The sequence below is a fragment of the Gorilla gorilla genome, chromosome 3, assembly GCF_029281585.2.
Source record: "Gorilla gorilla gorilla isolate KB3781 chromosome 3, NHGRI_mGorGor1-v2.1_pri, whole genome shotgun sequence".
Taxonomy (NCBI): Eukaryota; Metazoa; Chordata; class Mammalia; order Primates; family Hominidae; genus Gorilla; species Gorilla gorilla.
Window position 1 is genome coordinate 92,139,086 of NC_073227.2, and position 265,186 is coordinate 92,404,271.

General features: G+C 36.4%; 1 protein-coding gene across 2 annotated transcripts; it reads left to right on the plus strand.

Moving 5' to 3' along the window:
• The first annotated feature begins 127,725 nt into the window (after positions 1-127,725).
• On the plus strand, positions 127,726-242,051 carry NPFFR2 (neuropeptide FF receptor 2). 2 transcript variants are annotated; one of them, XM_004038797.4, is made up of 4 exons: positions 127,726-127,938; positions 223,882-224,216; positions 231,788-231,887; positions 240,725-242,051. In XM_004038797.4, exons 2-4 carry the CDS (start codon positions 223,889-223,891, stop codon positions 241,557-241,559), a joined length of 1,263 nt encoding a protein of 420 aa, XP_004038845.3. In that variant the 5' UTR covers positions 127,726-127,938; positions 223,882-223,888; the 3' UTR covers positions 241,560-242,051. The 2 variants fall into 2 exon arrangements, with proteins under 2 accessions (XP_004038845.3, XP_055240535.2); XM_055384560.2 differs by lacking the exon at positions 127,726-127,938 and adding an exon at positions 160,556-160,720.
• The last annotated feature ends 23,135 nt before the right edge of the window (positions 242,052-265,186 follow it).

Sequence of the window (265,186 nt, forward strand, 5' to 3'; positions counted from 1 at the left end):
AACTTTTTAATTAAAATAGCTCATCATATATATATATAAGTAAATAGACACTTTTCCTTTTACTCATTAGTTGCCTATTTATACAACTATATATGTAAATAGACAACTTATATATATATAATACATATTTTATATATAATAGACCATATATATATGGCCATTATTATGTATATGGTTAGCTTTGCTGAAAATTATACTCTCAAAGATATAGCAATCTATAGTGACTCTTAATGTTAGTCTGCTTCTTGGCTATGGACAAATGCAACACATTATCATCAGTAATATTTTTCATTGCACATAAAGGTTCTTAAATGGGGCCTCCACCTGTGGTTTAGAATTTTTAGAATATCTATGCAGCTTAAAAAGTACCTCCTACAAAAATATTCTGCTTTCCTCAACACTTTTTTCCCATATTCTTTTACAATCACTGAGGAGAAGGGAATTGGCAAGAATATCGTGTATCTGACATTTTAATCTTTTGGGGGCTTTTAAAGGTACCAATTTTCTTCTCAGTTTAGCAGACTGAAAATGTTATTAATGTGCTTTCTACCATTGTATTCATGTGGAAAATATTCCATTCCAGCACAATCTTTTGTACTAATAAAATTTTTGCTGGCACCCTTTAGTACTCAGGTGTTAACTAGTGAAGGAAAAAGATATTGCCTTTTTAACTAAAAAACATAAATGGAGTCTTGATTATATACTCATGCAAATACAATTTTTTCATAAATTTTAAGTCGTACACTTTATGTGAGATAAACTTATATTTCCCGTAAGGAACTTAAAGATAAAGGAAAAAAGTAGTATGTAAATGACAAGCCTGACAGGGCTTTGGGATTTGAGGTAAGGCAAAACTGAAGGAAAAGGAGGAAAGAAAAAAATATTTTTAAAAAGGAAAGAAAGAATAAAATATTAGAAAATATTGAGAGAGAAACTAGATGATCAGGGACATCAAATTCTGCCTTATGATAGATATAGGTTTCAAAGAGCTAAGGCCAAACATGGACAGAAAAATCTATGATCCCCTTGGTCAGGAGCAAGATTTAGATAGAGACAATCTAGTGTCCGGTATATATTCCTGTAAGAAAGGTACTTTAAAGTACTTAGCTTTGTTTGCTTGTTTTTCTTTAAACCAGAGACCTACTTGGCTGATTCCATACCTAGATGAAGCTTGGATTTAATTAAAAGTGTCCAACCTATGGTAGGAGAGAATCAATCTTCAAGACCAATATGGAATTTCAGGGAGCAATCTATATTTCCCAAGGATTTAGAAAGCTATGATTAGAAGATTTGTTGTCCAGAGACAGATAAACAGAGAAGAAACAAAGGGGAGACACGAAAATAGAACGCTCCTTGCTTGACTTTTAAAAAATAGTCAGAACATTTACCTGGGTCTGCCAGATTTGTTGACAGTGAACTAAATTTATTGGAGAATAAATAGAAATTCTACAATTTGGATTGTTTGCAATATTTGGTTATTAGCTGCAGTAAACATTTTTGTACCTGTCTTTTGGTGAAGAAATGTACTGGATATTTACCTAAGAATGAAATCGTTAGGTTCCATTCAGTAAATGCTAGGATTTTAAAACATATTACCTCAAACCCTACCATTAGGCAATGTACTCATTGAATCTAAAATAAAATAAAATAAAATAATAAAACACATTAACTCCATTAGTTAATGTGTTTAGGCTACTATGCCTTAGGGTACTTTGGCTTACTCTTTCCACATTTTAATTCTACATATATTTAAAATTCCATGTTATTATCATATTCTACGTAGTTAATATTAGTCACGTTTACCCTTCCTATTGCATCTTATTCTATCTTACATTTTCATATTTCCAGATGAGCTCATTTTCTTTCTGCCTTATAAACTGCTTTTAGATTGTCTTTCAGTGCAAATCTGCTAAGAAAAAGTTCTTTCAGTTTTTGTATAAAAATGCCTTTTTTCACCGTCATTTTGGAATAATATTTTGTCTAGTTGTAGAATTCGATGTTGGCAGTTATTTTCTTTTAACACATTAAAGGTGCCATTCCATTGTCTTTTATCTTCCACCATTTCTTGACAGGTTAAATGTCAAGCTTGTTGATGCTTCTTTTTTTTTTTTTAAGGTAAGTGTCCTGTTTTCTGCATGTTTTTCAGTGAATAGCAGAAAATCAGCTAGTATAAAAAAGACAGTAAGTAGCAGAGGTCTGACATATTTAAGAAATTGAAAGAAGGAAAGGGTGGTTTTGTGTAGTGAGTGAGGAGGGAAGTAGCTGAGAGGAATTTGGAGAGGATGAAAGGGACCACAGTATAAAGGACCTCACAGTATATAGTAGGGAGTTTGTGTTGTATTCAAATTCATTGACACGAGTGATAGAAACTAATGTATATTTCAAGAATATCATACTTGCTGTTGTAGGAAGAATGGGTGGTGGAGTAGTGCAAGACCAGAAGAGAAAAACAATTGAAGAATTTGAGAATGTGTCGGCCCAGTTTGAGAGTAGCAGAGATGGAGATAGAGGCCTGAGCAAATTCAAATCTATTTTAATGTGAAAATTGACAGATCTTAGCAATGTGCTTGGATATGGGGCTTGTAAGAAAGAGATGAATTAAATTTGGATTATGGGTCTTGGTTTGGTACCATTTACTGAGATATGTAAGGTTGAAGGAAGCAGGATTATAAGCAAGGTGAAGATCAATAGTTCCCTTTGCAGAACATAAGACCCAAGAACACTTATAGTTGCAGAATATGAAGTTTTAGATGCATCTTAGGCATTTAGGGGGAGATATTTAAAAATATCTAATTTGTTGCTTAATGTTGAAATCAAGTCCAGAGTTATAGATGGATTGGGACAGAAGCATGCCTACTGGTATGCTGAAGAGAAGAAAGGGAAATAATCTCTTTGTACATTAGGAGCCCGTTTTCAATTTTTTTAATGTTGCATAAATAAAACTTTTTAAAGAAAATATTTATTTAACTTTTTCATTTATTGGGTACTATGCAAACATTAAAAATTCCACAGGTATTGATAGATAATCTAAGAATTGAGAAGACTTTTAGATCATTTTTTACTACCATTCTAATTTCAGTTCAGTTTTCATTTGTGTCTCAAATAGTCTGCAGATAACGAATTTTCTTCTTCTCCCAATATCGCTGTTAAATAAATTAATAAAAAAAATTCTGAGCTGTAAAGGATTAATTTTGTAGATGTCTAGAACACAAAGTACATTTGAGACACTCATCATTCCTTAGAAGGTCATATTGAGCTGATGAGTAATTTAGAATATTTGATTATAAACATTATATATCTAATTTTACGAGAGAAAAAATTCTATACAATGAGAGTCTAGTGAAAAAGTGCCATGAATGTGATGATGGGAAGAACATGAGTTAACACATCTAGCTATGTTTATGTGGTTCATAGGGTTTTTTTGATGACCACTGAAACTCAATATCTAATTTGTGACAGATTTATTCACCAATTTTATCAGCTCTTTAGCAAATTTAATTTAATAATTCTTTCTAAATACAGACATAGTGAAAGTCTCCTGACTTAACTCTTGACTTTTTAAAAAATATTTAAAAATAGAGGTTTGAAACTTATTTTGGATGTGTAAATGACTCATAGTGATTCTTTTTTATAGAAAGTTGGGTAGTTGATGTGTTTGTGAGGTAGAAGTCGGAATTCATTGTCTCTAAAATGTGATTCTTGGCTTTGGTATAGGCATCACTTATGTTGTAAATTTCAGTTACAAATTTAGACTAAATACTGTTTGCAGTTGGTAAATGGTTAGGACTCTAAAGAGAGATTTATAGACAAGGTTGCATACAGATATTATCAGTGAGATGTGGCAAAATAAAGTGATTATATTTCCCAAGTGTTTTACTCTGTTATATCTGCCCTGTGTTGACAAAATTAAATAATTTATTGGTAAAAGCAAAGTTATTCCCTATAAAATACTTTGTGATACATTAATCAGAACAATGTAGAAATACCCTGAGATCTCAGCCTGGAATAGTGATTCTTTCCAATAAAAATTTTAAATTCAAGAACTCTGATCTGTGTTTGAAAACTTTTACTAGATGTGCAAGCCTGAGAAATGTAGTTGATTTCTCTCCGAGTAAAATAAGAATAATAATAAGTGGCTTGGAGCAGTGGCTCATGCCTGTAATCCCAGCACTTTGGGAGGCCAAGGCGGGTGGATCACCTGAGGTCAGAAGTTTGAGACCAGCCTGAACAACATGGTGAAACCCCATCTCTACTGAAAATGCAGTGGGATAATTAAGGAATCAGAGAGACCGAGGGGTTGAGGAGGAATTATTTAATTATTTAGGTGCACCGACCCAGTCGGATTAACATCCGAAGGACTGAGCCCCGAACAAAGAATCTGGTTACCTTTTAAGCATTTTGTGGGGCAGGGGGAGATCTATGCAGGGGAAAGCGTATTACAGAAATGAGAAACAAAGACGGTTATTCAATTAAGACATGCATTACATTATTTCTTACTTTTCAAGGAACATGTTTTGTGACTTGAGATTATCTGTTTAGTGACCTTGCAGCTGCACAACTAGAAAAGCAGAGTCTTCACAATGCCTGGGAAAGGAAGACATAAGGCTCACTAGCCACAGAAAAACAGGCAGTCAATTTTTGAAGGACTTCAGCTCTTTCTCTTCCTCAGGGGGGATTGGTTTTTCTTACATACAACTGAGTTTTTGCTTACAAAAATACAAAATTAGCTGAGTGTGGTGGTGCATGCCTGTAGTCCCAGCTACTTGGGAGACTGAGGCAGGAGAATCATTTGAACCTGGGAGGCAAAGATTGCAGTGAGCCAAGATGTGCCATTGCACTCCGGCCTGGGTGACAAGAGCAAAACTCCATCTATTAAAAAAAAAAAAATAAGTATCTCCCCAGATTTTTGTGAGGATTATAAGAAATATATGTAGTATATTAAGCACCGTGCTAGGCACATCCATTAAAGGAATTTAATATTATCACAAATGACAAATTTGGAACAAAGTAAATAATTAAAATTTCTATTAAGAATTTTATTTTACTTGCTGAGTAGCAAAAATTGCTCAGTAAATAGTTATTGAAATCTTACTATGTGCTCAGCATCTACATAGGAGTTACAGCACACAAAATTATTTAAGATCTGAGGGGAGGATTCTGGGAGGAAGGCGGAGTAGGAAGCACCAGTATTCTGTCTTCTCACCTATACAGTAATTGCAGTGGCAGAATCTGTCTATTGTAATTATTTTGGGAACTCTGGAGCCTATAAAAGTCTTGCAACTTACAAAGAAAAACTTGGATGCAAATTGAGGTTAATTTCAGTCAATTTCAGTGCTTAGCCCAGTAGTAACTACCCATCTCCCAACCCATGCCATATGGCAGGAAGCTATGCATTCATTCCTGGGGCAACTTGCATGCAGCTTGGAAGAGCCATCATGAGCTAAAGGACCTTGTTATCCAAATACTGGGGATCTGTGTCCTGATAGCTGATGGCTGCTTCTTATCACAGAAATGTAGACAACAAGGCAATGGCTGCTGTTTTTGCACCTAGTTACAAGCGTCTCATCTTCCAGCTAAAGTTACATCCAGAGGACTTAAAGGATATCCTTTTTCTTTCCCTTCATTTTTCTTTTTCCCTTTTTGAGAGCCAGCTATTAAAGACAAGGACATTCAAAAACAACCACATATACAGAGAAATTTAAGTCACTGTGCATGTCAAAAGAAAGATGTAAGCTAAGAAAAGACCCAAGAACACTTATACTTAACACATTAGTCTGATTCACAGCAAAGAAACAGTTTACAACAATCAAAACAAAACAACACACACACAGACACAAACACACCCAGCAAATCCTTGAGGGTGGTGGAGAATATGATATCTAGAATTATCATGGTAATACATTTGAATGTCTAGTTTTCAGCAGAAAATCACAAAGCATGCAAAGAAACAGGAGTGTGGCCCATTCAATGAAAAACAATAAACTAACAGTAATTGTCAGTGAAAAGGGCCAGATGATGGATCTATTACACAAAGACTTCAAAATAACTGTCTTGAAGATACTTAAAGCCAGACATGGAGAAAGTCAAGAAAATAATAATAAAAAAAGTAAAAACACCAGTAAAGGGATAGAAAACTAGAAAAAGAAGCCACAAGAAATTCTGGAAGTGAAAAGTACGATCACTAAAATGAAAAAGTAGACGGATTTAAATGAATATTTGGGCAGGTAGAAGACTCAGTAAACTTGAATATAGGACAATAGATATTATTGAATCTGAGTAACAGAAGGAAAAAAGATTAAGGAAAACTGAAGAGCGTGTAAGGGACCTGTTGAGCACAATCAATCAGACCAACATGTACATTATGGGAGTCCCAGAAGGAAAAGTGAGAGAAAGTAGGGAGAGAATATTTAAGGAAATAATGTCTAAAAGCTTGCCAAATTTGACAAAAAATGTAAACATCCAAGAAACTCAAAAAATTCTAATTAGGACAAACTCAAAAAGAACCACATCAAGATAAATTTTAATCAAATTGTCAAAAGCCAAAGCCAAAGAGAGCATCTTAAAAGTAGCAAGAGAGAAGTAACTTGTCACATAAAAGGATTCCTCAACAGAATTATCAATAAATTTCCTATCAGAAATTTTGATGGTCAGAAGGCAGTGGGCTGATACATTCCAAGTGCTAAAAGGAAAAAAAAAAACTGTCCACCAAGAATCCTATGTCTTACAAAACTGTCCTCCAAAAGTGAGGGAGAATAAAAAAATTCCTAGATAAACAAAGGCTGAGGGAGTTTATTACTATTAGGGCTGCTCTGGAAGAAATACTAAAAGGAATCGTGCAGGTTGAAATGAAAGGACACTAGACAGTAACCAGTAGCCATACGAAAAAACAAAGATCTCAGTAAAGGTAAATACATGGGCAATTATAAAATCTAGTATTGTGAAAATGGTTTGTGACTCCATTTTTTGTTTTCTACATAATTTAAAAGATAATACTTTTACTTAAAAAAAAAGTTATCAGTCAAAAAGCTACTGTTATTGTAAAAATGGTATGTAACTTCACATTTTGTTTTTACAGTTTAAGAAACTAATACATTTAAAATGATTGGTTTATTGTTTTCAAACACATAATGTATAAAAATGTAATTTTGTGACATTAGTAATAGAGTAGGTACAGAGATGTAATGGAACAGAGTTTTTGTATGTTAATGAACTTAAAGCTGGTATAATTCAAATTAGAATTTTATAAAACTTCAGGATGTTAAATGTAACACCCATGATAACCACAAATAAATGGCTATAGAATATACACAGGAATAAATGGGAAAGGAATTTAAATGTTTTGCTAGAAAAAAATTAACCAAACACAAAATAAAACAGTAATGCAGAAACTAGAGACAAAAAAGCTGGAAGACATGTAAAAAACAAATATAAAAATGACATAAATGAAGTCCTTAAAAAAGAAGAAAATTCTGACATATGCTATAGCATGAATGAACCTTGAGGACATTATGCTAAGTGATATAAGCCAGTTGCAAATGTCAAATATTGTATGATTCTACTTATGTGAGCTACTTTCAGTCATCAGAACTATAGAGACAGAAAGTAGACTGGTGGTTGCCAGAAGATGGGGGAATGGGGATTTATTATTTAATGTACATCGTGTTTCACTTTGGCAAGTTGAAAAGCATTCTGGAGATAGATGGGTAGTGATGTTTGGACATTATGAATGTAATTAATATTACTGAGCTGTATATTTAAAGATGATTGAGATGGTAAATTTTATGTATATTTTGCTACAATTGAAAATAGAAAAAAAGGGCCGGGCGCAGTGGCTCACCCCTGTAATCCCAGCACTTTGGGAGGCCGAGGCAGGCAGATCACGAGGTCAGGAGATCAAGACCATCCTGGCTAACACAGTGAAACCCCGTCTCTACTAAAAATAGAAAAAATTAGCCAGGCGAGGTGGCGGGCGCCTGTAGTCCCAGCTACTAGGGAGGCTGAGGCAGGAGAATGGCGTGAACCCTGGGGGGCGGAGCCTGCAGTGAGCCGAGATCGTGCCACTGCACTCTAGCCTGGGTGACAGCGAGACTCCGTCTCAAAAAAAAAAAAAAAAAGAAAGAAAATAGAAAAAAAAATTTTAAGAGTTTTGAGAATGTCCCTTCAATTAAACTGAAAATGAGTTGCGATCTAGTGGTTTCCCTTTAAAGTTGTATACAATTTGAAAAGAAATGATTACTTTTGAAATTTTAAAAGAAATATATTATTGTCTTAGGACCTCACATTTCTGGCTAAGAGGCCCTAATTTGGTGACTGAATTGCTATTGAAGAAATGCCTAGAAAAAAATTAACATATATGATTTATATTATCAATATTGGTAAGTAATAATTCCTAATCTTCTCTAAACTAACATCATACTTTTAAAAAAGTTAGAAGAGAGCTATTTTTTATTGCTCATTAACATGTTTTTGAGATTTTAAATAATAAATTTCTTTATTCATATCTTTGCAAAATAACTTATTAATCCCATGCCCAGTACATCTCAAAAGGCTGGTAGAAATATTTTTTAATAAAATATTTTTGGTTTTATCAAAGTAGATATGCGTGTAAGAATCTGTTGAGTCTGTAAATATCACCTATTATGAGAATACAGTGGAAATAAATTTTAAAAATCTCCAGTATAATAAATGATTTGATTTTTCTAATTTTAATTATCAAATACCAATCTATCTTTTTACTAACAAACCAAAACCTAAAAATTAAATAAAATGTGCTAAAATAAATAATGCTTTACTGCTATAAATCTTATTTTAAGGACTGATAAATCTTTGTGCCTAAGATTGAAGAGGAACAGTCTTGATAATTAGAGTTCATCTATAATCCTTTAAGGAAACAAAACCATGGCACTGAAAGAAAGACCAGAACAACTTAAGTCCTCAGATCATGTTGTGTTACAAATGAGAGAAATTGTTCAATTTTTTTTGTTTCTGCTTTTCTTTGGATACATTGTAATCAAGTAAAAAAGACTATCTGTAGAAGGGATGTCAAATATCCATATTTTAATAATGATGGCTGCTGTCTAATTTCAATTTAGAAATGTGCATTTGAAGACCAATAAAGGTGAAGATGGAAAATGCCCAAATGAGACAGACATAATGATGAGACTTTCTTAAGAAATGTGCTACATTGTTTTGAATTAGTCAGCCCCAAAGAGAAACACTGATTGTGTTTTCTATTGTAAGAGAAATTATCAATTTTGTACTACACGTAGGACTTTTGGAAATGTATGCTATTATTCTGTTCAGCATTGTAAAGATAACAGGCATAACTTTTTAGGTTACTTATTGCTTTCTAATTTGATTTATATCTGTTCTTTCCTGCTTTTAGTCACGTGTGTTAGTTGTGTCATGTATTTAATGTACTTGAACGGCATCTTTATATTTTATTTAAATTAAGGATTTAGTTAAATATTACTGATGTAACTTGCAGCCTCATGTATACATAATACTTCTTTAGAAGTTTAAAAATGTATTATTTTAAGGAATATATTGATTTTTTAAAAATAAACAAGATGGAATACAAGTTAAATATTAATAAAGAATGTAGTAATGAATATAAATGATTATTATATTTTCCATAATTGAACAGAATTAAAATACATAATTATTTATATGATTTATATTATTTAGATTATGTAATTTTTTAAAATGATTTGGATATGGTTCTGTATACAATTTAGGATAGACTACATTTTCACAAAATTCCCAGGTGATTTCTAGTTGACTCTGTGATTGTAACTCGAATATTTCTCATAATTCTATGCCTAGAACTGTGCCAGGTAACTAGTACTAATAAACACTATTAATTGAGGGCATACTACTTAACCACACTTCTGTTCAGTGCTTTGTAAAAAGCATATTATTTTGATGTAGCTCAACCAATGTTTGTTTAAAAAATTAATCTCATTTTTGTGGCTTACTATTAAACTTCATAATAATAGCGCTTGGGAGTCTGAGATACTTACATTTCTTCCTAAGTTTTAAATTTCCTATTGCAAGAAAAACCTTGTCAAAAATTAGTCTCAAGTTTCAGTTTTGTTATTGGAAAGTTTTATTTTTCTTGGTATTATAGATCACCACACATATTTTTATTACTTCCATACATTAGTTACTGATTGATCATTTTAGTCATTTTAGCTTGAAAAATACTCTATAGTTGTATTACTCCATTTTCATACTTGTATAAAGAACTGCTCAAGACTGGGTAATTTATAAAGGGAAGAGGTTTAGTTGACTCAGCATGGCTGGGGAGGCCTCATGAAACTTACAATCATGGAAGAACATGAAGGGGGAGCAAGACACCTTCTTCACAAGGTGGTAGGAAGGAGTAGTGCCAAGTGAAAGGGGGAGGAGCCCATATAAAACCATTGGATGTTGTGAGAACTCACTCATTATCATGAGAACAGCATGGGGGGAGCCACCTCCATGATTCAATTGCCTCCACCTGGTCTGTCTCTTAACAGGTGGCGATTGTGGGGATTACAATTCAAGATGAGATTTGGTTGGGGACAAAAAGCCAAACCATGCCACTAATCAAGGATATGCTTTATAGTGGTTCTCAAACTTTAATGTGCCTGAGTTAACTGGAGGGCTTGCTAAAACCCAGATGGCTTGGTCCTAACCCAAGGGTTTATGATTTAACAGGTTTGAGGTGAAATCTGCAATTTCTCAAGTGGGGTTGAGTTCCACACTTTGAGAACAACTGCTGTATTAGTAACTAAACTGAATATTGAGGGAGAGTTATGATATCCTTTAGCACTGACATTTATTTCAGTATTTTTCTTTGCAATGTAGCTAAGTCTTAGTCATGTATAGTTTTAAAATATTAGGAACTTAAATGTTATAAGCACTTTACATGTATCAGCTCATCTATTCCTCATTACAACACTGAGGTAGGCATTATAGTTAGTATAAATGAGGAAACTAGCGCACAGACAGGCTAAGTAAATTGTTCAAAGTTACACTAATCAGAATGAAACCAGGAATCCAACTCAGGGAGTATGGCTCCAGAAACCAAGCTGTTAACCACTATGCTATACTGCCTCCTTATGTCCAACAGAGGAATTATCATAGCATATGAACTAACAGAAGACAGGCTCTGCATTATGCTTTCTCATAACTGTTGTTATCACAGTGATTGGCAAAGAATGGGTTGTACCTTAACTTTCTCCTCATATCATGCATTGTGATCTGATATGATTTGGCTCTGTGACTCCACCCAAATCTCATGTCAAATTGTAATTCCCAATGTTTGCAGGGGGCAGGGACCTGGTGGGAGGTGATTGGGTCATGAGGACAAATTTTTCCCTTGCTGCTCTTGTGACAGTGAGTGGGATCTCATAAAATCTGGTGGTTTAAAAGTGTGTACCATTTCCCCCTTTGCTCTCTCTCTCCTGCTGCTTCCTGTACAGCCTGCAGAACCGTGAGTCAATTAAACCTCCATAAATTACCCAGTCTCTGGTAGGTCTTTATAGCAGTGTGACAATGGAAAATTGGTACCAGAGAAATGGAACATGGCTATAAAGATAGCTGAAAATGTGGAAGTGACTTTAGAACTGGGTAATGGGCAGAGGTGGGAACAGTTTGGAGGGCTTAGAAGAGGACAGGAAGATGAGGGAAAGTTTGGAACTTCCTAGAGACTTGTTGAATCATTATGACTAAAATGCTGATAGTGATAAGGACGGTGAAATCCAGGCTGAAGTGGTCTCAGATGGAGATGAGGAGCTTACTGGGAACTGGAGTAAAGGTCACTCTTGCTATGCTTTAGCAAAGAGACTGGCAGCATTGTGCCCCTGCTCTAGAGATCTGTGGAACTTTGAACTTGAGAGAGATGGTTTAGAGTACCAGGCAGAAGAAATTTCTAAGCAGCAAACTGCTCAAGGTGTAGCCTGGCTGCTTTTAAAAGCATATGCTCATTTGCATAAACAAAGAAATGACCTGAAATTAGAACTTATATTTAAAAGGGAATCAGAGAATAAAATTTTGGAAAATTTGTAGCCTAACCATGTGGTAGAAAAGAAAAACCCATTTTCTGGGGAGGAATACAAGGCTGCAGAAATTTGCATAAGTAAAGAGCCAAATGTTAATAGCCTAGACAATCAGAAAAATGCCTCCAGGGCATTTCAGAGACCTTCCCAGCAGCCCCTTTCACCACAGGCCTGGAGGCACAGGAAGGAAAAATGGTTACATGGGCCAGGCCCAGGGCCCCACTGCTCTGTGCAGCCTCAGGACATGGTGCCCTGTGTTTCAGTGGCTCCAGGTCCAGCTGTAGCTAAAAGAAGCCAAGGTATAGCTCAGGCTGTTGCTTCTGAGGGTGCAAGCCCCAAGCCTTGGTGGCTTCCATGTGGTGTTGGGCCTGTGGGTGCACAGAAGGCAAGAGTTGAGGTTTGGGAGACTGCCTAGAATTCAGAGGATTTATGGAAACTTCTGGAAGTCCAGACAGAAGTCTGCTGCAGGGGCAGAGCCTTCATGGAGAACCTCTACTAGGGCAGTGCAGAGGGGAAAGGTGGGGTTGGAGCCCTCACTCAGAGCCCCCATTAGGGCACTGTCTTGTGGAACTGTGAGAAGAGGACCACTGTCCTTCAGAGCCCAGAATGGGAGATCCACTGACAGCTTGCACCATACACCTAGAAAAACTACAGGCACTCAATGCCAGAACAGGAAAGCAGCTGTACTCTTTCCTGTACTCTGCAGAGCCACAGGGTAAGAGATGTGCAAGGCCTTGGGGGCCCACTCCTTGCATCAGTGTGGCCTGGATGTGAGACATGGAGTCAAAGAAGATTATTTTGGAGCTTGAAGATTTAATGACTACCCTGCTGGGTTTTGGATTTGCATGGGGCCTGTAGCCCCTTTGTTTTTGCCAGTTTCTCCCTTTTGGAATGGGAGCATTTACCCAATGCCTGTACTCCCCTTGAATCTTGGAAGTAACTAACTTGTTTTTGATTTTACAGGCTCATAGGTGGAAGGGACTTGCCTTATCTCAGATAAGGCTTTCGATTTGGATTTTTGAGTTAATGCTGGAAGGAGTTAAGACTTTGGAGGACTGTTGGGAAGGCATAATTGGTTTTAAAATATGAGAAGGACATGAGATTTGGGAGGGGCAAGGGGCAGAATGATATGGTTTGGCTCTGTGTCCCCACCCAAATCTTATGTTAAATTGTAATTCCCAATGTTGGGGAAGGGACCTTGTGGGAAGTGATTGAATAATGGGGGCAGATTTCCCCCTTGCTGCTCTCACAATAGTGAGTGAGTTCTCACGAGATCTGGTGGTTTAAAAGTGTGTAGCACTTCCCTCTTTGATCTCTCTCTCCTGCTCCACCACGTGAAGATTGTGCCTGCTTCCCCTTTGCCTTCTGCCATGATTGTAAGTTTCCTGAGGCCTCCAAGCCATACTTTCTGTGCAACCTACAGAACTGTAAGTCAATTAGACCTCTTTTCTTCATAAATTACCCAGTCTCAGGTAGTTCTTTATAGCAGTGTGAGAATGGACTAGTACAGGATCATAGTCATGGGAATCTAATTTACAACATGGGTGGAGATGAATGCATTAATTAATTTGATTGTGGTAATTGTTACACTGTGTATGTGTGTGTATATATATAATATTATATATATTTAATTCAGATGTATGTCTTAAATATATGCAATCTTTGTCAATTAAATATTTCAAAATTTTAAAAAAAGGAAATTGAGAGACTCAAAGAGCTTGCTTAAATACTAAAACTTACATATTTAATAAGCATTGGAAACCAAATTTAAGTAAAATTTATGTGATTGCAGATTCCATTTTCTTTCCTATACATTGCTTTCTGCAGTAGAAAGAATGGACAGGTTATTGTCAGATGGGAATCAACCCTGCTTTTATGGATGATTTGTAATTTTTGGCTTTGAAAAGCACAGTGGACATATGTACTTAACTTCTCAGTCTTTTCATTTTCATGACATCATTTTGACCTCAAACTTTGAAATGCAAAGCAAGTAACTTCTTTATAAAACTACACGTATTTAATGTTGTGTTTTATATTTTTTCTTTAGAAGGATGAAAAACAACAACAACAATAAAAACCCATGGACACAAACGTGGCTGATGCCCCACTGTTTGTTTAATCAGTGAGCCCTTACAATTTCTATTCCATTTTCAGTATTTGTGTTCATCTTGCCAACATTTTATTGGCATCAATCTACATGACTCCTTAAACTTGAATTGCTTTAATGTTATTTCTTTGTCTCTAGTTTAAAAGAAATACAAGGCAGAAACACTTAGAAGTTCTCCTTAATTTCCTGCTTGGATAATGAGTTTCTTCACCTAGGGAAATAATTCATTTAGAAAACTTAAGAATAGAAGAAAGAGAACTGTGATCGAGGAACAATAAGAAATAAAACTTCAAAGATCATTTTGATGCTTGCTATTTTATTACTATCTAATTAGAATTTCTATTATGGATGTTATTTGAATTTTATCCAACACTTTCTGGTTCCTCTATTACTATACAAATCTTATTTTACATCTTCAACTTGCTAATAAAAATAAATTACGGATGTATTAAACTTAAAATAGTGTACTCAGTGTCCTTAGTTCACTTACAGTAGTGTACTAAGGCTTCCTTTCCAAGCCATATGACTTTGTGTTTGTTTTCTTGTCTGATTATTTAGTCACAGTTTTTGATATATATTTATTTATAGCACTTGTTACCTTCTGTCATATTATATAATTTATATTTAGATTTTTATTTACTTTACTATCCTAGTAAAGTATTAGCTCCATGGAGTACACATTTTTGCTTGGTTGTGTTCATTGTTGTATCCCTGGGCCCTAAAATTATGCCTGCAATATTCTAGGCACTCAAATATTTGTTTAATGAATGAATAAGTCAGAGTATGTCACATTCGTATTTAAAAACATCCAAGTGTCTCATCACACTTAAAGCAAACTGCATATTCCTTACCATGATCTATAAGGCCTTATGTATTTTGGCTCATACCACTGTCTCTTATTCCCATACCCCTCCTTCACTGTGCTTCATCTGCACACTTGTCTTCCTCAACCATACCAAGTTTATCTAAACCCCAGAGCCTTTATTCGTGCTGTTGATAATTTGTTCTGCCTTCCTAAAGACATTTCCTCCAAATCTTTGTGTGCTTCTGCCATAAGCTCACATCCTTTAGAGGCCTTTCATAAATAGCTCATGTTAAATAGCTGCTGGTTACCCACAGTCACTTTTAGGCCTACTAACTTTTCAAAATGTTTACAGCACTTTTAACTATCTGAAGCATTTATTTTGTTTACTTGTTTGTTGACTGTCTCCACATTCTACAGTGTGAGTTCCATGTCCTTTTCTAGTCTGTATCCTCAGCACCTAGATCAGCATTTGGTAAGTATTTATATCACTATATGTGGTGTGTGTATGTGTGTGTGTGTGTGTGTGTTCTGTCAGAGTTTCAGGTTGTTACACTGAATACACTATTCTAAGTTTAAACACACCATGTAGACAGCTAACTGAATTGTCAGGGGGCTGAAGTAACAGATCCTAGGTGGACCCTTTACCTAGAAGATTTCCAAAACTATAACACATAACTCGACTGTGAAGGCAGATGTCTCTGCTGTAATCAAAAGTTGCTGTTGCTACTCTTTCCAGAAACTTTGTCACACGAGGGAGCAGCTGAATCCAGATGTTAGTGTTGCTGCTGGTCACAAATCCATAGTGTCTTGGCTGGGATTCACACTAGAAAAATGGATGCGCTCTACTCAGTACATGTTTAACATAACTAAATTCTGAATAGAAATTTTATGTGGATGTATCTGATTAATAGAAATTAAGTTACATTACCCAATAAAGGGCAAACATCCCTATTGACCAGATGATCTATAATTTAACAAGGAAACTGAGACTCTTTGAATGTAACAGGGGCTATTGCTAATAATTACTCAGGGACCACTATATTATCAGCCAAAACTGTTCTGGGTAAGCTGGTATGTATAGACATTTATCAGGCCAATCCATTCATTTTGTAACTTTGATCCTATAGGCTTTTATAAATACAACTTTATCAGAAGGCTAAGCCTAACTCTGGCTCTGTAATTCCATGATCCCCTTACTCCTATCTGTTTTTTCATGATGCTGATACTCTCTTTCCCACGACACTTCCTAATGGTTGGTGAAAGTTGCGTCCACTGGGTTCCCCTAGTGTATTCAGTTATGAGATAGATGCACAGGTCACAAATCAGAAATCTATTCTAAATTCCCCTCTCTTACGGTCATTGAATTTCTTCCTCTATTATACTAAGGAATTTCTGGCATCACAAAGCACTGAGTCCAGGTTCTAGCTAACTAAAGGATTGATGAATTAGAATAAATTCTAGCTTCCAGGTCAGCATATTGAATTGATACTCCAATAAATATAATAGCCTATTCAAAATTATATTTGTCTTCCTTTAGTGTAGGCTATCTGATACCCACACATATTATCTAAGAATGCATCAATAAAAATGAACAGTATGTTGGAATTCTTTAGTGTTTAAGCTTCTCCCTTGTAACTGCCCTTTTTTGTTCATTTTTTAAATATTTATTTATTTATTTATTCATTTATTTATTTAGACAGGGTCTCACTCTGTCGCCCAGGCTGGAGTGCAGTGGCATGATCTTGGCCCACTGCAACCTCCACCTCCTGGGTTCAAGTGATCCTTCCATGTCAGCCTCCCTAGTAGCTGGGACTACAGACACATGCCACCGCACCTAGCTAATTTTTGTATTTTTTGTAGAGACGGGGTTTTGCCATGGTTTTCAGGCTTGTCTCTAACTCCTGGCCTCAAGTAATCCACCTGCCTCAGCCTCCCAAAGTGCTGGAATTACGTGAGCCATGCCACCTGGCTGTAATTGCCCTTTTTTTTTTTTGAGAGACAGGGTCTCACTCTGTCACCCAGGCTGGAGTGAAGTGGTGCCATCTCGGCTCACTGCAACCTCCACCTTCCGGGTTCAAGCAATCCTCCCACTTTAGCCTCCCCAGTAGCTGGGACTACAGGCATGGTCCATCTTTATCAGATCTAAGACAATAAGATGTAGTAAGAATGGGTCATGGTGTGAGGTTATTTCAAGACCTTCAGTCAACATAAACTATGTCTATTTAGACAATACAGAAAGTGATGCTTCTCCTAAATAGGGAAGTTCAGTGAAGGTTAGGGATTTAGAAGACTTTGAGTCATCAGAATCCTCCCCAATACCATTTTTAAATTCCACCCTTTTTTCAGTCAGTGAATGAGTTCAACATATGCTGAATTCTTATATGTTCAGACTCTTAATCTGGTTTGTGAATATATCAAGCCTGTAACTGCAAGAGTTAAAACTTGCTTTAGAGAATTTATTGTAACTCTCTGGTTGGGTCTTTCACTGATTTGAAATCAAAACTTAAAATCTTGAATTTGTCATTTTTTCCTTTAAGTTATCTAGTGCAGTGATATGCAGCAAGCTTATTCTACCTCAATATTATACTTCATACCTCTCAGCTTGCCATAGATGGGCTTTCAGTGGGCCTGCCATTCAAAAGAACTACAGGTAATAATTTTGGCTAATGTTTAACCACTGCATCTCATGGACTAACATGGTTCCATCTTCTAGTATTGCCTGGATTACTGGTTCCTTCAAATACACCTAGGCGAAATAACTAATTTAATATTCTTATTTTAGGGAGAATTTATTGTAGCACTGTTCAATAGAACTTTCTGTGATGATCAACATTTTCTATTTTTATCCTGTCTAATAAGGTAGCCACTAGCTATATGTAGCTATTGAAATGTAATGAGTGTGATTAAGAAACTGAATTTTAATTCAATTAAATTAACTTTTATTTTATATAGCACATAGAACTAGAGGCTACCAGATTGGACAGCACAGATTTATCACTTGCAACCACTTCTGCAAATAATTAGTGAACTCTTTACTTCTTAATTGTAGACAAAGACTCTTCTTTCTGTGATCAAGAGAAGACTTTGAAGAGGTAGAGAATAGGTTGAGGAATCCTTGGAAAACCTGAATCAACCGACTGTAGGCTGATGTCTCATAACAACACAATTACTCTGTAAGGGAACTCCTGCCTCTCTTTCTTGGAGCTCACCAGTCAGAAATTTACTGCTGCTGGCTTTTGAACCACAAAACCAATGCCAACTACCTATTCTTCCTCTTTTCTGTCCAAACGCATTTGAAAGCCAAATCCAAAGTCACATATCTACCCCAGCTACAAGGGTTTCTTTCTTTTTTTTTTTTTTTTTTTTTTTGAGACAAAGTCTCGCTCTGTTGCCCAGGCTGGAGTGCAGTGGTGCAATCTCGGCTCACTGCAACCTCCGCCTCCTGGGTTCAAGCGATTCTTCTGCCTCAGTCTCCCCAGTAGCTGGGACTACCGGCGTGCTCCGTCACACCCAACTAATTTTCTGTATTTTTAGTAGTGGCAGGTTTTCAGCATGTTGGCCAGGATGGTCTCCATCTCCTGACCCTGTGATCCGCCTGCCTCAGCCTCCCAAAGTGCTGGGATCACAGGCCTGAGCCACCGCGCCCAGTCCAAGGGTTTCTTTAAAGTAGATTTGTTTTCACATTCACTATTATAAACATAGGATTCACACTTTTAGAACATTGCCAAAACTAGGGACAAGTATTCAAAAAATTTTGGGTAGCAATAGAGGGCAAATTTTCACTAGAGAATAAATCAATCATTTTCTGATACCTCCTATTATTTTTAGATCCTGGATAATATGTGTGTGTGTGTTTGTGTGTATGTGTTTGTGTGGATGTTTGTGTGTGTGTGTGTGTTCTCTCGTGTCAATGCTGATTCAGCATTTGTCTTTAAATATCTACCTAGATGAATCTGGTATTTGATGATACTGCTTCAATCTCCTATCACCCCAAACACTCAGCACTCTCCCACTTGTACCCACTACTCAGAACCAAATCAATTGCATTAAAAATATATGTTCATTTTGTATGGCTCTTTAGTTACTTAGTTTCCTATCAATGAAGTTGAGCGCATCAACCATTTAAAACTGGCTGACATTTTTGTTATAAGTAGTTCAATGAAAGTGAACAGTTATTGGGCCTTATTGGTAAGTGTGAGAAACTGGTCGAGTTGCTTTCAAAACAAACCATATGATATCTTATTTCTTAAAACAATTCTGCTAAAAAAGAGGCGACTTATTTTTTTTTTAATTGTATTTTGGACTAATTCAAGTTTTAAAACTTGATGGTAAGTAAATGGTAATCCAAAGGCATTGCCAAGATAGGCAAATTCTTGGGTGGCTAACTTGTCTGTTTTTTCTTGTATAATTCTGTCCCCACTTACGTCAGCAAAACATAATAAACTATTTTTATCAGCAAATGAAGAACTTTTCAAGCTGGAAATTAGTATAAGGTGTTAACTTAGGTTTAAAAAATAATAAAATGTATGGTGTCATTCTAAACTCCAATGTTATACATTCTGTAACACAGAATGTTGGCTTACTGTGATGGTTAAAATATTAATAACATATAAAGCAATTCTTGTCCCATAGTGAAAATGAAGAATATTGCTCTACAAAATTACTATAATGTAGTTTACAAACAAAATAAATGGTCATAAAAGACCAGTTACACTCCCCAACATTGAGCTGGACACCCTAGTCACCATATTATCATGTGAATTCAAAAACTAAGTATTTCCCTTACTCTAGAATTGAATTTCCATTATTGTCACCTAATCGGGTTCTCAAATTATTTGACCTTGGAGAATATTCACTGAAGCCTATGAACTCAAAGACAATAGACAAGTGCAACTACCTGAAAATGCAAAAGTTAAGAAACTCAGATAAATAAAATAACTCATGTGACACTTCACTGGGTTTTTCTTCATACGAAAAATTTCAGAAATTACAAATGTTGTTTAGATCAAGAAACAATGACATCTTTAGCAATAAAGATGCAAGTTACTCAAATATTCCCTAAGGAAAATATTTATGGCACAACGTTTCAAGTCAAAGAAATTGTTGACTTCGTGGATCTAGGAGTGTAACAATATATTAAGTGTGATGGTCATGAAGATTTAGTGTTCATCCAGTTTAAAAAGCAATAAAGAAATGTTGCATATATTGCCAGACTTGCTAAAAGATATCCAAATCCTCTTCTCCCCTGCTTTATACTATCATTGGTCTACTTACAATGAAAATGGTGCATGGGGAAATTTTTATTTTAGGGGAATCTCCTGACCTCAAGCTAAATGAGGGACACTTGGGATTGAGGTCACCATGAAAAGTATGACCTCAATGTCTGGAGTTTGGGGGCCACATAGGTCAGTGTTTGACTTTTGCCTGGAGCACCCTGAGAGTGAAAGATGTTTGGATTTGCCGCTAATATCAAAGCAAGGAGAGAAGGTGGTCATGGGAACAGATTTGCATGTATATTAGTGGTGGGGAAAGGATGTGTGTTTCCATGGTTTTAGCCTGTACTGTGGATTGGAGCTGAGAGGCATCTTCAAATGCATCAGCAAAGCCAGATAACAGTGTACTGCAGAGGCTTCTAGTCAAGATGTATGGTAAATGTGGGTTGCTCAGATTCTCTGTTTTGTACTAAGGTTCTCATTACCCCAACTGCTTAACGACTTATAGAAAAAACTTACATAGTTTTTCACCAGTAATTGCCATGGCCAAAGGAAGCAGTATGACTTAAGGGTTATGCCTTTTCCCTATAAGTAGCTTGCATTCAGTAACTGGTAAATTTTTTATGAACCAGGAAAAGAAATGTTGCATACATTGCCAGACTTGCTAAAAGATATCCAAATCCTCTTCTTCCTCTCTTTATACTATCACTGGTCTATTTACGAGGAAAATGGTGCATGAGGAATTTTTTATTTTAAGGGAATCTCCTGACCTCAAGCTAAATGAGGGTCACTTGGGATTGAGGTCACCATGAAAAGTATGACCTGAATGTCTGGAGTTTGGGGGGTCACATAGGTCAGCGTTTGACTCTTGCCTGGAGCACCCTCATTTTTGATGAACCAGTTATTGAATGCAAGCTTGCAGGAACGTGGATGGAGCTGGAAGTCATTATACTTAGCAAACTCACTCAGGAGCAGGAAACCAAATACTGCATGTTCTCACTTATAAGTGGGAGCTAAATGATGAATACACATGGACACATAGAGGGGAACAACACACACTGGGACTTATCAGAGGGTGGAGGGTGAGAGGAGGGAGGATTAGAAAAATAACTAATGCATAATGGCTTAATACCTGGGTGATGAAATAATCTGTACCACAAACTCCCATGACACACGTTTATGTAACAAACCCACACATCCTCACATGCATTCCTAAACTTAAAATAAAGTTAAAAAAAACTGTTTCATATGGTGACTTTTGGCTAAAAGAACTGGAAAGTGGGAGGCATGAGACAGAGCCTGCAGTTAATGTTCATAAGCTGACTAGTGCTTTTCAACTTTTAAAACTCTAGGTATTCTTTAAGTACAAATTATGTAAAAGAAAAAAACCTGCTTATTTGAAAAAAAAGCCTGCTTTAGAACCACTGCTAATAGTGCCCCAGGGCCAATTTGCTGTAACCTCCTTACAGCCATAGAACTAAGCATGAAACACATTCAAAACATGAACTTCATTACAACGAAGACTGCGATTTAGCTTTGATATCTACATGCCAGGGATTGAAATGCAAATGAAATTTAAAACCTAACATGGTTTGTAATATTACACCAAAACAAATTTAACATGTTTAAAGATCCCATTAATTCTTAAATATATACAATGATTTTTTATTATAATGTTTTATTAATATGCATATAAGCTATTTGAATATATTAAATAATGTCAGCTACAATTTAGAAATACATGTCAATATAGAGAAATCTTAAATTGACATTTTTAATTAAGTAATTGCACACATTTTAATATGATGCATTTTAAACATATTCATTTTTACTTTTCATAAAATTGAGAGAACAATGATTGTTTCCCGATAAGGTAGGGAACTAAAGGCCAGCCTGAAACTCGTATATTGGCACACTTAATTATACTTTTGACATTGATAACTTAGTTGTGGAATTTAGATATCATCTTGGCTTGTATAGTAATTTGTAAATGTAGTTTAGCAATGCTCTAAAATATATGATTATAGGTAATGTTTAGTTCTAGTTAAAAATGCCATCTCTGAAGTCTAAAGTTTTTGCCACTACATATTCATTGCAAATAACTTTTCTTATCTAAAGAGGATCATATGCCTTGGTTGGTCCCACTGCCTTTCTCTTTCACTAGCCTAATTATTAATGTCTACTCTTTTAACTCAAAATATCATCTTGGTTCAAATAATAAGTTATATTGTCACCCTACTTCTCTGTCGCTTAGGGAGTAATTCAAAAGTACAAAAGAGAATTCCAGTTCTAAAACAGATATCAATTTAGATTTTTTATGACTATTTCAGAATATAATAACATGATGGGTATACTTTTCTTTCCTTTTCCGTTCTCCACATAGCAATTGAGACATTTAAGCCAGGAAGAGTTTGGGTTAAGACTGTGCAGGTGAACTAAACTGTGTCTCCAGAAAAGACTCCATGTTCTGGACAACCCCGGATCCTGTACAATGCATTTCTTACTGCTGATGTCACTCTGTACATTTGTTTATGGATATATCTTTTTACCATAATGTATACTCTTGTTGGAGTGTAGTACCCTTCACTGTACACCACTGTATTCCCTAATGCTTACCCATGTGCCTCTACATAGTTGTTGCCAAACTGAAGCCAGACTATTAAAAAAATTCAGCTAAATGACTCTTCTATCTTAAAGTCAAGTAATTGATTTGAATGCTTTTTCATTGACGAGGTAACCTTGTTTATTTTGTTTTTTCTCCTCCACACATATCTTTTCCTGGCAGATCTATAACCACATGTTCAGGTCCCAGTTTAGTGGGATATTATTACTTTCTCTGGGAGACATTTACTGATTTCTCTAAACTTGCATGTAATAACTGTGATTTTCTGTTTAGTTGTCTGTATTCCCCCAATACCCTGTAAATGTTACCAGTGCCCCATGTCTCTAGCACCAAGCATAGGTCTGGTACATAGTAGTGTATTGAATGAATTAGTGTCTTATGTGGCCACATCAGGATGAATATTGCAACTTGTCCCTCCACAGAGAGAAGTCTTGACTATTTGGTAAACTCACTTTGGATTGTCGGTATAGGTTTTGATGTGAAAGGGAGAATGAGAAAGGCTGGCAGAAATGTTTCCCCTATTAGTTAATGTAACAGCTGTGTGACTCTGCAAGGAGACTTGGCAGGGCAAACTTCTAAACCAGCACACATGTCCATTTCTGGGGTGACACTGCTGCTTCATCTCTGTTTAAATTGAGAAAGTATAGGAAAGCCATATCTATATCTCTGTGGCTTTCGCTTCTTTTGACATCTATTAAGGCTTAAAATTCGATGAGAAAAATACTTGTCTGTTATATACAAGAAAAGAATAAGGCCTGCTACCAAGTGAAATGACTGCTCAGAATGGCACAAAACCTAATCTTTTATGTCTCCGTGGGCTTCCTCACCTTGCCTCTATGACTTTGTGCGTTCCGATCCTTTTGCTAAGAATATCTTTCTTCCCTTTTGTCACCTGGCATATTCCTGTTTATGTTCCAAGACTCAGTGTAAGTTTAATGATTGGTTTTTTTTTTCTCCCTTTGGAGCCTTCCTAAATTCACCATCAAGTTTGGGACTCTCCTGTTTTCCTTTAACTCTTTTATTCTCAAACTTTACCATATTCTCTATGTTGCAGCTCACTCATGTTTTCAGTTTGTTGGTGCTATGATTTAAATGTGTTCCTCAAAGTTCATATGTTGGAAACTTAATCCCCAATGCAACTATGTTGAAAAGGGAGACCTTTAAGTGGTAATTAGGTCATGAGGGCTCTGCCCTTATGAATGGATTAATAGCATTATTATGGGAATGGGTTAGTTATTGCAAAAGTGGGTTTCTGATAAAAGGGATGAGTTTAGCCTTCTTTCACTCTTGCTCTCTTGTACACTCTTGTCCTTCCGTCTTCTGCCATGGGATGTCACAACGGGAAGTCCCTTACCAGATGCAGGCCCTTTGACCTTAGACTTCTCTTTCCTGAACTATAAGAAATAAATTTCCAATGTTTATAATAAGTTACCTGATGTCAAGTATTCTGTTATAGCAGCAGAAAATGGACTGAGAGAGTTGGCTTCCATAACTACACTGTGAAGTAATTTAAGACAGAAAAATGTCTTTTTTTCCTTGATTTATTCATAGATATAGTGCAATAAAATGTTAATTGATATGTAAATTGATATGTTTACTGAGGGGTTCAAAATTACAGTGGGAATGATAAAATCCAGAACTACAGGGAACTGTAGAGACATTTACTTGAATTCTATGATTTTGAGAGATGAAAACCCTGGCTATAAGAACTTCTTAACAATTTGAATCTGATTATTTTTATAATGCAAATGGTGCTGGGGAGAATGGAGAATGGGAAAAAAATGTAGTCTTTATTTGTCTAATAAACATTTAAAGCTTTAACATCATACATTTCTAAAATATTTAACTTTTGAGTAAATTTTTAACATAGTGAGTGTTACATGCAATAAATACAAAATTAAATAAACTTGATTCTTACAATATATCAGCAGGAAATTTCAATTTCTTTTGCTGTGAAACTTAAAACTGGTATGCTGTATTTCAATTATGCACTTATGTATTACTGTAGAATAGAATTATGAGCTGAGAACTGGTCTTCTGAAACTGGCATTTCCTCTTTGAAGTGACTATTTTGAAATATAGCTCCTAAATAGGATACATGCTTAGTGGTTGAGTCAATAGCCATTCAATATTCATTTTATAGCAGAATTCAAGGCAAAGGAATATAAAAATGAGCATGACAACGTTATTGCTCTGAAAAAGCTCATGATCTGGTTAAAAAGAGAGAGAACAGAAAGTTACAATTCAGCTATCTAAATATTTGATACAGTGGATGGAGGGACTACTGTGCTTTATGTGCTTATTTTGGTGGCTTATTTTTACTCCTCTTCTGTACCCATAAACAATTGCAGAGGTTGGAACCTAGTTTATTTTCTCCTATTACTACCCCCACGCCTTCAGTTTGATTCCCAATCTAGCTTTGTGATTTTGGGAAAGCTGCTTAAACCTCTTAGTTCTAGTTTCTTCATTTATTAAATAAGAATGATCTCTGTTTTATAATGTTGCAATAGGTATTACTTAAAATATTACATTTAAAACACAGGCCGGGTGAGGTGGCTCATGCCTGTAATCCAAGCACTTTGGGAGGCCGAGGCGGGCAGATCACCTGACCAGCCTGACCAACAGGGAGAAACCCGTCTCTACTAAAAATACAAAATTAACTGGGTGTGGTGGTACATGCCTGTAATACCAGCTACTCGGGAGGCTGAGGCAGGAGAATCACCTGAACCTAGGAGGCGGAGGTAGCGGTGAGCTGAGATCACGCCATTACACTCCAGCCTGGACAACAGGAGCAAAGCTTCCACTCAAAACAAACAAACAAACCCCACTTAGCATCGTTCTTAGCGTATAGAATTATTGACAATTTTTATTTATATTTTGTGAGCCCCCCATGACCCTTTAATTTTTTTGCTGCTCGGATTCAAGAATTAACTGGATTATTTAATTGCTTACAATATAGTATGCATCAAAAAACAGTCTATGATCACGTTCCCTTCCTTGTTCAATCCACCCCACAATGCCATGAGTAATCCGGGCCAGGGACTGTGGCTTTACTCATCTTTGTAGTTACAGAGCCTAGTACTGCACAAGTGCTCAGTCATTAATTTTTCAAGGATTGGATGATCCCCTGGTTCTATTTATTTTTTTAAAAAATAGGAATGATTAACTGAGCAAAGCTGTGCATGATTTAATCTAAGCAGTATAAAATTTATATGATTTCAATTTCTGATTCCTCTAATTATAGTTTAGCGATACAAACTATTACAGACAATTGCCATCATGTTAGAGTCAATGTCGGAAAACAGTGGCAAGATATGCTCCAATTTGACAACAGAAAAATTGCCAGAGAAATTCTGATCCTAGAAGCATTCAAGTGGTGCAGTGATATGAAGCAAAATCAATTTAATTTCTAGAAACTAGATTAAGGAGAAGAAAAACAAAAGCACATTTCTGGTGGGCAAGTACAATAAAAGAGACAATGGTAATAGATTTATGATCAATATGGACAACAGAATTTCTTCAGAAACACATTGCTTTGAACATTCGATTTAAGTAGCCTTCCCTTATATTGTAGGTTCTTTTTGCATGATCTCAGCATAATAACTATATTCACACATTTGCTTGAGTGCCCCTTAAAAATGTCTTTATAAGCCATTTGTGGAGTCACTTATTAAACATGGCTTAAGATTAATATAGGGAATTAAGGAAGTGTTTGTTGGCATACTGATTTGTCAGAGATTTATCAGAAAAAGCTGATCAAAATGTAACCTTTCTACCTATAAATAAAAAATAAAACATGTCTTGTAGAACTGGAATCTATTCAGATAAATACATCTAGCCTCTTACCTCATGATTCCACCAGAGAATCCTTGAGATCCCTGGAGAAAGAGGGATACTCTATCTTCTACAAACAGAACAGACCCTATAGACTATATGACTTATAGCAGAGATCTATGGGAAATTCTTTCTAAATTCTAACAGAAACGTGCATTCATTTTCTTTCATGGTTTGTGGATAAATCCTTATTGTATATTCTTGGCAAAATTAAGTTCCTATTCTATATTTTGTTGAATTGTATCTAAAAGCTAACAGCATAAATTGGAAAGCATTTTTTTTTTTCTGAAAAAGGAACTTGAGGCTTCTGAATGTTGCTCTTCAATCAAGGTAATAAGTATGAACAGAGTCAAAAAATTCATGTCTTCTTTGTCACAACAGAAGCCCACCAAGAATATCTATAGCCTATTAAAAATAAAAGTAGTTAGAGACCAGCCTGGGCAATATAGTAAGACCCAGTTTCTACAAATTTTATTTTATTTTTTTTTTTTAAAGCTGGGCATGCTGGTACATGCCTGTGGTCCCAGTTACTTGGGAGGCTGAAGTGGGAGAATCACTTGAGCTGGGGGATTGAGGCTCTAGTGAGTCATGAAGTGCCATTGCTCTATAACATGGCAACAGAGAAAGACCCTGCCTCAAATAATAATAATAATAACAACAATCATGATAATTTTTATTGGTAGTATATAGATAAAATTTATTGAGTACTTAGTTTATACTACGTACCAAAGTAACTATGCTATATATTTTATCTTAATATTTTCAAACAATGAAGAATAGCTATTTTCCCTCTTGAGTAACTTTTCTGAGCTTATAAGTAGTAGAGCTAGAGGACTTGAATGTAAATTTGTTTCATATTGTTATGAAGACTATAGATAGGGAGGCCCATAGAACTCCAAAGAGCAGTAAAAATTAGGTCTTATAATTAAACTAAAATTCTTTCTCACTCTCCCTCTTCTCTCCCTCTCTCCATCTTTACCTTTCTGCCTCTCTCCTTCCTCTTTCTCTCTCTCCCCTACACACATATGATAATAATGAAAAGAGTTTAATAGAGACTAAATCCTGTCTTACTGACTGATTTAACTGGCTTTAACTCCATTTAGTTTTGCTGAAAGGTTAGATGGATATTTGGAGATCTTCATAGCTAGGGAGAATTTTTTTTTTTTTTTTTTTTTTTTTTCTGAGATGGAATCTTGCTCTGTTGCCCAGGCTGGAGTGCTGGAGTGCAGTGGTGTGATCTCGGCTCACTGAAACCTCCACCTCCTGGGTTCAATAAATTCTCCTTCCTCACCCTACTGATTAGCTGGGATTACAGTGTGCACCACCCTACCCAGCTAATTTTTGTATTTCTAGTAGAGACAGGGTTTCACCATGTTGGCCAGGCTGGTCTCGAACTCCTGACCTTGTGATCTGGAGAATATTTAATGCTAGGCAAATGTGAGATAAAACTAGATGATCACATGGGGAAAAAATTATATTTCTCTTAAAAAATTAAAAAGACATATTATTGCATTGTTTCAGAATAAGACACTTCTTAGGAAGCTCACATACTACAATTATCATGATATCCAAAGTCTTCTCTCAATAACACATTTTATTCAGTGACTGTCCCCAAAATTGCACTCCAGAGGTTGGCCTCTCAGGAAGCCTGATTAGACCTATTCAATGGTACATCAATTTATTTTGCAATTAACAGAAGACAAGGAAGATCTATTTGAAATTTGTATTTCTTCCACCACTATTTATAGTTTAAGCACTAATTAAAAGAAAAATGTATAAATCCAAATATTAATATGTCTATAATAGTGTTAACTACTCATTAAGAAGCACTTAGTAGGTAACATTCAATTTCTATTCAAATGCAAAACATTATCTCTATTTTTAGCTGTTATTCTTAATTTCACTATGAATTAGTTACATTTATAATGCTTGATGTTTATCCTGAGCTCATCTCAATGAAATTTTAATTGTAAATGCCTTTTGCATACCTGAAACAGAGAAAAATGTTTTTCTTCACTATTTCTTATGTGTAATGGTGGGAAAAAATTTCACTGAAAGTGAATTTTTATGATGTATCTTGGCCACTGATTTCTTTTGAATTGAGGCCTGAGGGTTTCTTTCACTCCACATGCACTCCGTGGTTAAAATTGATTAAAGCCAGGATGTGAAAGGAGAAAAATAGATAAATACACAGAAAAACTGAATATTTGACTTCAAGGTAAGTTTTATTATTCTTTCTTTTTATATTTGAACTTTATTTCTAAATAACAAAACTAATATATGATTATTAAAAATTTCTTGGAAAGGAATATAAGATAACATATATATATATATCACTGATGTTCCTATGCCAGAAATAATTATTGATAACATAATGGTTTTTATCCTCTACTTTTAAAAAATCACGTATATAGATCATTTTTACAAAAGTATTCATAAGCATAGAAAACAGTTAATGCTAATTGGTAAGAACATTATTTTTCTTATCTCCTATACTTCTTTTCTGGGTGGAAATCAAACTGTAAACTTTGATAGTCATAAGTGCTGTTTATCAAATAATTTTGGTTTTCTCACTTTTGAGCATATGGGAATATTTCACTTTCTGCTCATCTTTTAGTTAGATGAGGTCATGTGTTAGAAGGTTTTAAACAATTAATTATGATCAGAGTGATGGATGCCATTTTGGAACCAGATCATTTATTGGTAAATGGGCAACCCTCCCAAGAGTTCTTCCAGCCAATACAGTAAACAACAGCATTCAAAGTGATGGCTGTGCCACTGGCTTGGGTCTGTGATTAATTAAAATGAGCAGAGCCCCCTTCTGGCCAGCAAAGGACATACGATAAATGACCGAAAACTCAATTTGTGTTATTTTAAGCCATTAGGATTTTGAGGTTTGTTACCATGGCACAACTTATTATATCCTAATATACACCCCAATTTTTATCTGTCTCCAAATGGCTTCAATTAATTCTCATGAAAAGAGGAAATCTGAACCAAAGACTGCAGAAGATAATAAAAGAAATTTGGATCATAATATGTATTTTTAATGAAAAATTATTATTTAGGTAATGTGTTCTGTTGTAAAAAAAAAACAAAGTGCTGTGTGAGTTAACATCGAATTGAAGTTTCAGTAAGGAATTTCTTCTTGTTTAATCAGGACTCTAAATATAGTGATATCTCCATAGCAGTTGAAAATCTAGGATACCAAGGGCTGTTCTCGTTCAAATGGTAAAATAACAATGTGTTCCTAAACATGCCCCTAAAAGTAGGCAGAGTTGTCGTCACAGATAATTTTTGAAAAGCCAAAAGATAAATAACACTAGTTAGCCCCTCATAAGACTGATAATGAAAGGACAGAAAGCACAAATTATAACCACCAGAAAGAAAAAATGAGGTAATCACAAAACCTATAGTATTTAAATTTATGGAAAGAGTTACTACAAACATTTTTGCCAATAAATTTGAAAAAAATATAAAATTTCCCAAATATGCATGAAGTCACTTGAGTTACCAAAACTCACATAAGAAGAAATATAAAATCTGAATTAGTGTTTATTTTAAAAAAAAATCTAAAATTACAAACTTTCCACAAAATAAGATTTAAGGGTTGTATACAGAATGATATAAAAGTTTTAAGGAACAGGGAGAGGAGCCAAGATGGCTGAATAGGAACAGCTCCGGTCTACAGCTACCAGCCTGAGCGAAGCAGAAGACGGGTGATTTCTGCATTTCCATCTGAGGTACCAGGTTCATCTCACTAGGGAGTGCCAGACAGTGGGCGCAGGTCAGTGGGTGCGCACACCTTGCACAAGCCAAAGCAGGGCGAGGCATTGCCTCACTTGGGAAGTGCAAGGGGTCAGGGAGTTCCCTTTCTGAGTCAAAGAAAGGGGTGACGGACGCACCTGGAAAATCGGGTCACTCCCACCCGAATACTGCGCTTTTCCGACCGCCTTAAAAAACGGCGCACCACGAGATTATATCCCGCACCTGGCTCGGAGGGTCCTATGCCCATGGAGTCTCGCTGATTGCTAGCACAGCAGTCTGAGTTCAAACTGCAAGGCGGCAGCGAGGCTGGGGGAGGGACGCCCACCATTGCCCACGCTTGATTAGGTAAATAAAGCAGCCGGGAAGCTCCAACTGGGTGGAGCCCACCACAGCTCAAGGAGGCCTGCCTGCCTCTGTAGGCTCCACCTCTGGGGGCAGGGCATAGACAAACAAAAAGACAGCAGTAACCTCTGCAGACTTAAATGTCCCTGTCTGACAGCTTTGAAGAGAGCAGTGGTTCTCCCAGCACACAGCTGGAGATCTGAGAACGGCAGACTGCCTCCTCAAGTGGGTCCCTGACCCCTGACCCCCAAGCAGCCTAACTGGGAGGCACCCCCAAGCAGGGGCACACTGACACCTCACACGGCAGGGTATTCCAACACACCTGCAGCTGAGGGTCCTGTCTGTTAGAAAGAAAACTAACAAACAGAAAGGACACCGACACCAAAAACCCATCTGTACATCACCATCATCAAAGACGAAAAGTAGATAAAACCACAAAGATGGGGAAAAACCAGAACAGAAAAACTGGAAACTCTAAAAAGCAGAGCGCCTCTCCTCCTCCAAAGGAACGCAGTTCCTCACCAGCAACAGAACAAAGCTGGATGGAGAATGACTTTGATGAGCTGAGAGAAGAAGGCTTCAGATGATCAAATTACTCTGAGCTACGGGAGGACATTCAAACCAAAGGCAAAGAAGTTGAAAACTTTGAAAAACATTTAGAAGAATGTATAACTAGAATAACCAATACAGAGAAGTGCTTAAAGGAGCTGATGGAGCTGAAAACCAAGGCTCGAGAACTACGTGAAGAATGCAGAAGCCTCAGGAGCCGATGCGATCAACTGGAAGAAAGGGTATCAGCAATGGAAGATGAAATGAATGAAATGAAGTGAGAAGGGAAGTTTAGAGAAAAAAGAATAAAAAGAAATGAGCAAAGCCTCCAAGAAATATGGGACTATGTGAAAAGACCAAATCTACGTCTGATTGGTGTACCTGAAAGTGATGGAGAGAATGGAACCAAGTTGGAAAACACTCTGCAGGATATTATCCAGGAGAACTTCCCCAATCTAGCAAGGCAGGCCAATGTTCAGATTCAGGAAATACAGAGAATGCCACAAAGATACTCCTCGAGAAGAGCAACTCCAAGACACATAATTGTCAGATTCACCAAAGTTGAAACGAAGGAAAAAATGTTAAGGGCAGCCAGAGAGAAAGGTCAGGTTACTCTCAAAGGGAAGCCAATCAGACTAACAGCGGATCTCTCGGCAGAAACCCCACAAGCGAGAAGAGAGTGGGGGACAATATTCAACACTCTTAAAGAAAAGAATTTTCAACCCAGAATTTCATATCCAGCCAAATTAAGCTGCATAAGCTAAGGAGAAATAAAATACTTTACAGACAAGCAAATGCAAGAGATTTTGTCACCACCAGACCTGCCCTAAAAGAGCTCCTGAAGGAAGCACTAAACATGGAAAGGAAAAACCGGTACCAGCCACGCAAAATCATGCAAAAATGTAAAGACCATCGAGACTAGGAAGAAACTGCATCAACTAACGAGCAAAATAACCAGCTAACATCATAATGACAGGATCAAATTCACACATAACAATATTAACTTTAAATGTAAATGGACTAAATGCTCCAATTAAAATACACAGACTGGTAAATTGGATAAAGAGTCCAGACCCATCAGTGTGCTGTATTCAGGAAACCCATCTCACGTGCAGAGACACACATAGGCTCAAAATAAAAGGATGGAGGAAAATCTACCAAGCAAATGGAAAACAAAACAAGGCAGGGGTTGCAATCCTAGTCTCTGATAAAACAGACTGTAAACCAACAAAGATCAAAAGAGACAAAGAAGGCCATTACATAATGGTAAAGGGATCAATTCAACAAGAAGAGCTAACTATCCTAAATATATATGTACCCAATACAGGAGCACCCAGATTCATAAAGCAAGTCCTGAGTGACCTACAAAGAGACTTAGACTCCCACACATTAATAATGGGAGACTTTAACACCCCACTGTCAACATTAGACAGATCAACAAGACAGAAAGTCAACAAGGATACCCAGGAATTGAACTCAGCTCTGCACCAAGCGGACCTAATAGACATCTACAGAACTCTCCACCCCAAATCAACAGAATATACATTTTTTTCAGCACCACATCACACCTATTCCAAAATTGACCACATACTTGGAAGTAAAGCTCTCCTCAGCAAATGTAAAAGAACAGAAATTATAACAAACTATCTCTCAGACCACAGTGCAATCAAACTAGAACTCAGGATTAAGAATCTCACTCAAAACCGCTCAACTACATGGAAACTGAACAACCTCCTCCTGAATGACTACTGGGTACATAATGAAATGAAGGCAGAAATAAAGATGTTCTTTGAAACCAACGAGAACAAAGACACAACATACTGGAATCTCTGGGACACATTCAAAGCAGTGTGTAGAGGGAAATTTATAGCACTAAATGCCCACAAGAGAAAGCAGGAAAGATCCAAAATTGACACCCTGACATCACAATTAAAAGAACTAGAAAAGCAAGAGCAAACACATTCAAAAGCTAGCAGAAGGCAAGAAATAACTAAAATCAGAGCAGAACTGAAGGACATAGAGACACAAAAAACCCTTCAAAAAATTAGTGAATCCAGGAGCTGGTTTTTTGAAAGGATCAACAAAATTTAGAGACTGCTAGCAAGACTAATAAAGAAAAAAAGAGAGAAGAATCAAATAGACACAATAAAAAATGATAAAGGGGATATCACCACCGATCACACAGAAATACAAACTACCATCAAAGAATACTACAGACACCTCTACGCAAATAAACTAGAAAATCTAGAAGAAATGGATAAATTCCTCGACACATACACTCTCCCAAGACTAAACCAGGAAGAAGTTGAATCTCTGAATAGACCAATAACAGGATCTGAAATTGTGGCAATAATCAATAGCTTACCAACCAAAAAGAGTCCAGGACCAGATGGATTCACAGCCGAATTCTACCAGAGGTACAAGGAGGAGCTGGTACCATTCCTTCTGAAACTATTCCAATCAATAGAAAAAGAGGGAATCCTCCCTAACTCATTTTATGAGGCCAGCATCATTCTGATACCAAAGCCAGGCAGAGACACAATCAAAAAATAGCATTTTAGACCAATATCCTTGATGAACATTGATGCAAAAATCCTCAATAAAATACTGGCAAACTGAATCCAGCAGCACATCAAAAAGCTTATCCACCATGATCAAGTGGGCTTCATCCCTGGGATGCAAGGCTGGTTCAATATACGCAAATCAATAAATGTAATCCAGCATATAAACAGAGCCAAAGACAAAAACCACATGATTATCTCAATAGATGCAGAAAAAGCCTTTGACAAAATCCAACAACACTTCATGCTAAAAACTCTCAATAAATTAGGTATTGATGGGACATATTTCAAAATAGTAAGAGCTATCTATGACAAGCCCACAGCCAATATCATACTGAATGGGCAAAAACTGGAAGCATTCCCTTTGAAAACCGGCACAAGACAGGGATGCCCTCTCTCACCACTCCTATTCAACAGAGTGTTGGAAGTTCTGGCCAGGGCAATTCGGCAGGAGAAGGAAATAAAGGGTATTCAATTAGGAAAAGAGGAAGTCAAATTGTCCCTGTTTGCAGACGACATGATTGTATATCTAGAAAACCCCATCATCTCAGCCCAAAATCTCCTTAAGCTGATAAGCAACTTCAGCAGTCTCAGGATACAAAATCAATGTACAAAAATCACAAGCATTCTTATACACCAACAACAGACAAACAGAGAGCCAAATCATGAGTGAAGTCCCATTCACAATTGCTGCAAAGAGAATAAAATACCTAGGAATCCAACTTACAAGGGATGTGAAGGACCTCTTCAAGGAGAACTACAAACGACTGCTCAAGGAAATAAAAGAGGATACAAACAAATGGAAGAACATTCCATGCTCATGGGCAGGAAGAATCAATATCGTGAAAATGGCCATACTGCCCAAGGTAACTTACAGATTCAATGCCATCCCCATCAAGCTACCAATGCCTTTCTTCACAGAATTGGAAAAAACTACTTTAAAGTTCATATGGAACCAAAAAAGAGCCCTCATCGCCAAGTCAATCCTAAGCCAAAAGAACAAAGCTGGAGGCATCACACTACCTGACTTCAAACTATACTACAAGGCTACAGTAACCAAAACAGCATGGTACTGGTACCAAAACAGAGATGTAGAACCATGGAACAGAACAGAACCCTCAGAAATAACGCCACATATCTACAACTATCTGATTTTTGACAAACCTGAGAAAAACAAGCAATGGGGAGAGGATTCCCTATTTAATAAATGGTGCTGGGAAAACTGGCTAGCCATATGTAGAAAGCTGAAACTGGATCCCTTCCTTACACCTTATACAAAAATCAATTCAAGATGGATTAAAGACTTAAATGTTAGACCTAAAACCACAAAAACCCTAGAAGAAAACCTAGGCATTACCATTCAGGACATAGGCATGGGCAAGGACTTCATGTCTAAAACACCAAAAGCAATGGCAACAAAAGACAAAATTGACAAATGGGATCTAATTAAATGAAAGAGCTTCTGCACAGCAAAAGAAACTATCATCAGAGTGAACAGGCAACCTACAGAATGGGAGAAAATTTTCACAACCTACTAATCTGACAAAGGGCTAATATCCAGAATCTACAATGAACTCAAACAAATTTACAAGAAAAAAACAAACAATCCCATCAAAAAGTGGGCAAAGGATATGAACAGACACTTCTCAAAAGAAGACATTTATGCAGCCAAAAAAACACATGAAAAAACGCTCATCATCACTGGACATCAGAGAAATGCAAATCAAAACCACAATGAGATACCATCTCACACCAGTTAGAATGGCAATCATTAAAAAGACAGGAAACAACAGGTGCTGGAGAGGATGTGGAGAAATAGGAACACTTTTACACTGTTGGTGGGATTATAAACTAGTTCAACCATTGTGGAAGTCAGTGTGGCGATTCCTCAGGGATCTAGAACTGGAAATACCATTTGACCCAGCCATCCCATTACTGGGTATATACCCAAAGGACTATAAATCATGTTGCTATAAAGACACATGCACACGTATGTTTATTGCGGCATTATTCGTGATAGCAAAGACTTGGAACCAACCCAAATGTCCAACAATGATAGACTGGATTAAGAAGATGTGGCAAATATACACCATGGAATACTACACTGCCATAAAAAATGATGAGTTCATGTCCTTTGTAGGGACATGGGTGAAATTGGAAATCGTCATTCTCAGTAAACTATCGCAAGAAGAAAAAACCAGACACCGCATATTCTCACTCATAGGTGGGAACTGAACAATGACATCACATGGACACAGGAAGGGGAATATCACACTCTGGGGACTGTTGTGGGGTGGAGGGAGGGGGGAGGGATAGCATTGGGAGATATACCTAATGGTAGATGATGAGTTAGTGGGTGCAGCGCACCAGCATGGCACATGTATACATATGTAACTAACCTGCACAATGTGCACATGTACCCTAAAACTTAAAGTATCATAATAAAAAAAAAGAAAAAAAAGTTTTAAGGAAGAAATAATAGTCCTATCTAGTACAATAAGACAAACAAAAAAGGAAATAAAAGGTATACATATTGGGAGGGAAGAAATAGTTTTTTTTTTGTTTTTTTTTTTGTTTTTTTTTTGTTTTTTTTTGTTTTTTGCAGATGACATGATTATCTATGTAGGAAATCTGAAAGAACCGACAATCTCCTGGAACTAAAAAGTGAGTATAACAGGGTTGCAGACTACAAGGTTGATATACAAAAGCCAATCATTTTCCCATATACTAGCAATGAACAGGAAGAATTCGGAATTAAAAACCCAAAGCCATTTATATTAGCACCCCCCTAAATGAAATACTTAGGTATAAATCTAAAAAAATATTTACAAGATCTATGTGAGGAAAACCACAAAGGTCTGATGAAAGAAACCAAAGAACTAAATAAATGGAGAGCGATCCCATGTTCTCAGATAGGAAGTCTCAATGTCGAGATGTCAGTTTTTTCTAACTTGGTCTGCAGATTCAACACAATCCAGTAAAATTCCCAGCAAAGTATTTTGGAGATATTGAAGAACTGATTCTAAAATTTATATGGACAGGCAAAGATGCAGAATAGTTGATAACACAGTATTGAAGGAGGAGAACAGAGTTGGAGGACTGATACTACCTAACTTAAGGACATACTATACAGCCACAGTTAGTAATAAAGACAGTGTATTATTGATGCAAGAACAGACAAATAGATCAATGAGACAGAACAGAGAGCACAGGAATAGATCCACATAAACATAGTCAATTGATTTTTCAATAAAGGAGCAAAGGTAATACAATACAGAAAAGAGAAGCTTTTCAACAAATGATGCTGGAACAACTGGGCATCCACATGCAATGAAGTGAATCTAGATGCAGACCTTATTATACCCTTCCCCAAAATTAACTCGAAATGAACCACAGACCTAAACATAAAATGTAAAACTATAGAAATCCTAGAAGATAACACAGGAAGAAATCTAGATGGCGTTGGGCTTGGTGATGACTTTTTATTTGCAACACCAAAGATACTACCCATGAAAGAAACAAATAATAAACTGGACTTTATTAACAGTGAAAAATGTCTGCTCTGTGAAAGACAGTCAAGTGAATGAAGGACAAGCCACAAACTGGGGGGAAATATTTGCAAAGACATATCTGATAAAAGAGTATTATCCAAAATATACAAATAACTTTTAAAACTCAACAATAAGGACACCAACCACTCGATTAAATGGGCCAAAGACCTTAACAGAGAGCAATCCATATAAAAAGATATCCCACATCATACGTTATCAGGGAAATGCAAACCAAAACAACAAGAAATCTATTCAGTTATATAAATATAGTAATAATCTATCCACTTATGTAATTGGGATTATAGACAATATGTTGTGAACATAGATTATTTAGTAAAGACAAATCAAGATGGAATTCCAACCACAGAAATTATGTTTAGGAAAATTGCTGTCAACTTCTATGTAAAAATAAGAGGACTTCTATTGTTTTTGTCAAATATTTATCAAAATTCATGGTTTTGACTATTTTTTTTCTGTTTTTTGTCTTCATATTGATTTTGATTGATTTCAGAAGAGAGTAGAATAGAAATAGCTTTTACCCACAGTAGCTTGTGTTAAATGTCTTAAAGGAATTATAAAAAAAACCCTCAAATTTACTCTGATTCCCAATTTGCTCTTTTCTAAGTAGTAGAAAGTCTAAATCAGAATTGAAGTTGAGAACAATTATTGCTAACACTAAAGAAAACTGTAGTATATACATTGTAACTATTATTTTCTAATATCATGAATTTTTCCTTTCTTTGTGTAGCCAGTTTTTCAAGTATGTTATGTAAGTATTAAAAAAATTGTATTTTGCCATCAGTCTTAAATTGTTCTGGTTTCTTGGCTATTTTGTGACATTTGCAGACTCATTTTGAATTCCATATAACTTTTTCTGAATGCCTAGCTCAAGAAAGCTTGCCGTAGGGAAGACAAAATAAAAAACATTGAGACAGATATTAACTTTGGAATAAACACAAGCCCCTTGCCCTTTGCTATAAATTCATATTTCTTTGTATAACTTTCTTAGCATCTGGATGAGATTACATTCTCAATATCCATGCTAATCCTATCAAAATTTATTTGTCAATTGATTTTTTTCAAATACTGTTGTTTTCATCTAATCAGACTTCTAATTACTCACTCATTCTTTCCTATAGATATCTCTCTGTACCATGTGAGATCTGAGAATGCTTTCAGACTGGCTTTGGGAGGGACATTTATGATTTGTATTACATACAGCTCTATTCAGCTGGCAAAGTCCTTTAATATCAACATTTCATTTATTCTTCATAAGGGGTATTATTATCCTCATTTTTTTCCATAGGAAACTGAAGTACAGAAAGTGGTAGGTATTTAGTGAGGGACATGAATAACAAGCAGCAGAATTTAGACTATAAATTATTATCCTGCCCATATTGACATACCCAAACATCACACTAGTATGCACACAGCAAGGTTTCAAAGCCCCAAAGATATCGGGGGGATCATGCAAAACGGAGAAAAAGTCACACTCACCCAAGTGATATAATTTGATTTCCCCATAGCCATCTGCTTAGCTTACTGTACTTTGGGTGTTGTTTTCCTTGTAGTCCAATTTCTTTTCTTATTGACGGACACTCTGTCATGCTCAGGGTTAGGTTCCAGCCTCAGCTGAGGTCCAAGGGGAGTGGGTGCACGGGGTCAGGGAGCTGGAAGAACATTTGAGAGACACCAGTAAATAAGACATGGCTTTATTCAGCAGCTCTCTCATCAGCAGCTCTCTCTCATCAGCAGCTCTCATACATTGTCTGCTCTGTCTTGGCTGCTTGCTCTGGCTGCTCCCACACACAGCTGTGTGGCTGGCTCTCCCTTCAGGGTCAGCAGCTTGACTCTTTCTCTCTCTGGGCACAAACACACCTGTACAGTGTCAGCAGGGCAATTATTCCTTTAACAGACAATAGTGGTGTAGGGTCAAGGGATGGCCTTCTCATATTATGGCTACATGGATGTGATAAAAAGTGAAGTTATACACTTGCACTCTAAACTCGTTGAGTCACACAGGATGTTTACCTTGGCCTATGCCCACTTGGCCACAGCACAGCCATGTTCCTTACACTCTTCTTCCTTAGTTTCTGTGGCCCTAATTCCTCTGGCATTTCCTGTGTATTGCTGCTCTGTCTCCTATTTTTATTTATTTCCTCCTCTGACCATTCTTTCAACAGCAGGTTTATCCTTGGCATTATTTTAAGACCTCTCTCCCCTCACTCTATGCATTTACGCAGAGCAAATGTAAGCATTACTGTGTTAATCAGTGTTCAATTGCAAATAACAGAAACCACTTTATTTAAGTGGAAAGAATTTTAATTCAGAAAATTAGATGCCATAAATCACTGGACAGTCTACAGCTGTGCTTCCAATATGGCAGTCACTAACCACATGTGGTCATTTACACTTAAATTAATTTAAATTAAATAAAATTAAAATTCAGGCCAGGTGCACTGGCTCATGTCTATAACCTCAACACTTTGAGAGGCTAAAGCAGGAGGATTGCTCAGGAGTTCAAGACCAGCCTGAGCAATATATTGCTCTATTTCTATTTTTAAAAATTTTTTAAAAATTTAAAAATCAATTTAAAAAATTAAAATTTAATTCCTCAGTTGCAATAGTCACATTTCAAGTGATTAATAGTCACATGTGTCTAGTGGCTGCTATATTAGACCACACAGATTCACAAAACAATTTTCTCATGACAGAACATTCTTTTGGACAGTGCTGGCCTAGAGGATCAAGTTCTAGGTTGAACTTATAGCAATGATTCTCAGAACAACATGACAGAATTTGTTCGCTAGGGGATCTACTACCTCTGCCACAATCAGCAAGGAAGGGAAATAGGAAGCCAATATCACAGCTGATGACTCCACGACCACGTAATTTCTGTATAACCTTCACCAGTAGAATGAATGTCCCATGCCCTGTCTCTTGACACACATTAAACTAAAGACTAGAACATGGGACTTCTGCTGCAACCAACACAAAAACCAACCACACTTACAACTGGGCTTGCCAGCAGAAGCAGCAGGAGGAGTAGAAGTTTGTCCCTCCCTCATAAGGATGAATTCTCCTGCCAGACCTCATGAGGATGCATCTGATCAGTAGAATCTGTGTCATGTATGGAACCTAAGCTATAGAAGGATCTGTTAAATGTGCCTTTAGGTTTACAGACTCCAGCTTAAGGGATACTACAAGGATAACAAAATTAAGCTGAGTGAGCCCATCTTTAACATCTGCCACAGTTTCTGGGTGCTCTTCTTTGGTGATAGACGTATTTTTATTTCTAGCTTTTTTCTGTCTTATGGGCAACTGACCCACATATCTAACTGCCACCCAGATGTCTCCCCATGGTTATTTCACATTCATAAGTCCAAATGTGAACTCTTCTTTCATCCAAATCTTCTCCCCATCATGTGCTTTATCTTAGTGGATGATTATTTATAACGAAGCCCAAACAGGAGCTTTACCTATATGTTTTCCCTCCCCTTGACACTCTTCATCTAATCAGCAGGTCCTGTTGACTCTGGAGACCTTCCACATACCACACCTTCGTCATCATTGCCTCTGCTTCAGCTGATAATTTATCATCTTCAACCTCTTCTACTGATTACCTGTAATACGTTTGGAATCATTCTAGTTTCTTGTAATATATTTCCCCATTTATTATTTATGACAGTTGAGGGTTCTCACTTACCTTTTCAAGTAGGAAGTCCAAGGCTTAAGGAGAATTCAAGTTTAAACCTTGATCCCCTTGGTATCTCACTCTGTGCTTTCAAGTGTTGGGTCTCAGGAGACAGTAGTGGGTCAACTCCTGCTGGTATGTTTCCTGAATCACCTGGAGCATTTAAAACATATATGTTCACAGGCTCTACCACAGACACCCTGAATCCTAATGTCTGGGGTTTTATTACCCCCAGGAATTCGTATGTTTTAAAATCCTCTAAGGTGATTATGTTGGATCTCCCTTTCCATATGTATGATGGGAATATTGGAACAAAGATTTTCTAATTTTTTTTAAACCAGTAGAATTGCTTTATCAATAAAAGTCTATCATTTTGCATCTCTGTCTCTTGTGTGTGTGTGTGTGTGTGTGTGTGTGTGTGTGTGTGTGAATAATAAAAGCATAGATGTTTGATTAAAGGTCGAAAAAGTTAGAAAGCCACAAATGCTCAACTCAGAAGACTCCAAAGCATGTTTGCAGAGCATGTCTATTGAAAATCATTTTCCTTGGAGATCTTTGATATTCTTTTCATCTTTAACTTAATGTTAATCTAAGAAGATTGGAGCCCTGGGCATATGGAAATAAGAAGCAAATACCAGACAGTTCTCTAACCCTCCCAAACATGCCACCATTGCCTCTCAATAAACACATGATGGTACTTACTTCTTGGGTTTTGTCACTCTCCAATATCTTTTATTTAATGATTATTGGTGGGAAGAAAGGCAAGAGGAATTTAAAGAGCGCCTATTATATAATTTTTGTTGGAAACTCCCGCCAAGTTGGCCAAATAGGAACAGCTCCAGTCTACAGCTCCCAGCGTGACAGATGCAGAAGATGGGTGATTTCTGCATTTCCAACTGAGGTACTGGGTTCATCTCACTGGGGCTTGTTGGACAGTGGGTGCAGCCCACGGAGTGTAAGTCAAAGCAGGGCAGGGCATTGCCTCACCTGGGAAGCGCAAAGGGTTGGGGAATTCCCTTTCCTAGCCAAGGGAAGCCATGACAGTACCTGGAAAATCAGGACACTCCCACTCTAATCCTGTGCTTTTCCAATGGTCTTAGCAAATGGCACACCAGGAGATTATATCCTGCACATGGCTCGGAGTGTCCCACGCCCATGGAGCCTTGCTCACTGCTAGCACAGCAGTCTGAGATCGAACTGCAAGGTGGCAGCGAGGCTGGGGGAGGGGCTTCCGCCATTGCTGAAGCTTGAGTAGGTAAACAAAGCTGACGGGAAGCTCGAACTGGGTGGAGCCCACTGCAGCTCAAGGAGGCCTGCCTGCCTCTGCAGACTTCACCTCTGGGGGCAGGGCATAGCTGACAAAAGGCAGCAGAAGCTTCTGCAGACTTAAACGTCCCTGTCTGACAGCTTTGAAGAGAGTAGTGGTTCTCCCAACACAGAGTTGCAGATCTGAGAAAGGACAGACTGCCTCCTCAAGTGGGTCCCTGACCCTCGAGTAGCCTAATTGGGAGACACCTCCCAGTGTGGGACGACTGACACCTCACACAGCCGTGTGCCCCTCTGAAACGAAGCTTCCAGAGAAAGGACAGCAACATTTGCTGTTCTGCAATATTTGCTGTTCTGCAGCCTCCGCTGGTGATACCCAGGAAAACAGTGTCTGCAGTGGACCTCCAGCAAACTCCAACAGACCTGCAGCTGAGGGTCCTGATGGTTAGAAGGAAAACTAACAAACAGAAAGGACATCCACACCAAAACCCCATCTGTAGGTCACCATCATCTAAGACCAAAGGTAGATAAAACCACAAAAATGGGGAGAAACCAGAGCAGAAAAGCTGAAAATTCTAAAAATCAGAGTGCCTCTCCTCCTCCAAAGGAACGCAGCTCCTCGCCAGCAACGGAACAAAGCAGGATGGAGAATGATTTTGACGAGTTGAGAGAAGAAGTCTTCAGACAATCGGTAACAACAAACTTCTCCAAGCTAATGAAGGATGTTCAAACCCATCACAAAGAAGCTAAAAACCTTGAAAAAAGATTAGAGGAATGGCTAACTAGAATAAACAGCATAGAGAAGACCTTAAATGACCTGATGGAGCTGAAAACCATGGCACAAGAACTACGTGAAAAATGCACAAGCTTCAGTAGCCGATTTGATCAGTGGAAGAAAGGGTATCAGTGATTGAAGATCAAATGAATGAAACGAAGCGAGAAGAGAAGTTTAGAGAAAAAAGAGTAAAAAGAAACAAACAAAGCCTCCGAGAAATATGGGACTATGTGAAAAGACCAAATCTATGTTTGATTGGTGTACCTGAATGTAACGGGAAGAATGGAACCAAGCTGGAAAACACTCTTCAGGATATTATCCAGGAGAACTTCCCCAAACTAGCAAGGCAGGCCAACATTCAAATTCAGGAAATACAGGAAACACCACAAAGATACTCCCCAAGAAGAGCAACCCCAAGACACAAAATTGTCAGATTCACCGAAGTTGAAATGAAGAAAAAAATGTTAAGGGCAGCCAGAGAGAAAGGTCGGGTTACCCACAAAGGGAAGCCCATCAGACTAACAGCTGATCTCTTGGCAGAAACTCTACAAGCCAGAAGAGAGTGGGGGCCAATATTTAACATTCTTAAAGAAAAGAATTTTCAATCCCGAATTTCATATCCAGCCAAATTAAGCTTCATGAGTGAAGGAGAAATAAAATCCTTTATAGACAAGCAAATGCTGACAGATTTTGTCACCACCAGGACTGCCTTACAAGAGCTCCTGAAGGAAGCACTAAACATGGAAAGGAGCACCCGGTACCAGCCACTGCAAAACCATCCCACATTGTAAAGACCACTAATGCTAGGAAGAAACTGCATCAACTAACAAGCAAAATAACCAGCTGACATCATAATGACAGGATCAAAGTCACACATAACAATACTAACCTTAAATGTAAATGGGCTAAATGTCCTAATTAAAAGACACAGACTGGCAAATTGGATAAAGAGTCAAGACCCATCAGTGTGCTGTATTCAGGAGACCCATCTCACCTGCAGAGACACATATAGGCTCAAAATAAAGGGATGGAGGAAGATCTACCAAGCAAATGAAAAATTAAAAAAAAGCAGAGGTTGCAATTCTAGTAGTCTCTGATAAAACAGACTTTAAACCAACAAAGATCAAAAGAGACAAAGAAGGCCATTACATAAAGGTAAAGAGATCAATTCAACAAGAAGAGCTAACTATCCTAAATATATATGCATGCAATATAGGAGCACCCAGATTCATAAATCAAATGCTTAGAGACCTACAAAGAGACTTAGACTCCCACACAATAATAATGGGAGACTTTAACACTCCACTGTCAACAGTAGCCAGATCCATGAGACAGAAAGTTAACAAGGATATCCAGGAATTGAAATCAGCTATGCACCAAGTGGATCTAATAGACATCTGCAGGACTCTCCACCCCAAATCAACAGAATATGCATTCTTCTCAGCACCACATCACACTTATTCCAAAATTGACCACATAGTTGGAAGCAAAGCATTCCTCAGCAAGAGTAAAAGAACAGAAATCACAACAAACTGTCTTTCAGACCACAGTGCAATCAAACTAAAACTCAGGATTAAGAAATTCACTCAAAACTGCTCAAGTACATGGAAACGGAACAACCTGTTCCTGAATGACTACTGGGTACATAACAAAATGAAGGCAGAAATACAGATGTTCTTTGAAACCAATGAGAACAAAGACACAACATACCAGAATCTCTGGGACAAATTTAAAGCAGTGTGTAGATGGAAATTTATGGCACTAAATGCTCACAAGAGAAAGCAGGAAAGATAAAAAATCGACACCCTAACATCACAATTAAAAGAACTAGAGAAGCAAGAGCAAACACATTCAAAAGCTAGCAGAAGGCAAGAAATAACTAAGATCAGAGCAGAACTGAAGGAGATAGAGACATAAAAAACCCTTCAAAAAATCAATGAATCCAGCAGCAGGTTTTTTGAAAAGATCAACAAAATTGATAGACCGCTAGCAAGACTAATAAAGAAGAAAACAGAGAAGAATCAAATAGATGAAATAAAAAATGATAAAGGGGATATCACCACTGATCCCACAGAAATACAAACTACCATCAGAGAATACTACAAATACCTCTACGCAAATAAACTCGAAAATCTAGAAGAAATGGATAAATTCCTGGACACATACACCCTCCCAAGACTAAGCCAGGAAGAAGTTGAATCCTTGAATAGACCAATAACAGGCTATGAAATTGAGGCAATAATTAATAGCCTACCAACCCAAAAATGTCCAGGACGAGATGGATTCACAGCTGAATTCTACCAGAGATACAAAGAGGAGCTGGTGCCATTCCTTCTGAAATGATTCCAATCAATAGAAAAAGAGAGAACTCTCCCCAACTCATTTTATGAGGCCAGAATCATCCTGATACCAAAGCCTGGCAGAGACACACACAAAAAAGATAATTTTAGACCAATATCCCTGATGAACATAAATGCAAAAATCCTCAATAAAATACTGGCAAACTGAATCCAGCAGCACATCAAAAAGCTTATCCACTACAATCAAGTTAGCTTCATCCCTGGGATGCAAGGCTGGTTCAACATATGCAAATCAATAAATGTAATCAATCATATAAACAGAACCAAAGACAAAAACCATATGATTATCTCAATAGATGCAAAAACAGCTTTGACAAAATTCAGCAGTCCTTCATGCTAAAAACTCTCAATAAAATAGGTTTGATGGGACGTATCTCAAAATAATAAGAGCTATTTATGAAAAACCCATAGCCAATATTATATTGAATGGGCAAAAACTGGAAGCATTCCCTTTGAAAACTGGCACAAGACAGGGTTGCCCTCTCTCACCACTCCTATTTGACATAGTGTTGGAAGTTCTGGCCAGGGCAATCAGGCAGGAGAAAGAAATAAATGGTATTCAGTTAGGAAAAGATGAAGTCAAATTGTCCCTGTTTGCAGATGACATGATTGTATATTTAGAAAACCCCATTGTCTCTGCCCAAAATCTCCTTAAGCTGATAAGCAACTTCAGCAAAGTCTCAGGATACAAAATCAATGTGCAAAAATCACATTCCTATACACCAATAACAGACAAACAAAGAGCCAAATCACGAGTGAACTCCCATTCACAATTGCTTCAAAGAGAATAAAATACTTAGGAATCCAACTGACAAAGGTTGTGAAGGACTTCTTCAAGGAGAACCACAAATTACTGCTCAACAAAATAAAAGAGGACATAAAAAATGGAAGAACATTCCATGTTCATGGATAGGAAGAATCAATATCATGAAAATGGCCATGCTGCCCAATGTAATTTATAGATCCAATGCCATCCCCATCAAGCTACCAGTGAATTTCTTCACAGAATTGGAAAAAATTGCTTTAAAGTTCTTATGGAACCAAAAAAGGGCCCACATTGCCTAGACAATCCTAAGCCAAAAGAACAAAGCTGAAAGCATCACGCTACCTAACTTCAAACTATACTACAAGGCTACAGTAACCAAAACAGCATGGTACTGGTACCAAAACAGAGATGTAGAACCATGGAACAGAACAGAGCCCTCAAAAATAATACCACACATCTACAACCATGTGATCTTTGACAAACCAGACAAAAACAAGAAATGAGGAAAGGATTCCCTATTTAATAAATGGTGCTGGGAAAACTGGCTAGCCATATGCAGAAAGCTGAAACTGGATCCCTTCCTTACACCTTATACAAAAATTAATTCAAGATTGATTAAAGATTTAAATATCAGACCTAAAACCATAAAAACCCTAGAAGAAAACCTAGGCAATACCATTCAGGACATAGGCATGGAAAAAAACTTCATGATAAAACACCAAAAGCAATGGCAACAAAAGCCAAAATTGACAAATGGGATCTAATTAAACTAAAGAGCTTCTGCACAGCAAAAGAAACTACCATCAGAGTGAACAGGCAACCTACAGAATGGGAGAAAATTTTTGCAATCTACCCATCTGAAAAAGGGCTCATATCTAGAATCTACAAAGAACTTAAACAAATTTACAAGAAAAAATCAAACAACCCCATTAAAAAGTGGGCAAAGGATATGAACAGACACTTCTCAAAGGAAGACATTTATGCAGCCAACAGACACATGAAAAAATGCTCATCATCACTGGCCATCAGAGAAATGCAAATCAAAACCACAATGAGATACCATCTCACACCAGTTAGAATGGCGATCATTAAAAAGTCAGGTAACAACAGGCGCTGGAGAGGATGTGGAGAAATAGGAACACTTTTACACTGTTGGTGGGGGTGTAAACTAGTTCAACCATTGTGGAATACAATGTGGCAATTTCTCAAGGATCTAGAACTAGAAATATCATTTGACCCAGCAATCCCATTACTGGGTGTATACCCAAAGGATTATAAGTCATGCTGCTATAAAGACACATGCAAACGTACATTTATTGTGGTGCTATTCACAATAGCAAAGACTTGGAACCAACCCAAATGTCCATCAATGATAGACTGGATGAAGAAAATGTGGCACATATACACCATGGAATACTATGCAGCCATAAAAAAGGATGAGTTCATGTCCTTTGTAGTGACACGGATGAAGCTGGAAACCATCATTCTCAGCAAACTATCACAAGGACAAAAAACCAAACACCACATGTTCTTACTCATAGGTGGGAACTGAACACTTGGACACAGAGTGGGGAACATCACACACTGGGTCCTGTAATGGGGTTGGGGGAGGTGGAAGGGATAGCATTAGGACATATACCTAATGTAAATGATGAGTTAATGGGTGCAGCTCACCAACATGGCACATGTATATGTAACAAACCTGTACATTGTGCACATGTACCCCAGAACTTAAAGTATATTAAAAAAAATGAATGCTCATTATTATTATAACATCTGCTGTCAGTCCCCATCTTTTACAATCTGCAGGCCCATTTTTGATCCATCTTCTCATATATTTCTGACAATTATCTGTACATATAATTATTGATACATTGCATGGATTGTAAGACTTGGTTCAAAGAGAAGCAATACCTGACTACTTAAAACCATCAGAGTCAACTTACTCTTCCTACTCAATCCCCACTGCAGTCTGAGATCACTTACACTTTAATAGCTCCCTCATCTCCCACCGTCAGCATATACACATAATTTAAATTCATTCAAGCAAAAACAGATTCTAGTAATTAACCAAAGGTGGAAGGTGATAGGTTTTCAACTCCATAACAACACCTGTCTAGATACCACGTACCTACTTCAGAATCACTTGGCCTCTGCAGCTACTCATTCTTTGTTAGTGGCTTCTACTTGGGCCTTGCTTCCAGCATCCCCTAGACGGAGTTAGCACAGCAGCCCCATGGAATTTCAGCTCTCCACCCCAGATGGGCTTGATGGTAGATACATGGGAAGGTAAGGTACAGACTGACAAGGTCTTGAATTTTTTTTTTCTTTTCTGAGATGCAGTCTCACTCTGTCACCCAGGCTGGAATGCAGTGGCATGATCCTGGGTTCAAGCGATTCTCTTGCCTCAGCCTTCTGAGTAGCTGGGGTTACAGGTGCCCGCCACCATACCCAGCTAATTTTTGTATTTTTAGTAGAGATGGGGTTTCACCATGTTGGACAGACTGGTCTCGAACTCCTGACCTCAGGTGATCCACCCACCTTGGCCTCCCAAAGTGCTGGGATTACAGGCATGAGCCACTGTGCCTTGCCAAGGGTCTTGAAAGTTTTGAAGGCTAGAAACATGTCTCTCTTCTTCCAGCTTTGTACTTAAAAGCCTATCCTAATGGCTTTCAAATAATATCTTTTTAATTTACATGAACAGGACACATTTATTAAGTACCTCTTATTTTTAAAGTATCAGCTGGGAGTTTGAGGGATATTCAGACAAGGTGGATGACATCTCTTCTGTCTTCAAAGATCAGTTTATATATAGTGTGACTAGAGTTAAGAGAAAAGAGTAAAGAACAGTAAAGAATGGGTAGGTACCATAGATGAGCTATCAGGCTCCTAAAGGAGTCCTGTTAAATTATAATAATATTTTAGGAAAATAGTGTGTGATCTAATACTTCAAATACTTTATTGATAGAAAAAATTATTCCAGACTGAAAGAAATATTGCTAGTAAAGGCACAGAACTCTAAAAATTTTGGTGTGTTGGGGCAGTAGTGTACCACGAGAGAGATCTTGGAAAATAAGATGTTGAATAAAATAAGATGATGTAGCAAGTTTTGAGTGCCAATCTAATTAGTTTGACCTCTATTATTCAGTTAAGGGAATACAATAGGGTCCTAGCAGAAAAGAAATGACATGCTTAAACTAGGTAATTGAGGAGAATTTAATGGAAGGATTACTGTGCTTATAAACATGAGAACAAGGTTAAGGAAATCCTACAAGAGCCAGTGAAGTCAGAATTATCCTGGTGTACCAACGTGGGAATCTGTTGTCACTTCTACGTCTGAAGGAGCAAGAGAAGTGAGTAGTTGTTCAAATCCTAAGAGAAGTGTAGCAGTAGCATTAGGTGTAGGGAGGGTCACCCAAAAAGCTTTACTTTTACTAGAGGAATGTAGCCACTGAAAACTCACAATCCAGTAGGAGGGAAGCCAGGGAATAAACATCCCAGTCTTAATCCTCTTCTGCTCTCGGGTCCCTTGCCAGTGCCTCTGTGTACTAATCTCAACAGGGTATCCATTGTGTACAGTTCATTCTCAGTTAAAGCTGGACAAAAGATCTTCACAGTCAAAGAGAGAATGTCTAGAACAATGACCAATGGAAGGCTCTTGAGAAGGGTATCGATATGTTCTTACCTGTAATACAAGAAAGTGAATGTCAGGAAACTAAAACTAGAGAACAGGTAGGAAGCTTTGGCCAAAGGCAGGTAAGAAAAATTAGGAACTTTTCTGTGGCAACTTCTTGATAGAACTTGGACAACTGCCATCTTATTAGCAAAATAATTGGGCCCAAATTAAAATTTCTGCAATGATCTTATCCAATTTTCTATGCCTCATGCTTCAGATATCACAATTATAAGAGCATTCTCTCATAGCCTCCTTCTGTTACAATACATTCTTGCTAAAATTTGAACATTAAATGAGTAAATACCTTATGGAATATATATAATAATAAGCCTCTGAATCTCTAGAAATGGATATAGAGATTTTAGATTAGATTTCCTATATGAAGCAGAAAGATTATATAATTATGCCTCAGAAACCAGTTTACTTAGCAAGGAGGTCAAATCCCCCCAGATATACATTTGGAAGTGAAATGGAGTTATTCCAACAGACAGATCCCATTAACTGATGATCCAAGTCAAGTAATTACCTGTTTAAATACAAAAATTCACATAATGGAACAGGAGTAGATTGGCTATACTTGCCAACAAGTTTCACATTTTTTATATTTGGTTATTAGTTGACTCAGGAAGCCAAGTGAATTCCTCTGAGATACTCTCATTGAAACTCCTTGTTGTAGTGAGATGTCCTAATTAAAGACTTTCATTGGTCTTTTCTAGATTGGGGCTCAAGATTCACTTTCCCTACTACCAGGGTTGCTAAAGTTGTGATTTGTCCTATTTACTTACAGACACCCTGTCATCTGTAAAGAATAATAGGACTGGAATGAGACCAATAGTTAATTTTGAGGAATGGAAGGGCAACTCTCAGCAGCTACTTACTAGTGTTCTGTTTAAATAGGTTTTTTTGGTCTTTTTCATCCAGTCCATGACAATCCATTTCTTCCAGTTGGTTGAGCCAATTGGACTCTAGTCTTTTCCTCATATGTCAAGTCCAATCTCCTAGTAAATCTTTTAGGCTCAACTGCCAAAATATACAGAATCTGACCATTCCTCATCACTTCCACTGCTACCACCCTGGTTCAAACCATGATTATATCTCACCTGTGTCACTGCAACAGCCCCTTAGGTGGTGGCTGACCCTTCAGCCTATTTCTGACCCAGCCTCCCGAGTGTAAAATTTGAGTCAGATAATGCCTTGCTTTAAATCCTTTAATGGCTTATAAGGTCCTATAGATTCTGGCCTCCTCCCTGAATTGATCTCCCATTGAGCTCCTTGTTCATTCAACTGATCTCCTTGTTCATTGTATTAAAGCTGCATTGGCCTAGGTGTTCCTTCTCTGAGATATTTATACATGCCTGGAGTATTTTTCCACACCTACCCACCTGGCTGCTCCTGCAACTCTTGTAATTCTTTATTCATATGTAGTCTTCTTAGTCTTCTCAGCAAGGCTTTCTTTGACCTTTCAGAATTGCAACTCCTTCTCCAGTATTCCCTTTCCTTGTGATATGGTTTGGGTGTGTCCACACCCAAATCTCATCTTGAATTCCCATGTATTGTGGGAGGGACCCAGTGGGAGGTAACTGAATCATAGGGGCAGGTCTTTCCTGTGCTGTTCTCATGATAGTGAATAAGTTTCACAAGATCCGAGGGTTCTAAAAAGGGAAGTTTCCCTGCACAAGCTCTCTTCTCTTGTCTGCTACCATGTGAGATGTGCCTTTGACCTTATGCCATAATTGTGAGGCCTCCCCAGCCATGTGGAACTGTAATTCCATTAAACCTCTTTCTTTTGTAAATTGCCCAGTCTCTGATATGTCTTTATCAGCAGCATGAAAACAGACTAATACACCTTGCTTTTACTTTCTCACAGCACTTATCCTCATCTGATATACTCTCTATATATGTATATTCTAATCTATTGATTTATCGTCTGTTTTCCTAATAAGAGGGTAAACCATGAAAACCAGGATATTTTTCAGTTTACTCTTTAACTCCAGGACTTAAAACAGTGCTTGTAAGAAAGTGGACACTCAAAGCGAATTAAAAAAGACAAAAATGTTATTGAAGATGAGAATGTAAAAATATATACTTATTTTGTGACATTCTGGGACATTTTAAGTCAATGAAAAAATATTAAAAGCAAATACTTGTATAAGAATGATATGCATTAAATTGATTAATCCCCGCTCCACCCCCCATCCCAACACACATCTCTTTCTCTCTCTCATCTATCTGCCAACATACCTTCATAATACACATGGTATCACTGGAAGTGTAGGGGATGAAGATATGCACCAGCTTCTGGGTAATGCATAGTCCCTGTGCTCCTCTGACACTCTAGGTCACCAGGTCACACACAGTGATGACAATTCAGCTTGGCAGAGTATTGACTGTTTTTAAAATGTGCCCTGCCCTTAACTCTGACTTTGAAGAGGACACATATTGTCTCTCTTCGGGTTGAGACCTGCTAGACCTCTTATGAAAGTCAATACCACTGAAGATAAATCAAATTCTTAACCTTTGATCTGATGAACTCACTATATATTACAGCCTTTATTTATGTTTTATACTCTATTAAACTTTGTATATATAATCTTTGCCACCGTTTTCCTTAAGCATTTAAAGTATACTAACAATATGATTTCCCATAACAGAGACTGCCCACACATAAATTATTTGGAATTCTTCTGCAAGGGATATTTACTTCTTTTCCCCCATTTATTTATTTATGTAATCATTTATGTCAGTATGGACTCATGGATATATATTTTACACCTTGTTTTATAATCCAATCAGTATTCATTTCTTTTGTTCCTTAAATTTTCCAGCTGGCCATTGGAAACTCTTTCACTTGGCTTCTGTGTCCTTTTGACATATTCCCAACATTGTGTGCGTGTGTGTGTGTGTGTGCACGCGCACTCGCATGTTTTAGTAATTTCCTGCTTTCCCTGCTTTCTGGTACCATTAGATACTCCAGACTAATCTTACATATTTCCTGCCTCAGTATTAGAGTCAGTCATTCCTACAAAAGCCCTGTGTTTTGTTGTGCTTTGTTGTGTTCATTGCCCCTAGGCCCTCTCAGCCAACAGAGCAAGAAAATACATGTGTGATAATATACATATTTATTCACCTATATCAATATCGAGCTAATAATGAGTTCAAACTGATGCTTCAACATTAATCCTATATTTCTTTTCACTGGTTTATATTCCATGACTTGCATAAGGCCTCTGCACAAGGTACACAACAAACAAGTATAAGTAAATGAGTGAATAAGAATATCCTCTTCATTTTCTTCCTACTTCTGAGCTCCTGTGTTGATTCCTCTTCTTGCATATTAAATTTAGGTGTTCTCTAAAACTACTTTTTGTGTAGACAAAATTGATGTACGGTGCTTACTTGTATGGATATACTTTGTGGTCTAAGGTTATATATATATATAACCATATATATATATGTAACCATATATGTATATAACCATATATATATATATATATATACACACACACACAGTTACGTCCCATGAAACTCACAGCAACTTCCTGCCACAAACACTTTCGTTTTTATATGTGAGGCCCTTTTAGCCCGGCTTCACTTGTCTACTTTATAATTTATTGTCCATCTTTTTCCCCTTCCCTCAGCCTACAGCAATCTATCCTAAACATGAATGTGGTGGTAGCTTGGACTTCACTCCTCAAAACCTCAAATAGTTTGCCTAAATCTCAGTGTCCTCTTTATTCCACCATGAGTATAGGCTTTTGACAAAATTCAGAAAGATTTGAATAGGATTTTCACTCTGATAAATCCATGCTCAAAAGCAGTAGACCCAGAATAGTCTAATAATAGAATGGCCAAAAAGGCAAAGTGGGGAAATAGTAATGAAAATGCATTGGCCCTCTGTACAATTTGTTTCTATACCATAAATTCCAATATTCTGTATCTCTTTCTGTCCATCCCTGACTTTCATGTCCCACAGACACTTTCCAATTTGCACACAGAAGGAGAGATCTTTGATAAAATAATCTTTCTTCTTGTGTCTCCCTGCTGCAGATAATCTTTCCTGCTACTGCCAGTTACATCTTTATTCCTATACTCATAAAGTCTTTTGTGCTTTTCCTTGTTTCCAAAAAAGGATCTTGGCATTTGGGGTCATTGCAATATGGTCCAATTGCCCTTACAATATTTCCCCACTGCTTACTTTATGTAAACTACGCAATATTACATGAAATGCTTGATATTCTGAAAGCTAGTCCTAGATGTTCCTTACTCTGTGCATCTGCTTTTACATTTCCTTTGACCTGCTGTTAGTTTAACAGTCATTTCTTTGAACATAAACTCTCTTTTCTTTTTGCTAGTTTTAAATATTTTATAATTGATATACTGCATTTCCCTGTAAGTCAAAAGTATTATTTTTATTTGTTTGGCACTTGATGTAACCTCTAATTTGAGGACTCTCTTAAGGTCTATTAAGGGGTCCCAATAAGTAGTTGATCTCTACCTTTCATGGGTTTTGAAAAAGTTGCTAAAAGTAACAAAAAGTAAAAATGAAGGCCAAAATGTGATCTTTATTATAGGTATAGGTCAGATTAGAGAACTTAATTTTAGCTCTGCTAGTGTAGTGTGTGAGCTAATTATTGAAATCTGGAACTGGGCATATTTACTCATTTGGACTCAGGGAGGTGGACTTCCCACATGACGAGTCTGCAATGAAGAGGAGAGTTGCTGACCTGAACATGCTTAATGATTTTTCTCAAATAACACCCAGTAGATAAGTCACTCTACTTCTTCGAGATAGAGTGAGTAAAGGGACAGAAAGAGGACAGAAATGCTTTTCCAATAAGTTCCTTTCATCTGGAAGAGGGAAGAACATTCTTACTCCTCTTCCTCTTAAAAAAAAATTAGACTGATGTCTTTATTTCTGGAAAAACCTCAATCCACTAGACTAGACTATTTTTAAATTGGAGTCTCTCAATTTAAAAATATTTGTGTCTCAATCTTTATGTTATTCTATATTATCTCTCTGGAATACATTTGGGTGAATTCCTAATAATGTTTTCCCACAAATTTTCTTACTTATTACATTTTGAATAAAAGTTATCCCATTATGGTAGACACTTACAATTAAGTGTGTCTTCTTCCTCCTCAGTAAAAATCCTATTTTTGGTTAAGGAGTAGGAAGCATCTGTCCAACCCAGAAGAAATATTCATTTTCCTGCCTTTCTTTGTAGCCAGTGATGGTAAAAATTCTGAACAAAGTCTAATGGATGCTTCGGGAGACTTTTGAAATTGTTAATAGTGTGATGTTGGACCTAAATTCATGGAGTTACTGCTGTTGACTGAATGTTTTAATGTCCCCCTCTGCCCCCAAATTAATATGCTGAAATCCTAACCCCAATGTGATGATATTAGGAGGTGGGGCCTTTGGGAGCCAATTAGGTCATTTGGTCCAAGCATTCATGAATGGGACTAGTGCTGTTATAAAAGGGACCCCAGAGAGCTTCCTCATCCCTTCTACTGTGTGAGGCCACAGCAAGAAGACTTCTATCTGTGAACCAGAAAGTGGGCTCTTACCAGATGCTGAATCTGCTGTCACCTTGATCTTGGATTTTCCAGTCTCCAGAACTGTGAGAAATAATACATTTCTGTTGTTTGTAAGCCACCCAGTCCATGGTATTTTCTTATAGCCTCCCATTTAAACTAAGACAGTTATTGATTCAATTTTAAGAAAAACCTGTCTTCAGATGAAAACACATAAACAAATATGGTTTTTCAATTGGCCAATGATCTTTCCTACTTTGTGTATTGTCTCTTAATATCCCTTGCCAAATTTTCTGTTTTAAATTTATTTTCTGTCTTTTTCTTATTGATTAGTGAGTATTTTGTATGTGATCTGGATATCAACCTTTTGTTAGCTTTATGCATTGCCAATAATCTCCCATTCTGCAGCTTTGTATTTCTATTTTCTGTATAAATTTCAAATTTAATGTGGTTTAATATATCAATATTTTAATTTAGGACGTATATATATATATATTTTATGACTTGTCTAGGAACTCTTTGCTGTTGTGATTTACAGACTTGAAGCTATATTCCTACATTTTCTTCCAAATTTTAAAGTTTTGTTTTTCCCAATAGATCATTAAGAAACATAAAATTAATATTTGTGCTTGGCATAAGCCTATTTCTTGGCTCTCTGTTTTGTTCTAATGATCTTTTTCTCTGTCCTTATGAGAACACAAAATAGCTTAAATATAAACCTTGACTTTCTTCAAAGTTGTCTTGTCTCTATTGGACCTTTTATTTCCATATAAATGTTTAACATTATGAACTTTACATGAATCATTCATTATATGTCCATGTAAAGTCTTATTGGTATTTTAATTGAAATTACATTGATTTCAGAGTTTGATTTGGAGAAAATTCAGTGTTATGTGATATTGAGTCTTTCAGTCCATGAGCATTGCATATCTCTCCATTTATTAAGTTTTTTCTTCCTCAAAAATTTTGGTAATATTTCTGCCGGTTTCACACATCTTTTAAAAACGTTATTCCAATATAATGAATAATTTTTATGTGAATGACAGTGGATAATTTTTATATTAAATAGGTTTTACTTGAATATAAGAATGCTATTTAGTTTTCTATGTTGATCCTGTATTCAGACATCTTAGCAGATTCTCTTACTAATTCTGATATTTGGTCCCTTGAATGTCTTTGATTTTATATGTAGACAATTGTATAAAGCAATTTAGGTTCTACTGCATGCTAAGGAAATTATGCTACAGGGTCTAAGAAAACTAAAGGATGAATTTGCAGTAAGGAGTTTGGAGGAAGGAAGTTTCAAGATGGTATAGTGGCTCAGTGGTTTCACTGAGGACCAGACTTCTAATTTCATGCTCACTCATTTTGGCAGTATTAGTTTCATCCTCATTATTAAGAGATGGCCACTGTACTGTCAGGCATAAAGTCACCATTTCATTCAGGAAGAAAATGGAAGGCCTCTTGGACCCCTCCCTCACCCCATTCTTCCACCTGGAGGGGTTGCACGGTGTATAAGACCTTTCCTTCCCCTGTAGTAACTTTCACTGATGTCACTTCCTTTGCCATGATGCACTTTCTTGTTCAGTTGCAGGCAACACATTTTCCCAGGCAACACCTAATAATAGCTTTACCCAATTCCAAACTGCCTGCTGTGTAAATGGTCCAATTATCCTTCCAAGAATACGGTTATTCTTATTTTTGTCCTTTGCTCAGTGGAAAAGGAAACAAAGGCAGATAGACTCACAGTACAAATTTAGCAAGTAAAGATGTCAGATACCTGTCTTCTCTTCTTTTACTAAAGCATTTACTACAATTTTTCCCTTTCCCCAATAAAGCTTATTCCTTAATCCAACTGCACATTTGTAACATTGTACAATTTGTCCCAAGCTCTATTGTACAAGAGGAGATGACCATGTTGGGATAGCTGTTATGTAACACTTTCTAATTCCTATAGCTGTTATTTACTTTTTGTTTTCCGTCTGGTTGCATTGGCTATCTATTGTATATCCCCAATACATATACGATACATTTTACAATGTGTATTCTTGATTTTTCTGAACTGAAGCAAAATGAGACTGTTTTCTAAGTATAATATTTACCTGGTGTTTTCATTATATAAATATTTAACAAAGTTTTCTTTTTTCTTAATTTTTAATATTTTCTTTTGCATAGATGTCAAACTTTATGAAAATTCCTTTCTACATTGAGAAAATATTTTTTCTATTAGACTATTAATGTGGAGAGTTAAAATAATAAACATTTTTCCTGATATTCAACCTAGCATTATTTTCAATAATAACACTATCAATCATAATTATTTTTAATATTCTATAGTATCATATAAATAGTATTTATTTAGATTCTATCTATATATGTGTGTGAAATGGTCCTTTTTGTGTGTGAATTGTTCTGATGTGAGCTCAATATCAACAGTTTCCTAGCCTTATTAAATGAACTGAATAACTTTTATTTACCTTTTATATCATGTAGTACAACTTATAAAGGATCGGAACGAACCTTTGTTATTATAAATGCTATCTTTTCCGAATTACGTTTCAAAGTACACTTAGATTTTAGAGAAAACAGTTTGGATTATAGTAACTCTCTATTGCAATTAATTTTATACACAATAACATTGCTAAACTCTATTAATTCTAATACTTTCTCCATAGAAGTTATTATTTGATTTTCTTTATAGAATCTACAAATTATATTTTTCTTAGGTCCATTGTGATTTTTGCTCATTGTAACTTATTTTTGTAATCTTATTACATTGATTAGAACCTCTGTACAATAGTAGAGATAAAAACTGAATCTCTGTGTTGTGGCTGATTTTAAACAATGTATTTTTAACTTTTACTATTGACTATATGTAATATGTGTTTTCATTTCTTGTAGATACCCTTAGACATTATAAGAAAGTTTTCTTCTTGTATAAATTTGCAAAGTTTTTAAAACAAAAAAGTATTGAATTTTACTGATTACTGTTTGCACTTTTAACTCACCTTTAACATGGCTTTTCTTACTTTTGTATGTTAACCTAAATTTATATTCCTTGTAAAAGTTTTCTAATTTTTTTAGATGATTGTTTATGATTATACATGGGACTGACTGTGAGTTTGATTTTCTTGTATTGTTTATATTTTGCTTTGATATTATGGTTATATGAGTCTAATTTAAGAAAAGTGTATTGTTTCTTCTTTTCCTATTCCCTGGAAGAGTGTTACATTTGGAAATAAGATTTCCTTGACTTTTTAGTCAAATTTTCCTGTAAAACAGTATGAGCTAATATTTTCTTGGTTATTAACAGAATTTCTTTAGTAGTCAAGCATCTATACAAGTACTGATATGCTTTTGATTCAATTTTATTTATTTTCATAGGAAGTTTTACTTCATTTTCAAAATTATTTGAATATTACTCTCAAAATTATATGAATATTATTTACTTTATTAAAAAAAGTTTTGTTAAGTAATACACGTCTAAAAAGTACCTGAGACTTAAATGTACCAAACAATAATTATACCAGTATCACTCATGTTGCCACCACTTATGTCAAGAAATAGGATATTGACTGAGTTCTTTGTAGATTCTGGATATTAGCCCTTTGTCAGATGAGTAGATTGCAAAAATTTTCTCCCATTCTGTAGGCTGCCTGTTCACTCTGATGGTAGTTTCTTTTGCTGTGCAGAAGCTCTTTAGTTTAATTAGATCCCATTTGTCAATTTTGGCTTTTGTTGCCATTGCTTTTGGTGTTTTAGACATGAAGTCCTTGCCCATGCCTATGTCCTAAATGGTATTGCCTAGGTTTTCTTCTAGGGTTTTTATGGTTTTAGGTCTAACATTTAAGTCTTTAATCCATCTTGAATTAATTTTTGTATAAGGTGTAAGGAAGGGATCCAGTTTCAGCTTTCTACATATGGCTAGCCAGTTTTCCCAGCACCATTGATTAAATAGGGAATCCTTTCCCCATTGATTGTTTTTGTCAGGTTTGTCAAAGATCAGATGGTTGTAAATGTGTGGTATTATTTCTGAGGGCTTTGTTCTGTTCCATGGGTCTATATCTCTGTTTTGGTACCAGTACCATGCTGTTTTGGTTACTGTAGCCTTGTAGTATAGTTTGAAGTCAGGTAGTGTGATGCCTCCAGCTTTGTTCTTTTGGCTTAGGATTGACTTGGCAATGTGGGCTCTTTTTTTGGTGCCATATGAACTTTAAAGTAGTTTTTTCCAATTCTGTGAAGAAAGTCATTGGTAGCTTGATAGGGATGGCATCAAATCTATAAATTACCTTGGGCAGTACGGTCATTTTCATGATATTGGTTCTTCCTATCCATGAGCATGGAATTTTCTTCCATTTTTCATGTCCTCTTTTATTTCCTTGAGCAGTGGTTTGTAGTTCTCCATGAAGAGGTCCTTCACATCCCTTGCAAGTTGGATTCCTAAGTATTTTATTCTCTTTGAAGCAATTGTGAATGGGAGTTCACTCATGATTTGGCTCTCTATTATTGGTGTATAAGAATGTTTGTGATTTTTGCACGTTGATTTTGTATCCTGAGACTTCGCTGAAGTTGCTTATCAGCTTAAGGAGACTTTGGGCTGAGACGATGGAGTTTTCCAAATATACAACTATGTCATGTGCAAACAGGGACAATTTGACTTCCTCTTTTCCTAACTGAATACCCTTTATTTCTTTCTCCTGCCTGATTGCCCTGGCCAGAACTTCCAACACTACGTTGAATAGGAGTGGTGAGAGAGGGCATCCCTGTCTTGTGCCAGTTTTCAAAGGGAATGCTTCCAGTTTTTGCCCATTCAGTATGATATGGCTGTGGGTTTGTCATAAATAGCTCTTATTATTTTGAGATACGTCCTATTAATACATATGTAACAAACCTGCACGTTGTGCACATTTACCCTAGAACTTAAAGTATAATAAAAAAAGAAAAAAGAAATAGGATATTGAGAGTATCTTAGAAATTCTCCTACAAAGTCCTTCCAGATAGCATCTTTCTCCCACTTAAATGCAGCCAACATTTTGATTTTTATGGTAATTATATCCCTACAGTTTTTGTTTTTACCTTCTATGCGAGCATCACTATGCAATAGAATTCAGTTTGGCTTATTTTTGAACCTTCAAAATAGAATCATACTATACATCTTCTTACATATCAAGTCTTTTGCTCAACATTAGGTGTGTAAGACTCGTCCATATTGATACAGTGCAGGTTCATTTTGGTATATAACGTTTTCTTTAAATTTCCATCAAAAAAATTTTTTAAATTTCCATTATGATTATTCTTTGGCCAGGGATTATTAGGTGTGTACTTCCTTAGTCCAAAAATATGGAAATTTTCTAGTTATCTTTGTATTACTGAATTTAGCAAAATTTTATAATGATCAGAGAGCATGCATTGAATGACTTCAACCTTTTACATTTGTTACTTTGCTTTATCTCTAGTTAATGGTCAATTTTATAGAAGTTTATTTTATGGCCAGCTACGCGGGAGGCTGAGGCAGGAGAGTGGCGTGAACCCGGGAGGCGGAGCTTGCAGTGAGCGGAGACCGCCCCACTGCACTCCATCCTGGGCGACAGAGTCAGACTCCGTCTCCAAAAAAAAAAAAAAAAAAAAAAAAAAGTTTATTTTATGGTTCAAAGTAATATATATTCTGCAATCTTTGTTAATTTATCTATCACATTGTTTAAATTAAACTTATACTTTAAAAAGCCTATTCTATCAATAGGCTCGTTAAAAATATTCCTAATTTACAGATTTATCCGTTTTTCCTTTATTTTTGTCAATTTTGGTTTGTGTCATTTTTGCACCATTTAAAAGAAATTTGATGAGGTGCATATAAATTTAAAATAGTTAATTTTTCCTGGTTCATAGACCTGTTTATCTTTCTCAATTGACATTTCTTATCTTCAAAGAAGTCTTCTTTATCAATCGGATTCTTTATTTTTAAGCTTTTTGCCTTAAAGACTATTTTGTCTGTAATCAATAGAGAAATACTAGCATTCTTCCGGACAGTTCTTGCTTGGTTAATCTTTTTCTTTTCAAAATTTCTGTACTATTCTATTTTACAAGTGTCTATCATTGACATCACATAGTTTAAAAAAATGTAATCTGACAATAATTTACTTTTTGTTGGAACACACACCATTAACATTCAATGCAATTAATGATGATATATTTTAAGATATATATTAACATATATTTTTTCAATGTATTTTATAAAATTCCAAATATATCACTATTATTATTTACAGTAAATATAAATAATGTTTATTAGGATTCGTTGGGGTTCTAGAATCCTGTTTTGATGTCTTTCAATTCTGAAAAATCCTCAATTCACATATACACACATATATATATTCATAGTACTTATTGGCAAAAAGATTTTTCAAAGTAGTCATTTAGTTGTACCAATATTATGCTTTTTGGTATGCAAATTGTCTCATCTTGGCCAATAAAAACCACTCTCTTGAAGCATCTGCATGCACGCACATGACATTTTAAGAACAACATAGTGATATTATTTTTAAAGCAATATGATATTGAACATAGTTTACAATTATTGAAGACTTCCTTGTCCACAAGGTATATTCCACTCTACAGACACAGTTTTAAACTAATTTGAAATATTTTTCTCTGAGATTATACTATTATCTAGATATATAGCTAGATCCATTTATTGTATTTTATTTTCAAATTTAACCATCACTTTTTACATTTTCATTTAACTTTATTTTAAATTTTATAATATTTTTAAAATTTGTCAACTTTTGACTTTTTTTTTTTTCTTTTTGAGACGGAGTCTCGCTCTGTCACCCAGGCTGGAGTGCAGTGGCACGATCTCGGCTCACTGCAAGCTCTGCCTCCCGGGTTCACGCCATTCTGCTGCCTCAGCCTCCGGAGTAGCTGGGACTACAGGCGCCAGCCACCACGCCCGGCTAATTTTCTATATTTTTAGTACAGACGGGGTTTCACTGTGTTAGCCAGGATGGTAAACTTTTGACTTTTACAGTGGCCATTTAGAAAACATTTCCTGTGTTTTTTAAGGTACCACAAATATTATCTGATTCTGTGGAGTAGTGTTTTACAAATGTCCATTAGATCAAGCCCATTCATGGTATTATTCAAATTTTCTGTTTTTCCCAAGAGGTAAAGGTTACTTTTCCAAGACTGATGTTCTTCAACTTGGCTTCTAGAGAGCGATTATGCCTCCTGTGAAGCTCCTTATAAACCAGCCAAATCCAACCACTTAAGGCAATAATTTCTAGCCAACCACAAAAATTGAATCCCAGTTCCCTGATAGTGCCAAGGAAGCAAGCAGCAGGATTTACCACACCAATGTTTATCTAGCTATGAACGTTGGTGTGGTAATCCTGCTTGCTTCTTGCTTCCATACCAAATAGCAGCATCCTCATGGCTGGGATTCCTAGTCACACCAGGGATGGGCTGGTTATCTTCCAACAGCAAACACAAATGTAGAGATGTCAGGAAGACAGGCTGGATCCACATTCTGTTACATTATATTGCTATTATATCATAACCCATGATGACACCAGGGGAATGGTTAGAGCTTTTTAAAAAAGGAGGCACCTCGAAGCCCTGTTGCCCAAGTATCAAGATCTCTGCTGAAGTTTTACGTCTGGCACTGCTCAATTGCTCTAGGCTGCCAATCTTGTGATAAGCAAGGAAGGATAAGTCTGCTACGGATCCTGTTTTCCTGAGTTTTTCTCCAATGAATGCTGATCCAGCAGACCTTGTGCAGGTGCCATCTAATCATTTGCTTTTGTTTGCATGACATTTACTAATTTATTGCCACTTGATCAAACAGTTACCTAAAAATATCAGATAAATTATCCTTCTATGATATTGATTGGTAGTTTTTTTTTTTGTTTTGTTTTGTTTTTTAGTGCAGAAATGGGCCAAAAAAGCATGTCTCAGAGTTACTGCCTCTGTGGGGATTTGGGATTCTGACAGATGCAGTCATTGTTACAACAGGTGGTTTTGCTCAGTCCCTAGAAGTAATTAGTGAGACTAACCTGCCTGCCTAGCTCCAGTTAGTAGGAATAGAGATTTTCAGTGATTTTTTAGCTTTCTTTAACACGTTGTAGGGCTTGCCTATCTTCTAGCTTCAAACATTGATCCTGTCTCTGGCCCACCATTTCCTGCAATACCATTTTGGTTTCCTTTAACCTCTAGATGCCAAATTCCTTACTGCCTACTTCTGTGCAAACACACTAGTAAACCCGCAGATTAACTCCTGCCAAGCTATGTTATTGTGGCTTTTCTTTTTTATTTTATTTATCCGACATTTTTCTTTTTTGGTTTGGAACAGAGGAGGTTTTTAAACCCAAACCCCAATAATCCATATTGACCTTTTTGCAAATATGCATAATTGACTTTACACAAATTCTAGGCATAAAATTTTTTTAAATAACTTTTTATTACCTGAATGTTGTCAGCTTTAAATTTTTGATTTTGTTGCCTTATCAGATTTCTTTATGTGATTTGGAATTTTAGTTTTGTCTTGAGAAGGAGGCTGTCCACTTACCCATTTGTTTTACTTTCTTTATGTTTACCCTTCCCTGTCTGTTAGGTTTGTGACTGTCTTCACAAGTCTTCTGAGGCCCTGCTCCAGACGCAGGTCTTACATTAGTGGCTCAGGGCATTCCTGCCTCAGTTATTTTCTAGATCCAGCAACTGAGTGAGTTGGTATTTAGGCCTAGCATTCACTGAAGTTATCTTTTGTCCTCCTAACAGAGTATATAAACTTCAACCCTGAGTAGACATCAAGAATCTTCCACTTATTATCTGGGGGAAAGAATTCTGTCACAGTCTTTGCATGCATGCAGTGACACCAATCTGACCCCCATAGTGGTCTCTATTATAATATAGGGGACAAACTGACATCTGCTTCTACTTATTTCATTACTAAGACTTTGCCATAATCGTCAATTTATTGCTGTGTACCTGATTCCAAAGAGGTGTTTATCTTGATTTGAATGCTATGATTGTTAAACAAGTGAACACACTTATCATTGCTATACATTTGGAATATCTTATGTCATAAAGTAAAGGAGTGCTCAAACATGATGAGAACTTTTCAATAGAATAGAGGAGACAGCTCAAAGTGATTTACACTGGCCAACATTGGGTCAATTTAATATTGAAATAAATAATAATAAAAATAGATTAAAAATAGTCGGCCGGGCATGGTGGCTCACGCCTGTAACCCCAGCACTTTGGGAGGCCAAGAAGGGTGGATCACTTGAGGTCAGGAGTTCAAGACCAGCCCGGCCAACATGGTGAAAACCCGTCTCTACTAAAAATACAAAAATTAGCCAGGTGTGGTGGCAGGTGCCTGTAATCCTAGCTACTTGGGAGGCTGAGGCAGGAGAATCACTTGAACCTGGGAGGTGGAGGTTGTAGTGAGCCAAGATCACACCATTGCACTCCAGCTTGGGTAACAGTGAGACTCCATCTCAAAAAAAAAATTGAATAAAATAAAAATCCATGAGTTTTTAGAGATATCAACAAATAAATTAACAAGGAAATAATAGAATGCCAACTACTAACTGTAAAAGGGATGATGAAATTTTAAAATCACCTTTGGAAAGAGAGAAAGATAAAATAAATACAATAAAATATTAATTGTGGAATTTGGGTAAAGAATATTCAGATGTTATTTGTATTACTCTTGTGACATTTGTGTCAGTTTGAAATTATTTCAATATAATAGTATAGAAAAGAGTAACATATTAAAACTGTCTCAAATTGTGTTGCTTTAAGAAAGCCAAAAGAATTCAAAATTAGGAAATATATGTACATGAATATAAATCAAATAAATATGTTTAAGGAGGAAATATATACAAACATCTGAATTTTAATAAAAATGTTAGGTAAAATTTCATGTCCATTTTGTTATAAGTACCTTAATTAGGCTGGGCGCAGTGGCTCATTCCTGTAATCCCAGCACTTTGGGAGGCCGAGGAGGGTGGATCACAAGGTCAGGAGTTCAAGACCAGCCTGGCCAACACAGTGAAACACTGTCTCTACTAAAAATACAAAAATTTGCCAGTCCTGGTGGGGCATGCCTGTAGTCCCAGCTAGTGAGGAGGCTAGGGCAGGAGAATCGCTTGAACCCAGGAGGTGGAGGTTGCAGTGAACCAAGATCTTGCCACTGTACTCCAGCTTGGGCAACAGAGTGAGACTTCTCAAACAACAACAACAACAACAACAAACCAAAAAAAAAACCTTAATTAAGTGGAAATAGAAGCTATATACTGATAAAAGTGTCATCTCAAAGAAAAATTCAGCCTTATGAATATAATAAAAGATGATAGATTTTCATTAAATTTGATTTTAAAAACTTGAGTATCTTCTTTCATCATAGGTTTTATACTATATTTGTAAATATTGTTTCTTCAGTATTATAAGATAAATATTGAATAGATTTTGAAAAACATTATTTTCGTAAGATATTATCTAGAGAAGCAAAGATAGGCAATAAGAAAACTATTAGGAGTTTTCAGGTAGTCATTTATTAAACAAAAGTTAGTGCATTCTATATCTACCCAGGTAATTGCTTTGAAAATATATTGAAAAATAAACCCATGGTAAAAACAGGATGTGGCCTTTGAGATATTGAGGAATTTTAAATTTTTGGAAGATGGAGAGCAGATAAAAATTTATTTTACAGACAAAATAGATGAGTTGAGGAAAACACAGATGTGAATACATATAGAAGTGCTGTAGTGAAGTTTGGTTTCAATTGTCCTGAAAGAGCCATTTGAGCCAGCTCTGAATGAGTAGGGAGGTAGGGAGAAAGATTGCTAAAATTGCAGGTATTAGAAGAAGATTTTACAGTGACCCCTTTCTCTACCCTCCACAACTCCAGCACCTGAAGCTGTGGGCAGTCTGATGTTGATCTCCAGAAAGTCTATGGATGCACCAGAGAGAATTAGAGTCAAAGGTACATTTTTTTAGAAAAATTTTCTGAAAGCCTAAGCTGCTGTGAGACTTTTTTTCCTCCTTCTGTAATATGGAGTGATTCAACTCTATATTTCTGTGGGAAGGTCACCCTCTAAATCCTGTAAAACAACAGCAGAGCTTATATATCATATGACATCTGAAGAAAGCAGGTCTGGTTAAATTTGGGAAGCAGAAAGCTTTGGCTCTTCAATGTAGAGGAGAGGGACATCAATGCTTCTCTTGGTTTACTTGTTTGTTTGTTTTGTTGTTGTTGTTTGAGACTGGGTCTCACTCTGTTGCCATGGCTGGAGTGCAGTGGCATAATCATGGCTCACTGTAGCCTCAATTTTCTGAGCTCAAGGGATCCTCCCGGCTCAGCCTCCAGAATAGCTTGGACCACAGGTGCATGCCACCATGCCTGGTTAATATTTTTATTTTTATAGAGACAGGGTCCTCCTATGTTGCCCAGTCTGGTCTCAAACTCCTGGGCTCAAGTGATCCTCCCACCTCAACCTTCCAAAATGCTGGGATTGCAGATGTGAGCCACCACACCCAGCCTCATGCTCCTCTTTGGATTCTTAGAAAAGACTATGGCTCACAGGCCATACATGAGAGAATGCATGTTTACAATGAGTATTTTACATTAGTATGGTAGATTTGTTATAATTTGTTAACCAATTTTAATACATTATTAACTACAGTTCATAATTTATTTTCTTAATTGTTATCTAATGTCCTTCTTCTCTTCTAGGATCCCATACAAGATACCACAATATAGTCAGTTGTCATGTGTCTTTAGGCTCCTCTTGGCCGTAACAGTTGCTCTGACATTCCTGGTTTTTGGTGACCTTGACAATTTTGAGGAATACTGGTCAGGTACATGGTAGAATATCTCTCTATTGAAATTTGTCTGATGTTTTACTTGCTATTAGATTGAGGTTATTGATTTTTGAAAGGAAGACCATCGAGGTTAAGTGCCACTTTTATAACATTTAATTAAAGGTACATAAAGAAATGGCATGCTCACTCTCTCTACAGCTACAAAATGGAGATATATATATATATATATATATATATATATATATATATATATATCTCCAAGCTATCCACATATCCAAGCTAACCTAAAAAGCACATGTTATTTTGTGAATATTAAAGCTTATTTAAAATCTATTTTTGACAGATTTTTTTGATCTTTGTAACAAATTGCTTGATATTTGTTTTTCCCAAAACAACAATGGTTTAAAAACTATAATAAGGTTACCTATTGCCTATTTGTTAATAATCAGGTAGAAAAATGGGGTCATAGTGTTGATTAAATGAAGACAGGTTTAATATTAAATCCAAGAAACTTATACACTGGCTTTACAAACTTTGTTGCATAAACATATCACATCATCACTAGATCAATACATTGGCCATCTTAGCTAATTTTTAACCTAGAATGGCTCAAGCATAATTTCAATAGACTTTAAGGAAATAGATTGAATAAATGAGCCATAGTGAACTGAGCTTTCTCTTTTCATAATATTGACAGATCTCATTATGGTTAAATGTAAGAATGCTTAAATATTAACTACAATTTAATTCTAAATGAATATTATTTTAGTTTAAGCTGGAAAGTTCTAATGCCAAATAAAAACATATAATAATTATTATTTATGTAAATTCTCAAGGCCCTTTGGTTGCATATGTTTTATTTACATTTCTTTCACCTGTATTTTATAATAGTAAGGTTAACCCTAAGTAATACTGTGATAGAAATGTATCTTTATTCTCATCTTTCACGTTCTTTCCCCAGAATTCAAGTACATTACTTTTGCCATCTTATAATCCTGTCACTTAGTAAATCTCATTCTTTGGAGATAATACTTGGGTATAAGAGAAAAGAGTGAGTTCAATGTTTTATCACTTCTGCTCAAATAGTATTTGCTTTGAAACAGGCATGAGAAACATATCCTAAGATATAATAGACTATTCCCCCTTATCCATGGGGGATACATTCCAACAACCCCAGTGGGAGCCTGAAACCACAGACAGTACTGAACCCAATTGCTGTTAATCAAAACATGTTTCTGTTCTTGTCTTCCACCCACAAATATAATGCCTTTTCCTTAAGCACTCATCATGCACTGTGGCCATAACTTCTGCAGTTTGAAGGGTGACAGCAAAACTTGCATACAATTCTTTTTCCTTTTTCACAATTTTGTGGATAGAAGATTTGTTCTGACAGATCTTAGCAACCCCAGCATATTACTTATTAAATTGAGAACTTTCACTTTAACACTTTAAGGAAGGACTTTAAGGGTTCTCTTTGGCATATCTGAATTGCCAGCATCACTATTTTTTCTGCTTTGTGGCCATTATTAAGTCAAATAAAGGTTACTTGAGCACAAGCACTGTGGTACCTTGAAAGCTGATCTGATAATAGAGCCAGCGAGTAAGTGGCTAAGAGGCAGAGAGCATTGACAGAGTGGAGATGCTGGTCAAAGGGATGATTCACGTCCCTGGAATGGAACAGAATGGTGTGAGATTTCATCACACTACTCAGAATAGCATGCAATTTAAAATTTATCTTCTTTCTTGGATATAAATAAGCGACAAATAATAAACTAAAGAACAACAACAACAAGAAAAGCCTATGAATTATTTCTGGAATTTTTCATTTAATATTTTTAGACTAGGGTTGACCATGGCTAACTGAAACCTTGGAGAGAAAAACCATGGATAAGGGGGAAGTACTGTATTAGTTTCAAGAATCTAAAAGAAAGGAAGGGGAAGCAAAAAGTTTATATTTATGATATTACTTGTTCTGGAATGACCAATGAAAAAAGGTAAAATCAACTGGCAGATTGGTTGCTTAGTGGTCCTTCCAGGGTAGAAGATTTCTAGAATGCATTAACATGTGGTACCAAACTTTTGATACTTGTGCACATTACCATGTTTCCACCACTAGGCTCTCCCCCACAACTCTTTGTCTCCAATCTTTCCGGCTTTTCCTTCCAGGTTGCTGACCAGCTGGCCAGGACTCTTGTCACTGTCCAGGAATCCATTTACATTTTCACCTCTGGATACTTTTCTTTCCACACAAAGTGGGTACCAGGTGCACCCCCGACAGATCCTCATCGTATGTCAAAATGTCCTTGACAGCTATTAAATGAATTCACGCAGGCCTCACTTTAGAATGCAGCAAACATTAAAAAAAATTCTTGAATGAAATAATGAATACGTGAATGATTGGGCCCATAAGAATAAGAAAATTTCAACTAAATTTGAATTAACTCTTAGCAAATATAGCCAGATTTCAGGAGTAAAATGAGCTTTTAGAAGATACAGATTTAATATTTCCTGGATACCATTATTATACTTTTCTATAATAATACTTACTAAATGATGGGAAAATACACAATTTGGAAAATTTAAGTATTCATTAGCTTTATTTCTTTCATCTAGACTTTTACATGAATTTACAAGATACACACAAATTTCCCAAATTCATTTGTTTTCCATCACAATGTTACTCGGCTCAAGTGTACTTTCATGCTTTGGTTTACTTTCCTAGAATTCTCTCTTTTCTAGTTATATTCATTAAAGATTGAGGATACTCTTCATTAATATAACCCCTGCCATGAAGCTCTGTCTACTAAAAACCCCAATGAGTTTCACTTTTATTTGTATTCTTAGAGCATTTTACCATTTAACTGTGTGTTATCTTGAAATTTATTTTTTACACAATTTAGAAGGCTTTGTCCATCCCAGGCTGTAAGCTCTTTGAAAGCAGGAATTATGATTTCTTCTCATTATATATACTTCCTGAGTCTGGAAAAGTGCCCGGGAGAATAAATGCTCAATAAACACTCATCACAAAACAAACACTCATTTTCTGTATGTTTCTCTTTTCTGGAATAATTTTTTTACCTGAATATCTTAGAAATTAAAGATGCTACTTCTGTAGCTGTAATATAAGCCCATTTATTACTGTAGAAGATGAAAATAATATTTTCCTTTTATAAAGCCATATGAATTGGTAATGTGTGGTAATGTCCTTTCAGAATAACAATTTCAGCAGAGTATTATTAAATTTAATTAATGTAAAAGTAATTCTCTGGTCTCAGAAGCATACTTGCAATAATCATCATTCTAAGCTTTAAAAATTCTACTTTATTCTAAGATGACAATGTTAATATATTTTATTACAATCTAGTGATTCCCTTGGGCCCAGAACATGTTGAACATTTTATAACACTTTAGCTTTCTAACCTGTAAACAAATAAACTATGTTCAATTTCCTAGGGAGATATTTTATTTCTGAAGTTTTATGAACCTCTCTCTGTCTTTTCCTCAGGGCTGACAGCATTTAAGTGGCTGGTCTTATATAATTTATAATGTGGAAGAATTTACTGGATAAGGGAATTCAAAGTGATTATTTGTTTGTTCAAGAAATATATATATTTTAAGTTGCAACACTCTGCTGGGTGTTGAAAGTAAATACACGGACCTTGCTTTCTGGGAGCTTACAATTTATAAGGGATGAGATATGTCTAAATAAGATCAAAACTGGTGATTTAAATCACATGTGACCGATGTAAAAAATTTCATAGTCATACAGAAGCAGGAAGATTATTTCTAGTTTTATTGATCACTGAAGATTTCATGGAAGTGGTGGCTGGTCATTGGGAATTGAGTAAAATGTACATAACTATAGAGAAAAAGAAAACTCCTGCCCAGGGATTGAACTGTGACAACAGATGCATGGCATTGTAAAGGAGATACTTTAATGAGGTTTAACTGGCAACAAATTGAAGACTGTGGCAGGGTGCAGTAGCTCACGCCTGTAATCCCAGCATTTTGGGAGGCCGAGGGGGTGGATCACCTGAGGTCAGGAGTTCAAGACCAGCCTGACCAACATGGAGAATCCCATCTCTACTAAGAATACAAAATTAGCTGGGCGTGGTGGCGCATGCCTGTAATCCCAGCTACTCGGGAGGTGAGGCAGGAGAATCGCTTGAACCCAGGAGGCACAGATTGCAGTGAGCCGAGATCCGCCATTGCACTCCAGCCTGGGCAATAAGAATAAAACTCCATCTCAAAAAAAAAAAAAAAAAAAGACTATCAGTAAAGGTGGTTTGTAAATACAACTATTATGTTAAATAAGGAGGAAGCAGCAGGAATAGAAGTGATGGACTGAGTTAGCCTCTACACTAGAATTAGAATTCACCATTGAATGGACATAGTTGTTGACAGAGAAGGTGGGGTTAAAGCAGCAAATTCAATCCCAAGTATCTGGGAGTGTGATTATATGATAAACAGAAATAAATAATCAAGAAAGACCTATATGGGTCTTTATGGGAAAGAAGATGAGCCCAAATACACCAAACTTCTACAGGAAGAACATCTTGAAAACAGGAGTAAGGAAGTAAAGATTCTGAGAGTTCTGAGATGAAGAAGAAGAAATGGGATAGCGTTTATAGCAGATGAATTCAGTCTTGTTGGTAAGGTTGTGGCAAGAGCATTTGAGAGTGGGTGGAGACAAAAAGGTTAACCCTGGATCGGTATTACTGATTGTTCCTTTGGCCTCAGGTTCCAGTATAACTGAACATGCCACTTTTAATGATTCTATCTTTATTTAAATTTTGATATTCTGTCTGCCATGGATTTTTGCATTAATTTTGATGCATTAAAAATCTTTCATTAAAATGTTTATCTTCATTGTTGTGTTTTTGGCACCTCCTTAAATGTCTGACCTGATAAAAAGCAGGATTTCATAATTGGGGAAACAACTGTTGGCATTTCACGTGTAATAGATCAGCATGTTGTGATGAATACAAGTTCTCAGTGAACTAAAGGTATAACTGAGAGGTTTCTTTTTCTTTTTAATTGCTCTAAAATGTATAATGTAAAATGCACCATCTTAACTATTTCTAGTGTACAGTTCAATAATGCTAAGTATATTCACATTGTTGTGCAATGGATTGCCAGAATTTTCTCATCTTGCAAAACTGAAACTCTATATCCACTAAACAACAACTTCCCATTTTCTCCTGCACCCAGCTCTTGGCAAATACCATTCTACTTTCTGTTTCTATGAATTTTACTACTTTAAATAACTCATGTATGTGGAATAAAACAGTATTTGTCTTTTTATGAGTGACTTATTTCACTTAGCATAATATCCTCAAGGTTTATTTATGCTGTAGCCTGTGACAGGATTTCCTTCCATTGTAAGGTTGAGTAATATTCAATTGTATGTGTATATCAGATTTTGTTTTTCATTCAACTGTTGATGGACATTTGGGTTGCTTCAACCTCTTGGCTACTGCTACTAATGCTGCTATGAACATAGTATACAAATATCCTTTGAGAGCCTGCTTTTAATTCTTTGGGTATATATCCATATATAGGATTGCTGGATCACATGGTAGTTCTATTTTTAATTTTTTAAGTAACTGCTGTGCTGTTTTCCATAGCAGTTGCACCATATTATAATCCCAGCAACAGTGCACAAGGTTCCAATTTCTCCACATCCTCGCCAACACATGTTAGTTTTTCTCTCTTTTTGATAGTAGCCATCTGAGTGGGTGTTAGGTCTCATTGCAGTTTTGATTTGCATTTATTCAATGATTAGTGATGTTGAACATTATCTCATATGCTTGTTGGTTATTTATAGATCATCTTTGGAAAAATTTGTATTCAAGTCCTTTGTCCATTTTTAATGGGATAATTTTTTATTGTTGTTGGGTTGCAGAAATTCTTTTTATTTTCTGGATATTAATCCCTTAGCAGATAAATGACTTGCAATTATAATCTCCTATTCTGTAAGTTGCTTTTCACTCTGTTGATTGTCCTTTAATGCACAGAAGTTTTAATTGTTGAAGTAATCCCATTTGTCTATGTTTGCTTTTGTTGCCCATGCTTTGGTGTCATATCCAAGAAACCATTGCCAATCAAATATATAGCTTTCCCCCATGCTATCTTTTATAGATTTTATAGTTTTGGGTCTTATGTTTATGTATGTAATCCATTTTTAGTCATTTTTTGTATACATTAGCCTAATTTCATTCTTTGCCTGTGGCTATCCAGTTTTCCCAGCACTATTTGTTGAAGAGACTTTCCTTTTCACCCTTGTTAAAGACCAATTGACTATATACATAAGGGTTTATTTCTGGGCTCTCTACTCTATTTCATTGATCTACATGTCTGCCTTTATGCCAGCACCATGCTATTTGGTTACTGTAGCTTTGTAATATGTTTTGAACGTAGAAAGGGTGAGTCTTTCAGCTTTTTAAATTTTTTTATGATTGTTTCAGCTATTTGAGTTTCTTGAAATTCCATATGAATTTTAAGATGGGTTTTTCTAGTTATACAAAAATTGCCATTTGGATTTTGATAGGGAATGTATTGAATCTGTACAACACAGGTAGTGTCAACATCCTAAATATATTGTCTTCCAATACATCAACATGGATGTCTTTTCATTTATTTGTCTTCAATTTCTTTCAACAATGTTTTATAGTTTTCAGTGTACAAGTTTTTCACAACCTTGATTATGTTATTCCTAAATATTTTATTATTTTTGGTGCTATTATAAATAGAATTGTTTTCTTAATTTCCTTTTTGGATTGTTCATTGCTAGAATATAGAAGCTCAACTGATTTTTGTATGTTGACTTTGTATCCTGTGACTTTGCTGCATTCACTTATTATTGCAACTGAGGATTATCAAAAGTGCATATTTGATAAGCAGTATTCTGGACATGAAATGATGAGAATCATCTTACTAAACTCTACCTTGGTCAGAGTACATATGGAGGATTACATTTATTTATAATTGCAACTTAAGAGAAATTCTGGAAAAATAAACAATCCTAGAAACTACAGGATTATATTTGCTTTTATTAAAGGCAATTTGTCTTGTGATATAAGAAGCAGATTTAACATTTGCTACCATAGATAACAGGGGACAGATTACTATATATTTATATACAGAAGTAATTTCTACTTAAAGAATTATTTTGTTATTAGAATTTAATGGTCGAAGAATTTAATGGCTTGACTTGAAAAACTAACAAGACTCGTTCCTATAAGCTTCTAAGTACAGATTATATAATCATATAATGTTGAAATATCATCAAGATATTGAAGTATTTTATCAATAATTTGTCAATAATAATAGATATAAATACATCAGGGAAACTTAAATTAAGTGTATCTATATTTTATGTTAGCATGCATTAGATAAATTTATGTTTTACTTTGGACGTCAAAGTAATGCTCTAAAAGGTTAATTCCTCAAAATTGTGACTACAAATTTATTAGGCATATAAAATAGAATATTGATAAAACAGCTATCTGCAAATTCATATTTAAATTTTAAAAAATGAAGTTTCCTAGTTTCTTAACAACCAAAGCTTATGTTATCTTCAGATTAGCTAGAAAAAATGAGTTTTTTTATTTTACCATTATGGGTTTCAAAAACTCCTAAAATTATCAACTAAAATTTATGTATCATTTAGATATGAATCATGTTCTAAGAATGGCAAAACTAAATGTATGAAAGAAAAAGGCAAAGGGAAAATTAGCTAACATCACAACTGTTATAAGATATCACTGTGAACAACTGACTATTGATTCATCATAGTCACAATCTGGGATTATTTAGCTTGCAAACTGCAATGTTCACTTCTGTATTCCAGATGAATGGAGATGTATAATGAAATCCTGAGACCCTACGATGCCTATTAATCTTCCACTATTTCTGGTTGAAGTAATGTAAGTTATGGCTGGGTGATTTTGTCCTGAATTGTTCACAGAAACATTCCCCTGAACTCACTCTTCCTTCCCTGGTACCATGAAAACAACTATATTGAATCTGCAATTGGTGATTTTAAGTATGTGCTCAGGAGAAGAACATGGGAAGAAGTGAGAAAATCTGCATTTGGTGATTTTAAGTATGTGCTCGGGAGAAGAACATGGGAAGAAGTGAGAAAATCTGCCCTGTTCAGCTATGGTGTTTATCAAAGTCCATGCCTATGGACTTAAATTCAATATAGGGAAATCTCTCATCAAAAGGCTAATTTAGTATTTAATAGATTTAGAGAATAAAATCATTTGCACATTATCTTTTCTTTCAAAGTATAGTATCTGCATTATTGATTTTTAGATATTTCAGTGGTGGCAGCCCCAGGTACCAGATCTTATTTGAGATGCCTTTTTTTCCCTATTTCAATTGAGTTCCATGCTTCTGGCATCCTGTTATGACAGGAGCTCTACTGGTGACAAAGTCTAATTATTGCTTATAAATAATAAATCATTTTTGAATTGTTTTTTTCTTTTTTCTTGTCTTTTATGTATATTTCAAGTTACAAATTCAATGTCTCTATGAGTTAAATGGCTAGTAATATTTCTAATAATTCCTAGATCAGATTTAGTAATATACTTCTTTCAATGGATATGTCCATTTTGTCCTTGCTAAATTCGCTAGCATATAATTGTTTATAATATTGCCCCAAATTTCTTTTAATACCTGTAGGATATTAAGTAATATCCTCTCTTTCATTCCTAATGTTTGTAATATTTGTGTTTTCTCTTTTTTTCATGATGGGTCTAGCTAAAGGCTGTTAATTTTATTGAACTTTTCAGAGACAGTTTTGTGGTGGGCAAAATAATGGCACCCAAAGATGCCCATCTCCAAATCCCTTGGCGCTATTAACATTACCTATGTAGCAAAAGGGACTTTGCAGATGTGATTGAGGCTAAAGGTCTTGAGATAGGAGATTATTCTGAATTATTCAAGTGGGCCCAATGTAATCACATAAATCATTAAAAGTGGAGAACCTTTGCAGCCTGGTTCAGAGACATGTGTGACTACTTAAGAAGAGTCAGAAAGGGGCAACATAAGAACGACTTAACAATCCACTTCTGGCTTTGAAGATGGAGGAAGAGGCCTAACGGAAATGGTGTCTCTTAGGAGTTAGAAGCAGGTCTCATCTGAGAGCTAGTAAGAAAACCAGGCCACTGTATTTGCAAGAAACTGCATTCTGCCAACAATCTGAGCAGAAAACAGATTTTCACCCAGAACCTCCAGAAAAGGACACAGCCTGCTAACACCTTGATTTTATTCTGGTGAGACCTGTAGTAGACTTCTGATCTTTAGAACTGTAAATTAATAAATTTGTTTTGTCTGTTTTGTCTTAAGCCACTACATTTGTGTTGTCTGAAGCTGCTAATTTGTGGTAATTTGCTACTGGCAGCAGCAGAAAACTAATACATGATTTAACTGAAATTCTCCATTGCCCATTTTCTATCACGTTGATTTTGGGTGTTATATGTTATTTCTTTCCTTCTCCCTCTTTGGGTATATTTGGCTCTTCTTTTCCTACCATTTTATGGTGGAAAGTTAAATAATTGATTTTAAACTTTCTTTTCTAATATAAACACTTAGGGCTATATTTTTAACTCTAGGCAATACAGTTTACAGCTTTATCCTGCAACTATATTTACGTTCTCATTATTTATTTACAAATATTTTCTAATTCCAGTTGTGATTTTCTTTTTAAACAATGTGTTGTTTAATTTCCAAATATTTGGGAATGTTGTGGATACTGTTCACTTATTAATTCTGAATAAAATTCAGTTCTAGCCAAAGAACATACTGTATATGATTTCCGTTGTTCTCAATGTATTGAGGCTTGTTTTATGGGCCAGCATATTTTCTGTCTCACTGAATTTTCCAGGTGTACCTCCAATTTTTCTATGTACAGCATAAGATGTGTATTCTGCTATTGTATGGATTTTTTAATGGGAAATAGGTCAAGTTGGTTGGTAGTATTGTTTGTGTTGTTTATATTCTCATTGATTTTCTTCTTCTGTAATTACTGATAGAAGAATAGTTCTCCAACTGTAGATTTGTATCTCTCTTTTGTTTTGTCAATTTCTGCTTCATGTCTATTGAAGTTTTGTCGTAGGACACCTATACATATAACACTGTTATGTCTTGTTTCAAAATAAGTAAACAATTTACTTTTATAAAATGCTCATCTACCTTTGGTACAGTTTTTGTTCTGAAGTCTATGTTGTCTGACATTGATATAGCTCCTCTAGTTTCTTACGATTAGTTTGTTTTTGGTTTCTCTTCTTCCATCTTTTAATTTCTGCTTTATGTCTTTATATTTGAAGTACATTTATTGTTGTCAGCATTTAGTTGGGTCTTGATAGTATATTCAGTCTAATGTTTTCTTCCTTTTAATAGGAGCATTTAGATCTGTGCCATACAGTGTGGTACTAACTAACCAAATGTGACTACTCAGCACTTGAAAACTGGCTAGTCCAAACTAAGGTGTGCTATAAATGTAAAATGCACATAGGATTTTGAAAACTTGATATGAAAAAAGAATGCAAACTATCTCAATATTTTTTAATGGATTATACATTAAAATGGTATTTTGGGTTGCGTTAAATAAAACGTATTATCAAAATGAATTTACCTGATTTAATTTTTAAAAATATGGCTATCATAAAATTTTAAATTGCTAATATGCTTCTCTTATATTTCAGTTGGAATGTTTATACATTATAATTACACTATAACGTAATTTTAGTTATGGTTGGGTTGAAATCTTGCAATTTGTTTGCTTTTTTCTTTTCAATTCTTCTTCTTTTAGATTGAGCATTTTAGGATTTAGTTTTATCATCATTATTAACTTTTTTTTTTTTACTTTAAGTTCTGGGATACATGTGCAGAATGTGCAGGTTTGTTACATAAGTATACATGTGTCATGGTGGTTTGCTGCACCCATCAACCCATCATCTAGTATTTAAGCCCCGCATGCATTAGGTATTTGTCCTAATGCTCTCCCTCCCCTTGCCCCCAACCCCTCAATAGGCCCCGGTGTGTGATGTTCCCCTCCCTGTGTCCATGTGTTCTCATTGTTCAATTCTGACTTATGAGTGAGAAAGTGCAGTGTTTGGTTTTCTGTTCCTGTGTTTGTTTGCTGAGGATGATGACTTCCATCTTCACCCATGTCCCTGCAAAGGACATGAACTCATTCTTTTTTATGGCTGCATAGCATTCTGTGGTGTATATGTGGCACATTTTCCTTACCCAGTCTATCATTGATGGGCATTTGTGTTCTAGGATTTGCAGTTGCATCTACAACATATCAAAATCTCCATTCAAATAAAATTTTATCATTTTATACTTAAAAACCTTCCATTCCCCCTTCCTGTTCTTTGTCTTATTGTTGTCCTATTTTGACCTATACAAGTTGAGCATCCCTCATCCAAAATGTTTGGAACCAGAAGTGTTTCAGATTTCAGATTTTTTTCAAATATTGGAATATTTGCATATACATAGTGAGATTTCTTTGAGATGACACTAAAGTCTAAACAAGAAATTTATGTATACCTTATACACACAGCCTAAAGGTAATTTTATATAATATTTTTAATAATTTTGTGCACCCATCACATGAGATTGGAGGTTTGGAATTTGCCACTAGCAGTGTCATGTTGGTGCTCAAAAACTTTTGGATTTTGGAACATTTCAAATTTTAGATTTTTGGATTAGGGATGGTCAACCCATATTATAAACCTCAAAATACATTAATATACATTTACTTTACACAGTTTTATTTTCATATGAGTTTAAAAATAAGAAAAACTTAAAATTCTGCCATTTTCCAGTGCTCTTAATTTTTCGTGTAGACCCATGTATGTCTTGGATCATTTCCCTTAAGACTGAGAAACTAACTTCCTTTAGCATTTTTTTTTAATTCAGGTCTTCTCTTGATAAATTTTCTTATAATTTTAAATTTCTTTAATTAAAATTTCTTTTTATTTAAATCAATTTCTTTAATTTTAGATACATTTTAATTTTTAATTAAATTTTTTTTTAGATAAATAATTCTAGGTTGATGTTTTTGTCCCCCTAGCATGGTAAAGATGCTGAAACTTTGCATTGTCTTCTCAATTACATTGTTTCTTACAAGAAGTCTATGATCATTCTTACTATTTTCCTTGTATCTACTCAAGATTGTTCTTTTTGTCACCAGCTTCCAGCAATTTGATAGTAACATCTCAATATAAATGCCATGCTTTGCTTGGAGTGAGTGCATTTCCCTATACTGTGGTACCAAAAGTGCATTTAGGTAGACAGCTAGGGAAATCATAGGACTCGTGTCATTTGTACTTTTTCTCCTCTCAGAGATCATAGACCCATACTGCCTATTGTTCTGTGTCTGAAAACAGTTGTTTCATATGCTGAACATAGTTTTTAAGTTGTTTATGTTGGTCACATAATTTTTGAGTCTGTTTTTCCGTCATAGCCCAATGCAGAAGTCTATACTGTGTTTTTAACCTATGTCTAAAAAAGAATAAGGCCAACTCATTGAATTTGTGCAATGTGATTATGTTGAATTACAAATAATAAAAATAATAATGTAGTTACTTTGTAGTGCCCAATTTTTTTTTTTTTGAGACAGAGTTTCACTTCTGTCACCAAGGCTGGAGTGCAATGGCGCGATCTCAGCTCACTGCAACCTCTGCCTCCTGTGTTCAAATGATTCTCCTGCCTCAGTCTCCTGAGTAGCTGGGATTACAGGCATGTGCCATCATGCTCAGCTAATTTTTGTAGTTTTAGTAGAGATGGGGTTTCACCATGTTGGCCAGGCTGGTATTGAACTCCTGACCTCAGGTGATCCACCCACCTTGGCCTCCCAAAGTGCTGGGATTACAGGCGTGAGCCACCGCACCCGGCCCATAGTACAATTTTTAATAAGTTATGTATCTCTGATTTAAGTAGGATAGAATAGTATTTCTTCTGCTTCTTACTCTTCTACTCTCTGAGCCTCATAACCTTTAAAGTCAGGATCACATATTACATCTTCCATGGTGAATTCTCTATGTTTCCTTAAGAATAAGAAATCTTTTTATCCTGTCTTCTCAGAGCATTTATGCATATCTTTGTTAGGTCACTTTCAACTTGAAGGCAGGCATGTTTCTTATTGTTACAGCTTGCCTGCAAATTCCCTAAGCACAAGAAGCAAATCATATTCAACTCTAAAACAGCCATGATAGCCCACACCTTTCCAGTAGTAAATGATAAAGAAATGTTTTAAATTGAATGAAATTTAACTCTTTTGACTGCCTTTGTATTCACTTACCAATATTCCTATGTATTGTACATAAGCAAAAGAGAACTATACTTTCAAAGTGTCAGTAATATATATTTTAAGCAATGTTTTAGAGTTAAATTTTGGAAATAACTGACTCATGCTTTTTTAAGTTTAGAGCGAAATGACCTATAGGTACAATGAAATTCCCAGTAGTTTATTTCTCCCTGCCAAAGAGTAGTACAAATATATGATAGAAACCCAGAGGCACATTCTCTACAGGACTCTTTTTTTTTTTTCTGGTACTTCTGTCAATCATAGGCATAATTAAACCAAAAATTGTTCTGCTTTAGTTGTCATATGTATTGAGCAAACTTAAAATGAAATTAAGACTATTGTTCTGTCTTTGAAATAAAATGCAAATAAATTAAAATATCTTTTAAAGAAAAAAGGATATACTATATAGACTTGGAAACATAAAAATTTATTTTTAATGGATGAAGCTGGAAACCATCATTCTCAGCAAACTATCGCAAGGACAAAAAACCAAACATCACATGTTCTCGCTCATAGGTGGGAATTGAACAATGAGAACACTTGGACACAGGAAGGGGGACATCACACACCAGGGCCTCTTGTGGGGTGGTTGGAGGGGGGAGGGATAGCATTAGGAGATATACCCAACGTAAACGACGAGTTAATGGGTGCAGCAAACCAACATGGCACATGTATACATATGTAACAAACCTGCACGTTGTGCACATGTACCCTAGAACTTAAAGTATAATAATAATAAAAAAGAAAACTTACTGCTGCTTATTTTTTTTGTTAGATTTAAAAATCTACAGATAAATTGAAAGACCAGTACAAGGAATGTCTACACAGTCTTCACCTGGATTTACTCACAGTTGATTAATTTTGCCATATTTGACTACTCTCCCTCAACACACATTTGAACTTTTGTTGCTGACATCATGACACTTCACCTTCAGCATTCATCTGCAAAAAGTATGGCAGTCTTCTAAATTAACCTAAGAAAAGTTTCACTAATTCAAAAATATCACAATATATACAACACATATTTAAAAATGTCTCAATTACACAAGATATATATTTTAATAGTTAGTTGTTCATTTACTTGCCTTTTATTCATTTGTCTTAGGTAATAAGAGTCATAAGCTGTAGTCAAAGTTCACACACAGCCTTGAGGTGTTATGTATCTTTTATCTCTTTAGATACATAACAGTAGAAGAGCCCTGAACCTTTTTGTTTTGTTTTGCTTTTTATGATATTGAGTGTTTTAAAGGATCCAGTCCAGTTCCCTTGTAAAGGGTGCTATTTTCTGGACTGATCTGATAGCTCCTCATGATTACATTGTCTAGACATTTTCAGCAAGAATACCATATTATTGATATTGTGGATTTCTTATTGCAATACATCAGGAGGTTTAAAATGTCAGATCTTCATGCTACTAGTAATGCTAGGATTGCTCATTGTGTTTAAGTGGAAGAAAGTAAAACATACACATTTAAAATTATTTACTTTGTATTGTTTAATTATACCAAATAAAGGCATTTTTTAAATGAATGCTAAATATAGCACTGTTGTTTCCCCATTTCATTGAGTAGCGTATAAATTTAGCACTAATACACATTTTTAATCTTAATGTTAGCATTATAGCTTTGCTATATTAAACCAATGATATATTTCTTTTTAATGTGTAAGTTATTGTACTAAAGAGTGTAGAAAGGTGACTTTCAATTAAAAAAATATAGGCATATATAATCAAGATAAATTTGATTGGAAAAATAATACAATTTTAATGAAGAAGTAAAATTACAAATTAATTTCAGAAGCATGAGTAGGACGGCATGCTTATCATTTACAGCTATTCGATGAAACTAATTTTTATACAATTTTATGTATCACATTTTTAAATGCACTTAAGTCACCAACTATCTTAATTATTTGATAAACAGGAAGAAATGTCTATGCTAAATAGCTTTTGGCGGTTTATCATAACTATATTTGGAAGCAATATAATATGCTAGAAGTTTTGATAAGTTGTCATAGAAAATTTTTGTCAGTAATAGACTAGTAAAATAAAATGCTGTTATGACCTTTGTTTGCAAACCTACCTCTTATCTGCTTTTATTGAATTTGCCAGAAATATAAGCATTTGTAATTACATAAAACACCCTACTGGAATGCAATTTTATGATCAGAAAATATAGACTTGCAGAATAGTTTGGCACTGGAATTAGCCTAGGGGTAAGGAGAGCTGATTTATAATTATGGACTATTCTCTGAGTCATGGTTTGAAAACAATATTTTTTTCTCAGTTCTTCCTTCTGGGATTGTTAATATAAAAAATATTTGTTGTCTGTCTACCTCTGAAGTAGATACAAGAATGCGTTTCTATATATTTCTCACTTTCATTTACACAGTAAAGAAAATACTTTGAAATTTTTAAAATTATTTTAACCACCAATTTATTCAACCATTACTTACTTATTATTACAATTACTTACTTATTAATAAGATACCAGGTTCTGGGTTATTGTTGGGTAGGCATGAAGAAGGTCACATGTTCTGTGGAGCTGACATATTTAGAAAGCCAAATAATAAAAAGATATTTAAATAATAAAATATCAAATAGGAACAATTACCTAAATAGAATAAAGCAGGATAAAGGGAGAATGATTAAAAATGAAAGGTATTTTATACAGGGGAGACTTTTCTGTCTCCATGGCATTTTAACAGGGACCAGTGAAATGAGAGAGTAAACTATGAGCTGATTTGGGGGAAAGTCACTTAAGGCAGATGAAGGAACAAGCACAAGGCCAGGAAAAGGGAAATATCTCTGGTTCCCAGAAAAATAAGGAGGCCAGTGTCCTAAAGCAGACCGAACACTGGAAGAATGATGGGAGATGTGATAGGGTCATATTAAAGCTTGCAGGTTCAAAAAGAACTGGGATTTTATCAGAATGTGAAGGAAAACCTTTAGTTGTTCTCATCTTGGAGTGATTTTGCCCCCAGGGGACATTTAGCAATGTCTAGGGGAATTATGGTTGTCACAAGTTGGAACTTGTCACTGGCATCTAGTGGGTAGAGGCCAGGGATGCCACCAAACATACTACAATGTGGGCACAGCCTCCACCTCCAACAAAGAACTGTCCAGTCTAGAATGTCAGCAGTGCTGAAGTAGAGAAACCCTGAGGAGCAAAGCATCTCTTGGACTTCTCTGTGGAAGGCAGAGACAGAGGTGGATATACAGGAGGCTGATTAGGAGGTTACTGCAGAAAAGTGGCTTGGACTATAGGCACTAAGAGTGGATGTGGTGAAAAGATATCTGATTTGAGATGTATGTTAGAGTTCATGTCTGTGGGCTTTGCAAATCAATTATATGTAAGCATGAGAAGAAGAGAAGAATCAGGGTTGATTCTTGGGTCTTCCCACTGTGCAGCTGTGAGTTGGATGGTACCATTTGCTGACATGAGGAAGAAAGACTGAGAGAGAAGCTGACTGGGGTGCGTGAAAAGAAGCATGAGAAGCGGAGATAGTGTGTTTGATCTAGGACATAGATAGTTATGATGGTTAATATTGAGTGTCAACTTGACTGGATTGAAGGATGCAAAGTATTGTTCCTGGGTATGTCTATGAGGATGTTGCCAAAGGAGATTAACATTTGAGTCAGTGGACTGGGAGAGACAGACCCACCCTCAATGTGGGTGGGCACCATCTAATCAGCTGCCAGCACGGCTAGGATAAAAGCAGGCAGAAGAGAAAGATGGAAAGACTACACTAAGTCTTTCAGCCTCCATCTTTCTCCTGTGCTGGATGCTTCCTGACCTGGAGCATCGGACTCCAAGTTCTTCAGCTTTTGGACTCTTGGACTAATATTAGTGGTTTGCCAGGAGCTCTCGGGCCTTTGGCTACAGACCTAAGGCTGCACTGTCGCTTTCCCTGCTTTTGAGGTTTTGGGACTTGGACTGCCTTCCTGGCTCCTCAGCTTGCAGACGGCCTATTGCAGGACTTCACCTTGTGATCGTGTGAGTCAATACTCCTTAATAAACTCCCCTTCATATATACATCTATCCTATCAGTTCTGTCCCTCTAGAGAACCCTAACTAATACAATAGTTTACGATTCCTATCAAATGTTCAAGTAGGGCCATCAGGTACATCCTTCTCTGGAGCTCAGAGGAGATGTGGTGAAGATAAATATTTGGGAATCATCAGAACGTAGACAGTATTTTGTACCATAAGGCCAAATGAAGTCAGTAGTGAGGGATTATAGATGAAGAGGAGATGATGAAGGACCAAGCTCTTGGATACTCCAACATTTAGAGGCCAGAGAGAATAGAAGGAAGCTCTGAAAGAGACTGAAAAAGAGCACTGCCAATGCAAAAAACAAAGATTTCAAGGAAAAATACAGGATCAATTGTGTCAAATGCAAAACATAAATGGAGAATTTACAAAGGAATATATGCAAATAATTAGCTATGTGGACAAATAATCATACTAGCAATCAAATGAACCAAAACTTTAATAATGAGATATTATTTTTCATTGATAATATTGGGAGTTAATGGTTAATTTGTGCTTTATGAATCCCTGCAAGTTGGCTTTCCAGAAAGTCAGTCTTCACCCACCTTAGCAAAGCTCCCCAAAAACTGGTATGGTCCAGTACTCAAGGAAGTCAGTCCTGATCAACCCTAGGAACTGTACTTCATGGGAAGGCTTGGTACTCACAGCCAACAGAGGCTGATGTGAATCCTGTCACCAGGTTGCTCTGATAACTATCTGTGATGAAAAGCTTTGACCCCAGACACATGAGTATACCGGGAAGAGGCCAGGAGGAGATGGAGCTAAGGTTCTCACACATCATATGGCTACTATAGCCCAGTCCCTGATCCTACTAGGGGAGAGCTAGATGCATCCCTAATCACAGACTTAAAGGCCACACAGTCCATGGGTCAAGGACTCTCTCACTGAGCTGATATTTTTTCCTGCCAGATCACTGCCCAGTGCTTCAGATCGTGATAAGGCAAGGAGGCAAGGGTGGTAGGGGTACTATGACTGCTATTGCTCCTGTCTCAGGGAGTTTTCCCTATGAATCAGTTCCAGGAGATGCTGATGTATCTGCTGAAGAGCCGTTTGGTTTCATTTGCATGTAAATAGTCACAAAAATAAAATAGTGACTAATGTCAAACATTAGTGAGTACATGAAGAAATAAGCATTTGTTTACACGTTTTACTGTATATTTTAGGAACTTCCTTGGGTAAAATCTGACAGTGGTAAGTACCAAAATATAAAAGATGGAAATGCTTGGTTCCAGCAATGTAACATCTAAAAAAAAAATCAGATTAATATGCAAAGCATTATTTTAATAGTGAGAAATTAGCCAAAAGGCCTAATTTAATCTAAACAATAAGGAATTGGGTCAACAATCTACATCAACAAAATAGAATTTCATTGCATGTACTATATTTATGTGTGAAGTGCTTTATAGCTGTATAGATAATGTGATTTCTTTTTATATTTATAGATATAAATATATACATATGTGCTTTATACATTCAATAGAATGTTTATTAATAGTGATTTTTCTCTGACAGATGGAAATATGGTATTTTTCATATTCTAAATTGTAATGTTTTATAATTATAGTAGTCTGAATTTCTTAAAATAAGAGTATTTTACTTTTACAGAAGATCATACATACTACATTTGAAACAAAGGAAATCATATACTTTCATATATTCTATATTTTATGCTACTTTAGTAGACTCTACAAAGAAACAAGAAAGTAAGATAATTTTATCTTCCAGTTGCTATATTATAATAAATTTTTTAAAACTAATTTTCACAAACAATTACCTCTTTCATTTCAAAACAGTATCTTAAAGTTGGAAACTAAAATGAACATTGATAACAAATATATCTTTGAGTGGCACTGTATTTTAAATAACAAATTTGTATTTTTTTAAAGAAAAGTTCTATTATTGACAATACAACACCATGGGGGTATATACTAAATTCGTCACTATTACCTGAAATTAAGAAATAAAATGAATCTATGCCAAGATTAAGGAGGAAGCACATGCACATGGAGAAATCACTTATTTGTATCAATGCTACAAAGAAAAACTACTTCTAACATCCAGCAACTGGCTTGGCACTCATAGCTAAGTCACAGTATTCTCATGTTGGTCATGTGCTATTTCCCAGAACACTGACATCAAACAAGGCTGTAGCCACGAAGGATCAAGACAAAAACAAAATCACTGTGTAATCAAATCTGAACACAGACAAAAGCATGAATATTGTCCAGACCACAAAAATGTTCAGACATCTCCATATCCTGGCTAATATGCATGACTGCTGCTTCTGCACCAATCAGGCTTTAGCTTCATTTCAGTTTGCTCATCTTCTAGATTAGATTTATTATGATAAACAGTCTTAGAATTATCCTCCTTTTTCTGACAGCATCCATGCCAGAGCAAAGTTCAGCTTTTTAAAATCCTCTGTCAAGCCACTTAACACAAAGTCCAAATCCTAAAATAAGTCTTTCTCACACCCTCTTGCTAAGTTGCCCCAGCATTTGCCATGGTGTAGATTCTCCTTCATTGCAACAAAAATAAAACCAACTCTTCAACTATGGGTGTGTCCCTGGTAGTGTTTGAATGGCAGGCATTGATGATGCATTGGTTCTTTGAATGGACAAATTTGTCTTTATGAATACTTTCAGCTCTAAGCCCTTTTGTTCATTGTGAAAGTTGTCAGAATCAAAATGAAGTCACTTGTGTTAAAAACAAAATAAAATTCTGATAAACAAAGCCAGGAAAGACAATAAAAGTGGGTTCTCACACTTATGTGTCTAATTTAACTACCACAAAAGACTGCAAAAACCACAACTTTGCAACTTTACCCAAAAAAAATACTTCTGCAAGGACATCTGCCCAGCAAGTGCCTGTCTAATCTTGGACTGGCACCATCCTTGTTAATGATCCTTGTAGCCAAGGATAGTTATCTCAAAAGAATTATGTAATCCTCCTCATTTTTTTCTTAAAAATTTTTTTGTCTTCTTTTACCTTTTTGAATACACACAGAGTTTACTATGACACGTGTAGTCCCATTGCAGCCCTATTGCCAAATAAATATCTTTTTCTTTTAGAAAGCCTCTCTCTTATTTGTTATTTAAGTTGACATAAATAGTGTCCAGAAGTGAGACCTGGCACAAGATCACTTTAGAAAGGAAACGGCAACTCTTGGAAATAAATTGCAGAATTCACTTGAGCTCTTTCAGCTCTCCACTTCCTTAACTCACCTTTTCTACTCTGGTGAGTCTTCTCTTAGGCTGAGCCTCCCTCCTTTCTGTTTGGTAGAAGCTCTAGACATTATTTGGAATCTGATTTGGATAAAGGCAGTTAAATAAAGGATTTTACATTCCTCCTGAGATAATAAAAACCTTTTGTGTTTTTGGAAGGTACTTTATGGTCTAAGGACAAGTGTTCTCCTGGTTTAAGTACTCTGATTTCTGTAAAATTTACATTCTGTCTATGAGGCATGTCTTTTCTGCATGCCTAATTTAATACTTTATTTTATCTGCATGCCTGGATTAAAACATTAAGGTCTGCCAAGTTTTCTGGGACTTTAGCCACCTGCATACCATGGCCTGTTCTCATGCATATATTTTAACTGATGGGCAAATTACATCAAGAAAAATTCAGAGCTCAATGGTCATTATCCAAACTCTCTTTAAAAAACTCTTACAATGATAAACTTAAAGGTTATCTGTCCATTTTTTTCTGCGTACTTTGAATCTGCTGACTTTTCTGTTGGTGTTGACATAAAGCTCACTGCTTTTGGCAGCCAAGATAAAAAAATGTCTTAAAGAGCTTTCAAATTAATGGGCTTACAAATTACAACAGTTCCATGGCAACCATCAACCTAGATACATTTTGAAGATGTAACTTTAGGTTTGCTTGACTAACAATTGCTTAGGGTGATAGAACAGTTAATGAAAGGATTAATAGTACAAAAAAAAAAGAAAGAAAGAAAAGGAAATGCCAGAGAAATGTGTATAAAAGTTAAGCTCTCAGATTATACAGGTCAAAATCTTGAAATCAGAGCAAAAATATAATGTGTCTCTGTCCAGCATAAAAATTGCTGTGTTGCTGTGTCTGCCATGCAAGGGCCAGAAAACATTGAAAAACTGCTGAAATGGTTTCATGCCTGCATTGACTAGTCAAGCAAACCAGACCAGCAAACATAAGATAGACTCGTTACTGAAAATTCAAAGGTACTTGAAGTTTTGATTTTTCTTATGCAATTCACCCAGTCCCAGCTAAAATGCAAGCATTAAAAATTTAACCAGACCTCATTTGAAACTGAAAAAGGAAAAAAAAAAAGAAAGAGATTAAAAAAAAAACCTCCTTTATCCAAATTTTGCTCCACAGCCTTTGTTAGATTACCTAACAGGTCAAACAAACTTTAGCCATGTAAACAGGTCCCATTTTGTCAGAAATGTAATTTGGATCAGATTGTCTTTTTTTAAAGTGATGAGTTTGTATCACTATTTCATGACTAAAATTTTATATTTAAAGCATAAAATCTTTACTTGTGTATATGTAGAAGTGTTTAGGTGTGTTCATGCATGTGTACCTGTATTGTTATATGTTTTATCTACAAAATAAAATCTGGTGTCAGTGGACAGAAATCTCTGAAAAAAAATATATTCAGATCAGCTTAACTAAATGAACACATATAAGAGATGTATTAATTAAGCCAAATGTCTTAGTTTTTGTGACTTAAGTAAATTTTTAACAAATAAGCTGTTTTTAAAATTATTAGTAAAATAAAAATACAAGTGTCTTTAAAATTGTCAGCATACATTTTTGCCTAGATTGACTGGTCAGACAGTTTTATCTTTGTCTTTGTCTCTACCAGATGTTCTAAATTCATAAAACTATACACTTAGCCTAAAAACAGAATGATCTTTGTTTTTGTAACTCTTTGATAAATATGGCTAATTTAATGTCATTGGTTTAATAAAAACAGCTGTATCTTCTGAATTATTGGCAAATTACTCAATATTGAAAGTTCTTAGGTGAACACTTGATAGTTAAAAACTATAAAAATGATCACAGAGAAATGACTTCCAATAATGACTAGCTATGTCTAATATGTCAGTTTCCATAAGTAATCTAGGTAAATTGTTGGAAGTAAATAGATTAGGTAAAGGTAAATGAGATTAACATCAATAAATAAGTTTTTCATGTAATTTGAAATCTTAAAGTTATGTTAAATTACGTCTGGGTCATTTTTAAATAAGATTTTAAAAACTAAAACAAATTGTTGAGCATAAATATAAGTTTGTTCTTGGCTTCTTCTATTCTATACCATTGTAGGATTACTGTAGTTAACAATAACATATAGTTTTAAATAGCTGGAAGGAGATTATTGATTGTTCCCAACAACAAAAAAAAATGATAAGTGTTTGAGACGATGGGTATGCTAACTACCCTGAATGGATTACTATACATTACATGTATAAAAACATCACTGTCTACCCCATGAATATATATAATTATTATTAGTCAATTTAAAAAACAAAATAAAAATAAAAAAGAACTAGAGATCTAGTTTGAGAGGCCCCTGGCATGTATACATCCACTGCATCACCCTCACACCAGTTTCCTCATGCTATAAATCAATAAATAAGGCAAATTCAATAAGCAGTTATAGAAGAACTAACTATATTTGGGTCTATTAATACACATAAAATTATGGGGAAAATGTTTCTAAAAATTATAAAATAATTCTTATCCCTTAGCTTTTCCAGTGGTCTTAGCAAATAGCACACCAGGAGATTATATCCTGCACATGGCTCAGCTGGTCCCATGCCCACAGATCCTTGCTCACTGCTATTCTGAGATCAAACTGTGAGGCAGCAAACCTGGCTGGGGAGGGGCATCCACCATTGCTGAGGCTTGAGTAGGTAAAAAAAGTGGCTGGAAAGCTCAAACTGGGTGGAGCCCACTGCAGCTCAACTAGGCCCGCCTGCTTCTGTAGACTCCAACTCTGTGGGCAGGGCATAGCTGAACAAAAGGCAGCAGAAACTTCTGCAGACTTAAACATCCCTGTCTGACAGCTCTGAAGAGAGCAGTAGTTCTCCCAGCATGGTGTTTGCACTCTGAGAATGGACAGACTGCCTCCTCAAGTGGGTCCCTGACCCGTGTGTAGCCTAACTAGGAGTCACCTCCCAGTAGGGGCCGACTGACACCTCATACAGCCGGGTGCCACTCTGAGATGAAGCTTGCAGAGGAAGGATCAGGCAGCAATATTTGCTGTTCTGCCACATTTGCTGTTCTGCAGCCTCCGCTGGTGATACCCAGGCAAACACGGTCTGGAGTGGAACTCCAGCAAACTCCCACAGACCTGCAGCTGTGGGACCTGACTGTTAGAAGGAAAACAAACAAACAGAAAGGAATAGCATCAACATCAACAAAAAGGACATCCACACCAAAACCCCATTTGTAGGTCACCATCATTAAAGACCAAAGGTAGATAAAAACCACAAAGATGGGGAGAAACCAGAGCAGAAAAGCTGAAAATTCTAAAAACCAGAGCACCCCTTCTCCTCCAAAGGATTGCAGCTCTTCACCAGCAATGAAACAAAGCAGGACAGAGAATGACTTTGACAAGTTGACAGAAGTAGGCTTCAGAAAGTTGGTAATAACAAACTTCTCCGAGCTAAAGGAGGATGTTTGAACCCATCTCAAGGAAGCTAAAAACCTTGAAAAAAGATCAGACAATGGCTAATTAGAATAAACAGTGTAGAGAACACCTTAAATGACCTGATGGAGCTGAAAACTGCGGCATGAGAACTCCATGACACTTGCACAAGCTTCAACAGCTGATTCGATCAAGTGAAAGAAAGAGTATCAGTGATTAAAGATCAAATTAATGAAAAGCAGTGAGAAGAAAAGCTTAGAGAAAAAAGAGTAAAAAGAAAGGAACAAAGCCTCCAAGAAATATGGAACTATGTGAAAAGACCCATTTATGTTTGATTGGTGTACCTGAAAGTGATGGGGAGAATGGAACCAAGCTGGAAATCACTCTTCAGGATATTATCCAGGAGAACTTCCCCAATCTAGGAAGGAAGGCCAACATGCAAATTCAGGAAATACAGAGAACACCACAAAGATACTCCTCAAGAATAGCAACCAAAAGACACATAATTTTCAGATTCACCAAGGTTGAAATAAAGGAAAAAATGTTAAGGGCAGCCAGAGAGAAAGGTCGGGTTACCCGCAAAGGGAAGCCCATCAGACTAACAGCAGATCTCTCGGCAGAAACCCTACAAGTCAGAATAGAGTGGGGGCCAATATTCAACATTCTTAAAGAAAAGAATTTTCAACCCAGAATTTCATATCCAGCCAAACTAAGCTTCATAAGTGAAGGAGAAATAAAATCCTTTACAGACAAGCAAATGCTGAGAGATTTTGTCACCACCAGGCCTGCCTTACAAGAGCTCCTGAAGGAAGCACTAAACATGGAAAGAAGAACCAGCACCAGCCACTGCAAAAACATGCCAAACTGTAAAGACCATCAAAGCTAGGAAGAAACTGCATCAAATAACGGGCAAAATAACCAGCTGATATAATGACAGGATCAAACTCACATATAACATTATTAACCTTAAATGTAAATGGCTAAATGCCCCAATTAAAAGACACAAACTGGCAAATTGGATAAAGAGTCAAGATTCAACAGTGTGCTGTACTCAGGAGACTGATCTCACATGCAGAGACACACATAGGCTCAAAATAAAGGGATGGAGGAAGGTCTACCAAGCAAATGGAAAGCAAAAAAAGCATGGGTTGCAATCCTAGTCTCTGATACAACAGACTTTAAACCAACAAAGATCAAAAGAGACAAAGGAGGCCATTACATAATGGTAAAGAGATCAATTCAAAAAGAAGAGCTAACTATCCTAAATTTATATGCACTCAATACAGGAGCACCCAGATTCATAAAGCAAGACCTTAGAGACCTACAAAGAGACTTAGACTCCCACACAATAATAATGGGAGACTTTAACACTCCGCTGTCAATATTAGGCAGATCAACAAGACAGAAGGTTAACAAGGATACCAAGCGGACCTAATAGACATCTACAGAACTCTCCATCCCAAATCAACAGAATATACGTTCTTCTCAGCAAGGTATCACACTATTACAAAATTGACCACATAGTTGGAAGTAAAGTACTCCTCAGCAAATGGAAAAGCACAGAAATCACAACAAACTGTCTCTCAGACCACAGTACAATCAAATTAGAACTCAGGATTAAGAAACTCACCCAAAACCTCTCAACTACATGGAAACTGAACAACCTGCTCCTGAATGACTACTGGGTATATAATGAAATGAAGGCAGAAATAAAGATGTTCTTTGAAACCAATGAGAACAAAGACACAACATACCAGAATCTCTGGGACACATTTAAAGCAGTGTGTAGAGGGAAATTTATGGCACTAAATGCACACAAGAGAAAGTAGGAAAGATCTAAAATCAACACCCTAACATCACAATTAAAAGAACTAGAGAAGCAGGAGCAAACACATCTAAAAGCTAGCAGAAGGCAAGAAATAACTAAGATCAGAGCAGAACTGAAGAGATAGAGACACAAAAAACTCTGCAAAAAATCAATGAATCCAGGAGCAGGTTGTTTGAAAAGATCAATAAAATTGATAGACCGCTAGCAAGACTAATAAAGAAGAGAGAAAAATCAAATAGATGCAATAAAGAATGATAAAGGGGATATCACCACGGATCCCATAGAAATACAAACTACCATCAGAGAATACTATAAACACCTCTATGCAAATAAACTAGAATATCTAGAAGAAATGGATAAATTCCTGGACACATATACACTCCCAAGACTAAACCAGGAAGAAGTTAAATTGCTGAATAAACCAATAACAGGCTCTGAAATTGAGGCAATAATTAATAGCCTATCAACCAAAAAAAGTCCAGGACCAGATGGATTCACAGTGGGATTCTACCAGTGGTACAAAAAGGAGCTGGTACCATTCTTTCTGAAACGATTCCAATCAATAGAAAAAGAGGGAATCCTCCCTAACTCATTTTATGAGGCCAGCATCATTCTGATACCAAAGCCTGGCAGAAACACAACGAAAAAAGAGAATTTTAGACCAATATCCTTGATGAACATTGATGCAAAAATCCTCAATAAAATACTGGCAAACCGAATCCAGCAGCACATCAAAAAGCTTATCCACCAAGATCAAGTTGGCTTCATTCCAGGGATGCAAAGTTGGTTCAGCATATGCAAATTGATAAACGTAATCAATCACATAAACAGAAGCAAAGACAAAAATCACATGATTATCTCAATAGATGCAGAAAAGGCCTTCAACAAAATTCAACAGCACTTAATGCTAAAAACTCTCAATAAACTAGGTATTGATGGGACGTATCTCAAAATAATAAGAGCTATTTATGACAAACCCACAGCCAGTATCATACTGAATGGGCAAAAACTGGAAGCATTCCCTTTGAAAACTGGCACAAATCAGGGATGACCTCCCTCACCACTCCTATTCAACATAGTGTTGGAAGTTCTGGCCAAGTCAATCAGGCAAGATAAAGAAATAAAGGGTATTCAATCAGGAAAAGAGGAAGTCAGATTGTCCCTGTTTGCAGATGACACGATTGCATATTTAGAAAACCCCATCGTCTACTAAAAATACAAAAAATTAGCCGGGCGCGGGAGCAGGCTCTTGTAATCCCAACTACTCAGGAGGCTGAGGCAGTAGAATGGCATGAACTCAGGAAGTGGAGCTTGCAGTGAGCTGAGACAGCACCACTGCAGTCTGGCCTAGGCAAAAGAATGAGACTTCATCTCAAAAAAAAAAAAAAAGGAAAAAAGAAAACCCCATCGTCTCAACCCAAAATCTCCTTGAGCTGATAAGCAACTTCAGTAAAGTCTCAGGATACAAAATCAGTGTGCAAAAATCACAAGCATTCTTATACACCAATAATAGACAGAGAGCCAAATCATGAGTGAACTCCCATTCACAATTGCTACAAAGAGAATAAAATACCTAGGAATCCAACTTACAAGGGATGTGAAGGACCCCTTCAAGTAGAACTACAAACCACTGCTCAACGAAATAAAGAGGAAACAAACAAATGGAAGAACATTCCATGCTCATGGATAGGAAGAATCAATATTATGAAAATGGCCATACTGCCCAAGGTAATTTATAGATTCAATGCCATCCCCATCAAGCTACCAATAACTTTTCTCTTGGAATTGGAAAAAACTACTTCAAAGTTCATTTGGAACCAAAAAAGAGCCCACATTGCCAAGACAATCCTAAGCCAAAAGAACAAAGCTGGAGGCATCACACTACCTGACTTCAAACTATACTACAAGGCTACAGTAACCAAAACAGCATGGTACTGGTACCAAAACAGAGATATAGACCAATGGAACAGAACAAAACCCTCAAAAATAATACCACACATCTACAACAATCTGATCTTTGACAAATCTGACAAAAACCAGAAATGGGGAAAGGATTCCCTAGTTAATAAATGGTGCTGGGAAAACTGGCTAGCCATATGTAGAAAGCTGAAACTGGATCCCTTCCTTACACCTTATATAAAAATTAATTCAATATGGATTAAAGACTTAAATGCTTGACCTAAAACCATAAAAACCCTAGAAGAAAACCTAGGCAATACCATTCAGGACGTAGGCATGGGCAAGGATTTCATGTCTAAAACACCAAATGCAATGGCAACAAAAGCCAAAAAAGACAAATCGATCTAATTAAACTAAAGAGCTTCTGCACAGCAAAAGAAACTGCCATCAGAGTGAATAGGCAACCTACAAAATGGGAGAAAATTTTTGCAATCTACTCATCTGACAAAGAGCTAATATCCAGAATCTACAAAGAACTTAAACAAATTTACAAGAAAAAGTCAAGCAATCCCATCAAAAATTGGGCAAAAGATATGAACAGGCACTGTCCAAACAAAGACATTTATGTAGCCAACAGACATATGAAAAAATGCTCATCATCACTGGTCATCAGATAAATGCAAATCAAAACCACAATGAGATACCATCTCACACCAGTTAGAATGGCCATCATTCAAAAGTCAGGAAACAACAGGTGCTGGAGAGGATATGGAGAAATAGGAATGCTTTTACACTGTTAGTGGGCATGTAAACTAGTTCAACCATTGTGGAAGACAGTGTGGCAATTCCTCAAGGATCTAGAACTAGAAATACCATTTGACCCAGAGATCCCGTTACTGGGTATATACCCAAAGGATTATAAATCATGCTATTATAAAGACACATGCACACGTATGTTTATTGCAGCACTATTCACAATAGCAAAGACTTGGAAGCAACCCAAATGTCCATCAATGACATACTGCATTAAGAAAATGTGGCACATATACACCATGGAATACTATGCAGCTGTAAAAAAGGATGAGTTCATGTCCTTTGTAGGGACATGGATGAAGCTGGAAACCGTCATTCTCAGCAAACTATTGCAAGGACAGGAAACCAAACACTGCATGTTCTCACTCATAGGTGGGAACTGAACAATAAGAACACATGGACAAAGGGCGGCGAACATCACATACACGGGCCTGTCGTGGGATGGGGGGATGGGGGTGGTATAGCATTAGGAAATACCTAATGTAAATGACGAATTGATGGGTGCAGCAAACCAACACAGCACATGTATATATATGTAACAAACCTGCACATTGTTCACATGTACCCTAGAACTTAAAGTATAATAAAAAGAATAAAATAAAATAAAATAAAATAAAATTTAATGCATTAAAAAAGATCTAAATTGTGTTAAAGTTTGTGAAAGATGAATATGACAGAAATTTGTGAGTGATCAAATTGGCTATAATTAGAAGGGAATTATTAATAAGTTTCCTAAAGATTGAGCTTTGATAGTAAAGGTACACTATTACAAAATTAAAAATTTGGTTCTTTATGTTAGAACAACAAGATTTCCCTGAATATTAATCTCCTTAATAAAATTGCAGGAGGTATTGTTGTATAATTCTGAAATGTTTCATTAACAGTCATCTTCTAAACCTTAAACAATTTGTATTCCTGCCATATTTCTTTCTGAGAGCTATTTAATTTCCATAGTTTCAGACTGGAAATGCCATTTTCTTCATTCATAATGGTAATTTCGTTTCTGTGTGTAAAGTTTTTTTTCTTAGTTTCTCAAGTTAAAATCTCAGAAGTTTAACTGTTGCTGTTTCTCACTGCATGTGATTTGCAAGGCATACATCCTTACCTTCTGCTCTTCCTCTTTCTTCCCTTGAGAAAGTTTGAGATAATAAATCTCCCCTTCAGAAGGTCTAGGATGAAAACTGTTATTGGCTCCTGTAACTTTTCTCTCTAACTCTGCTGGTATGGCCTGGTGCTAAAATGTTTATCTTAAAGGCCCAGAAAAACAGTGTTTTCCTCCAGTATAACGTTAATTCTATGCTCTTGGCTTTTTTGGCTGTGTCGGAATTGTTCCATGTAACCAGAAAACTTCCCATGCTGTTACTAAGTGCCAGGTATTACTCTGATTAAGGTACTAGTTTCTTATTTACATTCTTCTATAACATGGTGTACACTCATAACCTTAGACACATTCTTCTTGTGTCCAATTAAATTCAAGTATACTTTTCATCAGGTTCAACTTCTAGGTTATCAAAATAGGCTTTCAATAAAGAGAAGGAATCACACTGCAGGAAGTTTTTCTTTACCTTTTTGGTAACTGGCCTAAGAAATAAGGCTTTTATATTTTATCAAGATAACTTCCTGTGTTATTTTTGTTATTTTTTAATTACTTAGAAAAATGAAAACTGAGCATTGAAACGGTTAAAGTTTTTCATTGATGTAACATTCTGTATTGCTTTTGATGTCCTTTGATTATCACTTTGGTTAAATTAATGACTATTATTTCACAGTGATCCTATTTTGGTCAAGTGTTTTTGAAAGTTTTAACATCTTTGGCCAACTTCCCCAGGACCAAAATTTTAAATTAAGACTTTTTAACCTAGGATTAATTCTGAGATTTTTTTTTAAGTGGGCCCTGGAGAGCCTCAAAGAATGTGTTTTTCATCTTATAAAAATCTTAAATACTTAGGATTATTTGTATGGGAAGTACTATCAAAAGCTAAGTGATGGGAGGTCTTCAGTTCCATTTAAGGGTATGTTATTCATATTAGTGTTCCAAAATTACATAAAAATCTTACAAATTAATTTGTCAGGTATAATTCTGGTTGTTATATTGCATGCTACAAAAATAACCAAATTTCATTGTCAATTTCTGGTTATGGTGAACTTTAATCAGATCTTTAGCCATGGTTATTCTAAGTCTCTGTCATCCACAATTTAATTTTTCTCCAAAGTCTTCTGCAATCAGACTCATGAAAAGACTCTAGCAAGTACTGTTAAATACAGGGCTCTAAGTTAAGATCAACAGACATTTTTTCAGAATTTTAACAAGGAAATTGATTGGCTCATGAAATTTGAACATAATGTTTTTATGACTTATTTGATATAGTATTGATTATTAACTTAAACGTTTTATTTTCCAGATTTGAGGAATTTTTTTCCTTAAGCTATCTATAGTTTAAAACAACTTGGTAAAGTATGCTTTTGTAAACAAAGGTGAAAGCATTTGATTTTTCTCTATACTTAATCCCTCAAAAATTTGGAAATTAATCATGACTATTCCTGTTTTTTATTGTAATATTATTATTTGCATAAGTTCAATTAAAATTTGGTCTCTATAGCAGGATGTCATTCTAACAATTGATTATATTACCAAGGCTTTGACTGAAATATCATTTTTGAGAATATGCATAAAATGCCTGACATGAAGGGTCTCCAACTTCACAATAAATGAGTAAAAATCATAATTTCCTCACAGGTCTAGGAACCCTAAGACTCTAGATAAAACCTAAAGTCTGCACTGGTTTGTCTCCCTAGCTTCAAGAGGCAAATGTGAAATTGTTATGTGATCATTGTAGAGAGAAAAATAGATATGTTTCTTTAAAAAAGCTGTAATATGACTGTTGTTAGATAATAGTTCTGTGCATTATTGTTGAGCTCTTGTCTTCTCCTAGGATTAGACTATGTCCTGAATTTTCCTAGATATCTCCAGTCCAATTTTATTCCAGGGAATTACCAAAAATAGAAATCGCTTTTTTCCTAAAGCCTTATATGGTGAAACTAGACAAATTTTAAGGAAAAATCCCATGTCTGATGTATAGAGCACACAAATACTCACCAAACTGTTTAATGCCATAAACAGAGATATTCCAAGGGCAAACCAGAAGAAGTTGTCATTTTCACACTGTAGACTGCATTTCCAAAGACACTGGAACAAGAAGTGATATAAAAATGACACTTACTCCTCTTAATGCCTATCTTCTTTACTTGGCAAGTAATAATCACTTAATTTATTTTATCGGCTGCATTTAGGCCTAGGTTCATATTATTATATTACTATTAATTTTACTTTGTATTTTCCCTTTAAAATTTTGTATGTTTCTTGTTAAATTTTTGCAGAAATGTAACTTCTAGCAGAATAATGCTGGCCCAGCTCTTAGAGATAATAACAAAAGACTGTGGAAGAGATAAAATTGAAGTTAATAATGAAATCCAGGTAGATTTAGTCTAAGGGTCACTCCCTTCAAGATTCCTTGTTGCTCAAATGTGGCTAAAAGGGTTTTGACACAGACCTCTAGTTGTCAATCACTTCTGCCAATGTGGGATCAGACCAGCAACCTGGGACAGGGTCATCCAGCATGAAGGAACTATGAAAACTTAACTAATAGATAATTGATCATTGATGCTTTTAGAGAAAGATCTTAAGCAATAGGGGGAAATGTGAAAGTTGTACAAATCCAAATGGAGTCACTTGAGTTAAAAAAAATAATAATAACCCTGAAAAATAGAGCTGGAGAAGGTCATAAAAGGAGAGTTCTCAAGCTTGTGTGCCTAATAATGAAACTATCATAAAAGACTGCAAAAACAACTACCTTGCACAAAGGGCATCAAAACCTAACACAAAAAAATATTTCTTCAAGGTCATCTGCCCAATAACTGCCTGTCTAATCTCAAACTAGTTCCACTCTTGTTAATTGGTCCTTGTAGCAAAGAATAATTTATCTCAAAACATTTATGTAATCCTCCTCATTTTCCTTTAAAAATCTTTGTCTTTCTTTACCTCTCTGAATATGCACATAGTTTACTACAGCACACGTATTCCAGTTGTAATGCCCTATTTCTGAATAAATATAATTTTCTATTTAAAAGCCTCTCTGTATTATTTAGGTTGACATCATCTAGTCATACCAAGTTGTCAAGTTAAACCATTCTTAAATAGCTGGTTGATGGTATTTTCTGGAGATTAAGACCTCCATGTCTTGACATTAAATAATTATGTTATCCTGAACAAATTGTTTAATCTCTTCAGTTTTAATTACTTTAACTGTGAAGGCTAAAAAATAATACCTCTCTGAGAGGATTTTTTAAGGATCAAACAAGATAATATATTGATGGTATTTAGCAGTATTCCCATAATATAGTAATTACTGGATACCTGATACTTGAATTGACTATTATTGTTGTGGTTATCTTTTTTATTATTGCAATTACATTCAGTTGTTTTGCAAAACATTTTTTGATAAATTCTCTTTCTAGATATATTTACACTATATGTCTAAATTGAATACTTTTGCTGTATCAGTCAATATCTTTTAAAAAATGAACATCTACTTCAATGTGCCATAAGTTAGCATGCATTGTCTATTATTGTTACCCTTTAGCTATATTACTATTTTAAATTATCCTCATTTCTTTAATAATTTTCATAAATATTATATGTATGATTTTCACTTTCTATATTTTCCTTTAATATTTCAGAATAAAACAATGAACAGAATATTCTACAAAAGAGTGAAAAATCCAAACTTAAGGAGCATTACTTTGAGGTTGGCCTCTGTTCTACACAGTTTACTTATACTTTGCTTGTAGTTCACTGTGATTTCTTTTTTCTTCTTTCATTCCTTCACTGGCTTAGGCTATAAACCTACCAGTCATCCCTAGTTCTTTTCTTCCTGTAACTACTAATCACTTCCCTCTTCGTTCCCCTGAGCTGAATCATCACTCCAGCCACTTCCAATTTAACAGTACATTCTTTAAAACATATAGTGATCTCATAGTTTGTCTTCATCTCTGTGGAATCACATCTATATCTAAACTGGATTATCACAATAGCCTCCTAACTGACTTTGCTGTTTCCAAGACATTTGCCTCCCTGCTGTATATTTTCTGCCCAGGAGCTGGAATAACATTTTTAAAATATAAATCATATCAGGTCACTTCCCTGCTTAAAACTTTGCAATGGTCTCAGTAAACTTAAAAAATATCCAAAGTTCTTAAAACGGCTTACATTATTTAGATTTTTCTTTTCCAACTCATTTCCCAATCTTTTTCTTTTGACACTATTGCCTTCTCTTTACATCCTTGTAACTATCCATCTAAAAGCATCTCTCCCACTAATCACTTTCAAACTATTCTATTTTTCAATATAATCTACCACTACCAGATACTGCTTTGTTTACTTGTCTATTCCCACTTTTTTTTTTTTTTTTTACTAGAATGTAAGCTACAGGGGGGCAAGAATAGTACTTAGAACAGTGGCTGATGATAGCTGGTGCTCATTAAGAGCGTTATAAGTGAGCCAGATATTTTTCATATTTAAGGTTTTTGTTCCGATTATACTGTTTTTCTTGTGCAAAATACACTTTACTCAGTTTGTTTTAAACATTTTGTCCATTTTCTGATATTACTTATTTAGAGCCAGTTATATAGCATGTCCAAGCCCCAAAGGAAAATTTTAAATAATCCTAAATTTAATATAAACTCACATAATTTCCTACCTATTCTCAATGCAGTCACACTATTAGAATATATAAATCAATATTTATAGTGGATCCAAATCATATATATATAAATATATATATTAACAGCATTAATTACTGTACTTTTAAATAAATAAACAGCTCTAAAAGGAAAAAAAACTGATGTCAAGTTAGAAATATAATAAGAGCATAGTAACATAATAACAAGTAAAATATAAAACTTTTACTCCCCAATTTATCAATCTGCTTATTATTAGAGAAAATTATATGAGTCTAATGAAATTTCTTAGCATCCAGTTACGTTAAATTTAATTTTTATTCTCTTGTAGACAGTTGAAAGCAAAAAAACAGTTGTAAAACATGTAGAGATGCTCAAAAGTGCTAAGAGCAGGTTTACAATCCCAATCAAACTCCTTCTCTTCTCCAACTCATCAAATGCCACAGAATGATGGAAACAAGCGGAAAATCCTTGTCATGGAGGTAGCTAGGGTTATTAATATTAAACATAAAAAACAATTCCCAATAATGCAAAAACTTTGGGGCAATTTGGTCAGATAGAGCACAATTTATAAGAAACGTAAAGAAAGCAGTGAGAACCAACACCTACTGCCCTTCCCAAGAGGCCAATCTCTGTTGAAGAAAGTGAAGGTGGTTCTAACAAAGGGTCATCAGTATCCTTTCATGTCGAGACAACGAGAGGCATGAGGAATGACCAAGGAAGATTGTTTCAACAATGCGGGATGTCTCCCCTCTCTTTGCCATACCCAAATTAACAAAAGTTATTTATTTTGTAAGATGGTGTATAGAACAATTTAGAATTGGTACTTTTTTTTTTGCCAAATCCCTTTAGTTTCTATCTGATAAATAATGCTTAGATATTATCTGCACTATTTATTTCTGGTGAGATTTCTCTCTTTAATGGCAGCACTATTTCAGTTCTCTCAGAAATTTGAAATCACCTTCAAACTACTCATCCCCAACCCTAGTCACAGGAGAAGCAGAGAAAAAGATGTCACTCTACAGAAAGTCTCCTGGTCTGGCCTGGTCATTGCTTCTTCCTCTGAAGTTATCAGAAGGTGATTGATTATGATGGAATCAAAATTTAGCTTGTCATTTCTCATTTTTAGTATGAGGAGGTTGGCTTCATCTATTCTCAAATAGAGCTCTTATAAAATGACAAGTATGAAAAAGAATGCTCATGATATAAGCTATAAAACTAGGAAACACACTGCTTTTATTCCATTCCCTTGTCAAAACTTATACAAATTAATCTAGAGGGAATGGCAAAATAGGACCTTGCTGATTAATGCTGTCCATCTTGCAGTTCACTGGATCCATATGTTCACAAGAAGGAAGGATTATCACATAGAAACAGGCCAAAAAGCTCTTTAAGCCTGCTAAGGAAGGATTGTTCAGTGTTCTCTGGAGAAGTAAGTATTGGAAGAGAAGACAATTGCTACACGCATCAAGTCCCTTTCCCAGAACAATCTGTGGTCTTGAAAAGAAAATGTTAATTTTCCATTTTTACCAATAAATCTGTTTATAGTTGAATAGAATCACTTCAGTGAAAGGGAATCATCTCAATATTCAGGGAGAAGCCTGGAGACCATCAAAGCCTAAAAAAAAGATGGGGATTGATGTACCTGTGAGCATCTCTGCAGCTATTGACCCACAGTCAAAAGGCGAGTGACTGTCTGTATCACAGATAATTGCTCTAAAATTTATATATACATATATATCTATGTATACATATATAATATATATAATTTATATATTATATATATAATGTATATAATATATATATTATATATTATATATATAATGTATATAATATATATATTATATATATATATAAAATTTGAAACAGAGTCTCACTCTGTCACCCAGGCTGGAGTACAGAAGTATGATCTCAGCTCACTGCAACGTCTGCTCCTGGGTTCAAGCAATTCTCCTGCCTTAGCCTCCTGAGAGTGCCTGCCTGAATAATGTTTGTATTTTTGGTAGAGACAGGGTTTCACCATGTTGGCCAGGCTGGCCTCGAACTGCTGACCTCAAGTGATCTGCCCGACTCAGCCTCCCAAAGTGCTGGGATTACAGGCGTAAGCCGCTGAGTCTGGTCAAAAAAATTATATTTTTATTCTGTCTCTTTTTTTTACATTTAAAAATGGGAAATTTTTAATGCACATATAAGATGTAAAGCTTTTATCTATTTGTACCTTGAAAATAAAACCATGTATACATTTTCTTAAAATTATTCTTGCAAACAACAGGATTTTAGTAGTGTTCTTGACTATGGTTATTGTGATATGACTTAAACGGTTATTTCTTGACACAGGTGACAGCTCTGGGTTCATGTCATGATACTTCATTGAGCTAGATATTTATTATTCATGGATTTTTCTATGCAGATGTTATCATTTTATGGGCATATTTGTTCTAAAAGAGCTTGTGTAGTTTTTTTTGTATGGATTGTTTGATGTAAATTACTGGGTCTTTTTGGCTTTGTTTTTTTTCTCTGATATGAAAATTTGTATAATTTTGGACAAGCAACTAGGCACAGCAGGAACCTGGGGAGCCATGGCAATAAACGAAAGCAAGCCCTGCTTCACCTTGTTATTAGGAAACCAGATAATGGCAAATCATTACTGAGCATCAACAATACACACTTATTAGGCTCTGTGTGAACTCTGAAGATCCCAATCTAAATTCAGATCTATCCTTAGAGAAAACTAAAAAGGGATCACCCTCAGGGAAAATCTGCTTCCAAAAGCTAATAAACTAAAATGAATTGACATTTTTCTGTGGATAATAACTTTGTCGAGGAATATAAGAATAATATGCTTTGTTGTTGTTGTCTTTAGAATGATCACAAATAACTAATATCATCTATTAAAATTCACTGGTTATAAAAGCTTATTTTAAAGGAAAAATACATGGAATGAAGTAAATCAAAAGTTTCCATGTACATCCAAAGATTCTCTTGGATTTGATGAAGAGAAATTAATTCAGTGATTCACATAGCCAGTTAAGTTACTTAATAAATAGATTTGAAATTAAAATTAGATTAGTGTAATTCATTTAACTATTACCTATTTTTATTCCAACTGAAGCTGGAGCTCATTGCTTAGATGTTTATCATAAATATCAACAGTAAAAATTCTAGGACACTGGGTAATACAGCAATTTTCATCTTTTGGATTTTGTTGTCTATTCCTTAGTTATAAACAGGACTATTTATTATTAAAGTAGGAAATCTGACAGGGTGATCAAATAGAAGACTTTTCTCCAAGTACTGTCTACATTTTATAATCTAAATGTATCTGTTACAACCTCAGTTTTTCAATTACTTCTGTTCTTCTGAATCTGACTCAGTATGAATTCACAAACTTTACAACTCTTACTATTTTATTTTTACTTCTAGGCTGATTTTCTAAATTCTAGCCATAGATTTGTATGCAACAGTAAAAGACAAATTATTCATAAAACGCAGCTTCAAGTTATTTTAGTAGGCTGTGTAGTATTTTTAACTAAAACATTTTTTAAAATTTTAATATATACTCTTGTCTTCAGGCAGTTTAAATGTTGTTTGAGACAACATAGGTAGAAAAAGTCATCATGAGGGAAGAGTTTTTTTTTTTTTTTTTTTTTTTGAGATGGAGCGAGACTCCTAGGCTGGAGTGCAGTGGCTAAGTCTCGGCTTACTGCCAGCTCCGCCTCCTGGGTTCACGCCATCCTCCTGCCTCAGCCTCCCAAGTAACTGGGACCACTGGTGCCTGCTACCACACCCAGCTAATTTTTTTTTTTTTGTATTTTTAGTAAAGATGGGGTTTCACCGTGTTAGCCAGGATGGCCTTGATCTCCTGACCTCGTGATCTGCCTGCCTTGGCCTTCCCAAAGTGCTGGGATTACAGGTGTGAGCCACTGCACCCGGCCAGGAAGAGCTTTTAGGCTACATATCAATCTTGTAGATGGCTAATGTGGAAGATACAAAGCTGTTACCACCAGCAAGCAGTTTTAAGGCATTTGTTCTGCTTTACCTTTCATGGCTTTGATGCAAATCATATACTTTTGTATGACATGGGCCCTTCTTACTCTTACCCATGTGAATTTGGTCATTGCTGTCATGGAAATGATAGTGAAGTATATTTATTTTCTTTTAATTTTCAGATGCACAATCTTTCTCTTTAAGTCATGTTGTTAAAATTGCCATGGTGTGTTTCCAAGTAAGGATGATATCCCTGCTTTATTCTGAAATTAGTTCTGAAAGTGGGGTGTGGTAGTCAGCAGCTTGTTCTCACTGTCATAATTATAGCCTGCTTGGGAAAAAAAATCATACTGTAAAACTTGTAGCATATGGATACTTAACACAACAATCTCTGAATAAAAGAATGTATGCGTACCTAATATACATAGCATCATTCAATTCCTTGTTGGACAGAGAAAATTTGCCTATTTTTGTATTTTTAAATCTTTAATTTGGCATCAAAGTTGATTTTAACTGTGGTCCCTTAGAATTAACTTTCTTTTTCATTTTCTTGGGCATAAAAAATTCTATTGTTAAGAGAACTACAACTAAGAGCTTCTAAAAAAATTTGGAAATTCAACAACATCATCAAATACTACAGGAAGTACTGTTTTGGTTTTGATACAGTGGATCACAACAGTCTTAGTCAAGCTGCTCTAACAAAATACCATAGGCTGGGTGGATTAAATAGCAAATCTTTATTTCTTTCAATTCTGGAGGCTGAGGAGTCTAAAATCAAGGTGCTGGCATATTCAGGGTCTGGTAAGGCCCCTGTTCCTCATTTGCAGACTTTCTCCTTGCTGTATTCTTTTATGGTGGAGTGACAGAGAGCTCTCATGTCTCTTTCTCTTTTTATAAGAGCATTGATTCCATCATGAGGGTTCCAACCTCATTACCTAATCTAAAACTGATTACCTCCCAAAAGCCTCACCTGAAAATACCATCACACTGGGGATTAGGGATTCATCATATGAATTTTTGTAGTGATACAAACGTTCAGTCCATATCAACAACATAATCAGTCTCAGTTGAAAGACTGGGTTAGCAAATTAACATATGGTAGTGACATTTCCTAAATTTTAATGAAAGTTAAAAACTCAGCAAAACTGAAACATCTGGTGACTTTAACTTACACAATTCTCACAAAAAAAACCTTCATGAATCTTTTTCCTCCTTAAGTGTCTGCCCATCAACATCACTGAAACACTCTCTCCTTTTTGAAATGCTGCTTAATGCCAGACACTCAATATGTTTGGTCATACTGGAAAACTAATATTTGACTTGTCCTTGGTCACTAAGAGTTTCTCTCATTTTCCTTATTTCAAAGAAATAGCATAAGAGCAAAGTTTTTGACATTTGTCTTCCACAATGAGATGACAAGCCTCTTTTGAGTAAAAACAATTCAAGATAATTTTACAGTTCATTCAAAAAGTTAAAACATATGAAAAACTGCCTATGAAGGTAAATGTTAATCTTGACAATAAAAGAGTGAAAACTATTATTTTTTTTAAATGAGTGTAAGAAATAAGAAGGGAGGGAATAAAAGTGAAAGGAATTACTAAACACCAATTAAAGTACACCAGAAGCAAATAATTATATTCTTCTTCTGTGTCCCATATAAAGCAAAAGAAACAAAGACTATAGCTTCCTTAAATAGGCAGTGTTCCCGTTTGCAGTATAATACATAAAGATTTAATTAAAGAAAAGATTAGAGCATTTGTTATATGCCTTTTTCTTCTCAGATCCATTCTTGCCGTTCTCTTCCTTTAATCTCTATCTCATGTAACTATGTTTTCCAGGCTTCCATGCTGTATTAGTCCATTCTCACACTGCTGTGAAGAAATATCCAAGACTGGGTAATATATAAAGGAAAAAGGTTTAATTGACTCACCAGTTCCACATTGCTGAAGAGGCCTCAGGAAACTTACAATCATGGTGGAAGGCAAAGGCGAGACAGGCACCTTCTTCACAGGGCGGCAGGACAGAATGAGTGCAAACGGGGAAATGCCAGATGCTTATCAAACCATCAAACCTCGTGAGACTTACCACTATCACGAGAAAAGTATGGGGGGAAACGACTCCACCGTGATCCAATTACCTCCACCTGGCCCTGCCCTTGACACATAGGGGTTTGTGGAGATTACACTTCAAGATGATATTTTGGGTGGGGACACAGCCAAACCATATCACATGCCAACTTGATTTCTAGTTGGTTTAGTCAGTGGAAGGCACAGGAAGACTAGAGGGTAGAAGGACCCAGAATATTTCTTCTCTTTTCTTTCTGCCACTCTTGGCATTTCCTGAACTGTCTGCTTCCCCTTCATTGCTCCAGTTCCTCCATGAGATTGCCCCTACCTCTGTGGTCTCAGCTCTCACTGAACAGGCTCATTATAGTTCTAGTTTTTGTTGGGTGACCAGCTCCTGAACCCTGCTAATATGAACTCCTCTCTTTGATTCTCTAGCCCTAGGGGTGGTAGTGACTTCCAGCTCATCTCTGGTTTCTTAGCTCTTCTATCACTTGTGTAACTGATTCATGATATTAAATTCTTTCTGACTGAAATATCTCAAGTGGTTTGAATCCTGGCTTATACAATGGGTAGTAAATCTCTACTGATTTTTAAAATAAATTTTATTGTTTAGAACAGCTATAGACTTACAGAAATATTGTGAAGATAGTACAGTTACCATACACCCTGAATCCTGTTTCCCCTATTATTAACAATTGTATTTTAGTATGTTACATTTGTAATAACAATAAACCAACATTAATATATTATTATTGACTAAAATAATTTCACTCTATTCAAATTTCCTTAGTTTTTATCCGATATCCTTTGGGAAAGTTGTAACAGTCAATATGGAGTCACTAGTTTTTTGTTTTTTTTTTTTTAAACCCTGACAAATAGCACTGGGGAAGGCCATGAAGAGAGGGTTCTCATGCTTGTATACCTGATAACAAAAACTATCACAAAATACTGAAAAATTCACAACCTTGAACAAAGGCCCTTACACAAAAAAATGCAAGGACATCTGCCCAGCAACTGCTTGTCCATCCTCTAACTGGCGTCACTCTTATTATTGATTTGTAGCCAAATCATTTGTAGATAATTATTTCAAAACAATTAAGTAATCTTCCTCATTTTTTCCTTCTTTACCTCCCTGAATACACACAGTTTACTATAGTTTGCACATTCCCATTTCAGTGTCCTATTCCCAAATAAACATCGTTTTCTTTCACAGAGCTTGTCTCTGTTATTTAAGTTGACACTGTTTTTTTTATGTTCCAGGACACTACATTACATTGAGTTGTTTCTTTTGACTCTCAGTGTGGACAGTTTCTTAAACTTTACTTCTTTTGAATAAACTATGTAGTTTTGAGAAGTACTGGTGAGGTCTCTTATAGAATGTCCCCCTAGTGGAATTTATCTGATGTTTCTCATGATTAGACTGAGTTTTGGGGAAGAAGACTGCAAAGGTAAAAATGTCATTTTCATCATATTTCAAGGTCCATACTATCAACCCGACTGAGCATCATTGATGTTGACCTTGGTCACCTGTCTGAGGTAATGTTTGTCAGGTTTTTCTGTCATAAAACTGCCCCCCTCCTCTCTGCATACTGTACTCTTTGGAAAGAAATCACTATGTGCAGCTCACACTGAAGAAGTGCGGGTCTCTGCTAATTTTTCTTTTTCTGAGACAGAGTCTCACTCTGTTGCCAGGCTGAATTGCAGTGGTGGATCTCGGCTCACTGCAACCTCCACCTCCCAGGTTCAAACGATTCTCCTGCCTCTGCCTCCCAAGTAGCTGGGACTACAGGCGCCTGCCACCACACCCAGCTAATTTTTTTGTATTTTTAGTAGAGACAAGGTTTCACTATGTTGGCCAGGATGGTCTCAATCTCCTGACCTTGTGATCCGCCCACCTTGGCCTCCCAAAGTGCTGGGATTACAGGTGTGAGTCACTGCGCCCAGCCTCTCTGTTGATTTTTAATCCTGTACCTTGTCCTTAGGATTAAACATAATGCTGCTTAATGACACAGCAGCATGGAGAGCCTCAGTCTATTCTAGAGAATTGTTTGTGCCCATCTTGGCTGTGAGCTGCTTCCCTTATGTAATGTAATTGAACTACAATATGTCTGTGGCTTATACCACACTAGCTTTGTACTAAAAGGAATTACCACTTTTCCTAATAAAAATTAAATAATTCGATGTCAGTCAAAAGCTCCCTCATCCTTTAAAGTAGAAAGGATGGGATATAAGAGCCATGTAACATTTAAAACCTGAAAATTCCCTTTCCCTGGTAAGGACAATTAGATATTCATATGGTAGAATTGCCCCATTATCCTCACATGCCTAGTGATAAAAACCTGAATAGCACAAGAGGTTCCAATGAAATAAACAAATATGTCAGATCCCTTGATCATGTAATTAGCAATACAGACCAAGTTCTCAGCTGCTTTCCTGTAAAAATAGTAGAACTATAGTCCAAAAAAAGTTGCATAATTTAGTCTCCTATATTTGGGGACAGTGGTGGGATGGTCTTCAGCTTCTTAGCTTTTAGTAAGACCGTTACAGCAAGCAGATTGCAGTTCTGCCTTGGTGAGCATGCTGTCATTAGTTTTGGGAATAAATAGCTTTCGGTGAGCCAAATTACTCATAATCATTTGAATGCAACATTTCTTTTGAGGATTTTTTTCCAAATTATTCCTTTCAAAAAGTGCTAACAACCTTAGTTGCCAGGCATAATGAAATGATAACATAAAGTAAAACTACCTCCTGTTAAATTTTACATGTTACTACACTGGGCACTGAGTCAAATTTTCCATCCAACAAATATTTTCTGAACAGGTTTAATGTGCCAGAAGCTGTTCTAAGTGCTAATGGTGTCTAGGGAAGTGCTCCTTAAAGTGCCGGTCCTCAATGGCCATTAAAATACAGACTAGAATTGGCAAAGGCTCTGAAGATGTCTGTGGCTTCAGCTGTGGTTTTCGACCATCTTCATTTTTGATCCCAGCGACGTTTCCCTATTCTCTTGAATGCACAAATATGTATTTCATATAATAGTTATTATATTCTCATCATTAATAATCTTTTTTTAAAGAGACAGAGTGTTACTCTGTCACCCATGCTACAGTGCAGTGGCATGATTATAGGTCACTGCAGCCTCAAACTTCTGGGCTCAGCCTCCCTCCTGGGTAGCTGGGACTACAGGCATGCACTACCATGCCCAACTAAGTTTTTATATTTTTTTTAGAGACAGGGTCTCACCATGTTGCCCAGGCTGGTCTCCAACTCCTGGGTTCAATCGATCCTCCTGCCTCAGCCTCTCAAATACCTGGGATTCCAGGCATAAGCCACTGCACTTGGCTCAATAATCTTTCAAAATGAGAGGGTGTTTGGACTATGTAATTCACAAAACTCCATTTTGGTAGTTTTGTGAATGGAAAAAAGCATTCCTACCTATGCTTTTCTATTCTGCTTTTCCTCTTTTACTTCTTAAAGATTATGAAAAAGACATGTCACTGCTTTAAATCATGCTCTTTCTAAGTGTATAGATGTTGACTCTCACTAATTTTTGAACTCTTGCTTAATAATAAACAGATGATTTCATAGAATATAATAATACCTAAAAGCATTAGTAAAAGTTCAAAATCATGAGTGCATCCATTAGGAAACTGCGTCAAATAGGTTATGCCCAGCTTTTTTTTTCCAGCTCTCTTATATTCCATTTTTTCTGAGATCATTATTTTATCAAAATTACCTTTTCATTTTTCCAGAATCAGTACTCAAAATGGATTTTTGCTCTTTACACCAATTATTGTCTTTTGCTCAAATAAATTACACTTCACTTTGTGCCCATTGACACTCTGATTGTTGGATATTAATTATGCATTAAAAAGTCACTAATTTATTTTCATTCTCATTGACAAACTTGAGGCCACAAAATTATTCTGAAGGTATTCTTTTTTTGAGAGGAAATACCTTTACCTGAGCAGTGTCTTTTGATGTAGCTCTCTAAATTTTAAATATTATAGCAAATAAATTAATAAGACAAAAGATCATGTGATGACAATTTCATAATCATTACTAATTTGCATATATATAGATTGTTTCATTGATTTAAGTGAAATTGCTATAACAGTTCATACAATCCAATAATAATATGTAGCTTACTGTCTGGCATGGCAAAGTCTTTTGCTGTTCCCCAAAGAAAGTAATTTTATATTTTTCCTAAAAGGTAGGCTTCAAAAGCTGTACAACCACCTTTTTTCTGCAATGCTAATGTAATCATCTAATATTGAAAACATCCATCCGAAAAGTCTATCTTTACGATATACTCAATAGATATCCTATTTAGACAGAAATATTTAAACCAACTTCGTTTCTTCTTCAAATTGAGAATATTTACATTTATCTAATTCTTTAGAACTTTTGATAATTCTTTTGTTATCAAGAATAAGCCACCTTAGAGTATAAATAAGTTGACAAACTAATCTTTTAGTTTCCTATTTCATGTAATCAAAATGGAACAGTATGTCATTTTTAAATAATTTTAGTACATATGTTTCACTTTAAAATGTCTCAAATGCAACCAGTAAGCAACAAAGCCTCCAAAATTATATATAAATAAAAGATTTTTTTGTTTATAAGGCATAAATTAATAATTTGGAGTGGGGCTAGTATTTGAACAGAACATCTTGATTTATCACTGGATCAGACAGAAGGATATTACTAAATGATAACTAGTAATTGTTGTCAGAGGGGCCCTCTACAGAATTATATGTAAGTTGGTTATGAATAAATCACTTCTCTAAAAATATGTTAAAATAATCTAATTAAAATTACATTAAAATTTCTTAACTTTCTATTTTTATCACCTAACATTTATTGTTGGAAATGTACAAAAGGGGAAAAATATTAGATACTTGTTTTCTTAAATCACTTAAAATGTTAGACGTCTGCATTTGCGTATTGTTGGGAACTCTTCGTGGGCATAGTAAGTAATTCCAAACAACAATAAATTCCCCTATCTTCTTTAAGTATAATAAGTCAAATAATAACATAGTACATGTAATGAATATCTTTTTAAAATGATATAAACCTTATTCAAGTCTGCTAGGAAAACTGATCTTCAGTGATTCGTAACAAAATACTTTAAGGAAGCAAGGATTAAGAAGTAGAACACTTCCTTTGTAATAAACCCAGATATGTTACCTATCTTGCTTTGTGATTTTTTTTTTTTTTTGAAGTGGAGTCTTGCTCTGTGGCCCAGGCTGGAGTGCAATGGTGTGATTTTGGTTTACTGCAACCTCCACCTCCTGGGTTCAAGTGATTTTCCTGTCTAAGCCTCCCGAGTAGCTGGAACTACAGGCATGTGCCACCATGCCCAGTTAATTTTTGTATTTTTCGTAGAGGCAGGTTTTCACCATATTGGTCAGGCTGACCTCAGGTGATCCACCCACCTCGGCCTCCCAAAGTGCTGGGATTACAGGCGAGAGCCACTGCAAATAATTCTTTCTACAATATATTTTAAAAGAAGAAAATAGGTATAAAATAATATTTATCCACCAGCTATCTGGTAGACTATTATGAAGACTAATGGGATACTTTTTATGCTGTAATGACAACCATTTCATCTAAATTAAACTAGCCTGCATTCTACTTCCTTCAGAGCTGAGTGGTGGAGAGCATTATTCATTGTTAAGTATATAAGTGATTTTCCTTCAGATTCTAAGACAGGTAGACATAATCTTAGAAGAGAGAGAGAAAGACAGGGACACTTGTAATTATTACTTACCATATGGCTAAAATCCATCAATAACAAATTATAAAATTTATAGCTTAGGTTTGAGTTCACTAATGTACCAGATGCCGTTACACATTATATGCACTAACTTACTTAATGGTCACAAAACCTTATAAATAGATATTGCTATTATCCCCATTTAACAGACAAGGAGACCAAATCACAAAGAGGTTAAGTAACATGTCCAACATCACAAAGCTAATAATTATGGAACTAGGATTCAAATCCAAGTAGTCCTGCCCCAGAATCTTGGCCTTAACTATGATGCTTAATTGCTTTTATAACAAATATTACTTTTGTCAGAGTAACTATATACTGAAGACTCCACATCTATCTCTCTAGTCCTGACTTCCTAAAATATGCTAAGCACCCATTATATGCCAATAATAATTGTAAGTGCTGGGTATTCAAAAGTGACTAAATCAGAACCTGTGGAGCCTGTATTGAATGAAGGAGGAAGGTAAATACAAAATAGTGATGAGATGTGATAAATTCCGTTAGAAGTATGGGTGACGTGCTAAAGGGGCACAAGAGAGCTGTACTCTCATTAGGGAAAGTTCAAGACCATAGAGCAGCATATGCAAATAGACAGTCCTGAGAGTGTGAATCCTTTACAGAAGCGTGAGTATGAGCTCACAATGACTGGAGCATAAAGCTCAAAGATGACTGATGAAAGAAGAGGATGGAAAAGAGGCAGGGGATAAATCAGAAAGTATGCTGTATCTAATCTTTTTTTTTTTTTTTCCTCAGAAAATATTTAAAATAGAGAATTTTCTTGTGGCAAATGTGATCCTCCTCTGGCATTTCTCCTTTTGGTTAATAGTACCCTAACCTACCTGCTTGACCAAGGCAGAAACATTTGAGTCATCTTCACATCCTCTTATTCTTTCATATTTTACATCTAATGAGTCTCCAAGTTCTGTTGATTCCACATCCTCCATATCTATACAGTTTTTCATCCATCTATACTACTCTCAATATAGGCTGCTACTTTCTTATTTTCTTATTGTTTTAAAAGCATCTTTAGAGGCAATTCCCTATGCTTGCTCCTCCTCCAGTACACTGTATGTTTAATAGGAAGCAATCAGTTTAAAATAACAATCCAATCACATCATTACTCTGCCTAAATATTCCATGGCTCCCTGTTGCCCTCAAGAAAAAATCTTGAAATTCTTGGCATAGATGGCTATTTACCATCTGGCCAAATATGTCCTTCCAGCCTTTGCTTCTGTACTACCTAATTCACACACTGAATCCAGATATGCTGAACTACTTACAGTTATTCTAATGGAGTTGTAGAATAGCTCAGTGGTTAAGCAGTTTTAACTTTTTTTTTAGTGCTTAAGCATTTCTCTCATCTCTGTACCTGTAAATATACTGTTCTGTCTTCTTAGAATACTCTTTTTCTACCCAACTGTTTGCCTGATAATTTCTTACTCACACTTCAATATTATTTGATGTGCTAAGCACTCTGATAATAAACAGTAGTCAAAATGTCACCTCTTCTGGGGGGGTCTTTACTCCTGAAGGAGTAAAAGAATCTTGTTAAATCCTTCCATAGTGCCTTTATTATACTAGCTACTAGGGGGATGCAATTTTTCATATACTTGCTTCTGAGCCCTGAAGGAGAAAAATTCTTTGTGCTTACTGTGCTCTGGAAATACAGTAAATGCTCAACAAATACTTGTTGAATAAATAATATTGACCAGCTTAAGAAAATGGTTTATTGGCTTAACTATTACCACCTGAACAATTACCGCTAACTTCTGAAGATATTTTAAGACTAGTAAAAATTAGCTATCCTTGCACATTTACTCATTCATTTACCAAATATTTACTGAGATTCTGCTATGGCTTGACACATCGCTAGGTTTCAGAGATAAAGGCAACAACAACAACAACAAAACATTTAGTTCATACTACTGATGTTTAAAATCAGGATTTGATGTGCTAGTAATCCCTGATTTTCAAATAATGATATAATCATTTGTTAAAATAGCAAGACATCCAGTTAAGAACTAATGTATTAATATTTTTTTAAAAATCTATTAATCTGCCACCCCATGTACATATGCTTAAAATACGCATGGTATTACAAAAATAGAGACTGAGTTTATTAAAATAGCACAGTAAAGCCTTTGCATGTTTTTGTATAATAGGAAGGACCAAACTTAGCTAATTCCTGAAGCTAGAAATATTTGACAAGAATAAGCCAACACAGATACACACAAGTGTGCAGACACACAAACACATGTGCTGGATTAAAAACCAGAATGGAGGCCAGGTGCAGTGGCTCACCCCTGCAATCCCAGCACTTTGGGAGGCTGAGGCGTGTGGATCAGGAGGTCAAGAGATAGAGACCATCCTGACCAACATGGTGAAACCCCATCTCTATTAAAAATACAAAAATTAGCTGGGTGTGGTGGTGCGTGCCTGTAGTCCCAGCTGCTAGGGAGGCTGAGGCAGGAGAATCGCTTGAACCCAGGAGGCAAAGGTTGCAGTGAGTGGAGATTGTGCCACTGCACTCCAGCCTGGCGACAGAGCGAGAGTCCGTCTCAAAAAACAAACAAACAAACAAAAGAGAATGGAGCACAGAAAGAACAGACAGAAGTAAATGATGTCTTGATATCTCTGCACTTATTGTTGGTTTACCTGAGAGCTCAAAAGCAGAGATTGGAATAGGAGCCTATCAGGTGTAGTTGTATATATACATGCTTGAAGAACACAGGTGAGATTCTTATTCTTAGGCCTATGCCCTAGGATATTGATTTCCAGTAATTTAATCTTTTCTTTTTTACTCTTCTCACCTGGAAAAAGAGGAAACTGAAATATTTGATCATTTACATTTCTTTATGACTCTCCATAGTCTACATTTGCCTAGCTTTGATCCACGCTTGATAACCCTTCGATGGCCTTGTCTCAATGCTCTTTCTCTTTGACTTCTCTAGGCACCTGATGTTAGGATGCCCTTTTTAAAATGCTTTCTTTGATTTCCATGAAATTGAACACATTATTTAAACACCTCTCCAAAGTATCCTCATTTTTTCCCCAGGAGTATCTTCCTTCTCCTACCATCTGGGCATCCCTCAAAGCTGTTTACAGAAACTTCTCTTTTCAGTTTTCCCCTTGATTCGTTGACTCAACTCTGTAGCTTCAACTAATACCTCTATGTGAATAACTACCAAAATCTAAATTGGAAATACAATCTCTCTGGCACTCTCCAATTCTATATATCAGCTGCTTACTCAGTATCACTATCTGTCTCTCCTGAATTCACCTTAAATTCAACCTGTCTAAAACTGAATAAGCGTCTTCTCCAGGGTGTATGTCTTCCTCCTCACTTTCTTTTTTATGTTGATGGTATTGGCATCCTCTAGTTACTAAAACTCTAAATCAAGTACAGGAGTCACCTTAACCTCAATTGCCAATTTCTGCAGCATGTACCTCCATCAAATATCATATCTCCACCTCCTCATTTCCATTTTCACTTCCTCTTTTTTAAATAAAGTTCTCTCACCAAAACTGTACAAAATCCATTGCCTGTACCCACTACCACATTTAACTGATTTTGGTTACTGCTCTTCTTAACTTTGTTCTCTCCCTAGGATTTGCTGTGTAACATGTTTAGGTAAAGCTCCTTCGTAGCTAGTCTCAGCTATAGGGACCCACAGAGCTGGTCTCAGCTATGGTAACTTCTCCCTTCAGGTCCCAAGCCATAGTCTTCATACCATGGGAGGAAAGAACACACAAATCATCTCAAGTTATGGGTAACCCAATGAGCATAACACACTATAGAGATGCGGGGAATAACTCATAAGTTCTTCAAGGCATAGTTATTTTAGAGAAGTTAAAATTTCTTTCTCATTCTATGACTTCAAGAAATGAATCTCAAATAAATCCATTGTAAACAAATCCAATACATACAAATAACAACAATATTTTGATTACTGATTACACTGTTAACTAATTCTTTTTTCACATCCCTATCCCTTAAGTTTCTACATTAGGGTATTTGTCAAAAGTATAGCTTAGTTTATGCAGCTTAAAATGTTAGAAGGAAAAGCATTAGATCTGGAATCAGAAAATATCATCATTTTTCTTTCTGAATCATGGTCAGCTGTGTGAACTTCCTCAACTTTCTGAGCATCTCTGAGGACACACACACACACAAACACACACACACAAATATATAATAATACAGAAATAATGCCTGTCCTGATTATTTCTCAGAGTTGTTGGCAGGATCTAATTGGACAGATGTAAAAAGATATTCAAAGGATCCCAAACTAGACTAATCTGAACAAATCACCTGAGAGACTTCTGAGGCTCCCTGGCCCTCATCCTCCTTTTTAAAGGCACTCTAGGTGATCTGCCATTTGGAAACCATATTATATAAATTGTAAATGCAGGTGAAAATTATTATTGTATTGCCAGCTACTACAATCTATAACATTTTCCTTTGCAGGTCATCAGTCATCATAGTTTCTGAGTTCAATAGCATTGTAGACCATCTTTGGATTGCTTTTAGTTATAGAGTTTATAAAAGCTGCCATCCTAAATAAAATTTTAAAAGCTTTTGATAACAAATTTTAGCCTTTATTCTAAGGGAATCTTTCCTTCTGGAAGAGGGCTAATTGATTTAGTCATATTAGATGATTAGAGCATTCTGTAGTCTAAATTAACAACACAAATCCACTCTTAACTTATTCACAGTGGATTAAGCTAAATTATTGGTATGTCAGACAACCCAGAAACATATTTTAGAGTTAATAAAATGTATTGAATGACAAAATACTTCTCACTCTAATACTTCTTGGTACTTCTGAATATTACCTTTCCAAGAACTGTAAGGTTTTTTTCCCTACGCATTCACTGTAACTGGATAATATATATTTCCAGAGGTAGCTGCTTTAATTTTATCTGTTACATAATCATTATTGCAATTTGGTGAACCATGATGTTTTTAAGACAGTGGCTTAAATATAAGAATGAGCTATGGAAATAAAAACCAAGCATGGAACTAGAACTTACTTCCTTGCATTACATACAACTAGAAAGTTCTACTCTGTAATGTAGATATTTCTACCAGTAACATATAAATTACTACTTAGAAAGGTAGAACCAATGATTAGGTATAACATAAAAGAGAGGTTAACCAGAAAAGAAGTCTAAAGATAGCTTTTTAAAAATTTATTAACATCATTTTGTAGTATTCAGCAAAGGATTAATCACTCATGGTGACACATAAAACAAGGTCAAACCATTTTCTTTGGAACAACAATAAAAAGAAACTAGAGTATTTAGAAATGAATTTCCTCCAGGTGCTTAAGCTCCTCATTGCTTTGACAGGGTCCCAAGTCAGCACACCAGGCACTCATGATCAGGCCTCAATTCGCTTCCACACCATTCATCAAAGGCCCTCCCTGTATTCTATGTGAATTAATTTCAGTATTCCTTGTGCGGAGTTAGCAAGGCATAATGGATAATCACAAAGGCTTGCAGCTCAGACAGATTTTGGGTCCAATACTGTACCTGTCACTTACTAGCTGTGTGACTTGGGTACATACCAGCTTCAGTAAGACTTTGCTGCACAAAGTGTCCTCTGTAGAGCAGCAGCATTGTCACTACCTGGGAGTTTGTTAGAAATGCAGACTCTCAGACCCACCTCTGGACCACTGAGGTGGAATCTGCATTTAAAAACAAAATCTTCCACTAAAATTGGCATTGCAATCTAAGGATCATTGCTGTAAGCCACAGTTTTCTCGTCTTTAAAAATAAGGTAAAAGAGGGTTTAAAAATCCTTTATAAAGGTGCTTTATGGGATTAAATGGGAGTAACAATTAACAAGGGCTTAGCATGATACATGAAATATGAGCTAGAGTTAATATTATCAATAATTTTCGAAGGCACTTTTTGAAAATTGCCCATTTTAAGGGATATTTTTCCATTTTTTTTATTATACTTTAAGTTTTAAGGTACATGTGCACATTGTGCAGGTTAGTTACATATGTATACATGTGCCATGCTGGTGCGCTGCACCCACTAACTCATCATCTAGCATTAGGTGTATCTCCCAATGCTATCCCTCCCCCCTCCCCACACCCCACCACAGTCCCCAGAGTGTGATATTCCCCTTCCTGTGTCCATGTGATCTCATTGTTCAATTCCCACCTATGAGTGAGAATATGCGGTGTCTGGTTTATTCTTCTTGCGATAGTTTACTGAGAATGATGATTTCCAATTTCATCCATGTCCCTACAAAGGACATGAACTCATCATTTTTTATGGCTGCATAGTATTCCATGGTGTATATGTGCCACATTTTCTTAATCCAGTCTATCATTGTTGGACATTTGGGTTGGTTCCAAGTCTTTGCTATTGTGAATAATGCCACAATAAACATACGTGTGCATGTGTCTTTATAGCAGCATGATTTATAGTCATTTGGGTATATACCCAGTAATGGGATGGCTGGGTCAAATGGTATTTCTAGTTCTAGATCCCTGAGGAATCGCCACACTGACTTCCACAATGGTTGAACTAGTTTACAGTCCCACCAACAGTGTAAAAGTGTTCCTATTTCTCCACATCCTCTCCAGCACCTGTTGTTTCCTGACTTTTTAATGATTGCCATTCTAACTGGTGTGAGATGGTATCTCATAGTGGTTTTGATTTGCATTTCTCTGATGGCCAGTGATGATGAGCATTTTTTCATGTGTTTTTTGGCTGCATAAATGTCTTCTTTTGAGAAGTGTCTGTTCATGTCCTTCGCCCACTTTTTGATGGGGTTATTTGTTTTTTTCTTGTAAATTTGTTTGAGTTCATTGTAGATTCTGGATATTAGCCCTTTGTCAGATGAGTAGGTTGCGAAAATTTTCTCCCATTTTGTAGGTTGCCTGTTCACTCTGATGGTAGTTTCTTTTGCTGTGCAGAAGCTCTTTAGTTTAATTAGATCCCATTTGTCAATTTTGTCTTTTGTTGCCATTGCTTTTGGTGTTTTGGACATGAAGTCCTTGCCCATGCCTATGTCCTGAATGGTAATGCCTAGGTTTTCTTCTAGGGTTTTTATGGTTTTAGGTCTAATGTTTAAGTCTCTAATCCATCTTGAATTGATTTTTGTATAAGGTGTAAGGAAGGGATCCAGTTTCAGCTTTCTACATATGGCTAGCCAGTTTTCCCAGCACCATTGATTAAATAGGGAATCTTTTCCCCTTTGCTTGTTTTTCTCAGGTTTGTCAAAGATCAGATAGTTGTAGGTAAGCGGCGTTATTTCTGAGGGCTCTGTTCTGTTCCATTGATCTATATCTCTGTTTTGGTAACAGTACCATGCTGTTTTGGTTACTTGTAGTATAGTTTGCCTTGTAGTATAGTTTGAAGTCAGGTAGTGTGATGCCTCCAGCTTTGTTCTTTTGGCTTAGGATTGACTTGGCGATGCGGGCTCTTTTTTGGTTCCATATAAACTTTAAAGTAGTTTTATCCAATTCTGTGAAGAAAGTCATTGGTAGCTTGATGGGGATGGCATTGAATCTGTAAATTACCTTGGGTAGTATGGCCATTTTCATGATATTGATTCTTCCTACCCATGAGCATGGAATGTTCTTCCATTTGTTTGTATCCTCTTTTATTTCCTTGAGCAGTGGTTTGTAGTTCTCCTTGAAGAGGTCCTTCACATCCCTTGTAAGTTGGATTCCTAGGTATTTTATTCTCTTTGAAGCAATTGTGAATGGGAGTTCACTCATGATTTGGCTCTCTGTTTGTCTGTTGTTGGTGTATAAGAATGCCTGTGATTTTTGTACATTGATTTTGTATCCTGAGACTTTGCTGAAGTTGCTTATCAGCTTAAGGAGATTTTGGGCTGAGACAATGGGGTTTTCTAGATATACAATCGTGTCGTCTGCGAACAGGGACAATTTGACTTCCTCTTTTCCTAATTGAATACCCTTTATTTCCTTCTGTCAACATTAGATAGATCAACGAGACAGAAAGTCAACAAGGATACCCAGAAATTGAACTCAGCTCTGCACCAAGGGGACCTAATAGACATCTACAGAACTCTCCACCCCAAGTCAACAGAATATACATTTTTTTCAGCACCACACCACACCTATTCCAAAATTGACCACATAGTTGGAAGTAAAGCATTCCTCAGCAAATGTAAAAGAACAGAAATTATAACAAACTCTCTCTCAGACCACAGTGCAATCAAACTAGAACTCAGGATTAAGAATCTCACTCAAAGCCGCTCAACTACATGGAAACTGATATTTTTCCATTTTAAGGAAAATAAAGTTTAAGGAATTTTAATAACATCATTTGATCACATACCAGTAAATAAAGCCACCAGGACTTAAATCTCCATAGTATGGCCACACATTTATATATTATATTCAGATATACAGCACAAATATACTTTCCTAATTTTTCTGTAACTGATGATATTCTTCGTAGTGGGAGGGGGTGGAAAGACAAAACTTTGACACTTGTGTACTTATAATATTACAATCTCTTCTTATTTGGATGAAGTAACACCTTTTGTTCAATGCATTGTTCTTTTTTCCCTGCTTCCTGCTAAGGTGGTATTTTGTCCTTTGGAGATTCAAATAAGAGTCTTTCTGCCAGGAAATGATAGGTGAAAAATGGTCACTTCATCTAAAACCAGTACCGTCTGGCCTCTCAGAGAAGTGTGCTGTATTCTACTGCTAGGTGCTGACTCTGATTGCCTAATTCCTGTGCACAGTGGCTTTTTATCCTGACTCAGACTCTCTCAGGACATCTATATTTCGTCAGAGGAGAATATGGATTGGTTTGGTTCAGCTGCATTTCATACCCAGCTTGTGGAGAATGAGGAACAAGACTTCAGACTCACCGATTTGGCCACTTCACTCCACCATTGCAGCTCTGTCCCTCCCATGTTAAGTTGGCTGTGTTGCTGAGCTCCAAACACGGGGCGCTTCTCAGTGTTCATGACAAGCAACTGCAAAAACCCCCTCCCATTGCTTCTGAGAGTAGTTGTGCAGATGGTTACAATTCACCTACAATTCACGATAGTCCCGGTCTCAGAAAGGTATTCAAGTACTCGCTCTGCTTATTTCATACAGCCTATGCTTTTACCAAACCAAGCTAAGAACTGTTTTTGTGCAATCCTCAGGGTTCCCTAGCTTCATAGTTTGCCACAGTGTTTCCTTTGCCTGAAGTATCCACCCTCATCCCCATCTGATGTGTCCAAATGGTACTTATTCTGTGAGACCCAGCTCAAATGTCATATCCTCGATGCCTCTATCTGTGATAATATTTTCTTTTTGACTCCAAAGTTCTTTCTTTGGTCATGTAGTTCCTATCTTACATGTCTTGCCTTTTCATAACAGACATAAATAAAAGTTTTCTAAGTTCAGGAACAGTGTTTCATATGTTTATCTAAGTTCTACCTACTCCGCATCAAAAAACTAGCATGACTTTACTCAATGGTGGAGAGTCAATGAATATTATTGAGTGACCCTAAGCCAAGTTTCAGAAAGACTAGAAAACAGCTAATGTAGAAAAGGAGAAAGACAGTTTTCTAGACTGAGAGTTAGAATCATAGGCTCTTACAGCTTGAAAAATACTAGTTGAATCTTTTCATAGCATATTATTTGAAAAAACGGACGCCTATGTAAATAAGGATCCCAAATGAAAAGTCTGGGCTAGATTCTAGGGCTCCCATTTTCCATTCTGGCATGTTTTTCAATTGAAAGAACCTAATATTTTTTAATTATACAAACCCTATTATAGATAAAAATTTTGAAAAAATGTATTTATCCAAGATCATGACTCCAGAATAAATGAATTGTTATTATTCAGATGCTCATTTCAACATTATCCATAAGAATGTATAGTTTTGCATAGATAATCCTGATTTACCTAAAATATCGTGTTTGCTTTATTTTCACTTAATATTATTCTACATTCCTTTTTCTTTGTTATTATTGTCACTATAATAGAAACTTTTTATGGCCACATGAATTTCATTGAGTTAGCATACCAGAGTGCTCCTGGTTTCCCACTATTCAGTTAAAGCTAATACATAATTTTCTGCTTGTAGCTTTTATGTTTAATTGTTTCCAATTGGTATATTTCCAAAAATGAGTTTTCTAAATCAAAAATCTATAAATATCTTTATTGATTTTTAATCAACACTATTAAACTGTTTTCCAAAAGTGTTGTTTTTAAAGGGATTGTGCTACTTTTATAACCATCTGACAAGCATGTGTTATTGTTAATTTAAATGGGAAAAAGGTACTTGAATGTCACTTTAATCTGCATTTTCCTGATTATTAGCAATGTCTACTTCTTTACTCTTTGTAATTCTACTAATTGAGAATGTATGATTTATCTATGTCTTTTGCCTTTTGGCTATTCTTAACATTAAGTCTTTTTTATCTTTGATGCAATTTTTAAAATTAATCTGCTTTTTGCCCGTCAAGAAAAAAATAAAACCAACAGCAACACTGAGTTTAAAACAAAAGAAAAACTGGATCAGAAATGACCACAATTAAGGTTATAGTCTTCTCTGCCCTTCTTCTCTTCTATTGCCCTCCCACTAATCACTTGGTTAATTTCTGTTCCTTTCTTGGGTCCAGGTTTGCTTTCTTCTCCCTGTTGTGCTTTCTTGAACTGTCTTCCCAAAGTTTCCATGTAGTTTGCAATATTCTGCTCTTTTGCAAGGCAACATAACAGTTTATCCCCATATTCCTTAATGTAATATTCCCCAAGGTGGGGTACAAGGTGGCACATACTATTAATGGAATATAAGATAATTTAAAATTTTCTGTAGACAAACTTTGTAAAAATTAATAACATTTTATTTAATCTATATTATTATCTACCTCCTGTTTATGTCAAGCTACACTGATTTTCCACTTCTGTGAAGAATTTATATAAAAAGATACTTAATAACATATATCTTTTTTGTCAGATGGACTTTTATTCCTTTCTCATGGAAAAGGAATGCAGAGGTAGGCCAGTCCAAACTGGAGATGAAGCTTTCTAGGGCTGTCAAAAACTCAGATTACTTTCATCTTGTTTCTCTGCCACCCTCAGAATGTGGTATACACCCCATGGTTCAAGGTGGTAGCCTGAGTGCCACCATATTTAAGCTAGCAGTGAGAAGGATGTATGGCAATGTCATCAACTGAGATAGTGTATGTTTTGGGAAGAAGACCATGATTCTAGTTTTAGATATGCTGAGTTTGAGGAAATGTTGAGACAGCCATTAACACTGTCAAGTAAGAGTCTGGTACTTATAACGGAAATCTCGATTGGAGATGTAAATGTAGGGATTGCCGTCACATGCATGCTAATTAAGGCCAGTGGTGTCGATAAGAATGCATAGAAATCAGTCCAGCATAAGAAGAGAAGTGAATCTAGCACTGAGCCTTAAAGAAATACCTATGTTACGCCGGGCGACATGGCTCATGCCTATAATCCTAGCACTTTGGGAGTCCAAGGGGGGTGGATTGCCTGAGCTCAGGAGTTTGAGACAAGCCTGGGCAGCATGGTGCAACCCCATCTCTACTAAAATACCAAAATTATCCGTGTATGGTGGTGTGTGCCTCTAGTTCTGGCTTGTTGGGAGGCTGAGGCAAGAGAATTGCTTGAACCTGGGAGGCAGAGGTTGCAGTGACCCGAGGTCAAGCCACTGCACTCCAGCCTTGGTGATAAGAGACTCTGTCTCACAAAAAAAAAAAAAAAAAAAAGCTGGTTGTGGTGACTCATGCCTGTAATCTCAGCACTTTGGGAGGCCAAGGGATCACGAGGTCAGGAGATCAAGACCATCGTGGATAACATGGTGAAACCCTGTCTCTACTAAAAATACAAAAAATTAGCTGGGTGTGGTGGCACATGCCTGTAATCTCAGCTACTAGGGAGGCTAAGGCAGGAGAATAGCTTGAACCTGGGAGGCGGAGGTTGCAGTGAGCCAAGATCGTGCCACTGCACTCCAGCCTGAGCAACAGAGCAAGACTCCATCTCAAAACAAACAAACAAACAAACAAAAAACAAACAAAAACCAAAGAAATACCTATGTTAAATGGCTGTGTAGGAAAATAAAAATTTAAAAACAACCTGTAAAGGATACAAAATATGAGTAGCCAGAGATGCAGGGTAAAGAAACAAAAAATAGGGGATTATGATGAAATATATGCCAAGAGGAGGAACTGTTGCAGATAGAAATCAAGCTGTTCTAAGGCCAAATAAGATGCAGTCTGAAAAATATCCATTGTATTTCATTGTATTTCTCAACATGGAAGTATTGATGATTTTTGCAAGATTGTCTGGTGAGAAGGTCTAACTGGAGTGGGTTGCTAAGTGGATGGGAAGTGAGGAAATGCAAATGACAGACTGGGCAGCAGAACAGTGCAGTTGTTCCTGAGAAGGAACGATGTAGGTATTACACTTAGACCTTGCAGGAAAACAGTGGGATTTTTATTTTGTTTTGTTTTAAATGGAAGATCTTGACATATATAAAAGCCAGGAATAATTCATTTCACAAGGAGAGAAGAAATATATAAGAGTGTGAGAATCCTGAAAATACAGGAGAGGGTGGGAAGAAAAGCTCACCATGGTAGACATGGGCTTTAGCTAGGAGAAAGAAAGACAAGCTCCTCTATTAAAACCAGTTATAGCAAAGAATGATGAATGAATGCATGGAAGTTAAAGCAGGGTGTGTAGGTGTTTACAGGAGAAGTACTCAGGGAAAGGTGCATATCAGGTCCTTCCCTAGTTTTATATAATTTTCTCCTGCTTATGGATATAGTCTACTGTTTTCAGTGGTGGTGGAATGGTAGGGGTGGGGAGCAGGAGAATAGTTCTTGCAGTGTGTTGTTTCATGATACAGAAATGGAATCATAGTTTAAATGATTGTTACATAAGTTTCATATTTCTTTTAATTTGTAATAGAATCCTAGCAAGCTGGACATTACCTCACTGTCTCATCAAAAGCATTGCTATTGTTTTCATTCATTTTAATGACTTATTTTTCCAGTGGTATGAGGTACTGTGTAGAGCAATGATTCACAATTATTTTTGCACTTTGATTTGAGAATCTCAGGTTGAATACAAAATGCTTTTCTCTTCTTAGTTTTATTTTATCCAACTAACTTATTATTCTATCCTATGACTCCTGCGTTATCTCTTTAACGTCTTTTTCTTTTCTATGACTTTCTGTGCCTTGAGTATCCTGATAAACTTTAGAGAAGTGGGACCAGTATCCTTACCTTGAACTTGGTAAAGTCTTGGGAGAAATACGCCTTCCTAAATCCTCAATTTAGTCATTAAACACACACCACACACACACACACTTGTCAAAATCTGCAACTTTAATTCAAGACCAAGGAATCCTACTTTAAAAGGTCTGTCTCACCATAGGCTTTTTTTCTGTATTCCACATGTACCAGTGATATAGGCAGAGAAATGTAGTAGATAAAGAAATGAATTTGGCTTCTGGAGCTTTTCTTTCAATTTAAATACCACCTCTGTAATCTTAGACAAGTCACTAAACCTTGGTGCCTCTGTGTGAATTGGAAATAATTATATACCAACTCTTCACAAACCTAGAGTACTATCGTGAGGATTAGGTCCAAAAGGCTCCTCACAGGTTTCTCATGCTTAAAGCACCTTTAATTATCCCTTTCTTAGTAATTGTATAAATCTCTAAGTTAATCCATTAAAGTCTAGTCATCATCTCTCTATTAGCAAGACCCAACTGGGCAGATAGTCTTGTTAGGATCATTGTGAGTCTCCCCAGGGTTCTTCCCCTTCCATTTCTGATTATGCTGTGAATAGATTTCCAGAATTTCAGAGGGGTTTGCTTGCAAGCTAAAAGATCTTTGCAAAGGCTCAAAAAATACCGTCTGCTTCAGACAGAGAGAGGGTTTGCAATATGCGATGAATCTCTCAGTCCCATTAGAACCTTAAAGATGATGATAGCTCACATTTAATGTAATGATTAATGTGTACCAGGACCATTCCAGGCACTTTTGCATGTAGACAAATAATTCTCAGATTACTTACTGATTAATATCATCATCATCTCTATTTTACAAATGAGGAAACTGAGGCACAGAGAGGCTAAATCACTTGCCCAGGATCTGGAGCCAAGTAATGGTGATGATGCTAGTCATACTGATGCTTCCTTTTCTTTGCCGCACTCGGATTCTGAGTTTCACAAGAATGTACCTGGGTGCCCCTTAGCGGGATATGAATAGCTTCTTCGGAACCCCAGCGGCCAGCTGGTGCCTCCTGGAAAGTGACGTCTCATCTGCACCGGACAAGGAGGCGGGGAGGGAGCGCAGAGCACTCAGCGTCCAGCAGCGCGGCGGGGCAGCCTGGAGCGGAAGCCTGGAGTGGAGCAGGCAGTCCGCGGGGGACAGACGTCGGCTGGGATTGAGCCGGCAGACTGCGAAAAGTAGCTGGAGCCGGAGCAGGGACAGAACCTGTTGCTGCAGACGGGCTTGGTGGATTCTGGTTCCTGCCGCCGACAGGGCTCGCCGGGAGAGGTAACAGCATGGGCCAGTTTGGCTGGGGGCCCCCGCTTGGGGGCGCGACCCCTCTCTAATGCCCAACGCTTGCCTTGATGACACATATTAGCGACTGTGGACCGACACCTTGGATTTCTCAAATCCCTTCCTAATTACACAGGCACCCGCTTGGTCACTGGCCCAACACTGGGGGGCTTCTCTGCCCTGGATGTCTGCACCACAGATGGCTTTGGCCCCAGGCTTGCAGAGCAGGGACCTGGTCAAGGGATGTGGGGCGCTTTCTTCACCTTAAAGTTCCCCCCAAGCCCTCTCCGGGGCTGTATTGTGTTGTAACTTTGTTGAATTTCCTTAGCGGGTCTGAAGCTAGCGAGTTTCTAAACTGTTTTTATCCGTGATGCTTCTGAGCAATGATCTTTGTGTATCTGAGGCTTCATCCTGTGCATTTCCACTTGCTAGAAAAGCTGAAATGAGGTTTCTGAGCTGCGTACAGGACACCAGAGTCCTTATTGAAGGCGTTTGGAGAGGTTTTATCCCCTTCCGGGAGTGAGATAGGGTTTCCAGACAATACCATTTTAGTTCTTCTGTCAAACCATCAGGCATTTTCCAACAGTGCCGCCCTAGGTCAAATTTAGGGTCTGGAGGAGAGGAAAATGATCTTCTTCAAGCTGTCGTTCTAGTTAAAGACAGAACTACTAACTAAAAACCAAAAATACATTTGTTCATCTCCCATTTCCCCTCAGCTATAGTGTAGATATTTGAAATATTTATTTATTTTTAAAAAATCTTAATGATAACATGAATTATACAAAGATGCTGGTTTCGTTTTTTAATCCAAATATTCAAAGTTGTTTTAAACATATGTCTAAATTTCTAATTCCATTCACATCCAAATAACTTTCAAGTGGGAACTACTAATGAGAGGAAGGATGGAAAAATCAATGGTTTGTAAACTGTGAAGGACATATTTTTGTTTCCATCTGGATTTCTAATTAAACCATAATAAATTGAGTAAAATTATCATAATAATGATGAATCTAAGTTATGGATGAATTTGCAAAATGGCTATAATGTGCTCAAAAATAGTGCCATTATCATCAACAGAATGGCAATTGTATGCAGAGTTCAATTAGAGTCTTTCATCCGTTAAAAACTTCTATAGATTGATCATTTAATAAAATAGTGATGCAATATAGTGCAGTAACAGTACCTACTGCACTATATTTAAAGGCACATATTAACATTAAAGACTGGCTATTGTAATAATCAAAAATGTGCTTTCTTTATTGCTTGAAAATAACATGTTACTCATATATCATTATCCTATTCTTTTTCTCAATATGTGTTTTTCCAAAATCCACACACCCCAATAAGATCTTTCTACTAGCCATGATTTCTTCATGTCTATAGAAAACTTCGGAGCATTTGAGGCTTAAGCTTATTTTTGCTTCATCTATCTGTTTGTCTGTTTTATCTGGCAGTTTTATTCTTGGTGCATTTTGTGAACACATTACAAAGTATCTAAAATTATATGTTAGAAATTCATTGTTTTATTTGTATGATTATTTTATCGCATAGTTCCTATAAATCATACTGCTCACCAATACTCTCTTCTACAGATGTCAAAGACTATAGGTTGAATAAATATGAATTCACTATAAACCAATGAATGATTTCTTCCAGAAATATCAGTTTATTTATTGTAGTTGTTCTTCGGCTCTGTGTGTGTGTGTGTGCATGTGTGTGAGTGAGTGTGATTTTTTATGAGAATTCCATGCACATGCCTCTGTGATAAATATTTATAAACCTTTTTCACTGTATTGCATTAAAATGGATTTCCAGCTGTAATATGGAACACAAAATAAGGACAACTTCTTGCCTTGAAGCTTCAGATACTTAAAAATAATAATTTTGTAAAATACTGCCCTCCTTATTGTGGAAAAAAGGACATTGGTTTTAGCTAAAGACTTCAAAACTGTCAAGCACATTCAAAGAAAATGGAATAAATATAATCTCACATTCCTAAAACACATCTGGATTAGTCTATTCTCATGCTGCTATAAAGGACTGCCTGAGACTGGGTAATTTATAAAGGAAAAAGATTTAATTGACTCAAAGTTCTGCAGGGCTGAGGAGGCCTCAGGAGACTTACAATCATGGCAGAAGGGGAAGCAAACACGTTCTCTTTCACGTGATGGCACGAAGGAGAAATGCCAAGCCAAAGGGGGAAAAGCCCCCTATAAAACCATCAGATCTCATGAGAACTCACTCACTATCATGAGAATAACATGGTGGTAGCTGTCCTCATGATTCAATTACCTCCCACCAAGTCCCTCCCAAGGACACATGGGGATTACAAGAACTACAATTCAAGATGAGATTTGGATGGGGACATGGCCAAACTATATCAATATTTATATAGTATTTTAATAATCTTAACAAATTGTTCTCTTAAACATATGAATTTTATGCTTACCATTAACCTGATGTTAACAGCTGATTTTCTTTTCCTCTCTGTTTCCCTTTGATTTTAAGTTCCAGCTTTGTGGATAAATTGGTTCTTAAATGAATTTTCCAATTGCCTTGAAACTGAACATTAAGGGTCCAGGGAGACCTTCACTCCATTAAACTAGAAGGAAATGGAAATATACTGCCCATACAAAAAGATGCAATGGTCACCATAGCAGACAGCTGTTTAGAATGGGTCTTGTGTCCTTGCTTTGCGGAGTTTTCAAATACAAGACTTCTAAAAGTAAAGAAATTAGGTTTCTTCCCAGTCAGACTTCTAACTGGCTCTGTGCCTCAGGCAAATCATTTAACTTCTCTGTGTCTAAGATTCCTCAAACGTAAAAGGATGAATTATAATTTGATTTCTAAAATTATTTTACCCCTCTAGATTTCTCTGTTTCTATGGTAGAAGGCAGAGGATAGAGAGTGAGAAAGCTCAGATGTCCTTGCTTTGCCATTTGAGAGCTTCTGCCCTTAGGCAAGGCCCTGAAATTCTATGACATCAACACCTCATCTATAAAATGGCCTAATAGAAGAAATTAATAGAATGATGTATTATGCTGGATACAGTGTCTAGTACATAGAAGACGCACAAGAATGTTTTTAAGGCACCCATCTCTGAAAAATCTAAAGGGATTTCTGCCTGTGGCAGGGAAGGAAATGAACTAAAAGCAGAGGAGTCTATCCTGCATCTGCAGGTAGGCATTTCCCAGTACAGTTTCTATAGTATTTACCAGAGACCAGGAAAAGAGAGGGCCAGAGCCACAAGCATAGTATGAATGCCTCCTTGATATCTTTCCATAGTTTAGCACCCCCCCCCCCCAAAAAAAGTCAAAGTGAGTCAGGACAGCATAAATATTAAACTTAATGCCACACATGACTGACAAGACATGTCCTGTTCTGGTTTCCATGTCAAACTAGGCTTGATTCTGTTACAGCTAAGCATACCAGCTAGGCTGTATAACGACCATCAGAATAATTGCACAATCCAAATCACACCACACCAGTAATTAGAAAAAGGAAAGTAAAAACAAACAAACAAAATAACTCCTGAAATGCCAAAAAATTGGTTCTCTTTCAGCTGTATTTCCATTTAAAATTTAAAGTTTTCAAATGTTATGAAAGTATATTTCTTACTTTTTTTCTTCTTGGGCTATTGTAAGAGTCTCATTTAGGTGTCTGCATGGAGTCTGGGTTCCATGTGGCAGTTGCAGAACACAGCACCTGCCATTAGAACTGATGTGCCTTTTTCTAGTCCCTCAAACAAGTCTCAGTTGATCCATATTTTCAGAACTCTGGAGGGTTTACCAAACAGAATATTACAGTTCTGGTTGCATTCCCACAAAATTTAGAAAGCATCAATAATTTCCCAAAGCCAAATGAGATCAAAATATCTAAACTTAAGTGAGCTGTAACCATACATATTATCTCATTTAATCTTCATGATTTTAGAAATTGAGTATGCTTACAATGCCTTTTCGGTGGATAGAGAAACTGAGGCTCAGAAATAATTTGCCAAAGTAAACATGTTTACTAGGTTGAGGAACCAGGATAATGAACTCATGTAGTCTCCCAGTCTACATGCTTAAATTCTACACTGCAGGACTCCCAAGTATGTAGCAACAACAGCTTATAATCAAAGTACCAATTTCTGTATATACTGATCCTTTCCACATGAAAGCTATATACCTAGGAAGAGATAAATATTACAGTCCTCATGAAGATTTTTCTAAGTGGAAATAAGAAGCATCAGAGTTATTTGTGAAACTTTCAAATGTCTCACCACAGATTAGTGGGCTGGAGTTGGGTTCGGGTGGTGTGTGTGTGTGTATATATATATAATGTATATATACATTTAAATATATAGTATATATAATGTATATATACATTTAAATATATAGTATATATAATGTATATATACATTTAAATATATAGTATATATAATGTATATATACATTTAAATATATAGTATATATATGAGATTCTGAGTCAAAATTATTTTCATGATTTCCCATAATGAAAAAAATTTGTCCCAATCCACAGTGCCATTTTGCAGCCATAGACAGACTAATCTTAAGAATCTTAAGTGTTGTCTTGGACAGGAGGTATTTAGAAAAATTATAATGAGAGGATAAACGTTTCTTTAATTTAGCCTCACCAGAATGTGAGTTAAATCAAATAGTTGTATATATTAGAATTTACCAGCTGCAAACATGCAAGGAAATAAGGACAAATTTAAGATTAAGTGCTTGCACATGACCTTATGATTCTCATATCTTGGGAGAGTTTGCGACTTATAAAAACTGCTTTATCTTACCAAGAGTGACATCTCAAACAACCTGTCTCCTTGCTAAATGTAAACATTTAAAGAGGTGATACTTGCAGCGCTCAGGATTTCTCTCAAATTCCCTACTTTTCCTTAAAGTATGGAGTCTCATTTAAAATCTTTAAAGTACCTCATTTAGGCCAGGTGTGGTAACTCATGCCTGTAATTCCAGCACTTTGGGAGGCAGAGGCAGGAGGATCGCTTGAGCTCAGTTTGAGATCAGCCTAGGCAACATAGTGAGATCCTGTGCCTACAAATTAAAAAAAAAAAAAAAACTAGCTGGTCATAGTGGTACATACCTGTAGTTCTAGCAACTCGGGAAGTTAAGGTTAAGGTGGGAGGATTGCTTGACCCCTGGAGGTTGAGGTTGCAGTGAGCCATGATTGTGCCACTGCACTCCAGCTTCGGCAACAGAGCAAGATCTTGTTTGGAAAAAAAAAAAAAAAAAAAGGACCTCATTTAAAGTCTCTAAATTTTCCTTCTCATTTTACTTCCTGTCCTTGCATTCTTGGCACACTGATAATAAACTGAATGTGGGGTCTTTCTAGGATCACATCTTCCAGTCTTTGTAAGGATGCTGTATCTCATTTATAATAGACAACTCTCTCAGCAGAGTTCGTAGTCTTGTGTTTCCCTTTCTATTTACTCATGATCTCCTCTTCTGGCTGGAATTCCTCATCCTCCACAGGTGTGCAAACTGTTTTGTTTGTTTTTGTCCTTGGGTAGCCGTTTATATCATTTATATCAGTGTTACTTAAGGCTTCAAAGCCTTTGGCTAAAATCTTCCCTGTTTGAGGGAGTTTCCTTTGTTCCTGCTCTTTTTTCAGCTGGAAAAACTACATTAAGTAATTTCTGTGATATACGCTTCTTTCAAAACTAGTGGCCCTGTGCTTCCCTTAACACAGAAGTATCAAAGACCAGCATGAGCTTGGCCAATATCCTGAGCTTGCTTTTGATATTTTGATTATCTAGGTTTTAGTAACTTTTTCTAATTCATGTTTACCTACAGAATTAGTGCCTGCTTGAAGATTCTACAGTATCCAAAGCCTTACAGTTTCTCACTGTCTCTATCCTCAGCTCTCATCTTTTTTCCTCCTTTGACACCCTCGAGCCTTGAACATGCCAAGCTCATTCTCAATTACAACTTTTGCACCTGATGCTCTCCCTGCCTGGGAATCGTGAGTCTCAGAGCTGCAGGGAAGGGGTTCTTTAAGTCATTTCATCTCGGGTCTGGAATGCTTCTCCACACTACTAGTCCTCACAGTATTGTCTGATTTGTGTCAAAGCCCACTTGCTAGTTGAGACTTTCTCATTTATGTGTTCACTTATTAATGATTTTATTCCCCAAAATGAAATATAAGCTCCATGAGAGATGTACAGTATGCTTTCATATTTATTGCTGGCCTTAGTGCCTAGAACAGAGTCTAGTGCATAGTAGATACGCAGAAAATATTTGTTCTGTGAAAATTTTACTTCCATTTCCCTGTTAGATTATCCTGCATCTTTTTATAGGTCCAGACAAGTTGCCGAAACTTCAACCTTAGGTTGGTTCCATGCCTCATTCCTGTTTTTAATTCCTTTCTGTTGATCCTACCTTAGCTAAAATAGCAATCAGTATATTTTTTTCCTGTAATATGGGAAAAAAATTTGAAAAAGCTATCATCGCACCGTTTTAATATACATTCAGGTTGCATAGTATCTGTATATGTTGATTTCAAAGAATAATCTGGATCTGAGTACTAGGAAAAACGAAAATAAAAAGTAGCACAACGTTTACTTTTTATTAAAGTTACATTACCCATTCCACTGTTTTCATTGGCATGATTTTTCATGTTTAAAATATATTTTGAAAATATATACATACATAGAGATATAATTTTGCATAAGTGCCTAAACTAAATTATATCATAATGTTGTTTTTTAATTCTTGATTTTTAAATTTCCTTTCTTTTTTTTTTTTTTTTTTTTTTTGAGATGGAGTCTCTGTCGCCCAGGCTGGAGTGCAGTGGCGCAATCTCGGCTCACTGCAAGCTCCACCTCGTGGGTTCACGCTATTCTCCTGCCTCAGCCTCCTGAGTAGCTGAGACTACAGGCGCCCGCCACCACGCCTGGCTAATTTTTTTTGTATTTTTAGTAGGGACGGCGTTTCACTGTGTTAGCCAGATGGTCTCCATCTCCTGACCTTGTGATCCACCCACCTCAGGGATTACAGGCGTGAGCCACCGCGCCCGGCCAATTTCCTTTCTTAATTGCCTCTGCCCACCTCTTCTCTTCTGCTTCCATATTACAGGTAACCAATCTTAATTGGGTTCTATTATGTTAGAATTTTCTCTACTCTTATACTCATTCACATATATACACTCTCAAATCAATCTTTTTGTCATCATTTAAAAAATATATGCATCTTGTTTTCTAACTCATGATGACCTTGTGGAAAGCCCTCCATGTTGATTGTTATGGATAAAATTCAATTCTAAATGGCTGTATATAATATACCGTGATATGGATAATAAGAAACAAATTCAACCATTCCCTTCTTGATAAACATTCACTTTGTTTCCAGAGGTTTGTATCTTGTTGGGTTTTGTCACAAAACAAGGCTACAATAAAAGTAGTTATTTAAAAACTACTTTATCTCCAGGTTTAAAGAGCAAAGCTATTTTTCAATTTTAATGTATGTTGCCTTATTGCTTTCTAAGTACTACAAATATTTACATTTTTACTAGAAGACTGTGACACTGTTCTTTACTCATGTCCTTACAGCAATAGGTGTTGTAACTGTTTATGTTATTAGTTGTTAAATATTTGAATTTCTTAACTACTTGTGAAATTAAATATATTTTTATCTTCTTCAGATGTTTGGACTTCTTGTGTAAATCATTTATTAATATTCTTGCTCATTTTACTGAGATATTAGTCTTTTTCTCAATTTATACATTCTTTGAATATTGTAATTATTAATGCTTATCATAGTAGGTGTTTTCCGTATTGTCTGCTGCCTTTGTTCATAACTTTATCATGCACATTTAAAATATTTGTATAGACAATATATTTGTTATTGTATACATTTTGGATTCCAGTGTTGATTAATATGATTTTTTCTTATTGCTGCATTAGACATGTAGTCTTCTAGATTTTACTGAAGGATTTTTATTTTTAAAAATTTTAGCATGGGTTTTTAATTCAAGTGGAGTTTTAAAACACATGCCATAAATAGTGAGCCAACTTTCACTTCTTCCAAACAGCTTACTAAATATTTTATTCTTCCCCTTCGAATTGAAAACCCACTTTTGTCATATTTTAAAATCTCATATATAATGGGATCTATATTTGTATCCTTGATTCTGTTTCACTGACCAGTTTGTCCATTTCTATGGCAACACCAAATTGCTTTGATTATATTTGCCATAGATTATTTTTCTGATATCCTAAAAAGCATATCTCCTTACTGTTTTTCTTCACAAATGTTCTTAGCTTTTCTTGGGCACATTTTCTTCCCTCTGAACTTTTAAAAATCATATTCCAAAACAAATCCCGTCACTGCTTTGCAAATATTTTTACCAAACGGTTTGTCTATACATATTTTAAATGATATTATATTAAATTGATATATTAATTTGGGGAGATGACCTATAAAGTATTAAAATTTATCTTCCAAAAATCAGGCATGTTGTTCAATTTTAAAGAAATTTTAAAATCTTTCAGTAGGGTTTTATTTTTTATGTCATTTTATATTCCATCTTTTTCCTGTTAAATTTATTTTTATATATGCTACATTTTAGTCACTGCTGTAATATATATATATATTTATTTTAATTTCTAGGTGCTATTGCTAATATTAAGAATGGCTACTTTTTAAAAATTTTTAACTTATTTTATATTCAGGGGGTACATGTGCTGGTTTGTTACAAAGGTATATTGTGTGATGCTGAGGTTTGGGTACAGTTGAACCCATTACCCAGAGAGTGAGCGAACTATCCAATACATAATTTTTCAACCCTTAATCCCTTCCTCCCTTCCCCTTCTTGTATTCCTTAGTGTCTGTTGTGCCCATCTTTATATCCATGCGTTTCCAGTGATTAGCGCCCTCTTATAAGTGAGAACATATGGTATTTAGTTTTCTGTTTCTGCATTTATTTGCTTAGGATAATGGCCTCCAACCGTATCCATGTTGCTGCAAAGTACATGGTGCTGTTCTTTTTTATAACTGCATAGTATTACATGGTGTATATGTATCATATTTTTTAAATCCAAACCACTGTTGATGAACGCCTGGGTTGATTTCATGTCTTTATTATTGTGAATAGTGCTGCAATGAATATATGAATGCAAGTGTCTTCTTGGTAGAATGATTTATTTTCCTTTGGATATATACCAAGTAATGGGATTGCTGGTTTGAATGGTAGTTCTATTTTTAGTTCTTTAAGAGATCTGCAAACTGTTTTCCACAGTGGCTGAACTAATTTACTCTCCCACCAACAGTATATAAGCATTCCTTTTTCTCCACAACCTCATCAGCATCTGTTCTTTTTAGACTTTTTAGTAATAGCCATTCTAATTGGTGTGAGATGATATCTCACTGTGGTTTGATTTGCATTTCTCTGATGTTTAGTGGTGTTGAGCATTTTTCCATGTTTGTTGACTGCTTGTATGTCTTCTCTTGACAAGCATCTGCTCATGTCCTATGTTCACTTTTTAATGGAGTTTATTTTTTCTTGATTTAAGCTCCTTATAGATTGTGGATATTAGAACTTTGTTGAATGCATCGTTTGCAAATATTTTCTCCCACTCTGTAGGTTGTCTGTTTACTTCGTTGAGAGTTTCCTTTGCTGTGCAGAAGCTCTTTAGTTTAACTAGAGTCTCACTTGTCAATTTTTGTTTTTGTTGAAATTGCTTTTGAGGTTTATAAATTCTTTGCCATGGCCAATAATATGGCTTGGCTGTGTCCCCCACCCAAATCTCATTTTGAATTATAGTTCTCATAATCCCCATGTGTCCCTGCTGTTCTTGTGAGAGTGAGTTCTCATGAGATCTGATGGCTTTATAAGGGGCTTTTCCCCCTTTTGCTTGGCACTTCTTGCTGCCGCCATGTGAAGAAGGGAATGTTTGCTTCCCTTTCTGCCATAATTGTAAGTTTTCTGGGGCCTCCCCAGCCCTGCAGAACTGTGAGTCAATTAAACCTGTTTCCTTTATAAATTACCCAGTCTTGGCTATGTTCTTATAGCGGCGTGAGAATGGACTAGTAGAGTATATTAATATCCAGAATGGGGTGCTGCTATAAGGATAGCCAAAAATGTGGAAGCAACTTTGGAACTAAGTAATTGGCAGAGGTTGGAACAGTTTGGAGGGCTCAGTAGAAGATAACAAATGTGGGAAAGTTTGGAACTTCCTAGAGACTTGTTGAATGGCTTTGACCAAAATGCTGATAGTGATACGGACAATAATGTCCAGGCTGATGTAATCTGAGATTGAGATGAGGAACTTGTTGGGAACTGGAGCAAAGGTGACTCTTGTATGCTTTAGCAAAGAGTCTGGCAGCATTTTGCCCCTTTCCTAGAGATCTGTGGAACACTCAACTTGAGAGAGATGATTTAGGGCATCTGGCAGAAGAAATTTCCATGTGGCAAAGCATTCAAGAGAAAACAAAGTATAAAAGTTTAAAAAATGTGCAGCCTGATTATGAAGTAGAAAAGAAAAATCCATTTTCTGAAAAGAAATTTAAGCCAGCAGCAGAAATTTGCATAAGTAATGAGGAGCAGAATTTAATCACCAAAACAATGAGAAAAATGTCTCCAGGGCACATCAGAGACCTTCATGGCAGCCCTCCCATCATAGGCCCAGAGGCCTAGGAGGGAAAAATGGTTTCTTAGGCCAAGTCCAGGCCCTCCTGCTGTGTTCATCCTTGGGACTTGGTGCCCTGTGTCCCAGCCACTCCAACTGTGGGTAAAAGGGGTCAATGTACATTTCAGGCCATTGCAATTCCTAATCCTTGGTAGCTTCCCTGTAGTGTTGGTCCTGCAGGTGCACAGAAGACAAGAATTGAGGATTGGGAACCTCCACCTAGATTTCAGAGAATGTATGGAAGTGCCTGGATGTCCAGGCAGAGGTATGCTGCAGGGGCTGAACCCTTGTGGAGAACCTCTGCTAGGGTAGTGCAGAAGGGAAATGTGGGGTTGGAGCCCTGACAGAGTCCTCACTGGGGCACTGCCTAGTAGGCCTGTGAGAAGAGGCTACTGTCTTCTAGACCTCAAAATGGTAAATCCACTGACAGCTTGCACCATGCACCTGGAAAAGGTGCAGACACTCAAAGTCAGCCCATAAAGGCGTCGGTAAGGGGGCTGTGCCCTGCGAAGCCACAGGGGTGGAGCTTGTCAAGGCCATGGGAGCCTACCTCTTGCATCAGTGTGACCTGGATGTGAGACATGGAGCCAAAAGAGATCATTTTGGTAATTTAATGTTTAATAATTGCCCTGTTGGATTTTGGGCTTGCATGGGGCCTGTAGCCCCTTTGTTTTCACTAATTTATCCCATGTAAAATGGTGTATCTACCCAATGCCTGTACCCCATTGTATCTAGGAAGTAACCAACTTGCTTTTGATTTTATAGGCTCATAGGTGGAAGGGACTTGCCTTGTCTCAGATGAGACTTTGGACTTGGACTTTTGAGTTAATGCTGGAATGAGTCAAGACTTTAGGGGACTGTTGGAAGGGCATGGTTGTGTTATGAATTGTGAGGACATGAGATTTGGGAGGGGCCAGGGCCAGAATGACATGGTTTGGCTGTGTCCCCACCCAAATCTCATCTTGAATTGTAGTTCCCAAAATCCCCACGTGTAATGAAGGAGATCTGGTAGGAGGTAATTGAATCACGGGGGCACGTACTTCCATGCTGTTCACATGATGGTGAGTTGTCACAAGATCTGATGATTTTATAAGGGGCTTTTCCCCCTTTTGCTTGGCATTTCTTCTTGCTGCCACCATGTGAAAAAGGACACGTTTGCTTCCCCTTCCACCATGATTGTAAGTTTCCTGAGGCCTCCCCACTCATGCAGAATTGTGAATCAATCAAACCTCTTTCCTTTATAAATTACCCAGTCTTGAGTATGTCCTTATAGCAGCATGAGAATGAACTAATACAGCCAAGAAGTGTATTCCCTGGGTTGTCTTCTAGGATTTTTATAGTTTTAGGTCTTACATTTAAGTCTTTAATCCATCTTGAGTTACTTTTTGTATATTGTGAGCAGTAAGGGTCTAATTTCATTCTTCTGTATGTGGTTTGCCAGTTATCCCAGCGCTACTTTAACAATATAGATTCTTTGAATCTATGAACATGGAACGTTTTTCTACTTGATTATGTCATCTGTGATTTCTTTCAACGGTGTTCCCTTTTATCCACATTCTCACCAGTGTTGGTTATTTTTTGTCTTTTTAATAGTAGCCATTCAAACTAGGGTAAGATGATATCTCATTGTGGTTTTGATTTGCATTTTCCTGATAATCAGTGATGTTGAGAATTTTTTTTCATATAGCCATTGGCCATTTTTATGTCTTCTTTTAAGAAATCTCTATTTGTGTTCTTTGTCCACTTTTTACTGGGATTATTTTTTTTTCTGTGGAGTTGTTTCATTCCTTGTATATTCTGGATATTAGTGCCTTTTTGGATGAATAGTTTACAATTATTTTCTCCCATTCAGCAGAGTCTCTATACTGTGTTCATTTTTTTCTTTTGCTGTGCAGAAGCTTTTCAGCTTCTACTAATCCCATTTGTCTATTTTTGTTTTTGTTGCCTGTGTTGAGGTCTTAGCCATAAAATCTCTGCCTAGACAAATATTCTGAATTGTTTTCCCTATTTTTTTCTAGTAATTTTATAGTTTTAAATCTTAGATTAAGTCTTAATTTCATGTTGAGTTGATATTTGTGTATGAAGGATATGGGTCCAGTTTCTTCCTTCCCCATATGGATATCCAATTTTCCCAGTACCATTTATTGAAGAGGGTGTTCTTTCCTCAATGTATGTTCTAGTCCCATTGTCAAAAATCAGTTCACTGTAAGTATCTGATATACTGATTTTGTTTCCTTGGGATAAATACACAGTAGTGAGATTGCAGGATTGAATGATTTTCTAATTATAGTTGTTTTTGAGAAATCTCCACATTGTTTTCCATCATGGCTGTACTAATTTACATTCCCACACCAGGGAGTATTTCCAGGTTCTCTATTCTGTTCCATTGATCTATGTGTCTATTTTTATACCAATACCATTTCCTCTTTTGGTTACTATAGCCTTATAATATATTGTTAAATCAAATAGTGTGATACTTTTGCCTTTGCTCTGTTTGCTCAGGATATCTGAGCAACCAAGTACAGATGCTCCTCAGCTTATGATGTATAATAAACCCATGGTTAAGTTGAAAATATTGCAATTCCCAAATGCATTTAGTACATCTAACCTTCTGAACATCGTAGCTTAGCCTAGCCTACCAGAAACATGCTCAGAAAACTTATATTAGCCTACAGTTGGGCAAAAATCATCTAATACAATACATATTTTGTAATAAAGTTTGAATATCTCATGTACTTTATTGAATGCTGTACTGAAAAGAGAAAAAATAATGGTTGTATGGGTACTCAAAGTATTGTTTATGTTGAATGCATATGGCTTTCACATGATCGTAAAGTAGAAAAATCCTAAGTTGACCCTTTGAATGTTGGAAACTGTGTGTATTGATGGTGTGGAGTAATGAAGATTTTTACTTGCTTTGATCAATTTGGAAAGCAATCTGATTTCATACAATTAAAAATGTATATGCCCTATATATGCATAAGGAGATATATATAAAGATGTTTATTGCAGTATTATTTATAATAAAATAATGAAAAATTAAGCCATTAATTAAAGAATGAGTAAGTAATATGTAATATAATCATGTGGCAAATACCACAGGTAGGCAAAAAAATAGCTGCCATGACTTGGTTAAATGAAAAGACTGGATAGATTTGAGTCCCGGCCCTGTCATAACTTTGGATAGTTACTTATACTTTTCCTGCTTCATCACTGTAAAATATAGATAATGCTATGGTTTGGAAGCTCTCTCCAAAACTCATGTTGAAATTTAATTGTCAATATAATATTATTGCAAACTGGGGACTTTAACAGATGATTAGGTCATGGGAGTTTCACCCTCATGAGTGGATTAATGCCATCATTGCAGAAGTGGGCTAGTTATTACAGGACTGGGCTCCTGATAAAAAGATAAGCCCAGCCCCCTTTTGTTCTCTCTGTCTCACATGCTTGCTAACCCTTCCACAGTGGGATATCCCTCACCAGACGCTGGCACCATCCTCTTGGACTTCCCAGTATCCAGACCCATGAGCCAAATACATTTCTGTTCTTTATAAGTTACTCAGTGTGTGGTACTCTATTATAACAGCAGAAAAAAAGACATACTATTCATACTGAAAAGTGAGGCTGTCATTATAGCAAAGTGCTGCAAAGGTGGAAGCAGCTTTGGAACTAGATAATGGGTAGAGGCTGGAAGAATTTGGAGGAGCAGGCTAGAAAAAGCCTAGATTGCTGTGAATGTAGCATTAAAGGCAACTCTGGTAAGGGGTCCAAACAAGAGGAGAGCTGTAGGGAAACGTGAAACTTTTTAGAGATTACATAAGAGGTGGTGACCAGAAGGCTGATTGAAATATTAAAGGTAAAGTCCATTTTGATTAGGTTTCAGAGGGAAATGAAGAACAATGTTTTAGACACTGGGGTAAAGTCCATCCTTGTTTTACAGTTGTAAAGACCTTGAGTGAATTGTACCCAAAGCCTGAGGGCTTTGCAGAATGCAGAGCTTTAAAGTGATGAACTAGGATATCTGGTGGAAGACATACCCAAGCAGCAAAGCATTCAGGCTGCTGCATGGCTGCTTTTAACCATATACAGTGAGACGTGAGGGATGACTTCAATAAAGATTGTATAATAAAATAAGAAACAGAGTGAAAGGATTTGGAAAATTCACAGCCTGGTTATGTAAAGAATTAAAAAAAAAAAAGAAAATTTCAGAAGAGAGCACTAAGGATGTGGCCAAGTGACAATTGCCAAAGAGATTAATATGGATAAAAGCCAGGTGCTATTTATCAAGACCATGGAAGAAAGACCCTGAGGCATTTCACTTATCACTGAGGTTGCCCCTTCCATTACAGGCCCAGAGCTGCAGGAGGGCAGAATGGTTTCTGGTGATGGTCTTGAAGCATCCTCCATGGGCTCACTGCCCAGGGTTAACTTGGGTCTCCACTCATTGCGATTCTAGCAATGTGCCTCTAGTCTGCACTGGGAGCATCTCATATCTAACATTTTTATTTAACCCTTTTCCAAGTGGGCATGCCCAGTCGGGGATCTGGTTTAGCTCTCCCTGATCTACTTTGCCCCACTGCCCAGGTTTCCCAAATCACAGAACTCATAATCCTTGTGATTACTTGCTCAATGCTTTGTCTTTTATATAGGATTGTTAGCTTAATGCAAACTGTTAAGCCCGAATATTGTGTTTAATTCACAGCAGAAGATCCTAAATGAGTAATGAATGAATAAAAATTATAGAAATATATGCGTATATGTTAATAATAGTTGGGTCTTACAGAGTATTTCAAATAGTAGCCTTCTTTCCACTCATCTGAATTTGGAGCTATTTAGAGATAGACACACAAGCATATATGCTTCCATTGATAGGTGCAAACATATAGACATCAAAATATCAGCTTTATTTCTGTTGAAACTAACTATTTGAGAATGTGTCTAGGGACTGTGGGCAAGGAGTAAAGTTATTCCTAAATTTGACAGATTTTCCCCCACTCAATCTCTCATTACAGGGAGATGGCTAACTTCATATATATTACAGTTCATATCATATTATGTGTGTATGTATTACACACACGTATATTACACACACACACACATATATGTTTATGTATAGGTCATCTCCCTGCCACATATATATACACACATGTACGTAAATGCACAGAGAGCATATGCACTTTATTGGCAGCAAGATTCAATAGGGAGCAACGAAAAGGCCAGAGACACTCAAGTTCAGTTTCTTCTTCCCAAGTTCTGGATTCTTGGAGAAGTGAGGGAGGAGTCAGGCAACTTACCCAAGAGAAGATTTCAGGAATAGAGAATAAGTTATCTCTAGAAGGGGGTAATTTGGGTTTTTGGTTTTTGGTTTATATTTTCTATGTTTTCCAATGATCATGCACTATTTTTAATCAGATAAAAATTCCTAAAACATAAATTGCAATCTTAATTTTTCTTGGCCTCTTATTTTCTCACAAGTGTTAATTTGGCCAGTTCACAATATACATATATGCCTGTGTAAAATTGTTGATCTCCTGTGTGGGAATGAAAGAAGTAGCTGATGGAGAAAATGAACAAATTGCTTAAAAATATATAAAAGAGAAACATCTATATTAACTATTCACAATTACTTGGGGATAGCTTCTTGTCTGAGAAAATTACATTTTAAATGAAGTGGCTGGTGCCAAGTGATATGAGTACTAATTATTTTTTTAATGATACTTCGGTAATGTGGTTAAAACGTGAAATAACTTCTTCTTTTATCTTTTTTTCAATATTTCTCTACTACTCAGTAAGCATGAGTTTTGTTGGAATTATTGTGAAGTTTTAGAGTTAGAATGTAATCTTTTTCCTAATTTCACAGATCATATTAAAATTTACAAATAGTTATATTGCTTATAGAGCCACAGTGAGTAGTCAGGTTTCTTATTCTGCCAGTTAATGTAGTGTCTGCTTTAGAATACTGTCATCTACCCTAGTTCACAATTTTTGAAGATCCTGTGAAAGAAGATATGTAGGGAAGTCAATAACAATGAATCTTCCAATAAGGAAAAGGAAGAAAGTTCTGATTCCCTTATTTTTTGAACCTACCTTTTAACCTTATGGTTTTACTGCTCTATTACACAGCATAATTGGATTGTTTTATCTGAAAGTGAATAATAAAGACAAAACTTTAAAAATAGAACTGTTTGAACTTAGAGCTCACTTTTATTAAGAGAACTTGTCCTGTGAAAATTATTATTTGGAAACAGAAACCAAAGTACATATATTAAATAGCATCTTTTGCAATCAATGTCAAGGCTGTGTTGTGTCTTTGGTTGTCTTTTGGTAAATCTACAAGGAGCATCAACTTAGTGTCCTCATAAAAGACACATATGTGTTCCACTACATTCAGTGTGAACAATATTTTAATTTAGCTTGCCAAGATATAGTGAAATAGAATTTTTGCAGGGTGATTGTTCTGTTAAAAATATATAAAAGGGCCTAGAAAATGATCTTTTGGCTAAAGCTGTAGAAAACAGACTGCCATTGATTTGCAGAATATGCTGTTTGATGTTTAGACAGCTGGAAAAAGTTTGGTAGGAGAACTTTAAAAACCTGTTATAATTGTAGCCTTGAGTATGATATGATTTGGCAACTAAGAGATCACCTCACAAAGCTATGATCCACAGGCAATGCAGTCTTAGGTATTATAAATTCATATTTATATCAAAAATTCCAAATATCTATTGAGATATTGTGATAGAATAAGAATACACATTTTGGTCTTCTTTCCCAGCTCCTGGCCAGACCTCCTGAAATTCTTGTAAGTGCTAGTGATAAGAGCTATAGGAGCACCTTTTATTATAATGTAATTGGTTTTTGTTCCTGGCTCTTGAAATGCTTCTAAAAATGTGAAAGAATAACCTTTTGCTAGTCATAACAAGCCCCATTCAACTACACTTGAATTTATGTCAACGAAGTGACTTGTGGAAAGCCCCTAAGGGTGGGGGTCACTGGTTGTGAGGGAAATCAACACCATGATTAGAGGGTTGGAATTTTTAGCACTCCCATCCAAACCTCCAAGGATGGGAGAGGGGCTTGAGGTTGAGTTAATCATTAGTGGCCAATGATTTAACAAATCATGCCTATGTAATGAATATCCTAATCCTTCATGAATGTCCTAATCAAAGGAGTCTGGAGATTTTTCACGTTAGTGAACACATGGAGGGCTGTAAGTCTCAATCTCCAAACTATACAAACCAAGAACAAATAATTTCACACAAATCCTTTGCCATTGACATTAGCCAGAAGACAGGGTACTATATAAACCCAAACTAATATTTTAAGCCCCCCTAACCAACTGAATGGAACTCTCTTCTTTGCCAAGGGCATTCAAAAGTTAACCTGAAAAACTAGTTCAGTCTGTGATGGGAAGGGGGGTTGTATGTGCTTCATTATACACTCCTCCCTTTACAATTCGGGCACAACTAAACAGCATTAACATTAAAACTGACACCTTAAGACTGACAAAACAGACTCTTTGCAGCAATAAAATACCAAATTCCAACCCGACTCTAGTATAACATGACATGACAAATAGCAGGCCCTGAAGGAAAGCAGCATGTTTTACCTTAAAATACATTTCTTTGACGTATTTTTTTTATTATACTTTAAGTTTTACGGTACATGTGCACAATGTGCAGGTTAGTTACATATGTATACATGTGACATGCTGGTGCACTGCACCCACTAACTCGTCATCTAGCATTAGGTATATCTCCCAATGCTATCCCTCCCACCTCCCCCCACCCCACAACAGTCCGCAGAGTGTGATGTTCCCCTTCCTGTGTCCATGTGTTCTCATTCTTCAGTTCCCACCTATGAGTGAGAATATGCGGTGTTTGGTTTTTGTTCTTGCGATAGTTTACTGAGAATGATGATTTCCAATTTCATCCATGTCCCTACAAAGGACATGAACTCATCATTTTTTATGGCTGCATAGTATTCCATGGTGTATATGTGCTACATTTTCTTAATCCAGTCTATCATTGTTGGACATTTGGGTTGGTTCCAAGTCTTTGCTATTGTGAATAGTGCCGCAATAAACATACGTGTGCATATGTCTTTATAGCAGCATGATTTATAGTCCTTTGGGTATATACCCAGTAATGAGATGGCTGGGTCAAATGGTATTTCTAGTTCTAGATCCCTGAGGAATTGCCACACTGACTTCCACAATGGTTGAACTAGTTTACAGTCCCACCAACAGTGTAAATGGAAGTAAAGCTCTCCTCAGCAAATGTGAAAGAACAGAAATTATAACAAACTATCTCTCAGACCACAGTGCAATCAAACTAGAACTCAGGATTAAGAAACTCACTCAAAACAGCTCAACTACATGGAAACCGAACAACCTGCTCCTGAATGACTACTGGGTACATAACGAAATGAAGGCAGAAATAAAGATGTTCTTTGAAACCAATGAGAACAAAGACACAACATACCAGAATCTCTGGGACACATTCAAAGCAGTGTGTAGAGGGAAATTTATAGCACTAAATGCCCACAAGAGAAAGCAGGAAAGATCCAAAATTGACACCCTAACATCACAATTAAAAGAACTAGAGAAGCAAGAGCAAACACATTCAAAAGCTAGCAGAAGGCAAGAAATACCTAAGATCAGAGCAGAACTGAAGGAAATAGAGACACAAAAAACTCTTCAAAAAATTGGTGAATCCGGGATCTGGTTTTTTGAAAGGATCAACAAAATTGATAGACCGCTAGCAAGACTAATAAAGAAAAAAAGAGAGAAGAATCAAATAGACGCAATAAAAAATGATAAAGGGGATATCACCACCGATCCCACAGAAATACAAACTACCATCAAAGAATACTACAAACACCTCTACGCAAAAAAACTAGAAAATCTAGAAGAAATGGATAAATTCCTTGACACATACATTCTCCCAAGACTAAACCAGGAAGAAGTTGAATCTTTGAATAGACCAATAACAGGAGCTGAAATTGTGGCAATAATCAATATCTTACCAACCAAAAAGAGTCCAGGACCAGATGGATTCACAGCCGAATTCTACCAGAGGTACAAGGAGGAACTGGTACCATTCCTTCTGAAACTATTCCAATCAATAGAAAAAGAGGGAATCCTCCCTAACTCATTTTATGAGGCCAGCATCATTCTGATACCAAAGCCAGGCACAGACACAACCAAAAAAGAGAATTTTAGACCAATATCCTTGATGAACATTGATGCAAAAATCCTCAATAAAATACTGGCAAACTGAATCCAGCAGCACATCAAGAAGCTTCTCCACCATGATCAAGTGGGCTTCATCCCTGGGATGCAAGGCTGGTTCAATATACGCAAATCAATAAATGTAATCCAGCATATAAACAGAACCAAAGACAAAAACCACATGATTATCTCAATAGATGCAGAAAAGGCCTTTGACAAAATTCAACAACCCTTCATGCTAAAAACTCTCAATAAATTAGGTATTGAAGGGACGTATCTCAAAATAATAAGAGCTATCTATGACAAACCCACAGCCAATATCATACTGAATGAGCAAAAACTGGAAGCATTCCCTTTGAAAACGGGCACAAGACAGGGATGCCCTCTCTCACCACTCCTGTTCTTTGACGTATTTTGAAAAGGCCCTGCAAAACTGTCTCTTGTGGGAAAAATCTACATTCTGTAGAGAATCCCTTTCCCTTTCCAGGTCTTTTCCCTGATCTAGGAGAGATTAACTAAGAGTCTGGCAGCTTTTTAAGTCTAATAAGAAACATTTACAATCTATTCTCTTTGAAACCTGCTACCTGGAGGCTTCATCTTCATGATAAAAATCTTGCTCTCTACAATCGCTTATCTTAAGCAGACACTCCTTTCTATTAATTTCAGGTCTTACATAATAACTTAACTCTTTCAACCAATTGACAATCAGAAAATCTTTGAATCTGCCTATGACCTAGAACACCCCTACCCCTTGCTTCAAGTTGTCCTGCCTTTTTGGACCAGCCAGTGTACATCTTACATGTATTGATTTATATCGTGTGCCTCCCTAAAATATATAAAACCAAGCTGTAGCTCGACCACCTTGGGCACATGTTCTCAAGACTTCCTGGGGCTGTGTCATTGGCAATGGTCCTCAGGTTTGGCTCGGAATAAGTCTCTTCATATATTTTACAGAATTTGACTCATTTTGTCAACAACTTCAAACCAAGTTATATGTAAATAGAAAACAATAATAATGACGACAACAATACTAATTTCAAGCAGAGATGTTTCTCAAGCTCCCAGATCTCCAGGCTTTGTGGAGAACAAAGTGAATCTGGGGGAAAGAAAGCAGCATGGAAGAGATAATCAGAGAACAGAGAGCCTATGAGTGAACTAAAATTGTCCCCAGAAACAGAAAGTTTACCCTAGGAACAAAAATACTATAAATAGTACTGGAAATTCTATAAGAAAGGTATTTTTTTAATATCCACCAGCAATGTTTTGTAGTTTTAAGCATATGCATTTTATACATCTTTTCTTAAATTTATTACCATGTATTTTGTTTTTTTATTTATGATAAATCAAGTACTTTAAAAAATTTTCTTTCAGGTTATCCATTGCCAGTATATAGAAATACAATTATTATTTGTAAATTGACTTTATATCTTGAGAACTTACTAAATTATTATTTATGATGACTTTCATATAGATTCAGGATTTTCTATGTACACAATCATGCATTATGCCAATAAAAACAGTTTTAGTTCCTTCTTTCTGATCTGTATGTCTTTTATATTTTTTTCTAATGCACTAGCTATATCTCCAGTACAGTGTTAAAACAGAAAGAACAGACATCTTTGCCTATTCCTTATCTAAGAGCACAGTATTCAATCATTTTACCATTGATGACTATAGTAATTGTATGTTTTGTATAGGTCTCCTTTCTCAAATTCCCTTTTCTCCTAGTTTTTAAAATCATAAACAGTATTGAATAGCATGTTCATATTTTGATTCTACATTTATGGGAAACTCAATATTATTAAGATTTTGATTCTCAAAATTGATCTATAGATTCAGTTGATCTATAGACACTATTGATCTCTATTCAATCTATAGATTCAATCCAACAAAATCTCAGCATGCTTTTTTTGAAGAAAATAATAAGCTATTAATGTATATGGAAAAGCAAACAACCTAGAAGAAACAACAATTTTTTTAAATGAACAAGTTTAACTAGACTACTTGGTTTACAGATTTGCTGTAAACTACAGTAATCAAGACAGTGTTGTCGGTGTAAGCACGGCCATGTAGACAAACAAAACACAATCACCAGTACAGAAATAGACCCACACTTATGTGGCCAATTTATTTTAGACAATGGATCCAAGATAATTCAATTAGAAAAGGTTAATCTTTTTAATATATGGTACTGGAACTACCAAATAGTCCTACAAAAAATTAACCTTAACTCTTATATTACACCATACACAAAAATTAAATTGAAATGGAACATAAATGTAAACATATAAGCTAAAACTATAAACCTTCTGTAAAAATGGTAAGAGAAAATTTTTGCAAACTTTTACAGGAAAGATTTCTTAAATATAACACAAGAATCACAAACCATGAGAGAAATAAACTGACACAATTAACTTTATCAAAACTTAAAGAAACAATTTTTTTGCTCTCTGAAAGACACAGTTAAGGAAACAAAGAGACAAACCACAGAATGGGAGAAAATTTTTTGAAAATATATATTTTACAAAGTACTTTATCCAGAAGATATAAACAATTCTTATAACTCAATGAGAATACAAAGAACCTTCACAAATGGAGATATTAATAGCTAATAAACTCATGAAAAACTGTTCAGAGTCCTGTCTTCATGAAAAAGAAAACTAAAAAACAATGAGACATCTCTACACCATCATCCTCAACAAGGGTGATATCATCCCCAAGGTAGCAAAAATTAGTTCTTGGGTGAAGATGAAAATTTTCTATATTGTATAATATACAGATTTTATATGTACATATAATACATATACACACAGTATAAAACAGATGCTATTAAACTACTAATATATGCAAAACATCAATGAATCTTAAAAAGCATTACACTAAGTAGAAGAAAATCTTAATATCCACATACAGGTATACCTCATTTGATTGCACTTTGCTTTATTGTGCTTCACAGTATTGTGTTTGCAAATTGAAGGTTTGTGGTAACCTTGTATTGAACAAGGCTATCAGTGCCATGTTCCCATGTTCCCCAAGCGCATAGGCTCACTTCCTTGTCTTTGTCACATTTCGGTAATTCTTGTAATAATAATAAAAAAGTTTGAAATATTGCATCTCTGAACATGATCTGTAATGCTATTATTGTAATTGTTTTGGGATACCACAAACTGTGACTGCATAAAATGGCAAAGGTAATAGATAAGTGTTCTGTGTATTCTGACTGCTCTACCATAGCACATAGTAGAGCAGATATTCTCCCCTCTCCCTCTCCTTGAGGTTTCCTATTATATGAGACAAAACAATATCAAAATTAGGCCAATTAATAACCCTACAATGGCCTCTAAGTGTTTAGATTAAAGGAAAAGTTGCACATCTTTCACTTTAAATCAAAAGCTAGAAACAATTAAGCTTAGTGAGGAAGGCATGTCCAATGCCAAGACAGGCCAAACCCTAGGCCTCTTGAGCCAAACAGCTAGCCAAGTTGTGAATGCAAAGGAAAAGTTACCAGAGGAAATTTAAAGTGCTGCTCCAGTGAATACATGAATGATAAGAAAGCAAAATAGCTTTATGGCTGACATGGAGAAAGTCTGAGTCATCTGGATAGAAAATCTAACGAGCCACAACATTCCCTTAAGTTGAAGTCTAATCCAGAGCAAGGTCCTAACTCTATTCAATTCTATGAAAGCTAAAAGAGGTGAGGAAGCTGCAGGAGAAAAGTGTGAAGCTAGCAGAGGTTGGTTCATGAGATTCAAGGAAAAAAATTCTCTCCGTGCCATAAAAGTCAAAGGTGAAGCAACAAGTGCTGACACAGAAACTGCCTCAGGTTATCCAGAAGTTCTCACTAAAATAATTGATGAAAGTGGCTACACTAAGTAATAGATTTTCAATGTGCATGAAAACACCTTCTATTGGAAGAAGCTGCCATTGAGGACTTTCATAGCTAGAGAGAAGAAGAAAATGCCTGGCTTCAGAACCTCAAAGGACAGCCTGATAAGGCAGCTGGTGACTTTAAGTTGAAGCCAGTGCTCACTGATTATTCCAAAACCCGTAAGTTCCTTAAGAATTATGCTAAATATACTCTGTCCATGCTCTATAAATGAAACATCAAAGCTTTGATGACAGCACTTCTGTTTACAGCATGGTGTACTCTATACTTTCAGCCCACTATGGAGACCTACTGCTCAGCAAAGAAGATTCCTTTCAAAACATTACTGCTCATTTACAATGCACCTGGTCACTCAAGAACTCTGATAGAGATATACAAATAGATTAATGTAGTTTTCATGCCTGCTAATACAACATACATTCTTTAGTCCATAGATCAATGAGTAATTTTGACTTTCCAGTCTTATTTAAGAAATACATTTTTTAAGGCTATAAATGGCACAAATAGTGCTTCTTCTGATGGACATGGGCAAAGTAAGCTAAAAACCTTCTGGAAAGGATTCACCATTTTAGATGCCATGAAAGAATATTTGTGATTTATGGGAGGTAGTCAAAATGTTAACATTAACAGCAGTTTGGAAGAAGTTGGTTCAAATCTTCAGGGATGATTTTGAGAAGTTGAAGACTTCAGTGGAGGAAGTAACTGTGGATCTGATGGAAATAACAAGAGAACTAGAATTAGAAGTGGAACCTGAAGATGTGTCTCAATTGCTGCAATGTCATAATCAAACTTGAACAGATGAGGAGTTGCTTCTTATGGATAAGCAAAGAGAGTGGTTTTTTGTTTGTTTGTTTTTTAGAGGGAATCTACTACAGGTGAAGATGCTGTGGACATTGTTGAAATGGCAACAAAGGATTTGTATATAAATGACATGAGTAAAACCACAATAAAGTGATATATTGAAGCTTATTTAATAATAAAAGAATATATTGGTTCATACTGAAATAAACAAATAGAAGAAAGCTCTTCCTTATATTGGATTGCCAACTAACAAATACAAAAGAAATAATAGAATTTAAAAATTACCACTTGGCAATCATCATCATCATCATTGACTCAGGTGGGAAACATCAATTAAGGCTAAAACTGGTGGGTGCAGGTTTGCTGACCATGTGAGTTTCCTAGGGCTGCTATAATGTATCATCATAAATTTGGTGGCTTAAAACAATAGAAATTTATTTTCTCACAGTTCCAGAGGCCAGAAATCTGAAATCAAGGGGTAGGAAGGACCAAGTTCCCTTGAAAGATCTCAGAGAAAATTCTTCCTTGCTTCTTCCAGCTTGTGGTGGCTCCAGGAACACCTTCGCTTAAGGCAGCATAACTCCAACCTTTGCCTTTGTCTTCACATAACCTTCTTTGTTGCTATGTCTGAATTTTCCTCTGCCTTTCTCTTATAAGGACATCTTTCACTGGATTTAGGGCTCACCCTAAATTTCGGGTGATATCATTTTCAGATCCCTAATTATGTTTGCAAAGACCCTTTTTCCAAGTAAGGTCACATACATAGATTCCAGGTGGACAAATCTTTGGAGGAGTCACAAGCCAATGCACAACAGTGAAAACAGGATATTTACAGAGTATCTCCCACAATATACTTATTAAGTGCCAAGGGAAAAGTAGATACTCCATAATGGAGAGACCTGGCAAATCAAGGTCAATGTCATCAATAGTAGTACAAATCTATATTGCATCCCTCCATGCATGATGCACTATGAAGAGTACCGTGTCACTTCTACCACATTTCTGCCAAAAATGCATAATGTGAATCTAATTCTGAGAAAACCTGCACAAATCCAAATGGAGTGGCATTCTGATACTTCCAGAAACCTCAAAGTTATGAAAGACAGGAAGAGAGGATGGAGAGGCTTGGCTAGTTAAAAATTGTACTAGATAAACATTTCTTCATCTCTAAAAGACATTGCCAGGAGGTAATAATATTTGAGTAAGGTCTTTGGGTAGAGACAGCGTTTTATCAGTGATAACTTCCTGATTTTGATTATCGTGTTGTGTAGGAGAATGTCTTTATTTTATGGGGAGTACACACTAAAGTATTTATGGGCACAGGGACATTATTTCAATAACTTACTTCTAGAGAGTTTAGAAAATAATATGTATATACAGAAAGAAAATTTAGTAAATATGGCAAAGTGTGAATATTTGGGGATTCTGAAAAGTATGTGGCAGTTCTTTGTATAATTGCTGTAACTTTTCTCTAGTTCTGAAATTATTTCAAAATAAAAAAGTAAAAAAAAAAAGACTTTTGAAGAAAATATCTAGTTACCCCAGAGGAGTCTGGTCCCCAAAATTCATTGTGGCTGGAACACTGATGTAATATATGTTTTAATGCATATAAGCTGGTCCCTGGCAACAAAGCCAGCGACCTGACTGGTTTTCTGAAGCAGCAGTGAATATTTAGAGGATTGTATGATTGTTCTTCCTTATCAGTCTTTGAATGGGCTTATGGAAAATAAGACAACTTCTGGATTGTTTATAATTTAATGTGAATTATTTGACTGAGTTTTCTACTTAGGGTTTCATCTAACATGGATTTTTTTGTAAAACCCATGGGATTGGCTGTTTTTCCTCATTCTAGGATCACCAAGACTTTTTCAGTGTCGTGTGTGTCACAAACCTTTCAAGTACAATTGGATCTTCATGATTTTAAGGCCCAGGAGGCACAGCAGCTCACACCACAGCATGTACCTGCTGCAAAACTATCTCCTGCTCTGGGCCTTACTCAAACTTAACAGCTCTAGCAAATACACCAGTAAATCCGTTACAAAATATTGTTCACATAAGCCAAATAAGCCTATCAAGTGCAGTACTTCTTTGTTGTTGAGGATGTACAAATTAATGGAACTCTCTTTCCCTTTGGAGGGAATAGCTATTCTGGCTGTACACCATTGTTCTCCTAGAAACTTTATTCAGGTGGCAATTTACTATTTTGGGGTGTGTGAGAATTATCTCTTATCCTCTAGTACTCATGTGTCTTATCAAGGCATCTCATGAATTAGCTAATTTCTGCTCACCAGGTCTGATTAATATGATTTCATTGATTTAGTAGATCAGTGTAATGACAAGATGGGCAAGGTCTGCAAGATAGATTATGACAGAGTTAAAGAAAAGATATAGTTTCACATAGCACTGAGAGAAAATGTATGCTACTATCTCTGCACACTGAGAACAGATAACTAGTTTTTTGACTAGTTTGATAATTTGCATGGAGAAAACATGTTTGTCAGACTAAGAGCTGCACACCAGATTCTAGGGGCTTCTATACTATGGGATTTAAATTTGCAGTAAGTCCCTGACATTTTCCAAGACTTGTCTGTCTTCTTAAATAGGCAATTTAACAGGGATGTAAGAGGAATCAACAACTCTGTGTCTTTGAAGTCTTTGATGATGGCACTCATCTCTGTAATGCCCCAGTGATACAGTAATTGCTTTTGGTTTACTGTCTTTGTGGGGAGGAGAAAATTACAGGGTCTTTAACTTGGCCCTTCCTATTCTTATAGTATTAACTCTATGGTGCTGTGAACCAAAGTGGGGTTTCTTCTAATTGCTGAGTATGGATATTCCAACTTATATTAATATTTAGTCACTAAAGGAAGAAAAGAGCATAGCATGTTTGCAGACCTACTGGGTCTACTTTGAGACAGACTCAGGCTAATGTTCTATTATTATCTGATCTCTGTAAGTCTCCACTATAACTTGTGGCCCAGAATTAACTTGGGAACCTGCACATTAACAATGACCACAAATCCTGGAAGACCTGGTTATTTTTCCCCCCAGATAATTATCATTTTAATAATTAGCTGCAGCTTCCTTTATTAAAACATCTATGGAAATATTTGAGGCAGTGATGCATGATGCTTTCTCAAGTAGATCCAGCTTCCCATTTATTAAAGAGATTTTATGTCTATGAACTGGTTCAGGTCTAAAAATTGGGTGAGAGACTATAGTTTTCCATTGTAGTGACTTGAGACAGATGTCCAATCTTTATTGCTAAAGTATAACTTTAGTAGAAAGTACACCTACTTCAATTCTTGAGTCAATGGCGTTTTGTAATAATCTCTGTGTGTCAGACGTTCTTACTACCTTATTCAACCTACCTCCCATTAGAATAAGCACACCCACCTTTGTCTGGCAGTTAAGTGTCTGTCTGTCCAGGATTCCATAATAGCTATTGTAATCAAGGAACCTCTTTCAATGACACCATTTCCAGCCATTATATATCTACTGATTTCAGAATATAACCATACCCAAGGATGCTGGCATTTCACTGACCAATGCATTTCCCAGTGCTTTGGTAAAATAGAAAGTTCTCTGGGCCCTCCTAGTGATACAATGAAGAGGTAGATTCCCCCCTCAATATTATAACAAAAGTGTTAAAGAATATAATTTTATTTAATGTAGATTAATGTTGAATTTAATGAACCAAGAAAACAGATTTATTCCAGTTGCATAAAACAGTATATTAAATTCTGAACCTTTGGGGGAAAACAACATATGTAAATATAGACGTTGAGCTGAGAATTTAAAACCCCGAGCTTGTCATTCTTATTATTATTTGGGGATTTTTCCGATGAGGTCAGAAGCCAACCCACCTGAGTCCCCTTCATCATCACTTTTCTACTAAAGTCCCCATTTAGTAGCTGCTGAGTTGTTCATTCTAAACCTTGCCTTTAATGGACATTTCATTCTATTAAAAAACCTGTGATAATTTAAGTAACTTTTTTGCCACTGCATGTTAGAGATTACAAATATCACATTTTTCACTGCAAGCCATTTGTGTACCTTATACAATATTAGTCAACAGTCTCTTAAAGGAGAGTTTCAACAGCAGAAAGACATTTAAGTCAGAGAATATATGTTCACAAAAGCATTAGAAATATTGGAGGATCAAAGATCAGGGAAAGCTGCTGCTGGCTGTAGGTTTTAGAAATCTCTATCAAGTTTTACAAAAAAATCAGGAAGGTGTGGAACCAGTGTCTTCACTGCAGCACTGACAGTCATGATTTGCAAAGCACCTGGAGGCTAGTGAAACACTTTCTTTCTGCTGAAGCTCATAGAGCTGACTGTCACTGCTGGAGGAGCAAAGTAGAGCTTTCTGCCTGTCTTTCACCTTCCAAATCTCATAACTGCTTTTTGCTGTTGGACCTAACCCAGAACTAAAGAAGTTACTTGTTTCCAGCCCTGCGATACAGGAATATTAGAGAAAAGCTGAGACTGTGCTAATCTATCACTAGACAAGCTGACATAGTGGTTAAGAGAATGGGCTTTGAAGCTCTGGAGCCAGATCACCTGGGTTCAGAGCCAGGTTCCTCCACCTGCTATTTCTATGACCTTGGCAGGGTGCCCAATTTCTTTGTGCCTCAGTTGTGACAGATTTGAACTGTAGCTAATCTCCCTACCTCAAAGATTTTTAAGAGTTAGTTCAATATACTATATGATAATGCCTGACATATGTATTTCTTTGCAGGAACATGGATAAAGCTGGAAACCATCATTATCAGCAAACTAACACAGGAACAGAAAACCAAACACCTCATGTTCTCACTCATAAGTAGGAGTTGAACAATGAGAACACATGGACAGAGGGAGGGAAACATCACACACTGGGGCCTGTTGCGGGGTGGGAGGCAAGGGGAGGGAGAGCATTAGCACAAATAACCTAATGCATGCAGAGCTTAACACCTAGATAATGGGTTGATAGGTGCAGCGACCACCATGGCACATGTATACCTATGTAACAAACCTACATGTTCTGCACATGTATCCCAGAACTTAAAGTAAAATAATAAATACATAAGGACAGAAATAAATTATTACTAAAATATATGAATGTAGAAAATGGTTTTGCAAAAATACAAATAAAGTGATTAGGCATTGCATAATCTGTTTGGAACTCTTTGGTACTCAATTTTTTTTTATTTGAGGTATTTCTTTCCACAGGAACCATAATTATTTAACTATTTTAGGTTTACGTTATGTTTGAGGCTAAATATACTAGCAGCTAGCTTATGTTTAATCAGCATTGCTTTTACGTAAAGGACACTCATCTGAAAGCTCAAGGTAGTATACTTAAGTCATTATATTTTACTTGTTCATGAAAGCCAAGGAAAAATGCCACAGGTCTTTTTGCTCTTCTTGGTAGTATCATAATTTTGTTAAATGTCCATAAATAATTAAGATGCCTCTAAAGGTTTGCTCCATAACTATAAAGTAATAAAACAAAATCTTCCAATTTGAATTTCTCTAGAAGCATTGATTGCAACTTAATCAATTAAACTTTTCACAAATTGACTTTATAATTTCATAATGTTTTAAATTCATTCAAGAGTAGGTATACTGTAATAGATTGTAAAAAAAAAAAAAAAAAGAAGTCGTGAGTCTTCATTCTTTCCCGTATCTATGTCCTTTCCAATGTGAAATTGTAGCTTCTTCCATAAAGACGTGAAATCTTCCCGATCCCTTTAATATGGGCTGCACATGTGACTTTTTTTTTCCCAACAAAAAGTGATAGTACTCCAGGTTGAGGCTTTGTGATTCTTTGTTGCTCCTCTGCCTTTATCATGAGAAGATGCTCAAGCTGGCCTGTTAGAGGATGAGACTTGTGGAACCATATGGAGCAGAGCTGATTCAGCCCAGTTGTCTCAGTTAAAGCCCCAGATGTGTGAGAGAGGCCAGATGAAATTAGCAAAGCCAGCCTATAGCTGACCGATGATGCACAGATGAGCCAAACCAAGCCCACTTCATCTTAGTAGAATTTCTAGGAGACTTTTGAGAAAACAAAACAAAACAAAAAACACTGTACGTCTTGAAGGTTGTGTAGTTGGTTGTAATTATTGCAGCAACAGGTAACTGTACATACACAGTGACATGATTACAAACTGAGCAGTAAGTATATTTAAATTCAAAAAGTATTTTTGTTTAGCAATGTTAGAATAGTAGCAGTTTCATCTTTTTGATGCTTTTTCTAAATATACAATATAATGCTTTCAAAAACATTAATTTAGGGAAAATTTAGAGCATCTGCATTCATAACCAAAAGTATGTTTATATTTGTTCTTCTACCAAGGGTCTATAAAACAAGTCTAAAGAATTTATTCATTGGCAAAATTTTATGGCAAAACATACAAATCAGAAGCAATTATTCATTCCTTGCATTTTGCATTCTACACTAACTTGCTGCCTACGTTGAAGCAAACAAGGTAATTTGAATAAATAAATGGTTTCTCTTTAATAATGTTGTGCAGAAGGGAAGTCAGCTTCTAAAGAAATGGTTTTGAAGTGATTAAGAAGAAAAAGCTTTATAAGTATTTTAAGGGTATTGAGTTACTCTGAGGATAAGTAGGATAAATGTTATGAGTGGAAAGCAGAGCAAGGTTTCAAGCATTCAGCAGGCAAGGTTTCAAAACATAATATTAGTTGGCATAAATAAAAATAAAAGTTATTTTCAGTATTGCTTGAGAAAGGCAAAAGTGGTTATTTTCAGTCAGCCCACTTTAATTCAGTACCTGGTGAAGTTTTCCAGCTGGGGCATATGGCACATAGAAATGACTTATCAAAAGAGGGGGTTCAAGATAGTTCAAGAAAATTTAATCTTTTACCTATAATGTGTTAGCCATTCTGCTAGGTACTGAGAACAGAGCTGGCCAAAGACAATGATTTTAAATCTGTGTGAAATGCAGAATAATAGTATATGCAAGACATGAGAAACAAAATTTGTCTATGTGACTAGAGAATGATTCACAGAGGAGAAAACCAATGACTGGGTCTCGATTTACGTTTATAGTTTACCATTTAGGAAAAAAGGATGACAGTAATAAAAAGGAACAGTATAAACAAAGGCATAGGGATGTGAATGAGTGAGTCACAATGGAAAATTCCACCCACCAGGAACATGGATAACCCAGGACAGAAGAGGATGGAGGTAAAATATGCTAGTACTGATGGTATATTAGTTATTTATTTCTGCAAATGAATTAGTGCAAAACTTACTTGCTTAAAAACAACAATATTAATCTCACAGTTTCTGTGGGTCAGGAGCTCAGCATGGCTCACCTGGGCCCTCTGGCTCAGGATCTCTCAGGCTGCCATCAAGGCTGCTGTCAGCCTCATCTGGAGGGACAGTGCAGGGAGGATCCACTTCCATGCTCACTGGTCATCAGCAGGATCCAGTTTTTGTTGGCTATTGGCCTGAGGCCACCCTGAGTTCCCTGCCACCCTCCGTAGGCAGTTCTCAACTTCTCAGCTTGTAAGCAAGCATGGAGAGCCAGAGAGAGTGTGAGCAAGATGGATGTCAATCTTTTGTTACCTAATCTCAGACGTGACTTCTGTCACTTTTGCCATATTATATCCATTAAAAGCAAGTTACTAGATCCAACCCACTCTTAAGGAAGTGGGAGGGAATATAAAGCAAGGACATAGATAGTAGGAGGGAGGGATCATTGGGAGCCTTTTAGAAGCAGCCCCCAAAAGTTGGTAAAAGTAATTCCATCCATCATGAGTGACAGTACTAGGAAAAGAGGTTGGTGATAAGGATACATGAAATTGATGAGACAGACAAGTTGGTAAATGATAGGGAACGTTTTAGTGTTCTACTGAAATGACTAGAGAGCCTGCATAGGTAGGATATATTGATCCCTGTGAGTAGGGCTAAACAATGCTAACAATGATCCCCTGAGACATCTAGGAAAAGAAGAGCTTCGAGTGCCCACGTGGTGGAGACTTGTTTCTTACTTCTTCTACACAGGCAAGATGCTGCTGGAGGGATGCTTGCAGCCTAACCTGACTGCCAAATATGAAAAGAGAAAAGAGGAGGTGAAGGACAGAGCACAATATCAATGCATCCAAGTTGTCCAGTGGCCAGAGACAGAAATCTGAAATAAAACAACCAGCACTGGTTGCTCAGAGAAAAAAAAACACAAAGCTTATGACAAAGGTAATTTTCACAAAAATAAAATCAAGAATATTTTAAAAGATAATTTAGAGGATTAAAAAACTTCATTAAAAATTATTTTTGAATGAAATAATTCCATGGGCAAGTGGAAAGAAATGACATTAACATTGAGAACTGAATCAGAAACTGAAATATCAAGTTAAAGAATCAGGTCTCTGAAAAAAATCAGAGACCAAAAGGAATGTGATGGAAATAATGAATGCAAATATGTAAATAATCTTAATTCTTAAAGAAGAAAAACGTATCAAGAAATTACAGGCAATCATTAAATATATGAGAGAAATAAGCTCTTGGTCTCAAAAAGACTTTCTTCTCCAAAAGATTGAAAGGACAATGAAATTCCATTGTTAATGTTTTAAAAGAAACTCCTGATCATATGTTAGTATAATTACCGAATTCTGAGAATAAAACAATTTATCCTATTGTAAATTATACAAATTGACCCAAGGAGATACACATTTTCTTCTAAGACACTCTCTTTCAGCCAAAGTGGTTTATTTGCTATTCATTAAATGCAGGGCACCATCATTCCTAGTCCCATTTTCTTCTAGTAGGAGCAGCCTTTCCCCAACTACACAGTTGGAATTGGAGAGCCAAAAAGAGTGCTGTAATAATTACATTAAGACTAGCAGCAGGGTACAGGAACTATCCCAGGCAAATCTGGTCCTGTGGTTCTCCCTACCCAGATCTTCAGAAGGCTCATCCTCCGATGCCCTTAGGACTTTGCTTAAGTGTCAGCTTATCCACTTCCCTAACCATCCCCTAGTGAATTAATGAACTACTACTCATGCAAGCCCCCTTATCCTACTTGATATTTTGCCTCATATATTATGCATTTATTTATTATATCTCTCCACCTGTCTTAGTTAATTTGTGCTACTACAACAAAATACCAGAGACTGAGTAATTTGTAAAGAACAGAAATTTGTTTTCCCATAGTTCCAGAGCTTTGGAAGTCCAAGATCAAGGAACTGTCAAGTTTGATTGTCTGGAGAGGGCTGCTGTCTGCTTCCAAGATGGCACCTTGTTGCTGCATCCTCTGGAGAGGAGGAGTGCTGTGTCCTTACAAGGTGGAAGGCATAAGGGCAAGAGGGCCAAACACCTAGTGAAGGCTCTTTCATAAGGGTTTTAATTCCACTAATGAAGAAGGATCCCTCATGACCTAATCACCTCTTAAGAGCCCCACCTCTTAATACCATCTCATTGGTCATTAAGTTTTAACACCTGAATTTTTGAAGCAATACATCCAAATTTATGTCCCTCTTAGATGAAAAATACATTCAGTCCATTCCCATAGCCCCCAAGTTCCAGTATCAACTTAAAAGTCTATTTCCAGTATCAACTTAAGTTGATATTTCCAGTATCAACTTAAAAGTCTAAAGTCCAAAGTCTCATTTAAATATTTCTCAATCAGTTATGGGTTAGATGCAAAAGTGTATATCATCTGTAGGCAAGTGTCCCTTTAGCTGTGAATCTGTGGAATTAAAAAAGTTATGTGCTTCCAAAATATGGTGGTGGGATGGGCACAAGTTAGATGTTTCTGTTCCAAAAGGGAGAAACAGGAAAGAAGAATGAGGTAACTGGTGTTAAGTAAGTCTAAAATCCAACAGGGCAAACAACACTCCATCTTAAGCCTTGAGAATAATCTTTGACTCCATGTCTCACATTCCAGGAACAATGGGGCAAGGGTTAGGTCCCCCAGGCTCCAGGGGACTACAACCCCATGGCTTTACTGAGTGTACCCCAAGCAGCTGCCCTCACGGATTGAAATTGGGTGCCTACAACTCTCCCAGACTGGCATTCCGCATTGGTGACAGATCTAGGCTCTCTGAGGTGGCTCTGCTCCCAGGGCTCCAATAAGAACTGCTCTAGTGGGGGCTGTCTGCAGTGGCCCCAACCCCTCGGCTCTGCTGGGCTTTTCCCAGGTTGGGGCCTTATTCAACACATGAGCAACAGTCCTCTGCCTGGGCCCCGATCCTCTCTGAGGGGCGTCCTTTGAAATCTTGGTGGAGGTGAAATCATGCCACCACAGGTCAAGCACTCCGTGAGCCTGTTGAATTAGCATCGTGTGGATGGATTCTCCTGTTTATAGCATTGTGGCTTACAGATCATGCCTTGCAGAGCAGTGGCCCGAGTTCTACCTGGCCCACTTTAGCCACCGCTGAAGTGGCCAGTGAGCGCTGTACCAGAATATGGAAAGAAAGGACTTACAGTAACCTTGGGTGGAAAGCCCTGAGGCCCCACAGCCACCCTGGGCTCCTCTTTTCCAGCTGTTCTGTTCTCAAGGCCTAGCACTCTGGGTGTTTGATGGGTACTGCAGCCTCTAAAATGCCTTCGGTGTCATGCTCCCATTATCTTAATGAATAATACCTGGCTTCCTTCTATTCATAATAATCTTATCAAATGGTCTCTTGGGTATACCGTTGGTTTTCTCTCCTAAACAAGCTTTTAAAATTCTGTACATGGCCAGGCTGAGCATTTTTTCAAATCTTTCTATTTTACTTTTGTTTTAACTATAAATTCCTTCTTCAGTTTTTTTCTCTCTTCTCACATTTTACTGTAAACAGGAAAATCCATGTAGCACCCTGAATACTTTGCTTATAGAGATTTCTTCCACCAAATTTCCTAGTTCATTGCTTTTAAGTTCTGCCTCCTACAAAGTCCTAGGACATAGACACTATTCAGACAAATTATTTTTCACTTTATAATGAGGACAGCCTTTTCTGCAGTTTCCAATACCTTGTTTGTTATTTCCATCTGAGACTTCATTAGAATAGTCTTCGCTAACCATGTTTCTACCAGCATTCTGTTCACAACCACTTTAAGTAATCTTTGGGAAGAATGAACCTTTCCCTGTAGCTCTGCTCTTCTTCTGAGCCCTCATCAGAATCACCCTTAACACTCCATTCATGGCAATACAGGCTTTTTTCAACATTTACTTCAAAAGTGTTCCAGCCTGTAGCCATTACCCAATTCCAAATCTACTTCCCCATATTTTGGTATCTGTTATAGCAACACCCACTTCTTTGGTACTGATTTCTCTCTTAGTCCATTTTTATGACTATAACAAAATATCACAGACTGAGTAATTTTTAAAGACCATAAATTTATTTCCTCACACTTCTGAAGGCTGAGAACTCCAAGATCAAGATGTGGGCAGGTTAGTTGTCTGGTGAGGGCTGTTCTCTGGTTCCAAGATGGCACCTTGTTGCTGCATCCTCTGGAAAGGAGTGCTGTGTTACCTAAGATGGCAGAAGGCATATGGGCAAGAGGACCAAACACTGAGTAAAGCTGTTTTTATAAAAGGCTCAGTCCCATTTATGAGAAAAGAGCCCTCATGCTCTAATCACTTCTTAAAGGCCCTACAATCGTACTTAATAATATCATGTTGCCCATTAAGTTTCAACACCTGAATTTTGGAGGAGACATGCTCAAGCCATAGCACCACTTCTGTGAGAGCAGGGCCCTCTCTGTTTAGTTTACTGCTGTATCTATCCTTGTGCCTAGAACAGACAGTGGCATGTCATAGGCATTCAGTAAATACGGTTGAATGAACCAATTTTTGAATTAATGAATGAATAAATGAACAAAGCAGAAAAATTGTATAGATCAATTTCCATAGAAAAAAATTGGAAGGGGATTAGCAGATGGATTCAGGTGAGACAGCATAGAATAACGGTTCTATGCTAGAGAATAGAACTTAATAATGCTTAAGTTCTAGAATATGACTGCCTGAGGTTCTTAGTTTTTCTTTTTATCTTATCTTTTTTTCCTGCATGGCTCTAGACACATATGGTTTGATTTCTTTATTTCCAGGTTTCCTCAGTTGCGAAATTAGGATGTTAATTATAGCTTTTGACATACAAGAAACATAAAAAAGATTGAATGTCTTAATAAGAGTGAAGCATGTAGATCAGTGACTGCTATGTAAGTATTCTAATATTATTTTGATCTTTTGAAGAAGAGATAATACCAACACTACTTAAGCTATTCTGATGAGGAAAAGATAAGAATAGCATAAGAGTAATGCTAAGCCTTATAAAGACTGACTAAATCTCACTTTTAACTAGAGAAATATCATTTATGACTACAGATTTTTAAAAGGCAAACTATTAGCAATCTGGAAATTAGCTGTATGTCAAAAGAACACTGGAGTATGACCTATGAAAAAATATGAATGCAAAGGTAGTCAATAGTAAATTATCAAATTATATCATTATGTAAACACAACATAGCATTTTAAAAACTATAATTGTACCATCACGTTCTAAAAAGGCATTTCAAATAATTCAGGAGTCTTTCCTGATTAAAGTGCTAAATAAAATATAAATTTAAAAAACTTTTAAGTATAAAACAGGGTCTTCACCAAAGTCCAACCGGAAAAATTCTAAAAAGTGAACTTTTAAAGCCATTTTTATTAAAATAGGAATCAGACAGGGATGCCTATGATCACTGCAGATGTTATTACTATTAGTCAACATGAAAGTTTTAAAACGTTTGCGATAAGACAAGACAATAAACAACACTGACAAAAGATATAATAAAGTCAAAAGCTTTTCCATAGATTAGAAAAATATTTAATGTACAGAATATTTCTGCAAATTAATAAATGACAATTAGTAACGGAATTTTTGGAAATATGAATAGGAAATTCACAGTAAAGTAAATTTAAATGGCAAATAAACATGAAAATATGTTCAACCTAGTAATAAGGAAATGTAAATTGTTTTAAAAGTTATAGAATACCTTTTCTATATCAGATTGGTAAATATAAAAAAATTGATCATACAAACTTAATAATAGCCGACATTTATAATCAAGTACTGATTTATGCTAGGGACTTTTTCATGTTCTATGTATATCAAGTCATATATTCTTTGTAACAAGCGTATGACTAAAACTAATATTAGTCTAATATATCAATACTGGTATTATTATTCCTATTTTACACCCAATTAAACCAAGGAATATAGCAATTTAGTAATTTACTCAAGGTCTCACAGGTGAAAAGTTGAAGAGCTATAATTGATCCCTAGCAGATTGACCCTAGAGATTGCTCCTTTAACCACTACACTAAATTTTCTCATTGCTATCAGCAACATAGGTAAAGTGTCCTTCTCATATATAGCTCATTGAAATAAGAATTATTATAGTTTTTATAGAGTAACCCACACTATTTATTGAAATTAGAACTATAGCCTTTGGCCCCTCACTTCACTTCTAGGTTTGACAATATTTATTTGTGAATAAGCATTCCAATAGGAATAACCATAAGCAAATTCAGGGAGGTAGAGGAACACACAGTTTTTAAAGGAAAAATGAGGAGGGTCACATACATTTTTTTAAGAAAATTATCCTTGGCTACAAGTATCAGTAATACGGGTGGCATCAGTCCAAAGTTGGACAGGCAGTTGCTGGGCAGATATCCTCATGAAAGTATCGTGTGTGTGTGTGTGTGTGTGTGTGTGTGTGTGTGTGTGAGGCTGTGGTGGCCTTTGTGCAAGATTGTGTTTTTATGCAGAGTGTTTTGTGATAGTTATTTTATCAGACACACATGCCTGGGGACCCTCCCCTCATGGCCTTCCGCAGCTCCATTTGTCAGGGTTTTCAAAATAAGTGGCTCCATTTTGATTCTGACAACTTTCACACACTTTATAGGAAAAAAATAGTACATGAATGTAAAGATGTGTACAAGATTGTTTATTGCAGCATGTAGTACTAAGGGGTGGATGCATAGCAATAGGTTTAATGATTGAAAACCTATTGTATACTTGTAATGAACTTTGTGGTTGTTTTTATAATATCCATTCCCATTTTCTTAGGATCAAATTTATTTTGACAATGTTTCAGCCTTCACCCTCTTGCCAGTAGTTCATGTTCTTTGAGAGGGAGAGTAACAGTTGACTGCGTTTCTAGTTTTAAAAGTGGTACATGTGACTGGGGCTTTATCACTGTTAGCAAATTATCAAAAGCAAATAATGTTGAACATTGACTGGGAAAAAAACATAATTCTGGACATCATCTTCAGAAAGTATGATTCAATAGCTCTAGAGTTACTCCTCCAAGAATCTGTGTTTTCCTTTTTTGTTAACCAAGCTCTCCAGGTGTTTCTCATGCACAGACATGTTTAAAAACAAGCATGAATATCATAAATGTCAATGCTGTATGGTAAATATCACCTAGCAGAGACTGTGAATTCATGGAGGAAAGTGTAATTAATTACTAAGATCAGAGGTACAGGCAAGAGTTGACACTTTATTGATTTTTGAGTATTAAGTGAGATTTTGTTTTTGTGAGGAGCGTGTATGACCCCCCAAATAGAAGACAGTACAGAGTGGATTCTTGGAAGATGGTGCAGCATAAAGCATATGAAATCTTTCTCCCTAACTAGACAATAATTGCACTGGCACAATCTGTCTGATGTAACTATTTTGGAGCTCTACAGTGTATTGAAGGCTTGCAGTTGAAGACTTGGATGATAACTTGCAGTTAATTTCAGTAAATTTCAACTTGGCACAAAACCATCCATCCCCTACCTCTCAGCCACATGACAGGTAGATCTGCACATGCACCTGGAATAGCTTGAACATAGCTTGAAGAAGCCTGGGTGCACAAAAAGGACCCTTTCCTTTATATACCGGGGATCTATGCCCTGATTGTTACTTCTGATTGCAGATGCACAAAGAGGCTAAAGCCATTGTTGTTTTACCTCCTCCCATTGCTGCAAGCCCTTCCCCTTCTGACTGAAGTGACTGCCAGGGGTATTAAAGGGCCAATGACTTCCCGTTCACCTTCATTTTTCTCTTTTTCCACTTTGTGAGCCAGACATTGAAGACTAGCTCATTGAAAAGAAACCACATACACGAGAAAATTAGAAAGTCACCACTCATGCCCAGGGGAAGGCACTGGCTCAGAAAAGGCCAGAGAATACATTAAGTTTGCCCCTCTGGTATGTTCTTGGCACAGAGATAGATAGCCTACAACAATCAAGAAACAACAACAAAAAAAGCAGCAAATCCTGGTGAAGAGGAAGGATTCAATTTCCAGCATTGCTGTACCATTAGATTAACATGTCTAGTTTTCACCAGAAATCATAAAGCATATTTACAAACCAGGAAAATAGGGCTAGTTCAAAGGAAAACCACACAAACTGCCCCTGACAAAGAACTGATAGTGGATCTATGAGACACAGACTTTGAACAACTGTCTCAAAGATGCTGACAGAACCAAAGCAAGACACGAAGAATGCCAAGAAGCCAATGTATGAAAAAAATAGAAACATAAATGAAGAGATAGAAAACCTAAAAAGAAAGAAAAAAAGAAAATTTGGAGCTGACAAAGAAAATAACTGAAATGAAATAGTCACTAGAGGGATTCAAGAGCAAATTTGATCAAGCAGAAAAATCAGCTAACTTGAAGATAGGACCATAGAAATTATTGTCTGAGAAACTGAAAGAAAAAAGATTGAAATAAAGTGGACAGAGACTGTGAGTCCTGTGGGACACCATCAAACAGATCAACATATACATTATGAAAATCTCAGAGGGGAAGAGAAGGAAGAAGAGGAAGAGAGAATATTTGAAGAAATCATGGCTGAAAACTTTTCAAATATAATGAAAGATATGGAAATAAACATCCGAGAAGCTCAATAGATTCTGAGTAGAATAAACTCAAAGATACTCAAAGTGAGATACATTATGATCAAAGTATCAAAATCCCAAAACAGATAATGTTGAAAGTAGCTTTAGAGAAGTGACTTACCACATAAAAAGGATCTCAATACTATTATCAGCAAATTTCTCATCAGAAACCTTGGAGCATTTCCCCTATGGATAAGGGGGACTAAGGTGTAGAAAAAAATAGCAAAATGGCAGCAGTAGGTCCTTATTTATCAGTAATTGCTTTTGATGTAAATGAATTAAATTCTCCAATCAAAAGGCAGAGATCAGCAAAATAGAGTTTTTAAAATGATTCAACTATATGCCATCTACAAGAGACTCATTTTAGATCCAGAAGGCAGTGGACTGATATATTCAAACTTCTAAAAGAGCAAACAAAGAAACAACATGTCAACCAAGAACTGTATAACTGATTTAATTGTATATTTTGAAATAACTAAAAAAGTATAATTAGATGGTTTGTAACACTAAGAATTAGTGCTTTAGGGAATGGATACCCCATTTTTCATGATGTAATTATTACATATTGCATGCCTGTATCAAAATATCTCCTGTACCCCATAAACATATACAACTACAATGTACCAACAAAAATTAAAAATATTCTATAGCCAGCAAAACTATCTTTCAAAAACTTACCACTAGAACTGCCCTGCAAGAAATGCTAAAGGGAGCCCTGCAGGTTGAAATTAAAGAACACTAAATAATAAGACATAAAGATCTCAATAAAGGTGAATACATATGCAATTATAAAAGCTAATTGTGTGGTAACTTTGATGTATGATTCCGCTTTTTGTTCTCTACTCTATTTAAGAGACTTACACATTTAAAAAAATTATTAGTGTCAAAGTATTATAACTTTAGTTTGTAAATTAAGATTTTTTTCTACGTAATGGTAGAGATGAATATATTAAAATTTATTAGTTTATGTTTCTTAAAACACAATGTGTAAAGATATAATTTTATAACATCGACAACTAAAAAAGGTAGTGCTGAAGCTGTTAAAGATGCAGAATTTTTATGTTATTAAAATGAAATGGTATAAATTCAAATTGGTGTAACAACTTTAGGATGTTACGTGTAATCCCCATAGTGACTACAGAAAAATAACTAAAGAGTATACTCTAAAGGAAATGAGAAAGGAATAGAAATATTTCACTACAAAAAAATTAGCTAAACAGAAAAAAAGATGATAATGCAGAATATGAGGAAGAAAACAGCTATAAGGCATAGAGTGGTTCCCCGTATGTAGGGTTTTACTTTCCATGGTTTCAGTTTCCCGTAGTGAACTGCAGTTCAAAAATATTAATCAGTACTCTTGTGCTTTTGAACCAGAATTAAGTAAAATAAGGGTTACTTGAACATAAGTACTGCAATACTATGACAATTAGGCTAACCAAGATGGTTATTAGGTGACTAATGACAATCCAGGTAAAGATTTCATCCTGCTATTCAGAATGACATGCAATTTAAAACTTACGAATTGTTTATTTTTGGACTTTTCAATTATGTCACAATGCCTACATAATTCACCTCATAAATCTCATCACATAGGGATTTTGTCATCTCACTTCATCACAAGAAGAAGAAGGGTGAGGACAGTGCAATAAATATTTTGAGGAAGAAACACCACATTCACATAATTTGTATTACAGTAGATAGCTATAATTGCTCCATTTTATTACTACTGTATTTTTGTTAATCTCTTTCTGTGCCTAATTTATAAATTAAACTTTATCTTAGGTGGCTATGTGTAGGAAAAACCATAGTGTATATAGGGTTTAGTACTATCCATGATTTCAGGCATCCACTTTGGGTCTGGGAACGTATCCCCTATGGGTAAAGGGGGACTACTATATAGAAAAAAAATCAAAATGACAGAAGTAAGACCCTACTACTTATCAGTAATTACTGTTAATGTAAATGAATTAAACCTTCCCATCAAAAGACAGAGATTGGCAAAATAGATGGAAAAAACATGATCCAACTATATGCTGTCTACAAGAGACTCACTTTAGAGCCCAAGATACAAATAAGTTGAAAGGTTGAAAATGGATATTCTATGCAAACAGTAATAAAAATTCAGAAGAATGGCTAAACTAATATCAGACAACATAGACTTTAACTTTAAAAATATTATGAGATGAACAAGGATATTACATATTAATAAAAGATTCAATATGGCAAAGAGACAATTATAAATGTTTATTTTTTGTGATGGTTAATACTGAGTGTCAATTTGATTGGACTGACGAATACGAAGTATTGATCCTGGGTGTGTCTGTGAGGGTGTTGCCAATGAAGATTACCATTTGAGTCAGTGGGCTGAGGAAGGCAGACCCACGCTTAATCTAGTGGGTGCAATCTGATCAGCTGCCAGTGAATATAAAGCAGGTAGAAAAACATGAAAAGGTGAGACTGGCCTGGCCTACATCTTTCTACCATGCTGGATGCTTCCTGCCATTGAACAACGGACTCCAAGTTCTTCAGTTTTGGAAGTCAAACTGGCTCTCCTTGCTCTTCAGCCTGGAGACAGCCCATTGTGGGACCTTGTGATTGTGTGAGTTAATACTTAATAAACTCCATTCCATTAGTTCTGTCCCTCTAGAGAACCTTGACTAACACATTTAATAACAGACTACCAAAATACATGAGGTAAGAAATGACTAAAGATCTAAAGGGAGAAATACACAGTTTTACAATAATATTCAGAGACTTCTATGCCCTACTCTCAATAATGGAGAGAACCACCAGACAGAATTATAACTAAGGAAACAGTGAACTTGAACCCATAATAAACCAACTATATCTAACATACATATATGGAACATTCTACCCAACAACAATAGGATACACATTCTTCTCAGGTACATGTAGGACTTAAGCCAATCACAAAATAACAAATACTGTATGATTCCATTTACGTGAGGTACATTGAGTAGTCAAAATCATGGGGACTGAAAGCATAATGGAAATTGCCACAGGCTGGGAGGAGAAAGGAATGGGGAGTAATTGTTTAATGAATATCGAATTTCAGCTTTGCAAAACAAAAAGAGTTTTAGAGATGAATGGTGGTGATGGTTGCACAACAATATGAATGTACTTAATATCCCCAAACTTTACACGTAGAATAGTTGTTGCTCAAAATAATAAAAAGTAAATCAATCTCTCTCTCTCTCTCTGTCACACACACACACACACACACACACACACACACACACACACACACAGAGGGCAGACAGCACAAGCCAAAACAGGAAGGAACAAAGCACTTTCTATATTTGGGAAATAACAAAGGACCAGTGAGGCTAGATGGCATAGGTAGTGGAGATAAGTCTAGAAAGTTGGGTAAATGTCAAATCTAGAAAAATAATTGATGCTATGTTATGGGTTTTTTTTCCATTATAATTTAAAGCAAATACATTTTTGGATTAAAAAAATAAAATGACCTTATTTGCTCTATGTCTTGGGAAAAAATAATATGGAAATATAGATGGGAGAGGAAAGAGAATTGAGTAAGATACTTTGTATTTTTGGTATTTTGAGAAAAACTAATTATTTCATCTATATTATATATAAATTGTTATATTCTAACAAAAGTTGATTTTCATGTACTCATTTATATCTCATTTTAATAATATTGAGTACAAACCATTTTCCTAATAAGCATGTACCCCCAACCAGAATATTAAGAGAATACAGGGCTTTGGAGTGCCCAGGAAAGACATCATGATTTGATATGAAAATAAGCCATTGTTTTGACCATCAGCAAATGATCTTAGCAAGTACAGATTCAGTGGAAAATAAGAGGCAGAAGCCAAACTGCTGTGTGTGGAAGAGTAAATGGTGGTTGAAGGGGTAAAGACAGCATCATTTTTCTTCAGGATGATTAAGAGTGACTGCTAGAGCAGGAGGCCAGCTTGAGGATAACCAGATCATTTTAGCACAAGTACAAGCTAATGTAGCCAAGTCCTGAGAGAGCAAGCAAATTCATTCAACCATCATCCAGCAAGAATGTCCCTCATCACTCCTTTGGTGCTGCACTTTCACACAGTATATCTGTAATGTGATCATGAAAAGTAATTAAAGAAACAGACTGCACTGTCAGTAAAGCATTACATCTAAGTGCTTATTCAATGTTACTGCCTTTAGTCTTCAGTATTTTCAAGAAAGAGTAAAATATTGTTCTTTTTTCTAGAAAGTAGTAAATCATCTAAATTAATTTTATCTTATTCTTATTTTCCTCCAAATGAGAACATGTGCTACTCCCCTTATCAATTAATGATTTGCTGAGGTACATAGGATAAAGTAGTCTTTAAAAAATCTTTTTTCTACCTCTATATTCCATTTCTTCCTCTATAAACCATTCCATAGAGGTTTCCATTTTCTACCTCTATATTCATCCTCATATTCAGCCTATTTTAAAATACTTCTTTCCTGAGTTCCATTCTTCCAGGCTTTCACTAGTGTAACCCTGTACATTACACTGGATATATTGGGGATTTTTGTTGGCTGGCATAAACTTACCACAAGAAAATTTTGTTTCTACATAATATTTTATGAAAGTACTAAAAGCTACCACTATCATCTCTTCTAGGGCCTGTGATGGGCCAGGAAAATGGCAAATTAGCTGCCAAATCTAATGAAAGGTTGATTAAATATAAAGAGAAGAAAAATTCAACCATCCTCATACACTGACAACTGAGGTTTCTTGCTTTTTTCTTTCCAAATGCCCTTCCAGTAAGGGGAAGACAAAATTAATATCTCATCCACGATTTCAGTCTGGCAGAAAATGAACCTCTTTTACAAACAGGTTGATTATTAATTAGCATTCCTAAAAGGTTGTTCATTTTGCTAATCTTTAACCCTGAAATTGAAATTGCTGCAGATCTTGACAGGCACCCACTGGAAGTCCTCACTCCTTAAATAAGAGCTTCATCAGAAACTATCAAATCTTTTAGCACAGATTTGTCCCGATTTTTAAGGCATACTTTTCTTGGGGCTTTAATTTTCACTTGCTTCTATTTTACTATTTTTTTGTATTAATTCCCTGACACATTTTAGCTATTAGAAAGCCAGCATGAAGCGACTTGTTTTTGTAAAAAATAGATTTGCGTCAACAAATTTTTACTCAGATAAAGAAAGTGAAAATTAGATTTAGTTTGCAATTTTGAAGTAGAGATTTTAAAGGTCATTTATGTTGTGTGCATGTGTGTAGCGGTTGTGTGGTGGTGTCATTTCCTTTTTTTGTTTGCCAGAACCATTCTTAAATAAAAAATGAGTGCAATATATTAGAAATAAAAGGTATCTGCTCTCTCATAATCTATAATTGGTGTGCTATTTCTTAATGTTTGTTCCATAGTAGATGCCATGGGTAATCAGCCATAATGATGGATTAAGATTCATCTTTTGCATATAGGTACCCTATTGTTCCAGCAGTATTTGTTGAAAAGATTGGATTAGAAGTTTTAATGTAGCAATAAAATTGCTGCCGTGACATGATAAAGTAAATGAACTGAATGTATAAGAATGTCTTCTAAAATCAAGCTTTCAAAGATGGTGTCTTTGAAAGAAATCAAGAGAAAGGGTTGAAGAAAGAGAGTGACATATGTACTAAAGCTATCAGTGAATGAGTGAGAGCAGATAGCAACAAAAAACAATTAGCATGAAGCTTTGTCTTGTGGCATGAGTTTCAAAAGATCTGGTGCTTTTTGAAAGAGGACAGAAGACTCCCCAAATGGATCTGTAGAATATTGTAATTTCTATCAAAATGCACACAAGGATTTTTGTGGACATAGGCAAGTTCCTCCTAAACTTTATGTAGAAAAGCACAGGACTAGAATAGCTAAAACAACCTTGAAAAATAAGAATAAAGTAGAAGGAATTACTCTACCTGCTATTAACGCTTACTATATGGCTACATTGATAAAAAAGCAATGTGGTACTGGTGAAGAAATTGACACATACATCAATGGAAGAGAATAGAAAAAGCAGAACTTGACCCCTACAAACATACCCAAATTTTTGACAAAAATGTAAAAGCAATTCAGTGGAATTATGCTGAGTGGAAAAGGCCAATCCCAAATTTTCCATAATATATTATTCCATTTATATAACATTTTAAAATGACAAAATTATAGGATGAAGAATAGATTAGTGGTTGCCAGGTTTATGGAAGTTGGAGGGTGGGAGGTGGCTGTTGCTATAGAAGGGTAGCACAAGGAATACTTATGATAAAACTGTTATTTTGACTGTAGTCATAGTCAAAGAATCTACATGTGTTATAAAATGCATAGAACTAAACACACACACACACACACACATATATCTGTTGAAATCTGAATAAGCTCAGTGGATTGTATCAGTGTCAAACTCCTGCTTGTGGTATTGTACTGTAGTTACGCAGGATGTTACCTTTGAGTGAATGGCACATAGGCTCTTCATTGTATGATTTCTTACAACTATGTGTGAGTCTATAGTTATCTCAAAATAAAATGTTAAAAAAAGCAGGAGATAGACTATAAATGGTTTGATCTTCGTCTTCTATTTTTTTTAGTTCCTATTGAAAAAAACATTGTAAGCTTTCAAATACTACATTTGGATGATAGCCTTATGAAAATATTTTGTGGTTTGATGCATGCAAATTATTGCTTTAAAAACATATGACCAGTTAGTCAACATAATCAACTTATGTTACCAATCAGCACTGTAATTAAGAAATAAGAACATGATACCAAAATAAACTCAAAATAGATCAGAGACCTAAATGTAAAACTTTAAGCAATAAAATATCTAGAATAAAATAGGAGGAAATCTTTGTGACCTTGTTTAGGAAAAGATAAAATTCATAGATTAGACCTCATAAAAATTAAGAAATTCAAAAACCAGTACTGAGAGAATGGAAAGACAAACCATAGCTAGGGGGACAGTATTTTCAAACTACACATCTGATAAACAACTTGTATTCAGAATGTATCAAAACATCTCAAAACTCAGTGTACAAACAACCCAGAAAAGTACTTACAGCCAGATTAGCTTTGCAGCATATGTTCCCTGGGCCCTGCAACCCTGTAGATTGATGCAATGAGAGCCAAATGGAGACATCTCCTACATGATTGTCAGATTTTACTTGTTGAATGAGGAAAACAGAAAAAAATAAATTTTTGTGCTTTTAAAGGGAAAAGAAACCAATTTCCCCTCTTCCCTTCTGAGAGGCTCCTTGGATATGTAATGGAAGAAATGCGCACTCTAGCTCTTTGATATATAAATAATTCTCTCTAGGAACCAAATAAGTTCAGTGTCTCCAGGTTTCACAACATAGAGATGTCTCTAAGGTTCTGGGACTAATTTCTTTTGAAATATAAATACCTGTTTTGTTGTTGTTGTTGTTGTTTGTTTGTTTGTTTTTTTGTTTGTTTGTTTTTTGAGATGGAGTCTTGCTCTGTCACCCAGGCTGGAGTGCAGTGGTGCAGTCTCGGCTCACTGCAACCTCCACCTCCCGGGTTCAAGAAATTCTCCTGCCTCAGTCTCCTGAGTACCTGGGATTAGAGGTGCTCACCACTGCTCCTGGCTAATTTTAATAGAGATAGGGTTTCACCATGTTGGCCATGCTGGTCTCTAACTCCTGACCTCGTGATCTGCCTGCCTCGGCCTCCCAAAGTGCTGGATTACAGGTGTCAGCCACCACGCCTGGCCTAATCTAAATATTTGTAAGAGAAGTGAAACAAACATTCTTTATCTTATATTGTACATATTTCCATGTTTCATGGACCTGCAGCTTTGAAATATGGGAATAAATCCAGGTTTATTTTCTCACAGTTACATTATGCTAAAATGATATTTGTTCCTCACTTTCAGCTGAGATCCAAAGATAGAACATACCAATTTGTTCTAGTGTCCACTATATTGAACTAGGAGCTATGTTCTCCATAATCTCCTTAATCTGTATACTTCCAGCTTAGAGTTGGATAAGAGAGGAAATCCCATATTAGGAGGTTAAAGGGAATCAGGGGCCTTTACTCTCGGAGAGATCTAAGTTTGAGAGGCAATGACAACTACAGAGGCGCTCGGCTTTTCCTCACTTTCCTCTACTCCACCAGCTCTTCTTCCCAACTGTTGACCTTGAGGACCAACAGCGGTTCCAAGCCTGCCCCCAGATGCGGATAACAGAGGCCACACTGAGACATCTTCCCCATAGATCCCTCCACAACCTCCCTTATACAGTCCCTCTAAGGAAGCTCAACTTGCTTGTCTACTCAGATGTCACTGCCAACTCCTAGTGGTCCTCTGCTCCAGTGCTTCAAGATGACTGTTTAATGACTTTATCTGCAATACTCCAAAACTTCCCTCTGAAAATTCACCTCCCCAGCAATTCCTACTCTTGTCTAAAACAGGGACGGGCAAAGTATCTACAGTCCCATTGCTTATTTTTTAAAAGAAAATTTTTTTAAAACGATTATTCCGATTTGTTTCTGTATCATCTGTGGCTGCTTTCTGCTATACAGCAGAGTTGAGTAGTTGTGACAGAAGCCTTTGGGCCTGCAAACCCAAAATATTTACTGTTGGCTCTTTACAGAAAAGGTGTTGATGTCTGCTGTAATGTATAATTCCTATAAAAATTCCATATTCCATTATGTTTCTCCCTTCCTGACTGAACCTTCACTGATGTTCTCACTTAAATAGGACATGTAAAGAAGATGGCTAATAATTGATTTAAGAATTTTTTTTTTTTTTGAGACTGAGGTCTTGCTCTGTCACCCAGGCTGGAATGCAGTGGCATGGTCAAGCTCACTGCAGCCTCAATTGGCCAGGCTCAAGCGATTCTCCCACCTCAGCCTCCTAAGTAGCTAGGAGTACAGATGCATGCCACCACACCTGGCTAATTTTTTCTATTTTTTTGTGGAGATGGGGGTCTTGCTATGTTGCCTAAGCTTGTCTTGAGCCTCTGGGCTTGAGCAATCCTCCTGCCTTGGCCTCCAAAAATGCTAGGATTACAGGCATGAGCCACCACACTCAGCCTGATTTAATAACTGTTAGTTCGTCTCCAAATAGGCACCCCTAAAAAGTTTTACAGAGGTTTAGAGTCCAGTGAACAATTGGAGAGGGAATTTCCTTGAAAAACATTTTGTTGAACAGCTGTGGCATTCTCCCTTGCCCACTGTTTTTCCATCCCACTACCATATTCTTACACATTTTATAGGCAAGACACAGGGATATTCTAAGATCAAGCCTTGTCAGGGAGTGGGATGAGGGTTGGAGTAGCTTTAAGTAGACCACATAAGTTTGATACTAGAGACTTGTAACTGCAGACTTAATTGGCAAGAGACTGGCTATGGTGCCTGTGGCAGCAAAGTACATAATTGTGTTTGGAAAGTAACTGTATTCCCATCACAACTTCAAAAAGGATGCATGTCTCCCAGATAATACATATGGAACCTGATGTAGAGACATCAGCATAAGACTAATTTAGAAAGAACCACTTTCAAGACAACTTCCTTCAAGGAATAGGAGGAGCTCAGCAAAAAGACTGGAATTGTTCCATTCAATGAAGAAGCCAAGGGGCTAGGTATATCCTCTCTGAGTCTCTCTTTAATTCATTCCAATCAGGCTGTCTGCCTACCTGCTCTAGCAAAGATAATCTTTTCTAGTTCATCTGGAGTATCTATTTTGCCAAATTCAATGACTACTCTTTGGTCCTCATTTTACTCAACTTGTTTTTCTTAAACTGACATTTTATTTTTATACACTATCTAATTTGTTATAGATTTTTATTGTTTACATTTATGGTGTACATTGATGGTTTGATATGTATGTATTGTGGAATGATTACATCAGGCTGATTAATATATCTATCACCACATATAAATCTGTATCTTTTTTTGTGATGAGAACATTTAGAATCTACTATCTTAGCATTCTTAAGTATACGCTACATTATTATTAACTGTAGTTACCGCGACGTACAATAGATATCCAGGCTTAATCTCCTAACTAACTGAAACCTTGTATCCTTTGATCAACATCTCCCCATTCCACCTGCCCACCCCAGCCCCCACTCCCTGGTAGCCCCTATTTTCCCATCTACTTCTCTAAGTTAGACTTCTTTATATTCCACATGTAATTGCTATCATGCAGCACATTTCTTTCTGTACCCAGCTTATTTAACTTAACATAATGTCCTTTAGGTTCATCTGCGTTGTTGCAAATAACAGGATTTTCTTTAAAAAAACAAAACCTGAATAGTATTCCACTGTTTGTATGTGTATACATTCATATGTATATATGTGTGTGTATAAACAACAGATAAATTGATAAAGAAAAGTGACATATATATCACACTTGAATAATGGCTACTGTGAATAATGCTCCAATGAACACAGAAGTCCAGTTATCTCTTCGAGATACTGATTTAATTTCCTTTGACTCTATACCCATAAGTGGAATTGCTGAATCATATGGTCATTCTATTTTTCATTTTTTGAGAACTCTCCATACTGTTTTCTATAATGGTTGTATTAATTTATATTTCTACCAACAGCATACAAGGGTTCTCTTTTGTCCACATCCTTCCAACACTTGTTATCTTTTGTCTTTTTGATAATAGCCCTTCTGATAGATGTGAAGTAGTATTTCATTGTGGTTTTAATTTGAATTTCCCTGGTGATTACTGGTGTTTGGCAGTTTTTCAGTACCTTAGCAGCATTTGAGTATTTGCCATCAGTGACAACTGTCTCCTTTTTGAAATACTTTATTGGCTTTAGGAACACCATGTTCTCCTGGTTTTGTTGTACCTCACTTTCTGTTCTCAATTTCTTTTGCTGGATTCACTTCCTCTGCCTAAACTCTAAATATTGCAGGACTCTGAGCTTGACTCTGGGCCCCTCTCTTCTCATCAACCTTCTTTTCATAGGTGATATTTTCTGATTCCACAGTTTAAAATACCATCAATATGCTAATAATTCCCAAATTGATCTCATGATCTTCTATCTCTCCTCTAAGCTCTCAGCTCATAAAACCAAGCACTTTAAGTCTCCACTAGGCTCTCTAAAAGGCATCTTATATTTAGTACGGCCAAAACATAACAGGCTTTCCAACATATGTAAATGTTACTGCATTCTATTCAGCTCTCAAGTCAAAGCTAGAGCGTTTTTGCTTGCTCTCTTCCTTTCTACTCAAGTCAGATCCAATACATTGTCAAAGTCAACACTACCACCACCAAAGATCACCCATCCATCCTTTTCTCTATATTTATAATGCTATCACCTAACCTAAGACACCAGCATCTTCCATGTAAACTACTAGAATCACTTCTTAATGACTTTCCTGCTTCTATTCTTGCTCCTCTCCTCTGCCCAAACCATTCTATATAACAATCAGAAACATCTTTTAAAAATGTAAAGCAGGCAGTTTTCTCCCCAGTTTGAAACACTTCATATTAGGAAAAAAATTCATTTCCTTTACCATGGCTTGTAAAAATTTACTTACAACTGATTTGATATTTGCAGTCTCTTATCTCAACTCCACAAAAGAATAGAAAACAGTATGTTGTAGCTGGGAAACTGCAAAACATTAATATGGCTGAGGATAAAGGTAGATACGTGAAACTTTGGAAGGTGATGACACTGAAAATATAGAAAGGATGAAATTGAAAAAGACTTAGGAACTTAGAAGTTGAGAGTTTCCTCAAGGAATTTGAGCAATAAAATGACTACATCAAAAATTACACATTTTTAAGACCAACTGGCAATAAACTAACTTTGGTTTATCAATGATAAACAGTGCCTCAGATTAATCATTTTAGCAGATGTTTTAGGTGACCCACTCATTCTTTCAGCCCACGTCTGATTTCAGCAACAGCTGTGGTGAACAGTTTCTGCAAACAATGTCAACTTTTCATCTCAAAAGTGGCCCACTCTCAGCGTTTGTGCTTCAGTGCTTTCCTGGAAGCAGCAGGTCTCTCAACCTGGAATGAGGGACACTGAATGCCTTAAGGGTGTCTGGAGTCAGTAGATAAATGCCCTGGCCACAGGTCATGATTTCCGCATATTTACTCAGAGAGCTCTTTTTGCCCACAGCACTAAGCAGCTGGAAAACTGGACTTTATTGAGTTTTCTTCTTTCACTTTCTCATTTACCCTGTTCACTCACTCTTGCTTCCTGTAATTGCCTCCCAAATATGGCATCCAAGTCCTTGTTTTAGACTCTGCATTAGGTGGAATCCAAAAATTACAGACAATCATGCTGTTCTTTATTCGAGAACTATTAGTTGAGAATAATGTGCTTAAAAAAAAAACAAAGTCATTAAGACATTTCATAAAATAGTGGTAAATCTTCTCAGAGTAAAACTAGAAATGTATGGGATGAAAAGACAGATACCAACAAATGTTAATACTAGTTAGTACTATTTTCCACATTCTTCAGCCCATATTAGTTTTTTTGGTAGCTATTTCAACTGACATGAGGTGGCTCTCAGCTGAACATGGAGTTGTTGTTTGCTCTCAGTTTCGTATCTTATATAATAGCAGTGTCAAAATCCTATGAAATCTGAGCAATCTTCAGCTATGAAGGACAAGGGAAGAAAGTCTATTGAGACAAAGGGCTCGTAACTTGGATTCTTGTTTTTTATATGTATATTTTGCATTTCAAGCTTCAGCCACAAGCTTTTTTTCCCCCAGCATATATTCTACGTTTTTTCTCCTTCTCTTACATGCCTTAACCTACTTCTTCTTTTGTTCAACTAAATGTATGCCATGTTGAGATCCTCATAGCATAAAACCTTTCATTTCAGAGTTGTTTCTGCATAATTGCCTAGGCAAATGGTATTCTACCGTTAAATTGTTTCACTTTTTATTGACAGCATTACTGATTAAGGAGGACAACTAAATTATGTTAGGTTCAATTAAGTAGGCTGATGGGACAATCCAGATGTAAAGAAGTGCTAGTTATGTAATTTTTAAAAAAGCCTCTGAACCCTCCTACACTGACTACATTTCCATCCCACTCTTCAGCACATGATTTTTTTACAGCAAACTAAAGTTTTTAAATGAAACTAATGGTTAAAAATTAAATTATCTTTTTGGTAAGTCCTAAAAGTACAAGTTTAGTGTATATACATATTGTCACAGCAAGCCAAAATCTAAGAAGAAACAATGGAGGGAAAACATGGATTTCTTTGTCTTATAAACTGGAAGAGAGCAGGTGCTTTGTCTGATTTGCTTGATACATACCAAGAAGATGCTCAATAATGATCACTCGTTATCAATGTGCCATTGGTTATCACATCACAAGGTTATTATGAGCATTCTTTATATTAAATAATGGATAGAAGATTACTAAATACCAAGCACATTGTAAGTGTAAAATAAATGTATTTTCCTTGGTATGCCCTATTCTCATTTGTTGATTAATGCAGCAATCATTGCTTTATATTGAAGGTTGAAAATAAATTTAAATAAATAGTCTGTGAACTAGCGAAGTCCATAAAAAAAGGTTTAGATCCTTGTTGTTTTGCAGTGTGGTAATGGTTTCAGCTTTCTTAAGCTCTCCTAAGTAGGTAGCAGTTATCTTACGTAGATAGCAATCTGATGGACCAGAACATGGATATCACTAATAACTCTGTATTTCTGTCTCACTGTAAGCAGGCTACATTATTTTCAGCTATTTTTGCCACCTATAGTGCTCTATTTAGAACCTCTTAGAATGTAAGCTAGCAAACTGACAATTAAAAATTAGGTCTTAATTAAGTAAGGGTCTTGTGAAAATTTAGTTATTAAATATGTAATTTATATGTTTATTCTGATTTTCTTGATGATTATAAGGAAATAACTATATGTCTATTCACTTCAGTATTTTTAACTAGTTAACAGAGAAAAAAGTTGAAATTGATGATTTACATTAGTTAGTTCTGTTTAGTATCCAGAATACTTTAAAATCTCATTAACCATATTGTATGGTATCCTTCAATAATGGATCCCCGTAAGTAAAAAATATTTTGGAACAGTTGATTGCTAATGCAGAATGAATAGTAAAACAATTGTTGGTAGAGATTGAGCTGCATATAAATGTAAGATAACACCATGTTTAATAAAGAGTTATGCATCCCATGGCAACACAAAAATATATTTCCTAGGTTACTGAACTGTTGATAAACTATGATATGCACATTTAATAATAATAAAATTAGTAAATATTTTGTCAAGTCTGTAATATCTGCATAAACATTCTGACAGAGAAATTGGGAGAGAAAAAGAAAATAAAGCATTTATTTTCACATTTAGAATTAGAAGAGTGGTAGACTCCACCAGAAATACCTACTTGGGTTGAAAGAGACCATTTTGCGCTAGGCTTATATTGCTGATGTACGTATTTTGGTGTGAGGATTTTGCCTTGAAGGTACATGCCAGCTCGTAGGAGTTCGATTTAACATTCTCCTCTAAGCACTGAAAAATCTGGGTTATGGTCAACGCAGCAGCTTGCTACAAATAAAATTAAGACTCACCTGAGATTCTATGAATTGCTTTACTAAAAGCCTGGTTGTTTAACATTGTTGCTAAAGTTCTGGGAAGAAAATCCAAACACAACATATAAAAATAAATTTCCATGGCTCCTACTGTTTCCTTTGGAAAGGCAGATAATACAATTCTTATTGCCTTTTATTTACAGATATTGTTACAGGAAAGATAGATTTGACTAAAAATGTCATCTAGGAAAATTTTAACCAAAATTAGAAATTTTGCCAGTGATCTGGGTTGCTAAGAATCTAAGCATTAATACATGATGGTCTTGTGTAGGTAATCTTCTTCAGTTGTGATGGATGAGAGCCCCTGTATAGGATCTGGAAGGAAAGAATTCAGAGAAATAAGCTAATATCTGAGTAATAAATTTAACAGAAATTTGAGAATGTCCCCAGATAAGGCTGAAGATAAAGGAGAACTTTGCTGCTTTTTAGAAAGGAGTGGTCAGGACTGATGGAAGAAGAGAGAAAATGGAAGGGACTGGAGAGTGTGAGAACGGTTCCCACAGGCTGAGATTAAGGAAAATAACTTTTCCCTTGAAGAAAACATTTTTTTCATGGTAGCAATGACAGAAGAACTTTGTGAAAAATGTTATCTAAAGTCCAATTTAAGGCTGTTTCATTTCTGGTTCTGCTGCATTTTTCTGGCATCATCCCCCCAAAAATAGCCATGCAAAAGTATACCTTGAAAATTAAATGGGAGGTCAAGAAAGCCAAAGAGGGGAGAATTTAGTGAGAGCCAGAACCTGGGACCAGAAGAGAGACCAAATACCTCTTTTCACTACTTAATTTCCTCAAATTCCGAGAGAGAGAGAACTGGATTTATCACACTCCGCTGGGTAGGGTAATAGCGACTTAAAATAGACATTAACAAAAAGGCTTATCTCAGAAGTACAGGTAAAAGTAAAGTACACATTTTTTTGTATGATTATTAGTCAGTTAGGTAATGCATGGGTGAATTTCTTGGGCTGCCTCACTAATTTGTGAACTATGTTGCATATTTATTTAACTCTATATTTCTACCACATTCTTCTTTTCTTTCCTGAGTGTCTCTAACATATTAATGAAAATGTGTAGGTTTTGACCTTTAAGGGAAGATGAATTTTAAAGAGCAGATTTAAAAAAATTATTCAAAGTAAGTAATATAGCTTACATTTTAAAGATAGTTTATAGAATATACATATATATAGACATATGTAGAGAGACTATATGAAGGCATATATACTTCTATGTGTATGTTTGCCTTTGTAGATTTGAAGAATTGTATTTCTTTTATTTTTTAATTTATGAAGAAAAGAGGTTTAACTGACTCACAGTTCCACATAGCTAGGGAGGCTTCAGGAAACTTACCAATAATGGCAGAAGGCAAAGGGGAAGCAACACGTCTTACATGGCAGCAGGAGAGAGAGAGAGAGTAAAGGAGGGAGTCCCACTTTTAAAACCATCAGATTTCCCAAGAATACACTCACTATCACAAGAACAGCATGGGGGAAACTACCCCCATGATCCAATCACCTTCCACCAGGCCCCTCCCTTGACATGTGGGAAAACAATTTTTTTTTTTATTTCAATAGGTTTTGGGGGAACATATGGTATTTGGTTACATGAATAAGTTCTTCAGTGGTAATTTCTGAGATTTTGGTGCACTCATCACTTGAGCAGCCTACATTGTACCCAACGTGTAGTCTTTTATCCTTCAACCCTCTCCCACTCTTTCCACTGAGTCCTCAAAATCCATTGTATCATTCTTATGCCTTTATATCCTCATAGCTTAGCTCCCACTTATGAGTGAGAACATAACGATGTTTGGTTTTCCATTCCTGAGTTACTTCACTTAAAATAATGGTTTTCAATCTTATCCAGGTTGCCGCAAATATCATTATGTTGTTCCTTTTTATGGTGAGTAGTATTCTATGGTGTATATGTACCACATTTTCTTTATCCAATTGTTGACTGATGGGCATTTGGCTGGTTCCATATTTTTGCAATTGCGAGTTGTACTGCTATAAATGTCCATGTGCGAGTATCTTTTCCATATAATGGCTTATTTTCCTCTGGGAAGATACCCAGTAGTGGGATTGCTGGATCAAATGGTATATCTACTTTTAGTTCTTAAAGGAATCTTCACACTCTTTTCCATAGTGGTTGTACTAGGTTACATACCCACCAACAGTGTTAAAGTGTTCCCTTTTCATCACATTCTTGCCAACATCTATTATTTTTTGCTATTTTGATTATGGCCATTTTGGCAGGAGTAAGATGGTATCATATTGTGGTTTTGATTTGCATTTCTCTGATAATTAGTGATGTTGAGCATTTTTTCATTTGTTTGTTGGCCATTTGTATATCTTCTTTTGAGAGTTGTCTATTCATGTCCTTAGCCCACTTTATAATGGGATTTTTTTTCTTACTGATTTGTTTGAGTTCCCTGTAGATTCTGGATATTAGTCCCTTGTCAGATGCATAGATTACAAATATTTTCTCCCACTCTTTGTGTTACTTGTCTACTCTGCCGATTATTTCTTTGGCTGTGCAGAAGTTTTTTACTTTAATTAAGTCCTATCTATTTATCTTTGTTTTTGTTGCATTTGCTTTTGGGTTCTTGGCCATGAAGTCTTTGAATAAGCCAAGGTCTAGAAGGGTTTTTTTCTAATGTTATCTTCTAGAATTTTTATGGTTTCAGGTCTCAGATTTAAGTCTTTGATCTATCTTGATTTGATTTTTGTATAAGGTGAGAGATGAGGATCCAGTTTCATTCTTCTACATGTGGCTTGCCAATTATCCCAGCACCATTTGTTGAATAGTCCTTTCTCCACTCTTATGTTTTTGTTTGCTTTGTCAAAGATCAGTTGGCTTTAAGTATGTGGCTTTATTACAGAGTCCACTATTCTGTTCCATTGGTCTGTTGCCTATCTTTATACAAGTACCATGCTGTTTTGGTGACTATGGCCTTATAGCATAGTTTGAAGTCAGGTAATGTGATGCCTCCAGATTTATTCTTTTTGCTTCATCTTGCTTTGGCTGTGCAGGGTCTTTTTTGGTTCCATATGAGTTTTAGGATGGTGTTTTCTAGTTCTGTGAAGATTGATGATGGTATTTTGATGTGAATTGCATCGAATTTATAGATTGCTTTTGGTAGTATTGTCATTTTTACAGTACTGATTCTACCCATCCATGAGTGTGAGATGTGTTTTTATTAGTTTGTGCCATCTATTATTTCTTTCAGCAGTGTTTTATAGTTTTCCTTGTAGAGATCTCTCACCCCTCTGGTTATGTATATTCCTAAGTATTTTATTTCCTTTCTCTGCAGCGATTGTAAAAGTGATTGAATTCTTGATTTGATTCTCAGCTTGGTCACTGTTGGTGTTTAGCAGTGCTACTGATTTGAGTACATTGATTTTGTATTCTGAAACTTTACTGAATTCATTTATGAGATTTAGAAGCTTTATGGATGAATCTTTACGGTTTTCTAGGTACACGATCATATCATCAGTGAACAGCATCAGTTTTACTTTGTCTTTACCAATTTGGATGCCTTTTATTTCTTTCTGATTGCTCTGGCTAGGGCTTCCAGTACTATGCGAAATAGAAGTGGTGAAAGTGGGCATCCTTGTCTTGTTTCAGTTCTCAGAGGAAATGCTTTCAACTTTTCCCCATTCAGCATAATGTTGGCTGTGGGTTTGTCATAGATAGCTTTTATTACCTTAATTATCTGCCAATTTTGCTGGGGGTTTTAATCGTAAACGTTAATCTATTTTAATCATAACGGGATGCTGGATTTTGTCAAATGTTCTTCTGCATCTATTGAGATGATCATATAATTTTTGTTTTTACTTCTCTTGATGTGGTGTATTACATTTATGGACTTGTGTATGTTCAACCAGCTCTGCATCCCTGGTCTGAAACCCACTTGATCAAGGTGTATTATCTTTTTGATATGCTGTTGAATTTAATTAGCTAGTATTTTGTTGAGGATTTTTGCATGTGTGTTCATCGGGGACATTGGTGTGTAGTTTTCTTTTTGTATTATTCTTTCCTGGTTTTGGTATTAGGGTGAACTGCTTCATAGAATGATTTAGGGAGGATTCCCTCTTTCTCTATCTCTTGGAATAGTGTCAATAGGATTGGTACTAATTCTTCTTTTAATGTCTGATAGAATTCAGCTGTGAATCCATCTGGTCCAGCACTTTTTATTTGTTGGCAATTTTTAAATCACCAATTTACCACTGCTCACTGCTTGTTATTAGTCTGTTCAGTGTTTCTACTTCTTCCTGGTTTAATCTAGGAGGGTTGTACATATCCAAGAATTTATCCATCTCCTCTAGGTTTTCTAGTATATGTGTGAAAAGGCATTCATCGTAGCCTTGAGTAAACTTCTGTATTTCTGTAGTGTCGGTTGTAATATATCCTGTTTTGTTTTTAATTGAGCTTATTTGGACTTTCTGTCTTCTTTTCTTGGTTAGTCTCACTAATGTTCTATCAATTTTATTTACCTTTTCAAAGAATCAGCTGTTTGTTTCATTTATCTTTTGTATTTTTTGTTGTTGTTTCTATTTCGTTTAGTTTTGCTCTGATCATGTTTGTTTCTTTTCTTCTGCTGGGTTTGGGTTTGGTTTGTTTTTGTTTCTCTAGGTCCTTGAGGTGTGACCTTAGATTGTCTATTTGTGCTCTTTCCGACTTTTTGATGGAGGCATTTAATGGTATGAACTTTCCTTTTAACACTGTTTTTGCTATATCCCAGATATTCTGATAATTTATATGACTATTATCATTCAATTCAAATAATTTTTAAATTTCCCTCTTGATTTTATTGCTGACTCAGTGACCATTCAGGAGCAGGTCACTTAATTTTCATGTATTTGCATGGTTTTGTGGGTTCCTTTTGGAGTAGATTTCCAATTGTATTCCACTGTGGTCTGCGAGAGTACTTGATATAATCTCAATTTTCTTAAAATTGTTGATACTTGTTTTGTGGCCTATCATATGGTCTATCATGGAGAAGGTTCCATTTGCTGATGAATAGAATGTATATTCTGTGGTTCTTGGGTAGAATGTTCTGTAAATATCTATTAAGTCCATTTGTTCTTGGGTACCATATAAGTCTATTGTTTCTTTGTTGACTTTCTGTCTTGATGACCTGTCTAGTCCTGTCAGTGGCATATTGAAGTCTCCCACTATTACTGTGTTGCTATCTCATTTCTTAGGTTTAATAGTAATTGTTTTATAAATTTGGGAGCTCCAGTGTTAGATGCATATATATTTTGGATTGTGATATTTTCCTGTTAGACTAGTCCTCTTATCATTATATATTGTCCTTCTTTGTCTTTTTTAACTGCCATTGCTTTAAAGTTTGTTTTGTCTGGTATAGGAATAGTTACTCCTGCCCATTTTGGTGTTCATTTACATGGAATATCTTTTTGTACCCCTTTACCTTAAGTTTATATGGGTCCTTATGTGCCAGGTGAGTCTCTTGAAGATAGCAGATACTTGGTTGGTGAATTCTTATTCATTTTGCCATTTTTTGTCTTTCAAGTGGAATATTTAGGCCATTTACATTCAACATTAGCATTGAAATGTGAGACTCTAGTCAATTCATTGTGCCATTTGTTGCTTGAATACTTTCCTTTCATCATATTGTTTTACAGTTCCTGTGAGTTTTATGCTTCAAGGAGGTTCTATTTTGGTGTATTTTGAGGATTGTTTCAAGATGGAGAGCTCCTTTTAACATTTTTTATAGTGCTTGTTTGGTAGTGGTAAATTCTCTCAGCATTGTTTATCTGAAAAAGAATGTATCATTTCCTCATTTATGAAGCTTAGTTTAATGGATACAAAATTCTTGGCTGAAAATTGTTTTGTTTAAGGGGGCTAAAAATAGGACCCCAACCCTTTTAGCTTGCAGGGTTTCTGCTGAGAAGTCTGCTGTTAATCAGATAGGTTTTCCTTTATAGTTTACCTTATGCTTTTGCCTCACAGCTCTTAAGATTCTTTATTTCATTCTGACTTTAGATAACCTGATGACTAGGTGGTGAAGCAATGACCTTTTTGCAATGAATTTGGCAGGTGTTCTTTGAGCTTCTTGTATTTGGATGTCTAGATCTCTAGCAAGGCCAGGTAAGTTTTTCTTGATTATTTCCTCAAATATGTTTTCCAAATGTTTAGATTTCTCTTCTTCCTCAGGAACACCAATTATTCTTAGGTTTGGTCATTTAATGTAATCATAAACTTCTTGGAGGCTTTGTTTATTTTTTAAAATTCTTTTTTCTTTGTCTTTGATAGATTGGGTTAATTCAAAAGCCTGGTGTTTGAGCTCTGAATTTCTTTCTTCTACTTGTTTGATTCTATTGCTGAGACTTTCCAGTGCATTTTGCCATTTCTCTAAGTCTGTACTTGATTTCCAGATGTTGTGATTGTTTTTTATTCATGCTATTTTACTGGAGATTTTTCCATTCACATCCTGTATCCTTTTTTTTATTTCTTTAAGTTGGACTTTACCTTTCTTTGGTGCCTCTTGGATTGGCTTAATAGTTGACCTTCTGAATTCTTTTTTTTTTTTTTTTTTTTGGTTAATTCAGAGAGTTCATCTTGGTTTGGATCCATTGCTGGTAAGCTAGTGTATTTTGGGGGTGATAACCTTGTTTTGTCATATTATGAGAATTGTTTTTCTGGTTCCTTCTCATTTGGGCAGACTATGTTAGAGGGAAGATCAGGGACTCAAGGGCTGCTGTTCAGATTCTTTTGTCCCATTGGGTACTTCCTTGATTTGGTGCTCTCCCCCTTTCCCTAGGTATGGGGCTTTCTGAGAGCCAAACTGCAGTGATTGTTATTTCTTTTCTGGATCTAGCCACTCAGCTGAGCTGCCAGGCTCCACCTGGTGCTTGAGAGTGTTTCCAAAGAGTCTTGTGATGTGATTTGTCTTCAGGTCTCTCAGCTATGTATACCAACACCTGCTCCGGTCGAGGCAGCAGGGGAGTGAAGTGGACTCCGTGAGAGTTCTTGTTTGTATTTTTGCTAAGTACGCTGATTTTGTGTTCGTTGGCCTCAAGCCAGGAGGTGGCGCTTTCAAGAGCACATCAACTGCAGTAGTATAGGGAGGATACAAGCTTGGCCTAGGATCATCAGGCGGTGTGTGGGGCCATGGAGCTCCCAGGAGACTATGTCCTTTGTCTTCAGCTACCAGGGCAGGTAGAGAAAGACCATCAGTGGAGGGCAGGGTTAGGAGCTCAGACTCTCCTTGAGTGGGGCTTGCTGCAGCTGCTGTGGGGGATGAGGGTGTGGTTCCCAGAGGGATTATGGCTGCCTCTGCTGCCTCACACAGGTTGCCAGGGAAGTAGGGGAAAGCCGGCAACCTCAGGCCTCACCCAGCTCCTATGCAGCCTGCAGCCTGAAAGGCTGATCTCACTCCCACTGTGCCCCTGACAACGGGACTGAGTTTATTTCCAGGGCTGAGAACTTACCCCAGGTTACAAGCCTACTAGCTGAGAAAGAAAAGGGACTCAGCTCCTCTGCTGTCCCACAGAGCCTGCAGCAACAATCCATCCACTTCAAAAAGTCTGTGGAAGTTCTCAGCTTTCCTGGTATGTTCCTGCCGTGGTTCTTGGAGAAAAGGTTCACAATTTGGGTCTCCACACACTGTCCTGCCCATCCAAGTGGGAGCTGCAAGTTAGTCCTGCCTCCTATCTACCGTTTTCCAGAACTGTATTTCTTTACCCACTCATTTATTTGCTGTTTCCTATATTTTGTACAAAAATGACTAAAAATTATAACTAATAAAGGTTATTTTCCTACATCTTCCCTCTTCCAAGGCTTTTTCATTGTTTTTGTTAATGAATTTTTTTGAAAAAAGAAATGAATATTATGTTAACTATAATATTAATTTTCAGAAGGATAGTAAGAAGACAATTCCCAAATCCCAATCCTCAGAAATAAACACTGTTAACACTTGATGGACATAATTACAGATATGTCTGCTGGTGTGCTGGAACTGGCTTGTACTGGCTTCTGAGAACTAATTGTGTGCATCTTGTCCCAGCTCTGTACCCAGGGACATCACATTAGTAGACTGAAATCAGTCATGATGGGAGTATTAACACCACGGAAATAGACTACACTCAGAGGCTCTTTTTGTGTTGCTGTTTTTTGTTGTTGTTTTGAAAGCCATTTACTAAAGATTTGCAAGCCCATACATCACTGAATATATCACTATGAACAGATATAGAAAGACAGCTAAACATTTTCTATAAGGAGTCAGACAAAAATTACCTCATGGTCTACATTATAATATTTAATTAAATGTATTCAATTTAAAAATATTTTTAAATTTTAGAAGAAAGAGAAATTGAAGTGAAATTAAAGGAGTTGCTAAATTCTGGCTGGTGGGGAGAGGCACTATTATGGACCCTATATAAGCCCCAGTACTGCTTACTCTTATCATTTAGGGAGGGAGAGGACAGTTCACTTTCTGTGCAGCTCTCACCTTTCCAGGAGTATGTCCTGAAGATTTTAGCTGGCTTGGTGTTCCTGGACTTTCAACTGTCTCTTTAACTCAGAAAGTTCACGGGGCTTAGCTCATTCTCTGCTCTGTAGCCTCAAAACTCTCTCAAGGCAGTAAGCTAGGCAGGCAGCCATGGGGCTCTCCTTATTTGTTTTCCAACTCTCAGTGATGACTGTCCTTTCTACCTGATGTCTAGTGTTTTAGAAATAATTGTTTCAATATATTTTGTTCATTATTTGTTTGTTTCAGGTGAGAGAGGGAATCCACTTTCTGATATCCCATGTGGATAGAAGTTCTAAGGATATGTATGCAAATGTAAAGTCTTTTTTCAAATTATGTTGATACTGTGGATAGTTTAACATTCCTTCCAATAATTCCCTACCTTTACAAAGGTCTGATAAATGCCAGCAAAATATTAGATGGTGAAACCTTGATAAAATGAACGGTACCAGGTAAATATTGGTAATTTTAAAAAAGATGAATAGGCCATGACATCTGTTTTGAACCTAAAGCTGAATATCAGAATGAATCTTCTGCTTTTGTATTAGCATCCATGGACTGTCAAGCCTTTACATTTTATTAGGGTAACAATAATCAACACTGTATTTATAACATGCATTCATGATCAAACATCATATTTAATAAATGCTGTTGAATTAATGTAGTTTTGTTTAGAAATGCAGCCTGAATAAAGTATTACAAGACAAACATAAAATTACATTTTTTAATGTGCAGTTTTGATAACTGTATATTGTTAAATATATATATACAATTTTGAGGAGAACACCTATCTCAATTAAAATTCTTCTCGAGCGTCTACTTTTAATATTGTATGAAGAAAGCTACATCAGTATCAGCCAAGCCTCTTTTCTTTAGAAATGTATGATTTTAATGAAATTTACCAACCTGGGGATTGTGACAACTAATTAACATCTTACTTATATACACTAGATGTTTCTGTTCACTCAGTTGTATATTCATGTATTCAACAAATTGTTTTATACAGATGCTCCTTGACTTACAATGGAGTTACGTCCCAATGAAATCATCAAAATTCTAAAATATCATAAGTCAAAAATTTAATACCCTGATAAGCTCATTGTAAAATAAAAAAATTTAAGTAAAACCATCATAAATTGAGGACTGTCTGTGTAATACAAATATTCTACCATAAATAAAATATTGTTAAAAGTTTAAGTTGTTCTATAGACAATTTAGAATGTAAAATAATGCTTATAATAATAATAAATGTTCTATCAGGTATTATAGAATACTAGATGGTCCTACATTTTAGTTTTCTAGATAATTGAAGTTTTCCCTAAATAGAATCAATAATTTCCAAAAGGGTTACCTACTTACCACATATCTTTCTAAAGTACCTTCCATGTATTTTGTTCTTCCTACATAGGGCAAACTTATAAAATTTATAGTTTCACTAATAATTCAGTGTCAACACTTGCATTATCAAATACCGTTTTTGTGGCTATAATATATTATTGTCTTTAGAAAATGTGTGAAATTGATGTTCCCTACATGAAATTTTCCAAGACTTTATGCCTTTTAAAATATGTCAGTGTTTTATAGTTTTCCTCTGTCTTTCTTTATTCAGGCTTTTATATGGCCCTTTTCTAGTTCTGTAGTGATTCTGTCTTCATCAGCTTTTCCTCTCTCAATTCTAATCTATTGTGACCAGCTCATAAGGTAACCAAGCTAATTAGAATAATGAGTTTAATAAAATTAGTCTGTGAGTAATGCCTTAAAATATGGACTTTATAGTAAAAGCTTCACTGTAGTCTTTTAACTACTGGAGACTTTTCCTTGTTTTCTTCCTGCTTCTGGATTCTTGAATTGAAATTGTTCTTTGAAGTTTTACATTTAAACTGCACTTTCACATCTAGAAGAAAAATCACATCTGTAAACTACACCCAAGTCCAGGGTGATAAAGCCTTAATCTGAAAGAGACCACCATACTTCTGAGATGTATCTAATAAATGTTTAGCTTTTCAAGATTGTGCAGAATATACAACCCCCAAAATATACAAGTGGGAAGAGTGTTTTCAAATTACCTCACTTGTTGGTTGTTGATGTAATTTAATGAACTACAATATACCATTCAGATTAGGCTCAAATAACTTACCTTCTTGGAAGCAATTTCTGACCTTTCAGATAGAGCTGATAGATTCTTCCTTTATATTCTTCCTACACCACAAATTTTTCTCTATCTTAATCCCATTATATACATATTTGTTTACATACATATCTTGCTTTTTAGATTGAAAGTTTCCAGATGACAAGTAGAGTAACTTAAAGAATCTCTAAGCCAAGCACAGTGCCAACATAAAGTAAGAGCTCAATGAATGTGCATTGAATAGATGGATATTCCCTTTAGCAATTACGGAAACAACATGACATTTTATGAAATCTATGGGATTAAACAAATAGCATATAACGTACTGTGTTATGTGACTAAGGTCACAAAGATGAGTAAGATATAAGCCCTTACTGTCAAAAACTAGACATATGTAAAAAGAGAGAAAATGGTACACAAATAACTGTGGAGCTGTATTAGTTGAGATAGGCCAAGATATGCTCTAGTTCAAGTTGGTCCAACCTGTGGCCCATGGACTGCATGTGGCCCAGGATAGCTTTGAATATGACCCAACACAAATTTGTGAACTTTCCCAAAATATTATGAGTTTTTTTGTCATTTTTTTTCTTTTTCAGCTCATTAGCTCTCGTTAGTGTTCGTGTAGTTTATGTGTGGCCTAGGACAATTCTTCTTCTTCCAGTGTGGTCTAGGGAAGCCAAAAGATTGGGCACCCCTGCTGTAGTGAGTAATGAGTAAACTCTCAAATCTTAGTGGCTTACAACAATAGAATTTTCTTTCTGCTTCATCCAAGTTGGAGGTGAGCTAGAAACTTTACTCACTCCTCTCTGAACCATGACACAGGGATCTGGGCTTCTTCTGTCATGTATCTGGGCCAACTCTGAGTCTTTGCCTCCAAGAAATGGATGGGAGAGACAGACAGAGGGAAATGGGCAATTACAATATGCCATTCCATGAGGAGCCAGTTTGAAATAGACATGTGTCACTTCTTGTCACATTTGTTTGACCAGAACTTGCTCTATTACTCTGTATTGGTTCAAGGGGCTCAGAAATATATTCTTCCTGTCTGCCTAGGAGGAGAAAAACAAATGGTCTGATTAGCACTGTGGTATGCAGCATATACTATTGCCTCTAGCTCAGTTGCCAAGTGCAAGTATGAAGTCAATATGTACAGGCAACTTATAAAGGAACAATTTACTTATATAATACATCAACTTATTTCTTATCACTATACTCCAAGATGTTTTCCTGACGTGTCATTAAATTACAAGTATAAAAACCTCTCTTCAGACAAGAAAGCATAACAATCACATGCATCTTAGCACTGCTGAGCTTTTATTTCATTCACCTCCTGATAAATTGCTGTTTGTAAATATTGTGTTAATGTCTGTTGAGACCAGCAGAATGGATCTGGTAAAAAATTGATTCAATTAAGACATAAAGAATGAAGTTTAGCATTTCATTATTTTACCTTTTTGGTGACACCAATAGAACCATGTATTTGGTCATTCTTGCATTGCTATAAAGGAATACTTGACACTGGGTAATTTATAAAGAAAAGAGGTTTAATTGGCTCAGGGTTCTGCAGGCTGTACAAGCATTCCACTGGCATCTGCTTGGCTTCCAGGGAGGCCGTGGGGAGTTTTTACTCATGGTGGAAGGCAAAGCTAGAGCAGGCATATCACGTGGTGAGACCAGGAGCAAGAGAGAGGGGGAGGAGGTGCCGCAAGCTTTTGAACAGCTCGATCTCATGTGAACTCACTATTGTGAGGAAAGCACCAAGCCATGAAGAATCCACCCTGATGACCCCAACACCGCCCATCAGTCTCCACCTCCAACACCAGGAATTACATTTCAACATGATATTTCAAAGGAACATCCAAAGCATATCAAACCATTTCTTAAAAAAATACTTGGCATTTTATTACTTTACTATGGTTTAGTGGTATAATTCTTTATGCTACTATCCCTAGAGAACAGACATATGTGCTGTGTATGTGTCACACACACACAGAAACACACAAGGGGCCCATTTCCACACATATACATAAATATCAGTGGTCTTGGCATTGACCCAATGTCGGAATTTGTACCTTCAGACATATGGGAATATTTTCATCTCTAAAAATCATTTTGCACATTAATGTTTAAATTATAGTTTTATATTTGATATAAAAATTCTGACATCTAACTTAATATGTGGTTATTATACTGCTGCTTAGTGAATGTATTTTCAACATTTAAACATTTTGTCTTTCGAATTATTAATCATTTTTCATTCTAAAGATGACTATAAGAAGTACAAGAAAAACATTATAGAATAAAAGTACGTATGATTCGGTCTCCATATTTTACAAATGAAGAAATGGCTTACTACTGGCTAAGACAAGAACTCAAGAATTGTAAAGAAAACTGTATAGGTTTTGGATTCAGACACACCTGGATTCAAATTTTGGCTCTGTTGCTTAATTTCTATGTAAATATGTGTAAGCTACTTAATCTTCCTAACTTTCAGTCTTTTTATTTATAAAATAGGTGTTATAGTACATGAATTTCAGAGTTGCCGTGATAATTAGATGAAATTAGATAATTAGATGAAAGAAGAAGAAAGAATGTAGCTGTATAAAATTCTTGTTATCAGCAGCAAATTTCTGACTCTCTGATAATAATAATTGGATATTCTTATACTACTACTACTACTAGTACTATTATCAGTTTCTTTCTGCAGTCCTTGAGGACTTATCAGAGCATCTTCAAACTAAAATAGAATTTAAAAGTGTACTTCTTTTCTTTTTAATTTGAATACTATTATTAACAGGTTGAGTTTTGGCAAATAGTTTCCCTGTTAATATAATTTCTTGAATTTGACAAGTATAACAAAATATGTTATCTGAACACAGTGGTAATAACATAATAATTGAACATATCACAGAGCAGAGAATTAAAATGATGTAGACTTCAGAAATTTCTTGTATTGTTAGAAAAACGAATAAATGGCAAGAAAAAGATGATTTATTGTATGGCTGTTATCTTTTTAAATCCTCTTGGTAGAAGGTATAGGAAGTATCTTTCTATGCATTTTCCATCCTCATGGGTTCATATTGAGAGAAATCATTCTATTTTTTTTTGTCAATGATAGTGTCTCATTGCTAAAACAACTGCTTGAAAACAGTTTTCAAAAACTAGATTTCACTTTAAAGAAAAAATAAAAATCTACACTATTTCCGCTTATTTACATTTTAAATAATAAAATTACGTTAAGAAACAAAACAAAATAAATACGTTTGCCAAAATCTATCTGTCTTTGTTCTTCACATCACTTCATTTTATTTTAACAAATTTACTGAGGTAATTCACATGCCATACAATTCTCCTATTTATGCACATTACTTCTTGAATAAGATATACCTATGCCTATCCAATCTAAGAATCCCAAGAAAAATCAAAATAAACATATCGATATTGAATATCAACTCTGTAAAAACGATCAGAATAGACTAGAATAGGTGCTGGGGTGAGACAATTATTTATATGTTTTTTCCCTCAAGGTATTAACTTTCAAATTAGAAGAATTGGACATAGGTACATTAATAAAATATTTAAATAAAATATTAAAATATGTATAATAGAAGAGATACTATAACATACTCAATGACTAATAATAAAATAGAGGTCATAAAATAAAAGTGATTTAGGAATTTCAAGGAAGAATATATATTTTACACTATATTAGTTGATAAAAATTTCCTAGATGAGATAAGTTAGGAGTTCAGAGAAGGCCAGAAGAGAAGGGGAGTTTTCCTGGGTAAAGGGGAAAGAAGGGGTCAAAACATCAACAAAAGCAAAGGAGTAGAAAACCATAAGACTCCCTCAAGGAGCAATATGTGAAAAATAATCAGCTGGAACAGAGTGTTGCCTTTGAGGAGAATTATAATGTATTCTCCAGCTGGGACTCATGGGCAAGGTTGTTAGCCAGAAGATATACCTAAGCCCATCCAATCTAAGAATCCAAAGAAAAATCAAAATAAATATATAAATATTGAATATCAACTCTGTAAAAAAGGTTAGAATAGACTAGAATAGGTGCTCCAAAAAGCCACAGGATATGCAGCATAGCTTATCATATGGAAATACCATATTTCTGTGGGACTAATTAATTGAAGATGTGATTTTTGTTTTTGAAAACTCATATAAATTGGAATTTTATGTCGTTTTCAAGTGTTTCAGCTGCTCTCCTTAAAAATCATGAATATGGGTTTATTCTCCTTAATCATTTCATTTTTTTAGTGGAAAAAGCTGATTATCAAGAATTGAAAAAGACAAGAATTACGAGATCAATTGGGTCCTGTTGGTGGAAAAACTTAAATGTCAGATTAAAGAGCTTGGACTTTGTGTTAGAAGTAAGGAGACTTAGAAGAATGCTAAACTGTGGGAAAATGTATTAAAAAATCTTTCAAGAAATTAATATGGCAACTTAATATACAGGATGTATGAATGAGGAAATTTTTATTATTATTATTATTATACTTTAAGTTTTAGGGTACGTGTGCCCAACATGCAGGTTTGTTACATATGTATACATGTGCCATGTTGGTGTTCTGCACCCATTAACTCGTCATTTAGCATTAGGTATATCTCCTAATGCTCTCCCTCCACCCTCCCCACACCCACAACAGTCCCCGGTGTGTGATGTTCCCCTTCCTGTGTCCAAATGTTCTCATTGTTCAACTCCCACCTATGAGTGAGAACATGCGGTGTTTGTTTTTTTGTCCTTGCGATAGTTTGCTGAAAATGATGGTTTCCAGCTTCATCCATGTCCCTACAAAGGACATGAACTCATTTTTTATGGCTGCATAGTATTCCATGGTGTATATGTGCCACATTTTCTTAATCCAGTCTATCATTGTTGGACATTTGGGTTGGTTCCAAGTCTTTGCTATTGTGAATAGTGCTGCAGTAGACATACGTGTGCATGTGTCTTTATAGCAGCATGATTTATAATCCTTTGGGTATATACCCAGTAATGGGATGGCTGGGTCAAATGGTATTTCTAATTCTAGATCCCTGAGGAATCGCCACACTGACTTCCACAATGGTTGAACTAGTTTACAGTCCCACCAACAGCGTAAAAGTGTTCCTATTTCTCCACATCCTCTCCAGCACCTGTTGTTTCCTGACTTTTTTATGATTGCCATTCTAACGGGTGTGAGATGGTATCTCACTGTGGTTTTGATTTGCATTTTGAATGAGGAAATATTATAGGCTGAAACCAGCTTAGAATGTGCAAACACAAATGATTTATTAAGGCAGTTGCATCATTTTAAGAGCCAATTCTATTATTTGATTTATAAAAATTGTTTAAGGTCTGCTACAGTTTGAATGTATCCCACAGAATTTATATGTTGGAAACTTAATCCCCAATGTGACAGCGTTGGCAGGAGGAGCCAAATGGGAGGTGTTTAGGTCTTGAGGGCAGGATATAAATGGCTCTCAAAAGAGGATTTGCTCTCTTGTTCACTTTGACCTCCTGCCATGTGATGACACGGGAAGAAGGCCCTTACCAGTTGCCAATGCCTTGATCTTGGATTTTCCAGCCTCCAGAACTCTGAGGGAATAAATTTCTTTTTTTTATATTTTACTCGGTTTCAGGCATTTTCTTCTTGCAGCACAAACTAATTAAGCCAAGGCCCGTTGTCCTTGACTAATTCTTGAAGATTAGAGGGCTCACTTCATTAGAGCCCAATATTGCTAATTTAAAATCTAATAATTGTATATCATCAAAAAAATCTGTGAAGGCAATATACTTTCCTTTATAGAAATAAAAAAGACAATAAATTAGTTATGCCATATCATTTCCAAGTTGAACTAATAGAAAATATTACCCATTAATGACTTATGTTGTCTTTATCAGAAACAAAAAATGCCTTCCAAATACATTTTATCAAAAATCATTTAAGAAATACATCTCGTTTTATATAAGAAATTAAAGTGGGTCTAATCCCAAACTATTATAAATAACAAGTTTTGATCTCCTCAGTCCTCCAAGAAACAGAACCAGCAAATTTCTGAAATTGTTCTAAAAAAATCAGTGATTGTTTCAAAAGCTGGTAACAGTTTTTGAAGATTAGCATTCTTGGTGGAATATTTAATGAGCAGTTTAGCTGTAGTTCCCTAGCAGAATGAAGAAGTACAGAAATTGTGAAAAACATATGGAGGCAAATGGCAAAGTTCACCATCCCCTGCCAGTGGGATCTCAGCTACATCCATGTGATCCCTCAGCCATATTTAGGTCTTTCGATTTCTGCAGATGAAAGAACATTCTTTCACAAGAAATAGAGAAGCTACCATGATAATAAAAGCTCTTTGGGTGCCCCATCAGATGTAAGCTCTCCTTGATGATGATGTCAATTATCATCCTGTTACTTTTGGCATTTATTCATTTTTCTCTCAGGCATGGGACTTTGCCTCATAATAAGTAGGAGGACTTCAATTTCTTGAAGCTGCCAGAACAACCATATTCCAACTATCATTTTTTTCACAAATGCTTACAAGATAATGTATGGTGAACTTCCTGGTTGAGAATGTGAAATGTTTTTGTACATTTCTGAAGAATGGCAAACTACCTAGCTTAAATACCCCGTGCCTAATTTCCACTAACATTGTTCAAGAGTCAAACCTCATAAACCCCGAAGCATATATAGCTAAGGTTGGAATAAAGGTGGGCTCAGAATGCTTAAAGCCCGTTATGTCCCATGTTATAAAGGACTCAGAACTAACTTCTACCCCTGGTACTTTCCTTATGCTTCTCTGAATGAGGTCTTTCCAAAAGATATAGGTGTCATTAACTCCTGGAAATCAATTCTTCCTTCAAAATTGTTGCAGGCATTAAACCAGAAGTGACTATTAATATCAAAGGAATATTTAAGTTACAGGAGAATTAGTATGAAATATACATTCATATACATTAATATGAAGTATACACTCATAGGGTATTGTTAGGTGCCATAGGAAATTGAGAAACCTGTTATCTTTCCACAATCCAAATATTTAAGAATTAACTATAGAAACATATGTACATAAAGAATTGTAAACAACTGTATGACAAATTTTCTATCAAATTTTAAAAATGTAGGAAGTAACGACAATCTAAGTGGTATAATGCATATTTAATATTTTCTAGGGATGTATCTATGCTTGATATATTTACCAACTTTGATTTTTCAATGTAATATATACACTTTGAGAAGTAAATTTAGGTGTTCATAAATTAAGGAGAAAGTAGCCAATAAAAATGAAGTGTCAAGTTCATTTGAATAGGGATTTTTAAATGAATAATTTACTATATAGAGAGAGTTATAAAACATGAAAAATATTTCAAATAGTATAAAATATATGTGAATATTTATATGGTGCCAGAAAGAATATCTTAGAAGAAATACAAAGGAAATAACATATTTTACTACAAAAATATGAACGTTTTAAAACCCAAAACAAATTAATGGCTTATTGCTAGTTGGAAATTTCTATGCACTCTGGAATAACCATGAAGCAAGACCAACATTCTACGAGAAAATTATCAATATTTGTTAAGAGCAGAACAATGATCATTTTAAAAATCTATTAATTCTCAATCTGAGAGTATTCTAGAGAGTACTAATAAATGTAAGGAAAGATAAAACATCAAAATATCACCTTAATACAAAAAGGAGTGGAAATTTTATAATTGACTAACACCAGGTTATAGGTTAAATTAATTGTGCTACATCTTATAACAGATCAAGAGTCACCATTGAAAAATCATTCTTGAAAAGAGCATATCTTGCTGTGAACTTTGAAGAGACTATTTATTTATATGAACAAATACAATATAACCTTAAATGACATCAAGGAAAAAAAAACTATTTTTCAGTACAATTCCAATTTCAAAACCTTAAATATAATGAGTGTCACATGCTAGACTATTCCTAGATACTCTTGCCTTTGGGGTTTATCCTCCTAATAATTATGTAACAGGATGTTATAACACTATCGAACTACTCTGGTTTTAGTTTCAGCTAAAGCCCCAAAACTATTATTGAGACCACCATACAGAAATTGTAAAGGGGAGTCATTAACCCTTATTAGGAACACTTATCCTCAGCCTGTGAAGATAAAAAGACCCAGGATTAGAGAGAACAGTTTGTTGATGTGTAGTGAGTCCTACACACTCGTAAGATGGAGGGGTCAGTGTGCTTGCCCTTCAAATCATGCTTTAGGAAAGGGGATTAAAGGAGATGTGCAAAGAGTTTAATATACAAGCCGAATACTTTGGAGAACACAGTGGACTTGGGTCTGCCTCACAGACACACCTGAGACATCTAACGTGGAAGGATCTGGTTGGCTGGTTTATGACAGCAGAGGGAAGGAGAGTTGGTGTCACTCGCCAACTGACACTCCTAGAGTCTTTCTGGACAAAAGATGCATTAGTGTTAATGGCGAAGCTAGGGATGAGCGACACATGTGAGTGAGAGTTAACTTTGGTACTCTATAGTGAGGTGAATTGTCAGATTTCTCACGGCCAAGGAAAGAGCCAGCAGCAGCCAGAGATGAATTGCCCTACATGAAGAGAACGCTTGTTAAGAAATTCACAGCAATAAGTTGGTATCTCCAAAGAGCTATAATAACACTCAGAAAAGTAAGGGTCAGCTTAAAACTCTGTCCATTCCCAGGAACACCTAATGACAACCCGAAAAAGAGAAGTAGGACTTTCCCTGCCTCTTTCTGCCACTCTAAACTTGCTCACCCACAATCCTGGTGAGGATGGGAGCTGAGAATGACAAGCTGGAGATGAAGATACTGCAGAGTAAGTCAGGAAAGAGAAAAGAAGCCAACGAGGCATCCTTGTTGGAAATTTTACATTTTATTCATTATTAGGCTGAACAAATTAATTACTATACCATTTTTATTATTAGAAATCAATTAGAAAACTAGTACGATTTATTCCGTCCAAATTTCACCCAAAGGAAAGGGAGAAATTTAGCTTCAAATATTAGACTTAAAAGGTTAGCAGCATACAAATATAGTTGCTTTCACATTGAATATCACGTCATGCTTGATCAATGCAGTTGCTATATAAAAGTAAAGTTGTCCCCATTTCTTGTATTTTAGAGAATCCAATATCTACCTATCTCCCCCACCACAGTGTGCCCAGGATTTTCCTGGATATAGATGATTTTATTCCTGTTCCTGCCTCATCACTTATAGCTGTTTATTTCTCTCTGCCCAGCACTAATTCAAACATTACAAGTCCTCTACCTTGATATTTGAAAAATATCTCTCACAAAGGGAGTTATATTTAATAGACTCCTGCTCACAACTTGGGGTTATAGGCAGGGTGGGGGAGTACTTTTTTGTATATTATAAAAGTTAGCATAAAATTAAATATAAGGCACACTAGATTTTAGAAATTCCTTGGCCGTATTCACCTCACTGAACTTAATTCTGGTTAGTTTTCAACCCTCAAGTTGCCCAATTCCCGGCTGTGTTGCTGACCTTCACAATGCTGGGAGATCATCCTATATGTTTCCCAACTTTTCCAGTATTAGCTGTGGGGCCTGGGTCAGGTTACTTAGCATCTTCCTATCTTTCTTTCCTTTTCCCTTAAATTGGGATACTATGAGTAGCTACCTCACAGGATTACTGGGAAAATTAAATGGACTGACATGTATAAAGCAATTAGCTTAGTGCCTGGTACAGAGTTTATGTTTCATAAGGTACTCAGCTTGCATTTTGTTTCTTCTACTCATCATAAGTATGCCCTAGAGGGTAAGGTAGAATGGGAGTGGTTTCCTTCTTACATGAAAAGAACTCCTCAAAATGTTTTCCTAAGTGAAACAGTTCTCACTCCCAATACAATGAGTTACCTCCTTGAAAATAATATTATTTTCCTCTCTGGGACTTGTATGTCAAAAAATACAGTCAAAAGAATTGTATGAAACAGACTAAAATATTATTTATGTGTATTTCTGGATATAAAGTTGTGAAAGTTATTTTTATGCATATTGTATTTTATATATCAAATCTGAATTTCTTTTCTAAAAACAGAGATCTTACTTATTACCACCATGCCTTACTAACAATTTCATGAATATAGGCGATCAATGAACTTAATCAAAGAAGGTCTGGGACATTGAGAGTGGTGCCTTAGGACCCTTCTTCCTACATTAGATGCTCACTTCTGGCCCAGAGCAAGTGATGAGGCCTCCAAGGAGGGTTTTGCAGTGTTATATACCACAGCAGAGTGAGGGTTCAGTCTATAAAATATCTCTATTTTATACAGTTTGTATGACAGCTTCCAGGGAGTCATGCCTCATAAATTCATATGTTCTGTATTTATTTATAAGCAATACTTATTCAGGGATAGCCTATTAAAGAATTAAATAAAGAAGGCTTATCCTAGTAAATATCGTTAGTCTACCTTGTGGTTTAATTATTATGTTCACAAGAACATTCATTTCAATCATCAGTCTTCTTTTCATTTCCCCTGGGTGCAATCTCCTGGTATTGGGGGAGAAATAGATTTCTGGCCAGTTGCTTTAACAGCGTCTACCAATTCACTGTGTGAACTCAGTTAATATCTTCTTGCCACACATTTCTCTAGTTATTATTATTTGTTTTACTATATTTTAACAAAAAATTAAGGCATCTAATACCTTAAAAAAACCCAAAAGAATTGTAGGAAATAGACTAAAATATTATATATGTGTATTTCTGGATATAAGGTTATGAAAGTTTATTTTTATGCATATTATATTTTATAGATCTTGTTCAAATCAACAAGATTTTAACTACCTAATAGGGACTATGAATAAAATATATCCATAGTGAAAATATTTATTTAAAAGTCTTTTGATACATTTATTCCATTTAATTCGTGTTTATCTTCAATTGCACATTTTATATGATTTGATGGAGACACTTAATTGAACAATGGAATATTTATAAGGTCAAATTCACTTTCTCTGGACAATCTATTTTAACATGTTTTTAATCAATGGGAGGATTCAATCCAACCTCTCAAAGTGTTTCCTTTTCCTGGGAAGCATCATTTGCATAAGTCTAGTTTTCACTTACTTATATTAATAAATTACAAACCCTCTAATACACCTTGTAGCTATGATAGAGAGATTGATGTAGTGTTTGACACACCATACATTAGTAAAACTTACAGTATCAATCAGGGCAATGTGTCTCTTCTTTTCTTTAGATTACAGATTACTAAGAACCCAATATTCCTTTTTCAGAGAAAAGAAGTCCAAGGATTTTCTTTCAATATTGGCCATTAGTCAGCACCCAGATCTGAGAGAGATGTCCAACAGTGTTATTCTTGAGCTTATTTATTTTGCATAACTGAAACTTTATTCCAATTGAAGAACTCCCATTTTTCCCTCCTTTTAACTTTTGGTAACCACCATTCTATTTTCTGCTTCTAAGAGTTTCTCATACCTCATATGAGTGGAATCATGTAGTATTTGTCCTTCTTTTGCTGGTTTATTTCACTTAACGGTAATGTCTTGCACATTCATCCATGTCATGAGAAATAGTAGGATTTCCACAGACATTTTTAAATGATTTTCTCTGTTGACTGACTGTGGGGTGCAGTTTCTTATCTCATTAGCCAGTGCATGGCCTGAGAACCCAGTGCCTGCTCACTTCAAGAAGCAGATAATAATCCTGGAAATCTGACTAAAGCATCTGCCTTATTCCAAATCTCTTCTGAGTCAACAACTAGTTATTTCTGGTAGTTATGTACATGACACACTTGAATTCTTCCCTAAATTCCCATGAAATTTGTTGTTGTTGTTGTTGTTGTTTTTTAATGAATGCCCATTCCCTTGACAACAACAACAAGGCCATTGTCTATAAGTGAAAAATCTTTGAACTGCTTTCATCTCTGTCCAATGTGCAGGTGTGCCCTTGTCTTCTTCCATTAAGCTTTCCCCATCTGCAGGGTGTATTGCCGTTGTTTTCCAAACAAGTGACATAATCCAGAAACTCTCATCAGTGAACCAGACAACTTACTTTGCTTCATGGGGAGCAATTCGCGAGACACAGAACATGCAGCAATTAAGCTGGAAAAGTCTGCTGAGGGCTTTATCTGATCAGCTCTATAGTCAGTGAAGCAACCAGCTTGATATGGTTTGACTGTGTCCTCACCCAAATCTCATCTTGAGTTGTAGTTTCTATAGTCCCCACAAGTCGTGGGAGGTGCCCAGTGGGAGATACTTGAATCATAGGGGTGGTTACCCCCATGCTGCTGCTCTCATGATAAAGAGTACTCATGAGATATGATGATTTTATAAGGGGCTTTTCCCTTTTTGCTCAGCACTTCTCTTGCTGCTACCATGTGAAGAAAGACATGTTTGCTTCCCCTTTTGCCATGATTGTAAGTTTCCTGAGGCCTTCTCAGCCATTCTGAACTGTCAGTCAATTAAACCTCTTTCCTTTATAAATTACCCAGTCTCAAATATGTCTTTATTAGCAGTGTGAGAACAGACTAATACACTGCTCCTGTATGCAGTGATTCCCTTCTGTGTACTTGCCCACTTCCCAAAGTATGCTTTTTAACATCCCATTTCTAATTTCTAAGTGAACTTTGGCTGTGCTGTTTGATCCCTATATGAATGTTTCTGACATCATCCAAGACAAAGTTGGTTTCCCTAGCTTTGGAGTTATCTGATGCCCTTCTGTTAGGGCACAGTTTTGATGACCACCACTCAGTAAGAAGCAATCAATTGTCTTTTAAATGGTTTATTAGGAATAGCTATTTTGCCTAACATTTGTTCTCAAAAAATAAGAGGTCTTCACTGAACTCTTTCATTTCTGCAGATAGCTCTAGTCTGTGTATGTTCTGGTTTTGGGTGCATCTAATATTATCTGTGCAGTCAAACCATATAATCCTAATAGACCTTCCCGCATCACCACCCTCCAAAAATCCTTTAGCAATTTCTTCTGCTCAGAGCCTCTACTCAAATTCAGTTATCTTTCTGGTGACTTTGTGAACAGAGGTCAATAGCATTCTTAGATTGAAGAAAACAAAAACAAAAAACTTCTGCAAAAGCCAAAGTAAGCTCTATTTATCTCTAGGTCTCTTACTCATTTGCAGATTCTGTAAGCAATAATTTTTTATGGTTTCAAAACATGTCTTTAGTTGCTCCAGTCAATGTAGTTCCAAGGGCTATGAATATTATCTGGGCTCATCAGCCTGGCTCTATTTGTCATGTGAGTCACCACAGTCCTTAACTCCTCTTTAATTCTTACGAGAGGAGAAGCTTTTATAATATAATCAATTTACTAACTTGCTTTGAATATTTGTTAAGTCCAAGTCCCACTTCATGAAATTAGCAATTGTGCAGGCAAATTCAAACATACTTCTGGCAATATAGTAAATGTATACTGAGTCCTATTCTGTGAGAATGCATATTGTACCTGGCTGTTCCTGGAAATTGAGATGGAGAAGAAAGCACTAGGCAAGTTTCTAATGACATAGCCATCCTCCTTGGCTTGTTGTGCATCCTATACAGTGTTTACCACATCAGGTACAGTTGAAGCAATTAGGACAACTACTTGTTGAATGCTTGATAATCTACAGTTAACCTTCAGGGACTGGCCAGACAGCTCTGTTAATGGGGAAGCTAATGGGAACCAATAATCATACCTCAAGTATTCCCTTAATCAGGGCAATAATCTCTTGTACGTTCCTGGAATTCTGTATTGTTTACAATTTATTCTAGGACAACACAGGAAATTCCGAAAGTCACCATTCAGCATGGCCAGTTAAAACTCCAGGAAGGGTGATTAGGCAATATACTTCCCCACCAAAAACGGAAAAAGGGAACATTCTTTATTAGCACATAATATCTATCCCAATTATGCATTCAGCTAAAGGCCATTAACCAGTGAAAAGTCTCCCCAGTCATATTCTTCACTCCTAATCTTATTCTGATGCTAGTCCCCCCAACATGGCATCTCCAAATCCTGCTAGTTTCAGCTTTGGGTCTTTCATAGCACTGCCTTGATTTATCATAAGTGCTACTGAACATTGAAAACCTCTATCTAGTCATTTTAGAGGCTTTGCCTACCAGTTCCTGGCTTTTTTGCCCAAATATTTGCAAAAGGCCTATGATTGCTTGTTTGGGGTAGGATAAGAATATCTCAGTCTCTCAGCCAACCTTTTTCAGGCTCAATGACTTTATCTATGGAAACACATTCAGGCTGCTGTTTAAGTACTTTCCATTTTGAATCTTGATTCTCATCAGTTGATTTGATTTTTCTAGACTACAATAATTTGGGTGAACTTGCAGTGACACTTTAAGAAGTGGGAGGGAGGATCAGAGCAGCTCCCCACCTTCCAAATGTGGATACTGTTGTTCTAACTTCTTAGTAGAAACTGTAAGATTCTTTCTCTCTCTTTTTACACTGCTTTTTATAAACCATCTAAAGAGCTCCACTAAGTTGAGGGGATTCTTATTTCCTTTTTCTCTTCATGGTCCTTTCTTTTGTGTGCATAGATCTTTTTATCATCATGCAGCCCCCTCTGCATTACCTGAGCTGGCAGGTTCATCATCATCTCCTAAATATTCCCTTGGTTTCCCATTATATAAGGAGAACAGGAGACAGAAGCTCTCCAAAGTAGCACGTGTTTCATTATCTGTGCCAGAAACATTAAATTGATTGTGTATTTCTGATCATCAAATAGACAGCTTTGGGTTGGTCATTCACACCATGCCTGAAGCTTGAAAAGACATATGACACTTGTGAGTCATATGTCTCATATGTCTCACAATGAGTCATGTTGTGAGTCATATTGTGACATTTGTGAGTCATGTGTCTCATGTGTCTCATAATGAGTCACATTGTGAGATAGGAAATTACCTATCTCACAGGGGAGGGGATAGGGAATTTACCCCTCTCAGGAGAGGGTTGCTATGCCTCTACTTTTATCGGTTATATAGATTAATTATTATACCACATGAAAATACCTGCTTACAGAAGTTTTCAGACACTGGGGATTGGTCTTCAACTTACATAGCTCTAAAATTAGTGAGATTTCCTAGACAGGTGAAGAAACCCTGCAAGTAATGATTTACCTGGCTTCTACTGGTATTTTTATGTAAAACATTTGAAAATTTGCACAGAATATCCTTGGGATTTAGTAGTCACCTGATCTTAACCTCCAGTTATTTGTGTATTTTTTGAGTAATCAATGGCCTTGTTTATGCTACTTTGTGAAGAAGTGGGACATCATTCCAAGTAGTCATAGAAGTACAAGTATGCCTTCCATGACAGGAAAGAAAAGGCTCACAGCAAAGAATAGTAGAATTTGGAAATTTTTTTTCTTAGGATTTGGTAATTATAAGCAATACATAGATTTTATTGTTCTTTGCTTGAAGGGAACTTATAGGTCTTACTTTATCAGCACCACTAGCACTAGCCAGGGGATAGAAATTGTTCTGTCTTCCCCTCTTCCAGCCACCCTTCATCAATCCATTTAGCCATTTCCCTCATATCTAAGTGTACTTCCTCCACATTCCATTGCATCAAAGATTTGCTGTGTCCTATCATCAATGGGTAGGACTCAACTTGTAATTAGATCTTCACTATATTTTTTATATACTTTTTATTGCTAAAAATGGCCCAACCCATTAAGATTTATGAGATTAAAGCATAGTTCTGCTTGCACTGCCAATCTGTGCTAACACAAAGTCTCAGACTGGCAAAGAAACATGGTTCAAAAGCTTTACCAGTTCTGAAATGTACTAATAATTTCAAGAATATAGGCAACCAAGAGGCTCAGACAACCCTGGGGGGTTGTCTGCGAGTAGACCAGTTCCCTGGCACTTTCCATCTTTGAGATGTAGTCTCTGGTTCGAATAGAAGATGAGGTCTCCTGGTGGAGTTTTGCTTGGTTGACTCACACAGCAGAGGAATATTTAATCTATAAAATATTGCCACCTTATACCTCAGTTTAAGGGACATTTTCCATGGAGCCAAGTATTATAAATCCTTAAGGTCTTAATTTGTTAATGTTTTCTACAGGCAATCCTTTACCGGGGACATTCTGTTAAGAACTTTTCATAGATAAGGACTTTTCTAGAAATATGAATAGACTATTTGCCCACAGCTTCAGTTATGTTGACAAGGAGATTATATTGGGTCACTTGCCCTCTTATTTTCTCCCAGGGTCAGAAATGAATAGCCAGTCAGCAGCTTTAACTCCTTCCTGTTCAAAAAAGTGTGCATAAATATAAAATTCATTGAATTTTTAAAAACTGAATATATGCTTGTAACCAGCACACAGATCAAGAAATATCCCTATTCCAGCTGCCCAGAAGCCTCCCCTCATGCTTGTTTCCTGTCACTACTTCCATCCAGGGGCAAGTAATCACCATGATATAATTTTATAATTAAAAATGTGTTATTTGAAATTGTTGATTGGTACCCCTATAAGAATTCATATCTAGATAATCACATATACACATGTGTAGATAGTAATCTCTTAAATTATAGAATGGGGTCTAACTTCTGTCTGTTATGTGAAAATATGAAGCTTTCTAAGCATGTGGCTTTCAAAAGTTTTCTTAGGATTTGGCAAATGTAAATAATGCATAGATCCTGTCGTTCTTTGTTTATATTAATTATTTGAGTACAGCATGAATATATTTGTGCTGTAAAAAGAGTCCAGCAATAAAAAGTAGTAAAATGTAAAAGCTTTTTCATCACCTTATAACACAATCTTCTCCTGACCCCAGAAGTCACCCCTACTAATAGATAATTTTCTATTAGAGTTTTGCTTTTGACATGAACAACATGTTATAGACCATTATGTGTCAGAATAATTACACTCTTCCTATTGATTATAATGGCTTTATTTTATTATAGCACAAAGGTTACCGTAAAGTCTCTGAAGTCAGACTATCTGACTTTAAATCTTGACCTTGCTACTTCCCTGCTGATGACCTTGTGCCAGTTACTTGCTTTTTCCCCAGTTTTTTCACCTAAAAATGGGAATAGTGATAATCATAGTATTTTCTCAGAGGATTAAGTGAATTAATAGGGATAAAGTTTATAACAGACCCTGGCAGAGGTCAAGCATTGGATATATTTTGCCATTATTAAGATGTTATCATATTGCACATTTGATTATTAATATTGCTATAATTCACTTAAATTTTTGTCTGTTCATGGCCAAATATGTTGTTTCTAAACTTTTCCTATAACAAAGTTACAATGAATATAATGCTTTCATGGCTTTTTACTCATGGATGTATTTATTTCAATAAATTATATTTGTAGAAATGAAAAGGTCAAGTGGAACATAATGCACATTTTGATTTGACTGGCATTCCCAAATTCACTTTCAATAAGTCTTATCATTGTATCCCTAACACTGTATGAAAATATTTGCTTCCCTGCATCTGTTGTCAGCCAACATCAGATATCATTAATCTTTTAAATTTTTGCCAGTGGGATGGATGTGAGGTTTGATTATTAGAAATATGTTTGCTGTGACTGGGAGGGCATGGGAATAACTGCGTCTAAACAAGGTCTTAGGACCAAATCTGAGCATGTGTGTCCTTGGTCTTATAGGCAGAGGTGTAGTGGGTACTATCGGGTTCAGCTGATCCAAAATCAGCTTCCCAGTTTACCTCAAATAACTCCCCTGGGTTGTCTCCTATTTCTGTATATTGTAATTCTGATCTTGGAGCCATCTCTAAAGCCTCCATTTTCATGAAAGTTCTTTCTTAGATGAGTTTTAACCTAGAATTTCCTGCAGTCTTGTTTCTCTTTATTCAACCTTAACAGCCTTTTGTGTTCTGGTCCTTTAAGAGCACTCTTCTTTTGTTTTCCAATATATCTATAGATTGTTTATTAATAGTCTTCACTATTTTCTTTAGAACTTTTAATTTAGACTTCATAAAAGGTATTGTTGCATTAAAGTGGTTCTCACTTTTGAACAAGTCATTAAAATTGATCATTCTAGTTTGGGACAATATTAATATCTCTTGGTTTGTATGGGCAATGAAACTGTAGTATTCTAATACACACATTAGAATTAAAATGAAAAATTAGTCACACATTGATTTATACATTTATTAAAATAAGAATGAAAGGATGCCAGAGTAGGATATCCCTAGCAATATGTTTTTCCACTACATATGTTTATTGTTTTGAAACTATTGCATAGATTGCAGCATGCAAATATCAAACTTTAATGTTTGTACTAAAGAAATTTTTTTCTGTAACACGCTGTGTGAATATGCTTGTGTATATATTTTTATTTGTAGACATGTTTATTTCACTAGATTATATTTGAAATTTATTATACTATTAAGTAGAATTCCACTGTTAAGGTGATTATTTAACTATAATCTGCTTTCTTTCATAATTTTATCATAGTAAGAAAGCTAGTGAACTTAAATTTGACTACACATGGATATAAAGATGGGGACAATGGACACTGGGGACTACTAGATGGGAAGGGAAGGAAGGGGATAAAGGGTGAGAAACTACCCATTGTGTACTATGCTCACTACCTGGGTGATGGGATCATTCGTACTCCGAACCTCACCATCACACAATATACCCATGCAACAAATCTGCACACGTAGCCCTGAACCTAAAATAAAAGTTGAAGTTAAAAAAGAAAAATTAGTACTTTTGAAATAAAAAGCAAGAAGAAAAATCACTGACACTACAAAATTAAGAGGGAAACCTATAAACAGTTCACTTGAGGTGTACAAGTATAACAGTCATTTAATTAATGGTCTTATTTCTTTTATGGGCATTCATTTGATTAAATCTTTTGTTCAGGCATATTTATAATTTTATATTATACTGTCACTCTGGTCTTCTACATTGCCTCATTTACTGTACTTCTTTTGTTTGTGTTGTATCTTCTTTTCAGTTTAGTTGTAGTTGTTAGGGTCCACCCAACTGGACTGTTTCCCCCTCCTGTAGACCTGAGCCCCAAAGGCCAAAAGTAAAACCCCCTACCCCAAACCTGCCTGTATCTGTCTGACCAGAGGCCAGCTGTTCCAGGATGGGGTCAAGACGTCTACCTTACACAACAGAACTGGCAAGAAAAACATCTCCAGGAAGTGGTCAGACACCTGGCACAAAGGACCCCCCACCCTTTTCTTTTTCCTTCACCCTGACCCAGTTCTATGCCCTATAAAACCTTGCTATAGCCTGTAAGCCAGGCTCCCTCCTCTGCTTTTGTCAGATTGTAGCCCGGCAGGACTGACAATAAATCAGCTTGCATGAACTTGGGTCTATTGGCCTCATTCCTTTCTGGGCTGTCCTTCCAATTATCCCTTACAGTAGTCACTTAATTCCTTTTCTTTTTAACCTTCTTAATTATCCTCATTTTTACATTTATTTTCTGCTTTTGATGCTTTGGTTTAATCTGTTGGCATATGAATACATGTTTAATAACCAATTTTTAAAAATAAAGAGGTTTCATCTTTAGAGTTTGCCAGTTCTCATGGTGTAAATATATCAATCACAGTCAACTTCAAGCAGCAACCATAACATTACTGAATGTGCCTTTGGGCAGAGATGTGCACAATTGGCTCTCACTGTAAGCTCACTCCAGAACACCAGTATTTGTATTCCTCATTACCATGAAAGCTGCGACATGGTCTACTTCATTGTTATATTCCCCAGTTCTTAGAACAGTACCTAGCATGTTGTCAACACAGTCAATATTTGTTAAGTCAATCAGTGAATGAATGAACAAAAGATTTTCCCCTCACTTCCAAGAAAGAGTACAGTGAACTGTTTCCGTGATGGAATGTCCGTGTGATTCTGTTCCTTTACTACCTGCTTCAGGAATCCAATAATGAAAGAAAATGTAAACAATTTCGGTACCCAGTCCTTGAGATAACTTTCTGAAGGAATGATGTTAACATTAATGAATAAAAAAGGAACAAATAAAAAGTACACCACACATACTTTGTTTGTGTTCTGGTAGCACTAGCCCTAAACACAATATGAGTAAGGTAACCTTACTCATAAAAAGTAACCTGAGATATATTAAAAATGGTTTTAAAGCCAAAAGGGAGGAAGAAAGGAAAAAAGGAAGGAAGGGGGAAGGGCGAAAGTGAAAAACATATGGAGGAAGGAAAGGAAAATAATATCAAATGTTCACGGAGTGCTTACTCTGAATTATGTACCCTCTTATGTGCTTTATATAAATTATATTGTAAGGTTGAAAATATGTGCTCTGGAGCAGAGCTGCACGGAATAAAATCCCACTTCTGCTTTTTACTGATGGTGTGACATTTAGCAGATTAGTTAATTTGGTCATTGCTTCAGTTTCCTATTTGACTATCCTACCATAAGACTATAATAAACCAATGCATATAAAAATTCTTAGCACTGAGTCTGACATATGGTAAGCATACAATAAATTTTAACTACAATTATTTGATGAAAACCTAACAACAACACTATGAAGTTTGTATAATTATTATTTTTACTTTTTTGATAAGGAGTCTGAATCACGAAGAGATTAAATAATTTACTCAAAGTCACACAGGTATTAATCATGAATCTATCTTCCAGGAAATATCAATAGAAAACAAGATGTGGGATTTGAGTGCAGGCAATTAGACTCCAGAGCCTAATGTTTTTAAACTCTATGTTATTACAAGAAGACATGCACGTACCTTTAAAAGAAGAAAATTTGAGACAGCAAATGCTTAACAACCAAGAAATTACAAAAGAAAAAAACTACAATCTATGAAACAAAAATTATATGATGAGATTAATTAATACATTTAACAAATACTTATTGAGCACAAATTATTGGTTCAACCATGCTTTTAGGTACTGAGAATTCAACTGTGAACTGGTCTCTACTTTCACAGAATATAATACAGTATAAAATGGCATAACAAAATGGAAATGTGGTTGGTAAAGGCAGCAAAAATCTTCAACAGAAAAATAAATATTTTTATAAACCAATAATTTTTGAAAGATAGGATATAGCATATAAACATACGGAAAATAGGTATCCATGATACAGAATATAATAGTGGAACAGTTAATGACTTCTGACATGAAGGAAGTACTGAGATGAGAATTGAACAGGATTTGTTTTCCCTCAGAAAAAAATAATCGGTAGAAAAATATATGCTGGTATAGCTAAAAAAATTTGAGGATTAAAAAATCTCTTCTATACAATATATAAAAATGCATAGCACCTGTAAGAAAACAAATATATTGGGTTGGATTCAAATTTTTTTGTACCAAAATTTCCAATAGATAATGGAGCAAGTCTGCAAAGATATGGGCAAAAAATAGTGGGATCTAAATATGTTGTACATAGATTGTTATTCCTGTCAAAGGGATGAGGAGTTGGTCTCATATATGTACTAACACAGCAGATACAATAATTCGGAAACTTCTTGAGAAGCTTTGTAGTTATATATACACTGTAATTATTTATAATACTATTAAATGCAATATAACAATTTAATACATAGAGAAGCTGCCTTACTGAAATATTGAAATATTGAAATAAGCATTGAAAAATCTAAATGTAGCTGGCAAGATGGCCTAATAGGAACAGCTCTGGTCTGCAGCTCCCAGCGAGATCAACACAGAAGGCAGGTGATTTCTGGATTTCCAACTGAGGTACCCAGTTCATCTCATTGGGACTGGTTAGACAGTGGGTACAGCCCACGGAGGGTGAGCCAAAGCAGGGTGGGGCATCACCCCACCAGGGAAGTGCGAGGGGTTTGGGAAATCCCTCTCCTAGCCAAGGGAAGCCCTGAGAGATTGTGCCTTAAGGAATGGTGCATTCTGGCCCAAATACTACACTTTTCCCATGGTCTTTGCAACCTGCAGACCAGGAGATTCCCTCAGGTGCCTATGCCACTAGGGCCCTGGGTTTCAAGCATAAAACTGAGGATCATTTGGGCAGACACCCAGCTAGCTGCAGTTTTTCTTTTTTTCATACCCCAGTGGCACCAGGAACCCCAGTGAGAGAGAACCCTTCAATCCCCTGGAGAGAGGGCTGAAGTCGGGGAGCCAAGTGGTCTGGCTCAGTGGTCCCACCCCCACGGAGCCCAGCAAGCTAAGATCCTCTGGCTTGAAATTCTCACTGTCAGCACAGCAGTCTGAAGTAGACCTGGGAGGCTCCAGCTTAGTGGGGGGAGGGACGTTCGCCATTACTGAGGTTTGAGTAGGCAGTTTTCCCCTCCCAGTGTAAACAAAGCCTCCAGGAAGTTCAAACTTGGTGGCAAAGCCACAGTAGCCAGACTACATCTCTAGATTCCTCCTCTCTGGGCAGGGCATCTCTGAAAGGCAGCAGCCCAAACAGGGGCTTATAGATAAAATCTCCCTGGGACAGAGCACCTGGGGGAAGAGCGGCTGTGGGTGCAACTTCAACAAACTTAAACATTCCTGCCTGCTGGCTCTGAAAAGAGCAGCAGATCTCCCAGCACAGTGCTCCAGCTCTGCTAAGGGACAGACTGCCTCCTCAAGTAGGTCCCTGACCCCTGAGTCCCCTGACTGGGAGACACCTCCCAGCAAGGGTTGACAGACACCTCAAACAGGAGAGCTCTGGCTCGCATCTGGCAGGGGCCCCTCTGGGACAAAGCTTCCAGAGGAAGGAACAGGCAGTAATCTTTGCTGTTCTGCAGCCTTTGCTGGTGATACCCAGGCAAATAGGGTCTGGAGTGAACCTCCAGCAAACACTAGTAGACCTGCAGCAGAGGGGCCTGACTGTTAGAAGGAAAACTAACAAACAGAAAGGAATAGCATCAACATCAACAAAAAGGAAGTCCACACCAAAACCTCATCCATAGGTCACCAACATCAAAGACCAAAGGTAGATAAATACATGAAAATGAGGAGAAACCAGCACAAAAATTCCAAAAACCAGAATGCCTTTTCTCCTCCAAAGGACCACAACTCCTTGCCAGCAAAGGAACAAAACTGGATGGAGAATGAGTTTGACAAATTGACAGAAGTGGGCTTCAGAAGGTGGGTAATAACAAAGTCTTCCAAGCTAAAGGAGCATGTTCTAACACAATGCAAGGAAGCTAAGAACCTTGAAAAAAGGTTAGAGGAATTGCTAACTAGAATAACCAGTTTAGAGAAGAACATAAATGACCTGACGGAGCTGAAAAACACAGCACAAGAACTTCATGAAGCATAAACAACTATCAATAGCCAAATCGATCAAGCAGAAGAAAGGATATCAGAGATTGATTATCAACTTAATGAAATAAAGCATGAAGACAAGACTAGAGAAAAAAGAATGAAAAGGAACAAACAAAGCCTCCAAGAAATATAGTACAATGTGAAAAGACCAAACCTTTGTTTGACTGGTGTACCTGAAAGTGACAGGGAGAATAGAACCAAGTGGGAAAACACTTTTCAGGATATTATGCAGGAGAACTTCCCCAACCTAGCAAGAAAGGCTGACATTCAAATTCAGGAAATACAGAGAACACCACAAAGATACTCCTTGAGAAGAGAAACACCAAGAAACATAATCATCAGATTCACTGAGGTTGAAATGAAGGAAAAAATGTTAAGGGCAACCAGAGAGAAAGGTTGCATTACCCACAAAGGGAAGCCAATCAGACTAACAGCCAATCTCTCTGCAGAAACCCTACAAGCAAGAAGAGAGTAGGGGCCAATATTCAACATTCTTAACGAAAAGAATTTTCAACCCAGAATTTCATATCTAGCCAAACTAAGCTTCATAAGTGAAGGAGAAATAAAATCCTTTACAGACAAGCAAATGCTGAGAGATTTTGTCACCACCAGGCCTGCCTTACAAGAGCTCCTGAAGGAAGCACTAAACATGGAAAGGAAAAACCGGTACCAACCACTGCAAAAACATACCAAATTGTAAAGACCATCAACGCTATGAAGAAACTGCATCAACTAACAGGCAAAATAACCAGCTAGCATCATAATAACAGGATCAAATTCACACATATCAATATTAACCTTAAATGTAAATGGGCTAAATGCCCCAAGTAAAAGACACACACTGGGCAAATTGGATAAAGAGTCAAAATCCACTGGTGTACTGTATTCAGGAGACCCATCTCACTTGCAAAGAAACAAATAGGCTCAAAATAAAGGGATGGAGGAATATTTACCAAGCAAATGAAAAGAAAAAAAAAAAAAAGCAGGGGTTGCAATCCTAGTGTCTGATAAAACAGACTTTAAACTGACAAAGATCAAAAAAGATAAGGAAAAGCATTACATAATGGTAAAGGAATCAATGCAACCAGAAGAGCTAACAAACTTAAATTTATATGCACCCATACAGGAGCACCCAGATTCATAAAACAAGTTCTTAGACACCTACAAAGAGACTTAGACTCCCACGCAATAGTTGTGGGAGACTTTAACACCCCACTGTCAATATTAGACAGGTCAATGAGACAGAAAATTAACAAAAATATTCAGGACTTGAACTCAGCTCTGGACCAAGCAGACCTAATAGACATCTACAGAACTCTCCACCCCAAATAAAGAGACTATACATTCTTCTCAGCACCACGTCACACTTATTCTAAAATTGACCACATAATTGGAAGTAAAACACTCCTCAGCAAATGCAAAAGAACAGAAATCATAACAAACAGTCTCTCAGACCACAGTGCAATCAAATTAGAACTCAGGATTAAGAAACTCACTCAAAACTGCACAACTACAAAGAAACCGAACAATCTGCTCCCAAATGACTACTGGTTAAAAATTGAAATTAAGGCAGAAATAAGTAAGTTCTTTGAAACCAATGAGAACAAAGACACCACATACCAGAATCTCTAGGACACAATTAATAGATCTTCCTGCTTTCTCCTGTGTGCATTTAGCGCCCATAAGAGAAAGCAAGAAAGATCTAAAATTGACACCCTAACATCACAATTAGAAGAACTAGAGAAGCAAGAGCAAACAAATTCAAAAGCTAGTAGAAGACAAGAAATAACTAAGATCAGAGCAGAGCTGAAGGAGACAGAGACATGAAAAACGCTTGAAAATATCAATGAATCCAGGAGCTGGTTTTTTTGAAAAGATTAACAAAATATGTAGACCACTAGGCACATTAATAAAGAAGAAAAGAGAGAAGAATCAAATAGACACAATAAAAAATTATAAAGGGGATATCATCACTGATCCCACAGAAATATAAACTACCATCAGAATACTATAAACACCTCTGTGCAAATAAACTAGAAAATCTAGAAGAAATGGATACATTCCTGGACACATACACCCTCCCAAGACTAAACCAGGAAGAAGTTGAATCCCTGAACAGACCAATAACAAGTTCTGAAACTGAGGCAATAATTAATAGCCTAACAACCAAAAAAAGCCCAGAACCAGATGGATTCACAGCCAAATTCTACCAGAGGTACAAAGAGGAGCTGGTACCGTTACTTCTGAAACTCTTCCAAAAATTAGAAAAAGAGGGACTCCTCCCTAACTCATGGAATGAGGCCAGCATTATCAGGATACCAAAACCTGGCAGAGACACAACAAAAAAGAAAATTTCAGGCCAATATCTCTGATGAACATTGATGCAAAAATCCTCGATAAAATACTGGCAAACCAGATGAGGCAGCACATCAAAAAGTTTACCACCATGATCAAGTTGACTTCATCCTTGGGATGCAACGCTGGTGCAAAATATGTAAATCAGTCAACGTAATCCATCACATAAACAGAACCAATGACAAAAACCATATGATTATCTCAATAGATGCAGAAAAGGCCTTTGACAAAATTCAACAGCGCTTCCTGCTGAAAACTCTCAATAAACTAGATATTGATGGAATGTATCTTAAAATAATAAGAGCTATTTATGACAAATCCACAGCAAATATCATACTGAATAGGCAAAAACTGGAAGCATTGCCTTTGAAAACTGGCACAAGTCAGGGATGACCTCTCTCGCCACTCCTATTCAACATAGTGTTGGAAGTTCTGGCCAAGGCAATCAGGCAGCAGAAAGCAATAAGGTGTATTCAATTGGGAAAGGAGGAAGTCAAAGTGTTCCTGTTTGCAGATGATATGATTGTATATTTAGAAAACCCCATAATCTCAGCCCAAAATCTCCTTAAGCTGATAAGCAACTTCAGCAAAGTCTCAGGATACCAAATCAATGTGCAAAAATCACAAGCATTCCTATATACCAGTAATAGAAAAATAGAGCCAAATCATGAGTGAACTCCCATTCACAATTGCTACAAAGAAAATAAAATACCTAGGAATACAACTTACAAGGTATGTGAAGGACCTCTTCAAGGAGAACTACAAACCACTGCTCAAGGAACTAAGAGAGGTCACAAGCAATGCTCATGGATAGGAAGAATCAATATCATGAAAAATGGCCTTCCTGACAAAAGTATTTTATAGAGTCAAGCTATCCCCATCAAGCTACGACTGACTTTCTTCACAGAATTAGAAAAACTACTTTAAATTTCATATGGAACCAAAAAAGAGCCCATATAGCCAAGACAATTCTAAGCAAAAAGAACAAAGCTGGAGGCATCATGCTACCTGACTTCAAACTGTACTACAAGGCTGCTGTAACTGTACAGTTACAGTACGGTTTGGTACCAGTAAACAGCATGGTACCAGTACCAAAACAGATATATAGACCAATGGAACAGAATAGAGGCCTCAGAAATAATGCCACACATCTACAACCATCTGATCTTTGACAAACCTGACAAAAACAAGAAATGGGGAAAGGATTCCCTACTTAATAAATGGTGCTGGGCAAACTGGCTAGCCATATGTAGAAAGCTGAAACTGGACCCCTTCCTTACACCTTATACAAAAATTAATTCAAGATGGATTAAAGACTAAATGTAAGACCTAAAACCATAAAAACCCTAGAAGAAAACCTAGGCAATACCATTCAGGACATAGGCATGGGCAAAGACTTCATGACTAAAACACCAAAAACAATGGCAATAAAAGCCAAAATTGACAAATGGGATCCAATGAAACTAAAGAGCTTCTGTGCAGCAAAAGAAACTGTCATCAGAGTGAACAGGCAACCTACAGAATGGGAGAAAATTTTTGCAATCTACCCATCTATCCATCTGACAAAGGGCTAATATCCAGAATCTACAAGGAATTTAAACAAATTTACCAGAAAAAACAACCCCATCAAAAAGCGGGTGAAGGATACGAACAGACACTTCTCAAAAGAGGACATTTATGAGGCTAACAAACATGTGGGAAAAAAGCTCATCATCACTGGTCATTAGAGAAATGCAAATCAAAACTACAATGAGATACCATCTCACGCCAGTTAGAATTGCAATCATTAAAATGTCAGGAAACAACAGATGCTGGAGAACATGTGGAGAAAAGGGAATGCTTTTACACTGTTGTGGGAGTTTAAATTAGTTCAACCGTTGTGGAAAAGAAAACCTCCAACCTCTCAACTATGTATATAGAAAGTTCAAGGAAAAGATCTCAGGTAATACTACAAAAATTGGGAAGTATAGATGGTCTATTGATTTCCTATTAGTGCGGTACCAAGTTGTCACACTTAGTGTCTAAAATAGCACACATTTGTTATCTTGTAGTTCTGAAGGCCAGAAGTCTGGAATGGTTTCAACTAGGCTAAAATCAAGATGTTGGCAAGGCTGCGTTTTTTTTCTTAAGGCTCTACAGAAGAATCTGTCTTCTTGCTTTTCTTTTCCAGCTACTACAGGTTGTCTGCATTCCTTGGCTCATGGTCCTTTTAATCTTTAAAGCCAGCAAAGGCCCATCAAGTTGGTCTCACCTGGAAGAGCTCTAATACTGATGCTTCTTTGTCTCTTCCACTTTTAAGGACTCTCACGATTACATTAAGCCCACCTATATAACCAGGATATCCTATTTTAATATAAGCTAATTAGCAACCCTAATTCCCCTCTGTCATGTAACCTAACCTATTCAGAAGTTCTGGAGATTTGGACAGAGACACTTGGGAAGCCATTATGCTGCTGACCATAGGTGGTAGGAAGTTTAAATTTTATAGCTAAGGACAATAAGCATTCATTCATTTCTGAGGTAGATTAATATTGAAATATTTTACATTTATGGAATTTTTCTAATTTAGAAATTTTCTAATATTTCCTCAGGATAAGATTATGCATTTTTGACAAAAATATTGCTAAACTGATGTTGAATTCTCATGCATTACATCAAGGAGCATATGATATACTTGCATCTCATTATCCAAAATGTTATCTTGGATCGTTTAACTACGGTAGAATCTGCCCAGTTTTTTCGCTGAAAAGTTACAATTTTAACTTTGAAATTAATAAAGTATCTTGTGGGTAGATAATTTCAGACTATGTAACTATCCTGTTTCAAATTTTTGTCCACTGCTTTAAGTAGTCATTTATAATTCTTTGCTGGAACACACCAACAGTGTGGGGAGGTCAATTTTATAAGCCCACTGTCAAATTCATTTTCATTTATGGGCAGATATAAACTTCTGTTCAATTAGTTAACAAGGTGTGCAGAAAAGAGATAACAAGCAGGCCTCAGGCTGCTACCCTTAGAAAAGCCTGCTTGCTAAGTTGGCTCTTGGTTGGAGTCTGGGAACTTAAATAATAAACACTTCCTATACTGATACACAGGTTTACTTAAATGATGAGTGGCTCACTATGCCTAGACTGTTTGTACAAACAACATGGTTTATGCTGAATATCTACTTTCTATCTGGGAGTCTGGAATTTTGATATATGCTAGGAAGAAGATCCCCACTTGATCATCCTCCAAGAAAAACCCTGGGTGTTGAGTCTCTAGTGAGCTTCTCTGGTTGACAATACTTTACATGTGTTTTCACAATTTGTTACTGGAGGAATTAGGCATGTTCTATGTGACTCCACTGAGATTAAGTGTGTGGAGCTTATGCCTACTTTCCTGCAGTCTTCACCCCATGTACATTTTCCATTCCTGATTTTGTTTTGCATCCTTCACTTTAATAAATAGTGTGAATGCATTATATGCTGGGTCCTGCGAGTCTTTCTAGTGAATCACCATACCTAGGAGTAGTTGTGGGGAAGCTGTCTACATTAAGACATATAGGCCGGGTGCGGTGGCTCACGCCTGTAATCCCAGCACTTTGGGAGGCTGAGGCAGGCAGATCACGAGGTCAGGAGATCAAGACCATCCTGGTTAACACAGTGAAACCCCATCTCTACTAAAAATACAAAAAAAATTAGCCGGGTGTGGTGGCGGGAACCTGTAGTCCCAGCTACTCGGGAGGGTGAGGAGGGAGAATGGCATGAACCCAGGAGGTAGAGCTTGCAGTGAGCCAAGATTGTGCCACTGCGCTCCAGCCTGGGTGACAGAGCCAGACTCCATCTCAAAAAAAAAAAAAAAAAAAAAAGTCATACAGATTCTAAATAATTTCTTGATACATTGTGTACGAACAGAATTATGCTAAGTGAAACCAAGACAAGTAACCTAGCCCTATATTAAGAGACTCACAATATGGTGGCTGTGTCTGCATACAGAAATATAAAAAAATAATATTCAGGCCACGCATAGTGGCTCATGCCTGTAATCCTAGCATTTGGGGAGGCTGAGGTGGGTGGATCACTTGAACTCAGGAGTTCAAGACCAGACTGGGCAACGTGGCAAAACTCCATCTCTACTAGAAATACAAAAATTAGCTGGTCATGATGGCGTGCACCTGTGGTCTCAGCTACTTGGGGGGGGAGGCAGGAGGATCACTCGAACCTGACAGATCAAGGCTATAGTGAGCTGAGATGGTGCCACTGCACTCCCGTCCAGGTGACAGAGTGAAACCCCTGCAAAACAAATTAATAATATTAAATTAATTGAGTCAGAGCAGAATATGGCAAATACAGGAAGTTATTTCTTTAGAAGTTTCAAAAATGTAGACCTCGTATCTTGTTCAGATTATCAGGAAAGCTAGAGGCATGTGAGTTAGCTTTAAATTAATAAGTGGGTCTTGACAGAATATGATACCTGGAGGTAGAGGGAAGGAGAGTTTTGGAAGGCTAGGGAAAAGGATAGAGTGCATGCCAAAAGAAGTGAAATATAGAATGTATTAGAAATAAAATATAATAATAACCATTACTTATGGCACAAATTGGAATTTTCAAATGCTCTTGGTTAAAATCCTAATAATTTGAGTGCCTTATTTATAATTCAGTTTTATGTAAAACTTATAGATTATTATAGAAAGACCACAAAAATTCCATGGCATTTTACAAGTGTTCCTCTTAAACTCAGGCACAGAATTTATGCTTTACTGGTTCCTAATTACGTTTTTCTTTTCTGTCTCTTCTTTGTTAAGGTTCATCATGAATGAGAAATGGGACACAAACTCTTCAGAAAACTGGCATCCCATCTGGAATGTCAATGACACAAAGCATCATCTGTACTCAGATATTAATATTACCTATGTGAACTACTATCTTCACCAGCCTCAAGTGGCAGCAATCTTCATTATTTCCTACTTTCTGATCTTCTTTTTGTGCATGATGGGAAATACTGTGGTTTGCTTTATTGTAATGAGGAACAAACATATGCACACAGTCACTAATCTCTTCATCTTAAACCTGGCCATAAGTGATTTACTAGTTGGCATATTCTGCATGCCTATAACACTGCTGGACAATATTATAGCAGGTATGTTGGCTTTTGTGCAGTTTGAAGATAATATGAAATATTTGTCCCATATTTCAGCAGCCATTGGCAGGGCTGTTCATTCATTCATTTATTTACAGATATTTATGGAATTCCAGGAACTGATCCAGGCACCTGCCGTCATTGGATCTGCATTCTGAAGGACTAGATGGACAATAAACAAATAATTATATAATTAGAGAATGAGAAGGATTCTGGAGGAAAGTAAAAGTGATATAATAGAAACAGAAAGTGGAGGCTGCTATTTTTATAGATTATTCACTGGAGGTCATGAGAAAATAATATTTAATATGTCTTACCTGAAGCCTTTGAATTTTCTTAATAAAGTTCAGGGCACATGTAAGATGATAGAAATATCACTATGAACTGTGAGGTCCAAAGAACTGACACATCTGATTTGAGTTAATGCAATGTCTTCAGTCTGACATAAGTAGAAATTTAGGCCCTCATGTGGTTAGCTAGAGAGATTTCCAACAGTTTTTGAGAGAAGATGCAACAATATTAATGATTTTTCAAAAAATGGTAGTTTATGTGTGCAACATAAGTTTACATTGTAAAGCTTAGGGTAGCACCCTATAGTACTTCTGGGCCCACAGAAGTACTTTACCTTACTGCATAGATCTGAGTTTTTGTGATGTTTATCATTAAAAAAAATTTTTATTGAGGTTGTGATGAAAGGACCCTTCCCTTGACCCCTTCTCGGGACTGGTGAAGGGGTGGCTCCCTTACTCCACCTGCAACTCTCAAGCCCCTTGTGGGAGGGGGAGCATGCAGGTGAGAGGGTGCAGGAGCTAGGGCAAGTGCTTTTGGGTGCCAGCAGTAACTAATCCTGTACCAGCCCCAGGGCTGTGTCTAGAGGTTGCCTGTGACCCCTGGAGCCCCAGAAAGCAGACAGCTAAGTGTTAACCAGCTCAGTGGAGGGTCAGGGTGACAGCATTTTGCACCTTCCCTCTTGGTACCTGAGTTCCTTTCTGGCATTCAGGAAGAATCAGGTCGCATGAACGAATTGAAGGGTGGTGAATGTGGAGGATTTTATTGAGCGGTGGAAGTGGCTCTCGGCAGGATAGAGAGCTGGAACGGGGATGGAGTGGGAAGATGATTGATGGTCCCCGGTTGAACTCCTCTCCAACCATAGTCTCCAATGCCCAGCTGTTTTTTTTCTCGATGTTCAGATGCTTCTTCTCTTCTCTCCTTCTCTGCCGCACCACTCTGCTGCTGTGCCATTGGAACCTGGGGTTTTTATAGGTATAGGATGCAGGGAGTGACAGGGCAGGGTGGTTTTGAAAAAGGCAACTTTCAGGTGGGAAAACAGGATTGCATGTTCTCACTTAGAGCCACAAGGTCCAAGCTTGAGGGTGGAGTCCTTGCCAGGGACTCTGCCCTTTTCTAATTAGTATTTCCTTGCCTCCTGTCCATATCAGTTACATTATCAAGATACTGTGCTAAACAAAAGGAGTGTGTACAAATTGATAAAAATTATTGTTATCACTCACAGACAAGTTTTTTTTAATTTAACTTCTATTTTTAATTCAGGGGTACATGTACAAGTTTATTACACAGGTAAACTTGTGTCATGGGGGTTTGTTGTACAGATTATTTTGTCACCCAGGTATTAAGCCTAGTACCCATTGGTTTTTTTTTTCCTGAGTCTCTTCGTCCTTACTCCCTCTACCCTCTGATAGGCCCCAGTACGTGTTGTTCCCCTCTATCTCATCATTAGCTCCCACGTGTAAATAGTAACATGTAGTATTTGGTTTCCTGTTCCTGCATTAGTTTGCTGCAGATAATGGCCTCCAGCTCCATCCATGTTCCGTCAAAGGACATGAGCTCATTCTTTCTTATGGCTACATAGTATTCCACGGTGTATATGTACCACATTTTCTTTATTCATCTACCGTTGATGGGTATTTAGATTGATTCCGTGTCTTTGCTATCGTGAATAGTGCTGCAATGAACATACACATACATGTGTCTTTATAATAGAACAATTTATATTCCTCTGGGTATATACCTAGTATTGGGATTTCTGGGTTGAATGGTAGTTCTGTCTTTAGGTCTTTGAGGCATTGCCACATTGTCCTCCAGAATGGTTGAACTCATTTACATTCGCACCAACAGTGTGAAAGTGTTTATTTTTCTCCACAATTTCACCAACATCTGTTACTTTTTGACTTTTTAATAGTAGCCACTCTGACTGGTGTGGGATGATATCCCATTGTGGTTTTTATTTGCATTTCTCTAATATTCAGTGATGCTGAGCTTTTTTTCATATGTTTCTTGGCCACATGTATGTCTTGAAAAATATCTGTTCATGTCCTTTGCCCACTTTTTAATGGGGTTGTTTATTTTTTGTAAATTTGTTTAAGTTCCTTTTAGATGCTGGATATTAGACCTTAGGCAAATGCAAAGTTTGCAAAAATTTTCTCTAAGTATGTAGGTTGTCTGTTTACTCTGTTGATATTTTCTTTTGTCGTGTGGAAGCTCTTTAGTTTAGTTATTAATAGATTCCATTTGTAAATTTTTGCATTTGTTGTGATTGCTTTTGGTGTCTTCCTAGTGAAATTTTTGCCTGTTCCTATGTCCAGAATGGTATTGCCTAGTTGTCTTCCAGAGTTTTCATAGTTTTGGGTTTTACCTTTAAGTCCTTAATCCATCTTGAGTTAATTTTTGTACATGGTATAAGGAAGGGGTGTGGTTTCAATCTTCTGCACATGGCTAGCCAGTTATCCCAGCATGATTTATTAAATAGGGAGTCCTTTCCCCATTACTTGCCCACTGTTTTTGTCAGCTTTGTTGAAGGTTAGATATTTGTAGGTGCGTGGACTTGTTTCTGGGTTCTCTATTCTGTTCCATTGGTCTATGTGTCTATTTTTGTACTAGTACCATGCTGTTTTCGTTACCATAGCCTTGTGGTATAGTTTGAAGTTGGGTAGCATAATGCCTCCAGCTTTGTTCTTTTTACTTAGGATTGCTTTGGCTATTCAGGCTCTTTTTTGCTTCCATATGAATTTTAAAATAATTTTTCTAGTTCTGTAAAGAATGTCATTGGTAATTTAATAGGGATAGCATGGAATCTATAAATTGCTTTGGGCAGTGTGGCCATTTTCATGATATTGATTCTTCGTATCCATGGGCATGGAGTGTTTTTCTATTTGTTTGTGTCATCATGGATTTCTTTGAACAGTGTTTTGTAGTTCTCCTTGTAGAAATCTTTCACCTCCCTAGTTAGCTGTATTCCTAGATATTTTATTCTGTGGAAATTTTGAATGAGATTGAGTTCCTGATTTGGCTCTCGGCTTGACTGTTGTGGATGTATAGGAATGCCAGTGATTTTTGTACATTGATTTTTTTTTAATCCTGAGACTTTTAGGAAAGTTATTTTGCCAATAAAAAGTGCTCTCAATATTTTGTCCCATACATATTTTAAATTACATTAATTATTTTAAAGTTCTTGCATACAAATTACCCATCCTTGGCCAGGCAGAGTGGCTTACACCTGTAATCCCAGCATTTTGGGAGGCCAAGGCAGATAGATCACTTGAGGCCAGGAATTCAAGACCAGCCTGGCCAACATGGTGAAAAATACAAAAATACAAAATACAAAATACAAAAATACAAAAATTAGCCTGGTATGGTGGCGTGCACCTGTAATTCCAGCCACTCAGGAAGCTGAAGCATGATAATCACTTGAACCCTGGAGGTGGAGGTTGCAGTGAGCCGAGATCGTGCCACTGCACTCCAGCCTGGGTGACAGAGAGAGAGACTCTGTCTCCAAAAATAAAAAATAAAAATTACCCGTCTTTAGCTCTTTGTTTGCCTTCTCAGGAGGCAGCCACCTTCGGCAATTTTTGCTTTTTTTTTTTGTAATTACTACTATATTTCTAAATAACATGTTTTCAATATTTTTTCTTCAAACTCTCATAGACGTAAATTGAGTTGTCATCAACTTTCACCACATCAGCACAAACATACATTCATACACTTCACCTTCTCACATTCTCCTGGTGTAATTATATCACAATTTTTGTTTGAATCAACATACAGAATATACATTCTTATTTTACATATATCTTATCCCTGCTGAGCCTTGGAAAGTGCTGTATCAATTTCTCTCTTATAAAATGTTTTTCATGTTCCTAGATTTATTAAGGGTATATTTTGATTTGCTTAGTTTGGGTGTGTACCCATTAGTAATGTATCCTCAAATTCGCTTCCAGAGGTGTTACTCTCTTGTCAATACCTTTAAACATATCAGGTATCTATAAATATACCTGCAGGTACCTTTCCCGGTGTTTTCTGTTCTCTTGTCTTTATAGGAACACGTTACTCCCAGGGCAGAGCAGCTCCTGCTCTGGGATACCCCTTCACTGATACCCTAACAACTCTCTTCACCTCTCTTTGTGTACAACCCCATTTTCTGGATGCCATGTGCTCTTCTTTTTTGGTCTATTCCTTTCTGAGAAATGGTTTATTGAGATGAAACGTTTGAGCTCTTATTTGTCTGCAAGTATCTTTATTCTGCCCTCACACTTAATTAGTTAGCTGTATGAAGAAGTCTAGGTTGGAAATTTCTTCTGTCAGAATTTCAAAGGAATTACTCTATTGCTACTGCTATAAAATATGGTATTACTGCTGAAAAAAACATGATATTTAATTCTTTCTTCTTTTGCCCATGATTTGTATTTTGTTTTTCTTGTGGAAATCTTTTAGAACTTCCCTTTATCCCTAATGTTCTCAATTCCATGAAACTATGCTTTGAAGTAAGCCTTTTTATTTTGTATTTATTGTGCTGGATATAAATTCGGGCTTTGCAATCTGAAAATGAGTGGCCTTTAATCTTAGGGAATTTTCTTGTGGAGTTCTTTTCTGTTTTTCTTTCTTCTACTCGTATTAATCAGATATTAGAGATTCTGGATTGCTCTTTTAATTTTTTTCATCTTTTTACTTTAATTTTTTGCCCCTCATTCTTCTATTTTCAAAGATTGTCTCAACTTTCTCTTTTAAACTTTATGTTGAACTCCTCAATACTGTTACCGAATCTTAAATATTTTGAGTTATTTTTATTTTCTGCATATTTCTGTAGTTCCCACCATAATACAACAGTGTCATGATACAAGCAGTATCATGCACATGTTTCACAGACAAAGTGCATTATATCTCTGGTGTTATTAGTAATAGTTTTTTCTGTTTTCTATTTTTCATATGTCTGACTCAATTTGGTTTTCCTATAAGTATTTTTCTTCCTATGTGTGTTAGTCTTTTTCTTTTATGTTTGAGGTTTCCCTAGTGTTAAGTGCTTATTTTTCATTGCACTTAAAAATTGTTTTAATTTGTTTTTTTTAGTTAATATGGGTACATATGTGTATATTTATGGGGTACATATGATGTTTTGATATAGGCATATAATGTGCAATAATCATATTAGGTTAATAATCATATTAGGGCATTTGGGATATCCATCACCTCAAGCATTTATCATTTCTTTATGTTAAGAACATTTCAATTCTACTCTTAGTTATTGCTAAATATACAATAAATTATTCTTGACTGTAGTCACTCTGTTGTGCTATCATATACTAGCTCTAAGGCTAGGTGCAGTGGCTCATGCCTGTAATTTCAACACTTGGGGAGGCCAAGGTGAGAGGATTACTTGAGCCTAGGAATTCAAAACCAGCCTAGGCAACATAATGAGACCCCATATCTACTAAAAACTTTTTTAAAAATAACTGGTGTGGTGGACTGCACCTGTATTCCCAGCTACTCAGGAGCTTGAGGTAGGAGGATGGCTTGAGCCTGGGGACATGGTGGTGGTATGAGCAGAGGGGTTAAGGCTACAGTGAACCATGATCACGCCACTGCACTCCACCCTGTCTCAAAACAAAGAAACAAACAAACCAAAACAAAACAAAACACCACCAGAAAAAAAAAGACTAGATCTAGTTAACTGCTTCTTAGCTTCTGTGTTTCAGAGTGAGGCATAGCGTGGCTGCCTGGAAGTTCTGCATGCCTGGAGGATAAGGTTAGGACCACTGTCCACTTCATTAGTCTGGACTATTCATTGGGAAATTCACAACTGTAAAAATCTGCATATCAGTGTTATTGAACAGGTCACTTTTTCCAGAAGGAGATTTTCTAACGTACTGCCGTAGGAACATAGGGCTGGCTGTTACATTCCACATTGCCATGCAGTGCAGCGGTATACTTTCGCTTAATCCTTCTGCATCACAGTGGCACTCATTACCCCCGCACCTGGTGCCTTGGGGTTTAGAGTACTTATGGTTCTGCCTCCTCAGAGAGTAAACCTCCATTCTTCTATCAACATGAGGAAAAAGCCAGTGGCATCTAATTGGATTTATATATAATTTCCACCAATCATGTGGTTTTCTCAACCTCACAATTTAGTAGTATCTGGCACTTTAATTTCTAACGATTTATGCTCTTTTATCCTACACCTATCATTTCAGTGGAATTGTGTGAGGGAGATAAGGTAAAATATATGCTTACTATTCCATATTCAACCAACGGCTAGACACAGTTTTTTGCATTTTTGTTTACAAATAATACTATCATAAGCTAACACATTTTAGAACTGAAAAAGACATTCTCTTTTAGTTTCCACTCACTAGAGTCACTCAAGCATTTATTATAATATGATCTGGATAGGTGACTTTTAAAAGATATACTTGAATTATTTAGGTTATTTAAAAATACTTTATGGGTAAGAATATTTTGTTTCAGAAAATAAATTGCAGAAAAATTAAAAAAATAAATTTCAAAACTCTGAGAAATGCATAATATTCATCTTTTGAGAAATGAGAATATTTGCTAGGAGAATAATATTGTTCCTTTTGTGTAATAGCAGATGGGTGTTTAGAATACCAAACTACTACAATAATTTTACTATTTTCTTTTATAAACTTTACAGTAGCTAAGGTTTAGTAGGAAAGTAATACTTTTGTTCATGCAAAGTGCTCTTTATTCTGGATGTGTCTCTGGGGTAAATTGTCTCATTTCATTCTATATTAATAAATACATTTTATTCTGTATGTAACTCCTGATTCCTCACAATTTTGGGGTGCCTTTCCAAACTAGAAAACCGACATTCTGTCTGTTTATTCATTTAAAGGGCATTATTGCATCAGAGTCAATGGTTTAGACTCTGGAGTCTTACTGCCCAGGTTCAAATTCTTAAAATGCTCCTAACTAGCCGTGGCAAAGTATGTAATATTTGTTTATTTGTTACCTCGTCTATATTGTGAGGAAAATAACAAAGCCTTCAAAAGCCTGTTGTGAGGATTAGATATGTTAATAGACAGAGACCACTTATAGTGCCTGGAATGTGATAACTACTATGTAAGTTTTGACGTTATTGTTAGTGTACTGAAAAGCAGAGCTCTGGAGATATTAGGGGAAATACTGAGAAACATTGATTTTTCTCTGCCTATCATGTAGAAAACAGTTACATTAGTCTCGTTTCCACAACTGTCTATTTTCATTTTCAGTGAGATTTTGAAAATATGATCTTTTGAAAGACTGTTTCATTTTCCTTTCAGGATGGCCATTTGGAAACATGATGTGCAAGATCAGTGGATTGGTCCAGGGAATATCTGTCGCAGCTTCAGTCTTTACGTTGGTTGCAATTGCTGTAGATAGGTAAGTCTGCACCAAACTCTGAATCCAGAAAAATGGGCATGTCTGCAACTAGTATACCAGAAAAATATATAACCTACTAAATTTGGACATATCTTTTCAAATTGTATTCACAATATCTACCTCTCTTTTTAAATTATTATACTTTAAGTTCTAGGGTACATGTGCACAACGTGCAGGTTTCTTCCATATGTATACATGTGCCATGTTGGTGTGCTGCACCCATCAACTCGTCATTTACATTAGGTATTTCTCCTAATGTTATCCCTGCCCCTGCCCCCCACCCAATGGCAGGCCCTGGTGTGTGATGTTCCCTGCCGTGTGTCCAAGTGTTCTCATTGTTCTATTCCCACCTATGAGTGAGAACATGTGGTGTTTGGTTTTCTGTCCTTGTGATAGTTAGCTGAGAATGATGGTTTCCAGCTGCATCCATGTCCCTGTAAAGGACATGAACTTATCCTTTTTTATGGCTGCATAGTATTCCATGGCATATATGTGCCACAATTTTCTTAATCCAGTATATCATTGAAGGATATTTTGGTTGGTTCCAAGTCTTTGCTATTGTGAATAGTGCCACAATAAACATACGTGTGCATGTGTCTTTATAGTAGCATGCTTTATAATCCTTTGGGTATATACCTACTAATGGGATTGCTGGGTCAAATGGTATTTCTAATTCTAGGTCCTTGAGGAATCGTCACACTGTCTTCCCCAGTGACTGAACTAGTTTACTCCCACCAACAGTGTAAAAGTGTTCCAATTTCTGCACACCCTCTCCAGCATCTGTTGTTTCCTGACTTTTTAATGATGACCTTTCTAACTGGTGTGAGATGGTATCTCATTGTGGTTGTGATTTGCATTTCTCTGATGACCAGTGATGATGAGCATTTTTTCATATATCTGTTGGCTGCACAAATGTCTTCTTTTGAGAGGTGTCTGTTCATATACTTTGCCCAATTTTTGATGGGGTTGTTTGTTTTTTTCTTGTAAATTTGTTTAAGTTCTTTGTAGATTCTGGATATTAGCCCTTTGTCAGATGGGTAGATTGCAAAAATTTTCTCCCATTCTGTAGGTTGTCTGTTCACTCTGATGGTAGTTTCTTTTGCTGTGCAGAAGTTCTTTAGCTTAATTAGATCTCATTTGTCTATTTTGGCTTTTGTTGCCATTGCTTTTGTTGTTTTGGTCATGAAGTCCTTGCCCATGCCTATGTCCTGAATGGTATTGCTTAGGTTTTCTTCAAGGGTTTTTATGGTTTCAGGTCTAACATTTAAGTCTTTAATCCATCTTGAATTAATTTTTGTATGAGGTATAAGGAAAGGATCCAGTTTCAGCTTTCCACATATGGCTAGCCAGTTTTCCCAGCACCATTTATTAAATAGGGAATCCTTTCCCCATTGCTTGTTTTCGTCAGGTTTGTCAAAAATCAGATGGATGTAGATGTGTGGTGTTATTTCTGAGGCCTCTGTTCTGTTCCATTGGTCTATCTCTCTGTTTTGATACCACTACCATGCTGTTTTGGTTACTATAGCCTTGTAGTATAGTTTGAAGTTGGGTAGCATGATGCCTACAGCTTGTTTCTTTTGGCTTAGGATTGTCTTGGCAATGCGGGCTCTTTTTTAGTTCCATATGAACTTTAAAGTAGATTTTTCCAATTCTGTGAAGAAAGTCAATGGTAGCTTGATGGAGATGGCATTGAATCTGTAAATTACCTTGGGCGGTATGGTCATTTTCACGATATTTATTCTTTCTATCCATGAGCATGAATGTTCTTCCGTTTGTTTGTGTCCTCTTTTATTTCGTTGAGCAGTGGTTTGTAGTTATCCTTGAAGAGGTCCTTCACATCCCTTGTAAGTTGGATTCCTAGGTATTTTATTCTCTTTGTAGCAATTGTGAATGGGAGTTCACTCATGATTTGGCTCTCTGTTTGTCTGTTATTGGTGTATAGGAATGCTTGTGATTTTTGCACATTGATTTTGTATCCTGAGACTTTGCTCAAGTTGCTTATCAGCTTAAGGAGATTTTGGGCTGAGATTATGGGGTTTTCTAAATATACAATCACGTCATCTGCAAACAGGAACGATTTGACTTCCTCCTTTCGTAATTGAATACACTTTATTGCTTTCTGTTGCCTGATTGCTTTGGCCAGAACTTCCAAAACTATGTTGAATAGGAGTGGTGAGAGAGGTCGTCCCTGACTTGTGCCAGTTTTCAAAGGGAATGCTTTCAGTTTTTGCCCATTCAGTATAATATTGGCTGTGGGTTTGTCAAAAAATAGCTCTTATTATTTTGAGATACATTCCATCAATACCTAGTTTATTGAGAGTTTTTAGCATGAAGGGCTGTTGAATTTTGTCAAAGGCCTTTTCTGCATCTGTTGAGATAATCATGTGGTGTTTGTCATCGGTTCTGTTCATGTGATGGATTACATTTATTGATTTGCATATGTTGAACCAGGCTTGCATCCCAGGGATGAAGCAGACTTGATCATGGTGGATAAGCTTTTTGGTGTGCTGCTGGATTCTATTTGCCAGTATTTCATTGAGGATTTCCGGATCGATGTTCATCAGGGATATTGGTCTAAAATTCTCTTTTTTTGGGGGGGGGGGGGGTGTCTCTACCAGGCTTTGGTATCAGGATGATGCTGGCCTCATAAAATGAGTTAAAGAGGATTCCCTCTTTTTCTATTGATTGGAATAGTTTCAGAAGGTATAGTACCAGCTCCTCTTTGTACCTCTGGTAGAATTCAGCTGTGAATTCATCTGGTCCTGGACTTTTTTTGGTTGGTAAGCTGTTAATTGTTGCCTCAATTTCAGAGCCTGTTATTGGTCTATTCAGAGATTCAACTTCTTGGTTTAATCTTGGGAGGGTGTACGTGTGCAGGAATTTTTCCATTTCTTCTAGATTTTCTAGTTTATTTGCATTGAGGTGTTTATAGTATTCTCTGATAGTAGTTTGTATTTCTGTGGGATCAGTGGTGATATGACCTTTATCATTTTTATTGCGTCTATTTGATTCTTCTCTCTTTTCTCCTTTATTAGTGTTGCTAGTGGTCTATCAATTTTGTTGGTCTTTAAAAAAAACCCAGCTCCTGGATTCATTAATTTTTTTAAGGGTTTTTTGTGTCTCTATCTCCTTCAATTCTGCTCTGATCTTAGTTAGTTCTTCCCTTCTGCTAGCTTTTGAATTTGTTTGCTCTTGCTCCTCTAGTCCTTTTAATTGTGATGTTAGGGTGTGGATTTTAGATCTTTCCTGCGTTCTCTTGTAGGCATTTAGTGCTATAAATTTCCCTCTACACAATGCTTTAAATGTGTCCCAGAGATTCTGGTATGTTGTGTCTTTGTCCTCATTGATTTCAAAGAACATCTTTATTTCTTCCTTCATTTCATTATTTACCCAGTAGTCATTCAGGAGCAGGTTGTTCAGCTTCCATATGGTTGTGCTGTTTTGAGTGAGTTTCTTAATCCTGAGTTCTAATTTGATTGCACTGTGGTCTGAGTGACAGTTTGTTGTGATTTCTGTTCTTTTACATTTGCTGAGGAGTGCTTTACTTCCAACTATGTGGTCAATTTTGGAGTAAGTGTGATGTGGTGCTAAGAAGAATGTATATGCTGTTGATTTGGGGTGGAGAGTTCTATAGGCGTCTATTAGGTCCACTTGTTGGGAGCTGAGTTCAAGTCTTGGATATCATTGTTAACATTCTGTCTCATTGATCTGTCTAATATTGACAGTGGGGTGTTAAAGTCTCCCATTATTATTGTGTGGGAGTCTAAGTCTATTTATAGGTCTCTAAGGACTTGCTTTATGAATCTGAGTGCTCCTGTATTGGGTGCATATATATTTAGGATCGTTATTTCTTCTTGTTGAATTGATCCCTTTACCATTATGCAATGGCCTTCTTTGTCTCTTTTGATTTTTGTTAGTTTAACGTCTGTTTTATCAGAGACAAGGGTTGCAACCCCTGCCTTTTTTTGCTTTCCATTTACTTGGTAGATCTTCCTCCATCCCTTTCTTTTGATTCTATGTGTGTCTCTGCATGTGAGATGAGTCTCCTGAATACGGCACAGTGATGGGTCTTGACTCTATCCAATTTGCCAGTTTGTGTCTTTTAATTGGAGCATTTATCACATTTACATTTAAGGTTAATAGCGTTATATTTGAATTTGATCCTGTCATTGGGCGAGGGTGTCCCGATTTTCCAGGTACAGTCTGTCATGGCTTCCCTTGGCTAGGAAAGGGAAATTCCCCGACCCCTTGTGCTTCCCAGCTGAGGTGATACCCCATCCTGCTTTGGCTCACCCTCTGTGGGCTGCACTCACTGTCCAACCAGTCCCAGTGAGATGAACCAGGTACCTCAGGTGGAAATGCAGAAATAACCCATCTTCTGCATCTATCACTCTGGGAGCTGCAGACCAGAGCTGTTCCTATCTGGCCATTTTGGAACGGAACCTGAGAATATCTACCTCTTTAAGAGCAACATACCTACTAAAGTTTCAGTAATAAGAAAATGAAACTATTGAATTTTCCATACTTTAAAAATAAATAATTGGAGATGGTAAAATTTCCCTATTTTTCACACTGCAATATAGACATTTCTAACAGCAGAAATGCAAATGAGCTAAAATAAATCTGAAATTTTATCTAGATTTTAAGATTGAAAATCATTCATCCATTCATTCATTCACACATGTTGTTGAGCATTTATGATGTGCCAGATACTGGGCTGGGTTGGTAACATCTAAAACAAATTAGAAGTGCTGCCTCAGGAAGGCTACAATCTGGCGGAGCAGGCAAAGTCATTAACAAATATTTACAAATAATGCTTTCTAATAGGTGACCAGTGTTTGACAGCTATGCAAAAGAGATAATAATCAATTCTACCTATTAGGACAGGCAGTAGTGGATTCACAAAGGAAGTGAGACCTTCTGATTCCTTGAGGAGTCAGAAATTTACCCTTAGAAGAAACTGGGAAAAGGGCATCCTTTAAGACAAGTATATACTTATGGCATTGAAATAGGAGGCACTTGTTCAGAGAAATGCAGAGAGGTAGTTCAGCTGGAACAAGGCAGGTGAAGTGGTACATTTGTCCACAAAGAGAGAGATTTATTATGAGAAATTGACTCATAATTATGAAAACTGAGAAATCTCAGAATATGCTGCCTGTAAATTGGAGACCTCAGAAAGCCAGTGATATTATTCAGTCCAAGTTCCAAAGCCTGAGAACTAGGGATAGCCATTGTGTAAATTGCATCCTGTGGGCAGGAGAATATGATATGAGATGTCCTAGCTCAAGCAATGAGCCAGGGAAAAAAGGGGGCAAATTCCTCCTTCCTCCACTTCTTGTTCTACTCAGGCCCTCAGATGACTGGATGATGCCTACCCACACTGGGAGGGCAATCCACTTTACTGAATCCACTGATCAAGATGGTAATTTTATCCAGAAACACTTTTATAGGCGCATCCAGAAATAAGATTCGATCTCAGCACCCGGTGGCCCAGTCAAGTCGATAGATTAAATTAGCCATCACACTTTTGTAGCAGAGACTCTCAGTGCTCTGCCAGATCTCTTAAACTTTCAGTGGGTTCTGTCTTACATCCAACTGCCAGTATCTTCATCTCTGTATCTCAAATCCAAATTGTGCAAAGTCTCAGTTCCTAAGCAGAACAGACAAGAAATGTCAGATAATTAATACCCCTAGAAGTAGCCCTCAACTAAAATCTCATGAGAGTTGATGTACTCACCATTCTCTCCTCTTGGGTTGCATAATTCTGAAACAAATGGTTTGATTCACAACCCTCGCTACCTACCTTCCCATTAATGAATGACTTCTCTATACTTTCAGTGATCTATTGATATATAATGAACGACCCCCAAATCAAACCACTTAGTGAGTTAAAATGACAGCAATATTTATTATGTCATGAATCTGTGATATGTACAGATTTAGAAAGTACAGCTTGTCTCTGTTCTACTTGATGTCAGGTGGAGCAGCTTCAAGGTTAGGGCTGAACCTTCTTTCACTCTCATGTTGGTACCTAGTCCAGGGAGAACTTGAATATGTGGGGCCTAAGAGAGCTTTGTCTCTATTGGTCTCTCCAAATGGGCTCTCCAGCAAGGCTACTTGAAGGTACCTGGACTTCTTATATGTCAGTTCAGGGCTCTGACGGTTTGTGTCCCAGAAGAGAGTACCAGCAAAAATCATGATGTGGTATCATTTTTGTTGCATTCTATTCATGAGATTGAGTCATCAATCCTTAGCCAAGGAAAAGGGAATAGAATTTGGAAGCAATGTCAAAGAACTTGGAAATGTTTTAAAACTACCACATCTTTATTTCTTGCACTTGCACTCAAATGCTTTTTTTTTCAGGGCTAGCTTTTGCAGGAAGCCAAACTAAAAAAATTCCCAAGCTGATTTCTCCTGACTGAATCCTTTGCCTGAATTTTACAGTTACATTCCAAAGCACCTACTGTACAACTTCAACTGCACATTCAACAAAAGGCACCTTAAATCAAACATGCCCAGAGCTGAACTCATTATTCCAAGCCCCACACCATACACAAACAAAATAAAAGGCAGCTGTTTTTTTCATGCTCCCCAAATCAGTGAAAGGCAGGACCACTCACTCAATTCAAACAAAAAACCTGAGCTTTATCCTTGAATCTTCTTTCTGTCAACTTTGCTGTCACTCTCCAAATTCTATTATTTCTGAGTGCTAACTAGTTCTGAACCAGGCCACTGTCCTTTGCCACTTGGAATACTGAGATTGTTTTCTAACTGGCCTTCGGGCTCAGGAAGCCAACCTCCAATTTATTTTTTTCTCATAGCAGCCCAAATAAGCTTCTTAAATTGTAAAAATGATCCTGCCTTTTACAATGTAAATCCTTCAATGAATCCCCATTGCTCTTTAAATGAAGTCCAAACGTTTTAGCAGAATTTTAGTAATTATTATACAGTTTTTAATATTTTTATATTTCCATTGACTTTCTCATCAGGGACTATTCTCTATCTTATTCATCTTTGCCTTCCTGAATATATACACACAAACATATATATATGTATATTTACAAATATATAAGTATATATACTCATATATGTACATTTATTAAACAAATATGTAAGTACATATATTTGTTATAAATATAAATATATAAATACATATATTTGTTATAAATACAAATATATAAATACATATATGTACAGATAAACATATGTACTTTTATATTTGTTCATTATTACTTTTATTGTTAATAGTGTCTGCTATACTCCATTTATTCAAATTTTGAGTTAAAATTTATCTCCTATATAAATATATGTACTTATATATTTGTTTAATAAGTAAATTGAACAATAATATCCAAAACCCTATTAGTAGGTATTCAAAAAGAGCAAAATACATACGTTTGTGTCTATGAAATTACCCATAATTTCACGGCAGGTGAATGGGAGGATTCTCGGATTAGAAGACCGGAAGAACGCTTGAAGTTGAAGAGAGAAGATCTTACACATGAAGGAGTTATAAAGAATGACAACAGAACAGTCAAAGCCCAGGCTAACTAGTCATTCTATGAAGATAAGTTAGACAAGTTAATTTGGAGTTGCTGCTCAGCCACTTAAAGCTCTACATTTTCTTATCTACAGATCTGGAATGTAACAATTTTCATAACATTTCAGTTTTATGGAGTCATAAAAATCAAAGAAGATTAAATAGGTAATAGTTACTTTGAAAAAATATAAAATGTTACACAGTTGCATAATAGTGTGATTATCTTTTGATTAACATAATGAAATTCAATAATAATAACAAGATCCACAATATCAAAATCATAGTAAAATGAATCAGGCTTACTCTACATACTGATGCTGAATTTTTGTACTCACCAGTGGACATAGAATGTTAGGAAGGCTCATAATCAGAACTCATAATGAATACTCTCAGATTTTTACAGCTGTAAAGCAAATCAGCAAAACACTTAGTGGCTTCAAACAATATTGGTTTATTACATCTCATGATTTTGTGGGTTAATTGGGCACCTCTTTGTTCACCCTCCTGCTCCATGTGTTATAACTGGAATCACTCATGTTGCAGCATTATTCTGGGAGCTAAACTGGGGCTGGAACATCCAAAATGGCTAAGCTCTTATCTCCCAGAATCTTTCTCTACATGCCTTTCATCTAATTCAAGCTTCTTGGAAATTGAAGTCTGGATTTTAAGAGGAAGCATTCCAGAAGGACCTGCCCCACATGCAAGTGTATAAAAAGCTTCTGCTTGCATCATGTTTGCTAATATCCTATTGGTCAAAGCAAGTTACACAGATAATGCGTAGGGGACCACACAAGAGCCTGAGGGATGAAAGGTTCATTGATTGCTACAGATCAGCAGTCTACCACAGCCTAAGAGCTACCCATCTAAAGAGGACACTGTAGAGGTTGAGTTTGAGCTCTGAAGCCAAACTGCTTGTGTTAAAATCCTGTGTAATTATTGGTAAGATTTTTACATTTCCAAGTCTGTTTTCCTATCTTTTAAGCAAGGAGGCTTAAAGAGACGGTCCATGCAAATTAATGGAACAGAGTCTGAAACTGTTTTAGGCATTCATATTCTTTATTACTTTTTATTATTAACGGTGTCTGCTATACTCCATTTGTTCAAATTTTGAATTAAAATGTGTCTCTTATCAATTACAGAAAATGACAATGCGTGCCTTTCTACTACAAATGGTAACTTTCTATATTTTTGAGGGGACTGTGGGGTGAGAGGCCCGTAACTACATAAATAAATTTGGTGTATGACTTGGTCAGAAGTGATGAAGCAGTGCCTCATTTATATTTGTGTTTAATTGCAGGTTCCGGTGTGTGGTCTACCCTTTTAAACCAAAGCTCACTATCAAGACAGCGTTTGTCATTATTATGATCATCTGGGTCCTAGCCATCACCATTATGTCTCCATCTGCAGTAATGTTACATGTGCAAGAAGAAAAATATTACCGAGTGAGACTCAACTCCCAGAATAAAACCAGTCCAGTCTACTGGTGCCGGGAAGACTGGCCAAATCAGGAAATGAGGAAGATCTACACCACTGTGCTGTTTGCCAACATCTACCTGGCTCCCCTCTCCCTCATTGTCATCATGTATGGAAGGATTGGAATTTCACTCTTCAGGGCTGCAGTTCCTCACACAGGCAGGCAGAACCAGGAGCAGTGGCACGTGGTGTCCAGGAAGAAGCAGAAGGTCATTAAGATGCTCCTGATTGTGGCCCTGCTTTTTATTCTCTCATGGCTGCCCCTGTGGACTCTAATGATGCTCTCAGACTACGCTGACCTTTCTCCAAATGAACTGCAGATCATCAACATCTACATCTACCCTTTCGCACACTGGCTGGCATTCGGCAACAGCAGTGTCAATCCCATCATTTATGGTTTCTTCAACGAGAATTTCCGCCGTGGTTTCCAAGAAGCCTTCCAGCTCCACCTCTGCCAAAAAAGAGCAAGGCCTATGGAAGCTTATGCCCTAAAAGCTAAAAGCCATGTGCTCATAAACACATCTAATCAGCTTGTCCAGGAATCTACATTTCAAAACCCTCATGGGGAAAACTTGCTTTATAGGAAAAGTGCTGAAAAACCCCAACAGGAATTAGTGATGGAAGAATTAAAAGAAACTACTAACAGCAGTGAGATTTAAAAAGAGCTAGTGTGATAATCCTAACTCTACTATGCATTATATATTTAAATCCATTGCTTTTTGTGGCTTTGCACTTCAAATTTTTCAAAGAATGTTCTAAATAAAACATTTACTGAAAGCCCTCTCTGGCAAAAAAATAAAAATAAACAAAAATGGTCATAAGATCATAAACAATCTTATGTTGTATAAAAATATGTAGAGTGACTTAGACATGTTTGCATGAATAAATATATTTCTAGAGAACAGTTTACAAAGTTTCATCTTTCCCAACTTAACCATTTGTGTATGCGTCAAATCAAGCCTGCACGCGTGTGTGCATGTGTGTGTGTATTTTCCCCAAATGGTGATGATGAGCAGTGCTTTGCATGAAACTAGATTTTATCAATTTCTCCTTTGATTTTGGATTTAAAATTTTAGATTACAAGACTATTACTCTGCTTATGTTTATAAACTGTACTTGGTTTTCTAAGAAATACATTCGATCACATGAAATTCTCTGCTGTTGTTTTTCTCATTTCCATTACTTCATTTCGGTTAATCTACAAAGGCAAGATATTATAGGTCCATGGGTAATTACATCACAGAGGCCCTCACTTCCTGTGTGTTAGAACTGTAGTAGCAAATAAAGGGACACATATTTCTTTATATTTAAAAGTTGATTTTTTAAAAAGAGTACAAAGGAGTTTTTGTTGGCTTTTTCATATTTTCATAAGTGAAGTTTATGCCCTAGTTGAACACACATTTGTTACAGAGCTGATTGAGGACCCCAACTTAACCCCTTTTTCTAACAGAATCTCTGATGTAAAGAAGCAAACCCTTTAATAATGCAGCAGTTAGCAGAAAAACGGCACCTTTCTTTGAAGTGTTTAATCATAGATGTTTAACAATTATCATGACTCTCACATAGAGAGCAAGAACAATTATTTCAAATCTTCTACTGAGCACATTTAAATCCAGCACCCTGGGTTTAGTAAATTAGTATTATTGTTTAAAAACGAATTAACAACCCCTGGTTTCAGCTGTTAGAATTATCTAATGATAATGGTTGTCAATGTTAGCTTTTATTCTAGGATGAGGTAAATCTCTAGAAAATTGGAAATTATAACAAAGTAAACAGTTTTGCAAATAAAAATAAATTTCTAGAAGTGAAGCTATTTTACTTTTTTCAGTCATTTTTGTGGTTCAAACTAAAAGCATTTGCTATGGTTTGGATGTGGTTTGTCTCCATCAAAACTCATGGTAAAATTTGATTTCCAGTGTGGCAGTGTGGAAAGTTGGAACCTAGAGGGAGGTGATCAGATCATGGGGGCACCACCCTCATTAATAGGTTAATGTCATTTCACAGGAGTGAGTTCTTACTCTTCTGAAATTGGATTCATTATGGCAAAAGTGGGTTGTTGTAAAGCAAGATTCTTCTCATGTTTTGTCTCTTTGGACATGCCTGCTCACTTTTCTGCTTCTCTGCCACATTGTAACGTAGGACATGGCCCTCACCAGAAGCCAAGCAGATGCCAGTGCCATGCTCTTAAACTTTCCAGTCACCACAATTGTGAGCCAAATAAACCTCTTTTCTTTGTAAATTACAAAACCTCAGAATTCCGTTATAGCAACACTAAATGGAATAAAACTTTTCCACATTCTAGTCTTTTGAGAAATAATTGTAGAGTTTTTTGCTTATTTGTTTGTTTTTGCTTTTTTGGGGTTTTTTTTTACAAAGTCTCTCTCTGTTGCCTAGGCTGGAGTGCAGTGGTGTGATCTTGGCTGAATGCAACTTCCGCCTCCCAGGTGTAAGGAATTCTCCTGCCTCAGCCTCCCCAGTAGCTGGGGTTACAGGTGCGCACCACTGCACCTGGCTAATTTTTCCTTTTTTTTTTTTTTTTTTTTTTTGAGACGGAGTCTCACTCTGTCACCCAGGCTGGAGTGCAGTGGCATGATCTCGGCTCACTGCAAGCTCCACCTCCCAGGTTCACGCCATTCTCCTGCCTCAGCCTCCCAAGTAGCTGGGACTACAGGCGCCCGCCACCATGCCTGGCTAATTTTTTGTATTTTTAGTAGAGACAGGGTTTCACCATGTTAGCCAGGATGGTCTCGATCTCCTGACTGTGTGATCAGCCCACCTGGGCCTCCCAAAGTGCTGGGATTACAGGCATGAGTCACTGCACCTGGCCTAATTTTTGCATATTTTTAGTAGAGACGGGGTTTCGCCATTTTGGCCAGGCTGGTCTTGAACTCTTGATTTCGGGTGATCTACTCACCTCGGCCTCCCAAAGTGCTGGGACCGTAGGTGTGAGCCACCACACCCAGCCAATTGTTGAGTTTTTAGTTGAATTGAGCCATGTGTTATTTGAATATATAAGTGTTATTTCCTACAATTATGAAGGGCAACTCTTAAAAGTTGTAGGCATAGAATTTGACCATATATTCTTTTATCTTGATTTACTGAAATACTATTTACAGTCAGTGTACTCAGGCATAGAAGATTATTTTGATATAGACTATCACTTTCTTATGGGCCTCCTCACCCAGATCACATTCTGCCAGCACTTGAAACTCATTATCACTAAATTGCATGTCCTCCCATTCATCTGCCTGCTTTTATCGCCTTCTATTCCCTGTTTCATCTTCCCTAATGGTTACAAAACTCTCCTTACTGCATCTCATCCTGATGTTCAGTCTTGCATCTTTTAATTATTTCTAAAGTTGGCAAAGGCATGTTCCTGAACTGGAGGACTAATTTGCTTTCTTTCATTAATAAATAGTTTGACAAATATAAGTAAGTCTCTGGGAGTCTATCTATTATATTTCTTATAATAGCTCTCTCTCTTTTTGTAATAGGCTCTCTGCCTCTTAAAAGATGTGCATTTTAAAAGCCCACCGTGGACTGGCCCTCATCTCCTGATTATATCTCTGACACAAATTGTTTTCAAAACTCAAGTCAGAAATGGTCAGCCTAGATTGTTGTGTTTTTCCTCATTTATTACTTATTCACTGCTTTACTCCCTTATTTGACTGTCTATATTTTGTCCAAGATCTGTTAAAAAGCCACCTCTCTCAGAAGTCTGCATTCTTACAGCAGAAATTGTTACTCTTTTCTAAGTACTATGTACCTCTTATATATGACAACCTAACTTGTAATTGCTTTGTCTTGTGCTTGCAACTAGAATATAAATTTCTTAAGGGCATGATGAATTAGGCCTTTCTCATCTTTAGATCCCCTACAGTGTGGATCACAGTAATAGGCAGTAAATACATATATGCTATATAATTGCCACAGGCAAAAACCATCTGTCATGTTGCTTAAGAGGAATGTCTAATTCTGAACAAGTAGAATTTCGCATACAGATTCTAGTATACCTGTTACAGACAAAGGAGAGCTTTTCTATGAATTGAAACAACAAAATAACAGATAAAGAAAGCTAAAATGTCTTGAACATGCATAGTCACTAAGATTTAGGTTATATAGTCATATATGATTTGCTACCTAATAGCTTAGTGCTTTGTACAAACAAATTTCCTATGCCTGAATTTTCTTATCTGTAATATGGGAATAACAATAGCTCCTTCCTCCTGGTCTGCTGTGAGTATTAAATGATGGGGGGAAGTTTGTATAATAAAAAGCAGAGAAACTATAACTTAGCAAAGGCTAAATGATTGTTGCTGTCTCGATGACAGTGAAAAGTATTAATAGGAGTAGTAGTTATAATAGTCTCAAGCCCATGCAAGGTTATATTTTACATGTTTGATAACCCTCACTAGAGCACTCCAAGGTATGTATTATTCCCATTTTACAGATGAGAGTACCAAGTCTAAGAGAAGCTGGTTTACCCAAAGTCACGAAGCTTGAAAGTAGTACAAACAAGTTTGTAACTCAGAAACATGTAATTCCAAAACGTTATTTTTTCCTTCTATATCATATCATCTGTGTGTTATGATGAACTTATTTTGGACTACCTCTTAACCACTTCTTCAATCACCATTTTTCTGATTGTAAAATAATACCTGGGCTACTTGTAGAATTTGTGAGAAACACAGAATAGTACAAAGAAGAGAATAAAATTACACATAATCCCTCTAGCGAGAAGAAAAAAAAACACACTGAAAACACATATTTCAACTAACATTTACTTCAGCACCCTGTATATAAAATTTGCCAATAGTGATTATTTCCCAAAGTAGATTCCTAGCAGGAAAATTTACTAGAAAGAGCATTTTTGTAATACTTTTGATATGTACCTTGTTATTTTTAAAACTATTAATATAAAATTCCAGTTTTGTGGCTGATCATCTCACAGTATCCTTAACACGTTAAGTTTTTCTTCAACTTTGCTTCTTTTATATGTGAAAAATCAGTTAAATTTGTTGTTTTGATTACTAGTGTAGTTGAACATTGCTCTGTTTCTTACTAATTTATATTTCTTCCTCTTCCTATTCTTTGGCCATTTTCCCTGTGTATTTTTTGTTTCCTTTTGTATTTTTATTCATTGCTACACATTTTTGTATTTAAGGCATAGCATCTTCAATAAAAGGCAGAACAATCTTTTTAAAAAACAAGTTAGATGTCACTTTCTCATTTCAAAGCCATCAATAGTTTCCTTTCAAATTAGGAAAGAAACAAACTCCTAGGCTTACATACATTTACCTTTTCTGCCCTTGCCTACCTCTTAACCTCATCTTGAACTCAATACTCATCATTCACACAGACTGTCTGTCTCTTCCTCTGACATCGGCCAAGCCCTTTGCTGCTTCTGTGTTGTGCACCTGTGTTCTTCCTGCCAGGAACGTCCTCCCCATTTACCTTCACATATCGGCTCCCCCTTAGCCTTCAGTGTTCAACTGAAACCCCACCTGAGCCTTGCCTATTTCCTGCATAGCTCTTCTAATTATCTGCAATAATCTTCAAAATTTATTGAATTACTTGTTTAATATCTATCCCCTATCAAGAAGCAAAATCCATAAAGGCAAGGATTTTTGTCTTGTTTATCATTGTATCATTCAGTGTCTAAGAGAGTGTGTGGCTCATAATGGACACATGATAAATATTTGAGCAAATTAACTGGTTGCAAATATTACCAGTTTTTAATTTTCATTAAATTTATGAATATGTGTTATTTTATTTTTAAATATTGAAATAATTCAGAACATAATAGAAACATTGAGTAATATACAAAAGCAGATGAAATAAAATAAAATAAAATAAAGTAAAATAAAATAAAATAAAATCATTCTTTATTCTGCTGTCACTTACTGATAATCATTCTTGCTGTCATTTGGGGGCAAGGGTACATGCTTTCTTTCACTATGATTCTGAGGCATATACTTTATTACCTTTTTATGTAACTTAGTGTATCAAGGACATGTTTTATGTTGTTTAGTAGTCATCAAAATATTTTATTTTCATTCCACTTCCATTATTTATTGAGTTTCTTCCCTGTACCTGGAAATATAAATTATTTCTTACATTTTATAAAATGATACAGTTATTTACACCTTGTAAAATACTGGGCATATTTATAATCATCTTTATCAGAGAACCGGCCCCGATATTCATGTAGGTTCTTTTCTATTTTCCTTAAGCGTCAGCCAGCTTGAGAAATAAAGGGACAGAGTACAAAAGAGAGAAATTTTAAAGCTGGGCATCTCAGGGAGACATCACATGTCGGTAGGTTCCGTGATGCCCCACAAGCTGCAAAAACCAGCAAGTTTTTATTAGGGAGTTTCAAAAGGGGAGGGAGTGTGCAAATAGGTGTGGGTCACAGACATCAAGTACTTTACAAGGTAATAGAATATCACAAGGCAAGTGGAGGCAGGGTGAGATCACAGAACCACAGGACCGGGGTGAAATTAAAATTGCTAATGAAGTTTTGGGCACCACTGTCATTGATAACATCTTATCAGGAGACAGCATTTTGAGATCAACCGGTCTGACCAAAATTTATTAGGCGGGAATTTCCTCTTCCTAATAAGCCTGGGAGTGCTATGGGAGACTGGAGTCTATTTCACCTCTGCAGTCTCGACCTTCAGAGACAGGTGCACCTTGGGGGGGCTGTTTATAAGCCTATACCTCCAGGCACGTATTCTCTTTCTCAGGGATGTTCCATGCTGAGAAAAAGAATTCAGTGATATTTCTCCCATTTGCTTTTGAAAGAAGAGAAATACGGCTTTGTTCTGCCCAGCTCACCGGTGGTCAGAGTTTAAGGTTATCTCTCTTATTCCCTGAACAATTGCTGTTATCCTGTTCTTTTTCCAAGGTGCCCACATTTCATATTGCTCAAACACACATGCTGTACAATTTGTGCAGTTAATGCAATTATTACAGGGTCCTGAGGCAATATACATCCTCCTCAGCTGACAAGATTAAGAGATTAAAGTAAAGACAGGCATAGGAAATCACAAGGGTATTGATTGGGGAAGTGATAAGTGTCCATGAAATCTTTACAATTTATGTTTAGAGATTGCAGTAAAGACAGGCATAAGAAATTACAAAAGTATTAATTTGGGGAACTAATAAATGTCCATGAAATCTTCACAATCCACATTCTTCTGCCATGGCTTCAGCCAGTCACTCCGTTTGGGGTCCCTGACTTCCTACGACACATCTTAGAACAGACTTCCAAGAAATTCAATTACTTGGCCAAAAATGCATGTACATTTCTTACCGTTTTAATGCAGATTGTCAAATATTTCTTGGAAAGATTTTTAACATTTAATACCTCACTTAGTGATGTAAAACTTTGTTCACTCACTTACTCTCAAATACTACGCATTCCATAAAACTAGTTGTTTTGCCAATTTGATAAGAAAGAACTTGTATCCCCATGTGTATTGCTACACAATTGAACATTAAAAAATAATCTACATTTAATTTGATTCATTTGTATTCATTTGTCTTCACTTGTATTCATTTGCATTTCCACCTTAGTCAATTCCCTCTTCATGGTTTTTGCCCTCATCTCTATTTATTTTTCTTAGCAACTTGTAAACACACTCTCTAATTCAAGATATTAATCTTTGACTAGCAGGCAGATAGCTACATTTTCCCTTATTCAACATGCACCTGTGTGCACATGTATGCATACAGATATGAGGGTAAAGACCTCAGCCTTGAAAGAGTTTTTTTTTTAAGTGACTTAAAGAAGATAGATAATTATATCTCTCTCATAAAATTATACCTGATGGGAGTGGTCTAGTTTAGCATAGACTTTATTTAGAAACCCAGGTTCCTTCCTTCTGACTGCTAAAGAGCAGGAATCAGCAAACTACCCTCAAATCTGGCCCTCCACCGCATTTTGGCAAGTACAATCTTACTAGAACCCAGCTCTGCCCATTTTATTTATAGATTATCTATAGCTGCTTTTGTGCTAGAATAGAAGATCTGAGTAATTGACACAGAGACCATCCAGTTGACAAAGCCTAAAATATTTACTATCTGAATAATTATGGAAAACTAGTTAATTTCTCCAGAGTTTTGTTCTTGTCTCCATGGTCACAACTAACCAATAGGCAGATCCATGTATAAGAACATGGGGAGGGAAAGGAAGAGCTCTAGGGCAGGTAGTGGGTCTTTAAATTGTGGGAAACCTGGAAAGCATACAAGTCATTGCTGCTTATATACAGTTAGCCAAATGTACTCACATAGCCACGCCAATCTTCAAGGACAGCTGGGACCCACTACTAGGGCAGGTAGTGGGTCTTTAAATTGTGGAAAACCTGGAAAGTATACAAATCATTGTTGTTTATATACAGTTAGCAAAATTTACTCACATAGCCACGCCAATCTTCAAGGACAGCTGGGAAATGTAGTCTTCAGGTAAGCAGCCATGTGCCCAGTCTAAATTCTACTACTATAGAAAAAAGAGAGAACAGATTGTTTACATTTTTACATTATCAAATATACTATTTTTTATTTTTGAAATCATTTTTTAATTTTGATTTTAGAAAGTACTTTCAAGTCTTTACACAAAACATTTGCTTTCTGTGGTAGGTAAAATAATAGTTTCCTCCCTTCCAAGATATCTATGTCTAAATCCCTGGCATTTCTAAATATGTTACTATATTTGACAAAAGAAACTTTGCAGATGTACTTAAGCTAAGAATCTAGAAATGAAAAAATCATTCTGGATTATTTAGGTAGACCCAAAATAATCATAAGGGTACTTCTAAGCATAAGAAAGATACAGAAGGGAGAGGCAAAAGAAACTCTGACTATAACAGAGATCAGAGTGGCACAATTTGAGAAAAATTGAAACCTGTCTTTGAATGTGTGGGAAAGGGACATGACTCAAGGAATGTGAGTGGCCTCTAGAGATGGAAAAGGCAAGGAAATGCGTTTTTCCTCTAGAGCTTCCAGAAAGAAATACAGCCCTGATGATGACTTGATTTTAGCACAGTAAGGCCTATGTTGGACTTATAACCTATGGGACTGTAAGAATATATATTTGTGTTGTTTTGACACACTAAGTTTGTGGTAATTTGTTGTGGCCATAATAGAAAATGAATGCAGACCCTGGTGCCTGGAAGTGAGAAGCCACAGTGACAATAAGTAGGTGTAAGTGGCTTGAAATATGGCAATGAAGAGGGGTTGGAAGAATTCTGAGGATCCTGATAGACTAAGCCTAGATCTTTTTAAACAGGCTGTTGGTAAAAATATGGATATTAGCAATTCTGTTAGTGAAAACTGAGAAGGAAATAAGAGCCAGGAGAGAGAGAAATATTTATCACTTTAGAGAATGCCTACATTGTCATGAAAAGACTCTTAGTAGAAAAGTGGATGTTTAAGGCACTGCTTGTACAGACTCAGAAGGAAATGAGGGGCTTGTTAGGGAAATTTGAGGAAAGGAGAGCCTTGTTATATAGTGGCAGAGGTTTCATAGAATTAGGTCTTGTCGTTTTGTGGAAATTAGAACTTGGATATTTAGCTGAGAAAATTTTTGAGCAAAATATTGTAGGCATGGCTTGGTTGCTTCTTGTTGATTATAGCAAAATTCAAGAGGAAATAAATTAAGGGAAGAGTGGTCTTTAATAAAAGAAAACATGTTTTGATAGTTTGAGACTATTTGGATTGCAAAAAATGAAATTAAGAGAGTCATTGTGAGAAAAGTATGCTATATGAAAAAAATTCAGGGTATGTTTGGATAATCTTTAGCTAAATTTCAGAAAAACAAAAGATCAGAGTATTCAGAGAGTAAGCATGTGACTCATAGATACCCTTAGCCATCTCAGCAGAAGCCAAAAATGGAAATGGGATTATCTTTGAAAAATCTGTTCAGGATCCTCTTGTCTAATAGAATTTAATCTGTGGCCTACATAGGAGACCCACCAAGTTTTTGAGAATGTTATATCAGCAGAAAACACTACCTGATTAAACTAAAAATGACTGAGAGGGGATGACATGAAAGAAGGCTCTAAAATCCCCAAAATTCTATAGGCAAAAAACAAACTGATAAAACTCTTCAACTATAAAAGGTGATACCTTTCATGAATAAGGGAAGATGACAATAAGGACAGAGTTGAAAACTCAAAAGGCAAAGCCATGAGCCCACATAAAAGAGCTAAGAGCTTAGAGGGCAGACCCAAGGGCTCAGAGGGAGTCAAAACCACAAGCCACAGAAGATTATTCCTAGGGCTTAGAACCTAATGGAATTTGCATCACTGGATTTAAAAAAATATTTGGGATTGGTGACTCCTATTTTTCCTTCCATTTTCTCTCCTTTTGAGCAGGAATGCCTGTAAATGTTATCCTATGCCGGCCCTACTATTGTATTTTAGAAGCAGGTAACCTGCTTGTTTGGTTTATAGGTCCACAGATGGAGAGGAATTGTGCCAACTAAGTGCCACTAAGTTTGTGATCATTTTTTTATGGGAGAAATATAAAAAGAATACACTTCATCTTCTTTTTTAAAAAATCAGTTATTTGATTTGTTTGAAGTGTACATTTTTGTAAGGAAAAATATTTTCTATACTTTTTAATAGGTTCTTTCATTCAATGATATCTCTGCCTGGCTTGCGTTATAACTAGTTAAGGAATTCTAGTTTGAATCTGCCTTCTCTCTTAGGTAACATTTACCAAGCATCCAGCGACAGCCGCTCCACCTGGTGGTCGCTTGTACTTCTCCCATGCTTAGGGATTGTGCTGTAGTGCATTTCTTTTCTCTGGATAGTGAATGATGGTGGTTAGCGGAGCATGGATTATACCACATACACATTAAACATATGTCCAATTCAGCAAACAAGACATTAAAAATACATACATTAAAAAATCCAAAAATTCAGCTTGAATGAATTTACATAGAAAGTTACAATTTGAAGACTATAAGAAGCTGCATGAATTTCAGAATAGGAATGTTTTATGTTTTATAGTTGCTGATTATAATATAGAAAGAGGATAATCGTGGTCTTTCCAGTGGCTAATGCCTCACATGGCCCACAGGTATGGTAGTGTGGCAGTTAAAACAAAAGATACCGGAGCAGGAAGAGAGGTTCCAATCAAGGATTCATTGCTTGTTATCAGTTGCATGATTATGGGCAAGGTAATTAAACCTTCTGTGCCTCAGTGTCCTCATTTGTAAAATGAGGTGATAATAGTACCTATTTGCAAAATTGTTCTTAAATGAGTCACATAAAGCATTTGAAACTGCTTGCTTTTCATATAATTATGTCTGCAATTGCACATACCACATATTGAGGTAGGAAAAGCCAAATTTAAAAATATTGAATAAAAAAAAGTCAAGAAAGTTTCTTTACCTGATAAATTAGCCCTGAGTAGTGACTTTGTGTAAGCTTTCACCAGTTACAGAGTCATTGTTACAGAAGATGACATATATGTAGCATACAAATACTAATTAAGGTTAAAATGGAAAAAATTAATAATGGTGAAAATCTCAATCCTGCAGGAATGAGAGTGGACTAATAATGGACTATGTATCATTGCTTAATATATATCAAATGCTTTTTTTCATTTATTGCTCTCCTTTTTTATACTGTGGGCTTTTGAGCAAAAATAATCTGCTTTTAAATCTTTGTATCTTTAGCACTTAGCATATTGCCTTAGAGATGTAAGTGAATAATCATTGATTTTTAGTAAATTGAATGTCAGAACAAGTGTTGTAACTTATGAACTTGTTACTCTAATATCTGCATTGCCTCTTGGATAAAATATTATGATCTGTGATTGTGGACTGGAATAAAATAAATAAAACATTTGTCCAATCAGAATTCTTGGTTTTCTATTAAATATTTCCTGTAAGCAAATATATTTTTCTTACTGAAGAGCTCACAATGATACTTTACTTGTTACCAAAGCATAATGATAGTGAGTGAATTTCAGATAAAGAACTTTGCCAGGAACTATATTACCAGCATTTTTTTCTATTAGTTTCTTAATATTGATTTCAATTTTCTAAAAGCGTATCTCTAAAAATTTGGAATCTCTATTTGAAAAACTATTTTTTAAGTATCACAACAGAAGAGTACTTATTTTAAAATTATAGTCATTAGACATTTATTCCATATAAAAATTTTCAGACAAAGCCAAATAGTTTTATTATTTAAGCTAGCTGGATTAAGGAAATCAAGCCAAAAATCCTTAGTGGCACCACTCTTAACAAGAGCTATGAACTGTCGATGTTCCTTAAGTCTTCACAGCATTAATATGCCCATTTTGATGAAGAACTGACCTTATACATGTTAAGAAGATTGTCCAAAGTCACAAAACAAGTGAGCAGAAGAGCCAAACTATAACCATGTCAACATTTAATGAGTTTTTATAATGAGCCAGGCACTGTCCTATGGTCTTTATAGGCATTGCATCATAATTCTTACATGCTATGAGGTAGGTATTATCACTAAGCACCTTTTCAGGTAGACACAGAAGCTGAAGCATAGAAATACTAATATTAAAATACAGCAGTAATTTAAAATGTTTGTTAAGTGTTGAGATGGTCTTCTTTGCATCCCAGCTCAGTTTCTAAACGTAAAATAGATATAATAGGATCATTCTGAAATTTAATGAAATACCGTATGTAAATAGATTAGAACTGTACCTTATTTACCAATAGGAAACATGGTTCATACCTGTCTAGTATCTATTACTTATTTTTAAGAGGCTCAGTACTATGTAGATAAAAGTCAGTACTGTTTAGATTAGGGATCCCCCACCCCTGGGCCACGGAGGTCCGTGGCCTGTTAGGAACTGGGCTACACAGCAGAAGGTGAGTGACAGGCTAGCAAGTGAAGCTTCATCTGTGTTTACAGCCATTCCCCATTGCTCACATTACCACCTGAGCCCCACATCCTCTCAAATCACCCACAATATTAGATTCTCATACATAGCATGAACTCTATTGTGAACTGAGCATGTAAGGGATCTAGGTTGCATGCTCCTTATGAGAATCTAATGCCTGATGATCTGCCACTGTCTTCCATCACCCCCAGATGGAACTGTCTACTTGCAGGAAAACAAGCTCAGGGCTCCCACTGATTATATAATTATTTAATTATATATTACAATGTAACAATAATAGAAATAAAGTGCACAATAAATGTAATGCACTTGAAACATCCTCAAACCATCCCCCACCCTTGGTCAATGGAAAAATTGTCTTCCATGAAACTGGTCCCTGGTGCCAAAAATGTTGGGTACTGCTGATTTAGATGACTGTTTTAAATTGACCACGTAAACCATAGCAAACAAACAACCACAAAAACTCAGTCTCTTACTGAGCCTTATGTACCAAATTTTATACAATTTTTGTTTGACTTCAAACTTTCACATATGTGTTGTTTATCCTCATTTTATTGGTGTTAAAAGTAGAACTCAAGAGATGCCAAGTGACTTATCTAAGATTGTATATCCAAACTCTGATGAAGCTCTGCATTGGTCACATGTCCATACAGTTCCAAAGTCTGTGCTCATTCAGTCATACTTCTAAATGGAGGTTCTGTTTTTAACATTTTTATTTTATTTTAAGTTCAGGGGCACATGTGCTGGTTTGTTACATGGGTATATTGTATGATGCTGAGGTTTGGGCTTCTATTAATGGAAGTCATCTAAGTAGTGAACACAGTACTTGATATGTAATTTTTCAACCCTCACCCCCTCCCTCCCTCCCTTCTTTGAGAATCTCCAGTGTTTGCTGCTGCCGTCTTTATATACGTGAGTACCCAAAGTTTTGTTACCACTTGTAAGCAAGAATATGTGGTATTTGGTTTTCCGTTTCTGTGTTAATTTGCTTAGGGTAATGGCCTCCTGCTGCATCTGCATTGCTGCAAGAGACATGATTTATTTCTCTTTTACGGCTGCATAGTATTCTGTGTTGCATTTGTAGCACCATTTTCTTTATTCAGTCTACCACTGTTGGGAACCTGGGATGATTCTATGTCTTTGCTGTTGTAAATAGTCCTGCAATAAACATATGAGTGCAGGTGTCTTTTTGGTAGAAAGATTTATTTCTGTTTGGGTATCCCAGTAATGGGATTGTTAGGTCCAATGGTAGCTCTGTTTTTAATTCTTTGAGCACTTTCCGAACTGTTTTCCACAGAGTTGAACTAATTTGTATTCCCAACAACAGTGTATAAGTGTTCCCTTTTCTCAACAATCTCAACAACATCTGTTATGCTCTAACTTTTTAATAATAGTCGTTCTATTCTGTAAACTGGTGTGAGATGGTATTTCATCATCTTTTTGATTTGCATCTCTCTGATGATTTATAATGGTTAGCATTTTTTCATAGGTTTGTTTGCTATTTGTGTGTCTTCTTTTGAGAAGCATCTTTCATGCTTCTTTTAAGAAGTATGTTCATGCCTTTGCCCACTTTTTAATGGGGTTATTTGTTTTTATTCTTGTTGATATGTTTACATTTCTTGTAGATTCTGGATATTACTCCTTCATTAGATGGATAGTTTGCACAAATATTTTCTCCCATTCTGTAGGTTGTCTGTTTACTCTGTTGATACTTTCTTTTGCCATGCAGAAGCTTATCAGTTTAACTAGGTCCCAATTGTTAATTTTTCTTTTGGTTGCATTTGCTCTGGAGGACTTAGACATAAAATTTTTTGCCTAGGACAAGGTCCACAAGAGTATTTTCTAGCTTTTTCTCTAGGATTTTTATGATTTATTACATTTAAGTCTTTAATCCACCATGAGTTAATTTTTGTGAATGGTACGAGGTAAGGGTCTTCTGCATATGGTTAGCCAGTTTTCCCAGCACCATTTATTGAACAGAGTATCCTTTCTCCACTGTTTATCTTTGTTACCTTTATCAAGGATCAGTTGTTTTAGGTGTGAAGCTTTATTTCAGGGGTCTTGTATTAGGGTTCTCTAGAGGGACAGGAGTAATATATGTTTTATATATATTTCATATATATCTCATATATATTTCATATATATACCATATATATTTCATATATATACATATATAATATATGTTATATATAAAATATATATGTTATATATATTCATAATATAAAATATATATATACACACACACACACACACACACACACACACACACACACACACACATATATATGAAAGGGCGTTTGTTAAGGAGTATCGACTCACACCATCACAAGGCGAAGTCCCATGATAGGCCGTCTGCAAGCTGAGGAGCAAGAGTCAGTCTGAGTCCTGTAACTTCAAATTCAGGGACGCCGACGTTGCAGCCTTCTGTCTGTGGCCAAAGGACCAAGAGCCTCTGGCAAACCACTGGTGTAAGCCCAAGAGTCCAAAAGCTGAAGAACTTGGAGTCCAATGTTGGAGAGGAGGAAACATCCGGCACAGGAGAAAGATGAGGGCCAGAAGACTCAGCCAGTCTAGTCTTCCAGTTTTTCTTACCTGCTTTATTCTAGCTGGGCTTGCAGCTGATTAGATGGTACCCACTCAGATTGAGGGTGGGTCTGTCTCTCCCAGTTCACTGACACAAATGTTAATCTCCTTTGATCACAGCCCCGCAGACACACCCAGGAACAATACTTTCCATTCTTCAACCAATCAATTGACACTCATTATTAACCATCATAGGTCTCTATTCTGTTCCATTGGTCTATGTGTCTATTTTTGTATCAGTACTGTTTTGTTTACTGTATCCTTGTAGTATAGCTTGAAGTAGGGGAATGTGATACCTCAGGCTTTGTTATTTTTTGCTTAAAATTTCTTCGGCTATTTGGGCTCTTTTATGGTTCTATGTGAATTTAAAAGTAGTTTTTCCTAATTTAGTGAAAAACGACAATGGTAATTTGATAGCAATAGCATTACATCTACAGATTGCTTTGGGCAGTATGTCCATTTTAACTATATTGAATCTTCTAATCCATCATTATGGAACATTTTTCCATTTGTTTGTGTTATCTATGATTTCTTTTGCAGTGTTTTGTAGCTCTCCTTGTAGAGATCTTTCACCTTCTTGGTCAGGTATAGTCCTAGGTATTTTGTGTGTGTGTGTGTGTGTGTGTGTGTGTGTGTGTGTATCTATTGTATATGTGGCCGTGTTCTTGATTTGGCTCCAAGCTTAAACATTATTGGTGGATAGAAATGTTTACTAATTTTTGAATATTGATTTTGTATCCTGAAACTTTGCTGAAGTTGTTTATTAGGTCTAAAAGTCTTTCAGTGTAATCCTTAGGGTTTTCTAAGTATAGGATCATACCATCAGTGAAAAGAGATAATTTGACTTCTTTTCCTATTTGGATGCCTTTTATTTCTTTCTTTTGCCTGATTGCTATATCTGAGACTTCCAGTAGTATGTTGAGTAGGAGTGGTGAGAGTGGACACCCTTGTCTTGTTCCACTCTTTACAGAAAATGCTACCAGCTTTTGCCCTTTCAGTATGATGTGGTCTGTGGGTTTGTCATAGATGGCTCTTATTATTTTGTGTCCTATTCTTTCAATGCCTAGTTGGTTGAGGGTTTTTGTCATGAAGGGATGTTGGATTTTATCAAATGCTTTTTCTGTGTCTATTGAGGTGATCATATAGTTTTTGTTTTAACTATATTTATGTGGTGAATTACATTTATTAATTGCATATTTCTGGGCCTTGCAGCCCAGAAATAAAGTCCACTTGATTGGGATGAATTAACTTTTTAAAAAAATATTATTATACTTTAAGTTTTAGGGTACATGTGCACAATGTGCAGGTTAGTTACATATGTATACATGTGCCATGCTGGTGTGCTGCACCCATTAACTCGTCATTTAGCATTAGGTATATCTCCTAATGCTCTCCCTCCCCCCTCCCCCCACCCCACAACAATCCCCAGAGTGTGATGTTCCCCTTCCTGTGTCCATGTGTTCTCATTGTTCAATTCCCACCTATGAGTGAGAACATGCGGTGTTTGGTTTTTTGTTCTTGCGACAGTTTACTGAGAATGATGATTTCCGATTTCATCCATGACCCTACAAAGGACATGAACTCATCATTTTTTATGACTGCATAGTATTCCATGGAGTATATGTGCCACATTTTCTTAATCCAGTCTATCATTGTTGGACATTTGGGTTGGTTCCAAGTCTTTGCTATTGTGAATACTGCTGCAATAAACATATGTGTGCATGTGTCTTTATAGCAGCATGATTTATAGCCCTTTGGGTATATACCCAGTAATGGGATGGCTGGGTCAAATGGTATTTCTAGTTCTAGATCCCTGAGGAGTCGCCACACTGACTTCCACAATGGTTGAACTAGTTTACAGTCCCACCAACAGTGTAAAAGTGTTCCTATTTCTCCACATCTTCTCCAGCACCAGTTGTTTCCTGACTTTATAATGATCGCCATTCTATCTGGTATGAGATGGTATCTCATTGTGGTTTTGATTTGCATTTCTCTGATGGGAGTGATGGTGAGCATTTTTTCATGTGTTTTTTAGCTGCATAAATGTCTTCTTTTGAGAAGTGTCTGTTCATGTCCTTCACCCACTTTTTGATGGGGTTGTTTGTTTTTTTCTTGTAAATTTGTTTGAGTTCATTGTAGATTCTGGATATTAGCCCTTTGTCAGATGAGTAGGTTGTGAAAATTTTCTCCCATTTTGTAGGTTGCCTGTTCACTCTGATGGTAGTTTCTTTTGCTGTGCGGAAGCTCTTTAGTTTAATTAGATCCCATTTGTCAATTTTGGCTTTTTTGCCGTTGCTTTTGGTGTTTTAGACATGAAGTCCTTACCCGAGCCTATGTCCTGAATGGTAATGCCTAGGTTTTCTTCTAGGGTTTTTATGGTTTTAGGTCTAACATTTAAGTCTTTAATCGACCTTGAATTAATTTTTGTATAAGGTGTAAGGAAGGGATCCAGTTTCAGCTTTCTCCATATGGCTAGCCAGTTTTCCCAGCACCACTTATTAAATAGGGAATCCTTTCCCCATTGCTTTTCTCAGGTTTGTCAAAGATCAGATAGTTATAGATATGTGGCGTTATTTCTGAGGGCTCTGTTCTGTTCCATTGATCTATATCTCTGTTTTAGTACCAGTACCATGCTGTTTTGGTTACTGTAGCCTTGTAGTGTAGTTTGAAGTCAGGGAGCTTGATGCCTCCAGCTTTCTTCTTTTGGCTTAGGATTGACTTGGTGATGTGGGCTCTTTTTTGGTTCCATATGAACTTTCAAGTAGTTTTTTCCAATTCTGTGAAGAAAGTCATTGGTAGCTTGATGGGGATGGCATTGAATCTGTAAATTACCTTGGGCAGTATGGCCTTTTTCATGATATTGATTCTTCCTACCCATGAGCATGGAATGTTCTTCCATTTCTTTGTATCCTCTTTTATTTCATTGAGCAATGGTTTGTAGTTCTCCTTGAAGAGGTCCTTTACCTCTCTTGTAAGTTGGATTCTTAAGTATTTTATTCTCTTTGAAGCAATTGTGAATGGGAGTTCACTTATGATTTGGCTCTCTGTTTGTCTGTTATTGGTGTATAAGAATGCTTGTGTTTTTTGTACATTGATTTTGTATCCTGAGACATTGCTGAAGTTGCTTATCAGCTTAAGGAGATTTTGGGCTGAGACAATGGGGTTTTCTAGATATAGAATCATGTCATCCGCAAACAGGGACAATTTGACTTCCTCTTTTCCTAATTGAATACCCTTTATTTCCTTCTCCTGCCTAATTGCCCTGGTGAGACCTTCCAACACTATGTTGAATAGGAGTGGTGAGAGAGGGCATCCCTGTCTTGTGCCAGTTTTCAAAGGCAATGCTTCCAGTTTTTGCCCATTCAGTATGATATCGGCTGTGGGTTTGTCATAGATAGCTCTTATTATTTTGAGATACGTCCCATCACTACCTAATTTATTGAGAGTTTTTAGCATGAAGGGATGTTGAATTTTGTCCAAGGCCTCTTCTGCATCTATTGAGATAATCATGTTTTTTTTTGTCTTTGGTTCTGTTTATATGCTGGATTACACTTATTGATTTGCATATATTGAACCAGCCTTGCTTCCCAGGGATGAAGCCCACTTGATCATGGTGGATAAGCTTTTTGTTTATTGAGGATTTTTGTATCAATGTTCATCAAGGACACTGGTCTAAAATTCTCTTTTTTGGTTGTGTCTCTGCCCGGCTTTGGTATCAGGATGATGCTGGCCTCATAAAATGAGTTAGGGAGGATTCCCTCTTTTTCTATTGATTGGAATAGTTTCAGAAGGAATGGTACCAGTTCCTCCTTGTACCTCTGGTAGAATTCGACTGTGAATCCATCTGGTCCTGGACTCTTTTTAGTTGGTAAGCTATTAATTATTGCCACAATTTCAGAGCCTGTTATTGGTCTATTCAGAGGTTCAACTTCTTCCTGGTTTAGTCTTGGGAGGGTGTATGTTTCGAGGAATTTATCCATTTCTTCTAGATTTTCTAGTTTATTTGCGTAGAGGTATTTGTAGTATTATCTGATGGTAGTTTGTATTTCTGTGGGATCGGTGGTGGTAAACCCTTTATCATTTTTTATTGTGTCTATTTGATTCTTCTCTCTTTTCTTCTTTATTAGTCTTGCTAGCAGTCTATCAATTTTGTTGATCCTTTCAAAAAACCAGCTCCTGGATTCATTAATTTTTGAAGGGTTTTTTGTGTCTCTATTTCCTTCAGTTCTGCTCTGATCTTAGTTATTTCTTGCCTTCTGCTAGCTTTTGAATGTGTTTGCTCTTGCTTTTCTAGTTCTTTTAATTGTGATGTTAGGGTGTCAGTTTTGGATCTTTCCTGCTTTCTCTTGTGGGCATTTAGTGCTGTAAATTTCCCTGTACACATTGCTTTCAATGTGTCCCAGAGATTCTGGTATGCTGTGTCTTTGTTCTCGTTGGTTTCAAAGAACATCTTTATTTCTGCCTTCATTTCGTTATGTACCCAGTAGTCATTCAGGAGGAGGTTGTTCAGTTTCCATGTAGTTGAGCTGTTTTGAGTGAGTTTCTTAATCCTGAGTTCTAGTTTGATTGCACTGTGGTCTGAGAGACAGTTTGTTATAATTTCTGTTCTTTTACATTTGCTGAGGAGAGCTTTACTTCCAACTATGTGGTCAATTTTGGAATAGGTGTGGTGTGGTGCTGAAAAAAATGTATATTCTGTTGATTTGGGGTGGAGAGTTCTGTAGATGTCTATTAGGTCCACTTGGTGCAGAGCTGAGTTCAATTCCTGGGTATCGTTGTTAACTTTCTGTCTCGTTGATCTGTGTAATGTTGACAGTGGGGTGTTAAAATCTCCCATTATTATTGTGTGGGAGTCTAAGTCTCTTTGTAAGTCACTCAGGACTTGCTTTATGAATCTGGGTGCTCCTGTATTGAGTGCATATATATTTAGGATAGTTAGCTCTTCTTGCTGAATTGATCCCTTTACCATTATGTAATGGCTTTCTTTGTCTCTTTTGATTTTGTTGGTTTACAGTCTGTTTTATGAGAGACTAGGATTGCAACCCCTGGCTTGTTTTGTTTTCCATTTGCTTGGTAGATCTTCCTCCATCCTTTTATTTTGAGCTTATGTGTGTCTCTGCATGTGAAATGGGTTTCCTGAATACAGCACACTGATGGGTCTTGACTCTTTATCCAATTTACCAGTCTGTGCCTTTTAATTGGATCATTTAGTCCATTTACATTTAAAGTTAATATTGTTATGTGTGAATTTGATCCTGTCACTATGATGTTAGCTGGTTATTTTGCTCGTTAGTTGATGCAGTTTCTTCCTAGTCTCGATGGTCTTTACATTTTGGCATGATTTTGTAGTGTCTGGTATCAGTTGTTCCTTTCCATGTTTAATGCTTCCTTCAGGAGCTCTTTTAGGGCAGGCCTGGTGGTGACAAAATCTCTCAGCATTTGCTTGTCTATAAAGTATTTTATTTCTCCTTCACTTATGAAGCTTAGTTTGGCTGGATATGAAATTCTGGGTTGAAAATTCTTTTCTTTAAGAATGTTGAATATTGGCCCCCACTCTCTTCTGGCTTGTAGAGTTTCTGCCGACAGATCTGCTGTTAGTCTGATGGGCTTCCCTTTGTGTGTAACCCGACCTTTCTCTCTGGCTGCCCTTAACATTTTTTCCTTCATTTCAACTTTGGTGAATCTGACAATTATGTGTCTTGGAGTTGCTCTTCTTGAGGAGTATCTTTGTGGCGTTCTCTGTATTTCCAGAATCTGAATGTTGGCCTGCCTTGCTAGATTGGGGAAATTCTCCTGGATAATATCCTGCAGAGTGTTTTCCAACTTGGTTCCATTCTCCCTGTCACTTTCAGGTACACCAATCAGACGTAGATTTGGTCTTTTCACATAGTCCCATATTTCTTGGAGGCTTTGTTCTTTTTATTCTTTTTTCTCTAAACTTCCCTTCTCGCTTCATTTCATTCATTTTATCTTCTGTCACTGATACCCTTTCTTCCAGTTGATCACATCGGCTCCTGAGGCTTCTGCACTCTTCACGTAGTTCTCGAGCCTTGGCTTTCAGCTCCATCAGCTCCTTTAAGCATTTCTCTATATTGGTTATTCTAGTTATACTTTCATCTAAACTTTTTTCAAAGTTTTTAACTTCTTTGCCATTGGTTTTAATTTCCTCCTGTAGCTCGGAGTAGTTTGATCCTCTGAAGCCTTCTTCCCTCAACTCATCAAAGTCATTCTCCATCCAGCTTTGTTCCATTGCTGGTGAGGAACGGTGTTCCTTTGGAGGAGGAGAGGTGCTCTGCTTTTTAGAGTTTGCAGTTTTTCTGCTCTGTTTTTTCCCCATCTTTGTGGTTTTATCTACTTTTGGTCTTTGATGATGGTGATGTACAGATGGGTTTTTGGTGTGGATGTCCTTTCTGTTTGTTAGTTTTCCTTCTAACAGACAGGACCCTCAGCTGCAGGTCTGTTGGAGTTTGCTAGAGGTCCACTCCAGACCCTGGTTGCCTGGGTAACAGCAGCGGTGGCTGCAGAACAGCGGATTTTCATCAACCACAAATGCTGCTGTCTGATCGTTCCTTTGGAAGTTTTGTCTCAGAGGAGTACCCAGCCGTGTGAGGTGTCAGTCTGCCCCTACTGGGGGGTGCCTCCCAGTTAGGCTGCTTGGGGGTCAGGGGTCAGGGACTCACTTGAGGAGGCAGTCTGCCCGTTCTCAGATCTCCAGCTGCATGCTGGGAGAACCACTGCTCTCTTCAAAGCTGTCAGACAGGGACATTTAAGTCTGCAGAGGTTACTGCTGTCTTTTTGTTTGTCTGTGCCCTGCCCCCAGAGGTGGAGCCTACAGAGGCAGGCAGGCCTCCTTGAGCTCTGGTGGGCTCCACCCAGTTGGAGCTTCCAGGCTGCTTTGTTTACTTAAGCAAGCCTGGGCAATGGCGGGCGCCCCTCCCCCAGCCTGGCTGCCGCCTTGCAGTTTGATCTCAGACTGCTGTGCTAGCAATCAGCGAGACTCCGTGGGCGTAGGACCCTCCAAGCCAGGTGTGGAATATAATCTCATGGTGCACCGTTTTTTAAGCCCGTTAGAAAAGCGCAGAATTAGGGCGGGAGTGACCCGATTTTCCAGGTGCCGTCTGTCACCCCTTTCTTTGACTAGGAAAGGGAACTCCCTGACCCCTTGCGCTTCCTGAGCGAGGCAGTGCCTTGCCCTGCTTCGGCTGGCGCACGGTGTGCTGCACCCACTGTCCTGCGCCCACTGTCTGGCACTCCCTAATGAGATGAACCCGGTACCTCAGATGGAAATGCAGAAATCACCCGTCTTCTGCTTCACTCACCCTGGGAGCTGTAGATAGAGCTGTTCCTATTTGGCCATCTTGGCTCTGACCTCCTCATGAATTAACTTTTGAAGTGCTGCTGAATCTGGTTTCCTAAAATCTTGTTGAGGATTTTTGTGTATTGTATTCATCAGGGATATTGGCCTGCAGGTTTCTTTGTTGTTGTTATTTCTGTGTCTTTGCCAGATTTTGGAGTCTGGATGATACTGGTTTCATAGAATGAGTTAGGGAGTTGTCCTTCCTGCTGTATTTTTTGAAATATTTTCAATAGGATTTGTACCAGCTCTTTTTTGTATGTCTAGTAGAATTTGGCTGTGAATCCTTCTGGTCCAGGGCTATTTTTGGTTAGCAGAATTTTTATTAATGATTCAATTTCATTACTCACCATTTATCTGTTTAGGATTTCTGTTTCTTCCTGGTTCAATCTTGGGGCATTGCATGTTTCCAGAAATGTATCCATTTCCTCTAAATGTTCTAGTTTATGTGCATAGAGATGTTCATAGTAGTCTCTGAGGATCTTTTATATTTCTGTAGGATAAATTGTGATATCACCGTTGTCATTTCTGATTGTGCTCATTTAGATCTTCTCTACATTTTTCTTTGTTAATCTAGCTAGTGGTCTATCAATCTTGCTTATTCTTCAAAATAACTGAACCACCCTTAAATTTCCAAATATCAAAACTAATTATTAATTTTCAGTTTCTCTTACGAACAGCCACTAGCAGCAGAGTTACCAAGAAAATGAATCAAATGATGTGTTCTCTCATCAAAATTGCAGGAGAGAGAGCACAACAATGAACAATGCATAACTATTGTCAGACTATGCTCACATATCCTTTAAAAGCATAGTTTAGACCAATTTTTTTCCATATAGACATTTTACCTCTGATAAAAACTAAGAAAATTATAAAAGAAAATGAATTTAAAAGTACTTTTACATGAGAGGCAATTGACATCTAAATAGGCACATTTTCAACTTTGGAGTTATTTATGGACAACTAAACATTGATATAATTTTACAAACAGAATTTGATTTCAATGATTAATACATGATATTTAAAGTAACTCACCTGAGCTTATAATTCTCACAGGTGAAATGGTTTTATTGTTTTATAATGACATCATATACTCTTAATATCCTCTCCACTGGAATCAAATCTACCTGATTAATTTGGAAGCATTCATTTGGGCTTACTGAGCTATATTCCACTGAGTGGGAACTAGTGGGTCATTTAGTTTTCACACATTGAAATCCACAAGTGGAACATTCCTGATATCAACATAAAAGCAAAATTTTGTAAGCCACCAAGGAAGCATCTGTATATATGCCTTGATGGCTACAGGATTGTATGTTCCTCAGCTTTACCAACACCTGTTCAAACTCACTTCCTGAAATAATTTTCGTTCTATTCCAAAGACATCTACCAAGCTCATTAGGAGCTGTTAAAGTAATATTCTTGGGACATATTTTTCTAGTTTAAATACAT

Coding starts and splice junctions, on each gene's coding strand:
- NPFFR2 (XM_004038797.4), top strand. CDS start 223,889: ATGAATGAGAAATGGGACACAAACTCTTCAGAAAACTGGCATCCCATC. Junction 224,217..231,787: donor GCTGGACAATATTATAGCAG/GTATGTTGGCTT, acceptor TTTTCCTTTCAG/GATGGCCATTTGGAAACATG. Junction 231,888..240,724: donor GTTGCAATTGCTGTAGATAG/GTAAGTCTGCAC, acceptor GTTTAATTGCAG/GTTCCGGTGTGTGGTCTACC.